The sequence below is a fragment of the Microchirus variegatus genome (genome assembly GCF_963457635.1).
Source record: "Microchirus variegatus genome assembly, chromosome: 14".
NCBI classification, from domain to species: domain Eukaryota; kingdom Metazoa; phylum Chordata; class Actinopteri; order Pleuronectiformes; family Soleidae; genus Microchirus; species Microchirus variegatus.
The window spans coordinates 17,313,895-17,602,252 of record NC_139815.1 but is presented as its reverse complement, the minus strand read 5'-3'; the positions used below and the strand labels follow the sequence as shown (position 1 = coordinate 17,602,252).

At 40.3% G+C, this 288,358-nt stretch overlaps 18 protein-coding genes across 22 annotated transcripts; 5 read left to right on the top strand and 13 right to left on the bottom strand.

Moving 5' to 3' along the window:
• Window positions 1-21,823: 21,823 nt before the first annotated feature.
• On the bottom strand, window positions 21,824-25,954 carry mrpl46 (mitochondrial ribosomal protein L46; the record flags this gene model as incomplete). Its single annotated transcript, XM_083900571.1, has 4 exons — window positions 25,794-25,954; window positions 24,761-24,962; window positions 24,393-24,563; window positions 21,824-22,068 (listed from the first exon to the last, which is right to left on the bottom strand). The coding sequence occupies exons 1-4, from the start codon at window positions 25,878-25,880 to the stop codon at window positions 21,824-21,826; spliced, it is 705 nt and encodes a 234-aa protein (XP_083756697.1). The 5' UTR covers window positions 25,881-25,954.
• A 629-nt stretch (window positions 25,955-26,583) lies between these two features.
• mrps11 (mitochondrial ribosomal protein S11) lies at window positions 26,584-29,329 on the top strand. The gene is made up of 5 exons (XM_083900684.1): window positions 26,584-26,725; window positions 26,913-27,101; window positions 27,631-27,760; window positions 28,575-28,640; window positions 29,171-29,329. The coding sequence occupies exons 1-5, from the start codon at window positions 26,646-26,648 to the stop codon at window positions 29,276-29,278; spliced, it is 573 nt and encodes a 190-aa protein (XP_083756810.1). The 5' UTR covers window positions 26,584-26,645; the 3' UTR covers window positions 29,279-29,329.
• A 294-nt stretch (window positions 29,330-29,623) lies between these two features.
• pdpr (pyruvate dehydrogenase phosphatase regulatory subunit) lies at window positions 29,624-41,693 on the bottom strand. 2 transcript variants are annotated; one of them, XM_083901059.1, is made up of 18 exons: window positions 41,615-41,693; window positions 40,556-40,829; window positions 40,212-40,345; window positions 39,871-39,952; window positions 39,286-39,449; window positions 39,013-39,134; window positions 38,786-38,903; window positions 38,278-38,427; window positions 37,262-37,454; window positions 36,926-37,050; window positions 35,986-36,141; window positions 35,367-35,500; window positions 34,779-34,927; window positions 34,577-34,689; window positions 34,331-34,425; window positions 34,147-34,236; window positions 33,831-34,013; window positions 29,624-32,602 (listed from the first exon to the last, which is right to left on the bottom strand). In XM_083901059.1, exons 2-18 carry the CDS (start codon window positions 40,816-40,818, stop codon window positions 32,195-32,197), a joined length of 2,679 nt encoding a protein of 892 aa, XP_083757185.1. In that variant the 5' UTR covers window positions 40,819-40,829; window positions 41,615-41,693; the 3' UTR covers window positions 29,624-32,194. The 2 variants fall into 2 exon arrangements, with proteins under 2 accessions (XP_083757185.1, XP_083757184.1); XM_083901058.1 differs by having other exon boundaries at window positions 41,580-41,674.
• A 2,097-nt stretch (window positions 41,694-43,790) lies between these two features.
• Window positions 43,791-46,036, bottom strand: pnoca (prepronociceptin a; the record flags this gene model as incomplete). The annotated part of the gene is made up of 2 exons (XM_083900986.1): window positions 43,791-44,408; window positions 45,917-46,036. The coding sequence occupies 2 exons, from the start codon at window positions 46,034-46,036 to the stop codon at window positions 43,791-43,793; spliced, it is 738 nt and encodes a 245-aa protein (XP_083757112.1).
• A 31,281-nt stretch (window positions 46,037-77,317) lies between these two features.
• Window positions 77,318-109,561, top strand: kif13ba (kinesin family member 13Ba; the record flags this gene model as incomplete). Its single annotated transcript, XM_083900726.1, has 38 exons — window positions 77,318-77,387; window positions 82,769-82,862; window positions 90,494-90,506; window positions 90,841-90,901; window positions 91,025-91,117; window positions 91,878-92,058; window positions 92,832-92,919; window positions 93,381-93,515; window positions 97,067-97,179; window positions 97,445-97,556; window positions 97,671-97,883; window positions 97,967-98,077; window positions 98,176-98,310; window positions 98,535-98,665; window positions 98,794-98,880; window positions 99,130-99,320; window positions 99,415-99,688; window positions 99,783-99,945; window positions 100,046-100,201; window positions 100,344-100,493; window positions 100,889-101,014; window positions 101,194-101,367; window positions 101,535-101,692; window positions 101,782-101,914; window positions 102,019-102,174; window positions 102,272-102,371; window positions 102,575-102,701; window positions 102,819-102,874; window positions 103,013-103,137; window positions 104,116-104,391; window positions 104,485-104,637; window positions 104,733-104,810; window positions 104,984-105,034; window positions 105,153-105,312; window positions 106,575-106,705; window positions 108,174-108,230; window positions 108,583-109,168; window positions 109,276-109,561. 38 exons carry the CDS (start codon window positions 77,318-77,320, stop codon window positions 109,479-109,481), a joined length of 5,424 nt encoding a protein of 1,807 aa, XP_083756852.1. The 3' UTR covers window positions 109,482-109,561.
• Window positions 109,562-118,886: 9,325 nt separating this feature from the next.
• LOC310936961 (homeobox-containing protein 1-like) lies at window positions 118,887-133,727 on the bottom strand. 3 transcript variants are annotated; one of them, XM_083901130.1, is made up of 11 exons: window positions 133,696-133,727; window positions 127,553-128,035; window positions 126,715-126,800; window positions 126,526-126,636; window positions 124,519-124,675; window positions 124,351-124,433; window positions 123,731-123,826; window positions 123,090-123,181; window positions 122,827-122,910; window positions 122,378-122,729; window positions 118,887-120,652 (listed from the first exon to the last, which is right to left on the bottom strand). In XM_083901130.1, exons 2-10 carry the CDS (start codon window positions 128,032-128,034, stop codon window positions 122,424-122,426), a joined length of 1,497 nt encoding a protein of 498 aa, XP_083757256.1. In that variant the 5' UTR covers window position 128,035; window positions 133,696-133,727; the 3' UTR covers window positions 118,887-120,652; window positions 122,378-122,423. The 3 variants fall into 3 exon arrangements, with proteins under 3 accessions (XP_083757256.1, XP_083757255.1, XP_083757257.1); XM_083901129.1 differs by having other exon boundaries at window positions 120,635-122,729; XM_083901131.1 differs by having other exon boundaries at window positions 120,635-122,729; window positions 123,090-123,178.
• Window positions 133,728-135,379: 1,652 nt separating this feature from the next.
• On the bottom strand, window positions 135,380-143,515 carry tdp1 (tyrosyl-DNA phosphodiesterase 1; the record flags this gene model as incomplete). The annotated part of the gene is made up of 15 exons (XM_083901243.1): window positions 135,380-135,609; window positions 136,573-136,693; window positions 137,382-137,484; window positions 137,666-137,773; window positions 138,251-138,317; window positions 138,471-138,519; window positions 139,568-139,744; window positions 140,425-140,503; window positions 140,676-140,846; window positions 141,085-141,177; window positions 141,571-141,605; window positions 141,734-141,830; window positions 142,211-142,266; window positions 142,573-142,616; window positions 142,900-143,515. The coding sequence occupies 15 exons, from the start codon at window positions 143,513-143,515 to the stop codon at window positions 135,536-135,538; spliced, it is 1,890 nt and encodes a 629-aa protein (XP_083757369.1). The 3' UTR covers window positions 135,380-135,535.
• A 1,049-nt stretch (window positions 143,516-144,564) lies between these two features.
• On the top strand, window positions 144,565-163,206 carry eprs1 (glutamyl-prolyl-tRNA synthetase 1). Of its 2 annotated transcripts, XM_083900704.1 has the most exons (35): window positions 144,565-144,735; window positions 146,590-146,674; window positions 146,777-146,876; window positions 146,951-147,107; window positions 147,436-147,572; window positions 147,837-147,931; window positions 148,045-148,171; window positions 148,320-148,512; window positions 148,623-148,794; window positions 149,636-149,869; window positions 149,959-150,043; window positions 150,797-150,856; window positions 153,597-153,707; window positions 153,834-153,970; window positions 154,070-154,277; window positions 154,381-154,493; window positions 155,147-155,264; window positions 155,587-155,760; window positions 155,859-156,026; window positions 156,289-156,504; window positions 156,946-157,251; window positions 157,365-157,595; window positions 157,675-157,946; window positions 159,649-159,700; window positions 159,788-159,997; window positions 160,094-160,166; window positions 160,262-160,341; window positions 160,458-160,559; window positions 160,672-160,827; window positions 160,917-161,114; window positions 161,223-161,396; window positions 161,586-161,746; window positions 161,942-162,020; window positions 162,108-162,172; window positions 162,361-163,205. In XM_083900704.1, exons 1-35 carry the CDS (start codon window positions 144,693-144,695, stop codon window positions 162,509-162,511), a joined length of 5,043 nt encoding a protein of 1,680 aa, XP_083756830.1. In that variant the 5' UTR covers window positions 144,565-144,692; the 3' UTR covers window positions 162,512-163,205. The 2 variants fall into 2 exon arrangements, with proteins under 2 accessions (XP_083756830.1, XP_083756831.1); XM_083900705.1 differs by lacking the exon at window positions 156,289-156,504 and having other exon boundaries at window positions 162,361-163,206.
• A 6,539-nt stretch (window positions 163,207-169,745) lies between these two features.
• LOC310936667 (myocyte-specific enhancer factor 2A-like) lies at window positions 169,746-210,454 on the top strand. The gene is made up of 10 exons (XM_083900775.1): window positions 169,746-169,767; window positions 188,923-189,110; window positions 193,550-193,753; window positions 203,009-203,143; window positions 203,331-203,520; window positions 203,877-203,930; window positions 205,506-205,672; window positions 208,712-208,844; window positions 209,533-209,635; window positions 209,983-210,454. Exons 2-10 carry the CDS (start codon window positions 189,057-189,059, stop codon window positions 210,368-210,370), a joined length of 1,428 nt encoding a protein of 475 aa, XP_083756901.1. The 5' UTR covers window positions 169,746-169,767; window positions 188,923-189,056; the 3' UTR covers window positions 210,371-210,454.
• A 9,400-nt stretch (window positions 210,455-219,854) lies between these two features.
• Window positions 219,855-249,574, top strand: LOC310937039 (multiple C2 and transmembrane domain-containing protein 2-like; the record flags this gene model as incomplete). The annotated part of the gene is given in 23 exon segments (XM_083901230.1): window positions 219,855-220,339; window positions 220,341-220,371; window positions 224,459-224,512; window positions 227,428-227,545; window positions 231,494-231,636; window positions 232,113-232,189; window positions 233,797-233,911; window positions 234,097-234,129; window positions 235,803-235,973; window positions 237,009-237,139; window positions 237,273-237,459; window positions 238,489-238,582; window positions 238,705-238,807; window positions 238,978-239,080; window positions 239,353-239,454; window positions 239,546-239,620; window positions 240,877-240,996; window positions 244,012-244,125; window positions 245,379-245,420; window positions 247,236-247,345; window positions 247,540-247,649; window positions 248,671-248,768; window positions 249,476-249,574. Coding segments are annotated over 23 exon segments (2,661 nt in total). The 3' UTR covers window positions 249,521-249,574.
• Window positions 249,575-255,710: 6,136 nt separating this feature from the next.
• On the bottom strand, window positions 255,711-256,496 carry LOC310936936 (high choriolytic enzyme 1-like; the record flags this gene model as incomplete). The annotated part of the gene is made up of 1 exon (XM_083901100.1): window positions 255,711-256,496. The coding sequence occupies one exon, from the start codon at window positions 256,494-256,496 to the stop codon at window positions 255,711-255,713; it is 786 nt and encodes a 261-aa protein (XP_083757226.1).
• Window positions 256,497-258,407: 1,911 nt separating this feature from the next.
• On the bottom strand, window positions 258,408-259,193 carry LOC310936432 (high choriolytic enzyme 1-like; the record flags this gene model as incomplete). Its single annotated transcript, XM_083900495.1, has 1 exon — window positions 258,408-259,193. One exon carries the CDS (start codon window positions 259,191-259,193, stop codon window positions 258,408-258,410), a length of 786 nt encoding a protein of 261 aa, XP_083756621.1.
• Window positions 259,194-261,110: 1,917 nt separating this feature from the next.
• LOC310936591 (high choriolytic enzyme 1-like) lies at window positions 261,111-261,896 on the bottom strand (the record flags this gene model as incomplete). The annotated part of the gene is made up of 1 exon (XM_083900668.1): window positions 261,111-261,896. One exon carries the CDS (start codon window positions 261,894-261,896, stop codon window positions 261,111-261,113), a length of 786 nt encoding a protein of 261 aa, XP_083756794.1.
• A 1,965-nt stretch (window positions 261,897-263,861) lies between these two features.
• LOC310936388 (high choriolytic enzyme 1-like) lies at window positions 263,862-264,647 on the bottom strand (the record flags this gene model as incomplete). Its single annotated transcript, XM_083900447.1, has 1 exon — window positions 263,862-264,647. One exon carries the CDS (start codon window positions 264,645-264,647, stop codon window positions 263,862-263,864), a length of 786 nt encoding a protein of 261 aa, XP_083756573.1.
• Window positions 264,648-266,536: 1,889 nt separating this feature from the next.
• On the bottom strand, window positions 266,537-267,322 carry LOC310936339 (high choriolytic enzyme 1-like; the record flags this gene model as incomplete). Its single annotated transcript, XM_083900388.1, has 1 exon — window positions 266,537-267,322. The coding sequence occupies one exon, from the start codon at window positions 267,320-267,322 to the stop codon at window positions 266,537-266,539; it is 786 nt and encodes a 261-aa protein (XP_083756514.1).
• Window positions 267,323-269,204: 1,882 nt separating this feature from the next.
• On the bottom strand, window positions 269,205-269,990 carry LOC310936720 (high choriolytic enzyme 1-like; the record flags this gene model as incomplete). The annotated part of the gene is made up of 1 exon (XM_083900841.1): window positions 269,205-269,990. One exon carries the CDS (start codon window positions 269,988-269,990, stop codon window positions 269,205-269,207), a length of 786 nt encoding a protein of 261 aa, XP_083756967.1.
• Window positions 269,991-271,816: 1,826 nt separating this feature from the next.
• On the bottom strand, window positions 271,817-272,602 carry LOC310936670 (high choriolytic enzyme 1-like; the record flags this gene model as incomplete). Its single annotated transcript, XM_083900779.1, has 1 exon — window positions 271,817-272,602. One exon carries the CDS (start codon window positions 272,600-272,602, stop codon window positions 271,817-271,819), a length of 786 nt encoding a protein of 261 aa, XP_083756905.1.
• A 1,900-nt stretch (window positions 272,603-274,502) lies between these two features.
• LOC310936818 (high choriolytic enzyme 1-like) lies at window positions 274,503-275,288 on the bottom strand (the record flags this gene model as incomplete). Its single annotated transcript, XM_083900972.1, has 1 exon — window positions 274,503-275,288. One exon carries the CDS (start codon window positions 275,286-275,288, stop codon window positions 274,503-274,505), a length of 786 nt encoding a protein of 261 aa, XP_083757098.1.
• Between the last annotated feature and the right edge of the window lie 13,070 nt (window positions 275,289-288,358).

Below are 288,358 nucleotides of genomic sequence, written 5' to 3'. Positions count from 1 at the left end.
TGAGCCTATTCCAAATTATTTAATTTTTCAATAACCCCTGAACCATGTCAGATCATGTTGTCTTCACAACAGGACTTGGTAATTTTCTGGGGGCAAGAGTGAAATGTACGCTCTCATTGAGTCTCTGTTTAAGACATGTCCTCTACATGTGATTTAGTGACATCACAACTACTTCTGGAACTAACCACGGTCCAATATATTACTTTCACAAGTGTGATTAGAAGGTTTAACGCTCTCAGATCACACACATTTGGAGTGGCAATGTCCGGGACACGGCCTTGAAAGACGGCCAAGACTTCCTGACACACCGCAGACTCGGATTTCCTTTTCTAGCATGCTGAAAATTTGACTGGAGTCTGTGATGACTAAAGCCATCGAGAGACCGGGTCGCAGTGATAACAGCAAAAAAAAAAAAGGAATGGGTCATCACAGGAAGGAAGAGGAGGAGAAAATGAGAAATCTAAAAAATGTCAGAAAATGTCACAGACAGCGGAGTTACAGTAAAAGCTCAGCAGTCGAGCTGTGGGTTAGAAACAAAAGATAAATTAAACCTGGTTTCACACATCATTCCCCATGTCACTTCTATTATATTTTTTTATGACCACATGTTTTCAGCACGAGACATCGGACGACAGTTCCACCTGGTAAGAGATCATGTAGTGTGTCGCCCTCCATCGACGGTCACTTAAATATTGCTTGTACTTTAAATGCTGAATCAATCAAAGCCTGTTTCTAGTGTGAGTGTGTGTGTGTGCAGTAGTCCAATAATGTGCTGACAGGTCAAGAGGGTTGTTTTTATTTCCTCTGAACGCTGGAAGAGTCAATAATCTGGTCCAACACTGAAATTTACTGCCAAACTTTGATTGTCTCTCTTAATATAATTTCCTGCACAGGGCAACTGTTCCCCTACAGTCACAGCACAAACACAATCAACAACCTAAGTAGTTTATTTAAGGTACCATATAAGCACCCCTGGCAATTCCCTACCACCCACACAAGGACATTAGTTTCCTCTCAGGAGATGCTTTTATAATGCTCCGGACTGTTATATCCCTACATCTTCCCGAGTCTAAAAGAAAGGAACGATGCTTATCTGATTGGTCATGACTAAAGCCAGATCCACAGATAATGCATTTCTCAAAATCCAGCCTCGTTTTCCGCTGCACTGTTCGCCTCAAGCCAAAATCAATTGCCACACCCAGTGCATTCACGAGCCGCGCTGCTGATTCACAAGGAACACAGCCTTCAGTGAGATACAGAGGAAATACATATGTTTCCGTCTTTCTCCTCATCTGTTTTAAGACAGCAGCCTTTCCTCACACTTAAACTGCACTCAGCGATATATATGGATACGTACTTTCCTCCACTAGCACCTTCTGCTTCTACTATTTTACTAACAATTCACCACAAGTCTTATTTCTTTCTCACTTCTTATTCCTTTCTATCACACCTTCCCTCTCTTTATCTTTTCTTTTTTCCTCACGCTCTCGTCTATAGCCATGTCCCCTGGCCTCGGTGAGCCAGTGTCCAGTTGGTGTAATTATGATGGATGGCGTAATTTCCAGAGGCGCCTTTTGCCAAGAGGGTTGAGCCCACCATGGTTTCTCATACCTTTAATGACTTTTTAATAGAGCTCTCTCCCAAACCTACATCACAGAGTGCAAGCGAGAGTCACCGACAAATCACTGCTGTTATAGCAGGTAATGGCACAGCAGGACATGGGTGGTCCAGCCCTTTTAAAAACAACTGCCCCCTTAGGTAACAGTAGTTCTGTAGATGAGTGTAGTGCTCTCAATTACAAGCGCCACACTCAGCTGGAATCCTGAACTTTAGAACAACCTGCCCGAGGAACTGCCAACTCAAATTAAAAGCTAACTGCAAGAAACAACAGAACATTATCATGAATTATTATTTGAGGTGTTTTTTCCTCGAAAAATATGTAGATTAGATCTGGGTCTCCTTTCCATACTATACAAAGTTATGAATGAAGAGCTGGCAAAAAGGACACATCTGGAGAAACCCACCTGTTTCATAATGTTAGCTGATTTTCAGACTCACTACACGTTTTAATATCTGTAATATTGTGTATGAAGTACAGTATGCACAGTCAAGGATTTGGAATGCTCTAGATTCAGAATGATTATATGTTTACAGTTAGGAGAACGCCGTCTGGTCCCAGTACTGTGATAAGAGTCTCCACTCATCCAGGCATGACTGAAGTTTGATGCAATACTGTAATCTATTCTTCCACGAAAGAATACAGTAAATAAACTTGGATTCTGCTTTTGCACTCCAATGTTCTTGCAGCGCGTCTGCGGGGTCTTAAAAAAGTTGATTAATACATTTTGGGAAAATGAAGTCCCTTAGAAAGTATTAAAAAGTCTTAATCGCGATTTTATGAAGTATTAAATTTTGTCCATATAGCAAAAAGGACGCCGCGCATTGGGGCCGTGACGTTATGCATCTTGCGACAGCAAACATGCTCCTCCTGAATACGTGTTGCTGATTATAGCTTGAAGTGGGGATAAGGTCTTAAAGAGGTCGTATTATACCCTACTTCTTCAATTAACCTAGTTCCCTGGTGTCCTAATGAACATGTCTGTGACATGCTTTGGTCAAAATACCATAAGGATGAAGCACCACAGCAGTTCAATCACACTGCCAAAACAGCCCTGTTCAGAACGCTCTGTTTAGTAGTATCTCTTTAGGTCCACCTTGAAAAAAAAGTAAAACGAAACTTAAGGGACAGGAAATGACATCAGCCACAGAGGCTACTGGGAGCTAACAGTTAGCATTTGGAAAAGTGATCATTTGGCTCTAGCAGGCACATTGCCGTGATATATAACATGTATCCACCGGACAGATAAATCCTCTGAGGCTGGAAGTTTGTGTAGGACTCTGTGCTGCACTGTGGAGCCAAGAATAGAACTTATCGCGTGCCCCTTTAAAATATTTTGAGGTCTTATAGATATACGTATTTGATTCATATATTCAAGTTAAGGACAACTGAGGTTCATTAAGTTTATTCTTTTCTTTATTTGCCACTGTAAATCACAAGAGAAGTTTTATTCTTCATCAATTAACATAACATTTGCTGAAACATAGGCACGAGGATTGCGCGTCTGCACGGTTGCATTTCATTAAATGATGAAGAATATAACGTTGCTCGGTCCACCCAAAATCTTATCTAAGTGTCAATGATTTTAAGCGACTGAGCCATGAAGTAGAAGACTATGCCGCTTTACTCTCAGACATCATTCATACTCCTCCTCCTCCTGGAGCTATTTGGGATTACTGTCTTGCCCACAGACACAATGACATGCAGACTGGAGGAGCTCGGGATCAAACCCAACCCTTTCGGTTTTGGAGGATGACCCATTTTGCTTGTGAGCCACGGCCGCCCATAAATATGTCCGTCAAGAAGACAGAATACCTCTGGAGACATAATTGGACACAATGTGTGTATTCACATGCAACAATAAACCGAGGCAAAGCGGAAAGTCGTGTCATTTGTCATCTTGCGCAGGTACAACGTCTTTGACGAGAAGCGATGATTATCTCGGGCATTCTTGCTGCTGCCACTCACGCTGCAACAGCCACTCATATCATACTATGGATATGATCGTAGATCCAGTCGCTAACACTCATCGCAGTGGGAGACAGCCAAGGACTCCACGGAATAACACTTTGACGACAATATGATTAGGAAGTAATCTTGTAAAACTGTTTAAGGTTACAAAATAAACATTCATAGGTCTAGGTTTTTTCAGCTATAGTCGTCAAAAGAGCCCAGTCTGCAGGTAAATTGTGCCAAAGCAACTTACCTTAACTGTTGAATACTTCAATATAAGTGTAAGAATATCAATGCACTGCTAAAGCTTATGTTAGACGGGCCTTTAAACTCACTAAGTGTGTCGACTAAATTAGGCTGAGACTGCGACATCAGCGTTTTTTATTAAAAGGCCAAATTAACTACAAGAACTCCCTAAATCGTTGGTTTGTTTTAAGTTTTACATCTTGACACTGTAAATGTCCCCATTGCGGGACTAATAAAGGAACTTATCTTCAGTCTTAATCTCTAAATAAAGGACGGGAAATGAGAAGAAGCAAAATAATTCAGTGGATTTATTTCGCACTCCTTGTAGCTTTGGGGTTGATGTTTTTTTTTTTACTTTGACTGCAATTTTTTTTGAACATCTGACATCTGGGGTTATGCTTAATCTAAAGAGTGGTGTAAGTTGCCTTTTGAAAGAGAGCTGCTGTGCCAAGTTTGTATTGATAGCAAATGGCAAGCAGAGCAAATTAACATAGCAAAATGAGCTGATCAAAAAAGTAGTGAGCTTATTCCTAATGATGTAAAATAAATAGATAAAAAAAAAACAGAACTTGATGAAAAGAAAATGGAAATTAGAAATTAAAGATGAATGTTTTTTTTCCTCTTTTCTTCAACTGAGGCACACTGCAGCATAATGAAAAATGTATTTGAACTCTGCAAATGTTGCTGCCTCAGAAATGAGCCATCATTGTGGTACTGTATGTAGAGACAAAGGAATAATGTGTTATTCAGATACAATGCATTTTAATATTATCTTATCAATGACCAGAGAGCAAGAGAAACAGGAAAATACAGTTACAAAATAACAATGGAAACAACACATGCAAGAAAAAAGAAAACTTTTTCGCAAAAACCATAATTACAAGTTCTGTGGACACCAAGTGTTTGCTCATTGTGTAAACACCTGGGTTTCTCTTCTCCACCTATGATGTAAGTTCAGTGCCTTACTGTGTAAAATGCCTTGAGAGTGATCGCTATACTATGTTTCCTTTCTGCTGCCATTAATATATTAATATTATATTGAGTTTCTTCAAAGGAAACTCATTACAACAGATAGAACAGGTAATGAAGTTATTTATTAGACCTTGTTTATTTCAGTGTCTGTAGCCAATACATACAATTACATGTATGCATATTCATATACAGTATACTACTTACATGTGTGATATTTGTCATGGTGTAGTGGTTAGCGCTCTCGCCTTTGCAGCAAGAAAACCCCAGGCTCCCTGGGTTCGTGTGTGTGGGTTTTCTCCAGCTTCCTCCCACAGTCCAAAAACATGCAGATTTGGGGATTAGGCAAATTCTAAGTTCACTCTAAATTGACCGTAGGTGTGAGAGTGTGAGTGAATGCTTGTTTGTCTCTATATGTGTCCCTGCGATGGACTGGCGAACTGTCCTCGGTGTACCCCGTCTATCGCCCTATGTCAGCCGAGATAGGCACAGCACCCCCGCGACCCTCTGGTGGAGGATAAAGCGGTAGATGATAGATGGAATATTTCATCCTGGTTTTGTTTAACACAAGTGGCACTGTGTGCCTACACAAACAAAACATCGAGCCAAATGCTGAAACAAAATTAGGTCAAAAGTCATTTCAAAACGCAACTTAATGGAGTAACACGTAGCAGAAGAGTCAAGATGAAGTGGGAGAAAAGAAAGAGAAACACTGAAGAGTGTGTTTGAAGGGAAGGTGAGATCATGTGACTCCAGTGATTAAACTGTTAGGAGCAGGTGTGAGTAATCAGTGAAAAAAAACAAAAAAAAAAACCCACACACACACACAACGGCAGGAAGTAAAACTAAAAAGACAAAGTAAAACAGGAAGTACACAAAGCGATTCACACGAACCAGGAAATTCCAGGCAAAAGCATAACAAATTAAAGCAAAACCAAGACTTTTGAAAGGAAAAACCAATTTCCACACAACACATAACATCATATTTCAAAATAAATACAATAGAATAGAATTTAAATAGAAAAAAAAACTAAACCTCACACAGAAGCAGATCATGACAATAAAACGTGTTTTCTTTATTACAATTTTACTCAGTTTGGAAGAAGTAACCACACGTTTTCTACACAATATTTAAATAAATAAATGTGGTGTGGTGGATAGTATATTTGGCGACTTGGCCCTGTTACTATTATTGGTATCTGCCTTTTCCCAACTGTAGGGGGACCCAAAGAGCAAATCCTTCAATGTGTTACTTTAATTTGTTTCATTTATTTAGTTATATTCAGAAAAAAATATGTTTGTCTTCTTTCTGAAGTGAAACAAATGCCCTATGTCCCTGGAAACTGCATTCTTCTACTCACTTGAAATAACAACGAAAACATTTTCCTGAGAAGTTTATGGTCTCACTTGCTACTGTCAGGTCTCCATTTTGTAAATTATGGTGCCATTTAGAGATAATTAACAATAAAGCAGGGGACGCTTTCTGGTATATTGACAACAGATGCACAATTTCCCAGCTCCACCGTCTCATCAAAATATTGTCTCTTCTAGTTTCCAAAAACCAATGTGATGCTGGACAGACTGAGAAAAAAAAAATGTGACGCTTCAAACCTGCAGCTCACAGAACAGTGGGGCGACACAGTGGCTTTTCCACTCACGTTTGACACACATACGATTCAGCGGGCAGCCAAAGAGCAAACTCAGGCTTCATTCATAAACTCTGCAGCACAGTGAAAGCCCGATCTCCTTGTCAACATGGAGCGAGGTGACCTTGTGGTGCTTCAGCACTGTCTTTTGATGGCTCTCGCTCAGGTGGTGCACTGACCCTGCCATCGGCTTTGAATGGAGGCATGATCAATCTGATGTCCCTCTCTCAGATGAAAAAAAAGCACCCTCAATTTCCTTTCTTGATGTTGATGCCACCGTACCCTCTTGTCTTTGTCTATTCCTTGAGGTAGGAAGGGAAATTAGAATGTACAGGTAAAAAAAAACCACTGAAGCACAGATGATACCCATAAGGTAACCAGAAGGTCAAGAAAAATAACAAAGAAATAAATAAAATTCTAGTTCTACTACAGCGGGGCAGATGTTTGGCGAGAGGGCTGATAGTTACATTCCAGACTTAATAACCTCATCAGTTTAAGCATGAGTTATTACATCACAGCATCAAACACATCTTATGTGTATCTTGTACGTGACTTGACTGGAGTCTGACTTAAGTCGCAAATTTGAGGCCTTTTCTGAAATATTGAGGTCAGGAAAACTTGAGTGTTTGTGGCCTTGTGACCTGGCAACCTAGCGACACAAACATCACTATGTGAAATTTCATTTCCCAACACTAATTTAGGTTTTGGTGGGTGAAAAGTTGGCCATGATAATTTTTAAATAAAAACATTAATTTCCATGTTTTAATGTAGGCTGTGTTGTCCGTATTTACCACCAAGAATCCTTTTAAAACCCTTTAATCAGGAAAGGGGTTTTAAAGGGTTCTCTGGATCAAAATGGTTCTTACTGGAACCATTAGTGTGACCAAGAACCCTTGAAAAACCCTTTCTTCAGGAAAGGTTTTTTCAGAAGCAAATGGTTCCAGTAAGAACCTCAGCCCTTGTAGAAGGACCCTTTGGAACCCTTATTTCTAAGCGTGTATGACTTGACTTGTAGCTTGATTTAAAGTAGAGACTCGTAGAGACTTTAGAGAATGACTTCGGACTTTCTTGAGACTTGAAAGTTAAGACTTGCTGGAGACTTTCTCCCATCTCTGGTAAGAACAAAATATACCAATAGTATATTTTCAATGTACAGCTGCTAGGCAATCTGACAAAAGTTCACTTTTAATACAAAAAAAAAACCGTTTGCCACCAGTGTTCTCTTCCTCTTCGACAGCATTCCCGTACTCCCGTTCTGCCACTATCACTCCCTCCTCAGAATGTCTTCCATCTCCCTGCTCTCCTCCTCCTCCTCCTCATGGATCTACACATTACATTTTGCTCAGCTGTCACAGGTTGGAGGCTGTGTGAAGTATTCTCGTACCTCCCCCACAGCATATTCATGTAACTGTCGGGCCCTGTGTGGTGGCTTTATTGTGTCACCATTCACCAACCTCTCCCTGACATAAATACCATAGTGAGAGTGTTTTGTCGCCTCCACCATCACACGAATAAACCACAGCCATTAACTCACTAGTAACTTAGAGGTAGAGATGCTCTTTATAACCTGGCAAAGCCCCCCCCCCCCCCCCCCCCATAAAAAAACAAAAACCCTCGGTGGTCAAGCAGCCCAGCAACCCGAGACAGGAAAGAGGCTGATCAGCAGATTGCCTGAGCCCTCCTCCTCCTCCTCCTCCTCCTCCTCCTCCTCCTCACCACCACCACCCCAGTGCTGAGCTGTGGACTTACAGCCTGTAAAGAGGTTTAGGTGCAAACAAACAGCCCATTTAGTAGCATCTCTCCTCCATTTAGGCCGTCATTATGGCCCTGAAGGCCCTGGCTCAGCACTGAATTATGAATTAAGTTGTCAGGAGAGCCTCTGCTTATGAGCTGAGGGGGTCATTTAAATTTAATTTGAAAAGGGATTCTGTTAAGAATGTATGCTCAGCAACCTCCTGTGGAACTTCTCCATCAGACTGAGGAGGAGTAAGTACTGACAAGGGCAAATTAAATAGAAATGGTTGGAAAAGCATTGACTGGCAATAATAATGCATAGTGTATGACGGGTGGTTGAAAGCTACAAGACGCTGACATCACCAGAGCTGGTATTCGAAACGGTTATCAAAGGCAGAGTAAACGCCTGGAGTTGATCTTCCTTCCTCGCACCGTGGGTTGTTTTGCTGGCAGATGTCTTGCGTGAGGTGTTGCCTCACTTTGAGCAGTTAAAGTTCTGCGGAGGTGAATCCAATTCTCCAGTTACTCCTGGATCACGCTGAGTTTTTGTGATCATTGCCGCGCAGACTGGCAGAGTTTGCTGACGCGCAGCAGCTTTTTCAAAAGACTATTTTCCGATTTACAGCCGTTTTTGTTTGAAATTATACCCGAGCTTAGCTCACAACGTCAGCTGTGGGCTACAAACTGTTTCTGTCTGGTATTGAATTTGGTTGAGTTTTTTTTTCCTGATGTGCACAAAAATCTCAGTTCCTCAAACATGAAAATGACACATCTAATTTGCTGTAACTGAATTTGAATGTTTTATTCCACTTAATAATAACGTAATAATTTAATTTGCATGTGTGGCATATACCCTGAGAAATAAAAGTGCTAAGTAGAACCTTATAAGGTTCTTCGGTTTGTCCTCATAGGAGAACTCTTTTTGGCTCCAGGTAGAACCTTTTTATAAAGGTTCCACCAAAAACCCTTTTAAAACCCTTTATTCAGGAAAGGGGTTTTAAAGGGTTCTCCGGATCAAAATGGTTCTTACTGGAACCATTAGTGTTACCAAAAACCCTTTCTTCGGGAAAGGGTTTTTCAGATGCAAATGGTTCCAGGTAGAACCTCAGCCCTTGTAGAAGGACCCTTTTGGAACCCTTATTTCAAAGAGTGTATAGAGTATGTGATTTGCATGCAATAAAACACCAAAACAGTGCATGTGCCTCTGTCTATTTTTTGATAATTCTTGGCAGAAATTTTGCATTTGCACATGTAAATGCTAAATCCTCTGGGTATCGATTTACAACCAACAGCTCTTCTATTTTTTTTAAAGTTATCAAGAGCATCATAAATATCTTCTTTCATGTAATAACAACACAAATATCACCGTATGGGAATTATGACTGAGAGCTATGTTTTCTTGCCGATTCCTCCTGGGAAAGAACTACAGCAGGAGTTCAGCAGACAAGCATGAGATGAAAAAAAAAAAAGGAGGGCCTTCAACACCAGCTGCCACCATGTATACCGTACGCAACACAGTCGAACATCCCATAGTCCCTGAGGCCTTCAAACCTCTGTGTCTTTCATCATTACAGAAATGCATTGCAGCAATTTGAAGGAAAGACACAGATTACTCTTCCGTCGGGGGTGTCGCGCGCCGCGCTGCAGTTCTCTGTTAATGATGACAGCGCCGTCAAAAACACGATCCTCTGCGCCGCTGTATCTCCCAACAACCTTCTGGCCAAGACTTTAACTTTCTCACCATTCTGCCAGATGTTTGGTCTTGCTGCAGCAGCTGTTGTCCCTCCAATCCCCAGGAGACCTGAGACAGGAGCTGCTGCCAAAGCATAACAGTTCAGAAACCCCTCCGGGGACCATTGATCGTCATCGGAAAGGTCTTTGGAAGGGGACTCGTCCCTTCACGGGCCACTGCCAAGGACAAATACACATCTATCAATAAACGTATAACGTGTGAGTGTACAGTATGTGGGCAATTTCAAATTTTGAGATTTTTTTTAGCTTCACTGCACAATTTTTCCCACAATTTGTATCTCTTTTGATCACTGATCTCCAACACCTTTGCCTCCAATCGTTAAACATTATACAGTCATGAACCAGTGCACTTGTTCCACCCTTCTTTCCATATGCTACCAGTGACCTGGAGGTGTGATGACACTGTGCGCCAGCTGGTGGCTGGTGGTGAACTGCTACCCCCCAACAGCCAATCAGATGGTCTGCAGGTTAGAAGATGAAGAGGAGGAGGAGGAGGGGCACTGTGAGCAGGTGATTGATGGAGTGTGCCAAGGTCAGCTAAGGGGCTGTTCATCCTGACATGATGCCATCTTACTGCACAGTAGGATGTGACCTTAACCCTCCTGCCGTCCATTCACACTCTCATCGTCTTCACCCCACCTCCTACTGCAACACTGCGTTTGCTATCCTTCCATCCAACCCCCCTCTACCCCTCTTTTTTTGATTGACAGCTCCCAGCATAAGGAGGAAGGATCTGGGTGACAAACAGGAGGTAGTAGATCCAGACAGTCAGAGGAAGGGAGGACTTGCCCTGCAGGGCCAGAACTCTGCCTGCCAGACACAGTATGAAGGGATCTGTTTGTTTGTGTGTGCTAATGCCAGCGAGGAAGAGAGGGAGGAGGTCACATGGTTTTATGATAAGGAAAAGGAAGACAATAATTTCAAGCTATATTCACGTTCAATTATCCATGATTTCGCTCACAAAAACAAAACAACCAGATGAATTATGCAGGTTTTACAATATCACAGCAAAAGGACGAAATGTAAAAAAATGTAATATGTATTCATGATGCAAATGTACGAGGCACAACTTTGGATGGAGGGATGCGAAGGAGTAGGGCAAAGAAGGAAGGATAGATAGAGGTGTGGAGGACTAAAAATGTCTGCAGAGTGAGACCGAGGCAGGAGGAAGTAGGAGGATCGTCTGCCATCTCCAACTGTTCCCTCACAACGACATCATTCACAATCTCTCACCGTTTCCCCTCCGCACAAAGCAGAAACAGCAGAAAGGAGAATGATTTAATGTGTTCTTTCAAATTAAGACATGGCACCAGTGTTACGTGGCATATGGCTCAGCTCAAAATCTGACATCACTTGAATGACACTGGGTTGTTTTGAGTGCTGTTATCTCCGCAAGACCATTTCCTCTTAACTTATTCACATTTTTGCTTGTGCGAAAGATGGTACTCCACTTCCAGGACCGAGTGACCACAGGTGCAAATTAAAGGATCATGCCACACTCAGTTTGCTTTCATTTGCTGAGATTCTCTCAAGACAGTTCCATTAAAGCCACAGGCAATATTTTACAATAACAATGAATAAAAAGACTGCGTGATTTGCCCACAGGTAATAATTACCTGACTCCACAATTGCCTCTTATTTTGGGTTTTGACTGTTTTGGTTTGTTTGTTCTGCTCCGAAGTGAATGAAGTAGAAGTAATATTACAAAGTTACTTAAATTTTTACATACATGCATAATATACATTAACCCTTAGAAGACAGAGCATTTAGGCTGCTTTTATTTCATTACCATGTTAAAACTTATATACAGAGGTGATAAGAGTATGCAATATAGAGTGTCTTATATTACTTTTTTCTAGCATAACCTATAGGCAATCTGATGAAAAAAATTTTTTTTTCAATTTCACCATCTCTATAAAAGCAAATATAAGCAAAAACTCGTTTTTGGGAACAAAAATAAAAGAAAAACTACTTTTGCACAAGTATCACTACTCCTTTAAAATTAATCTTAACTTTGACTCAACAACACATAAGAGGACGAAAAAAGAAAGAGAAATAGTTGTGTTTTAGTATTCCCATGGCAATTTACCAAGGGTGCACCTGCGGCACGGAGCTGTGCCAAGTGAGCACTATTGGTTCAGCCACCAAAAAAAAAAAAAAAACAGATTAAGGCTAATGAAATGTTTTTTGTGTTGCAACATCCCTCAATACATGATCCATTTCTTCCAGTGTTTTGGTCCCAAACTGTCATCTGCTGCTTGATGGATCTCACACCATGTTTCATGCCACAACCAACCCACTTTTCCATCCAGGTGAGAATTGTGCATCAAATACCAAAAAATGTCAATATTCAAACATTTGATTAGTTGACTTCAGAAACACTGAAATGCAACATGGGGAATCAAACAGAACACTATAATAGTGAAGAAAACCAGACTGGTTTAAGCAGCAAACAGGCACCTCATGTAAGCTATATGTGAAACCTATCTTCTGGTTTTACATATAGCTTAATTATGCATATATAATGGAATAATTACATTATATATAAGATGTCAATTTTGGTGTGTAGTATCTACTAAAAGAAGCATGACCACATCACATTAACCAATTGATGCCAGTTACATAGCATCTACAGTAAGCTGGCATTGGCAGCAGAAAACTACAAGTTGCCTAAAAATGGGGCCATGTGTTTATAACAATCAGGAGAAGCCGTCATGGAATTTCAAACATAAACCCAGGAAATAGCAATGAAGGCCCAATTCAACTTTCATTAGAAAACAAGTACCATTTTAGACACCTACAGTTAAAGCAGCCATAGAACGGAAGTTCCGATGAACGCTGTTTTTTGGTGTGTATCTGCACCATTACCTCGTTTATGAATCCCTAAAGTTTCGAAACAAAAAGTTCAGCCACTGCTGAGAAAGCTGGGTTTTAGTGTATTCTCGGGCTCTGCAAGCAGTGAGGGTGAGGGTTAGTGACGAGAGATTTCCATCGGCTGGTTTGCAGCAACTAGGAGGTTTTTGACAATAAAAACAAGTTAATGTATGTAAGTAGACCTCCATAACTAACATATATGTGTGATAGGACCACTCTATGGGAGCTTTAATGGATTATTTTAAATATAAAAATAAATACAAACTGTCAAAAACCTAGAATGTACTTGATGTAATGATCAGTGTAACCAGACTCAAGGTGGTCTTAATACTATACAGAGACCTGAGAGACTCACAAGCTGCTTCTACTATGTACATTAAAGAGCAGTGGGAGAAGGAACTAAACATCAACATCACTGCAGATGAATGGTATAATATGTGTGAAACACAATACACATCCACTAATTCAAGAACATGGAGGGAACGGCAAGACTTGGCACGTTTAGTTTTTTTGTTTTTGTTTTTCCATTAGTGATAGTGGATAGTGGAAAAGTCATGAACACGACGTCCGACACAAGAATCAAACTGAACAATGCTGAACTGTAGATCAGTTAAAAAGACTTGTTAATCTCCAACATTTAGCAAGGATATGTTTATGTGCGACAGCACCGCCTAAAGCAGCGATTGCGGGCGGCATCACAGCCCCTTCTGCAGATCAGTGACTGTGTCAGACTGAGTCTGTGCTCCGGTCGTGCAGGAAGTACTGAATGATTCTGAGAACGAATCTATTTAATTGACCGAGTCTAATGATTCAGTTACACTGAAAATAACTGCTTTACAAGTCACTAGTTTGCGTTTGTCGCGTGTAAAACAAAGTCATCATAGCGCGGCAGCAGGAAACTGCTGTGCTATGATGACTCCGCCTACGTTGAGGGGGTACTATTGAGGAAAACCATAACAAACGGTGTAGAGTCGAGACGCGCCGAGCCGACCGGACCCGAGGCAAGGCGTGCCAGGACTATGTAATGGAAAAATGTCAACAGATGCATGGTTGGACCTAATAATCCCAAACAAATCTTCTTAAAATGGCTGCACACACAATTTACACAGTAACAAATTACAGTAATATATTACTTTTTGTTGTGACAAAATTACAATCACTTTTACAATGACCTGTAACGGGTTACCGTAAGTTCATGTCACGTCACATCCACCAGTCAGAAATGGCAAGAGAAAAATAAAGTCTTGGTTGTCTGCCGCTGCAAGTATGTGAGGCTCTTATGTCTTTGATCACGGATAGAGACATGAATGTGTTGCTGCGTGGTTGTCATTCGCGTTGGTGTGAAACAATGTCTGTGATCTTCTTACATCAAACCATGTCGGGGGGGTTTTCTTGCCTAAAATCAACAAAAGTACCGTTTCATGGAAATATGTTAAAAAAGGGTTTTCTGTCAGAGTTCAGAGGACCGTACTCTGAAGCCAGTCGAGTAGGTAAGTCAGAGTTTTCAGTGTCAGGAAAGAGACTCTTCTCCTCCTTAGGAGGAGCTTATGTTCAGAGTTTGGTATTAAAATGTCCCAAAACATTTAAACGTTTCTCTTCTAAGTGATATAGATTTAGATTCTCAGATAAAGATAACGTTCTGTGTGTCATTTAATTAACAATGATGTATGGCACGGTGATGTTAATTCACAAAATCACTTTTCCCTCCGTTTTTTTCGGGTGATATTAATGTAGCGTCTGAGGTGAACAGACACTGACAGTCATGCTGAATATATCAGATCATCCAACACTGAAAGAATGATGAATGAACAACTCTGAGGATGATGATATTACGGTGTTGTGGATAATAAAATATTGATTTCTTTTAAACTGTGATTTGCCACAAAAGTTTGGAATTACTTGGTATTCTTCATTGGCAGTTATCATGTAATGTCTGTTTAACAAGGTTTACAGTCGTCACATTCAGAAACTCACCATTTAAGTAATGAAATAAATGACATCATTTATGGATTTTTACACATTTTGTTGAGAATTGGCAATTTTTGCACACACACCAATTAGTCATAGTGAATTTGTCCTCTGCATTGAACCCATCCTTATTACACACCAGTAGTGAACACACAGCAGCTGGGTTGACTTATCTGGGCACAGGGAGCAATCAGGAACTGGCTGCCTTGCTCAGGGGCACCCCAGCCCTTGGCCCATCCCAGGATTGAACCAGCGCCCCTCCGAGTTACAAACCCAATTCAACCCAATTCTCTTGAGTCAGAGCACTGAAAGAAAGCCTGGCTGGGTTGCATTTCGTTCATAATTCACCCTCTATATTAGTGGCGGCCACTTGCTTTGCATGAATGTAATTTTGCAGCATAACTTATGTGCCAGATATAAACACATATTGTAAAGGCTGAATTGTAGAGAATTGTCCCCCACCCATCCCCCCGCCCCCAAATGACACCACAGCTTCTACCTTGTGGTAAAAATTCACTCTATGTGACCATGTGCTTGTGAATGGAGATGAAGATGTTTTCCCAGCCAGTGAAGAGTCAGAAATCATACCCCTGTGACAGGATAGACCTTAACAAGAGCAATGGGTCACTGAAAAATACATAGACAACATTTGTTTGCCTCTTTTTTTTGTACCTGCTGCTGTTGGTGCTCCTGCTGGATGATGGACTATGAGTTCAGATGGCTGACATTAGCCCCCACCCGCTCTCCCCCGCTCAGTCACAGATACACCATCCTCACAGTGTATGTGACGCCTCATCCCGGCTCCTGCTCCCACCTCCTGCTCTAGTCTGCCAAACTGGCTGTTAGAAATTCCCCAGCTATGCACCAGGCACTGCAATTGCTGCATTTCTTCTAAACACTGCACAGTGCTTTGTTATAAAAAGCTCCTTGCCTCTCATAAGGTCATGTCTTCTACTGTCAGAACTCAGACCTGGTTTAAGACTTCTTTTTTTTCCTTCAGATTCTTGTTAAAAGTGATTAGGCTGAATGATGCAGCAGACTTTTGTCCACCAGCAGACTGAGATGCAAGACTTCAAAGCAAAACCCATCACATTAGTATTATATTGGGAACATAACGTATTATATATTTATTATGTAACAAGTTACTTATGCCATGGTCACGCGTTACTAATGTGTGGGAACGACTTCCTTATGATGTGGCCGTGTATAACTAACGCCTGGGAGTGAGTTACTTATGTCACGGCCGCGCGTCACTAAGGCGTGGGAACTAGTTACTTATGTCACGGCCACAAGTTATTAATGGTTGGGAACGAGTAACTTATGTTGTGGCCGTGTGTTACTAAGGCGTTCGAACTAGTTACGTATGCCGCGGCCACAAATCACTAAGGCACGGGAACAACTTACTTATGATGTGGCCACGCGTTACTAAGGCGTGAGAACGAGTTACTTATGTCGTGGCCACACATTACTAAGGCGTGGGAACTAGTTACGTATGTCGCGGGCATGAATCACTAAGTCGCGGGAACAAATTACTTATGCTGTGGCCACGAGTTACTAAGGCGTGGGAACGAGTTACTTATGTCGTGGCCACACATTACTAAGGCGTGGGAACTAGTTACGTATGTCGTGGTCACACGTTACTAAAGCGTGGGAACTAGTTACTTAGTCATCTCCTATAGAGACACTATTCATATGTTGCTTCAGCTGCTTGCAAACACGGACACATTCGAATTAATTTGGTATCATTTTATCGTTTTTTTTAACTTAGTAAGGCGTGGCCACGAAATAAGCAACACGCGTTACTAAAGCCACTAGTGGGAACGAGATAGAAACACGTAGTCACACCTATGTTACCAGAGGGGCTCCGTACCATTAGCATTATGTGTCAATAAAAATCATATGCAAAATAAATATACCAACAGTCAAAACACATTTATTTAAGTACAAGTATTTAACTTTTGTATGTGTTTTCAATAGCACATGCATAAAATGTTGTGATTTATCATCATCATAAAATCCATCATCATAAAACATCGCTTGCTTTATTGCAAATGCCTGGTTTATCTATTACATATAAACAGTACTCATATAATATAAGGTGTTCCAGAAATGGAAGTAAAAGAAATAACCAGACATATTACATAATGCACTATTTATTTTGTGAATTGGGTCATGACAGTCTGTCATCTTTTAAAAGTGGGTCCCCATATAATATGTTTGGAAAATGCTAGGTTAGATATGCCTTTATACATTTTACTACCGTTTGAAATAACAACGCCAAACTGTTTCATATTGTATTGGTATTGACTGTGCGCAGTGACAATAAAGTTGAATCAAATCTAATCTGTTGTTAGGTGCTTGTGTAGTAGGAGCACTGTTGAGAGAATGCTATTGAAATGTGGTTTGCAAAAAAAAAATGCAAAACACCCACAGCAGATGTCTGCTTCAGTGTGTGTGCAGCTGTATAAAGGCAAACCAGGATGGGGCCGAAAGTGTGCGTGCAAAGCTGACTTGTCACTGTGTGATTAAGGGTAAGATACAGTATATAGTGCAGTGCTGGTAGCATTGCATGCTGGGAGACTAAAAGTAAAGGAGGGTGGTGGTTAAGGTGCTTAAGGTGGTCCAACTCGGTTGAGATCCAGCGGCCTTGCTCACTCCCCTGTGCTTTATTGTGTCTTAAAAAGCTTGTGTTAAGCTGCTGTGAATGACTGGCCTGCTTATGTCCCACTCAGTAAAAGGGACTTTTGCATAAAATACCGACATAAAAATAACAAAAAAGAGCTGCACTGTGTAAACACATTTGATTGGGAAGGGACGGCGCTGCTGTATTTTTTGTTTTATGTGAGTGGAGACGTGTCAGGTTTGAGTCCAAACACTGCTGCCCTGTTTTCTACACATGGCTGCCATCTTCTTCTTTTTTTTTCTTTTTTTTCTTAGAAGCAGACATGATGTTGACAGGTCAGAGTGGAGAAGTTAGTCTGTGCTGCTCTGGGATCCTTCTCACTGCCCTGTCAAACAAAGTGTCCACGTTTCATCTGCCTGGGTATAGTCTCACGGGCATTTTAGATATGAATTATGATGCAACATACGAACATGGTGCTGAGGTATCATGGACGAGGTGAGGCGGTGCAACGTCTGCTGAAGGCTTTTTACCCCCTGATATTACCCAACTCTGCCGTAAGTGAAGTATTATTAACATGAGTCACCCCAATGGAGCCCGTGAGCCTGCCAGTGCCTCGCTCTCTGTGCATTGAACATCAAAGGAGTGCAAGAATAACGTTGAAAAATTTCAGAGGCTGCTTTAAAAACTGTTTGAAATCTCCCAGTGCGAACGGGGGCCCGGCGTAGCTCTGGTAACATCCTGCAGCGTGAGTTGAAAAGTGGCCGTCAGCCACGTCCAATCTACGCGGCATTTCCCGTCTCTGTTACCCTTTCCAGTGGCAAAAAAGTGCCAAGACCTTTCCTTTGACATTTGTTATCCTGGTGCTATCATCTGTTACCTAATTGGATGAAGAAGTAGACCAGGGCAGCCTCTGGCAGGAAGATGAGCTGAGATATTTTATTGGAGTGAAGTTGTGATCTGTGTTAACCTGTGTATGAGCGCTGGCATTGTCTTTCCGTAATGACAGCTGAGTGATGTTTGTTCATCTTAGGGGGGAAACCTCGTCATAAATATATATCCCATAGTCCAAGTGTAGTCGTACTTAAAATGTGCCCTGCTAAATTCCCCACTGACGGATCAAATGAAAATATTCTGTCATCTTTTACTGTTTCTCTGCCAGTTTGACATGAAAGTTTTGTGCAACTCTTCATGAGGTAAGCTACTGAAACAAGTGAAAGTCGATAGGATACGATGCGATACCATACGATATTTTACAATACGATATGATACGATATGATACGGTTTGATACGATACAATACAATGCGAGGCGATATGATACGGCGCGGTTCGGTACAGTTTGACATGATGCGATACAATACAAACGATGCAATGCGATTCGGTTTGATACCAATAATATCACGATACAATGATTCTGTAATAACTGAACGTCTATAGTATAATAAATAGGGTTTGAATCACACGATACGATACACTGCGATACGAGGCGATATGATACGATACGTTGCGATACGATACGACGCGATACGATACGACGCGATACGATACGGCGCGATACAATGCAATGCAATGCGATACAATGCAATGCAATGCAATGTGATACAATGCGATACGATACAATGCGAAGCGATATGATACGACCGTACGATCATATTGCTTCGGTTCGGTATAGTTTGATATGATACGATGCGATGCGATGCAATGTGATTTCGGTTCGATAGGATAGGATACGATAGGACACGATAGGATACGATAGGATATGATCGATACGATACGATGCGATGCGATTCGATTCGGTTCGATAGGATACGATACGATAGGATACGATAGGATACGATACAATACGATACGGTGCGATGCGATGCAATGCGATTCGGTTCGATAGGATACGATAGGATACAATATGATACAATGCGATGCGATATGATACGGTACTTGATACATGATACCAATAATATCACGATACAATGAAAATATCTATAGCTTCTCCAGAGACATGGAGTATTGATTATCGTGTTGCACGGGGAAGGGCGAAGATATATCACCAAGTCAATATTTTGACCCCTAATAATAAAGGATATAATGCTGCCTGTGACTTCAGGGGAATATTTCTAAAGAGACCCCTGGTGATGTTATAGTGATGTCATCAGTGTTACCTCAGAATCAGTGGCCAGTGGAACATAATGCACGCCGTATTTATGAGATGCAGGATCCTGTGTTTATGAAACTTCTCCACCGCTGCTGTTACACTCTTTTTTTTTTATGATTCTTATGTTTTGTGCTCACACAATTCTCAATGAAATAAAATACTTAAATATGGTTAATTATGAAGCAGCAACGAAAACATATCCTAACTTTGTGCGGTAGGCTTCTCCCGTTGCAATTCAGGACATGTTTTAGTTTTACCCCCACTGAGTTCCTCTTCATGATTATTCTCTGAGACGTGACCAAGCTTCTCCAGAGACATGGACCGGACCATTTTTACATGCCGAGTGGTGCTCATCTGACTAGTAAAGTTAACATCATGTGTCGTCTACTATCTGTGCAGTCTCTCCCTTAAAAAGTAAACTTGTGGTTTTGCGTTGCACTTCCCATGATGTCGAATTTCCAAACTCATAGCAGCAGATGGAGGTGTAGGGGTCTGGATCTAGGTAGGGTTATGATGATGCCGATGATGATGATGGTTTCAGGACTGAAGCAGACACTTTGATCAGACTGTGTGATGAAACCCGGATTTGACATCATGAATCAGAAGAGGACTGAGGGCAGCAGCAAGCTGTTGTCAACTCTTGTCTGTGGCCTAATTGTCCAGCATTTAAAAACGGCCTTTATCAGATCACCCTGACCTTCACATCTCATTGGAAAAAGCAGGGCTGCCCCTGCTCTGACAGTCTAACAAACAGCTTGGGCCACATGTTTTTTTGAAAATTACGACCTCATGCCAATGTCTACAGCATTCATAACCTCGCAAACAAATAGAAGGAACAGGCTGATCGCAGGCAGAGTCGAGAACATCAGAACGCTTTTACCCGAAGACGAATTATCGTAGCTACTGCGAAGGACCATTAGGCTGCTATGATGGATACTTTCAGGATGAGTAGGAGGAAGCCAAGTTGATCAGAAAAGCTCTCTCTGCAGCCCCCTTCTGAGGTCACACACACATGCATAATTATACAGCTTCAAACAGTGCTCCTCTGTTGCTGGTGTGCAAATACTGCCATCTACTGTTCATCGAGAGGGACCGTGCACTCATAACACCAGCATGTTGGTGTTGAGTGCTGCACTTTCTCTTTCAAACTTATCTGATGCCCACTGAAGTCCTGATTGATGTTTTAGCAGCGTCAGTACAAATACAACCACCTAAAAACTTTGACTTATAGCTCAGACATTTTTAGTAAAACACAGAAGTCTATTCAATAATGGGACTTTTTAGTTAAGCCTATATGATGAATAGTTGTGTATGCAGTACTGCAGTAAGTGTACCCCCACTTTCCCCCAATGTCAGTTTGGATTGACTCCAGGTAGAATATGAAGGAATTGCAAGGAAGTGGTCCACTATCTAGGAAGGTTCATTGACAGAATACGCATTTTGAAGTAGTTCACTGGTGCACTACAGTGAGGAATGAGTAGAAGCTTCCTGTGGCCTTCACAATCTGCAGTCTTGCCCCCAAAAAAATTACACACTGGACCTTTAAATTGAGTATTCTTCAAGCATTTACAAGTGTTGAGTAAGAACTACAATCATGTCTACCCTTTCTCAAGACTTTCAAACCAATGTCAAACCTCCACAAGTGTTTTCATAGTAGCTCTTTATCCCATTGTCAAGATTTGTTATTGCTCATCATAAAATTGGCATAAAACATTATATTTTCAATACAAAGGAACACTAATGTAACATAATTTCTTGGCATACATACATTTATATTATATATATTTATATATACGTATATATATATACATATGTATATATATATACATATGTATATATATATATATATTAATACACATATATACATATACATATATATACAAATGTGTATATATATATATATATCTATATAGAGTGAGAGAGATACCTCTCTATACAGTATATAGAGAGGTATATAGATAAATCTATATTCGTAGTTTGGCAGGATATATTGAACCTTATTTATTAAAACTATTTTGATGGTATGCGTCACCCACACCAAAAGACCAAGGGTTTGATAAGTAAAACATACATTTTCAATCAGTCTTTCAAATTCAAAAATTATTTTACCCAATGAACAGCCACGATGCAAACACCATACATGAAAAAGAATGGTTTATTTAGACAGTGAAACATACTGTACATGTCATATTGACTGAACTAATTCTCTGCATCTCTCAAGACAACAGATAAGTGATGAAGATAACTTTTGCAGCCACATAAATATGAATGTCCCGAGTAACAATTTTAGGCTTCACGGGTCAAGGATGAAGCGCTCGACCTTCATCGTGTATGCTGGTTTCACAAAGCGCTGCAGCTCGCTTTTCTTCAGCCACATTAAAGGAGCGTTTGGGGCTGTAGAGGGGCTGATGGCTGACAGAATGGCTTTGAAGAAGAACACCTTTGTTCCCACCGAACTGTCCTTCCGAGCGGCTTTGGGCAGTTTGTACTTGTACACTCCGCAGGGAGCATTGCTGAGGAAAGTTGCACTGAAACCAGCTGCTGTGGGCAGAAAACATGCTGTGAGTTTGTGCAGCTGCAGACAAAAGGTGAGCCTAAGAGCAACCACTCTTAAACTTAAAGGCAGCAGCACAACTGAGGTCGTGCTGTCGATACATTTTGAGAGAAATCCTCTCCATTCACATTTGCTATAATTGAATGTAAGGTCACCCTGACACACTGTGCTATTGCAACAGCACACTCTCCTCAATTAACTTTTAAACTAATTTCATGCCTTCTAAAATCCCATGACACCAGTTGGTTTAACATGCAGAATAAGACACTATCATGGTACCCACTCAGTCCACCTTTATGAAAAATGGATTTACTCCTGCTACTTTAAGACACTTAAAATGCAAGCTCCTCCGTCACATGGTACATGTTAGTGTCGAAAAGTGGAAAGTGTTAATGGGGGGTGATTGATTGAGTTGTCATGTTAATAGTTAATGAGGAATGTTGTGAAACAGTTTGATTCTCAGTCACTGACGTTGGTTTTTATGCGAGGATCACTGCAAGGTCACTGGATAACATATGCTACATCTTAAGCAATGCTCTAACCGCTGAATTTACTTGCTTACCCATTAAAAGCTTACATTGCGACTTATTCATGAACTGAAGCCTGAGCTGCCGTTGACGGCTTCATCATTCTGTCAGACAGAGACCACAAACAAGAATATATAACAGACACGTCTGACCTTACGTTTCTCAGTTCAGTACAGGTTATTGATTACAAACATATAGTCTATCATTAATATGTATATTAAAAATGTTACTCAATTAATAAGATCATGACTTACAAGATATGGGGAGAGAGAACTGGCAGCATCGATGAAATGAGGTGTTCACGTATTAATGCCAAAAAATATTCTGTTTATCATTTCACATGACAGACATGTGGAACTTTTGTTTCCAGTTGTATTTTCCACATTGTCTGTTTTTGTGAGGTAAGTGAATTTTTCAATCCCTTAGATTTGCTGCTGTAGCTTTCTTATTTGTACATTTTATTGTGTTTATTGTCTTTATTAGAGAACCACACATGGCTCTTCGGCCCTCTGTAGTGGCTCCATGTGGATTTGAAAATAAAAAAAATATTTAAATGTTTGTGGACACCTCTTATTTAGAAATCAAAGTGAGAAATAAACCTGTTTTAATATTTAGGCTAGTAAAAATAAACGTCACATCATGTGTCTACATCAAATGTGACGTAAGCCTTAAAATATGGAAAGCCATTCCCAACACTTTAATTAAGTCATGCCTACATGAAGCAAGTACACATTTGGAATCATGTCCATCTTTGCATCCACATAGTACACATACAGTATACTGCTTCTCTCAAGCATTAACTACATGAAATCTAAACACTGTTTTATTATTTCAAAGTGTGTCACTTTTTATTGTATCAATTTTCGACAAACAACGGAATGACTGGAAGGTAAGGCTTCCCTGGCGTATGGATTATCGTATTTGGATTATCGTATTGCACGGAGAAGGATAACGATATATAGCTGAATCGATATTTTGACTCACACCCCTCGTCAAGTACACACACACACACAAAGTATACAGAATAAACACTCACATACTTGTTTTTAGGGATGTGAAAAGGCTCTGCACTTGTATAAAAGTCAGGGGAAAACATAGCCAAAGAGATGTATTTTAAGGTACGGTGATTAGTATAATATTGACTCAGTGAGCGAAAGTGGAGTTTGCTAGAGGAAGTGCCTCGGCTTGCTGCTGCTGCTGCTGCTGCTGCCACTATTTCAGGCAGCTCCTGCTGTCAGGCTGTTTGAAACTTGACTCATACTACAGAATAAAATTCACACCTTCTCAGCTACAGCTGATTTTGACCATTTGTGAAAAAGAAATCCATCTCACAAGTCACCACACTTTATGACTTCGCAGTCTCATTAGTAGATGTCACAAACAGAAGTGGCAGTAGGTGTGCCACAGCGAGGTGCTGCTATTTTAACTTGCTGTCCCTCAAGCCTGACAGTGGCCATAATGAAACTTGGTAGCATTTCTTACTCTCAACTTAGCAGGAGTATAAAAAACACCTACAGAAAAGACATTACAGTAATTTAAAAAGGCTTTATATTTCTGAAATACATTTCTTCTTGACCACAGGGACTGAAAAACAGCCCTAACAACACTTTATTGGATGTTTTAAAGTTTGTTTACTGTAGGTCTGCATTAAGCTTAATAGAAATGTCTCAGTGGGGTTTCATTCAGACTTAAATCCAGTCACCTACAGCTAACCACAGAAGATGACCGAGAACCTTCACAGACAAATTATAAGCAGCTTCTTTTGAGCTAGTTTACATTACCTGGCAGGGAGGCGAGGGCTCTCTCAGCCGTCTGTCGCAGGGTATCTCCCTCCTGCCACTCAGCCTGTGGTAGAAGCCACAGCTTCTCACTGCCGACTTGCTGCTCGGCCAGAAGAACCAGTGAGTCGGCCAGGCAGCGCTCCACTGAAGTCAAGTCCTTATCTACCTCAGCTTAACAAGACACAGAGGACAAGTCATCAGTAACATCAGCTCACTGTGGTGAATGTCAAGCTAAATCTCCACAAACTTTGAAACATCATAAGTCTCTTCCTTCACTGGTGATTAAGTCAAATAAATAAATAAATAAATAATGGACCCTAATTCAGTTTTTTACAACAGTATATTGAACCAGTGTTTCCTACACTGACCTATAACTCTCGGAGCTGGCTGGAACATCTTCAGCTTCTGCTCCCAGGAATCTTCCAGGTCCTGAGCCAAGACGATATCATGGCCCCTGTTGTCTTCCTCTTCATCAGAGTCATAGCCGCCTGCTCGTTTACGACTTATCCTCGCGGCGTCCTCCAGCAGCCGCAGCTCATGGTCTGAGAATAGACTTTTCTCCAGCTCCATCTGAAACCAAGTCAGCACAACGTCTTTGTCTCAAAGTGTAGGACTTGCAGGATGTCATGTCATTTGATTACTGTGCTGGAGAAATATGTCCAGAAATGGTCCAGAGTAACATTAAATGATAATAAAGTACCACATTACGTCATCACTAATGCAGACTGACACCTGGATTAGGGTTCCACCAAGATTTTGGATCCCATGGCGATCTAAACTTTGACCCTGTTTATCTGGTCACTGTTGATAATCTCGCCTTGTAAACATCACCTAATTTATCCAGTAATGTTGGGCCATTCATTTCCCAGTAACACTGGGATTGGAAATGGAAAGGGATGGTATGTGGTTTTAACATTTAATTGGTAGACAGGTTGTTTAAAACTACAGTTACAGATATCTGCAGTTCAGTCAAATTGACGCCACTCTTGTCAATCATGTCTAAGGGGTTATATACATCTTTAATTCAGTTGCAGATATATAGGACTACTCATAATTCAAGTTATCTTTGATTATCCTCAATTGAATATATTTACATTGTCCTTTTTTTCGATATAATGAAGGAGTTTCAGATAGTCAGAATGAAGTTGTAGATAACTGAAACTGACATTATAGATATCTACAAATCAGTTGTGAATATCTATGTTTAAAACCCCTTACACATGAATGACACACGTGTAAAACTGATTTCTGAAACTGTGGTTTTTACTGATAATAATGACGTCACATATATCTGTAATGGGAACACCAGACAGTCAAAGTTGGTCATTAAATGTCAACAAGGCTTGCCATAAAGGCATTTAAACAGCTTCATCAATCCTTTTTGACTACAAACAGAAGTACCTGCTGTGTCAACTGTTTGAACCGCTGCTCCAACGGGTGACACTCCGCTGAAATGACCGGCAGCCTCTGCAGACACACCGCCGCCATCAAAGTCCACGGAGAACCGGCTCTCTCCGTTACACGCTGGGTCTGTAAAGTTGTTCGACAAAGCGACGTAGCAGAAAACTGACGACGCCATGTGTAACTAACGGTCGTTCTGCTCAAACATGACAGAAACTGACACAGTGGTCGGCTCACAACACCTCCACACGGCGCAGCCATCTTTTTTTGCTACGTTCAATGTGTGTGAGGTTTTACGCCACCAACTGGTTTGGAGTGTAGATCAATACGTGTCGTAACTATTCAACTATATGGCCAACCAACATACCAAACATAAATCCACATTTGTGTGTTTTATATACATTGTTCTATTGCGATTATCTGGAGCACAAGGTTGATTTTACACCAGCGATTTAAGCGACTGCTCGACGCGGTCTTTGTCATTTTATATTTACGAGGTTTTGATTTGAACGTGAAGGCAACATTTACCCATAATCCTATGCAGGAAAACGGACAGTCTATTCTGACAGAAGTGGGGGTATAGTGAAGTAATTAAACCATTTGAAATTCAAAAAAAGATACGTGCTGTGTCGATATTATCAAATATCCAGTATTTCAATTGTCAAAATTCACGATCGAGCTTGCGAGTGCCGCATGTATTTATCATCATAGTTGTAATATTATGAATTCACCACCCCTAAAAATAAAGCTAATAGTGGTACGCTCTGTAGTTACAGCGCCCCCAATGTCACGTTTGCTGTCTGAAAATCATCTAAATATCTGGCTGTGAATTTGTTGGTAAACGTATACAATATGTATAAATTAAATTGTGTATTAGTTAACAACGTATGCCGCCAGTTGGTCGCCTCACTGAATGCAAGTGGAAGCTCTGTGTAAGTGTTTCTTTGGTCTATCTTACTAGCATCCTTGTTAGCTTCAGGCAAACGGTGCTAAAGACGGTCTGTTTTTGTATATAGTCTGTCATTTAACAGCATGCCTAAAGCACATATTAACTGGTAATTAAATTAAGGACGCTGGTTTGTGAAGGTGTTGCTAATATCTCTCTGTCTTTATAAGCAGCGGCCTGCAGAGAACACTATGCAGCAGTGCTGTCAGACTTCAACAAACTTCACCATCCTCCTCTGACCCTGAGCAAACCACAGAATTCAGCACTTTTCCTCCTCTGCCTGGTCAAGACAGTGCTCTGAGATGGGGTGGAAAAAAGTTTGAGGATTTACCAATCGTGAACATTAAAGCCACATACAACAAGTAAGTGGAAAATAGAAATTTGACAGTAAACAGGAAGAATTATACATTATTGTAACACATATGCTTATATTATTATAGAAGTATTTTCCCTGGACTTGCAGTATGTTATGGAAAGTTGCTCTACATGGGTTTTCTTTGTAATAATAATCTTTAATTAATTAGATCTATGTAATGAGCCTTAGTTGTCATCTCCCGAGCATATGAATTTACTATGATAAAGATCTGTTTCCAAAAAGGATTATAATATAATCCTTTCTGGAAATATTATGTGCAGCTCAAATGCAAACAACTAAACTAAACATTACAATAAGTAAGAGTTAACACAACACATAAAACATGTAAAATGTAAAATATTTACATGTCTTGATGAGGCCCCTGGGGTCAAACACATGTAAAAAGTTAAATGGACCGTGCAGTTTGTCATGTGTAGTATGAAATACATCCGTTAATTGAAAATGTTAAATTCAAATTTTAATTTTTTAATCAGTTATGAGTCGCTGACCCACTAACCTGTTCCGTCCTGTCCCAGCACACACATCCAGCTGACAGACAGTGCGGGACAGTCGATGGCCAGGGCATCTTGCGGAACAGAAGGTTTCAAGAACATCAAGAAGTCAACGCCGATCGCTGCTCAGGTTACAGGCATCTCTGCTGCCGCAGTAAGTTCTCATATTTTTCTCCGACTCTTGTCATTTACTGTAAGACAGCAGGTTGGAAGCTTGGTGTCTTGCTCAAGGACAGTTGCACAACAAGGTATACGACAGTAGAGGTGTTGTCTTTTGTGTGAAAAGACAGTCTGTCTTATTGTGTGAATACAAGGTGATTTCAGCTCTTGATGCTTCCGCGTTCAATTTAACAACCTGTAATTTTTGAAGCTGAAATGTTTGTTGTAAAGCTTTTCCTCTCTAAGGACAATGATAGAGTGGAGCTGTTGCTGTTAAAAAGCTCATTTAGTCTTTGTGTTAGCCTTATTTAGAAACAGAACAGAGTTAAGGCCACATTTTTCCACGCAGTTATCAAACTGGAGATGGTAAATTTGAGGAAATGGCTTTTATAATATAGGTTTGGGAAATAGTAGAACAAAATATACCTCTAAATTGAATTGTTACTGAAAATAAAATGAAAAGGACATTTTAACAAGATTTTATTAGTGAGTAAAAAGTCTGGTCAACTTAGATCAATTTGTCCTTTTTTTTCTTTCATTATGGAATAATAAAAAACTACCAACTTTTTCATTAAGAGTGTTTCTGTTTAACCTTAAAATGGCATCACACAAGCATAAAGTCATGACCTTCAGTCCTTCACCTCTTTTAAAATAATCAAAAGGTGTCAGTGTGTCAGCCACTGTGACCATGAGGACGGAAGTCATCCCTGTCTATGTACAGACACACACAAAAAAGGGAAACTATTCAGTGAGTTGACTTAAATTGAAAAAATGCAAATTAATTCTCTATTTTCTCTTGCTCATAACAGAAAGCCACAGCAAAGGGAGTGACGTATGTTCGTGTTGTGATCAAAGGTATTGGTCCTGGACGTCAGGTAAGTTTGTGTTTTATCAACAGACATTCAGAAAATCCTTTTTATCCAATGTAAATCTCTTTTGAGTGATGTTGCTGCTACAATTTATGTCCATAAACATTCCATTCATTATTTGTTTAGGGTATAAATTAGATTTTCCAATGCTCCATGCAACCTCTTCAGAGAGTTTTGTCTGACAACCAGTGAAAACACTTTAAATTTCCAATATTAACCCGATTTCAGCTTTATCTGAGAGCAAAGAGAGCTAGATACACAGTCGGTATATGAACATATGACGTAGTCTTTCTTCCTTTGTGTTGGGTTTTACTTTTTAAGTTCCTCAAGTTTAAGTTTAAAGGTGCTCAGTGGGATCATGACACAACAGGATGTAGAGGTTTTGCATCTTGTTGGACTAACACTGTTGTGTTGATGTAATTGTGAATAGGACAAACAAATAAAAGTTCATAATTCATAGCTGACACTTGAGTTTAAGGAGCCACCGACATATTGATCTGTTCCCGTTAATTAATTATTCTATCTCTGTTGTGCAGTCGGCAATCAAAGGCTTGACGATGGGAGGCCTGAACGTGGTATCCATCACCGACGAAACCCCCGTGCCACACAACGGATGCCGCCCACGCAAGGCCAGAAGAATGTGATTCTCGAACCATAATGCACTGCAACCGAAGCCATTGTGTCGTGTGTAATCTGCTAATAAATTGTTTTTTTGACAACATTGAGCATAGAACAGGTGTGTGACATTCTCTGCTGCGACAGGTGACACATGAAAGAGCCTTCAGTCTCACCACAGGCACTAAGATGTTTGACAGCAGGCGGCACAGAAGCGGACTGATGGCACCATGTAGGACACAGACACACAAACACACAGAACAGATGATGCAAACTGAACCTTCTGGTATGAACACATTTCTCTTTATATGTACCACTAGACGGCAAAACATCTGTTTGATATGATACAAACAACAGTGTGAAAGCTTTGGGGGATGGCTGGATTTACACTTCAGTGTGAGAAGAAATGGAAACACAAAGCATAAGAGACAAACATGCAGTAAACTATTGTCAAGGTCTTTGCTTTTTTATGTGCGTTTGAGACAAATAACGCCAGCATCCACAGACTTAACAGTCATTTTCTCCGTTCTTATCTTGATCTTAAATTCACACCAATGTACATTAATGTGATAAGAAGAGTAAGACGGTGTACAAATATGATTATGGAGTCTCACTCAATACACATATGAACTGAACATCACCTTTAGAGAATGGTAAATTGCAACAACAAAGTCTAGTGTTGCCATTTAGTGTTGAAGAGATGCATCTCATCAGGTCAGGGCCAAAGCACTGGTCAACACTTAAACAGACTACTCATACAAAGACTGTTGTTAATTCATTGTACTCACAAGCACACACTTTGATTTAATATAAAAACCTTTTTTTCCCGCAAAACATAAAGTGCACATGAGGAAAAAAAAAGCCCTTTGTACACATAAGTATCTGACATTGAACAAATTCATAAAGCAAGTGGCATTAAGCCACCAATGTCATCTGGCCAAATGTGTCATCTGTTGACAATGCATTGTACAATTTAAGTTGTGGCTGCACACTAATGTATCCTAAAAGATTACTACCCAATGAGGTGGTTAACCTGAACCTACCCAGAGCAAACACCACCGTCACAGACTCATTTTGAACATTTTACATCTGCAGCCAAAACGCCAGAGATGTCAGGAAACAAGTAATCGACCCACCTTAAACCAAGTATCAGGATGTAAATAGGCCTTCTATATTCTTGTTGGCAGCATAACAGCAGCTCCTCATCCCGTTTAAATTGAAAGCTGCTGAGTTTTTCTCTCAGAGGTGAAAGTGCTTCACACAGGCCTGAAATAAACTACTGCTGCTGCTCAAGATCAAGATGATTTACAGAAAAAAACAAAAAACAAACTTGGTACTTAAACTGAGCAAATAAAGGACCAACCTGTAATTTTCTAAATATTTAGTTGGATCATCAATGGCCCTTGACACATTCAGCAAATACTCTCGCTGAAATGTGTGTCCATCTCAATGTGTCGGAGAGAGGGTCACAGCAAGGCTGCTAGAACCTTTGTTTGGATCACACATTTGCCTTTAATCTTCTACCATCTTAAAGCAAGGCACTCCGTGTGTATGTTATCAGAGGGATGTTTGCGCTCTTCTTTAGCAGGTCACACTAAACTTCAGATTCCCACCAGGTGAACACACAGTTTAGTGTAGAGCCCATTGACACCAGGAAAACAATGGGATACTGTAAATAACAAAGTGTGTTCATACTAATAATTTTGCTAAAGTGCCTTCCAACAGTCTTACAATGGTAGGGAGATCTCCCTGACCCAAGTCAGAGCATTTAATATTACGCACAACTGTAAGAATAATAGATCATCCAGCTGACATAATTTAAAAGTTATATAGATAAAAAGATGCAGTAGAGAAAATAGAAATTTTATAGACACTAGCTATACAAAAATACATTATAGTTTATTTCACATAGCAATGAACGCCTTCCTTTACACAAACATCTTAACTCAAGTAAAACTCATATCACGAACGTCTGAAAATTGTGGGCTCCAACCAACACATCTGGGATTAAAGCTGCAGACCCAGCTTCTCCATCCCAATTTTCCTCATCTATGGGTCACACACACGACATAATGTCACGCATTCAACCGCACATCAACGAAATGAAAAAAACAAACAAAAAAAACACCTCAGCATCAGAAGAGCAATGCTGACACCAAACGCTCAAAGGACATAAATAATAGGTTGGATTATATTACTGCAAATTTAACAGCAGAATAACAACAGTGGAGAGTTGGTGGGGGGAGGTACAAGGATGCTTTAAGTAGCCTTTTTGGGGTTTTTGTTTTGTTTTTTCAACAGAACAGGCAGAGGATTTATAGGCGGCACATTAGGAAATGGTTTAATGTTTCCCCATTGACTAAAAAAGATGTGTTCCCTTCAATGTTAAGCATAATGTTGTGGGGATGGAATATTGTTACACATTCTTTAAAGCAGCAAATTTACATTAAAAATGGAGTCATGTCATGTCTACACTGACTATGTAGGCATTCGAAACCTCAAAGTGTCTGAAAATCCAAATTGCAGAAGATTGTCGCTTTCCCTTCTAGGTGGGTTAAAGTGAACAAAGTGAAATCAATTCTCATGAGCTAGTGTTGGTGTCACCTTGACAAAGACACCTAACTGCAGATTGTCCCAGTGAACACGTCTCTGAGACGGAGTGCACTGTGTTCGTGTGTAAAAGGAAGACTGATCTTAAAAAGAAGTGCAGATGAGCTCAAGCACCCGGGTGCTGTTAAATATTGCACTTTGAAAGAGGGAGATGCAACATAGAGGTTAAACACCAAAGGGACAAGGAGTGATTGTACCAATAGCCCTCTGAGGATGAGGCATAAAGAGGGAGTGATAGGTTGGTACAGCAAGGTTAGTGCAGGAGTGGATTTGGTGAGGAGTATGACAGCAGCAACTGGTGCTGAGGCAATCAGAAGGATTTCTGTTACTCTGCATCACTTCCCATGGAGGTTGCTAAGCTCCATGTCTTCCTTGCGGCGTTTTTGCTGTGTGAAAAGGGAGCTGAAAGGGTAGAGTTTGGCTTTGGCTGGGTAGCGCTGGCCAGCAATGTCTACCTCATAATCACCGCGGTTGATGAAGTCCGGGGTGATGGGTGTGGGGAGCCCCTCTGGACTTGGTGGCGGAGATACAAAGCCAAGGCAGACATGGCGCTCCAGGGTATAACTGTAGGCGCTGCTTGTGGTCGCTCCAGCCAGCTGACCGTTACAGTAGATGGGCTCTCCCCACCATGGCCAAAGGTCCAGCTCAGTGTCATGATCCTCCAGAACCAGCATGACAAACCGCCGAAACACACCATCCTGACGCTGCTGCAACAGCGCCTCACGGCCAAGGAAATCTGTGTCCTGATGGTGGCAGGAAGACAAAACAGGAGAAGAGGGGGGGTGGCAGAAACAAGAAGAGTGTGACATTAAGGAGTGTGGGAAGATGACAGGAAAAAAAATTTGAACATATTCACACATGACACAACTGTCAGGGTGAATACCACAGCACCAGGGAACCACAGCTTCTTAATGGACCCTCTGCACAGCTGCCAATTTGACAGGTCACAGTAGGTGTAAATAATAAAATTAATGATGGCCAAGTTCCATTATACTTCCTCAGATTCAGAGTGCATGCTGGTTCACTGTCATACTGTCCCGACTTACATAAACTGAACAGAGCCACGGTAACACCTGTGCTTTCCCTGCAATAACAATAAATGGCTGCTGTGTAAAGGCCCCATTTCACACATTTCCTCAATAACACATGATGGATACTTGCAGCAGAGAGCAAACCTGATGTTCCACTGGTTTCGGGGCCACCTGTTGTGCCTGCAGGTACAGTCTGATGACATTCTCCTTTTATTTCAGCAGAGACTACAACCCATATGTTGAAGGTTCCAGTAAAGGAGGTGGTATAAATCTTGTTTTGCTCCTTTCTCGTCTACTTAAAGTAAAACTAAAATGTTCCATAACAACTTAAGCGAGAACATGAGGTAATAGGCTGAAATAACAGCCTGACAGTACTGATACTATCGTTAAATCTCTTTACCAAAACCACCTTAACAGCGAAGAGCTGGTGTTTTTTGAGCAAAAACAGGAAGTGACTTAAAAGACTAGTTTGTAATATAGCGGTATGAGCTGATATTTATCAGTCGTCTACGACAGAAAGTGCAGCATAAGGTAACACTCTCATCCCCTCCCTGAAGGGTGTGAGCAGTCACTCAGCTGTGTGTGATGAAATTACTTCACACCTTATGGGAGAACCATCCATCATCTTTTGCGGAAAAAAAAACTCAGGGTAATGCCGTCTTTAAATGTTAAACGGTTGTGACAAGCTATGGGGGTCAGCAGATATTTAGAGTGGAGACGTGTGTGTACACAACTTGACACGTTTTCTCTCTCTCTCCTTTGTGTGTGTTACACAACAGAATCACTATTATAGCATTATACGATGCTAGTCTTAGTTAGAATTAGAATTAAATACATTTAAACAATGTATTACATTGTACCATGCGGTTATACTTATACTATATATTCTGACAGTCAGGCATGATAGCATGATGTGGTTACAGATGAACTGGCAACAGACCTGGTCAAACTTCACCCTGAACTCTCGTCCACACTCCAGTGGGGTGGTGAAAGTGTCGAGGTCCTGACCCCAGAAGGCAAAGAACTTCTCTATGCGTAGGCTGCGCAGTGCGTAGTATCCTGCATTACGAATTCCGTACTTCTGGCCCACTGACATCACTTCATTGTACACGTGCAGTGCATACTGTAGGGAACAGTAGACAAAAAACTGATGTTAGAGTTACTGTACTGTGCAGTATATAGAGTGTTTTCTAAAAGCTCGCAAACAATCCTGTGGATTGGTAAACACATAACATTTGAGTGTCTGTGGGTCGCACCTCAATGGGGATGTAGAGCATGAAGCCCGGCTCCCCAGTGTGAGTCATGCTCATCACTCTGATCCCATTAGCATAGCCCACACTCATTTCCTGTAAACACACATTGTCAATGACCTGTCAATGTCAGAATAACCAGACATTACAATCATAATGTAACGTGTGAGTAATGATGTCCGTTTCCTACCTTACAGAACATGGAGGGGAAGTGGTCGGGTGTCATAGGAACATATGACAGCTCAGCCAAAACATCCATAGCACGGGGGCCAATAAGATTTAAAGCTGAAGATGAGAAAACAATACGCGCAGTTTAGATCAGACCCAGGTAAACCAGTATTATTAATATATGAACTCATTATTAAATGTGTTTACTAGATATCCTCAAAAAAGTTTGGAAATGGAGTAGACCTAATAAATGACGACGTGTGCTTACATGTGTACTTCCAGCTAACATCCTCTAGGTGGAGCTTAGGGTCACTGGGCATGTGTTTCTTTATCCAGTGCCAACAGTGGACCTGCTGATCCGTTGGAGAGATGATGAAGTAGCTGCACAGGAGAGAAGAACAATGTAACTTCATTTGAATGGTGATTTAAAACCGTGGGCCATGTCGTGGTATTCTCAAAGTCTTTCAAACCTGTTCTTGCTGATGCGGACTACACTGCAGTCATTCTCATATCCTCCTCTCTCATTCAACATGCCGGTGTGGACGATGTGTCCAACGGGGACGTCCAGGTCATTGGCACATAGGTGTTGCAGCAGCTCAAGAGCCTGGTCTCCTGTTGACTGGGACATCAGGAGAGACGAGAGAGTTTAGACTTGGGAAACACATCAGAGGAGCAATGAACAGCCTTTATGACCCCATTCTGATCCTGTATTAACATTTATCCTGAGTGAACCAATCTGTCGTGAGTGGACTTCGGGCCACTCCATTCACAAGCCCTGTTTCATGTGACAGCAGTGTAGTGATTTTTTACACTCAGCTCCTTTTCCTACCCTCTCTTCCTGTCACTTACACACACATTGACAGCAAACACACCTCTAAAGGCAGTATTTTGTTCCTTCTAACAGACATGACGTCAGTGAATATGGGACAGGAGAAGCCACATGTGGATCCATACAGGATGCATGTCAGTGTGATTGGATTCCTCAGGGTGGACATTAATACAAGGTCTGAACGTATGTGGTCCTTCAGGTCAGTTGTCAACAGGGCATCGTGACTCACAGTCAGCTCAAACTTGGTGAAGGAGGACATGTCAATGACACACACGGCCTCTTTGCAGCATTTCACTTCTGCTCCAACAATGTCAAACCAGTCTGGTTTGTAAAAGGTCTTACTCTGGTCCAGAGACAGCAGATCTACAAACACACAAACATATGGCATTTAATCTGGGTATGCTTTAAGGATATACAGTTCATTGGGTTCCTAAGAGTTATGACAATATAAATTGTGTGTTATAATATCGCACAATGACAAAAACAATGCAGCACAATGTTTTAGCGAAATCATATGCTTGATAAAAGCCCTAAATATTTCACAGTGTATGGTATTAATATTTGTGCAACTATATTATTATTGTGTATTATGTATGTATTTATCAGCATGTGACTTGATCTAAAGTATGTACTGAGGTTCTGTATTACAGTGAAAATTAACAGTAACCATCCTTCAAATATCATCTAGACCAACATCCTTCACATTACTTTGCTCAACTTACAGAGAGCAAAGTAATGTGAAGGACCTGTATCAGAACATACAATATAATTACTGGTGTCATGTCAACTCTATTGGCAGAAAAGCCTTGATGATGTAGGTTGCAGCATTGCTATTCAGTAACATTTACCTTTCCCATGAGGAACAAAGTATTTGGGCCTTTCAAAGCCATGTTTCTCCATCCACCGAGCTCCCTGGGTATCCAGGCGGTCATACAGAGGGCTGGTCCTGAGTTGACGTCCAGTCTGAAAGTCCCAGCGAGGAACCTTCAGTTCATACATCAAAGCTGAACACACACACACACACACACACACTTATGCTTGGGCCATTGTATATGCGTGCACTGCATGATGACTACTCTTTTCCTGCTATTACATAGTACATAGGATTTTTGGCCATAAAATTATTCTTAAGACACTAATGCACACATTTAGTTGAGTGCAAGTATTTAAAAATAAATTAAAAATGGAATGGATTCCGGGTAAAGATACACTGACCTGTGGTCAGATACAATTGTTAATGTCTCTTTTGCTGTGAACTATGGACAGATAACATATAAAATAGGTGAGAGCTCTTATTCTGAAGAATAGCAGCACAGTTCAGGTGTGTCCGACAGAGGCAGTGAGGCTGCTCTAATCTAATGTGTGCCTGAATGAAAATAAAAACGTACTGCGCACACAATTCCAATGTGGCCCAAGGCCTGAGGAAGCAAAGGCCTAATCAGACGAAGAGCAAAGGTGAACAAAATAATATCAATTCACATAATTATTAGCATTGCAGGGTACAACATACATCATCACAACTACTTTCATAATCTATCTACCCTGATGGTTAAATAATCGAAACTATCCAAGTTTTATTCATGGTTTATTGCTTTTATTACTTTTGTCCCATTTCCATGACCTTTGATGCATCATCAATGGCAGGTAATTTTCTACTTAGTCTCAAGAGAACATTAGTTCTTACTTTTAAATGATCTTTCACTCCCTCATAACAGGTGCAATATTCGTATTATATTCCTCTAATTAATTCAATAACTGAGCACAATCCCAAAGTGTTCCACTACTCACGCATGACTTCCATGACTCTATGTCTCAGGAAGGTTCGGCTGCTCTGCAGGTTACCAAAGCGTTTGATGTCCAGTGGCCAAACGTTAGCCGTGGGGTAACCATAGGTCATCCACTCTGCCAGATACCTTTAAACCAAGTCACACGCAAAAAAAACATTTGTGTGTCATTGCAATCAAACCAAAACATTTCCACATCCTGATGATAAGGAATTATTTCCATGAGTTTTCTGAGTAATTAATTCAGGTGTAAATAAAGTGCACCTCAGCCTTTAAAAATATTTAGTTATGTTCAGCAACATATGATATTCTCTTAAAAATACACTTGACCCATTCTTACTTGCCAGCTCCTCCAGCAAAAGCCAAACCAGAGGAGTTCATCCCTGCCAGTACATAGTAGCCAGAGATGCCCTGCGTCTCCCCCATCAGACAGCGCATATCAGGGGTGAAGGACTCTGGACAGTTGACCAGCTGAAAGATCTCAGCTGACTCCAGACCCGGCATTCTCCTCAGCAGAGAATTAAGCATTGGCTCTGGAGTCAGAAAACAAATAGCGTTAATATACAGTGTTTTCAATACACCATGATTCCCATTGACCACACTGCTTCTGGTCACAAAACATTATTATTATATTTTTATTTTATTTATCTATTTTTTTAATAGTTGAGTGTGTTTATTTTTTTTTTAATAGTTGAGTGTGTTTATTTGCTTTTTGATTTACTACTAAATCCCATCGTGGTGTGAGAGACTTAACTCGCCCAACCTCCTGCTGCACAACAGGAAGTGAAACCTTTTCCCACATTGTGCCATAAACAGACCAGCAGAGTTTCCTACGTGGCAGCCGACACAGTTACGACAACCTCAAGGGCAGGGCTTCTAGAAGTTACACTATGCAGTTCCTCTCTTTACTCTAATTCTGTCAAGTAGATAATTTACCTCAATTTCAATTTTTTTCTTAGATTGCATCACAGCCTTGCAAATCAATAAAAGGGAAATTTTACATGCAAAAAAATTGTAATTGAATATTTAACTGAAGAAAGAAACATGACAGTTTAGCCTGTATGTGTATGCAGTTCAAGGTTAGTTGGTGATTCACTGCCGTCTTTACTCAAACCTGTCAAATGAGTGAGGGATCTCAGATTACTGGAGAAAGGCCAAGGCCAAACAACAGGTGTGTCTGTGTTTAGGACTTTGTTTATAGTGAAATTAACAGCATGAAACAAATATTCAGAAGACTTTAAAAGCACTGATCTTGCAAGATGTCTGAACGAGATATTTTTCTTTCTTTAATCAACAATATAAATTTATCAATGGAATAATAAATTATTGCCTCTAATCCCTCCCTCTCTCATTTACCAAAGTGGTCCCAGTCCTCCTGCATGTTCTGGATCTCCAGCTGGTTACGGCCCTCAGTGAAGATAGGTTTGGGGTTCTTCTCAAAGCCCCCAGACAGAATTCCGCCCTGCCATGGCCGTGCATATATCCTGCCATCCATATCAATCACCACTGGAGACAAGACACAACCCAGTCAGATCATCTTCTCAGGGAATGTTTGTTGCAAACACAAAACCCCATTACATTGACATCAACACGCAGGATAACACTGCTGCAATATTATTACTGGTGAAAGTACTCATTAAGTACAGAGTCAGTTATAAAGATTTGTTTATATGAGCAAACAGTGCTGCAATGACATCATGTATCAGACATGTATCAACACCCTATGTCAATTAATACCTATGGGTTTCATTTAAAAAAAAATAATAATAATTGATCAATGCTTGCAGTGTTGTTTGCTTATTACAAGCATGATTTTTTTTTTTTTTTTTTAAATCAGACATAGGGGAAGTTTCATGTGCAAGACCTGGTGTGGTCCCTGGTAGTGGCTCCTGCAGAGGTTTTGTGAGTAGGTAGAAGTGTTCACAGCCATGAAGAGGAACAGACACCTTCATCTCACTAGCCTGGCCCAACTCATAGGCCCACTGGAACAGAGACAGACAAAACAAACATGTCAAGGCAACCTCAGAAGCAAAGATTTATGTTGGCATAAAGAACTGTTGACGTATTTCACAAATACAATGCAACGTTTACTTGTCCAGCACAGTTGACAAAGTATTCACACGCAATTGAGCCCCTGTCAGTCTCCACCGCCTTCACATGACCCTTCTCCACCAGAACCTGCTGAACACTTGTCCGGTCCAGGATCTGAACCCCTGAAAAGACAATGAGAAGTAGGATAGGGCAAAGGGCAGAAGAAGGAAGAATGGAAGTAGATGGCAAAAGGAAGTCAACGCACAGCACTGCTGATTAAACATTTTCTAAAGTATACCATTATCAGTTGTGCAGTGGCTAGTTCTGAGTTACCTTGTCCAGCAGAAGCCACAGCCAAAGCATGATTAACTTCAGGTGGAGACACCACAGCATCTGAAGGCAGGTGGAGTGCCCCTACCAGGTCATGGATATTGACAAGAGGGTGTAGTTTTGCTATCTCTTTAGGTTTAATGATGTTACAGCTGATCCCCATGACCCTGAGAACAGAGTATAGAGAATACAGACCAAGGCTTAATATTAAGACAGAAGGTGTGTGAAGTGTAACTCTTGTTACATAAAATATCTTCAAAAAATCTACAATAGATTAATTGATTTTGCTTTTTTTATGTGAAGAAAGATAAGCACAGAGTTAAGTAGAAGACAAAGATATTGGACATGATCACTGGTGTGATTTTTCTACCAGCAATGCAACAGTCCAGTCAAAGAATAAAAGTAATATGTCTATGTCTAACAGCATATTGCCATAAGGCAAAATGTTTCTGTCCTCAAATAGCAAAGTCAGAATCAAGGAGTGTCTTGATTTTTATATTAATATTAATATTAATTCAAAAACACCGGGCCACATATGAGGAAAAAGGTCTATCCATATAATAACGACTAAAGGCTCTCATGTCTTACTTGAGTCGGGATGCCAGGCGTTTCAGAGAGATGAAGCGATCCTGATTTTGTGCAAGACATAAAGACCCCGTGTTCACATAGCCTGACATACAAACACACACATACCAAAACCAAAATGAAGTGAGTCAACATGTTTCACAATATTCAAGGTTATTCATCAGTCAAATACAAAACAAAGTCAAAACAACTGCTTTCAAACTCAAAGCTGTACAGCTATTATCAATCTAGTATTGGACAGAGCAAAAACAAAACATTATTGTAAGTATGACTACACTTAAATACCATGCAATGAATATACAAGTATATATGAGTAGGCATTTGCTTAAAATCATGCAACAGACCTGTTCTGATCCCCGTTTCCTCCTCCAGCTGCTGGTAAAGACTAATGGAGTAGTTGGCCATTTGACATTCAATAGCTATGGGCTTTGCCACACTGACAATACCAGCGCATAGCCTAGTTGTTCCAGCACCAAGTCTGTCAACAGAACAGAAAATATAGCATTAGCAGAATACAGCTAAACTGACAATTCTTATTGTGATTATACAGTGCGTCATAATTTAGAAAGTGAATTTATTCCTGTCCATGAGTATTTACGATGTCAGGAAAGGTGGTAGAGTTGGAACTGCTGAGCTACCACCTCTTACATGTCACACATTCCAAATACATCATGACACAATATCTTACCTGCCCTGTTCCAGGAGCACGATGTCAGTCCAGCCCAGTTTGGCCAGGTGATAAGCTACTGATGTTCCCACGATGCCCCCTCCACAGATAACCACCCGGGCCTGGCTGGGCAGCGGGAGCAGCTGGGAGTCTCCGTTGACAGTCATGCAAGTGGGAGATGTCCAGAGGCTCCTGCCTGCCGGTCTGTAGCCCATGTGAGGAAGCAGCAGCCGGGGGAGCAGGACAGGGGACAGAGCCCTGGAGCTCCGCACACAGCTGCCCATAGCTGCGCTTTCTGCACACACACAAACTGATTATGTATTCAGAATAAGAGCTGAAACAAGTGATGTATATATATTGTTTTGTGCGATTATGAATCAATGATATATACATATTTATGTCTAAAAAGCTAAACAATTATATTATATATTTATTTTTAAAAAATTTAAAAACCTTGGATTAAATTTTTTATTTCAAGGTTATTATAACTGTCACTAATCGAAATGTCACAATCTAAGTTTGATGAGGACACATTGAGTTAGTTGTTTTGGTAGGTGTCTTTGGTCCAATGATTGCTATCAATCAGGTTGGTGTATGAATAACTAAACCTGGTTGACAGTTCATACACAGACACTTTGACTTGGGGAAGGCAGGGGCCTGGGAAGCCTTCAAGGTTGACTTGCTTTTGGTCGTTCAGCTGTCACAGGGATATTTCCGACTGATATTCGCACTATATCATGACTGCAATAACACCTTAGCAGTACACGTAGTTACAGCATGCGGTACATTGAATTATCATTGTGCTTTCGGTTAAAAGTGTAAGTGCAGTGTCCCTCATCTAGATTATTAAACTTTTGATAGATTTTTCTGACGTTTTCGGGTTTTGTTTTGTTTAAGCTCACTGAGTTACAGTTAGCATGATAGGCACTGCAGCTAGCAAGCATAGCTTTGGCTAACGAAAAGCTAACCAAAGCAACACCACTGGCTACTGCGTAAGCGTCGTTGAGAGACTTTATTAAATTGTTTATGGCGACAGAAAACTCACGGAATCAGCCAATTCCAGACGCAGTGATATCTTACTGAATGACAGGACTGAAACCAGGGGGTGGTGTTGTCGTACAACACAAAAGTCCTGTTTGGGTGCAGCTCAGCAGCGCCCGGCACACAAGTCAACCTCAAAAAACAAGATGGACTTAGTTCCGCTTAAAACTTTCAAAATAAAATCATATCAATCCGCTGGCATCTCAGAGCATTTATGTATGTTATTATAACGTGTAATGTGTAAAAAATATTTGTAATTGTTAATTTATTGTCTCAGTTTTTAAAATTGTACTGAGTTGATTCCATCATTTCTAAATCCGCTCTGTCATACACTGCCATCTGCTGTTCAACCCTGGAAGTGATAAAAACCACAAACGTTATTTTTAAAGACACTGTTTGTGACTTCCACGATGTTTTCATTTACTGAGTTGACTGTAAACAGTTGAGTAATGTTAGATGGTTTAAAAAAATGAAAACAGTCAAAAGATTTGAAAAAGTGATTAAATACTCAGTCAAACAACAAATGATAATTGTTGTCCATAAATTTTCAAATGTACTGCTTCACATGAAAAACAGAAAAAATAGTAAAGAACATTATTATTTCTTGATTGGGATGTCAAATTATAGTTATTGACTCGCATTCCTGAACAGAAAAAATTGTTTTAGTGGTCAAATGTTATGCTTGATTCGTTTCTGACCCAGTGAGCCGCCTCAAATTTGGGAATAAAAAGGTGAATTAAGTTTTATTATTTGCCTTGTAGGTGGTCTAATACATTTATTAAGTACTGTACGTTCAAATATGCATGCACTGTATGTGTACAGTAGTGTCCACTAAGGGGCGCCAAAAGCCTGTATGTTATGGAAGAAGTCTACATAGTTGTGGCAGTGACAGTACTTACCAAAGGAAGAAATACAACATGTTCTCAGGAGTAATTATTGTGAGTGCTTTTTTCATGAATGAAGCCTTTAAACACTCCAGAACATGCTCGCATGGATGACGACTTTCTCTGTTGTGGACGTAGCATTTGTGATCTATTTGATTTGTATTTATTCATCAGTTTCTTTTAAATAAAAATAAAATGTCTGTGATTATTAAAATAATAAAGAGTCACCCTAAAAGAAGGGCTCATGGTCATTAAAGCTCGCTGCTGGTGCTTTAATAGGTGAGTCATAAGTTATTAATGTGGAGAAATGTTATTCTTTTATATAATTAATAATTCTAAGTTCATTATATAGTGAGCATTTGAGTGAAATGTTTATTAATAACCGTTTTACCTAATTGTTATTAGACAAACAATCGTGAAATAAGGGATACACAACAGTTGCTGCATGACAAGCCACAAAGGAAATAGCAAACTATTTTTATTGACATGTTTGAATTGAGCTATTTACAAGTTCTCATAATGGACATAAAACATTGCACACGTTACAGTTAAGAGACAAAAAATATCAAATACTGTTTGTACATGTAGGAATCTGGACAGGACAGCCAGTCAGAGATGATGCTGCCACTTTATCTTGTGCAGGACATCAATAGTTTTACTGTATTTGCATGGCTGTTCATTGCTGTGCAGTATTTGAGTTTACTATTGTACCAAATTGAAGTGGAGATATTTCAATTAAAGCTGCCTGTCACCATTTTGTCAGGGTATTTTTGGCACAGTTATAAATCGGTGTGTTTTACATCACTACATTACCGCTGACTTTACCTATAACCACGAAATGGTGTCGCCCTTTCACAAAGACTGAGCTGTACATCAAATCCTGCTAGATTTGATAACAGATGCTTTAGATAGTTTAGTGTTAGGAGACACCAGGTTATATACGTGACCCAGCACAGACATGAATATGCAAATAGATGGAATCACAAATGCAATAATCATTTTTTTGTTGTTGTTTTTATTGTTGATTTACCTTTGTTTTGCTGCAAAACAATCAAGGACTCTTAAGGATTCCCCCTTTGGCAACGTTCAGCAAGTGCTTGCGCATCTAATAAAATAAAACATGAAACCAGTTTATCCATGTGTACAAGAAGCCTGGAAAGCATCAGGGATTACAGTGTTTCAGAAGTTTACTTCACTTTTTGGTAAATGAATCGATATCAACAGATCAGTTTTGGTGTCACTGGTTAAAGTGTGTCACACTGGTGATTGTAATACACATGAAAATACCCCCAGGGACTTCTTTTATGACGTTGGCTTAAAGGTGCACTCTGCTAAATCTCATTCTGTTGGGTTAGGTCCTCTGACACGCTGTTGAATTCGGTGGCCCGGGAGCTCATACCCAGATACTGCTTCAGAAACTCACTGAAACGTTTTTGGTTGTTCCACTTGCGGGCTGACTTACGGATGCCAATGAAGCCACCGTATCTCTTCTGGTACGATCTTCCTGGAGACATCAGCTTCTTGTAGCCGTGCCTCCCTTTGACGAAACCACCAAACCTCTTGGAGAAGCTCAGCCCTACGTCTTCATGTCCCCTCGCTGAGATGTCAGCACCCCTTTCCTCCTGCCCTTCTTCCTCCTCGTATTCATCCTCAAGGGACAGGGCATTCTGGGAATTGTAGGCAGTGTTCAGCTGGCTGCCCTTGGCCGCCAAATCCCTCTTGTCCACCCCAAATGCCTGGGTCACGTGATCGTATCTTTGCAACGCAATGGGCAGCAATATACCTCCCTCCACTTGCTCTTCCTCCTCTGGAAACAGGACCTCCACCTCCTCTTGAGATCTTTTCCGCGTAGGACCAGTAAGAGAGGACACCGGTGACGACAGAGCCCTTTGACAGAAGTCCCAGGACAGGGCTGGGGAGATGTTGCCTTCACACTCAATCAGACACACCTGACAGAGACAGATACAATCTTTGATTTATTTTCTGGAATCAAACCATATCACAGAATTCACATTACAAAGAACATTTGAACTCTAAAAAGTTTAATTGAGTACTAAAACTATACTCACTCAGAATTGTGCCTTGTTTAAACAGTTGTACTTTGTTGACTTGTTGTAACAATCTAAACACAGAAACTCTATGGGCCAAAACTGGCCCGGACACAATTAACACCTAAGGAAAATGTTCAAGTGTTATGAATATGACTATGCAAATACATTAATAGTATTTTAATTATTCAGACAAGAGTGCTTTGGAGTTTTCTCTGACTTGGGTCACAGTTGTGTCCTGATATCTTGTGAAGCAGAACGTTGCATACTGAACCTTTAAACCGTATGTTAGTGTCTAATATGGAAATGCCAAACAAGGGAAACATAAAAAATGAGAGGGACATGTTTACCTCCGCCTATGGGGTTATATATTATATTTTTTTAGGATTTCTGTCTGTCAGTCCATCTGTTTGCAGAATTATGAACAGTTTTCAATGTCATTGTTGACCAGACTGTACAGGAAAGGTGCAGGTGTAGCAAACGTCACTTATGATGAATTATATCTTGCTTTTTAAAGAAAAAATTTGTCTTTTGTGACAAAAATCTAGATTGTGCATGTCATGTTTTATTCAAATCCTCTTGTAAGGGTTGTTTGAGTGCAAAGTCCTTAACTCCCCTCTTAACAGGCAAATATTGATTGGCTTTCTGGGCTTGACAGTTTATATCTTGGATATCTGTGGAGTGAGCTAATCACAGTACCTCTGCTCCGCCCATTGATTTCTGCAGAATTTATATGTCTTTCAACCAGGGAGCAAAGATGGAAATAAAAAAAAGAAGGAGGAGGTCTGGGGGTGTAAAAGGGACAGGCGTCTGCAGATGACAGATGTCATTGTGTGTGACCTTTAAAATCAAGAGGCAGAGACGGCGCAAAATACTTTAACCACTTAAACGTTCACTTAATGTTTTTTTTCTCGGCCGAACAGCCTGTGACACAGACATGCCACGCACGCAGAGATACAAAAAAAACAACCAGCAGGCATGAGCGCTGAGAGGAGACACATCTATCCCCAGGAACCGTTTCGCCAAAACAAATTAAAATTCAAAGAGTATTTTGTTTAACTAAGATAGTGAGGGAGATGGAGGAGAGGACAGGGTTGATACATGGAGGCTGCACGAGGGGAAATTCCACTTTATCTGTAATTAAAAGAGCCCTTGGACAGAAAATGCTTTATGATTTTGTGTATTTGTGTAGAAAATGAGTCCAGTTTTGTCTCTTTGTGGTGCATGATTTTTTATTTTAAAAATGTGCTTTTTGGTTTTGGTCCGTTAAGTGTAACGAAATGAGTCAGAATTGAACATTGGCATGGCAGTTTAAACTACACACCTTAAGATATGTCATTAGGTTTGACGTTTATGTTTGATTGCATGTTCTATTCGGGTGTGTGTGTGTGTGTGTGTGTGTTCCTCACCATGGTGTTGAAATTGAGCTGTTTGGGCAGGATGTTGCTGCAGGACAGACAGTCCGTCTGGCAGTCGCTCTGTCCAGGATCGCACAGACAGAGCAGCAGCAGAGCCACCACAGTCTTCATGGTCCCACCGTCTGCTGCACAACACAGGACAAATTACACAAACACACAGGTCTTGTGTTATTAGTGGCACTTGCACATTAACTAACCTTTTTGTGTGCACCCAAAGTAAGACATAATAGTTAGATCTAAATGTTTGTGGCTTATTATACTTATGTAACTAGAATTAGCCCTCAGCAGTTCTATGTCTCCACTGGCCCGACAGCTTCAGTCTACACATTTCTTTTTCAGACTCATACAGCATGCATAATCTTGACGTAAAATGAATTTGAAGGACAACAGGCCAAAAAAGCAAGCAAACAGATATAAATCACAAAGTGCTTTACAGCAGATAAAATGGTGCACATAAAACAAGATTATGGGGAAGTGGACTCAATAGAAATTAGATTTTTTTTAAGACCAGTGTAAATATAAATGAAACAACAATCAGTCGGACAATAAGAGCCATTCAACTCGGACTAAAAGCATGTCAAACAGATTTATTTGCAATGCTTTCTTAAATGAATCAGCATACTCAAGGCAACGTAAAAGACAAGGGAAGTGCATTCCTAAGCCGTGGCGCTGCAGCCTGGAAGGAGACGTGTTTTGAGAGCCCGGCGTGACATTTGACCTTCTGTAAACCAAATCTAAGCAGTTAATAATAGTCTAAACAACTAATATTCGAGTCTAAGTGAATTTTTGACCCAAATTTGATAGAATTCTCTTGGGGGTGATGTCATACATTCACTCATTCATTCGTCTTCTACTGCTTTATCCTCCATATGAGGGTCCCAGGGGGCGCTGGTGCTAATCACAGCTGACATAGGGCGAAAAGGCGGGGTCACACCGTGGACAGGTGGCCAGTCCATCACAGGGGCACATAAACAACCAGCCACTCTCACACTCACACCTCCGGTCAATTTGGACTGTGGAAGCAAACCAGAGAAGAACCCCCCCCCCCCCCACACACACACACACACACACACACACACAGGGAGAACATGCAGAAAGGCCTTTGTCCTGATTCATAAGGCATCAATCATTTCATCCTTCGATCCTATAGTTTGAACCAGGTTTGAAAGGATATCCTCAAGATCTTCTTGAGAGATCTCAGGCTCACAAGAATGGTACTGAGCTATACAGGCTGTAAACCTGATTACATGATGCTTCAGCCATGGCTGTCACCATCGTAGTGGCATAAAAATGTCCAACACAGAGTAAAATTATTGGGTGAAAAGGGAGAAAAAAAAAAGTGAGAGGAAGGGGATTATTCAAAACACATTTTTATGTGTGAAAGTGAACAAAGCAGACAAAGACGTGTGGCTGTTCTGGTTGGAACAGCCCAGTCTGCGTAGTCAAATGTCAGAAACACAACCAGAGTTTTCATCTCATTAAATAAACTCATTAACTGCTTTAATTGATGCCTCAATTAAGGCCTCAGGCAATAGACTGAGTCACTGTTTGTTGCTGCCAAACACCCACTCAAACCCACATGCTCAGTCATCACACACACAATTGGTAGACACTTTAATACCCTATAATAATCACACAACCGCGCACGAACACTGCAGCTTGTCATTGTCTGATAAACGGATGAAGCAGAACACAGTTTCCTTTAATAATATTACTCAAATGTTTTTTTTTTAAATGTATTCAGGATAATTAAATTGTAACTCCACTACTCATTACTACTGCATTTTAATCTCTAGCTCCTCTGTATAAATAATATAAGCATAAACATGTGTCCTGTCTGTTTAATGGAAAGAGAATAGGACATCTGAGGTGGAACGCCATTGTTCAGTTAGCTGCAGTTCTTATTATCCCCCTGTTGTCCAGCCTTTTGTCCCCACCTGTGCTTCTAAGAATTAGCAGAAATCATTTTCAGCATTCGCAAAGAAGTCATATATACCCACACCTGTGTTCTGTGTGTGTGTGGCATGTATCTACAGTTTTGTCATCAATAAAATAAAAGTTTAAAATACAAACAATAAAAAATGTTATGATAAGACATTTTTAATTATCTATATAAGCCCTGTGACACTTTGTTTCGCTTTATGCTGCAAATGCCGCACACAGTTGTCAAGGTGCTGTTTACAAGTTTGAACACATTGATACAGTGTAGTTGGATTAAATTATGAATTTCACTCTTGCAATTAATATCATCTTCAAAAAATATACAGTATACTTTACAAATAATGAACAATATCTCATGTTCAATATACCGTAAATATCAAGCCCATACTGTACATATTATTGTCTATAATGTGCATTCATATTATTTTTTTAACCTTTATAGTCTTATTGTAGATATTTTTCTATATTGTACATTCACAGATGTGAAAATGCAGGTTTATTATTCATTACCTTTATCTTTACTGTCTTTGCTGCTGCGACACTGTAAATTTCTTATTTTTATCTTAGCTTAGCTTACCTAATAATAATAAACTTGGTGTTTATTTATAATAGCACTTATAATAGCAGGAAAGAAAGAAGCTCAACAGATCACACAATGAGTAAAGACTATAGAGAGAGAGAGAGAGGAAACAAACCTTTTAACAGAAAGAAATCTCTGGCAGCACCAGACTCAAAGATGTGCAGCCGTCTGCCTAGACTGGTTGGGGTGAAAGGAAAATAGGGGACAGAGGAGAGCAGAGAAGAAGAGATGTGAGACTGGGAGACAACAAATACACATATCAACAGTCAAACAACACAACAGTAAAGGGAGAAAACAAGAGAATGCGAGAACACAAACCAATAAATTAAGGCCAGTGCATCAAAAGAATGACAGCAAAGGAACAAAACTATACAACAATAAAAAATTGACTGGAAAATTGAGTTCTGCTTGTGTTAAATCCAAAAGCGTCATTGATAGAAACGAGCAGGGCTTTTCACCGATCAATCTTCTCAGCAATCGTTAACTGACATCCATCAGATTCTCCCGAGAGACTTCGAAATCTAATTAATTAACTGATTAAACACAAAATAAACCAGTTAATTAAGTCATTACTGTCTGTGCTGTATACCGAGGCGCTGCTGATGGACGCTTTTACGGCCCTGTGTATGATGAGTGAGACCGTACGGGTCATGCAGGATCAGCCCATTCCCCTTTACCCGTTATCATTATACATGATAGAAAACATTTAATCTATTACAATTTGCAAAGGACTAAGATAGATAAGCGAAATTAAATGTTTTTTTTTTCAGAACCTCAGCATCTACATCTGTTGTTTTCTCCTTGGTTGGGTTAAAAAACACACACACACACACACACATTCTTGTACTTGCTGCATACTGAGGACTGGGTTGCTGACAAAGTGAGGACCAGCATTTCCACTTTATAAATCAACACAATAACAAATATCTACTTCATGAATGACATCTATAAAGAACTACTGGTTGCAGTACCATAACATGTCTGCAGGTGGAGCCCCAGAGCAAAAAGGGCTGGAAAACATTTTTTTTTATTATTATTATTATTTTTTGGTCCAAAATTTTACAAAAATATGTCGACCAAAATAAAAAAAAAAAATTTGACCAAAATATTTTGGACCAAAATTTGACCAAAAGTTTTTGGTCCAAAATTTGACAAAAACATCATACTTATACTATGTTGACCAAAATTTTAACAAATCTTTGACAAAAAAATGTTGGTCCAAAATTTGACAAAAAAAATGTTGGTCCAAATTTTGACCAAAAAAAATGTTGGTCCAAAATTTGACAAAAAAAATGTTGGTCCAAAATTTGACAAAAAAAAAATTCACAAAAAAAAAAATTGGTCCAAAATTTGACCAAAAACATTTTGGTCCAAAATTTTATTAAAAAAAAAAATGTTGGTCCAAAATTTGACAAAAAAAAATGTTGGTCCAAAATTTGATTAAAAAAAATTTTGGTCCAAAATTTGACAAAAAAAATGTTGGTCCAAAATTTGACAAAATGTCACACTCTACTATGTAGTCCAAAATTTGAAAAAAAAATTTGACTCAAAATTTTGCACCAAATTGAGGACCTCTGTTAAAAACAGAGTATAGCATGTTTACAACATAAGGAAGTGGTTTCAATGAAAACAAAGTGAGGACCATCCAAAATGTCCTCACTTTGTAAAAATGACCTCACTTTGTTGGTTAAAAACCCTCACTGGTCCTCAGTATGCCGCAAGTACAAGAACACACACACACACACACACACACACACACACACACACACCCCACACACACATAATAATTTCAATATGGCTGAATAAAAAGTCGTACCAGTCAACCATGAAGAAGTCAGCGCATGTAACGTTAACAGAAATATTGAAGTAGTGGTTCCTGTCTGATTCACTCTCCTCATCCAACATCTCTTATCAGCTCCTTGCACCATTATTTCCCTCAGTTATTGCCCTTTTCTAATCACGGAGAGGGAGAATAAAATAAATTACTCCCAGTCGAAGAGCGACTTAAAGCTGGATTATTTGCACATGGTTGAACAGGAGACTGTGTGCATCTGTTTCCCGAGACCTTTAATAGCTAAGCTGCAGATTATTTCGGACGCTAACTTTAATATTTTCACATGCAAATCGGTGCACCGTGAAGTTTTGGCTGGAAGTTCTTCTGTGGAAGAACTTGTGGAATGGAATTTCTATAATGGTGACAATGTTTTAAAAATGTAAAAATACAAAAACATTAAGATATTGATACAGGCTAAATATCATCTTTAGCATCTTTAAATATGACATCCTCAATCCTTAAATATTAAAATAAATCAAATATTGAATAATTACACTGTAGATTTACATTTAGAATTAGACTGAATTAAAGTTGTTAGCTTTGTTAGTTAATGAGTTGATTAGAGTTTGACAGGTAATTAAACAATTTATCACCTTCTGTCTCAGAGCCAGACTATTAATCTGTCAAAAAAATGCTTTGATTGACAACCTTTTCATGGACCCAGTTTAAATACACTGAGCTTTTGGTTTCATTTATTGATGACTAACAAGGGGGAAATTGACAGTTTGACATTTATTTGATAGCTTTCAGGACAGAAAATCTATTCTACCAATGATTTTTGATTGAAAATATCAAATGTCAAGGATATTTATCCAAACTAAGTGATCTGTCACTGCCTCTCTTCTCACCCACGTCATCCTCTCTCACTCACACACTAATGAAATGTGACAACACCACTGCAGAATAAGAATTAGATCAACTATCATATTTTTGAATCAAAATATGAATAAACATACAGGTAAAGAGCTATATCGTATCGATGTTTTTGTTTAAACGTGATATTTGATATTTGTTTATTATGGTTACCTCTCTTACCTTATACACAATCATACAAAACCATACTTTTCTTTCCCAAAAACATGATTTACTTCACTTAACATGGTTGATTTCACAGCTGATAATAAATAATTTAACTGGCAAACTAACAGACTTTATTTGATGAATATAAACGCTAGATTTAATTGAAGAAAGCATAAAAAGAAGTGTGTGTGTGCAAGTGTGCGTTTGGCAGCAGATGTGTCCACAGTGTGGATGACCCAGAAGAAACCTTTATAATATAAAGCCTTATACCTAGTGTGTAATATAGCGGTCGATTAAAGGCAGACACGCTGAGCTGAATCTTCTTAATGCTAATAATAACCTAATCTCAATTAATGGTTGAGAGGTGTGCTTGCACCCCCTTACACTCAAATTAATTTTAGTTTAATTTCATATTGATTTTATTGATATTATGCTTTGAGATAAAGTGCAGCACTGTAAAAACATGACTTTCCTATTCCACACGACCCCTGGAATATTCCAGACGCTCTTAGTTCAGACAGTTGTTTTTTCTTCACTTTTTCTGTTTTCCTTACCCTGGGTTTTTAGTTCTTTGTGTCCTGTTTTATTTTGAAATTTCTGCCTTGTGTGTACCTTTTGCTTCCTGTCCTGTCTAATGTGTTCCACCTGTGTCTTGTTAATGTATGATTGTCCCTGTTGGTTCCTCTTGTTTGTTGTTTCTGTGGCGTTTTGTTTTTTACCTTTGAGTTTTACCTTATTATTATTTTATTTTATTGAATATTATTTTGTTCATTTTTGGAAACTGCATTTTGTGTCCTCCATCTTTTATTTATTTATGCCATAACAACTCATACCAAACAGGAGTAACCAATAACTGCATTCAAAGTGAGTCTGCAGGGCTCACTAATACATCTAAAGACTACAGACTACAAAAACTATTAATGCCCTTTGTTACACCTGTGCCTTTTCTGCTATTACAGGCTAAAAACCTTTGTCTCTGACATGATTACAGTTACATGATACATTATCTTTAAAAGCAAGGTTCAATATAGCCAAAAAAAAAAACAAATGTTTATTTGGAAAAACAGTTTAAAAATGGGGGGAAAGCTGCTACTTGTTGACCCCTGAGAGCAAAGCCCAACAAAGCTTTGATAGTGTTAAACATATTTACAATCACCATATTTTGCAAGAAGAAAATAGAACACTGTGACTCAAAAAAATCATGAAGCACAAACATCACTTACTGATTTAACAGCTCAAAAAAAATAGAGAAAGAAACACCAGGCTTTTCATATTTACAATTATTGCTATGTTGGTACAAACAGAAGTGGTGTATGTTCTTCTTCTGTACTCGCACGTGTCACAGTGAGTTAATAAGAGCATAAAAACTGACAAGTATAGAAGTATAGTGACCTGCAGTGCATTAAAGGAGATCAAGATGGTATGAAATACAGTATGTCCCACTTTAAACGGGTGCCATCTTTATCAAAAGACGGTTACCACCAGCAAAATATACCGTCAATTCATATAGACTATAAATACAGGCCACCTCGATACCTACTTTCTATTTAAATACAGCATTTTCTGCAGCAAAATCCTGATAAACCTAGTAAAACCCGAAAGTCTGATGATATCACATATAGATGTATTTCTTTTTTTTATAAGTGATTTTAATTGAAAGAAAATATACAAAGACATCTGAGTTCTCAGTGTTTTACTAAAAAGCTTATTTACACCCTCTTACCTTACAAAATCCTTTTTAACATGGTTTATTTCAATGACAGCTCTGTGAAAACAGTTTGCCTTGATGGTCAGTTCATATTAAAGGCTTAATGTCCCCACTCTAATAGATGTGTGTCCACAGATGTGTCCACAGATGTGGGCGTTCTGACGTATTTCCACCCAGAAGAAACCTTTAGATGAAGCCTTTGTGCTTTTCCACCACGCTCACCGTCACCCAGACTGCGTGCGGCAGTCGATTATCTGTTAAAGCCTATACCGGGAGACACACTGCACTAAATCAATTTCCCTTCTCAATGCCTCTAATAACCTGAGGTCAATTAATGGTTGAGAGGTGTGCTTGCACCCACTGACACAGGCATGTTAAGTAAATCAATCAAAAGTAGTTGGATTTTGCCAAATGACAGCTCCGAAACAATGTCACTTGTATGCTTTAAACTCTTTTTATATGTTTGTGTGTTTTAATTTTTGATACGTTTGGTTGCGTTTGAACGGGGGTGGATTGACAGCTGAGCCTGACTCGTGATTGGTGGAGCAGGCGGTCGGACCTCAGCTCTGCAGTCGATTGCAATTCACGATCACAGAGATGACTGTCAGTGATGCAGGCTTTGCAGCCCTTTCTGCTGATTATTTGAAACTCTACTGTACTTTTTCACCAATTGGGTGGAATTGTAGATGTCATAAATCTCTCTTTGTCTTGAAATTACAACTTCAGGGCTAATATGGTTTTTTTTCAAGCTTGGCTGCTTAAATTATCCAATTAGCTTGGAGGTATAGTGTCGTCCCCTGAGCCTGCCTAGAACGTGCTGTCACACACAGCGGGGATCTTGAAACTGTTTCAACAACGATTTATCTTCTAGGTTCATTATAAAAGAGCCAAACATTAATATGTCATTTATGATGGCCACATATGAGGGGAAAAATAGAATCAGTTTCATCAGTGATAAATTGAGACTTCTGACTCAACACAGTATTTGCATGTTTTGCTTCCTGGATGATCAAAACAATAATAATAATGATAAAAAAAACAAGTCAACGAGCCCGAGGAACAAGTATTTCTGCTCTGGTACTTTCCCGATATCACTGACCAATCGCAGCAGCACAATAAAGAATGTATTTCATCTCTCTCTCATCTTCTCTGCCACAGAATATAATGACACTATAATATATGACAGGTGTCATGTATCCTTGTTGATATGGAGAAAGAGGATCAGCAAGGAGAAAAGAAGAGGCATCTGTGAAATCCTCCCAGCACAATAGAATGGACGAGGACCACGCTGCGTTTGGATCATTGTATGTCTGGATTAACTCCACACATTCACAGCCAGTTTAGAGCATCCACCGGGAGATGTACACACCAAGCACCATGCTGTATGAGCCATGATTCAATGCTCCTTATCCTCCTTTCATTCTATTTTTTTTTTCTCCCTGCCTGCTTTTGAATGAGAATGGTTCCCTGGGGTCAAGGAAGTTTATCCATAAAACTAATGAAGTGTGAGTTGTAGAGAAAACCCAACAATAATCACCAACACTGAGGAGGATATAAACATTATTCTGAGTCCATGAGCCGTGGAATGATTAAAGTATTCTTAGCGTTTGGTGCTTCAAGTCAAGGTTAATGTTGGAAATGACAAGCTATTCTATGTGGACTCCTCCACCTGTCATCATATACTTCAAATCTCAAGAAAATTTAATCGTTTCCTTCAAGCCCAACTTGTCCTTCCTGACAATGGAGCAGAAAAGGAACCTTGCCATTTGTCCCTGAAGGACTTGCACCAATGGTTGGTAAGAGTGGTGTTAAAGGCTTCAAAGATGTTTTGTTGGAATCTGATTATCGCAGGTCTCTCACACACTCTCTGAGTTCCACGTGTCACTTGTAAGTCCTGCTAAAGAGCACAATTCAGCCTGAGCCTGATCTGCAGCTCTGCTCGTCGTTGTTCTAGCCTGACACATTTATTTTGAAAAACGTTATCATCAGAAAATTGTAGGTGGACACTCTTCAAACATTCTGAAAGAATGTTCATTCTGGACATTCTTTCAAATCATTTATTTTGAACTGTGTTGATGGAGTGTCTACCAAGGACAAATGCAAAAAGTGCCCAGAGCCAAACAAAAGCACTACGTCACTCAATGTAAACAAATACATTAATATAAAGGTCACATTAAAAACATGTTACTTTTTGTAATGAGCTTTACATGTAGATGCCTGAGGCGATGACATCAATATTAGCACATAGACTGCTACATAATATATGCATATATATATATATATATATACCACCACCACCACGACTATTAATCCTGAAATAAACATCTATATGTTATGTTATGCACTAAAATAGTCACTACATTAATAAACAATAAGTGATTTTATAAAGAGCTATATAAGAGCTTTGAGATCGACATTAGAATTATGGGCCAGATGTGATCAGATGCTTAATTTATTGTCACTAAAATCTGCTGACACTGCTCTCTGTTCAGGGCGTCTTTTTGCAGTCTGGGTTGTAAGTTCTACAGTACATAACTAAAGCCAATTAACCTAAAAGTTTTTTTTTGTTTTGTTTTTCAAAATCAAAGTAGATAACACCTGCTATTCAAATAATAATGTACTTTAATAGTTGTTTTAAAAAAGTAAATCAAAATAGTGAGGCAAAGTCTATTTAGAGACTTATAATAATTCCCTGATGAATTGGGCCTGGGGAAAGTGTGACCCTTATTAACCTACAAGCAGGAACCTAATTACCTTTGATTCCCCTGTCTTTAGCTTCACTGTCAACACAAACAGCAGCTTTCAGAGAGGTCTCCCTCCCTCCCTCCCTTCGCGAAACCCACTGGAGCACAGCAGTAAATCGGGTGCTAATAATTCATGACCTGATCAAGAGCAGCAATGTTATGACATTTCCCTCCTTAACAAACTCCAGCACAGAGTGACCAAGGCTACGCTCAGATTACCAACCAGATTTTACAAATGTGGTTTATGACAGTTGAGAATCTGAGGATTCACACTCTTAATGTTAAACTTCATATGTGTGAGACCACTTATAAGACCATAATATAAGATAAGATGTACCTTTGTGGATCTCCAATACAATTTAGTAGTGAATTTGCGGGGGATCTTTAGCCCGAGAGGACCATACGTCTTCTGCAGTGCAGGTCAATGACGTCAATGTTCAGTGGATGCATTATCGGCGAAAAGCCACATGGATTCCAATATGACCATTCTCACTCATGTCGCGTGGCCACATATCATATCTGATCGAGGAAAAGCAAAGTGACACAAATCTGATTTGAAAAATCTAATTTGAGTCCCATTAGTGGGAAAAATTTGTTATTTAATTACCCTTCAGCCAGGTAATCTGAACATATCTTAAATTATACTGCATGAGTGACGGAGCTTCCTTACCTCATTCATTGGGATGTTTATTTTTTTTGTATATATTTTTTACATTACATCACTGTGTGCACCAAAACCAAGTGACAACCAGTTGTGTGAACTCCCGTTTTGAAGTTTCGCAAACAAAAGTTCACAGATATCACCTGTAACCAGGCACCTATTGGACAGTTCCAGCTGTCAATCACACTCTAAATGGGTGCATAATTCACAAAACCAACATCATGTGCTATTAAAGAAGACCAATCTAATCAACGAATTGAGACCATTAACTCACCCTGTAGCCTAATTTTCCCATAGACTTCCCTTTACTTTCCCTTTGAGTTCTTTTTGCACCCTGTGGTGTCACCCCCTAGTGGCGGTACAATGTATTATTATTTTTCCTGTTTGGCCTCAGGAAGAAGCAGAAGATTATGTGGCTATATGGTCTATGACTGAATATTTGAAACTTTAAGAGTCAGTGATGTACAGCTGCTCCCTCAGAGGCCGTGCATGAATGACAGGATCGCAATTTATATTAATTATATTAAACGACTTGACAAATGGACTTAACCTCCTCCGTGTGATTTATCCACTTGTTTGTCACAAAGGTCAAAAGTTTTAAATCTTTTTTATCAGCATCGTTACAGGCACTCAGCCACATGCAGCTCAAGGTTCAAAAGGTCTCGGTGAGAATTAGCGACAATAGCAGAAGCAGTTATCACACAGCAGCTGTGGCAGGTGGACTGATGGAGACAAAAGACAGATATTTGATAATAACGCGTCACTCGTAAAAGAGGCCTGGCAAATGCTTACAAACAGGAAACAATGCTTCCTCCTTTAGCCCAATCAATTCTTTCAGTTTTATACTCACTTTATTCACCTTTTAATGGGATTCTATCGACAATAGAGAGTTACTTAGTAAGATAAGTAAGACAGATTCTGTCTCATCTTTCTTTGCCAAACAGTGATTTTGACAAACATTGGTTATTATTTATACAAGACAACCATCAAACATTCTGTATCAAAGGTCAGAGGTCAAGTCATTTACTTCCCTTCCCCTCCACCTTTCTCCATCTCAGGTTCTTCTTACCTGTGTTGGCGAGAGCTTTGTCTGTGTTTGTGGGGATCCCTCAGGGCGCAGGTTGAGATTTGTCAGTGTACGTTTCCCTCCCTTGGTCTCAGCGTGGCTTTCTGACTACGTGGAGGCTGGAGTCAGCTTCTCTTATACGATCCCCACCCCTCCCCTTCAACCTCCTCGTGTGATTCTCTCTCCCTTTCAAAACTCCTTCTTTCATCACAGAGAGAGTAAGACAGGGAGGGAGGGACTAAAATCGGAAAGGAGCGAGAAGATGGGTGAAGGCACTGACAGGGAGTGGGTGAGGAAGGAGGAGGGTGGAGGGAAAGTTGGGAGAAAGGATTGGAAGAACAGCAAAAAGTGAGAGGAGATAATGAGGGGAAATGGTAAGGTAAAAAAAATTAGAAGGGGGCAAAATATTTCCAAAGACAGACAGAGCCTGAGGAGGGAGGAGAGGAAGGACTGAGAGGTGAAAAATCAGGACAAAAGGGAGGTTCTACCTGTCTGTAGTGGTGGGTGGTATGTTTTTAAATGTATGTACAGTATAAATATAAACATTTCTATTTGTTATTCTTTTTTCTATTTGTGTTCATTTTATTTTATACATTGCATTACATGTTTTGTTCTAATTTTCTTCCTTTTTTTGTTTTATTTATTTTCTATTTTGTTGTATTTCTATCATCTGTCCTTGAACTGCTACAACATGTGAACTTGCCCAGTGTGGGATCGACAAAGTATATTCTAATCTAATTCAATCTAGATTGAACAAGTTGTTTTGTTTTTGCTGTAAATTAACATTTTTAACATGAAGAACATCATGGGACAAAACTTTCAGCCAGATATTCTATTGGAAATACATTGATATATATATTACACACACAAACAGAATAAAAGGATATTAATAGGCCTGATTAAATTGTTTAAATGATTTTTATGAGACTCCTTTCAAGTCGTCGTCATCTTATTCCTGCTCATTATGCTTATCTTATATTTGTGTGAAATAATGTTGGTCTAAAATCTATAAATACACACATACATACAGTATAGCTTGAATTTATAAATTCTCACAAAGAAGTTCTGAGGGAGAAATCCATTCAAATGCTCGTCACGTGAGCGTGGCATGACAATCTGACAACAAACAACGGGGAAACAGAAATACTTCAGGGAGGGTAGATAACAAGGCCCAGGTGGGACTGATAAGGTCAGGTGAGTGCAATCGAGGGACTAACAGTTACGCAACTTAAAACAAAGGAAATGTGACGTCAAAATAGAACAGGAGGAACAACAAACTTGATAATGGCAACAAACGTATTGTGGCTGAGACCTGAGATGCGACAGCTGCTGTAAATACAGTCAAATTTGAGGATTAAGTGGCAGAAGATGGATGGAAAAGTGGTCAATTAAATAAAATGATCATCATCCTTTTTTATTTGTGTCTTTTAAACATTACATGTTATCTATAACTGAATATTTATCCAAACATAATGGTGTCAAACTATGCGGTAAAAGTGATATAGCAAGATATATCAAGTATTTTGTTTATACACTATTTGTCAGATTTTGTTCTATACAAATCTGACAAACAAAGCCACTTGTGTCATTTTTATTTAATTATGCTCTCAAGCTCCAACCCCCCCCCCCCCCAAAAAAAAATCACATTATCATATTTAAATGATGCTTTGAGGAGAGGCTGTACGACATGTAGCTGTCACTCCTCCACCACTGCTGTGGGAGTGATAGTCAGATGTCCACCAACCTCCCGTCTTTGCTGTGGCAGGACTCTATTACTGTCATTCTACTCACAAACAAAAATCAGCACTGGAAGCAAAAAAAAAAAAGTCACAAGGAGAGTGAGTTCAAGAGTTTGTTGTCCAGCAATTCTATGTCTGACTCTGTCTCTTTGTCCAGTGGTGGGAAAAGATTGAACATTTTTGCTGAGATTCTTAAGATTGTAGCAAATGATTTAGCCGATTTTACTGCACATTTTTTACACCGTTTTTCTTGTGTGGTGGAAATCTCTGACAGAACCAGACTCAAAGATGTGCGGCCATCTGCCTCGACCGATTTTGGGGTGAAAGGAAAAATGGGGGGGCAGATGAGAGGTGGGGGACAGAAAGGACAAGAGGGAGGTGAGGTAGAGACAGAACAGAAGACCATGGAGCAGAAATACAACAATTGTATGAAGTTCTAAGTTTAGAAAGGACAGTTCTGAATCAGTGATGATGTGTTTATAGAACTTCAATGTCATTATATACACGCAGCAGTAGATTTTTGATAACAAATGATACCGATATCAACCCTAATTATAGCATAATGATAATGGTGATGATATGATATGAATGATAATAATAATAATAGCCTCGAAACTGGATCTGGATCCTGCAGCCTGCACGATACAGAGAGAGAGAGAGAGATAGAAGACATGAAGGAAAGACACATATCGCTCCATATATATTATATAGGGAGCTAAAGAACAAGGTTAATGGGATGTAAGGAAGTCATATTCATACCATGAGAGCGTGAGAAGTCTAGAGCAGCAGTCTAGGTCTCCAGCAGCATCACGACAAGTGTCATCAAAAGTGTCAAACTTTTCCTTCAGGTTCAGGTTTCATGTTGTTATTGGCAGCAGCTTATAAATGATGGGGCAGGCATTTAAGGCATTAAAAACAAACGTCACTGCCGCCAAACTGCGGAAACCGTTGTCGAGACAGAATGGTTGCAGCAGTAGAAGAGGCGGCCCTCTGGAGGTCAATAGGCTATTACTGTGTTCGACTCATCTAGTCAGTGGTTCATTAGTAGATAACAAAGGGCAGACAGACGCTTGCTCAGATAATCCAAAAGACAGTCAAGATGTCTCAGGTTCACTTGTCCAACATGTCTGTGCAGCCACACTGCCAGTCAAACTTTAAAGGGGACATGTTTTACCCTATATGTTAACCTAGTTCCCTAGTGTCACAATGAACATGTCTGTGACATGCTTTGGTCAAAATACCATAAGGATAAAGCACCATAGCAGTTCAATCACCCTACCAAAACAGCTCTGTTCAAAACGATCTGTTTGGTAGTATCCCTTTAGGTCCACCTTTTAAAAAAATAAAATATAATAAAACAAAACTTAAGGGACAGGAAATGACATCAGCCGCAGAGGCTACTGGGAGCTAACAGTAGTTAACATTTGGAAAAGTGATCATTTGCAGGCTCGAGCAGGCACATTGCCGACATATATAACATGTATCCACTGGACAGATAAATCCTCTGAGGCTGGAAGTTTGTGTAGAACTCTGTGCTGCACTGTGGATCCAAGAATAGAATGTTTCGCAGACTTACGGTTTTCGGATACTGTTGCCCTCACCAGCACTCTCGCGTGTTTTACAGACAAAGCGGAGCTCCGCAAGACAACAATTCCAGAAATTTTGAGAATAGTGACGTCCCAGTGAGTGCAGAAGTCAACATCACATGTTTTATCTCCTGTACTTAGACTGAGGAGGACCACAAAAACAAGAGTGAGTCATCTTTTTTCACACTTTGCCGGCTGATAGGGCCGCCAGAGTCCCGAATATAAGGATTTAAATGGTTAAAAAGTTGATTTTGCATAATATGTCCCCTTTAACAGTTCTGTTAAAGTTAAACAGAACACAAAATGTTCATACAGCATGATCAGATATGTGATCACCTAACAATGGCAAAATTCTGGCAAATCAAAGATAAAATGATGATAAATGGTCCTCAAAATGAGACAAAAGATGTTTGCAATTGGTAATTTACCTCCACTCAGAGAGCGTGGAGAAAGGAGTAGAAATTTATCTCTACTCTCTTAAGCGTGGAGTGACTCTGAATATTTCTTCTCAAGTCTCAGTTTTCATATCTTCTGTCTAGTCTGGATGTCTTGACTCAACTCAGGAAAAATTCTCTCAGATCACACACAAATCAAATGAACAGAATCATATGTAATAATAAAAGCATTAGACAAATGCAATGTCTCCTTCAGATCAAAACTCCACTCTCCATCTTCAGAGACCAAATGTAAAGAAGGAAATAATCTTCAGCCGCACAATCATGACGACATGGTGACTTCGCCTTGTCTCGTCATTATGTGGTAAAACACATAATGCTAATACTGTGAATCATACTGCATAATCCACTCCTACAGCTAAACATAACCACAGAAAAGTGCTTTCTACAGACATAGACAATGGAGTTTCCATAAAAAACATTGTCTGAAAGAAGGAGAGTAAGACACATCAGTGTATCTGATCTCAGGGTCTGATCCATGAAGCAGATTTTCCTCCACCAAATGAATCTGTGTCATTACTTAAATGCTCATTAGGACTTTTCCTGTGGGAAATGGCTGATAGCTAAATAGTGAATTAGAGAGAGATGCTAATTTTAGTCAACTTCAAGACAACGATCACAACAAGACACAAACAGTATCATTTACAGCACAGCTGTGACTGTGAAGCCAACGTTTTGAAGTGAAGTGTGGTTGTATTAGGTATTTACACAAAGACAAATACCCTATATGGGAGACGGAGCAGTTAACAAACCTCATTTTCCAGGCAGAAAAGACTGTCTAAGGGGTGGAGCAAACGTTTATTTTAAGATATTGTAGACTTGAGCAGGTGTAGGTTTTAATATTGATGTCTAAAATAGCTTCAATGGTTTCCTGTGTGCTCTCTCTGGCAGCCATGTAATCATTGATAGTGAATTATCAGTATTGTCTGGCAGCACTGACCATGTGTCACAACCTACAATAACACTTCAATAAAGCTGCACTATCCCTTCAAGCACATACATCGTATACATTGTTGTTTGTGTGGTTGTTCATTTGTCCATTAATGTGTCCATTTGTCCATGTGTTTGTTCCAGTTTTGATGTTCCACTTTAGTTGAACATGAATGACCATGAAAAGAATCTTTTTGAGTGAGTAAGTTAGTGATTGAGCAGTCTTCTATAAAGTACTAGTAAAAGTACTTACTTACTAGAAAATGACTTAGAAGTTAAAGTCACCTTTTAGAATATTACTTAAGTGAAAGTCTTAAAGTACCTGATATTTGCTGTACTTAAGTATCAAAAGTAATTTTCTGATATAAAATGTACTTAAGTATTAGAAGTATTGGTTTGCCGCTCAGCTAGCAGCTATGAGCTGAAAGAACTGCTAGCTGAAACCCGGTTTCCAGAGTGTACAACAGAAACCCAGTGATAGGAGACCAGAGCCTCAGTACAGTGGACACGGTAAACAACGAGCTGGCTGGTGTGTTTTAAGTCCACTTAGAGCCAAAATCTGCGGCTAACAGCTGAGCGGCTAACAGCTGGTGCCGCTAAAACTACTAGCGACAACAAATAGGCATTTACGTCACCAACTCCACTTTTATTTTGTAGTAATGAGTAACGAAGATGGTTAAGGGAAATGTATGCAAAAAGTTGTCATAAATATAAATAACTAAGTAAAGTACAGATATGTGAAAATTCTACTTCAGTATGAAGTACAAATACTTCGTTACTGTACTGTGAGTGAGCTAACACTAAACTTTAAGCCACAGTATAGTATAGGGGGCATTGTTAGTTTGATATGCCACTCCATTACTGTGCAACACCAAGCCTCAAGCGTCACCTTCTTCATCTTTATTTTTCTTAAAATGTCTTTATCATACTCTGTGTACACACTGTAGATTATTTAGAAATGCATTTTTTGTCTGCCGTGCTCTTTTTTTTTTTTTTTACTTTACTGTGGTCGAGTTATGGAGAGGACAGGAGGAGGTTGCAGGTTTGTTGGGAAGAGATAACAGACCTTATCTTCTCCCAGCCAGACGCGGAGCGGTCCGATCCAATCGAGACCTGGTTTGAAAGAATTCATTGACTTTTACAGCCAAGCTTAAGTAAAAAAAAGTAACTTTCAGACAAAACAAAGATGCTGACGGAGGGTTAAGAGTTAAATTACACGTCATCTTAAAGAGGTGTTGGACTGAATTTTTTTTTTTTTTGTGGAAGATGACCTTAATAGAGACAAGACCACCACAAGTACATAGTAAGTTAAAAGAAATACAGGGTCTTTTCATTCATCTACACCACATGTGTCAAACTCAAGGCCCAGGGGCCAGATGTGGCCCGCCACGTCATTTTATGTGGCCCACGAGTGATTAATTGGTCTTAAAAATCTGTTTGAAAATAGGTTGATGCTGCGTTAAGGCGTGCGTTGACCATATACTACATTTCCCACAACCATTTCCAACTGACAATGGGTGAGAGATATGTTGCACTAGACTGGACAGAATTCCCATTCCATCACTGGGAAAAATAACTTGTCTGATGATGTGATTCCCATCTTGACATGACACTACTGCCTAAAGCAAGTCGTCTTTCTTCAAGATATTTGTCACACAGCTTGTGTATGAGTCCAGTCATGTATGAAACATTTACGGGTAAAAGGAAAAATAATAATGAGACAACATATTAGAATTTGGTTGTTTTGAAAAATTCAAAGTGACATAATAACAACAAATAATGAAAGCAATCACTGGCTAAATGCCATCGAAAAAACTGCAGAGTCATTGTTTTTGCACTTGAGTTATTCTCTTATTAATCATATCGGCATAATTATAATCACAACAGGTTCTGCTGTCGAAGCTGCTGCTGCTGCTGTTGTTGATAACATTATTACACGATGAAAAAAAGAAATAATGTCTTGACATAAACTAGTCTGGCAGTACTTCAATAAAACAGCTATACATCTGCTCCTGGCCTTTCTTCTATCTCCATCTCTTTGTCCCCCCTTTTTTTTCCCTCCACCTCTCCTCTCTTCCCTATTCTCTTCTTTTAGCCTTACTGGCAGTGGCAGTGGTGCTTGCCTAAGGTGTAATCTGGGTTTCTCTTTCTCTCCATGGCATTGTCAGGTCTCTGCCTCACTTGAGATGAAGAGTGTTGTGATTTGGAACCATTATTGAAATGAAAATTGATATGAATATTGCACATGGCAGTTTACACAAAGTGCAATCCAGCACGATACAGAAAGTGGACAGGAACTCAACAGTCTTGAACCTTTCATCCTCACATCTCAAGGTTGTTGTTGTTGCTGATGTGGGGGTGTTGCCAACCACCACACTGTGTCCAACAACCTATGTGGACCAAATGTCACGGATGTCATTCATTCAGGAAGCGCGAGACCTTGTTGTCATTACCTTACTCTCTGAGATGCCACAAAGGTTAGTGTGACTTCCCACTTCCTCCGCACTGCAGACATCTAAGTGAGGTGCTGTAGGTTAAGGTTAATGGTCGTCCTATAATAATGTAATAATCTTTATAAAGTTGTTAGTAAAAAGCAATATCGTCAAATGACGCATTTCCACTTTTTTATATTTTGTGATTAGATCTTCTCTTGTGTGTCTACATTAAATTCTCTACGATTATTTGTGTAATTCAAGTATTTTAGTTTGTAGAATTAAAGCAAAACTGTTAGCTTATCATTTCCAATGTGAGTTGGTTTAAAATGAGAGGAATGGAATTAGGATTGACTGGTGAGGAAATAAAATAGAATATTTGCTGTTCACCTGATATGGCAGAGATTTCTCCCCATGTGTGTGGGTGGGTTTTCTCCGGGTTCTTCGGTTTCCTCCCACAGTCCAGAAAACGTGCAGATTTGGATGATTAGGCAAATTGGACACTCTAAATTGACCGTATGTGTGAGTGTGAGAGTGAATGGTTGTTTGTCTCTATGTATGTGTGTTTCTGAATGAGCTGCAAAACATAATTTCACTACAGACACTGTTTGCTTTAAACACATTCAAAGGTATTTTATGGACCGTCATAAAAGAAACATGTTGTTTAACATAACCTTTTGAGGGGGTTCGGGTTAAGGATCTTGTTGGGACCTTTGTGGCTGAATAAAGGACAAATAAAATAAGAAAGAAATAAACCAGTGGCGTATTGGCTGAAAACAAAACACATTAAAAGTGTCCTGTTGCTATTTGTAGCCTTGAATCCCCAGTGAACCAACAGCTTGTGTACCCAAACTCTCTCTCATCGAGTAGCACACAGAAAAAGCAGATCAGTATCTTCAATGTACTAAAGGTATTTTTTTTCTGATAGTTTCTCAGCAGTTACAATCTTTGCCTCTGCAGTGAGTGACAGAGACACTGCTGCTCGGAAAACACATTTGCTGCAGCTTTGTGACACACAGAGAGAGAGAGCGAGAGAGAGAGAGAGATGGTGTCTGCACAAGTCACGACTACAGGGATTAAGAGGAAACTTTCTAATGGGTGCTTCGTCGTGTTTTCAGTCGAGGAGGTGGGCAGAGCTTTCTGAAAGGACGACTGCTGCTGTCTCACTGTCTCCATTTACCCCGAGTGTATCTGTGATGCTGTCTGCCTTCCCTCGCACACAAAAAAAAACTAAATACTGACAAACAAAGAGACTCATGTGATTGTGTGTGAACTCATTTGACAATATTTACATGGAGTGGAGTTACACACCACAGTTTGAGCAGAATTAAAGGTCTTGAGTTGATTAATTAATATAGGATTTTTGTATTTTCCTCTTCTATTTCAGTACATTCAACGTGAATCCTTTGAAACCAAGAGTTTCTTTGATTCTGATCAAGTCATGTGATCAATGCAGTCTTAGCCTAATGGCTTTGGCCAATGTTAATTATGATGACAGAGGAGATCGCTGCTTGTCTTTCCTGCTCTCGTAACTGTGACTGCTTCCTTTATGAGACGAAGTCAAGGCTAAAACCAATTATGCTTGAAGCCCACCTCCACCACGATGGTTGATTTATCAGCCACTAAGAGCCACACTGTGATCACCACATCAGCTAGACCTTGTGAGCAAATGACTGAATAAATATATTTCTCAGTCACTGTCTTACTGTGATAGTCCACTGTTTCCAATTCGGTGTAATGATGACAGAGGGCTGGGATGTACATTTAATGCAATACCGGTAAGTCATAGCAGGGAGTCATCAACTGCTCATTGGTCAGAGCATCGATAATCTAGCCATCAGCTGTTCAATAGAACAGTGAAGGAGAAAACAAGATAAGTAGAAGAAGGAGGAGGCCCAGACAGAGAGAGATATTTAACATCCTGCATGATTAATAGCCTCACAGACACATCTGGGATTTCTCAATCAAATGAACTGGGGTGTGCTCTTTCTCCCCTTCCCAGTGCTTTTTATCCAAATGGAGACGGATGAGAAGAGGTGGAGGTGCAGGGCGGCATTCAGACCAGTTACTACACAAGGAGGCAAATCCAGCAGCAGTGGAACAAAGGCTAATTTACAGCAGATTGAGGAACAGCAAGTTTTTTTTCCTGAAAAAGGTAGGTGGGTAGGGAAGGTGTTTCAATGTACAATGTATAGTCAGTGTAATACACAAGAAATGTACATGTGGAAAAAACTCAGTAAAACACAGAAAAAACATGATGTTTCAAATCGATTTTAAAGGAAGAACTACAATGCACATCAACATCATTTTGTGCCATTTCACATAAATGATAATTGTGACAAATAGTACAAGTATCTTACCAGAAAATGACCTTGGTAGTAATCTAATCACTTAATGCCACGAAAACTGTCATTCAACGATATAATAAAGGATATTGTAGATTTCTGTATTCTGTATTCTATTCAAAAAGACATATTTCTTTCATTAAAATGCAAATGTGTTCATTGGATGTGTTTCCGTCAAGTGCTGTTTTTGTTTTTGTATGGAAAAGAAAATCCAGTTGCAGCCGCTTAAGGGCTTACTATATCTTTAGTAAGGAATGATAAAAAGCAAACATCAGAGAGAAGAACATTAGTTAACTGCTAGGCTTTTGCACCATTGTTTTCTTTTTCTTTTGAATTTCGACTTTTCGGCTCCCACAACACAACACCTGAACTTTACAAACCATTTTTTATAGATATCATCACATTAAGGAGTTGCAGTAAGGATTAACAGAACGTCTTCAATTCAACAGTTTCCAAGAGTGACAGACTGTAGTATTCAAACACTTGGTCATTACACCAACAGGTACGTGTAACTATGGAGTGTGTCCCTCTAATGCAGCTGAAAGAGCTTCCACACTTCTTGGAAGACTTTCCTCAAGATTTTGAAGTGTTTCTTCTGGAATTTGTGCCCATTCATTCTGCAGAGCATTTATGAAGTATGCCACTGATGTAGGACGAGAAGGCCTGGTTCCACATCTTTGTTCCAATTCATCCCAAAGGTGCTCAAAGGGTTGAGGTCAGGGCTGTGCCAGCCAGTTAAGTTCTTCCACACCAAACTCATTAAACCATGTCTTAATAGCATTGTGCACTGGGGCACAGTCATGTTGGAATAGAAAAGGACATTCTTCAAACTGTTGCCTGATTTCCTGAATTCAATACTTAACAGGTGTGGCCAAATACCTTTGTCCATATAGTGTATTTGTCCTGATGATGCCATCACAATGGTCAGAGGCATCATTCCCAGATTTAAAGGAGGGGAGGATAAGGAAAGTGTAAATCTAAGAAGCCAGGAGCATAACAGGAGGAGACCATAATATTGGAATGGAAAAGGAAAACCTTGATGAAAAGGGGCACTAATAGAGGTCAGAATCATTAGCTAAGAAATCTGGACTTGGGGCCTAAACATCAGAGACAGAGAAATCCCCAATTCAGTGTTTGTAGATGTATTCCAGCAGAGGGTCTGTCTTAACCAAGATGAGAAAAGTAATTTAAGGACAGCTGGATCAGCAGAACTGCAGGAATACTTAATACCAGAGGTTTAAAACGACAAATGGTTCATTGCCGCACATCTCAGCATATTATTATAATAATAATAATATAAAAAAAAAAAAAACACTCACAGACACACACTCATGAGTCTATTTTCACTGCTCTAGGCTTTATCTGAGAGAGGAAGTGATTGGTGTTCAGCCGAGCGGAGAACAGAAACAGTCTGTTATCTAGTGTTCCCTGGATGCCTCACTGTGTCACACACACACACACACACACACACACCAATTGACTTATAGTTATGCACAGCTCGTACATGTATCCAGCGTAGTGCTTGAGGTAATATCCTCAATAATCCTCTGTAAACCAAAGCTGAAAACTGCCTTAAACAGAGAAATGCCTTAAATTAATGGGGTTGTGACAATGTTTTAAGATAAATCAGTGACCGCAAGAAGAATTCTCAATTTTACCTCGCAAAGCTTCACGTTTTATGAAACTGATGTTGGGAGTCAAGCAGCAACAGCTGAAAAAATGAAGATCCGTCTGCTGTGGTCCTGGTTTATGGTGCCGCATTACACATTTTGTTTTGTCAATTGTCTTTGTTATCTGGAAGACAGGGTATGCTGCTATTCCTTATCTGCTTTTTCCCTTGTTCCTTTTTTTGTCATGGTAATACATTCTGTTACAGTTTGTTTTGCAGCATCTAAAAACAGATATTCATTAACGTCCATGAATAAATAAATGAACAAATTGCCTTATTACAGACTGCATTAGACAACGTGAAAGAAACTCCTGTTTCAAAGCCTGGAGTTTCATGATTTGCAGTGTTAATTAGAAATTTTGCAACCTGGAATTCACACGTCACCTCCTGCAACCGGATGGCGAGTAGACAATATCAGCTGTCAACATACTTTACTGAATTGAATTGCAGAACTTCTACTTTCTTCATGCTTTTTGGGCTTCACTTTTCAAACCAGAACACTGCATCAATTTTAGTATACAGTCTCTGTGCCTATTCCATGCTGCTGTGGAGAGTCAGATTATGCAGTCACCTACAGTTACTGATAGAGGTGTATTATGAATGGCAGGGTAACCTTATTCAAATTTTCAATAATGATTACTCAACTGTTGTTGCAAATCTCAGTACTTTCACACTGTCAAATGTCCTCCTTAAACTGCAACAGAAAGACACCGCTTCAGTAATTAACTTCCAGTACCTCAACTTTTAATTGTAAATATTGACCCAAAAAAATGCACCAGCCCTGGAAGGTCAAGACAACCACCTTGTATTAATTTGTACTTCTCTAAACTGTAAACCACAGCGTCTCATCACCCCCCCCCCCCCCAGTTTAATAATACTATTTTTAGTGGCTGATGTGTGAGATGAACCAAACAAACTCCTGCAGCTCCCTGCTGGACACTGCAGACCCAGGAAGCACCGGTCAGATGACTCCATGCAGGAACAGTCGATGTTACTGCTGATGCTGCTGCTGTTGTTTTTCATCACTGCTTGTCTGTGTGAGTCCACTTACAAAGACACACACACGCTTTAAGACCGGACATATAGGACAAAACAAGTCATCCAACAGTGTACATCATTCTTTTAATTAAGGATAACCACTTAAATCATAAAAAGCCCATGGTCAGGAGTATAGAAATGCTGCGTGTATGTAAATGTGAACTTGTGCTGCTGTTTCTACAAGATGGATGTGTATAAAAGCGTAGAGTATCTCCCAGGCAGCACAGGGAAAACCCATGGGATTACTTTTTAACCACAGACTAGTTTACTCAGGCGGTGGCTCCTGTGCGGCTGCTGATTAGATTGGCCTGTCTAAGTAATGGGCTCATGGTCATAAAGCTGCTAAAGTCATTAACCTAATAGAGCCTGCTGAATGGACAGCCATATTTTGGCATGGACCATCAAGGCCATAAAGAGCAATCTCTACTGTCTCCTGAGCAAGGCTCTGCTCACCCATAACTCCATCCCACAACCCAGCCCCACCTCGATGCACACGCCCGACACTAACTGCAGGCCCATCCCCGCACAAAGCCCTCCACAGAGGCAATAGGCAATACAGACAATTATATTAAGCAACCATTTGAGATCCCATTAGGGTTTGCGTGGCTTTGCTTTTGGGTTCAGGTTTGGGAAATGGGAGGGGGGATGATGCATCAATTTGTGATGCATCACTTTGTCTCGTATAACAGATATGACATCACATCACACAGGTCGTGACGAGTTCTCCGGGGGGGGAGAACACACATCTGTGTCTTGCAAATGTGTTATTTCTAATAAAAATCACACAAAAACACACTGGTAGACATCAGGTAGGGATATCAATATCACAAGCTGGACTTCAATGCTTCTTCCTGAATAATACTTGGAGCAGCTTTCTGCTCTCACATTCATTCTGTGCACTATCAAGTGGTTAATTCAATTTGCTGTGGCACTTAAGATCTTCTCAACATACAGTACCTTCATTCACTAATGGCTCAATTCCCCATTAGCTTTCCATTCAAAGCAACCAGCACGGTTGTACCATAGTGGCTATTCAATATATTCAAATGTCCTGGTTAGCCTTAGTAAGAACCCAGATGTGCTGTTTTATTTTTATATACAGTCTATGGTTAAACCCCATCCCACGCTTCTCCTTTCAGGAATGAGCTGCGTCTCTGATCATACCTACCAGCACGTCTCAAGTCAGATCTTCTGGTGTATCAATACATTTTTAATAGTTTTGGTTGATACCACAAACTAATTGAAGTTTGATACCTGCAAATTAGCAAGTGTGGGGATAAGGAAATTGGACTGACGGCCAATAGTATTCTCCAACAAATACTGTAAGTCTCACACAGCTTTGTTTTCAACCTGTGTTTAACCTTGACTGAGTGACTACACCTGGGGGAAGAAGTAGAACTTGAAGTAAAGACAGTTTTCAGGAGCAGACATCATTACACATCATTAGTGTGTGTGTGTACAGAGTACACTGTCGGAGGGTAGCCTCACTCAATTACACCTGTATCCTGCCTGGATTTCCCCCAAGCCTCTGGGGAATTCAACCTAGCATCGCTCCAATTGCAAGTGGGCTCCTGTAACCAGGTGTGATGGTTGACTGTCTGCTTCAGACAGACCAGGGATTAAGAAAAGCTGGTTTATGTCCAAAGTATGTGGAACATTTAATTTATCACATTATCACTCTCTGCCTGGTGAGAGAGAATGTGTTGTGTCCTCAGCTACACTCAGCATACCCATGAGCAAGGCATCATACGTACAAAATACACAGTAGAACGTAAAATCAAGTTGGATAAAGGTCAACATATAATGAATGTGAAACAATTGGCCAAAACTTGCCATGGCAGGTAGAACATAAAATCAAGTTGGATAAATGCAGAGAAAAAAAATTACGTAAGTATATAAAAATAAACTCCACATGTGATTTTTGCACTCACACCTAAAATTGGATCTCAGGGACTGCATTGGCCAATCGGGTTGCTCAAAATTAATCACTTTTTAGCTGTAAACCAGCTCAGATAATGTTGATAATCGTTCAACTAATCATCACACACACACACACACACACACACACATCATCTCCTGCTTAGTCTGATTAGAGGCCGGAACCATTATTTTAATCGTGTCATCTTAACGAAGCAGGAGATAAGAGTCAGACTTTCCCCTCCACCCTTCCATCCTTATCACTCACATCGCCATACAAATGTGCGTGAACACACACTCACATGCAAACACACACGCACACATTGAAGTAAATAGAGGGGAAGTGAATTTGGGTGCATACGATTCATAGTATAAAGTATGCTATCGCTGTATATAGTAACTATCAATGAAAAGAAGACATTTCTGAGGTTGTCCATCAATAATAAAACAGAAACTCTACTGCAGTTAATCAGGCCAGCGAAATCATAGGTTCACCACAAACACTGCTCTCTGAACTCTGTCTGTCTGTCTAATATCGGAGGGAACTGAAAGTTTATGTGTGGGTGAGTTCATGGTGGACACATAGACAGATCTTTAAAAAATTACTTATTAATTTATATTTTATCACGTCGTTATTCCTGCCAAAACCAGAACAATTAGACTCAAGTAGTTTCATAAGTTTGCTTACCCATTCCATGTCATGTCATGACATTTACCATGTATTTACTGTCGTGATACTGTGTGAGGGAGATAACACTTCCTCATTAGAGTGAAATGGTCTGTATTTATATAGTCTAGTCGCAAAGCTGCAGCACATTTTCTATCACACACATATTCACATGCTAAGTGTCTTGCCCAATGACATGTAGGTTAGCCAGGAATGGAACTCACCACCTTCACGTTGAAAGACGACTCAGGGTTAGGGTTCGGGAAACTGAATTATATAAACAGCAGGAAAGCCCGTGCCCTTTGCTTAGGTATCTTATAGGTAACTATCCCTTTAATCACTCTCAGCCTTCCGGGTCTACTCCATTTGTGGAGTGCCAACATTTGCTTTGAATTAACAAGGCTGAAGGAGGGTAAACAGACCTGTGGAGCAGTGACTTGGTTGTTTGGTGTGTTTTTTTTTTTTTGATACTATCATTCACTCCTCTGTACTCTGCTTCTCATTTCTTCTGTTTCAGGCTGTTTCCAGTTGAGTAAGTGAAACATCTGTGTGTTCTCTGCACGCGTCATCGTTCACTCACTCTCTTAGCGTCAGCAGCGCAGTCTCATTGACTTCCAATTGACTTCCAATCTGTGACTCATTCCAGAGGCTGGGTGATGTCCTCATGTCAAACAAACACACAGAATGAACTTCCAAATGCAGTTTCGAATGCTGCGCTTACTTGAGAAATTAGAGGGTCCACACAATGTACCTTTTTCCTTATAGCATTTTTAACCTTCAGCGTGTAACTTCTGTGACACTGACTCACACAGAGAGAGACAGCTCCTATACCTTCTGCTGGTGCTTTGGTAAGTTATGTGTTTGGCACTTTACAAATACTCATAAAGTACCATGTAGCTCAAACTGTGAGTCATGAAAAATAATGACAGAGTAGCACAGACGTGAGCAGCAGTGACAGCAGACGTGTACGTGGTTCCATGGAATAGAGGGCGGGGGACCATCTCTCAGCATTTGTCTCTCCTCTGCCCACGCTTGACCCTGTGACGGCAACAGTTTAGTACACTTTATCCTTTCAAATCCTCAAATAGTTGCTTCAAACATGGTAAGAAATGACAACGCTGTGTTAGGGTATGACCTCTGAATTACAATTTTCCAGTAAAGTTATACTAATATTAAGTAAGATGATTATATATCTGTTTTTCTCAGTTTGATTAGAATTTTACAGTAAAATATTTTGTATATATTTTTTGCCATGAAGGATCACAAACTTCGACTGTGCAGTAGGTGATTACTTTTAAAAGGCAGTCCACTGTGTATCCACCCTGTGTTCCTATACATGCTGCAGTAGTAGAGTGTCCTCTAGTGGTTTCAAGAGTTCCACTGATGATGCTAAGCCCCAAGAAAAACGTTCCAATGTTAACAAGGGTGTCTACTGTGTGCACAGATGGCTGCCAGTAAGGAACATTTGCAAGGAAATACAGAACAACCTCCCAAAAAATATTTAACTGCACATGGTGAACTGTTAACTTAATGCACTTTACTGTTACAATTCACACACATTCATACAGCACATCTACAGTTACTGATAACATCATTTTCAGATGTGATTGACCCCCTGACCTTCCAATTGGAGGAGGACCCACTTTACCCACTGATCCATTCTTAGCTTGCTGCATTAAGATAAGAAATAAAGCATCAAATAGAAATAAGGTAGTTAAAAAATGTATTTGATTTTACCTTTTTTGGCCTTGTTATAACCAGTGGTCTATTGGAGACAAAATGATGGCTCTAATGTAGAACCACATATCTATTGTTTAAACTAAATTGTGATTGGGTTAAGGTTCGAGTTAGATTAAGATTAGCGATAACACTTTGTTCAGGTGGAGGAGAAACAGCACATAATCAGTTCTTTACAAGATAATGATAATTTGCAGTAATGTTTATATTTTATCAGGACTATGTTAGTTAATGTCTGTTCACTACACAGTGAACTCTACAGTAAGAACTCCCACAAAATGTTTCATGATAATGCGTACCGAGTTTGTTATTTTGCCTTCAGGTCCACCAGTGTCCAGCAGGTGTCAGAAACCCTCCAGTTTTAGGCAAAGTCAAACTTTTTTCATTCAAAGATGAGTTTTAACTTCAGCAAATGTTTTCCAGAATAATAGGTGACATTTGAAAGAAAGATAAAAAACAACTTAAAGAAAAATCCTGGTTTAATTTACAGATTACATTGACCATGAATAAAGCAATAAATATCATATCAAAAGTGTTCATCTTCTTGCCTGAGATCAGAAATGTGATATTATTGCAACTCATATATTAGACTTATGTCAGAGCTGAAACAGTCACAGATAATAAGAAAGCACTTACAAATTCCACAGACAGTAAGTCATTGTTCACTTACTAGAAAGTAAAATATTAAATGAATATTCAAACCCACACAACATTGTTTCCCTTATATAACGTGATTATAGATGATTAATGGCAGTCCATGCTGTGCAAGATTCTATAAACATGACTAAGATGATATACGTTGTGTAATGTTCTTTGACAACCAACTCATATTTCATATAAGATACTCATATAAGACACGTAATGGGCTCTTTACACAGCAGACAGTTTGACAAGGTCACAGCATGAAAATCACAGGTGTAAATGATGAAATTAATGATAGCTGACTTCCATTTAACTTCCTCGGTTTCAAGGTACATACTGGCTTTATGTAAAACCTTTATGACGTACCTTAACTGAACAGACCCATTGTTTATGTTATTAGTTTAACTTGTGATTTTCCTGCTGTATTATTGTCAACATTGATGGCTTCTGTGCAAAGGGCCCATTTGACCGTATAAAAGGCAGAGAGATTCTTGAGAAGTGCTATTGTTGCTGTATAATGCATTTGAACGTGCATTTGATGGGTGTTGTGTTTTGTACTAGACTTCTGTAGTGTTGAAAACATGTATTAAATCACTGTTAACTACAGACATTTTGACATAATTTCACTTGAGTCATTCATCATGACATTAATAATCTGTCAAGTCGAAACTGTGTCAGTGAGCCAGCATCCTCACTAAAACTGGGGGAACTAAATTGAGCTCAGACATCATTAATTAAGTTGTTTACAGCTGTTTTACACATTTTTCCTTGTCAAATGGCTGCTGTGCAAACCTCCCTGGATATTGTAACTGTGAAACAGAACTAAACTGAACTGTAGGTGGACACAAACCTCTTATTTGTACAGAAACTAATGACAACTATCTTGTTTACAAAGGTAATGGCAGCTGATATTCATAATAATTTAGTCGATATGCTGTTATCGATGTTGCCGATAGTGGGCGCCCACTAGGGGAGTGGCAAGAAAAGAAGATTGACAGCGAAACTTGTCATTTGACTGAGCTGTGTCCGGACCTCAGTAAAAGTAACGATGAGTAAACACTAGAAGTGATTCATTCACTCCCACGTCGTTCGCACTATCATACAATGTGACCAAGAGGGTTCAGTAATCACGTTTTATTTTGAAAGGTGACGCAGGAAAAACGGCGACACAGGAAGTGTCGCGTGACTGCCTGGGGAAATGAGCACATCTGGTAACGGGCACTCTTCTGTCTCAGGTAATGTCATGAAACAGAGATTGTTTTTATTCCGTCTTTGTGTGTGTTCTGTGGAGCAACATGTCACATTTTGAATCGGCTCCTGACAACCGAGCGGCACTTAATGCTAACGTAATGGTGACCGTTAGCTTGGCTGGTTTCATGGACTCCCCTGTGGAAACCGGTGGCAACTGCGTCCAACTTCTTCTTTGGTGTTATACGACACTCAGCACCTGCTGTGGTTGATTTACTACATTTATTATTTATTTAGTAATGTTATAAAATAATATTGACAACATATTATCGAGACAAATGTCATGCTGTCACGCTCGAATGCTGAAACGGAATATGTAGTTTGTAGATGTGTAACTCTTGTGACACAGCTGACTTTCAGCTAATTGCGACTATAATTGTAGTTTTCTGACATAAAGCTATCTTCACTTAATTTTGATAGTTAAAACGATGTGGTTAGTGGCCGGATGTGGGTGTTATTGGACATTTGAATAAATCCATCTCCCTTTACATCTGAGTTTGACACAGTAGAGCAGAACACATTCTACAGATATATATTCTCCATTATTTATAAATGGTCAAACATCTTTTTCTTTTCTCATGTTTATAAATTTACACAATGTGTCATTCAAATTCGCATACATAAGACTTTAAAATGAGAGAGTGGACCTCGAACTGTGGGGGGCAGCATTGCACCTCTTATTGCACAGTCTATCGGAAATGATTGCTATAAGGAGAATGTAATACCTCAAACGCCCACCACTGGTCCGCGGTCCATGCACTGGATTCGTTTTACCTTCGCGCTTTTATTCTGAAGAGGGAGGCGGAAGTGCGGAGGTGTGCTTGTTACTTGGAGCTTGACTCAGGGAGGACATAGTGGATTCCGTTGGGTAGCTGTTCATCATCGTCAGGCTGTCCTGTGGAGATCTCCCTCCATTGTACGTGTAGGTTAACGGTGTCACCGCTGGGATGAACACACCGAGGTACGTAGCTCGAGGGCCGGGCAGTGTCTGGGAGTGTTATGTTGTTAAAATGGTAGGAAATGGCTCAAACCCTACCCTTTCCTGCCGCTACTCCTCTTCACTTTGCCTGGTAAATTAGCTGGCTAGCCCTTCTCTGTTTTGCCTTGCAAATATCATATGTCTGCTCAGTGACATCCACCAGCTGCCGTAATATTTGACACAATGTACACTCACTCCTTTTTCTCCCAGGCTCCATGGATCTAAATCAACCAGGGAAATGAGCAGACGAAGGAGGTAAAGTGGCGGTGGCTGGCTTCCTGCGGGATTTTGCACAGGCGTTTTTGTTTTTCCGTGGACATGCCTTTTCTATGGAGGAGCGCTGAGCGCAGCTAGCTGGCCGACAGTCCGGCTAGCTCAACATTTCCAGGGTTTTTGGATGAGTGCTCACTTCAAAGGCTGATTTGGTTTGGATCATCCCGGGTAAGGAGTCAACATGGGGGAGCCCAGCCTGGACGACGCCAATGTCAAAGTGGCTGTTCGTGTCCGACCCATGAACAGGAGAGGTGAGTGTTGCTCCTGTCTCCCCACATCTGGGTTACTGATGCACTGACCCCACATTCACCTTTTTGTGGAATGTAAATTATGTCTGTCTATATGGTCTTTGTGTAAACCGCGTATACACCGATCTGCTTCAACAAAATTCAAAAGTGATAGAGCAGTGTATGGCTGTGCCACGTTCTAAAATGAATCCATGGTTAACTGTTATGTCAATTCAAACGTATTTTCTTTAAACATTCACTAGTTCTCTGTAGACAACACACTGGTCAGCCACCTGTGTCCTTGCTGTGGTTGATTAATGTACAACAAAAGACACAATATGTGAGCTACACGGCATTATCAGTGATATTCTATCATAGCACAAATATACAACAGACCTTTGCTTTACCATTTAGTGGGTGATTATTCACAACCACCATTGGGGTGATGTGTGTGTGCATCACCTGTTGTCTGTTGAATCGTGGTGGCCATATGGCGATGAGAGAGATAAATGTGATTGGCTGTTTTTCTCCAGCTAGTCAGAAGATGACAAGACACACACAGAAATGGAAACACAAGCTAACAACCATAACCAATTTATTTTTCCTCAAGCAGAACCAAGGGTTGTTTCAGTCGTATTTTCAGACATCATCAGAGTTGAAGTCGATGTGCTGTCACAAGTTTTGTGTGTTTGTGTGTGTGTGTGTGGTGACTGATTGTCAACACCAACAAATGCTGCAGTTTATATTAGGGCTTCTGTTTTTCATTTTCAATGAGGAATATAGACCTCTGCCATGATAGTAAGGGAACTAATTTCCTCTCAGATAGGCTATAGTGTATGTGTCCAATTTATTTGCCCTGACACATGCTAATCTGAGGCAGTGTCACTGTTAGTCAGTCCTCAGCTATTGGTCAACCATCGGACACTGTGTCCAGAGCCTAAGACTAATGATCCGCTGATTACATGAGGTAAGCTAAAAACAAACCACATCTCACACTAACATTGTCCATAGGAGACTGGCTTGAGTGATGTAGTCTCTGTTAATTTCTTGGGTGTCAGTCAGAAATGACCGCCCATTAGTGAATTGAGCGGCTGCAGATGGAAAGAGGCTGTACTCTGGCTGGCACATGGTTGCACGTTGCTGTTATATGGCTCCTCTCATCGCCTCCAGCAAGATGGAAAGTCAAGTTGTTGTGTGAGCTATTTCCACCTTGAAAGTCTGTGCTCTTTGTCACTTTCACTGGCTGATGCAGGTGCCAATAGCTTCTTGACTTACTTGCTGCACCAGCAGAACAACTCATTTGCTAGGAATGACTTCTCACAGTTACTTGTCTTTCCTTCACTGCCTCACTACCATTAGGCCAATATCTGCATGTGTATCTTTGGCATTTTCCCTGGGGCCACACTTACTTCCTTTTCTCTCCTTTTAAAAGATGGGGTAACAAAGGCACAGTGTTAGACAAATCTGCATGCATGTTCAAATGCTCTGGTCAATTATATTACGCATTTTTAGTGTCATGCAGGAAACCAGATTACATTTTCTGGTCGTCTGCCAAGTTGTGTTTTTGCCGTGGGAGACCATGTGTCCTATGAAAGGAGGAGGAGGAGCCCTACTGAGGAGCTTGACCGACAACTGACAGAACAGATCATACGTCCCCTTCTCTTTCACTCTGAGCTGGAGGAGTCGGTCACAAGACCAAGTCATTAGATAGCGACACTGTTCTTTATAGGCAGTAAATGATCATGTACTCTACAATAGAAAAACTCCTCAGTGATGATGACATGTCTAAGTGTTGGCTCTTGACAGACATTAGACATTTGCTCTGGACACACAAAAATTCCATGTGTATCTGTGAACATCAACAATGAGTCAGTTGATGGTTAACATTGGTGTCAGTGAAGAGTAGAGCAAAGTGTAACTCCATTCCATCTCAGATTAGGTACACTTAGATTTATATGTGGATTGACTGTAAATACACAACGGTTTGTGTGCACTTGATCATACTCCAGTGTGATAATGACCCCTCTTTCTCTTTTTATCATGTTATCTGTCATGACAAGTACAGGTGATACAAACTGTATGGCAGTTTAAAAAGGTCAATTACACTGTTATCTAGCTGATTTGAAGCAGCTTTGCTGCCTTGTCAAGTTATTATCATAGAATAAAGTAGTTTTCTTTACTTGTATCTTGCTATCATTGTGTGTGCTTACAGAACTATGAACTTATTTAACAGGCTTAGGGCCATTATGTCATGTTTTTATTTATTTTGACTGCAGAGACATATTTGTTAAAAATAAGTTACCTGCATCAAGTATTTCTAGCTTCACTGTTGCAACATTCGAAACATGCAAGGCTTTTTTTGGTCATCAATATAAACACATGGCTACATGAAACTTCCATTGCTCAGCAAAAGCAATCATGATTTTGGTAACAAATTGATGGCTTCTTGAAGGCAGTGGGAATTGGTTTGGAACCAGTAGTGCCACGTTTCCAGTTGTGCCTTTCTGATTTCCTGTCTCTGGTTTCTCTGTCTGAATCATAGCTCTGTCCACATTTACGAGTGTTAAGACAAGACATTTATCACAACTCAACCAAAACACATATTGGCTTGGAGAAACTAATACTTTCTATTATATATTCCTTCAGAAGTGTTATAACTGATGAGTTCTCATTCACTTTCCTCACTCTAATATGCCCGGCACTGATTCAGACCTGTGGCATATATAAATATTAAACAGGCTCCTTCAACCTTGAGGCCACTGTCTCTGTGTAGCCCAGGTTGAGGAGAGATGTGGTGTAGCTGCCTAGCTTGACAAAGGCAGGAAGGGAGTGAGTCTGAATGAATATTTGCTAACATTGCGTAATGCTCCATGTTCCCATGGCTGTGGCCTTCGAAGAACAGAGCAATCTCAGGCGTAGCAACGGCAGCTCTGCTGCCAATTTGTCTGATGTCAGGGCAGTTGTGCCAAAACCTCAGCACCGGTAACCCAGGGAAGGACCAGAGAGAAAGTTTGTGGAAAGTGGGAACAGGCTGTGGAGCAAGGAGAGGTAGATAACAATGGGCACATTTATCCTGTCAACCACGCTGCATCACAGTTTCCTTACTGCTGAGGAGGAAGTACAGCTGCAGAACTATGGGCATGTGGGTAATGAAGGCAGCAGGAGAACACATTTTTCTTCCTCAACACCCCAATGTTTGCTGCTGTCCCCACCTTTTTTTTTTTTACTTTTTCTTGTTTTTCCTTCACTGTGTTTGTTGCTAAACCTCTGATGGCTCACTTTGAAATGTCTTTAACAACTGAAGACTTGGATGGTTATTCAGGTCCAGTGACCTTTGACACAAAGTTTCCATGTATCTATGCCTGTGTTCCTGCCAGAAACAGCAGTGTTGGGGCTCTATAAACAGACACTCCAGCCTCAAATCCCCAGTGTTGCTGGTTTCAGCAGGCACAGTTAGCCTTTCATCAGATGTACAGCTGCTCACATTGAGATTCACTTTCGTATCCAATGGAACGTTCATTCACATTTAGGAAAATGATAGTAGACTTTGACTGTGGCTGGTATGTTGCATTAATCTACTCTAATGCTCCAGGGTAGGCAACACGCTTGTGAATACATTGTGTGCAAACAAAGTGGACTGGTAATTGGGATAACAAGATTATAATTGGGTATTGTTAATATAACTTGTGCAGGTACAGTCAGGCAATTGATGCTATGATGATGCTTAACTTTGCAAATCAATACATTTTTGTGCAGTCAAAAATATATATTTCAGATTGTTTACTATACACCGTTATCATCAAGCCTGGTTGGTGAGAGGATTAGTTAGGATTGTGTACTATTTCATAATCAATAAAGGATTGAGTTAAGCTTCTGAACAGCTTCACTGTCTATTAGAAATTAATTGTGCTGTCATGTCTTGGTTCGAAAACATCTGAAGGCATAAAATATTTAATTACACTGTTATGCTGCATAAGACTGTTCTTGTGGAAGAAAAAAATTTAAACCACAGAAGGTTTATGTCTTGAGTTGACACACGCTCTTGCATGCCCACTGCTTGACAGTCACCTGGGGCATTTTAAGCAGCTGCACGTGAATACTGACCTTTACAGTACATATTTGGCCATTGTGAAAATAAATACATGAATAAATAAATGTTCAAGGGGTATAGACAAAGGTGTTGAGGATCCTTGTTAACCCACAAGCTCTGATTGAGGTCTCGAGGACAGTGTTTATTAGCAGTAGGTTTCGTCATTGCTGCGGTGTCCTTGAACAAATTCAGATTTGCAGCAGAGTTATATTTTTACACTGACCTATGACCTCACCATAGAAGAGGTCATAGTAGAGGAGGTAGGCTATCCCAAGCAGGCAACAGGGTAGACTGATGACTGACTTTCATCCTTATCTTATCTCTGGGTTAAATGGTAAGAATTTGTCACCAGTTTTTGTTGCATGTTTTTACAAACAAGCATTTTAACTCTTTATTTAGGTGATTTGGTATTGGTGAGAGCAATGTTCACACCAAGAGAGAAACCATTTCAAAAACATCCTAATTATGTTCATTTAATGTTTTATTGCCCTTGCTAATCTCCCATGATTACAGACATGATGTATTGTACAAAGCTATGGTCTAAGCATTCACCAGTAAAATAATAATAGTCTGTAGCCGATAAATGAGTCGGATCTGCAACAAACCAGTCGTTACATGTATATTTTGTTGTTTGTTTTAATAATAACCCTGTCTGCCCAAATCTGGATGCCCAGGATATGCTGGCAGCCCTCCCCCTGAGTGTCTGATGAGTCAACAACCATCATTAGGTCTCCCTGGCAAGATGCATGAATGGAGAGACTTAGCCAGGCTCATGAATTTGCAGCGCGCGCGCGTGCGTGCGTGCGTGCGTGCGTGCGTGCGTGCGTGCGTGCGTGCGTGCGTGCGTGCGTGCGTGCGTGCGTGCGTGCGTGCGTGCGTGCGTGCGTGCGTGTGCGCGCGTGCGTGTGCGCGCGTGAGACACTATTTGCATCATCAACTTGTACCTTCTTACCCTTCTTTGGCGAGACTTTTGCGCGACATAATGCTTTTCTCTGTGAACCAGTGGAAATAAAGGAACATTAATTTTCATTTACATTTGAATGGAAACCTTGCTACTATTCCCCGCTCTGCTGTGTCAGTGAATTAACCCAATCAATTGAACAATAAGAGTTGTGCTTCATGTTGGGCTGCAAAAAGGGTCAAAGCAGTCACTGTATCTGTAGATGGCAGTGACTGCATGTCTGTCATTACATCACACATACTCTGGAGATGACATGGAAACATAAAAACAAAACAAAAAAAATCTGTAATAGTGTAAAATTTGTGTTGTGAGGATTAGTACCACGGTTGTAAAGCTATGTTGTCTGATCCACAGAAAAGGAACTGAACACAAAATGTGTCGTGGAGATGGTGAAGAACCAGACGATTCTCCATCCTGCAGGAACCAACCTTGGCAAATCAGACACCAGGTACGTGCATGTGCTGACCGTATTTTATGTCCACAATATAATTTTTTGGTATCCTTACTGCTTATAGGAATAATGTTTCATACTTCCTGAAAAGTTATTAAATTAAAAGCCATTATCTCATGTATACCTGAAGGCCTTTTAATAAGTGATAGAGTATGCTGGGCTGGTTAATATGCACAAATGTATCAAATACCATTATGTTTTGGCTGAAAAATTATCATCCTGGTATTCACCCACAGTTATTTATGATTTGCAATCATTTTTTTCCCCGATCAATGATAATATCACAGTAAGTGTTCAAACTGTAATCCATCTTATGGGAGTGGGAGATTTTTGGTTGGGTGTGGTTGGTCCCACTTCACTCACAGCGTTAGAGAGGCAGCATTGAAACCCTACTTTCCCAACTGATTGTGTCTCATTTCTGAGACATATTTTTAGATTAGGTGTGGAGAATATGTGGAAAAACTTGCATTTTTCTTTATGCATAGACATTCATAAATCCCCCCACAACTTGCTTTAGGGTTATCATGTTTTCATGACAAGTCATGACAACAGGTTGTGTTTGGTTGTGGGCAGTTGAAAAGGGAAAGCCCACTCTTCTAGGCTGTGATTTTTACACATTTTAAAAAACAGACGATTTTGGAATGTTTTGCAGGAAGCTGACAAACTAGCCCTTCAGGCTAGCCCTCCTGGAGACAGGCGTTTTCCTACATAAATCACTCGTCCCTAGTTTCCCCTCTCTTGGCTTTTTCTGTTTCCATGCTTTTGATCAGCTGCTGGTTGTGGGTTATGCTTGAGTCTCTCCATCCCTGTGCTGTATGTTTCCTTATCTGTGTCTGAATGAGGTGAATGTTGTCAGCAGTTATCACACCTTACAAACTGCTGCAAATATAAAACTGAACGCTGATAAAGTTGTGATACAAAAAGAAGCCTGCTGGCCAGGTCACTGTCACTGCAGGACATGGTGATGTAGCATTACAAACCAAGCTGGTTTGTGTTGTAAGTGCGGTTGGGCAACAGAGCTTGCCACTAATATGACACGTTGCCTATACGATCAGTATCTACCGTACCAGATCAGAAAGCAAATCTTGGTGCTTTGTTTCAGTGCCGTAGCCGTTTCCATGAGCTGCTTTTCCATCCACATCCCCTTACATGGAGCTGAAAAGCACTTTGCCCAGCTGTCTGTCCAGAAGCTCACAGATTTGAGCTACCCTGCACCATATACACACACACACACACACACACACACACACACACACACACACACACACACACACACACACACACACACACACACACACTCCCTTCTAAAAACAGGCATGTGTGATAGTCTTGCTTGACAGAGGAATATCTGTTAACTTGAATCATCAATCACGTAACTTAATATTTTTAGAAGCACAACACACTGTTGTCTTCAAAAACAGTGTGCACAAAGGAAAAAATAGATTTATTTTGAAGATTTTAATTATATAAGCTTTTCCATAGAAATAAAATATCCGTGCTACAAAAATAACTAAAAAAATCTACTTTACGGCATTGATTCCCAGGGGCTACTGTACCTGGTCTGAGGATATTTGTACAGTTCTGCTCATGATGATATCACTGGTTTTCGTTGGCTTGTCAACAAATGCACGTTATTGCAACATATTTTGCGACATTTGTAACAAACAGTGCTGTTTACTAGCGGGGGGAACCTGAGAGCAATTCCAGATTATGTTACTTTAATCACTGGTACCATTTTGAAGGTATCAATTAAACACTGTTACTGGGAAAAATGTTTTTTTTTTTTTTTTTTTACAAACTCTACTTCTCTAACTCTCTTACTGGAGGAGATGATAATTTTGGCTTCAAACTGAGTTGTGTGTGTGGAAGAACGGGAGACGGGAGTAGTGAGACGCAGGCAAAGCAGAGACAGCCATACATTAAAAGGCAGACTTCTGTCTTCCTTCTCTCTTGTCAGGCTGCAAATCCCCACCGCCTGGCTTCCTCCCCTTTTCTCAGCCATTCTGTTTCTATGGCAACAATGGGTAAGGTTAACTTTGGGTCGCTGACAGTGACCATGAAGCCTCTTCCTTAAGTGTGGAGGCGATAGAAATGGGGGAAAGCCCTCATTTACTTGAGCATCTGTCGACCATAAACTTCTCCCGGGGACTTTTATGACTTTTTGTCGGATTGAACAAGAGCAGAGCTTCTCAGTCTGTGTCTCGACGACAAAGGAGCGAGGAAGCAGCAGGAGGACAGGCTGACTGACTGCCGCCTTCTGCATGCAAATGTCATTTTTGTTTTGTTTACATTTACACAGAGTGTACATTGGAGGATTATTTTTACTCAGTATTTCACTTGATTCTTAGTAGTTGAGCTTTGACCTAACTCACCAGTGTCATACAGATCAGGCTTGTGTGCGCTTTACTCAAACAAAACATCCACTATCTATTTTTGTAGCTGAATTCTAAACTGATTTTTTTTTTTCTGCTTGTGGGTCTGATACAGTTTTTCCAGCCAGCAGCACACACTGGGGAGGCCACATTAAACTTTGTCATGCTGCCACCCTCACTGACTCACTACAGTGCTCATATTAATGTTGTCTTATGGACTCTCACTAAAGTATCAAAAATATTTGCAATCGACCCAATTCAGAAATTACATGAATTTGGTGGTGATCTGGATATTCTCCATGTTTTTCCTCTCGTTCTGTTATGCATTAGATCGCTGTTCTCTCCCCTGGCCGAGTTATATGGTTTTCTTTTCCTTTTCCTTTTGCTCATGGAAATATTGCATTACATCATTCATATATTACATTCAGTCTCTATTTTTACACCTGCCTTGCCTGATTCACATTGAACCCAGTGGGGATGTTTTAACCTTCAGGGCCAGGGCAGCGTGTGCTCCTCTGTCTGATAAGCAGGCAGCTGACCTCCAAGCAGCTGTGTGGTCAAAGATTATAGTTTGCATTATGACCTGAAGCTATTTTTGCTTGAGTTGTGAAGCTGGATGTTGACACACTCCGAGGTCCTGTCAGATGGCAGTGAGGCAAACACATGTGCCTTGGTTTCCAAGACGATAGACAATAGATACTATGTGGCCCCATATCTTAGAATGATTTGTTTTTTTCTCTCAGCATGTGTGTGTATGTGTGGGGTAATTGTGCTACTCACTAGTGTGTTTTTAAAAGTGAAGGATTAACACTGTACTTGTTAAAAGAGAAAGGTTGAATTTGAAGGCAGAGTGAGATTCAAATGTTTGAGCAGTCCACTCTGACCTGGCCATGTGAAGGTGGGTCCACAACATAATGACAGGGTTAGAAATCAAGGAGTGTCACGCATCTATAGGCCACACTGACCAGAACTTTCCTTCTTTCAATTAAACATGGTTTGTGTGTGTGTGCGTCCAGCTCAGGTAGTGCTTTGGATAGTTGCTAGGTTAACAAAATTAATTCAAGAAACTTGATTATCGCAAATACAATAAGATGGCGTTGTGGTAGCCTGGGCATCTGAGATCTGCCACATGAGCTGTACAACAATATATTCACAGGTTGAATTTCAGAAAATCTAATTGGCAAATTGAAAAGTTGTTGTGCTGTTGCTTTTGCAGCTCATTGGACACTGGCTTTGATGTCATGTGATGGAGTAAAAATATTGAGAAGAAGAAAATAATGCTTACACAGTAAAGGTAGAGGGGAAAAAATGTCAATTTAGATATATCGTTTACTTCATAATCGTAATATTTCTACAAGACTGATGGAAAGAAATGGCAAGCAGTTGCCAATTTACCACAAAAAAGAAGTTCTACTGTTTCAATGTTCTTCGTAATCCAGGGCTTTGAGAATATATTTGTCAGTTTAATTTGAAGCATGCTGTGCTGTGTCATGTTTTGAGAGGTTCTATTCTATCCATTATTTTCTCACGGCACCAATTCAGTGAACACTGAGTAGACGAAGCTAAACAATGCTTTTTCTACTTGGCCCGATTCAGTTCAGATAAATGTCAGACTGAGTGACTAATATGCGATGTGCACTGCTTTTGGAAATGAATCTCATGGATTATTGTCTCATAAAATGTATCATTCAATTTTGAGAAAATCGCCATTATCAGTAATACTATCAAATGTACACATTTAAATACAACCCAAGAATCGTGATACAATCAAATGGTGTCAAAAGCATATGTCTGAGTCTTATTACATGCTGTACATTCTCCTAGACAAAGTCAGTAATACCCAACATTTAACTTGCAGTATATAGCAACTGAATGAGTTCACTGTTGCTGATAGCATACAGTTTGTGTATGTATGATATGCAGAAGCCATCTCTATAGCTGTCATTTTTCATTGTATGTGAAGACTTATTGTCCTAGTCCATGTTAGTCACTAGTGCTGAATTCAAACATTAGCTTATGACAGTACAATTATTGTTGTTCTGTGCCATCAGTATGTTTCAGCTTAACATTCCAGTCTTGGGCCCAGCCTCTTTCCTTCTAACCCGCTGGCTACCTTCACCCTTCTTTCTATCCGCCATTCCTCCCTACACAGCTGTGAATGGTTCAGTCCATAAGAGGGGGGAAAAGAGCAGTAGAGAATGAGCGAGAGGAGGGGGCAGAGCAGCCATGCATCAAGTTATTTTTTAAATTATGGTGATGAGAGCGGAGGAGCAGGGTGAAGGGACGAATAGAAGTTTAGGATGACTGAGGGAGGCGGGGTCACAGCTATCCTGAGTGCCTCTTATTGGCCATAGGGGATGCCAGTTTTGTAACTCGGATTTTGAGTGCAAAACATGGGTAACCCTTCTTGCCTGCAGCCTTTGAAGCAACCATGACAGCTGTCATCATTATGTATGTCAAAACTTGTCATGTTGTCATTTCTTAGGACATGGGTCTGTAAGAAAATAGGCATACATTACATGCCCATAATCCCCTGAACAGAGGGTTCAGCGCATCAAGCATATCTAGAAAATATAAGCAATATAATATGGCAGAATCCTTTTGAATCCAATTGAAATGTTGCATCAGTAAATCAAAGATTTCACCACTGACAAAATGGTGATAACCCCAGTGACTGCTGAAGGTCTTGTGGACTTTAAATCAGCACTAACTGTCGGCTGCCTATTTGTATTCTGCTTGAAGTGCCACTGGAATCAATTAGAGTTGCAGATGAGGATTTCACTGTGCTGAGTGCAGCACGTCAGCAGAGGAACGTCAGTGAAATATGAAGTGTTACAGATTGGACTGCATGCTGGCAGCTTTGGTGATTTATAAAGAATGTGCATGGGTGAAAGGAAACAGGTGTGTGGGTATGTATGTATGTATGTATGTATGTCTGTCTGTATGTGTGCACTTACTGTATTTGTTACGTCTTTTTGGTGTAAACACTGACCTAATCAGGACCAGTAGTTCTCATGGAGACCAAAAAAACTTAAAGAGGCAGAACCTGATCTCTGGGGAACTGGTTAAGGTTAAGTAAGATTTGAACTATAGTTTGGTTAAGTTTAGAATTAGGCAATTAATGGAGGTCAATGCCCTAAGAAGAAGAATTTGCGTCTCTGTAAAACATTATCTATCTACCCCTGGCCACCTCATTTGACTTTGTGCAGCTTTCTGATAGCTCAACTAACCCCATGGACAGAGCAGCAATGTACAGATGGAGAAAAAACATGTCAGGGGATTTCCCAGGCCCCATTCAAACTGGGTATTAACATCTGTCCTCAGCAATGAAATCATTGGGTGGACAGAGTTTAAGTACGGCTTTTCACACCTGGCATTAGCATCTGACTTCATTTGCACTGTATTAAAATACACACTGACATATGGTGGATGACAACAAATGATGTATTGAGTCCGACTGTACAGATACGTGTGTGTGTGTGTGTGTGTGTGTGTGTGTGTGTGTGTGTGTGTGTGTGTGTGTGTGTGTGTGTGTGTGTGTGTGTGTGTGTGTGTGTGTGTGTGTGTGTGTGTGTGTGTGTGTGTGTGTGTGTGTGTGTGTGTGTGTGTGTGTGTGTGTGTGTGTGTGTGTGTGTGTGTGTGTGTGTGTGAGAGAAAGAGGAAGAGGAGAAACTTAGTGAATTAAAGCATTGTTGTAACATGAGATGAGATTTTTAACCATTAGAAAATTGAATCATGTGAAGATCAAGGTTAATGTTGTAGCAGTGACTGTAAATGAATAGATAATCTTTGGTTCCAGCCCTAATTCCCACCAGTTTTTGTGAAGAACTCTCCATGTTTTGTTGCGATACTTTGTCCACACAGAGACGGCATGTAAAACAGTGACGAGTGAGCGGCACTTGTAATTTGGACAGTGTGGTTTTCCCCTTGCAGATTTTCAACAGATAGAAGTGTTAGTGATGTGTTGATTTGACATTTATGTATTGATCCCTTATGTTCTACCCATCCAGTACAAGCAAATGCCATTTATACAGCTACCCTGATGCTGAACTTGGGAAAATAATAAACTGATGACTGCAGAGTGACTGGGTGCCAGGTTGTTTAAATGCTGAAATGAAATGATGGTAATTGATGGTTGTGCAGGGGCCCAACATATGTCCTTTTAAGTGGGATGATTGAGATCTGATGATGCCAGACTCAATGCTGATCTAACTTTCAAATACAAACATTTTAAGATATGGAAAGTTTAAAATGCCCAGGCTGGTGCAGCGTGTTAATAAAGATTCCATGTTTAATCTTGCTAATATTCATGAACGCAAAGGAAAATACTACCTAATCTTAATAAATGCAGAGGCCTTTCCTGCAGGGTTCAGGTTTTTGTAATTGCTTGTTATTGTTGTTTTCTTTAGTAGCTTTTTTCGAAGTTAAAGTCTATAGTTATTGCAGTAGTCTGTTCTGGTGTGGTTTGCTTGCATGCTGTGCAGACATCCGGACGGGTTGATCATCTGTTTGCTGATATCTGTTTTAAAGGACATGGCCACTGGTTAAATGTGCCTAATGTAAACATGTTTGCGTGTGGGTTGTTGTGTGTACTGTGTAATATGTATTTTCCCATTTTGTCTGGAGGGTATCGTGCAGTAGCTGTGGGCAATCCACCCTCTTTTTAAATGTCAAATATTCACTTCAACATTCTCAGGCATTGTCCCTTAATGTCTGCTAATTTCTTTGCATGACCTTGACACAGTAACCCTTCCACAACACCATCTAATTCACACACAGTCTCAACACTCTGCCAACTTCACCACCAACCCCCTCTTCCAACCCAGTCACCCTCCCACATACACACAGATTCCCACAACAATTCACTTAGGTCGAGAATTTTTAGGTCAAAAATTTGGTCTCCACCAAACTGCCAAAGACGAATGCCTTCCCTGACATCCACAGACACACACCCTTTCCAAATCCCATGAGAAGTTGGTTTTGACATGTGACAAAGAAGTCACTCATGCACACACACACTGAGGGCTGTGGCTTATTTGTCCAAGTGTCTGTCTCTGTTTACTAATTTTCTGCTAGGAGCACATGATATTATGAGTAAAAACACTGATAATCTGGAACAGCATGAGTCAACTTTCACTTAAACTTTGTTTACTCTGAACAGTTAGCATACTCATCCTCTCTTGCTGTGTGCACTAAAAGTCATTTATCTCTCTTTCCACATGCTCCTGTGGACCTTGAACCTCCCAACATCATCAGGAATCAGTCCAAGGTAAAGACACACACAAACACCCACACCCACACAGACATTTTCAACATGTAGCTAAATCCATGGTTGAGAATCTTAAACAGAGACCCACTGTTTCCTAAGACTTAGTTTATGAGCTGTCTGCAGCTTTAAATCCAGTGACACAAAGCTGATTTGTACTTCTGCTTTTTAATTTATTTACATTTAATTTGAAAATCTGAAAATAAGCTAATTATTCAGATTTCATTTATTCTGTTTAAAGTGAAAACTTAACTTGAACCCTGCTTTTTTACAACCATCATAAAATGTTATTTATATGTGTGTCTCATGCTGGTATTGTTGTCTCCATATCTTCCAGGTCTTTGCCTATGATTACTGTTTCTGGTCCATGGACGAGGCCGATAAAGAGAACTTTGCAGGTTACTTAATTGCCACAGATCCAGTTAACATTGATTAAATGTTATCACCAAAATGTCATTCCATGTCTAATCTTTTGGATACATGTACACAGTTTCTGAGAATGGTATAATCTGTGTTTGCAGGTCAGGAGGTGGTGTTCCAGTGCCTTGGGGAGAGTCTTCTCTACAATGCCTTTCAGGGCTATAATGCCTGTATATTTGCCTATGGACAAACTGGTAAATTTCTGTAATGCACCTCTTTATGGACCAATATCTTGAGACTATGTGCTCAGTTCCCAGATCAAGTAACATTACATAGCTAGCTAAAGCTATCTGACAACAAATGGTATCTTTATGAGGATTCTAACAGTTGTGGTCATTTTGAAGCCTTATGCAGACAGGTGTTTCTGTGATATCCAATTCTATATCAGCGAGGTTACATTGCATAATATATCTATAACATTATAACTTTCATGGAGAAAGAAAGTAACAATTTTAACAGAGTTGCCTAACTGTAGGAGACGGTGAATGAACAACATCTGTTCACTTTTTAATAGCAAAAGTGCCCTTAAGTGTTAAGTGTATTGGTTTAAAAGGAGTGTCAGTGTGGATATGTTGTGACAGGAAGCTTGGACAGCCTCCACTCTCTACCACACACCAAAGCTCAGATGCTTCTTCAAACCAATTGACCACACCTTACTTATATCACGCAGGTGGTGTAGATTTCTACAATGGTCTGTTTCAACAGAAAGGCATTAGACGGCTGGCTGAAACATGCCCTGTGAAGAAAAAGTTGCCAAAGGATAATATACTCCTCACTAATTTAACAGATAATCTCCATCCGGCAAATATTTCTAGTTGGAGATGATGAGGTTCAAGTAACAGTGGGAGTGGCATAAATAAATTCTATTTACTTTTCACACCTATTGAATATGAAAGTTCTAATATACTATTATTACCTTTAATTGTGTGCATGGGGTGTCTCTGTTGTGTTCAGGCTCGGGAAAATCATACACAATGATGGGGTCAGGGGATCAGCCCGGTCTGATACCGCGCCTGTGCAGTGCTTTGTTTGAACGAACCCAGAAGGAGCAGCGTGAGGAGGAGAGCTTTACTGTGGAGGTTTCCTACATGGAGATATACAACGAGAAGGTCCGGGATCTACTTGATCCCAAAGGGTATGACCTCAAGCTGAACATTGACTCACTTCTTAAATGGAGGGATGATTTATTTTCCACCACTGTAACATTTAATCATTCTTAAAAGAAGAATATTTTTAAAAATAAACAATGTTTTTGCTTTAATTGCACTTTAAAATCCTTCCACCAGAAATGTACTATATAAGACGAGCTTTCAGTTGCATCGTTCCAATCCAAATGCCAATGATTACAGAATGTGCCCTGAGACTTTTGCACAGTACTGAATTTTGTTTATATGTTGTCTGTCATAGCAAGTTTGCAGCCAATATTTGGATACAACTTGTTAGTTGGCAGAACAGAGGAGGTCAGATGTTGACCGCTGTATCACCAGCTGCTTTGGTTAGTGGAATAAAAGGATTATCATTCTGCCCTGCAGTCACTGACGTAGGCCAGTTCGTGTCCAGCAGGTCAGCAGTAAATCAGGAGCACAGGCCTGCGTCTGCTGCCTCAGACAGCATAACCTTTAACCTTCACTCACTACATGGCCTTTAACCTCTATAAAACGGACCAAAGAGGAGAAGACCATCTGACAACCATATGGGCTTTGCTGTGGAGCAGAAAATGATGAAGTTCTCAAGCCTAGATCAAAGTTTGAATCAGAGTCCCACAGCAAACTGTTGTTGGAAAAGCTGTTGTCACCTGAATTGTCCGAGTCTGTTTTGCTATTACATCAGATGAACACTGTTTTAGCAATTAGCAGCATAGTTGTTGTTTGTTTATCATTATTTAACCCAATTTTCCTTTCTATCCAGGGGTCGACAAACCCTCAGAGTGAGAGAGCATAAAGTGTTGGGCCCCTATGTGGATGGTCTGTCTCGGCTAGCAGTGGCCTGCTACAAGGTAAAAAACATTATCACTAGATCACATTTTGGCTGGTCACAATTACAAATGAGCATACTAGTGTCTGACATTATCTCACTCAGATCTGTACACCTTGGGGATTTGATGTTCACATGATGGCAGGAATCAACAGATGTTTAACAGTCCAACACCACCAGTCACATTTGACTCATTAGAGATCTATTCAATACGTACAATTAATAACATTTTGTAACTCACACAAGGCTCCCAGGAGATTCAGAGGTGCACTTAATGAAGTAGGGATGTTATAATATCTTGCTTCAGATATAGTATCTCAATCCATCACAATATGTCATATTTTTACCCCCATAGCAGGTTATGCATTGTATTTGCCAGATTATTGCCAATATACTGCCCTAGAAACAAGCCAGGAATACATAAAACCCTGGGATGGAATCTAAACAGATAAATCTGTTCTGTGACTTCTATTCTTTTGACAGGATATTGAGTCTCTAATGTCAGAGGGGAATAAGTCTCGGACTGTTGCTGCTACCAACATGAATGAGGAGAGCAGTCGATCGCATGCTGTCTTCAACATCATCCTCACACACACACTCAAAGACTTGCAGTCTGGGGTAAGATATAGTCAAACACATATATTGTCTATTTGCAAACCTTATATGTAAAATGGATTGGTGTTGAAAGCAGCAACAGAAGAGCTGCCGCTCGACTCAATTTGTGGTGGATTCAATCTGCCTATCAATCATCATCAAATAAAAGTCCACTCGATAATAGCCTGTTTATTGGCCTCCACAGGGAGCGAAGCCTTCCTTTTCTACAGGTGGTGGCCAGTCACTGGGGGTGTAGCTTGCTGCTATAACAGTTGCGAAGAGTATAGTACTCAAGCTAAAGGATTTTATATGTTCTGCTTTTGCAGCCACTGAGTGCAGAGCACATTGGCTACGACACCTGCACTTGGGGTGGATCCTAGAAAGGCAGTCACTGTCGGTACCTAACTTGAAACATGACGCTGCTGCTTTTTCTAGTTTTAAATTACCTGCTCTTAAAAAAGCTCTTGTGTGTTTAAAATTGGTTAGACAAACTGTATGTAATCTGCAGAAGTCAATCCAACACCTCAGCATCCACCCTTCCACTGCTCCAGTTACACCGTCTGGCTGCTGTCCACACTACCCTAATATTTTTTGAAAGTAAACTGTCTTAGTCTGGAGGACCAAAAATTTAGACCTATACAAATGATGACACAGTTCCACATATTTTTTGCTGCCGCTACTGCTGGGTTGTGAAGTCACTAAGAAGAGACTTAAATGACTATTTCTCCATCCCAACTGACTCATTTAGCCTCTACTGCTCCTTGCTCTCTCTCTCTTTTTATTCTCTCAAACAAATCCTGTTAATAATTCACAGGCATGACTGGGTTTGTCAGCTGATACAGGCTTCTCTTTTATCAAGGAACTCACACTCAGTCATGATTAAACCCAGTCAGCCAGTCAGTGGATTTATCAGCTAACTGTGGAGTTAGTGAGTGAATCACTTGTATTGTATATTAGTGTCTTTAAAAGACAACTAGAATGGGCTGGGGCTTTTGACACACTTGAAAATGAGTTGATGCCCTAAACACAGCATATGCCTGCTTTTTTCTTTAAAACTTGAATGATGTTCAGAGTGGAATGCACAACACTGTGAGCTGTGCTTATTAAGTACGACTGCCTGTTTTGTCTGATCGATGTTGGACCTATTTTTTTCAAGTTTAGATAAAGCTAAAAAATAATAACAAGAAGACATATACAGTATAAACCTTTATTTGGTGTATTCACATAATATTGTAGACGTGTAGCCATAGGAGCTAATCAAGTTATTTGTCAAATAAACACAAACAGAGTTGACTTGACAGAGAGGAGAGCACAATAACACCAGAAATTATCACGGCACCAATAAACAGTTAGTTACTACTTTTAAGTCTCCTCTCAAAGTAACTCCTTTATGTAGACTTTTAAAGGGAAAATGGCTGCAGATCATAAACTGGAGCTGATCTTCACCCTCTTGTGACTCAGCAGCTGCGATAAAGGCACTGGTGAACAAAAGCCTCCGTACAGAATCAGTGTCTGATGTGTCATTCTGAAACTGAACAGCTCATCACAGCAATTTCAGACTGTTTGCAGTGCACTTTGTCCTTATTTGCCACCAAACCCCTCAGTTGTGTGCACATTTTGATCCTTGCTGTGCTACAGTCATGCTTTGTTAATAGTGCTTAGTCTCTGGCCCAGTTGAAATAGTTGGGTCACTTGATGACATCGGCTGTCCTTTATTTACCATCTGTGACCAGGCGATGACACTTGAGACGTGTGCTGGTACCTTAAAGCTGCATGTCCTTCCTGCCGATCTTGCTGATCTTGTTACTGATTCAAGTATCAACTCTCCTGGTCACAGAATCCCATGTGGGGCAAGAAGTGTTTCTCATCGTCACCACTTAATCAGCTAGCTATACTAAGGAGTGATACAGTGATAGAACCACAGTGTTTTTATGCATACTAAAAATGTAGTCATGAAAACAAAGAGACACATACAGTGGCTTCAGAAAGTATTCAGACCCCCTTCACTTTTTTTTCAATTCTGTTGCCATCGGATGCTGCAACCTTTTAAATATGTTTTTAATCTACTCTCAGTTCCCCATAATGAAGAAGGGAAAACAGAATTTTAGAAAGCAACAAGTGCAACAACTGCACCCTGACCCTAACCCTGCGTGGATTAGGGACAGTTCTGTGAATGTCCTGGAGTGGCCCAGCCATAGCCCTCACTCGAACCCTGTCAAGCATCTCTGGAAAGACCTGAACAAGTTTCAGAGGATTTGCATCAAAGAATGGTTGAAAATCACACAATTGAAGATGTGCAAGGCTTGTTGGATCATACCCAAAAAGACTTAAGGCTGTAATTGCTGCCAAAGGTGATTCAACTAAGTGCTGAGTAAAGGGTCTAAATACTTGTAAATATGATTATGAATGTAGGTTAATGAGAAAAAAAAATGAGGTTAAAAGATTACAATAGCATTTTAAAGAAGTGAACAGGGTCTGAACACCTTCTGAAGCCACTGTACATGGACATAAGAATGACTTAACTGAGTTTTGTTTTGTCAATCATTGGCTGTTATGCCGATTTATACCAATTTTACACTATTGCACAAACATCTGTGGCTGAACATGCCCACAGTAGACACAGAACTGCATCAGCTCATATTCTGCTTTGGTTGCAGATGTAGATCAGGTTCGGCCTCATCAGTTACTGGCTTGTCACACTTGGCACACTTGGTGTGGACCTGTCCGAGTACAAATGATGTGGTGATAGCTATATCCTCAACAGCTCTTGGAAAGCCGCGGAAAGAACCTGTCAACAGAAGAATAAAAGATGAGGAAACCAAAGAGTGAAATCGCACAGTTACTGTTTTGTGAAAAGAATTGAGAATGTCTGCTGAGCATTAATGAACCAAAGCATCCAGCCCAAAGGCACTTAACAGCAAATTGACGAGGGGAGGTTTCTCACGTTAGCCAAACTCTGTCTTATTTATCTCGCAACTTTGTTGCTTTGACGCTTGTAAATCAGGACAAAGCAGCTGTGTTCGAAAGCTGTTGAAAAGCTACTGGCGATTGCTTTGATGTGGAGTCTCTTGGGTGCTTTATGTCCAATCACTGATTTGTCAAACCTGGTGTGGATGCTTGGCACTGCTTTTCACCAGATGTAGATCTGCATGAATGTCCCACTGCACAGATCCAGATCCTGGATATTGTAATGCTCTTTCTTATATGTATGGCAGATGTCATTGAGAACTGTAAGAGGACTCTGGTGGTCATACCACAGGACAAAAATGAAAATCCCAAACTATGTCAGACCACATGGTCATTGTTGCAATTTCATGCCCAACCACCCAACTGAAACTGTGTAACCTAACCCTTAGCTACAAAACTAACAGAACATTCCCTGATGACAGTGGCGTGGCTGCCGTTATTGCAATAACATACTGTATGCCATCTTTAACAGAAATATTAAAAGGGGCAGTGTATCTTGAGTTTAGAATTAAATTAAATAGGAAGCTGCCTGGTTTTAAAAGACACATGTAAGAATAAGATGATGATCTGCTTTTCTTCTTGTTTGTATCTCTTGTTTCATTTTCTAGACGAGTGGAGAGAAGGTGAGTCGGTTGAGTCTGGTAGATTTAGCTGGAAGTGAGCGAGCAGCGAAAACTGGAGCAGCAGGGGAACGCCTGAAGGAGGGAAGCAACATAAACAAGTACGTAAAACCAGTTTAACGCACATCACACCTCCACAAACTCATGATTGGATGTTTGCTCATTATGGTTGTTTTCTTGAAGTTAAGCCTTAGGTTGTTCACAGATGTTTCATCTCAGCAGTGTTGCATTTTTGCATAACAGTTTACGACACTGCAGCAAATAAATGTTCACTAAAACAAGCTTGATATACAAAAAAAAATACAAAAAAATAAGTATGAACATTCGTCCTCATTGTTTACATGTGCGTTTGTGTGTGTCTGTCAGGTCTCTGACTACCCTGGGTCTGGTGATCTCGGCACTGGCTGAACAGGGAACCGCAAAGAACAAGAACAAGTTTGTCCCTTACAGAGACTCTGTTCTGACATGGCTGCTCAAGGTAAATACACAATAAACCTACTCACATCTGTCATAGATGAAGGAAAATCTTCTTCATTTTTTGTAAAATAATCCCACTGTGTTTCTAATTCTTGATGCCTGCATCTCTCTCCAGGACTGTCTGGGGGGAAATAGCCGCACAGCAATGGTTGCAACTGTGAGTCCATCAGCAGACAACTATGATGAGACGCTGTCGACGTTGCGTTATGCCGACAGAGCAAAGAGCATCGTCAACCATGCTGTCGTTAACGAAGACCCCAACGCTCGCATCATCAGGGAGCTCCGAGAGGAAGTAGAGAAACTGCGAGTACAGCTGACCCAAGCAGAGGTGAGATGTCATTGAAATGTTACAGTTGAGCATGTGAAAATCTCCACTTTTCTCTGCTGTCATTTATTCTCTTCTGTCTCCAGTCTTTAAAGGCTCCAGAGTTGAAGGACCGCCTGGAAGAATCGGAGAAGTTGATTCAAGAGATGACGGTTACATGGGAGGAGAAGCTTCGCAAAACTGAAGAGGTTGCACAGGTAGGACAGATTAAAAAAAAAATATGATTCGATTTTCACAATCATTTTAATGTTTGGTTACTCTCTATGTAATTAAATCTGTCCTTGTGTGTTTGTAGGTGCGTCAGAAGCAGCTAGAGAGTCTGGGTATTTCTCTTCAGTCCTCTGGGATTAAAGTTGGAGAAGACAAAAGCTTTCTTGTTAACCTTAATGCTGATCCTGCTCTTAATGAACTGCTGGTTTACTACCTGAAGGTACATACATAGTTTGTATAATTTAATTCACCGTCTGTGTTTGACACAGTTTCCAGTTGCCCTATAAACATTTACATCTCAGCTGTCATATACTGTTTGGATCAAACTGATGTTTCATTTAAATAATGAATCAGCCAAATTTCGGTCACATTTAATGAATGAGCTCTCTAATTCTCAGCTAAAAACATTATGAAACTTATGATATCTTGGATGTTGTGTCTTAGGAACATACAAAGGTGGGCTCAGCAGACTCGCAGGACATCCAGCTGTGTGGCATGGGTATCCAGGCAGAACACTGCATCATAGACATTACGGCAGAGGCCGGTGTTATCCTCACCCCCCACAGCAATGCTCGGTAAGTTGCATCATGGTGCCAGGGCTCATGTGTGGAGCAGCTAAATGAGTTCTGTGGGGGCACAGCAAGAACGTCTTTGTTATGATGAAAGTGCAACGCCCCAACACTAATTCTTTTAATTGTTATAGGACATGTGTAAATGGTTCTCCCGTAACCAGCCCTCTGCAGCTTCACCATGGTGACCGAATCTTTTGGGGCAACAATCACTTCTTCAGGTAATTTTATACAAACCCTAAATATGTTTTATTTATTTATTTGAAATATCACAAGGTTTCATGAAATTTTACATTGTTCATAAATGCCTTTATCTGCAGTATGTTTATTGGCTCCTCTTAATTTTACTAAGATCACCCAGCTTTTTTATGCATATTACCTAATTGAAATGGCATGAATGTTACATTTTGAGCAAATAAAACATAAAATGTTAAAGATCAGAGGTAATAAATCTGATATTTTCTCTGTAGGATAAACCTGCCAAAGCGACGGTTACGAGGAGCAGAGGATGAGGAGGGTGAGGGGGGTGTGATGAAGAATAGTGGCAGTAGTGAGCAGCTGGATGCAGATGGTGACACAGCTAGCGAAGTGTCCAGTGAAGTCAGCTTCTCTTATGAGTTCGCCCAGACAGAGGTCATGATGAAAGCCCTCGGCAATAATGGTAAAATGAAATATGCATGAACTCCATAAAGAGAATCGGATAGTTTTATACTTCTGCGTCTGTTGTCTGACTCTCCTCTGTTGTGTCCTGTCAGACCCCATGCAGGCGGTCCTCCAGTCTCTAGAGAGGCAGCATGAAGAGGAGAAGCGCTCTGCTCTGGAGCGTCAGAGGCAGATGTACGAGCAGGAACTCCAGCAGCTCCGTAAGAAACTGAACCCGGACCGCCTGTCCGCAGGCTACTCTGGAACACTAGCACCTGGCCAACAAGTTCAAGGGCAGCAGTACCGCAGCCTGGAGAGACTCAGCATGGGAGGGATGAGCCATTCAACCAGTGCTCAGAGTCGACTGAGGCAGTGGAGTGAAGACAGGTGAGGGTGTCTGTGAGTGTGGTATGTGCATGCTTGTTGTGTTGATAAGCCAATTCAACCTTTTGTCTTTCTTCTTCACCGATGCCTCTTGCAGGGAGGCGGTGTTGGTGAGGAGTCTGAGAAGACTGAGGGAGCAGATAGTGAGGGCAAACACCCTGGTGCAGGAAGCCTGTTTCATTGCAGAGGGGCTGGAACGACACACAGAGTACAGAGTCACTCTCCAGATCCCATCAGACAACCTCAACGCAAACCGCAAGGTCGCACAAACATTAATATCTTTGCGCTGGTTTCCTAGTTTCTGTTTTTTTTTTTTTTTAAGTTTTCTAATTACGTCCGTGTGTGTTTGTGTGTGTGTAGAGGGATGCTGTGCTCAGTGAACCAGCGATTCAGGTCCGACGTCGTTGTCGAGGTAAACAGATCTGGAGCTTGGAGAAGATGGAGAACCGTTTGGTGGACATGAGAGAGCTGTACCAAGAGTGGCAAGATTACCTCCTCCATCACAATGACGACTCAGTGAGTTGGCTTGACATAAATACATAAATATGTAATGAAAACAAACCAAACAGTGCAGACCAACCGCTGTATATGCCAACTTGTTATTAAATCATGCTAAAGCCTGCAGTTTATTAAAATGTTCTCCTTTTGTCTTGTCCAGGTGATGCGTTCATATTTCCGCCGGGCTGACCCTTTCTTTGACGAGCAGGAAAATCACAGTTTGATCGGGGTTGCCAATGTCTTCCTTTCCTGTCTTTTCTATGACGTCAAGATGCAGTATGCAGTTCCCATCATCAACCAGAAGGGGGAGGTAGGGAGCACTTCTATTGTTGGATTATACATAAATTAGAGACATAAAATATTTAATTCCTTTGTCTCACTATATCATAAACCTCTTAGTCACATCAAGATTCCCATTATCTTTTTTAGTCCATTGTCCTTTTCTCCTAAGACTTCTATTATAACTGAAGGAAGTTTAACATTAACATCAATCAGTTAGGAAATATGACTATTGAGATTGCATCTATTTACTCTATGAAACCTGTCCTGAGTAACTGCCTGAATCAATGGAGAAAGAAGGGGCAGTAGCATAATGTTGTTACGACAAGAATTATGTATAATACAAATGTTCTTTTGAAAGATGAATGAGACAGTAGGATTAGTAACCAGGTTTTCTGTGTTATTCCCTCCTGTCCTTGTTGCCAGGTTGCAGGGCGTCTCCATGTGGAGGTGGTGAGGGTTGGAGGCGGCTTGGAGGACAACATGGCTGGAGGAGATGAACCAGACAACAACCAAGACAGTGATATCCAGGATCGTAAACTTGTGTGCATGGTAAGATGGATAGATAAACAGAAAGGAGTTCATTAGTTCATTTAGACCTGGCTTAGTAGTGTAGAATTATTCCTAGAGCTGCTTTTTAGTGTACAGTATAAAGTCAAATTCAGCTTTTCCATGTCAATTTTCATTTGTCAAGTGTTGTTATGATATTTTGACCTGTGTATCCTCTGCAGATTAAGATCCTGCAGGCCACTGGTCTTCCCCAGTACTTGTCCAACTTCGTTTTCTGTCAGTACTCTTTCTGGGACCAGTCTGAGCCGATCATCGTTGCTCCAGAAGTTGACCCATCATCCTCCTCACCCAGCACCAAGGACCCACACTGCATGGTGGTGTTTGATAGCTGCAAGGTAAACACCGGGAGGGAAGGAGGAGAATCTTTAAAGAGTAATAGAAACAAATCTGTGTTGTGTACGTGTATTGTTGGCTTAACCGTGTGTAGATATTTTTCTAGCTAATGGAGGGAGTGATTATTTATAGGTTGGAGTAGTGACACTGGTCTGTATGGATACTTTAGGAACTAGCAGTGTCGGTGTCTGAGGACTTCATAGAGTACCTCACAGAAGGAGCAGTAGCCATCGAGGTTTTTGGACACAGGCAGGCAGATGCTGGCAGGAACCCAGCGCTGTGGGACCTCAGCATCATCCAAGCCAAGACACGCACACTACGAGACAGGTAGGCACGCACATGCACACACACACACCTTTGTGTAGCTTACAACACTTGCTTTCCAGCATCTGATGAACAAATATTTGTTGTGGCAGATGGAGTGAGGTAACACGTCGTCTAGAATTGTGGATTCAAATTCTGGAGATAAATGAGAATGGAGACTTTGTCCCAGTAGAAGTGGTTCCTGCTAGAGATGTACAGACTGGGGGAATCTTTCAGCTTCGGCAGGTATGTATGACACAGTAAACAAAGCCAGAGTAGGTGGAACTAGCAAACCTACCTTACAATGCAATCAGCTGAAATGTACTAATTTCCTATCTTGCCATCTCTAGGGTCAGTCACGGCGGATCCAGATAGATGTGCGTTCAGTTCAAGACTCGGGCACCATGCCTCTGATATCAGAGGTATTGCTTGCAGTGTCAGTAGGCTGTGTGGAAATCAGGACTGTCACAGCAAACCAGGAAGCAGATGAGATGGACAGTTATCAGGTAGAATATGAGTCTGATTTCCGATTATAGTAAGCCCACAACTGAACTGAAGCGGAACAGAATCCAGAGATGATTAACTGACTGGTTTATTGGACAGGAAAGAGATCTGGAACGTCTGCGCAGGCAGTGGCTTGCTGCTCTCACCAAGAGACAGGAATATCTCGACCAGCACCTGCAGAGCTTGGTCAGCAAATCAGGTAAAATGCAAAATGCACCTCAGTACACTAGACATTTAGAAACTCTCTCTACATCCAAACATTCCAAAACGTATACATCGGTGTTCCTGTAACTCATGGTCACAGAGGTGCGAAGCATGCAGGTGTTTCCCAAATTTGATCACTTAAAAATTCCAGTGATTTTAGTGAAGGAGTTGTTAAAAGTTTTAGTGTTGTGTGCACAGAAAAGACAGAGGATGACATGGAGAGAGAGGCTCAGCTGCTGGAGTGGCGTTTGACTCTGACAGAAGAAAGAAATGCTGTCATGGTGCCCTCTGCTGGCAGTGGCATCCCCGGAGCGCCGGCTGAATGGTAGGGACACATTACAGGAAGTGCTTCCCTCTCTGATTTGTAAAACATTTCCCTGTGATTGTTCGGACGTGGAGACACAAAGTCACAGACAAATAAACATTTTGTGTCCGTTCACAGGGTTCCCCTGCCAGGCATGGAGACTCATATTCCTGTCATCTTCCTGAACCTTAAACGTATGACATTTCATTCTGATCAATTTAACTTCATGATTGTACTGTGATCTCTGTTGTGAAGCAGATGGATTCTCATTTTCACTGGTCTAGTTTCCCCTCACATTTCTTCACAATATATTTGTTTTGCCGTTTCTTCAGCTGATGACCTCAGCTCTCAAGACCAGTTTGAGGTTCCTGACGCTGGAGGATGGGATGCAACTCTGAATGGAGAAGACGAGGACGACTTCTTTGACCTGCAAATTGTCAAACACTATGATGGAGAGGTGAGGATTAAGGATGCTTCTCTGTAGAAATTTTCAGACTAGGTAATAAACTTGTGGCACCACTGCTATCACAGATTCCAACAAACAAAAACAGACCTGTCAGTATCTGTAGAGCTCTTTTGATCCATGATAGATTTGGCTGCAGGCACTTCAAGGTGTGAGCTGAATAACTGTTACCTTCTTCTTAAATCTAAAATGTTGCCAAATTGGAGTTTTTGCTTTTTACTTTGACACCAAATTCTCAGTAACTCTTTTTCTGATCACATGATGACATTCAGTTGGTCAGTGATATGACTCTGCTTTGCAGCTGCACTTGGCAGACACCTTTATATTTGTTATTGTAGCTTGTGAGTGAGTAAATGTAACTAATATTTTATAAACTGTTAAAAACTGTATAAAAAATGTGTGCAATGCTGGTGACGCAGAAAAATAAAGCAAAAGGATTCCATGCCTTTAAAAAAAAATGTGGTGGGGCAGGTGGGACTGCTAAGAATGTGGCATGTACACCAAAAGCACAATTGCAGCAACAGTAATGAGGGTGGACATGGTTTAAAGCTGGAGTGCGTAACTTTTCTGGATTTTTGTTGTTGTTGTTGTTGAACAAGAACAAGATCTAGATGCCGCTGTATGAAGAAACACAGAGAGAGCAGTGTTAAGATGATGGGCTTAATCAGCATTGTGTGAACTTATTGTGAAATTATATAAAATTATTTGAATAACATACATTTGCTTATATTTAAACGTTATAGTCTGCACTTTTAGCAGGGGGCCAGAATTTTATGAATTGCCAAACTGAGGGTTATTTAAAAGAAACACTGAGAGGTCATCAATGGTCCGCTCCAAATATATCCAAATATTCAGCAAGGAAACTTCAATGAAATTATAAATAATTATAAACAGCGGTTGCTCTGTTTGTTTTTCTGAAGTCTGTGTGGAAAAAAAAAAGTTTTATTCACCAATTGTTTGTTTACCCCACAGGTGAAAGCAGAGGCATCATGGGACTCCACTGTCCATGAATGTCCCCAGCTCAGTCGTGGAGGAGCGTGGCCTGAACACCGGGTGTACCTGACAGTCAGAGTAGTCGTTCAGCTCAGCCATCCTGCTGACATGCAGCTCGTCCTGAGGAAGAGAATCTGCGTCAATGTAAACCCTGGTCGCCAGGGGTTTGCCCACAACTTTCTCAGGAGGATGTCCACCCGCAGCACCATACCAGGCTGTGGGGTCACATTCGAGGTGGTCTCCAACATCCCTGGGGTGAGGACATCAAAAGCTGTTCTCTGATTATCATCAGCAGCAGCAGCTTGGATTACTGAGCTTTGAAATCTTAATGATGTTCTTTCCTATCAGGACGCCCCTGGATCAGAGGACAGGGAGATGTTGGCTCGACTCGCTGCCAGCGCACACAACAGCCAGTCAGGTGATGACGAGGCCGCCATTGAGAAATACCTCCGAAGTGTCATGAGTCTGGAGAACATCCTGACTCTGGACAGAATGAGACAGGTAGAAGGAGATCAAAATTCAGTAATAACTGTCTAAGATAGTCAAAATTATGGAAGTGCTTTAAATTGTGGGTGTTTGTGTGTGTTTGTGTTTAGGAGGTGGCAGTGAAGGAACAGCTGGTGAGCAGAGGGCGGAGCAACAGAAGGAGCCTAAGCTCTCCCTCTGTCAACCGGGTAAAAGACAAATACAATACCATTGCCTTAAACTACTGGTTCTTAAACTACGGGGTGCGAAGTTTTAATGTTTTTTAGTCTGCCCTTTAGAAAAGGTTTGGTAAGCAATGCCCTGTACTGTGAGATGGTGCATATACTGTATGTTGAAATATTATATCTCCGTCTGTCTTTAGATGTCTGGAAGTAGACAAGACTTGTCCACAACCTGCCTGCTGGATGATAAAGTAATGCACTTTTTTTCCAAAATGTTGATAAATGTAAACATAGAGTGTAGATCACTAACTCTGGTGCCATATTTAATTTTTTCACTTCCTGTTGTCTTTCTGCTTGTCTTCTCCTCAGGGTCGATGGGAGAGTCAGCAGGATATCTTCATGCCTTCTCAGTATCACCGCACCCTCCCTCGTCCCGCCTCCTCTCCTTCCACCTACTCCACTTCCCCTTCTTCTTCCTCCACCACAGCCATCACTATGAGCCCTCCACAGAATCAGGAGCCAGAGCAAGGTAAACTTTCCTCACTTTACTCCCTCTACCTCCTACTATTCTCTCCTCCATAAACCCGTCCCCTCTTCCATACTACACCATCTCCCTTTCTTATTCTCCTCTCTTTTCTTTGCTTAATTGATTCCTTCAGTCAAATTAATCCCTTATGTTTTGAGACCCTCTTCTCCAGGTATTTTCTGGTTCTTTTTCTGTGAGATGCTTCCATATTATAATTACATTTTACTTCACTTTTGTGGCTTTTCCATTATACAGTTCTAGCACTATTCGGCTCGACTTGACTACCTGGTTCATTGCTTTAAGTTGCTTTCAAAATAAGAGCCACTGACTTTGGCTTTATGTTATTTTTAGTGTTAGTAACAGGAAGTGATCACACTTCTCACACATATAATCACACATGTAATAAATATAGCTTAAATTCACTATTCTATTCACTATTGTTTATGTCTCCATGCTGATTCTTTTCCCTTTTTTATGTGTAGTGTCTTTCCTCTTGCTTCCATTTGGTGTCTTTTTTTTCTGATCCTGTGTAAACCATGGTCTCTTCTTTACTCATTTTCATTGCTTATTATTTCACTGTCTGATAGATCTTTATTTTTCTCTAATGATTTCATTTCCACGTTAATCAGAAGTCATGTCACCGTGACACATGCTGTAGATTAACTCTGTTTTAAGTTGATTTTAGTTTGATCAGTTTTCTGTCTCTCGCCTTCAGTGATTGTTTTTTAGAATTGTATTCATTTTATGGTCTAAACCAGGGGTCACCAACGTGGTGCCCGCGGGCACCTGGTAGCCCGCGGGCAGCCAATACGGTGCCCGCGGGCTCACTTCACTTCACCTCACTTGCATGTATCCGTATGATCTGTCAGTAAAATATCTTTGATATTGTTTATAAAAACTGGTAATCGTTAGGAGTAAGCACTGGAAGGAATGTGTATGCAGTTGAATGCATAATATTAATCATTTAAATGGTAAACAAACAAAAAAATATTATATGGTAGCCCTCCATATTATTTTTTACCCTTAAGGTAGCTCTCTGACTCAAAAAGGTTGGTGACCCCTGGTCTAAACCAATCATCTCCACCTGTGCCAGCTGACATTTGCTCTGCCAGTCTATCCCTGTGTTTTGGGATTTTGCCATCTCCTGGACTTGCTTTCAACTTCCTGCCTTAATCTTCTACACCTCCTCTACCTCCCACACCACTTCTTGTTTCCTTCCTCTCTTCTACTTCCTCCTATCTCTTGTCCACCCCCCTCTCCCCCAGGTCGTTTAGGACTTGCTGCCTCTTATCTTTCAGTTAAAGCGCTGGTTCCTCAGATGCCAAAACTGCTCAAGTCTCTGTTTCCAGTGAGAGATGATAAAAAGGAGCTGAGACCATCGCCGCAAAGTCAGCAGGTCAGCACAAACCTTTTCTCTCTTCTGAACAGTTACTGTCAATGTGCTCTTGAGAGAGGTACTTAATTGTCTTTTCTTATTTGAGCTTTATTTTAATGTGTTTTCAGATTTTTTAATGATCCGTGTTACGACTGAGTCTTGTGTCCATGCATTTAATCCATATTTGTGCACATCTCCTGAAATCTAACACCTGCGCCACACTCGATACATGTGCAATACTTGAATGCTGTGTTTACATGGGGAGTGTCATAATTGTTTGCCTTTAAAATGTGCCATAGATAATATAACTTTAAAGGCGCCATCTGTAACAATGTGGCCAAAAACGGTTACTACACACAAAATCAAAACAGTGTGGCGAGTCGTACCTGCCTCCCACTCCCCCCCTCCCCTCCAGAGTCGAGGTTGCCAGAGCAGCGTGTCCTCCGTCAGCGACGAGCGAGGAGTGATTATGGCGTCAGCAATACGGAAAACAAATGAAAACAGCTGTTCGTGCTGTGTCTACACTCTGCTGCGCTCCACTCTCTTTCTCTGCCCGGAGCGCGTAGCGGCGTCCTGTACAACCATCACCGATGTTCTCCCCGCTCCGGGCGAGTGTGCTCTTACCGGCGGTTCAGATGACAAAAAACGGCGTGTGGATTGTGTGGGTCCAGCTCGGGGGGCAGCGCGGCGGCTGACAAAACAGACAAACAGTCCCAAATCCGAGAGCACAGACCTCCAAAACCGAGGGAACAGTTCAGTTCTCTTCAGTTTCGTTGCCTCCACCATTGTAGCTCAGACGTAACTGGCAACCCGGGGTTGCTCGGCAGCTCAGGCTCTACTGACTTCAATGATTGGTAGACGGCGGTAGGAGGCGCCTCATACCAAAACATAATTTTCAAAACATAAAGAAACTTTCCGGTGCGGAAAATATTTTTTTTAATGAAAATATATATTTTTTTACTAGTTTTGTTGGTGAGTTCAGTTTGTTATATGAACATTATTCCTGGTCCTCTGTGACATATTAGGAGGATTTTATGGCCAGTTGCTTTAGATTTATTACATAATGCACCTTTAAATATGCCTCTTGACTAAGTACCAGGACTCTTAATTATGAATCACGCATCCAATTGTCCTGTAAATATTCCGCAGTGAAAATCTTGATGAAATTGTTTCTCGGAACTCAAATAGCAAAATGCTTTTACTTTGAAACTGTGGTATTTGTGACATTGATCTGATATAGACATTGTCCATTTTTTCTTGTAAGAAACTTGGCTCTGCACTGTACTCTTCTAGGGGATATAAATTCATGTTTTGGTCAACAACTATGGGAAATAAAGGACTCACAGAAGTACTGTATGTTGGTAGTGGCGGCTCCATAATTTGAAATGGACACATCTCTTTTCATATATAATGGCAGCATGAATAAGCCTTCAACGTGAATGCACACACACGTGTCACTTCTTGTCCTGACTTGTTTGTCATTACCCAGCAGCATGTGCCTCGCATTGTGACATCAGGAGACGACAACCGAGCCAAGACCGAGACGGTGAGATGTTACCCCTTCCTCCCTCCTGTTAAACTCTGGACTTCTTTGAACTTAAACAAAATCTTCTGTTGTTTGAGGGTGGATTTTTATTTATTCGTCATTTGATGTGTTCTTTTGTATTTCTAGTTCCAGCTTAGTTCTTGAGACATAAGGCAAAAATGTTATAAGATGATTGAAAAGGCCCAACAAACACATACACATAACAGAACTTTGATTGTAGTAATTGTAAGAAAGTTGATCATTGGTGCTGATTATTATAATTTTTTTGTTTGTTTTGCCTTGTCTGCATGTTCTCATCTGCCCCCCTGCACCTGCGGCAACTGTTGGTCTCCTGTACACTGCCTATCTGCAGCCCCCGACCAAAGACAGGCGGGCAGAGTTCCCAGAAGTCCCTCCTCTTCCTGTGCATGACCCGCATGACACCACCCCCCTAAGCCCCCTCAGCCAGTCGTCAAGTGGCTACTTCTCCACTAGTGTTTCGACAGTTACTCTGTCCGATGTTCTCCAACCCTCCTCCTCGTCTTCCTCCCTCCTGGCTGCTGAGACTACGTTACCCTTAAACCTCCAGCAGCAGCCCGGTGCTGACAGGAACGATGTTGTGACCTCTCCTTCTTCTCAGTGTGCTGCCAAGATGGCCGTCGTTCCTCCACCATCTTCGAACAGCTCGACTAATCACAACAGCGTCACAGCAGAAAACTCCTTCTCCAAACAGAGGCTGGTAAACTCAGGAGGAGGAGGAGAAGGAAGTGAAGGGTATGAACGTCTGGAAATTGTTCTGGATGAGGAAGAGTGTAACCATGACGATGTTCTGCCTGATTGGCTGAGAGACGGGGCATATGTTACAGTAGGCAGTAATAAGGCGGGCACAGTGCGCTACACGGGACTGACGCAGTTTGCCGAAGGAGTGTGGGTGGGGGTGGAGCTGGACACTCCTGTAGGTAGGTACAATAACAATAAAGAGCCAGTTCAACCAAAGTTTAACCAGGTTTAAAAACAACAACTTCTGATCAGTGTTGATAATATATTCACTGTTCTCTTCCTCCAGGTAAGAATGATGGTTCAGTCGGAGGTCATCGATATTTCAGCTGTAAACCTGGGTACGGGGTGCTGGTTCGCCCGGACCGCCTGTCCTGTTGCGATCGGACCAGTCGAAAAACGGGGGAGTTTGCCGCTCCCGCTCACGTCCCTGTCCTGCGAGGAGAAGCCATTGTTGCACGAAGAGTGGAGAACCGCAAATCATGGAGCAGTTGAGACACACAAATTCTGAGCTGGATCGAAGATGAACTCCACTCAGCCTTCCTTCTTCCTCCTCCTCCTCCTTCTCTGAGCTATGCAACAGGCTAACACATCAGAACTGACTTACTGCCAAGCTTCCTTTGTTAGGAAAACACACTCACAACATCCATTCACAGTTAATGGGTGGATACTAGATTAAGGACAGTGAAGAGACTGGTGAGAATGAATGCTAGTAAGCTGATGAAAGTATATTGACGTCCATGGAAGGACTAATAATCACGTGGGAAGATGACGTTAGATTAATGGTGGTCAAGTGGGACGACTGCTGAGAGTGAATGAAGCAGGCGCTATCATGTTTGGAGAGTCAGTGCTGTCTGGTGGAGTAAATGATACACTGCAGACAGACGGTATGACCCGTCTGATTTTGGTCTGCGCTGACATGCAGGGATGCAAACTGGTCACATTTTAGCCGTGAGTCAAACCACCGTGGCAGCTCACCTCTGCTACGTTTTCATCCCTAGTTACGTGGTCTCTCCCTGGTAGACCTGAGAACTCCGGCTCAAGTCTGACCGACACTCATCTCTCCCTCTCTGACTCCTTTTTTCTTTTCTTATGAAGATAGATTCTCCCAAAATGTGCCTTCACCATGGCTTGGTTTGCATTTGTTGTGTTGTATTTAATTTCTGTTGGCTGTGTTTGTGTTGAGGAAAAATGCCTTGTGCTAAGTGTGAAGTGATCTCAGGGACTGTAGAGGGGAAATGGTAAGGATGGGTGTGTGTGTGTGTGTGTGTGTGTGTATTTGTAAATGTTGTACAGTATTGACGTGTATGCACAAGTGTCATGTTGTCACAGTCGTGTTGGTGTTAAAGGTGAGACGTGTAGAGCAGGAAACGTATGTCCTCGTTGGACAAAGCCACTATGGGAGCAAGTTAGTTTGTACTGAGAGGCTTTAAAAGTTGATTTTGCACTGGAGAAGAAGCTTCTGTATGTGACTAACGTGTCTGTGGTCATGAGATGATGAAACACAGTGGCTGTTGTCTATGTATGTGGTTGTCTCCTGACACCAGGGGGCGCTGTCTATAGAGTTATAGTCTGCTGATGAGTTGGTGGAAAAAGGCAGGTGTGTATTGAGTAAAAGAAAGTGAGACAGACACAGAGTCTGATGGGAATGGATTAGTGGATTTGCCTCTATGCATCCAACGTGTTTTGATTTTAATTTGTAACTTTTATTTCATCACGACTTGCACAACTGGGAGAATGAGCTGAGGAGTACATTCTGGAAAAGTATTTAATACAACAGCAGTTTGGACTGGTTACACTTTTCTTGCATGTGCTGGAGAACATGAGGGCGATCATGAGACAGACTTTGGGATTATTATTATTATTTTATTTTTAATCACCGTTTTATCAAACATCCCAGGGCGACTTGACCTTTTTATGCTGACCTTTTGGAAAAGTGGTGGCAATTCACCACAGCACACCTCATTTATTAAGAATATAGACGCAGCAGACTGTGTGCTTGGTACACAGTCCAAAGCTTTCCATGAATTAAAAGGCCACTCTGTAAACCTCTGTAAACAGCGCTGTGCAGTGTCTTGTGTGGCTCTAGAAACGCTTTGTCATGTCTGAAAAAGTAGCCGTCAGGGTTACTGCATGAAGACGACAGGCGATATAAGACGTGGACAGTTTAATTTGGGATGTGTTGGATCTAAAGGGACTAGAGCTCGACTCCACTAACTATAAATTAGGATATCTCTGCTCATGCTGCTTTGATTCTTGATTATTATTTTGTCTCTCGCAATTTTCCTAGTTTTGTGGAGCCACTCTGGTGCTGGTGAGCTGATCGGTGGTGGAAAATTATTATTTCAATATTATTTGGGATATTCCTGTTAACAGCAGCCAGGGCAAGGTTCATATCCTCATTACAACAAACCTATTTGTGTTTGCTAACAGTTTCTGGCTTTTTGTCACAGTTGGCTGTTTCTATGGTAACCATGATTATAGTGGACTAAAGTATCTCACGATTTTTGCTGTTAATGATTCATATGAATACATTATGGGGAATAAGTGTGCGTGTAAAAGCACAGATTGTCCAATCTTTATCATTTTATTCAACGTATCTTTTTGTTTTGTTTCCTCTTGTTTCTTCATTGGAGAAGCGTGATTTTACTATTTATATTTAAAGTGGTTGTACACATGCCTTTATCGCATACAAATTGGTAAAGCCTTTTTATTTGAATGAATATTGCACAAATGATTCTATGAAAATCGCTGCTATTAGCATTTGTGAATTTTAACCTGTAAATTGATCGGTTGATTTATCTGACCTGTAAGCTAAATTGGAGTCGCTCGTTTGTTGTCTTTATCCCAGACGGAGAAACTAATGACAGCGCTTTTGGTTTAGTGACTAATATATTTATAATGAAGTGGTAGATTTTTGAAAATGAGGCACTTTTGTTTCTGTGAGCCTTGAGTGTGGAGGTGTTTTTAAAGAGGGAGGAGGAAACTGTAAAGTTGGAAGTTATGAGACGAGAAGGCAGTATGATACAATATCCTACTGATTGTTTGTGTTTTCATGACCAATTCCAGGAGTTCTCTGATTGGTTGGTTACTGTCTGGTCTGTTATTGGTGGGCAGGTTGTCAAGTGGTATGTAGGTCACATTCTTAGGCTCTATTCAGACCTGGTGTTAACATCCATCCTGTGTGATCAGCTCACACTGAATCGGTCCTGAATGCCCAGGGTTGTTTTTATTGTCAGGTTTGATCACAGATTTGATCACATTTGTGAGAATGCCTGAATATAATCCATCCACAGAATGGATTAGTGACACAGCAGTATTTTTTTTTTTACTCTAATCACTGCTCGTACATTCATTAATTTCTGTCCTTTTAAGGGCACAGCATTGACCTCTATTCATTTGGAGAGGCTAAACATAGTATTACCCCTAACCAGTTAATGCCTAACCTTAAATAAATAGTTAACTACAACTTAAATCTCAGGCTTAAATTCAACCAGTTCTTCAGAAATGAGGTTGTGTCTCATTAGGACCAGGGTTTGTCTCCACGAGGACTGATGTTCATACCAGGTCTGAGCTGGACCATTAAAGAAAGAAAATGTGGTTCATATTAGTCATGTGGTAATGAAGAGAGGGAGTAAAGGTTCCTGTGTTGTGGTGTGTGTTTGTGTGTGTGTGTGTGTGTGTGTGTGTGTGTCTGTGTTGGAGCTGGCTTTTGTTTCAGTGTCGGCGAGCCCTTGCCACGACAGGAAACGACCACCAGCTGCGTCTTCACTTAACGTAGCAGTGGAGTAAGCGACGTTCTCCTCCGGTGGACTCTCCTGTCCTGGTCTTTGCTCTCGCACTGTTTTTAAGGGGTTTGAGATCACTTCAGGCTTCCTTATTTTTTTTTTTTTACGTTGTTGTGCCTCTATAATCATGTGACTGCCTATCTTCCTCACACTACTTTAATATCAGTGCTTCAGTTCATTTGCACAAAAGACTCCAGAGGAAATGAAAATAGTTCCTGTTTTTGAACATGTGTAAATGTAGGAAGAAAATACATCTATTTTTTTTTTTATTTTATTTTTTTAATGATTCAGAAGATTCTCAAGCTACCTGTTTTTCTTTCAGCTGCACTGTTTTTAATTTTCTGCTTTCACTTCTTCACCTATGTTCCTCCACTCACTGCTCATCTGCCTTTTTAATGTAAATGGCTGATTTAGTGTGTAATGATGACAGAGACACTAGTCTTTTCTTCCAGCACACACCTCTTCTCTGTTACTCTCCACAGTTTGCAGCATCAGTTCAGGCGAAGTGTGACGCTGATATTAGATGGAAAGTGCAATGGTGCACATGAGTTCTCACTGTGAGAGCGAAAAGAAAACTAGTAATAATGTTCTCTGTGTGACCTCATTTCCATGGTGTCCATCTCTTCCACTGTAGAGATTCGTCCAAAGCCATTAACAGTATTCATCAACACGACTGTATCAACCATCAGAACCACATTCTGTTCTTTTATTGACGTGATCGTCCGAGTGTATTCCTGCTAAGTCATCGATCATATCAGAGACCTCGGACCCTCAAAAGGTTTACTGTTGTTGGTTTCTTGTCTTCTCAGTGCTTCTGTTGGTCCCGTATCTTTGCCACCTTCACTTCCTGTTTGCATTTCCTGCAGCTGTGTGCCGACTATGGGACCAGTGGTGTGGAGCAACACGTCTTTGCTCCCCGCCTCACTGTGGCCTTCAAACTGGGACATGGCAGGTTTCAGCAGGACTTATCCCAGCTCTCGTGTAAAAAGAAATGTGTTTTTTTTTTTAAGAGAGCATTTCCTAAACCATAAGAACTCCCTCTGGTTAAAATAAAGTGGTCACATTAAAAAAAAAATCTATATATATAAAGAAATAAGTGTTCTCTATTACTTAGATTTGAGTCTTTTGGTCAAAATAGTTCTATGATAGAGAGATGATGAGAGCCATTATGTCGCCCCCTGGTGGCAACTCTAACTTGCATCATTCCACACAGGAGACTTAAAGATCCAGTGTGTAAAATTTCTGTGAAATTATTTACATTTGGTGGAAATTAAAGAAAAACAATTGTAGCTGACACACACACACACATATATATATATGTCTATATATATATATATATATGCATGTGTATGTATATATATGTGCATATATATTTAGCTACAACATCCGACGACCAATAAATGTTGCTAAACTTTACACGCTCTACCTTGTATGTGTTAAGCAGAGAACTGCGACCGTCCACTGCCCTACAACTGCATTCCTGACCGCCTCGGCTCACTTTGGACCAGATCAAACCTTTATTTCAGACTGAAAAAAAAAGAGTGATGTCCTCTGTAGCGCGTCCTCAGCTGGTTACTACCTCTGTCCCTGGTCTTGGTCGTCGTCCACATTGTGATGCCAACTTCATCCTTAGGGCCTTTCAGCTGGAATGAGTTGTACCTGCTTCACTACTTCTCTGACTGCACCCATCATAAAAAACAAACACACAAATAAACAAGCAATACTTGGCTGTTTTTACGCCTTTTCTTTTTGTTTTTGCGTTGTAGTCCACTTCAGATGCAGCTGCTCCTCTTGGTGCATTTGAGGACAGTTGGTGTCAGTGTTTCGTCCCCAGGAACTTGCAGCCATAAACACTGAGCTGTGTAATAACAGAAGCTGAAGGGGACAGTCTGGTGCTAGTGAAGTAGAATAAAATAAATCAATGATAATAATGATGATCATTTCAAAAAAAAAAAAAAAAACTCCAGTCCCCATCGTCATCCATTTAAGAAAATAAAACAAGGTTTTGGCCTGGTGAACGTAATAAATGTATCAATCATTCTTACTAATCATTGATCAGTTATTGATTCTGTGGAGTGGATTTGTCATGAAGGTGTGGACGTTCAGAGTATTTATATATACATATATGTATATATATATATATACATATTTATATATACATATATGCTCAAAGCAAGACTTCTATAAGAAAATGAACCATCTGAGCACAAGTTTGGGTTTTGATTAACTTAATGGTTTTATGTAATTCAATGCTGCAATCCAAAGAATAAACCTGTATAATAATACATTTATAATTTTTCTTTTTTCTTTTAATCATCTGAACAGTAATCTGGTAAGGAAAAAAAATAAAAGGAGGAAGATTAAGAAAACGATTTTGGTCTTTCTTTCAAACGTTAATTTGCTGCTGCGTCGAATTGGGGTAGGTGATCCAGTTGCTCCACATTAGAGCAGTGTTTCTTATTCCTGCTCCTGCTCCAGGTTTTAGATGTTGCCCTGCTCCAACACACCTGACTCAAATGAATGGCTCGTTAGCAGAGCCTGTTGATGAGCTATGAGAATCAGGTGTGTTGGAGCAGGGACCAGGATAGAGAAATACTGTATTACAGTATCAAAAAAAATATCTTCAGTACTACAGGCGGTAAGTAATACTTTTTGTATTTTGGCTTTTACTTTGAACAAATACTTTTACACTACATATTCCTGGCACGGCACGGCTCTACATGTTTTGGCATGGTTTTCCATTCCTATAATACCTCCTTAACGAGGATGGAGTCGTCATAACACGGCTGCGTGAAACTGGTGTGACTTTATTTTAAATACATGACACCGACTTTGTGACTTGTAAAGCAGTTGTTTTCGGTGTAAATGAATCGTTAGAATCGGTGAATTAAAGATTAGTTCACAGAATCGTTAAGTACTTCCTGCAAATCATGTTTATGTTTTGAAATTATGTTTTGGCATGTGGTGGCGCCACCTACCTCCGTCTACCAATCATTGCAGTCAGTACTCAGCTGCCGAGCAACCATGGGTTGCCAGTTACGTCTGAGCTACAATTGCGGAGAAAACGAAACCTAAAAGGCCATGGTATTTTGAATTTGAGTGTAGTAACCGTTTTGGCCACATTCTCACATATGGCGCATTTTAAATAGACATTTCCTTGCTAGATGTTGGAGATTAGAGTGCATTTTCAAGATTTTTAAGTCTTTTTAAGTGACAGTTCAGCATTGTTGGTCACACGTGTAGGATCTGCTCAGCTCGCTTGGGATGGGACACGTATGCTCTGGGAGAGTGTTGGTGTTGGTGCAATGACCTCAAAGCAGCTCTTACATAGCTCCGTCTTTGTGAGAGCTGGTGAAAAAGCCCGGCCTACAATCAACCCCAAAGTCGGGCCTCCTCACTTCTACCAGCTACTGGCATTTATTTGGAAGTGGACGTTGTCGGCAAAGCAGCTTAAGCTCACAGCCCAGATAGCATCATCACATCTACAGCCAAACAATTGGGTCAGAATCCAACAAGTGCATGGACGAGGCCAAAGAAAGGGAGGTTGCCAGGTACCAGGAGCTTGTGAAAAAGAACCAATGACCCCACTGTATCATTTACTTTTCATCTTACCAACCTTTCCACCAGAATCTGAAGACGTCGTGGCTCAATACTCAAAGCTGCACACATTTAAATATAGACATGAGAGCTAAAGAAACTGTTCCACACCGACACACAAACAGCGAAAGACACGGTGCATTGGACTCTGATCAGTTTTTATTCCCTTGTAAATAGAATATCAATAAAAACACACCTTAAAAATAATAGATAAGGTTTATCCAACAGATGTAAAAGTAACAAAATGCATATGTAGGTTTTTCTACATAGCAATTACAGAACAGTCTACTGTCCAAAAAAGGCACTAAATCTTGAAATAGCGGACAGGAGCGGGATTTAAAAACAAACCAACAAAAATCCTGCTGAGGTGTTTTGTTTTTTTCCATCTTACATTACACTTGTAAGTTTATTTCTAGAATTAAATGGCAACCATGTCAGTTTAAAAACAAAGTCATAATGTTCTTTTTGAGTAGCATTTCCAGGACTTTTCTGATTCAATGGGAACATTAAACCTAGAACATCCACATTTGATGACGGATACACTGATTCATTCCCACTTTAATAAGTCGCTCTTTGTTCAGGCAGCAGATCTGTGATCAGATCAAGCCTCTGCTGCCCAAAATAAATGTTGCACCATCATGCGAGTGCCAGTGAACGCATCTCACTAAATGTTTCATCTGCTGTGTACGTGTTGGGAGAGACAATAAAAGATATAGGTCTATTTCTGGGCGTGTGTTCAAGGGGACGCAGTTTGAATCCTGACGTTTAGACCTAACACGATACAATGCGCCGTCAGCACTGCTACAACGTGCACGACACACAGCTGGAAAAAACTGGACGAGCAAAGGGCCTCGTGTTCGTACACCGATCTCTCTGATTTCCATACAATGCCCGTCAAAACTGAAGTCACACACTGACATCGGGCCGCCTTTAGTTTTGATTAATCATAGTGGCTTGACCTTGAGAAGTTCATGGATTCATTTGCATTATTTTTTTCCCCTCCAGGGTTGGACCATTCTCAGTGGGATTTATGCTCTGGACTCATGTTCCCTGAAGGACTCATGATTTGAGCCGGATGAATCCAGGTAAGCTGGAGACGCACTACAAGACTTGCCCGATTTTACCCACAATTAGTGTCAGGAGATATCCAAATCAATATATTTAAGTCACTGAAGGACCCCTTAAATAGTAGTGTGTGACCCTTTTTTGGATAGGGCAGTGTATGAATGCACACTTTCACTTATTGCTGTTCAACTTTTCCACTTCAGCCAAGTTTAGAAAAGTTTATTGATGATTTTTTTTTTTAGTGAGTGAGCTTCTTTTTCTCAAACTGAAATGTAAATAAAAACAGGATAACGGACTGACACCCACCTGTGGGCCATGTGCAACAAACAAAACTAAAGATGGCTTCACCTCACTTCTACTTTTCAACAAACCATATTTGTTTCTGTTTAACGGTTTTTCATTAATTGTCTTTTGCTCGTATGTCTTAATTTTAATGTAAATTGCTTTCTGATTTAATTTTTTTGGCTTTATAATTACAAAACAAAAATAACACTAACAATCCAACATCTTTAAAAAAAAAAGAAAAAAAGGCAAATTAAAAGATTTCAAATCCTGAAATAATCTCAGAACAGCACTTTGCCTTCAATGAATCTATAGGTTCCCTTCAGAAAGGAAAGGCTTCTGCTTAGCAGATTAAAAACACAAAAACCCCACAGAAGGATCACATATTTTGGTGTGAAATAATTCAAACAAAGAGCTACATGGCTGACCAGTGACACCTCAGAGTCTTTTAAACGCTTAAAGCAAAGACAGCTCTGCTGCCGCACAACTAAAGAGACATTCCACCATAAAACCTGACACTTTCTCCGTCATGCAATCTGAAACCAACCAGGACGAGGAGGTATAGTAAAGTGTTCATTGACTCCTGTAAGAACAGCAGCTGATGAACAAATAAATCCTTTTCTTTATTTTTGAAGCGGAATTGTCCCTTTACTTTCCAACTTAATATTTATTGAGTTTGAGAGGAAATGTCTGTATTCAGAGATCAGCTCGACAGTTTCATTCCCAGCAGTGGAAGTTGGGATTCACATTGCAGCAGCGGTGAAGGAACCTGGGGGGGGGGGGGGGGGGGGGGGGTCTAGCTTATATCATAGCAAAAAGGGGGGGAGTATTTGTGAGGTATCTGTGTTGAGTTTTTAACTCTGAACTAGTAGCTGAGTCTGTGAAGCACTGGCCAATGAGCAAAGATGCGCCTGTTTAGAGTGAAGCCACTGTCAGTGTGCAGGTATTTGTCGTCTTTCATCATTAGTGACGCATGTGCAGCCATTGTACAAGTCCCATGTGTCGCACTGCAAAAACAAATAAGGCACTTGAACTTAAAACCATTCAGCATATTCCATGTGCTGAACAACACATGAGGGCAGTGTTTTCCAAAAATGTGGGACTCTGCCCTCTGGTGGGCATTGGAGGTATTGCAGGAGAGGCTAGATGGCTATAAATATTCCTTTGTGCACTAAAGATGAAACATATCTTTGTGCTCGGGGAAAATTTAAATAAAACATTGTGATTTTTGCTATTCATATTTCATGGTATATGTTGTTTTTCTGTCTAAACAAAACATTCGGCTGTGTTCAGATTACCAAACTGAAGTGAGCCATATCCAATTTGTTTTTTTTCTCAGGGTTGTGTGCACACAGAAATCTGACTGTCAAATCAGATCTGTGTCACTTTGGTATGTGATGTAGATCTAGATCGCATATATATATATATATATTCTTTCAACTGTATTATAGTTCGAGTTACAGCCTGTTCATATCCGTAACAATAGTAATTTTTCTTTTCTTTTACTGTACCACCCTGTACACCCTGTATTTATTACTGCTTAAAGCACTTCTGGTTGGATGTAAACTGCATTTCGTTGCCTGTAGTTGTGACATGTGCAATGGCAATATAGTTTAATCTAATCTAATCTAATATACTGTATATACACATTATAGTGTATATGTGTGGCCATGACTGAGAGCAGACGAACTGTGGCCAAATCGAACAACAATGGAGGAGAGTGTCTTCCTCCAGAGCAGGGGTGTCAAACTCAAATGACCTCTGGGGACAATGAGCATCTAGTCTGGTCAAGAGGGGGCGGGACTAGAGATAAAACAACTGGGTGAGCTGAGAATTATACATTATTTTGTTATGATATGGCATTAAAGCTATTCATGATGGAATATCACAGCATTTCAAAGTAAAAGTGCTTGTTTCGATATGGAATGGTGTCGACCACAATAAAAACATTAATGATGCAAAATACACTATAGGGATACTCGTATAGCTTATACCAATATAAGCGAATGTTGAATGTAATGCACTTAATAATGTGGTAGTTACAACCGAATGTATTAATATAAATATTAGTGGCAGATAAATTTAATATGATGTTCTGTCACCTCATCAGCCACCTGTGCTGTGTTTAAAAGAAGAGGAGGTCGCGGCCCATGTTTTCATTATAACAGGATATCAAGTGATGGGCCGCCAGTTTGACACCTCTTTTCTAGAACCAAATCTCACCCTCAAATTCACATGTGGTAGCTTCATCTTTTCCAATCTTATCTTACCTACAGTATGTCCTGCATGTGATCTCACAAATTCAGAGTTCTCTCTTGTTGCATGTGAAAGGTGAAAGGTCAATCTGATCTGCAATGAATTGGACTAGAACAACGTGGCTGGTAATCTGAACATGGCCACAGTGTAACCACAATTATTCTGATGCTGAAGTCTAGTTAGTGTACAAATGTGGGGGCGTGGGAAACTGGTGTGGAAAATAACAGCTATTCGTTATATTGCTTGTTTCACCGTATAAGCTTGAGTATCAAATGGATACTCACGATAGCACCGAGACACAGAGAAAGTTACATATGTAGCTAGTTGTCGCATCACAAGCTTGTCTTGTGCAGCATACAGAGAGGAGCTTGTGGAAGGAGAAATGAGGCCTTGGGCCTTGAAAGTGAAGATTATTAAACATGGGAGTGAATCAGTTTTGTGTGAATGTCTAACCTAAGCTATGCAAGCATATATGGTGTATGCATATATAGGGAATAGCTGTTATTTTCCATTAAAGAAGCAAAGATGTGTGACGACCCGTTATCCTCGTGGAGATCCACAAACTGATGGGATTTGTACGATGGCTGCACTGAGATAAACGTGTTTATGTGTTTGAACAAACCTTTAAGTTTCAGGTCGAAACAACAACAACGACCTCTCTGTGGCTCGTCAGTCACACTGATCAAGAAAAAAATTGCAGGGACACTTTTAAGCACCATGACATGAATCGAATAAAGTGTCATTTGAAGTGACGACCGTATTCAAACGCCAACGTATGTGTTTAGAACACATGGCATATCGAGCACAAACACAGATATACCTAAGAAAGAAAAAAGAAAATAACGCATTTATCTTGCAATAAGCTCCTCACACATCTGATGTGTTGGCGATTAGCATCTCTCTCATACATGGTTCCATCCATTAAGATCAAACACTGTGAAAATACATAAAATTAATACTTTGGCTAATGCTTCACTCACGTCTCGCCAACAACAAAGATTTGTTTCTCCCGTCTGAAGCTAATATGTCTATATACTGTAAATAGAAATAGAGAAGGGTACATATACACATACCCTCACAGTTTATATAATATACTGTATATACGTATGTGTGTGTACAGTATGCATACATACGCATGTTGTACATAAGTCTGTATTCACTTTACACTAATCTCTAATATCTGAACAGCTTTGTTGCACTGTTGAATCCCTCCCAGCTGACTTGATTATAGATTATAGATTGATTATAGATGAGCTCACAGTGATTAATTCATTCTGCCTGAGCATCTATCAGGTCACTGGACACAAATCAATAAAGAATACTTGTTTGCCAGGACTTTCAGATTTATCATTTTTTTAAAAAACAACAACAAAAAGGCATAAACTCTTGAGGCTACCTGTGATGTGTATGTATTAAGTTTATATTCTTAATGTCCTTGTTATTGATATGGAAGCAAAGAGGTCATAAGTGTTTGAATCTGAAATGCTATACTACAGGCCAGTGTTGTCGTTTGTTTTTTATCTTATTCTGCATTTTTGTCACTAATCAATCATGGCCAGTCCTTGATGTTTGTTGTCTTGTTTGTGCTTTACAGCGACAGAACATACAACAAATGTAATAACCAATGCAAATATTCCATCTCAGGAATTTGTATTTAATTTGAATTAGATTTTTTACATAATGACACAATTCAAATGAGTGCACCTTTTCTTTGCTTTCATATGTTGAGCTTATTTTATCAGGATTAGGGGAAGAGGAAAAGTTGATTATTGAGGCAAACAGTAGTATTATCGATGTGATGTGACCTTGAATTGAAAAAAATAAAAAGAATAAGCTTATTCTGCTGTTCTTCTCACTGGAAGGAATCAACAGTGAAAAATGTCAAAAATAAAATCCACTGTGATGACAATGGTGGTTCATCACTTTTAAAACCATCTGTTCAAACTTAACTTTCTGATTCATGCGTTTCGTTTTTGAGGCTGTTCAGTTGTGTTGTGATCACAGTGCACGACCCTGACGTTTTTCGGAATCCCGTGTCAAATACAGTGTTGTCCTGCTTTGAAAACGCAGGTTGTGTTTTTTTTTTTTCAATTAAATCTGCACAATGTCTCATGTCCTCTTACTCAGTCTGCTATGGAAGATTCAAAATGCCCAAATAAGGAATTGTGTTATTTGGTCATTTCAAACACTCCATAGTCTGCTGCTGAGGACCAATTTGAAAGTTTAATATTATTATTATTATGACTGTTATAATACACAATAATGCCTCTAAGAGCATAGCAGAGCAGGTTGATGGTTGGAGGTAGGGTTGGGAGGTATCTCAGCGTTGGCATTTACAAGACTTTTGGTCATGTTTTTCCCACTTATTACATTCCTATAAAATCTTCTTGCATATTAACACACCTGTCGTCTTTGTGACTCGGACAACTCCAGATATCCACCGCCCTCTTCAGTCATCCTCTAGTGTTTCCATCTTGATCTCGTTCCCCATACTGCAGCCGGCCCCGTCCTCCTGATTGGCTGCCGTCTTCTCCAACCCGATTGGATCCTGGGGCTCGGACAGCACGCTGTGAATGGTGGGTTCATCCTGGAGGGAAGGGGACGGTGGGGACCAGGACACGCCGGTCAATCTGGAACCTTCTGCCTGAACACCTGTCCCTATCACTGGGGAGCGGCCGATCAGAGAAGTGCCCCTCTGTCCAGCCAGGTGTCCTCTACCCAGGACGGACAACCAGCTGGGGAGCAGCGTGGGAACCTGAACATGAAGGAGAAGAGATAATGTAAAAAAAATGCGTTGATATACATGCAGTTTGCAACATTAAGGGAGTGCAGTGATTGTAGTGGGACAGTACCTGGGTCGGAGAGGAGAGGTCAGCTCGACTGAAGCCAAACTGCCTGACTGAAGCTCTCTTGTCAAATGAAGTCATCTCACAACCCTGAAACACAGCAGCAGTTACCGTGATGACACTGTGACCTCTAACTTCTAAAAGTAAATGTAAATAGGTTTCAGGGCCAGAAAAAAATATGATGTCACTATGATGACAAAGACAAAATGCACTCCTTCCAAACTTCATACGCACTGTTCCATACGAGTAAAAAGTCAACTTCAGTTTACCTGGTCAGGGAAGTCATTGCCGTCCACCTCGTCACTGTTGGACTGACCTCCTGGACTCTGGACCTCGATGCCGTGACTCTCCAAGATGGCTGCTTCTTCAAAAACACAAACCTGATCATAGCGTATCGACCTTAATCAACAGCAGCCTGAGACAAAAAGAGAAGCTGCTCCTCTACAGCAGAACAACAATCTGAGAATATGTTTGTCCAATAGGCTGTGGATAAGAAATTAGGGCTGCAACGATTATTCAAATCATTGATTACTAAATTACTTGCTTTTTAAATGTGAATATTGTCTGTTTTCCTTTGCTCCATATAACATAGAAATAATTAAAATTTAATAATTTTGGTTTGTGGACAAAACAAAGACATTTGAGAAATAATTTTCAGGTTTGGTAAAGTAATCGTTAGTTGCAGCCCTGTAAAACAATGGACATAACCTGGAAGTCAAAAATATATTAAATAGGGGGGGACTGCTGGTTGGAAAAAGAAAATGGGCCCACTTCTCAGATGATTTACTTCCTCTAGAGTTAATGGTATCCATCTCTAGTTTCAGGTGTTCTTCGGTGGAGCATGATGTTAACTTGGTAAATTTGAAATCTAATACATACACACACACACACACACAGAGGTAGACATTACCAATGTTGGCACGCCTCTTGATGTCTTTACGTCGGTTGGCAAACCAGTTGTAGACCTTTAGAGATGTGACTCTTTCCAAATCAGACAGCTTCTTTCCTGTGACACACATCAGATAAATGCAGCAGGTCAGAATTTGTATTTGTAATATTTAATGCTGAGCTGTAAATCAGCTCATTAACAAAAACACTGCTTGTGTATTTAACTACCCAGACTTAAACCAAGGACGACTTTACTTCCCTATTCCAACCCTTCTCTCTCTCTCAACATTCATTCTAGTTTCTCAGTAAATCTCTTGGGTTTCAGAGAACCACGGTTAATTCCTAACCCTTCTGTTACCAATCCTGTCATCGCCGACCAGATTTGGCATGCGCACTTCTCATTACCATAACTCCTAGACCGTTTGTGATGTCTAGAAAATTCAAAAATGAATGCATGCTTATACTGCCTTTCACCCTATGTCAGCTGAGATTGGCACAGACGACCTGATTATCATGATAGTCATATCGGGTTGATTCCTTAAAGTTTGTTGCCATGTATTGATGTGTATTGAAAAGTTACACACTACAGCTTTAATAAACAAAAACAATCATTTATTTAACTTTAGTCAGAATCATACATACCTGGTTTCTGAATGACAGCGTTGCAGGCATTAGCGATCTCCTCTCTCTTCGCTTCATCGGGGTACTGATTATCACAGAAGTAACTACATACACACACACATTGTTAACGTTATAAGCCAATTAAACTGTAAACTCGCTCCACTCTTTTCTCCTCCTCCGACACCTCACCTCTCCATAACAGCCAGACACTCCTTCCTCCATGTGAACCTGCTCCCCCGCCTCAGACGGAAGCCCGCGGGGGCAGCACCAAAGGTGGGCGGAGCTTGCGGCCAGTCCATCACCTCCTCCAGAGCCAGTGGGGCAGCTCGCATGGCCAGAGTGGCACCTGAAGTCACAAACGCCACACTCAAAAAGTAAGTTTCTATCAATGTCACACTGGCTTTAGTTACCAAATTCCGCCCCCTGCCCCCCATGTTACCTCAAAGTTCAAAATTATCAAACATTATCATGATCGCAGTGGCATCAAGTAGAGGAAACATAACAATTTAACCAAGAAAAAGTCCCAGTCACATCAAGAACCTCTTTTAAACCCCTTTATTGTATTGTATTGTGTATACTAAACACACACACACACACACACACACATATATATATATATATATATATAATAAACATATCTATTCAGTTATACTGTATATTTAACTTAAAAAAAAAATGGAAAGAAACCATTGCATATCATACACTTATGATGTGCCTTTATTGTATGCATCACATATGTGAAGATGCAAGTTTCCACTTAAATTGTGACGTACTAAGAGATTTTTATTGAAACATCATGCTCCTATTTTTTCCCCAGTGGAAACACTTGAAATAAGACTGTATTCGTACCGTTTCATATTGTACTTTCCACTCAACATGACGCAGTGCAGTTATTGTTAAATCACAGAAAAACAGTTTTTTTTGTTGTGTCCTCATAATCATGCACATCTCAAGATTCTCGAGATAAAAGCAAACAGCTGCCAAAGCCTGCTTTTCTTTTTGCCTCAGTCTTCTTTTCCGTTTTTGTTTTGCACATCTGCAACTCGACAAATATCAAATACCAAAGGCTGCTAAATTAACAGCCTAATAATCCTCTCCTGTTACTTCAACACTCACTGCTTTGAATACCAGCGAGTAGACGTATAGAATGACCATTCTGCACAGATCAATTACAGCTGTCAGCACAGGGCGTCAAGGATCCAACTCAAGGACAGTACAAAGATTGTTCATTATATACCACACATCTTTTTGTCTTACACTGTTGGAGCAATGGTTGTTTTTGTCTTTTAAAAGAAAGACTAAATGTTCTGAATACTGTAAGTACTAGCACTTTTTGTACAGTATGTTGTTTCCACAAGTGGAATATTATGAAAGAAAATACCCCCCTTACTCCTTTGCCACAAAAAAAACAATAAGAGGACACGTTTCGATCCATTGCGGAGCTTCCTCCGAGATTGATGTTTACAGGAGCTATCCATATCCATATATTGATATTGACAGAAAAACGTGTTTAGAACTTTAAAACTATTCAAGACTTTGGTAAAAAAAATATAAAAGTGAAGCAAATATAGGGTTGTAACAAATATGTCCTGCTTTTTCACAGTGATGTCAGATGTTTATCAATACTGTAGTCTCCATGCTTCATAATTTAACTGTATTCAGCTTTGACTGACTCTTGGGCCCCCTTTACACAGCCAGTACAATGCAGACAAATACACCCTAGGATGGACTGTACACATTGAACAGGAGTATAAATGCAATGAGTCTCCACTCCACCCACAGCAACTACGTGAGCAGATATCTGTTGGTGGCTTCGAGCACACGTGAACGTGAAAGGGGTGACAAAAGTCTCCTCTGCTTTCCGCTTATCGAAGATGACTTCTTCCCCTGCTTCGAAACACAAAGAAGAGTCCATACAATAGCGCAAATTCAAGTGCAGCTAATGTAATGCTGTAGTCTGCTGCTGGAAATCTTTGTGGGTGCTCAGAAGTATGACCCCAATTCACTTGAAAGAACTGAATTTAGTACCCATCAACACTAATTACAACTGGTGTCGATCCACGTAAAGTATCACCGTTTGCCTCGTACTTGCTTATGCTACCACACTGTTGCGCGTCAATTAACTTCTGACCTACCATGGACTTAATTAATCTGAGGGAAAGACTAGGAGATTGTGACGTTCTGTGGTGGCATTACCTGGGTTGGACTTTTCCAGCTGATACCATCGGAAGAAGGCCCGTTTTTTCTGCTCGCTGAGGTCCGATCCCTGTTGTAAGAGCCAGTGGGAGATCCGACTCTGACTGATACCTGAAACGAACAGGAACAGTCAGATTTGGATGCTTGCTGATTTACCATCTTGTTCTGAACTGATGAAGCAATACTCACCTGTTACCTGAGCAACCACAGCCTGGGAAATTCGCCTGTTTGCCAGGAAGGACTTAATCTCCTCTTTGATCAAAACGCTGTCCCTTCTACAAGAACATACAGAATATACTGCTTACACAAAGGGGAATAAATTACTAGATTTCTAACAGTCAGACCAGACTAAAACACATTTAGTTCAATCATCTGCAGCCCAATAAATCACAGACAGAAAAATCTATGGATGGCAGCAGCTGCAGCAGCTGAATATATGAAGGAATTTGAGGCCTGATTCTGCTGTAATATTCTCTGCTCCTTTGGTTTCATCTTCACACACCTCCGAATCAATAACACTCTGATTGCTGCTGTCTGGCTGTAGACTACAGATGAGAGGGTGGAGGATGAGCGTGTATGTGTGTACAGTATGTGCATATAAGTGTGTGTGAAGTATGTGAATCCTCCTTGTATCATATTCATATTCAGCGTGTGCTATATGCAGCCTTCTCGATCATCCAGCTCCTTGTAATAGCACCTGCTCTCTGTAGCCTTGAGCCATGTTGGCACGTACACCACTTTCATACCAAAAATACAGTCATTGTTAAACCAGTCATAGTTAAGATCCTTATCATGGTTGCGACAAACCAAATTAAGTGTAGCTGCTGCCACTGTGCCCTCAGCAACAAATTGCAGTGTCTTTGACTGGATAAGAATCTCAGGATTAAAACCAAAGCATCGTGAGGCATTCAGGTCATATACAGTGTTGAAAATCTGGTGCCGTTTCCCATGCAAAACTAGTCCCAAATGCTCTGAGGGGGCATCAGGATTCAGGTTCATCTACCCAAGCCAAGTGGAAACATCTTACCTCATCAGGTACTCCACCTTTTCATCAACATCTATGTCCTCTTCACTGGCCTCAAACCCATAGCCTGGTGCTGACATGCTGCCACTAACCACACCAAGAGGAAAGCGGGGTGGTGACAGCTTCCCATTGCTGACAGCAACCAGACCATTCTGAGCCCCCGCGGTCATGATGACCGGTGAGGCTACCGGAACCGGAAGAGGCAGAGCGGTGGCATCGAAGGTATGGCTAGGCGATGCTGAGAGTTGGTTGTCTGGAAAGTTCGTCTGAGTGGCAGCTGAAGTCGTGGAGGATGAGGCGGCAACAGTGCTGGAAGATGAGGGTGGCATATAGGAAGATTTGTCTGTCGACTTGTGACGGTCAAGGTGGTCCAGGGTGTCCAGGGCATGCAGGACCTCTGCATGGGTAATCCCAGTCCTCCTCAGCCTCTGGAGGAGGTCAATTTGCTCGATGGTGAACCGAGGCTCCTCACACTGCTGGAACATCCTGGAGGAAAAATCAACAACATTAAGACCAAAAAGTATTTACTCAGGTGCATTTGTTTAATTTAGCACTCCCACTTTGTAATACTTTACTGTAAGTCAACAAAGTATGTGTTGGACAGTGCAGTGACAAACGTCCACTTCATTCCAATGCCACTGTAAGTCTTCAGCTGTAGTCAGGTTCCACAATGGGCTTGACTCATAGGTACTGAAGGGTTTGCACATGTATTTTCACTTGCCATACATCCACGTTACATTCCTGTCCACATGTATCCAAGTTTGTTTAGGATCACGATGCATAGATTTATCTCCAAATTCCTCTTTGTAGCTCAAGAATTATCACGAGCAAAATTGAATGGACCTCAGTCAGGACATGCATCCATCAAGACAGGACAAGGATTATTGCCATTATTATTATTATTATTATTATTACAGACTACAGGTCAAATGGGATAACCGTCTGCTCAGTCTGCAATGGAGTCAGACAACAGAGCATTTTGTTTAGTTTTTGCATGAATTACCTCTCAAAACAGTTAAATGTGTGCAAACCTGGCTGTATGGTGTTTTTTTTTTAGCCCAAGCTGGTTCCAGCAGCTCCTTTGTGTGTTCTGTGTATGCACAGAAATGTGTTATTATGATCTGCCGAACTAAAGAAGATAAATGTATGACATATCCTGGTTTTAAGATGTCGGGCAATGTCCTGAAAGTCTGCAGTGTCGTGAAATATCTCGGACATTTTATAACGGATCGACTGGCAGATGGTGAGGATATTTATCGTCAGTGTCGCATGTTATACGCTCAAGCAAATGTACTGTCACGGCTCCTGCACTGATGGAGTGAAGCTTTCTTTGTTTAAAGCATATCGTGGCCAACTGCACACTGCAGATCTATGGTCTAATTATAAAAAAAGGACGCCTTCAGAGGCTGCAAATGGCATATAATGATACTTTAAGACTCTTGTTAAAAAGGCCCAGATGGATAGTGCCAGTGAATTGTTTGTGACTGCTCGAGTCAACGCTTTACAGATGGTTTTAAGAAATCTAATGTAGAGATTTATTTGTCCACTCAATGAGTCTGAAAATAGTTATTTTAATACTGCCAATTACGTATCATGACACATTGTACGTCTCAGCTTTGGAAACACTGGTTTAATTGCTTTCTAAAAAATAATCTTTTTATTGTGTTTTTGCTTTTGTTTATTTTGTGCCGTCTGTTTTGTTTGTATGTTATAGAGCTATATCTGCAATTAAGCATTAGTATTGTTATACCTGCAAGGTTTCATTTACATTTTCATTGCTTGTTTGGATATATGCATTGAAGTTTATGTCCCTGAAAGCATGGAGACAGAGCAAAAATGAGCTATGGCACATCTGTTAGTCTACTGCCTGCAGATTTACAGCGCGCACACACACACACACACACACACACAAAGATAGAGCCGAGAAGCTGCCATCCAGATCTTAAGTGCATTCCTGTCGATTAAATAAGAATTTTATTGCAGCGGATGCTTTTAAACCAAATAATCACACTACACAGCCTCAGCTTGGTTTGTATTATTGCACAGACAAATGTTTTTAAGATAAATGTGTGCTCCCTTCATGCCATATATTCTTAAATGCGTAAGCCCCCACCCCAAAAAAAAAACCTTGTTACATTAATAGTGAGTGAAGTAAGCAGGAGATTAACAGACCGATGAGACGGCACATCTGTCTTCATGCTTTTCTTTCTAATGCCAAGAAGAAAAACAGACAGAGGGGAGAATCAAAGTCAGCAGACATGTCAACACTTACAGAGAGAGGGAGGGTGGGGTTGAGAGTGTGTGTGTTTGCATGTGTGCGTATCTTGGGAAAAATGCCAAGAAAAATTTACATCTCAGCCAGCCAAGCTCCATACTTTCTCTGCTGCAGAGGATGAGTCATGCCGTAGAGACTGTTAGTCAGTTAAACTGATAAACAGGATTGATAAAGACGGCAGAATCATGGCCACCTCAGCAATGTTGTTGTACCCAGTTTATAATCAGACGTCCAAAATACTCACTCTGGTATTTTGTTGTGCATTTCAAATTAAAACATATTCTAGTTTTGTCACGGTTTATTTTATTCATAATCCAAACTATATTGTCAATATTTAAATATAGTTATAATAACATTTACACATAGGCAACAGATGCGTTTTTACATATGCATAATATATGTAGACAGGCAAAAACTGACTTTGGCTCCAGGAATCTTCATTTGGAGCTTTTTGTCCTTGTAGGAGAGGAGAGTGTAAATAAGAATAACTGAAATTCTCTCTGGCTGAGCTCCAGAGACGATGCTCAACTTCCAGAATGAGAGCCACAATCTCCACCAATGCTTTTGTTCCAACTATACTGGATGACTGTGATGGTCTTTATGTTGGGATTAGCCAGGCTTTCATTGCTCACCTTCAGCTTGTTCAGAATGCAGGCACTCACAGGCGTGAACACATTTCTCCCGTCCTGGCTTCCCTTCATTGGCTCACAGTACAATTCAGGATCAAAGTGAAGGTTTTGTTTTAGTTTGTTTAGAAGTGTCTTTGGCATGGCTTTGCTTCAGCCTTGCGCTCCGTTGTGGTCCCTACGATCAGCTGATCAGCTCATGGTCGTCCCATAGACGAGGCTGAAGCACAGGAGGGCTTTTTGCAGTAGCAGCTCCTAAATTGTGGAATCATTTGCTGTTACACATTAGGCATGCCTCATCACTTCCTGTCTTTAAATCTGTGTTCTTTGGCCTGCCACACAGTGTAGGTTGTTGCTGTGTATGACTTATGTCTCGTTCTCACACTTGGAATGCGAGATGTGCTCCGTTTGTGTTTAAATGTTGGAATTGTACAGCACTTTCGTCAATGGTGTTGTTTTTAATGTGCTCTAAGAGTGGCCAGATAGAAGAAACATTAACTTCAGCGAGGACCTAAAGGTCTCAGTCAGTGAGACACAAGATTAAGCCAGTGTTGACCTGATTGATAGTCCTCGATTCAAAGCCTGCAGGCGTGACACTTTTTAAAACTTCCAGAAAGACAACCCAACACTGCACAGATTAAATTAGAAATGACAAGGAGTGTAAAATGTTTTGTAAAGGTTGTGTTTACTTTTTCACTCTGCCTAACATTAGAGTGCAACATGGTTTGAAAATGAGGTTTGATTGCCATTTATTTGTGCTCTGTAAACATCAAGACAACCAAGGGTTACTTTTAGAAAATCTTCACTTCGAGTCATTGGAGTTGATATATTATCTTGACAGTAGACTGTCTGTACAGACGGTGTCTGACACAAACAGCTGTGTCTCCATCTTTAACCAGTTCACCAGGTCTTTAATTCTGGTCATAAGACTTTAAACAGGTTAGACAGCTCCACTAAAGTGCACGACTAATCAAAAGCCTATCAGTGGTGACAATGAACTAATTGTTTTTTGTTGTTGTTCTTTCTCTTGTCTACTGTAGAGTACAGCATCAGTATAGCACACCTTACTGCAAAACACACCAGGCAGAGTTGCAAGGCAAAAGCAATGATATTCCTATGTGTGTGTATATATATATATATATATATATATATATATATATATATATACATAATGATATTTATCTGCACATTTTTGACGAGGAGGCAAAAGTAGTATCAAAGAAATTATCAGTCCCTTTACAACAGTCAAATCAAGGCAAGGTCACATCCCTTTCATACACTGCAGATCCATATTGACATAGAAACCAGCCATCGCATTTGGTGAACATATTAGTTTCTCCTTATGGCCTTTGTCATGCCAGACATTGTGACAGGTCCAAATAGGACAAGCATAGGTGTGAATTATCAAATGATTGATGGCTGTTTCCATTTCGTCACACTGTCCTGACTATTGACTGAGACTACTACTGAACAGAACAAACGTTGATGTTATCAGACACACCTGTGCTTTTCCTGCTAAATCACATCAGAATATCTGCTGTGAAAAGTAACTTCTTGTCAGCTACACTAACTTGTTTGATATCACAATAACAAGTCCAAATGTATAGCGCCCCAGACATTACATGCTGCAAATTATCTATAACATGGGCACATTTAGGCTATTTTGACCTCCATGTATGCTGCACAGGAGCTTCCATCCATAGAGAGTAAACAAAGCTGCAGTGATGGAGATACTTTATTTTAGACTGGGAATGAGCTACAAAGAGTTTTTGGGATTCCCCTCTCTCTACTGCAGATTTCCCAGAGAGAAAAACCACACATTATAATACATCAAATATTTCCTGAGCATATTACACATATTTCACGACCACAAATGACTATGCTGTGGTCACAAATTAATATTTTGCGCCTACATTATAAATATTTCAATCCCTTTTTTGCATGTCATGCCTGGGGCTCCAGATAATGGTCCTATTGTAGTTACTACTATTATTACGAAGAGGACACTGCATCAACTATAAAATGACAATTACACTGGAAAATACAAACACTGTTTCTAGTTCTAGTTTTAATCCGTAGCTTCAGAAATGGAAAAATGACATTAGCTGACGTCAGTTAAGATTCGTTGGACTGACTGGCAGGAAACCAGACGTGTTTCTAATTATTACTATGTGGCTGCACAGAGTGTGTAGCAGAGGCTGAGAGACACTAGTAATAATGAGATAGTGCTGACTTGCACTGCTTAACTCACACACACATACACAGAGAGCAAGATAAAACACTGAAGTCAACCAGTGTAATACTTTTTCAGTGTGAATATTGATATAATCATACCTGTAAAACTGGGTTTGATTCAGCAGCTGAGTTTGACCTCTGACCTCCCCAATAAGGAGCAGAGTGTCCCAGCAGAATGGCAGATTACAGTGTTATGAATCAAGATACGCTGCTATGCCCAAGGTAAGGCCGTGTATCACCGACTGATTTACTCCTTAACATAATATAAATTCATGTTGACAGTCAAAAAGTCAACCGGATTACTGTAATCCAGAGTCACAATCACAACAACCTCCATACATGCCGGTTGAGCATGTTAACTCGTCATTTCATGACAGTAAGCAACTTTTTAAGGTACAATCCAACAAAAAGTGAACAGCTGGCTTATTTAAACATATACCATACGGTGGTGGTCCCTGTAATGTCAAGGTAACACAGATGCAGCTCTTTTACCGACTTTCAATCCGAATGACGTTGAGAAAAACATGACTTTTGACGTTGACCTTCTTCTATGAAAACACGCAAACAAGACCGGAGCTTTGTGGACACGGTTTATTGACGACGAAGAATAACTCATCACGTCGGCACACGTCTTACAAAACAACTAATTTAAAGCGCTACGAAATAGTTGAATTTGTTAATGGTTCCTGCGTGGATCACTGATAATATCACTCAAGACGCCAGCGCGCATTACGGTCCAGCTGGAAAAGTTGACATTGTGTTGGATTGGACGATTTTTGGTGACCAGCGAGCATGCCGAATTAGAGACCGACTTTTTCCTGTGCAGGTATGACCGGTGATATCAGTTAAAGTGGCGTGATTATTAACCGTAAGATGCCGCAACAACACTGGCGATTTTTGTATGGAGTTTTCAGTTATCAGCGTACAGGGAGAAGGAAATGTATCGGGTAAGCAAAGCGGATCCGTTTGAACACAGACATCAGCAGTTACAGCTGCAGGACTTCACTCACCTTAATATTCCCGTCGCAGAGCCTCCGCCGACGTTTATTCCACCATGTATGTGTTGTCTCGGGGGCGCCAGCACACACGGACACTGACAGTTTTCCCAAAATGTCTCCTCTGTTTCTCATTGGGTTTCAATCCACCGTCAGACAGATTTGCCTTTTGTCCGGCAGACAGGCGCCATGTTGACACAATGACGCAAAGAACGACGGGAGTTGCAGTTCACAGAACTTGGAGCCTCCGCCGACTCCTGGGAATAACACATAGACCCGACCAGAGCAGAAGGAATTCCGCACTTAATCTCTGAAATATGAGGCTTCTCCTCCAGACGTTTATGTTGTGCAGCTCCTGTAGTGTGTGCTCTGCTCCGTTCGTTGCATTTTGATGGCCCTATATGTTTAGATCTGGGACATTTGCTGCTTTCCAGTTTGCAACACATGGTTATATTAAATTGAGCTTTAACACAAAAACTTAAAGATGCAGCAGGCAGGATTTATTTTGGCATCATTGATCAATAGTTCCATAATCATTCAGCATAATATGAACAAGTGGGAAAAAATAGAGACTGCACTTCTGCATCTTATAACAACTAGATCCATAGCAGGACATATCACGTCAAAGCAGTTCACAGAGAGACTATCTTTGTTTGTATGCTCCTTTTCTGTGCTGTAACTTCCTATGCTGCATAGACACCGAAATGAGGAAATAAGTTGCTCGCTGTTCATCCTTTGACATTCGAGCGGTCGGAATCTCTAATGTATTTTCTTCCTTGTTCTGACATAAAAAAAACTTGCCTGCCTGTTCTCAGGTTGCCAGATGTTTAAGTATTTGGTTTGTTTGGACCTAGTGTCACTGCAGAGGGGTGTGACTTCAGATAACTGCAGAATGTGAGGCAACCAGTGCCAAAAAGCTGCATCAGTGTAATGTTGGATCCTGAGTGAATTTTAACCCCCAAAAATGTGTGCAGGTACTTATCCTGTTTTGTCAGTCCTGGAGCTGAGAGCTGGGCCCTCAAAACTCTTTCAGCTGTTAATCTGTTTGGAACAGATGGAAAAAACAGTCTCTTGATTTCCACTGGACTGTAACGCGTCCAGCCGCGGCTGTCCAGTGGAAATCCAGTTCACTGGTACTCGTCTCCCGGTGTGCATCCGAGCTGCTTTAAACTAAAACTGGGGAAAAAAAACTCATAACCAGTGCTGTGCTGGGGTTAAATGCTTGACATGTCATAATACTTGTGCAGTAATTGCTGTAATAATTACTATAGAAAGGTGTTAATACACAAAGGTGTACAGCATGTACATTTTAAAAAGATCATCCTCTTGCTGATCCATTTCCTGTGTGGTTTCACTGTGATACGATGTTTTCATGGATAATAGATTCATATTAGCCGCATATTGTTAAGTGGTATAGTACACAAAACAGATCACACATGTTACCAATGTTAATTATTTATTGGTACAAAAACATGAAGGTCTACACAGTAGTAAAAAAAATATAAAAATACATGTGAATGACAACTACCATCTAAATACAATGTAGTATTAAAGTAAGATAGGTGTGCATGTGTACTTTAGGACCTTTTGGGGCATATACACTGACCTTGTCAGGACCAGTAGTCCTCATGGAGACCGAAACCTGGTCCTAATGAGGTATAACCTCGTTCAGAGGAACTGATTCAGTTTAGGGCAAGATTTGTGGTTTTGTGGTTAGGTTAAGGTTTGGTATTAACTGGTTATGGTTAAGATTAGGGATAATACTTTGGTCAGGCTGTCCAAACGAATAGAGCTCAATAGCTGTGTGTGAACCTGTAAGTGTGTGTACTGTGTACGTGTGTGTGTGTGTGTGTTTTCAGGAGGGAACCCAGATGTTGCCATGTGTGTCGGGAGCTTGGTTGTACGGAATGTTCCAGAGCCAAGGCTGATCTGAAAACAGGGAGAGAAGGGAGGTCAGTGGCATTAGATGGATACTAATGAGGTTTAATAAATAACATTAGGTCAGACAACATGGTAGAATTTGTGTCTAACTCTGTTTCAGTGCTTCGTACAGCCAAACCTCAAAAAAAAAAAAAAAAACTAAATCACTTTAATTGTTTATAAATTAAACCTATTTCTATGGGTTGGTTTACAGATGTAATGAATGAACACACACTTTGTATGTAGAAATAATACACCTTAAACACATACATGACTGAATATGCTAAGTAAAACACATCATATTATATCAGACTGGTAGTGAAGCCCTAGGTGTGCCCCATAATGTTAAATCTTAAGCAGCATTAAGTCATGGTGGCCTACGAGCATAGATGTGCCAATGTGTAATCAGCAGGTTTTGACACTTAAAGCCACAATGAATTAAATTCAGAGAATCACATATCATGATCCAACAAACTGTTAAGACACGCAAAAACATCTTTTAGTCTTTCAGTCGTCCTGAATTCTATGAAACTGTCCCAGCAGAAATAGAAAACAATACACCATGGAGGGATTTTTTTTCTCCGTCAGCTTAATTTACAGGCATGTGTTTGAGATGACTTTCAGCCTGAAATGAGAGGAATAAATGATGTTCACTCTTAAACCCAACTCACACTCAAATGTCATCATTCATAACGCTGCGGCTCCTCCTTTGAAAACATTTGTTACACTGACTGTGGTCAATTTTATAGCTGTAACTTTGTACAGATTGTTTTAATTACTAGGATTAGGTGTTGTGTGACATGGGGATGATCGTTTTTATTCCATTCACATTTTGTTCTGTTATTAATTTATTGCTCCGCCTGCCATTTTACACAAGGTTAATGTGTCATTGTTCTAAATAAACTAAATCACAAACCATATACCTCTGTACGAACAGCATTATAACACGCCATGTGGTGTTCACATTTGTACCTTTTGGAGAATAGCACGTAGGTGGGAGGTCAAAGGGCACAGGGAAATCGAAGGATGATGATGATGAGGAGGAGGAGGAGGCAGGAAATGGATTCTTATGAACAGGAAAAGTCTTCATGCCCTGTAAAGAGACAGTCGTTGCACATAAAGACGCACCTTTACATTTATAATAATAACTCAATTATGTATTATATATTTTTTTTAAACAATGACATCCATGTGTTTAACTGTAGAAATTATGAAAGGTGTGTATTTTAAAGGGATAGCCCAGTTTTTTTGTTGTTTTTTTAAAGCGGGGTTGTATGAGGTACTGACACATTCTCACTGTAAACATGGCTGCCAGCAGGGACTCACGCATGTCACTCCACACACTGGATCACAATTAGCTATTTTACATCAGGGCACACATTCAAATGTGTTATTTTGTGACTTCAGTGTTTGAAATTCCAATCCTGTTTACCTGCAAACCTGCTAATTGCTGAATTTCTCTATGCATTCTGGTGTGGAAGAGTGAGCAGTTTTCAAACTTCATGGTACAACTTTAAGTGTACATTTTATAAGGAGAGGCTATCATCCGTTTTCCTTGTTTCTCCCTTTAAATGAGAGCAAAGCCCTGTATGGTGAACTCAGCACTGACTTTGTATCTCAAACAACCATATTTCAAAAAAAACCTGACCTATCACTTTAACATGTTTTGTGTATCAGTCAAACACATGATGATTGTTTTTGCAGGCTTTGTTTTGGCAACAGTTAAACAGATGATATATGTTGTCAGAAAGTGACTTTTTGTTCATGTGTGTTGCACTTACAAAGGCCGAGGGCACGTAGAGGACTCCCAGCTCATATGAACGAACCATTATCTGAGTGTTGTTCTTCTCCAGTGCCCCCCACGCTGCCTTGGACAGGTTGGCACTGCAGCACACACACAGACACAAAGAAAGTTTAATGTTTCAGTGCATGCGTAAAAATCAAATGATCACTTCAGATCTTTTCTCAGTCACGTGCAGCTGGTTTATCCGTTTCTAAATTAAAAAACAACAACAATATGAATCACGCACTTTAATGTACAGATAAAGACATGAAATAGTTTCACCTTGTGACAAAAAACCAGGCGAGCTGAGTGAAATCCGGTGACGCCCTCATGTACGTCTTGATGTGTGGCATCGCATGACTTCGTCCTGTTGTATTCGCCTTCCAGCGACTACACACACAAATGTGATATTACAATCAATGATTGAATTAAATGTTGAAAATGTAGTCTTATGTCGAGAGCTGCATAAACCCACCAACCTCATACAGTATTTACAGTTTTAAATATTTAGCTCTAAGTTTCCAGGACATGTGACTATGTCACTAGCATTAATTGCAGATCAAATGTGCTTTTCAAATAAATTGGGTGCAATGTTCATTAAAATAAAATAAATAATACTTCTCAAATGTCTTCATGTGGAATCAAAGAGATGGCTCACTTCACCATTTGCTATGTACTGACTCTGGTGTTGTGATGTAAATTAAAAATTCAAAGGCACTAATTAAAGAATGGAACAATGAGAAAAATGTCTGCCGGTAATCATAGCTTCCTGGTGGTGTTATCATCTGTGAACCCTTAACACTGGGACTGAATCCTGATGAGTATAAACATGTATGAACACGTATGAACTGGTGTGAATGAACTTACTGAAAGAAGGAGTGGAGCCAAAGCTGTTTTTGAGCCGTTTGAATGCTGTAGGGAAGAGAACCTCCGGCTGGAGGACACACAAGGATTAAATCACAACCACAAGAACACAAGTGACAAATCAGTCAAAAGCAGTATAACAGAGTAGCTGGATATATGAAAATAACTCAAAGTGATTATTTAATGTGCATCTGTTACAGGAAAATGGCAAATAACTACTCACCTGGATAGCCTTCTAAACTCGTCCTCACATCTTCAACTGATGGATACAGCTGCAAAATGTCAAACCATTAATCAACAAATCTTTTGAGACATACAGCATAATTCTGCCAAGAGACTAAACTGCACTGCTGATAGAAGGTGTCCAATTTCAATATAAGTGCCAAACACTTGCAGTGGTACATCCCATTCAATAAATGTCAATACAAAAGAAAGTTACAGATTATTTTACAGCTCGGTTTCATACAAAATATTCTACCTTCTCTCCCAGACCTGGCAAACAAAATCAACTACCAAGGTAATGCCATTTTGGCAGGGAACAATGCTGTTCACTGACATTAATAAAATATCTATTTGACAAAGTTAAGGACATGATTGTTGTACGTTTCCCCTGAGCTCCCGCTAAACTGCCGACCATGAAGCTGTGAATCTGCATGCCAACTTTAGCGTCGTTACAGACTCCAACTCTAATGAACTTAAATATCTTGTTCATTTTATTGGCTTTTAATGTGACGTGTAAATGTTCTCTTGAGTAGAATGAGGGGAAAAATGTATCAGAAAGTTGAGGATATAATGTGCAGGTCTGGGATAATACCCACTGTGGCTGTTTCCATACTTGTGAAAAGCACTCGGGGGTATTTTAAGGATCAGATACGATCAGTCTGTCAGGTTTTGTGATGTTTTTTTGCTCGATCTCTGCGACTTTAGAGTGCGCATTGAACTCTTGAAACTGGCACTGGTACCATTTTTCAGCCAGCTCTGCACTGTGAATAAACTAAGCCACGTGACATTGAAAGCTTTATAGAAAAAGGTTGAGAAAGAAAAAGAACAGCTGAAGCTTTTAAAATCATCCAACCAAAACAGATCAGCACATATAAAGGACATAAAGGATGCCGTCATTAATACAAAGACAAGAAGAGACCATTGAAAAGCAGCTGTTAAAAGCCATAAGCAGAGAGTGTAAGGAGACAAATACATATAACATATAACCACAAAATGATGCTTCTATTGATTAAAAATGCTGAAAGAATCAAGTATGAAAACTTAATATGAACTGCATTTTTTTTACTGTCTCTCTCGTATCATTTGAAAGCTGCATACCAAGTGCATGGGGCAGTCTGGCCGAAGAGAGGATTTCCCCAACGTGGTCATGGTGCGCTGAAATTCCCCTGTCAACCATTTGGTCTTATCCAGTCCCAATGAGCCAATGCTGGAAAACTGGCCAATCACAGGCCACCGTTCCTCGCCGGGAAGCGGTTCTGTGTGGTCATACAACAGCTTGAAAAATAACAGACAAGACGAGGGGGGGGGGGGGGGAAATACATGACAGTTATAAACGTTAGGTTTTATTAAGATCCTGGGTGTAACATTTAGGAGGGTTTATTGGCAGAAATTGAATATTATACCCATAGGTATGTTTTATAGAGCATCATACATGCATATATAGTGTATATATACTTTAGACAAGGGCCTTGCCTTATTGCCATGTGTCTTTAGAGGACGAAGCTTACTATGCAAACGGAGAGGAACAATATCAATAATATATTCTTTCTGGTACACCAGACAAACAGTCCGTTTCATATTATTATTACTGCAGCAACCCTGTTTGCTCATTTATTATCTTCAATCATTAATAGTGTTTACTTTCCTAAATCGTCCATGTATGCAAAGCCTTTCTACAGCAAAGTGTCACGTTACACTGTATGCAGAAGTTTTTACAAAGAGGACAAAGAGGGTGTGAGAGGGTGATGGCTGCTCCAGCTCGAAAATTTCGATAAGTGGTTTGTAATTCAAAAGCAAACACCACAAAATGCAGTGGCCATCTCTGTCCATGTAGTGAAGATAGATTATACAAATATGAGAGTTGTAACTACTGACAGTTTGTTTTGGACAAGTGTATGTTAGTTTAGAAAGACAGTAGTGGTATGCAAGAGAAATATAGAGGAAAATGTCTTTACCTTCCTCAGCCTCAGGTGACCCCAGCGCTCCATGTCAGAGCCAACATACCTGCCTGGTGTCGAGCCAACCAGATAAACCCTGATGAGAACAGCATTAGTGTAACCTGTTATCCAGATGTTGCATTCTTCAATAGCTGATATAAGTGTTAAGTCGGTCTGTGTGAGACTGCTGTTACGTCTCCTAATATCTCAACACTTTTCACATCTGTATATATGATGCACATGTGTATCTGCAGGTGCCTGGCGTTCACCTGGTCTCCGACAAGTCATGCTCTTTGATCCGTTGGATCCACTCCTCCAGCTCTGGTGCGCGGTACGATGCCAGGTATTCCAGCAGGTCTCTCTTAAAGAAGGTGGGCGACTCACCTGCGCTCACACTGCTGCCCTTCGGTAACCGTGGAAACAGAGGGCTCATCCACATCCTGTTAGGAAAGTAACGGAAGCACACCCCTAATCAAATATGGATACCATGGGTAAACAACTAATGCTCAGAAGTTGACATTTGTCTTGTCCCCTGACCACCAAACACATTGATGCGGTGATGAAAGGAGGGCTGAGGGTACTGCTAATATCATCAATTGACAGTAAGTTGTCGAATGATGACATCGCTGACAGCAGCGTTAAATTATGATGGGGTAAAAAATAAAGTGTCAGACTCACCCTTGTGTTTTCTGGTACCAGTCAGCTCTGATGAGGTTAGAGGTCAGAATAATGACTCTGAAGCCTTCCTCATACCAAAGCAACATCATCTTACTGCACAAAAGACACAGTAAATAATAATTAGTTTCATGGATATAATGCACAAAGAATTAAAAATAAAACTTGAAAAGCTATAGTGTAACAACCGTACAATAATAATACATCAGAGCAGACATCTTAGCAGGAAAGGCACAGGTGTTCCTAACAAACAAAGTAATTCCTGTCATTATTATTGTAACTGATTGCACCTGAGCTTTCTCACCCAGCTGCAACCTGACCAGTCTAATCAGTCAGGCTAATTGAAAACATCTGTGTGGGTTGATAAACGGATGAAACCTCAGCAGCAATGTACGAGTGTGAGTGGATGTTTGAGCAACAGCAAGGGCCAAGTAACAACAAGCGAGCACCAGGAATGAACAACACCAAGCAAAGGAAGGTCATTCTTACGTGTGGTGAGTTCCAAAGGCAATATCCAGCTTGGCCTGTTCAATTACACAACACATATTAGTCACATTTACTGGAAAAAAATCAAAGTCCTTAAAGTTCCTTTACAGATAGTTAATGATATCAGCAAGGTTGCTCATTGTTGTCTGTGGTGGTAAGATTGTACCTGGCAGAATTTAACATGTGGAAAAGGCTGAGCCTGCTTGAGCAGGCGAGCCTTGGCCTCTCTCTTATCTCCATGGACTATCAGAACGGGACGATCCCTGAAAATACACCACAATTCACTGTCATAAACTGCTGTAGTGATTTCCTAATAATAATAATAATAATGATAATAAAACTAAGTCAATAAAGTAATAACTTGCCAGCAATGAGATCAAATGTAATGCAATATTAACCCCAATTATATTGAAGGGAAAACAGCGTTCATGTTGCTAGTAGTTACAGAACAGAAAAAAAATCGATTTACAGGTCTAAGTTTCATGCAAGCCTTTATTAATAATAATAATAATAATAATGATAAATTGGGTGTGTTTTTTCCATTATCATTAGAATTAGACACTCAAAGACAATACAAATTATTTCACTGTTGTAAAACCTGGGTTTCTTTTACTTGAGTAAATGTGATGGAGGCAGCACTTACCTGAACTCTGAAGGATACTGTTCAACCATCCAGGCAATATCAAAGCAGTAGTTAAACTATGAAGAAAGAATGCATGTTAATAGTTAAAATCTGAATCTCACCAAAGTATCCAGGCTTCATGCTGAGGAGACAATGAATGTCTTTAATGAAGAAATGGAAGTGATCCAACAAACGACAGCCCTAAAGCCATGCTGATAGTGTGGCTAAATCACAGGGTAATTTCTGCCATAAACATAAACTTTCATCAGTCAAGTTTCTGTTTAAGTCTTATACTGTATCTAGTGGTTATGTTATAATATGAATATGATGCACAAGAGAACCTTAACACTTGACCGTGTTTAAGATTGAATATTGTTACTGACCTGAACAGATTCTTTCAGGGTTCCAAATAATGGGGAGAGGATGTCTAAACAGAAGCAAAGCAATGACGAGATGATGACAGATGGTGGAAACTTTACTGATTTCAAATGTGAGAAATATGCAGCAAGTAGACCAATCAGATAGGCCAACAGCAGATATTCTACGGTCATGGGAGAATAAAACTAAGGCTGCTTCACAATGATGAAAATTCAAAAAAAAAAAAAAACTGAAAGCAGTGTTATTTTAAGGACAAAATGACAATTCAGATTTTTTAATCTACAATGTCAGAGCTGAATGCACCAGGTCTAAACAACCAAAACAGCTCTCACCTCTTATGTGTAGCGCACCACTGTTATACTTCCTGTCCAGGCCTGTGACCTTGTTGAGGTAAAACCTGTAAGTGTCATTCAGACAAGGAATACTGGACTCAAAGAAGTCATCTGGCTCATCAATGTAGTAGAGTCTGCCGTGGGGGCTGGGGGGTCGCTCAGTCACCTTTGGTTTCTTAGCTTTGGGACTTGGAGGTGCTCTTTTTGGTAAATTACTGACACCTTTCTGCTTCACATCATCATCATCATCATCACTGTCTGAGAGAGCCCAGCCTGAACCATCCGACACCTCTTTCTTCCGCTTTCCAACCAAGGAAGGACTAGTTTCATACTTTACTGGATTCAGCTGGTTCTTTGCAGCTAACTGTCGGGCCTCAGAGCCAATAGCAAGTGAGGATACAAGAGACTGAGCTGGTTCAGGTTTCACCTCCACAGTGGCTGATGCTGGTTCTAGTATTGGGCCAGGGGGAGAGGCACACCTCTGTGGGATGTGGCTGGATACAGCAGGTTGCTGAGGCTCAGATGTTGTCGTGCCGGAAGGAGGAAGAGCCTCAGCCTCATCCTCATCTTCGCTGCTGGAAATGGTCCACCTGCCATGTTGACTGTCCTGAGACATACCTGAGCAGAGATGCAGAGAGTTCAGACATTAGCTGATCAACAGGATGAGGAACATATGGTAAACCCACTGGTTGGTTGTGTTCAGAAAGTAAACCATTTGCCTTGAACCACAGAAATTAGGTTCTGCCTAAGGAACAGTTTTGGGTCTCTGTGAGGAAACAAAATCTCAAATATATCATTTAGGGCTGCAATGATCAAGTGATTCGCATTTTAATAATTAATTAATCAGATTGTGCGTTCTTGCTATGTTCTGCATTATTTGATACATATAACAAAGAAATAAGAAGAACAGAGTATATTTGCTGTATGGACAAAACAAGGCATTTCAAGACACGGACATAACATTAATTCATTCAGTGTCTTTTAGCTGCATGGCAACAGTGCCAGCGACTCCGTGTGGCCCACTCCATTATTTCGCCATTACACGAAAGAAATAACTAAACAAAAATAATCCATAGATCAGATGATTATTCAAATAATCGTTACAAAATTACACGGCGGCGTGATTTAAAAGCATAGCTCATACGATATGTATACTCAGGAGAAAAACCGCTGCTATAATAATGATAAAGAGTGGATTTGGTGTTGTTATAATATGGTGAGGATCCTGTTCAAACATCGTATGAGCATAGCCTAGTGTGTAAAGTGTTTGCTTTACCACGTTTAGATAAGTGAGCTGCAAAGAGTCCAGTCAATCCACCGCTGATCGGACACAACACACGCAACAAAACACTGTGGGACATGAGCTGGGAAATGTGTCCGAGCTCAAACGCTGTCTCTATTTGTAGTTCCGCCACATTTTACAAAATGCCCACCGCACTGTGTGTATGACTTGTCCCCCGACCGTTTTACCAACATAAATAATAATAAATTCCGACAGGCTCCTTTTGCTTTTTATTCTTCTATTCTACATAATAAACACAAACAACTATGCGTCTTTGATAATTGCGCCTCCTGCACAGTTGATGGCAGTGTTGCTCCTCGTGGTTGTTGGTAAGACTTCAAAAACCCTCATAGCAGCGTGTTTGGCTACTTTTGTCTCTCTCCCAGTCGTGGGCTGTCGGTGTAGACAGTTGTTGTCCCGTCCTCCTCTTCCTCAGTCTGTAGGATCTTGCTGGCTTGGTGTCCAACAGTGAGAAGGCGTCCCCAGCTGTATTAAAGAAGAACTTTACAATATGGCGTTAAACCTCATCATCAACACAAGCAATCCGCCTCTTGGTGAGTTGCAGCAGCCTGCGTTCCATGTGAGCTCCGGTGACACAGGGGCCAGGGCTAGTGAGGGGCTGCTACGTCTCAGACTGTTGTGACACTGTAATTATGGGAAAACATTTTTGTTTAATGTTTGTTTGAGTGCGTTAGTATTTTCTGGCTTAAAAAAAAAGTAGTAAGTCATTGGAACAATTACTGGAATCCCCTTGTGATCCAGCGTGCATGACGTAACAGCAATCGAAAAACAATATATATAATAAAATAAATGCATAAGATTATGTAAGTTAGTTCTATTGAAGTCAGTCTTCCACATCCCATGTCGAATGATAATTAAATATTACCACGAATTAAGGAATAGTGATGGAGTTTAGCAAAACAGCAACGCCTGAAACTTGACCTATATATGGAAACTGGTTGGACGTCGGTATGTCCATGTCGGACCAAATGGGAAGGGTTACCTTCTCAGCCAGTTTGTGTATGTTCATACCCTGAAAGCTAACGCTAGCTAGCATGCCGTCGTGGCACTTACAAATCACTACGTGGACGTAAACGTTCGCAGTGACACTCGTATACAGCAAACTCTACTAACAAGAGGCGTATACGTTCGTAATGCGAACAGGATGTGTGAACTTGTTGTCATGTTTTCTGCCAGTGAAAGCTAATTCAATGACATGTCGTGGCGGTTGATGATGAAGCAGCGCCGCGGTGCGTTGTGCGGTGAACGCTGCTGGCTGATGCAAGCTTGAAACATGGAGAGTTGGGCGGGTGCTTCCTCTTCTCCTAACTTTTCGTTTCTCTTCTGGATAGTTGTCTCCACCAAGGAGGTTATGCTGATGAAATATTCAGTAAATGTCCGCAATAGGACCAGGAACAAGTGATTAAGTTTTGGGCGTGATCCGTACGCTATCACTGCTTACAACGCGATAGCGTTATGGTCAGACAGCAGTTATCTCTGCGCTCTCCGAGTGCTTTTCTAGTTTTGTTTTCTTGACCTTTTTTTCTGAATATAAACCTCATAGTGAACTGAATGTCCGTGACGGAATACAAAAAACTCCCATGCAATTTAGCCATATTGCTGTTTGCCCCAGTCATATGATAACAACACAGCTTTATCAGAATCAGAATTCATTATTAATCCCGTTATGTCACATACATGCTCCATGACAAATTAATAAATATACAGAGAAGAAAGTGTACCAAATATTACAAAAAAATTGTAAAATACCCTAATATGTACCATATAAAAACCATTATCAATATGATAAATAAGAACATGGGTTGCAGTTCACCTCTGTACAGAATGTGCTGATATGGGAATGGGCAAAATATTGTTATGCATAGTTAATGCTGTTAAATGGAGGAGTTATGCATTTTGATGGCCACAGGCAAGAATGGTTTACTGTGTCATTCAGTGGTGCATTAATAGTTAAAGTTATAATTAGTTCCTGCTTGGCAATGCAAAGACGGACTGGGCAGAGAGGAAGTTTTCTAACTTCAGAAGATGGTAGTAATGCCACGTCGCAGAAGTACAAACATTTGACTTAAGGTTACTTAACTATGATATAGTGCTTTTGGACAGGTTGAGACAAAACCTTCAGTTTGGTCATAGTGAAACGGTATGCCGGAGGGCGCATTGAAATTACATACCTGGACCAGTTCAACAGGTTCTCCAACAGGTGAACTGTGTCCGTCATTTGGTTTATGTTTTTTTTCTTCAAATGGAGGAGCATCTTCGATAAAAGACATAACATCTTTTTGAATGTAAAGCACTTCCGTTTACTCTAGGCTGAAGCTGGTTTAAAGAAATCGACCATGTTTATGTCAACTCACAACATGCACTTACAAACACTGTCCTTTCTGCAGGGGCACTTCTGGCAGCAGAGCATGTAAAGAGCAGTGTGCCAGTGTCGGTGGAAGAAGGCAAAGACAACCGCCTTCATGTCTCTGAGTATGTGACACACTTTTTCATTTAACTTCTGAGTTTTGCATTATATCCCGTAATTACTTCCTACTACTGATGTATCAACCGTGTTCTCTGTCCCTCCCTCAGTGCGATCGAGTTCAGTGATGCCAACTCTATCAGTCGTTACTTGGCTCGAGTGGCTCCAGCTCTTGGCCTTTATGGAGCCAACATGATGGAGCAGACTGAGGTGCGTATGTGTGTATGTGTTTGAGATTTTGCTGGGGTTTGATTCTAATTTCAGATTCTGTTTGGTGTCTGCAGGTCGATCACTGGTTGGAGTTCGGCGCTCGACGTCTGTGTGGTCAGCCTGGTTTGACTGAGGCACTGGCTAATTTGGATAATGTCCTTTCCCTGCGAACTTTCCTGGTCGGACATGCTGTCACCCTCGCTGACCTCTCTGTCTGGGCCGCCTTGAAAGGTCAGTGCCATTCAGGATTTACCACTTCATATCCTTACTGGTTTAACTCTACACCTGCTTCAAGCCAAGTTCTCATTACATGTCTTTCCGAGTTGCAGGATTACTGTACATCCCAAGCTACCAAATGTTAATGAAGTGATACAAAAGTGTTACATATGCGATTTTGAACAAAATGCAAATGTGCTCATTCATATGAAACTGTCAAAGTTATTTATTACACTACTCGGTAACCTTGAAGTAGCACACAGGTGACCCCTTCTTAAGTGTGTATTTCTACAGGTAAGAGGCTGAAATGTAACTCTACAGGTTGTGCATGTTTTGTCTGCAGGTCATGAGGAATGGTCCAGCCAGGGAAATTCCTTCTCCCACATCAATCGCTGGTTCTCTTTCCTGAGCTCACAGGTTGCTTTTTCTGCTGTTAGCAGCAAATACACTGCTAAGAAACATTCAGCAAACAAATCCAATGTAAGTTGAACTTTCTTTAATAGTTTACAACATTTAGAGAACTGTGTTTGGTACTGGAAACTTATCAACAAGAAAAGAAAAACGATGACAATGAATGTGCTACACAGGAGATGGATTAAGGTATTAATTATCTGAAGAAAGTGAGGAAGGCAGCAACTGACTTAAGTGTTAAATATTTATGATTCAATTGTTAAACTGCTGTGGGTCAGATTTCCATTCACGCATTGTAATTGAATCTTGACCGCCTTTGTCTCTGTTCATCAGTCAGGTGAGAAGAAGCAGGATGTTGGAAAGTTTGTTGATTTGCCAGGAGCTGAGGTGGGCAAGGTGGTGGTCCGATTCCCTCCTGAGGCGAGTGGGTGAGTCTTGCACAGGATTTAGGGATTTTTTGATTGTTTATAATCTGTGTGTTCACGCAGTTGGAGTTTGGTTCCCTTCTTAACAGGACATTTTTTATTTTTACCATTTCTAGATACCTGCATATTGGTCATGCCAAGGCTGCTCTGCTCAACCAGCACTACCAGCTCACATTCAAAGGCCAGCTCATCATGCGTTTCGATGACACCAACCCAGATAAGGAAAAGGAGGACTTTGAGAAGGTGATGCATTACACAAATGGGAAAAGATAATTGTTTAATTTCTTACACACTTCTGTTTTAGATGTAAGAATCAGTTTTGACGTTTGTATTATTATTTAAATGAAAATAAATAAATAAAAAATCTGGTTTTCCCTATCCTTCTCTTCAGGTGATCCTGGAAGATGTTTCCATGCTTCAGATTCATCCTGACCAATTTACCTACACGAGCGACCATTTCCCCAAAATCATGGAATTTGCTGAAAAGATGCTAACTGAGGGCAAGGCCTACATCGACAACACACCACCTGAACAGATGAAGCTGGAGAGGGAGCAGCGCGCTGATTCTAAATGCAGAGATAACAGTACGCACAGAGACGGCAGCACCATTACCAGTCAAAGGGAAAACTGAAGCTTTATGATGCTAATGCCTGAGCTGTCTGTAATATGAAACCTCTTTATCTCTTCTTTGCAGCATTGGAGCAGAACATGAAGATGTGGTCCGAGATGAAAGCTGGAACAGTGTATGGTCAGACCTGTTGCATGAGGGCCAAGATTGACATGAAGTCCAACAATGGATGTATGAGAGACCCCACCCTGTACCGCTGCAAGAACCAGAGCCACCCCCGCACCGGGAAGAACTACAAGTACTGGACTTACTATTCTTAAAGTGTAAAAACGGCAGATTTATGATTTAACACCTAAGAGCCATGGTTCTCAAGTGAAGTAGTTGTTGCTCAGTATCTGAAGCATTTTCAAGGAAGTGGAGGGTGATGGAGCACCTTTGCTCTCACAGCTCCAAGTGGAAGCTTGGCCTCTCAGGACGCATTAGAGACTAGAGAAAACTGATTTTTACACTTCTCAGCACTCGTACCTCAGTTTATTTGTAGTCGCTATTTACACTGATGCCCATGTTACTTTTGTATAATGAGATCAGCACACGTGGCACTCTTCCTTTTTTATCTCTTTACAGTGTGAATGAATCCAGACATGATTCTGACATGATACTGCAAAGAATCCCACTATATGTTCCTCTTCCACCATGTTAGTCCTTTAATTAGCTCCACATTCTTCAACATTCAAACTTCAAAGTGTTCAGCTCAATTAGGACCTTGAGTCTATAAGAATTTTGGAATATTTTATACTTTCCAAAATATTAAACTTTCTTCAAAGACGGTTTCTTACTTAAATTAATTGAAACGTACTTCAGACACACAAATTGTCTATTACTTATTAGTTCCACGTACTTCGACGTAGAAACTTCATTAAAACATCAAAACATCCCTCAATTCAGCCCTTTAATGACCTCTGCAGAGTTTTCACGGTGACAGTGGAAATTAAGTTATATTTTCAGCCTATCCCTTCATACGAAGCAATCCCAATGCAATTTCTTCAAAAAATGTATATCGAGTATTTCCATTCATTGTTGGATTATTTAAACATTCTATGGGATGTCATAGTGAAAACGGTGCATGTCTTTTCCTGCAGTGTCTACCCAACATACGACTTTGCCTGCCCCATCGTGGACAGCTTGGAGGGTGTGACCCATGCTCTCAGGACCACCGAGTACCACGACCGCGACGAGCAGTTCTACTGGATAATCGAAGCGCTGGGCATCAGGAAACCTTACATCTGGGAATATGCCAGACTCAACCTCAATAACACTGTGCTTTCCAAGAGGAAGCTCACCTGGTTTGTTGACCAGGGATACGTTGATGGATGGTAGGTTCATGTAATTTCTCACTGCGTTCCCTTTCTTCTGCTCTCTTTATGTTTTTCCTTTCTTCAATGTTCTCTTTTGACTCCTCCAGGGATGATCCTCGCTTCCCCACTGTTAGAGGAGTCCTGAGGAGAGGAATGACTGTGGAGGGTCTGAAACAGTTTATAGCAGCCCAGGTACATATAACTTTAGTTGTATTCAAAATATGCAACATAGATTTATGTTTATTTTAGTTATTTTAGTTTATTTGAAGTAATTCTTACATATTCTGTTTTTTCGTGAGTAAATATATTTAGTATAATTTGAGTCTAGCACTGTTTTCAAGCACAAATTATGCTACAAAAATGTGATTTATTGACATTTCGGTGGTATTGTGACAAGAACGTCATACATGAATTCATGATCACACACGGTTCAGTTTCTTTGACAAAAAAATGAATGTTGTAAGCCTTTCTCATCTAGGAACTCTTAAAGGTGCCATATGTAAGAATGTGACCAAAAATGGTTACTACATTCAAATTCAGAATACCGAGGTCTTTTAGGTTTTGTTTTCTGACGTAATTGGCAATCCGTGGTTGCTTGGCAGCTGAGACTCTACTGACTGCAATGATTGGTAGACGGCGGTAGGTGGCGCCACATGCCAAAACAGGATTTCAAAACATAAACATGATTTGCAGTCTGCAAAAGATTTTTTTTTAATGCAAATATTTTGGCTGTACTGTTGCTGGTGAGTTCAGTTTGTTATATGGACATTTCTCTGTGACATATTAAGAGGATCTTATGGCCAGTTGCTTTAGATTTATTACATAATACACCTTTAAGTATTGGCTTAGAACATACTGTTCTGGACATCAGGATGCTGTATTCTATGCCAACAGTAAGTGACAATGTTGTATCCTTTGTGATATCCATGAAATACCTCTTTCTAGGGAGGATCGCGTTCTGTGGTGAACATGGAGTGGGACAAGATCTGGGCCTTTAATAAGAAGGTAAGTCTCATACCAAGGTGTCATTGTTTGAATCCAGTGATCAGTAATAGGTTATTTTTATTTTCATCTTGCTTGGCCAGTGAAGTTAGACAATCGAAGATAATATTTTTGAAACCTCTAAACTAAGAGACGTGATCTTAATTCTTCATCTATTTTATTATGAATCAATTAATTTACCACGTAAACATTGCCAACAAATACGTGAGGTCAGTTTTAACCACAAACTACTCAATTGGATCAGAATAAATTATGATGCATGAAAGTGCACCTAAACACTGAATGTAAGTTTCAGAGCTCGGCTGTGACTGCTGGCATGGCTTCTTTCTGCTTTGCTTCTCTAATTTCTGTACAATACATTTAATTTGCTGCCTCCTCCCCTGATCCCCCCCATTACTCCATCTCCATTCATATTGTCACTAATAACAATGAAACCACCACAAACCAACACAGCTGCTACATTTCATACCCCACAGTTTGTATACATATTGTGTCATCACTCGTTTCCATCTGTGTTGACGTTAGTGTTGCTTGTGTCGTATGTCCTCGCTGGCTCTTGCTGCTTCATCCCCGAGTCAGGTAGAAGGTGTAAACCTGATGAGTGAGATCCAGTAGGTTTTATCCTCCTCATGTCAAACGAGTGTTACTTGAGATTTATGTTATGGCTGATTGTGGACTCTGATGATTCTCCAGAAAATCATGGTTGCGTTTGGTTAGAGATAGAGGAACTAACATCTGCTTCAGTTTTTGAAGAAGCCTCCTGTGCATGTTTAACTAACTCTCTCCTCCCAGCCAAGTTTCATTCCCTTTCACATCCACTTGATTGCATTTAAGGTGTTAGTGGGACAGTAGATGAGGGCAATTAAATTTGTTCATTTTGGATGGTCCAATATTAAGGCAGTTTAAGGAACACAGACCTGGAAAACCATGATATACATGGTTGATGTGTGACTGGATCAACCTTTCATTGTTGATGGGCCAAGCTAACCTTGGACAATGTGAATTTATACCGTATGTAGTGTTTATATGTATGCTTTTAAATTTCAATGGGAGAACAACCCACTGGTTTTAAATGAAGAGTAAAGGGCAAAAAAGTGCGAGTATGAGAAGCATAATGGAATGATGAATAGAAACTGTCAGTCCATTCTGTGTAATTGTGTCTCTACCTTTATCCTCCTTCTCTTCCTCCTTCCTTTTATATCTGACATTGAACAGCATCTCACTCTTCTGTTTCCAAGCTGCCAATTAGCTGTCTAAAGGTACTCCTCCTCCACCACCTCCTCCTACTCCTCCTCTTCGTCTTTGTCTTTCTCATTTTCACCCATTCCTTCTTGGCTTTGGTCATGGCTGGTTTATCTGAAAATCTGCCTGTAGCCTTCACTATTTTACCAGCCCAACAGATATTTAAAACAGCAGATAGTATGACTGTACTGTAAATAGGAAGTGGTTTCTAAAAGATGAGTCACTTGTTAAAGACAAAGACGAGAGGCATAAGAGCAGAAGAGTTGTGAATCTCTACTAGCTATCTAATTCATTTGTCTTTGTGTAGGACACTGAAGAAAAATCCAGAATAATAATGTAAGGCTTTTTTATAAACTGGGTAACAGAGGCCCGCGCCCTCTTACGTGCTCCCTTGCCATCAGTGTTGTCCTCATACTTTTTATATACTTCTTTCCCAAGTAAAAAAGCCTAAATGTGCTTCGGAAAATAGTTTTGGGTTTGAGACAGCATCTTTGTTTTGGGCCCCAGTACTGACCTTATGTCATGGCAGAATAGTTGATATTTGATAGAAACATGAATTGATGGATGATTGTTGTGTTAAGTTGGTGTTGCTAAAGTTCTGCAGTTTGGGGGTCAAAAACAGTCTTCAAAACCTCTGTATAATTCACATCCCTCTTCTCATCTTATACCCTTTTAATATTTAACCATTAATGATATATTTCTTCTGCTGACCGCTTACAAAGAATGGTTATAATGTTTGAAATCATTGGGCCAAAACCAAAATCCAAACGCTCTTGATGGGGAACTCTGGTCCTCACTCTTCATGCCTTCCTTTTCCATCTCTGCACTCCCCTCCTTCCTGAGACTCCATTGCAGCTTTTTGAGCCAGCAGCTGAGAATTATAATGTCGACATTCACTTCAATTTAATTTATAGTGTACAACATTTATGTTAATGAAGTGTTTCACAGTTAATTGTCCTAAATCACTGCCACAGGCTGCAGGTGTGAATGAAGTATAATATCAAATGTAGAACCATATCTTTCAATGTGATGCTCCAAGATGATGATTTGGCAGCATCCACCTGTTGAACATAGTGGTCTGGTATAATATGAACAACATTGTGATGAAACTATCTGTTAAGTGCAAATCATTCATGCTTCTGGCAAGCTGGCTGGTAAAATAGTGGAAAAGGATGGAGGCTGAATAAGCAGCTGAACAAAGGCTTGTTATCCCACCTGCAAACAGACATGAATTACCCATGTAATCAGATTTTTCTTTCTCCACTTGCCTGTCTTGTTGGGGTATTTTTTTCTGTTTTGAATTAGCCCGTCTCATTTGTTTCAGCCTTTTGCCTTTTCATGAATTTATTTGTGGTCATCTCATAAAGTATCAGTCGTCTTATTTTACTGACCTGTTTTTTCTCTGTTTTTTTATGTCTGTGCATATGTGTATGTTTGTGTGTGTGTGTGTGTGTGTGTGTGTGTGTGTGTGTGTGTGTGTGTGTGTGTGTGTGTATATTAGGTTATTGATCCAGTTGCGCCCAGATACACGGCTCTGTCTGCCTCCTATTCTGTTCCTGTCTCTATCCCAGAGGCTGTAGAGGAAATGAAACAAGTAGCGAAACACCCCAAGGTTAGTCATCTCTTTCCTCCTTCAATATTATGTTTGATTCAAATAACCATTGTACTAGTTTTAGATATTTTATGTCAAATGCCATAAGAATATTGCGAAAAATCATAAATTTTTGTGTTCCTCCAGAACACCGAGGTGGGCATGAAGGACGTTTGGTATGGACCACGAGTTTTCATTGAAGGTGCAGATGCTGAGACCTTGTCTGAGGGCGAGTTGGTCACTTTCATCAACTGGGGCAACCTCGTCATCACCAAGATCAACAAGTACGTGTGATCAAGTCTATGTAGTCTATGATCTATGTAGTTGTTGACAATCGTTAATTCTGTCGTGTTAAACTTTATGATACACTTTTCACCACTCAGAGGGGCTGACGGTAAGGTCGTTTCAATGGCGGCTCGTCTCAACCTGGACAACAAGGACTTTAAGAAGACAACAAAGATCACGTGGCTTGCCGACACTAACAGTGCCCCGCTCCTGCACACCATTTGCATCAACTACCAGCCTCTCATCACCAAAGCTGTCATCACCAAAGATGATGACTTCAAAGAATTCATCAATAAAAACAGCAAGGTCTGTGTACATTCACACTTTTCCTAAAATATATGCCATCAAGTCTGACTTTTACTATGGTTAAAAATTAAATTTTCTATTTTTCACTACCTCATTCTTTCAGTTGGAGGAGAAGATGCTGGGAGATCCCTGTCTGAAGAACCTGAAGAAAGGTGATGTCATTCAGCTCCAGAGACGAGGCTTCTACATCTGTGACCAGCCCTATGAGCCTGTCAGGTGAGGAGGAGGAGTCCATTTGTAACCCCGTTCAGACTCGTTATAACATCGCTTTCTAGTGATCCGGTCACACCTAAGTAAAGATCTAATTTGCTGAGAAAAACAACATTTGGAGGAGGTTTAGGGACACAAGTGGCCACGTCACTAAGCATGCATGAATGCAATTTGTCCTCAGGACACACAAGAGACTATTTGGCTGACAGTCTCTGGCCTGCTGATATCACAGTGAACTGAATGTTTTCACTTATTAGGATCCAGTGATTCATTTGTTGCCAGTGCCACAATAGGAACACTGATCATCACATGATTTCTTTTTTTTAATGGTTAAATCCCATTTCATGTTGCAGCAGTGTGAGTAGAGCTTTGAATTACTTTTAGACGCACCGATTCTCGCACAAATCAGTACCAGCAGACAAATCCTCCGATCAGGCATGATGTCGTGTTTTATTTATTTATATATATATATATATATATATGATATATAAGATCAGTGCAGAAGAAACTATTACAAGTGGACACAGGACACTCAAAATGTCTATTAATACTTGTTTTGAGCAGTTTTATTTTCTCTCGAGACCAAGAATAAACAAACACATTTGAATCTGCTCACATATGCTGTTGTTTCTGTGTCTAACTGTGGTGAACATATGTAGTCCTAACAGCTGTAAGGAGAGTCCCTGTGTCCTTCTCTACATCCCTGATGGTCACACCAAGGAGATGCCGACTGCTGGGTCCAAGGACAAGGGCAAGAGCCAGACCACTAGCAACACAGTGAGTGTGTTTTGAAGAAAACCCCAATTTGGTTATAAATCAATGGTCAACAGTCTTCATTTGTAATGCTAACTTACTTTGAAAACCTTGCATTGACAAGTGCTTTGAACTAAACTATCTTTACAAATCACATATTTAAACCTTTTGTTACTTATTACTGCAATTGTGATGCCAGACACGAGGAAATTGTTTTAAAAAAAATTACAGATTCGAATGCGTCTCTGTGTTTTCAATGTCTCTATAAAGCACATTGAATCTAATTTGTTTATCGAAATTGCTTCATCAATAAAATAAAATTGCCTTGGTTTGCCTCTCATCATAGACTGCAGCTCCCACCAAGGCTGCATCAACTGCTGCCGCAGTGCCTGCCTCAGCTTCAGGCGGTGACCTGTTCTCCAGCATTGTTGCTCAGGGTGAAGCTGTCCGCCAGCTGAAGACTGCCAAAGCCCCAAAAGATGAAGTGGACAAAGCAGTTCAGCTACTTCTTTCTTTGAAGGTGCTTTGGCTTTAAGTAAAACAGAATTAAACTACATATACATACACTTGCTATTAATCATCTTAATGATTTTCCATATTGTTTCTCTGTTTTTGTAGACCCAGTTTAAGGAGAAGACTGGTATGGACTATAAGCCAGGCATGGCCCCTCCTGCCTCAGCTGCTCCTGCACACACAACTCCAGTCAACACCAGTACCTGTCTTTTCACCCGTGTTGCTCAGCAGGGTGACCTGGTCAGGAAACTGAAGGCTGAGCAGGCACCAAAGGTAATTAGTCATTTGGCCAGTCATGACCAACCCTTTGTCCATTTAACTGCCCCTGCATTCACAGTTCATGTCCACGTCGGTCTTCAATCATCCCCCGTCTGCCAATTCGTTTGTCCATTGATGGATATCGAGTCATTTATCCCATCATTTTCCGTGGTCGCAAGCATTTGTCAAGTAAATTATCGTGCCCCCGTGCCATTTGCATGTCACATGCATATTCGTAATGACTTGCAACAACAAGTTGGTTTGTTGATGATACCAGGACCATATTGATGTAGCGGTGAAGACGCTCCTTGGCCTAAAAGCAGAGTTTAAGAAACTGACCGGTCAGGAGTACAAACCAGGGATGACCCCAACCACCATCGCCTTCCATGCTGCTTCCCCTGCCACCAACTCGTCCTCTTCTTCGGGCATTTATGAACGTGTGGCACAACAGGGGGAGGTCGTCAGGAAATTAAAGTCTGAGAAAGCTCCTAAGGTATCCATAAGCAGCATGGCAGTGAGAAGAGAACTGTGCTCATTAAACCCCATGGCATACAGAATATAAGATTAGATTATCGGTGTGATTAGTCATTGATTATCACATAATTAGTAGCTCATTATTCTAAACACAAATATTCATCTACAAATTTCTTGTTTTTGAGAAACGGCTTGAGCTGAAATGTGTAGACTATGAATCAAATGAACAACAAAGTTGATGTATTAATAAATGAACAATGACAAATCGATTGATATAGTAAAAAAGTTATTATAGTAATTTATAGGAAATGTAGTGTTATATTATGTGTTTATTGTAGGACGAAAACTTTTTCTTACAAATATTTTATGCATTTGATTTTTACAACAGTGTTCAACCATTGCAGGATTATGAAAAACTGCTGTGTACTAACAGTATCATTCATTCCTTTTTTTTCTCTAGGACCAGGTGGATGAAGCAGTGAAACAGCTGCTTGCTGCAAAGGCAGAGTATAAACAGGTCACAGGTCAGGACTACAAGCCTGGAGCTGCTCCAGTCCAGAAAACCACCACCCCTGCTCCAGTCCAGAAAACGGCCACCGCTGCTCCAGTCCAGAAAATGGCCACCGCTGCTCCAGTCCAGAAAACGGCCACCGCTGCTACAGTCCAGAGCAGCCCCAGCTCTGCCCCTGCTGCCACCAACCTCTATGAGAAGGTTGCAGAACAGGGAGAGGTGGTGAGGAAACTGAAGACTGGAAAAGCCCCAAAGGTGGGGCTTCTGATTTTTCCCCTACCTTGAGACTGTTTGTAGTGTTGAATAGTTGTGCTCATTTTTACTGCTGCTTTGATAATGTGGTTCCCTTCATGCTGACCATTCATCAGGATCAGGTAGACGTTGCAGTGAAGGAGCTTTTGGCTCTAAAGGCAGAGTTCAAACAGCAGACTGGACAGGATTACAAACCAGGTCTACAAGCCCCAGCTACCCCTGCCCCTGCCCAATCCAGCCCTCCAACAATCCAGTCCAGTTCTCCTCCACAGGCCCAGGAGCTGTTCTCCCAGGTGGCCCAGCAGGGGGAGCTGGTGAGAAAGTTAAAGTCTGAGAAGGCTCCCAAGGTAAGGCACCAGTCACAGTTAAGAATACAATACAGCTTTTAGTTGAGAGGGAGAAAAAAACAACTTGTTCTTATTTCAGGATAAGGTGGATGAAGCAGTCAAGACTCTGCTGGAACTGAAGACCAAATACAAGTCTCTTACCGGAGAGGACTACAAACCAGTAGCTGCTGCTGGAGCCACTGGTGGAGAGGACAAAAACCGCAAGGAGAAGGAGAACAAGTCTGAGAAACAGGGAGGAGGAGGAGCAGGAGGAGCTAAGAAGGGTAAAGGAGAGAAAGGTGGTCAGGGCAAGGAGTCGTCAGGAGGAGCTGGAGGCTCAGGAGATGGGCAGGGATCCAAGAAACAAACACGGTGAGAGACTGGACGGAAGTGAAAAGAGAAATCTAGAAGTAAACCCAGACATTCTTTACTGAAGACAGAATTACGTTTGGAAAAATGTTATTATGCTATTTACAAAGACCATTCACGTAAAAAAGAATATATATATATATTGAGGAGCAAATTATTGTTTTACTTTTTGCATCTCAACTTTTTATCTAGAACTTTTTTCAGTCTCCATGAGTGCAGCTGTTACCTGTCCCATTGATTTCTTAAATTGTGAACCCCAAATTTAACACTTAAATTTTTAGAGTTATTTCAGGAAATACTTGGGCATAAATTGACTAGTATGTTCAGAATGAGTCAATAAAAAGTCTTCATGCCGACTTGTTTTTAATTGTGTGTTCAGACTAAATGCAAAACAAGTTCACACCTTACATACAGTTTTGGCTGGACAGTTGTAGAAGAAAATATGGAAGGAGGAAAAAGTATGGGCTAACTCAAACTGGAATTGAGCCATGTATACATGAATACATAATTTCTATGCTTTTGAGTTGGAATACGTAACTTGGAAGGACAGTACTTGTGGAATTCTTGGTAGAATCTGGAGAACCTTTTTGCCTTTTTTTTTCTTTTTCTTTTTTAAATGCTGGACTCGGCATAAAGGTTGGGTCAATGTTCACGAAGTGCAAACTTAAATTCAGTGTTATTCAACTGCTACTCTTTGCTACTTGGATACTGAAGCCGGATCATCTGTAAGAACGACTCTAAGCTGCTGTAGATAAATAACTGAAGAACATTTTTATAATCCATTTGGTGAGTCTAAATGGTTGTTGTGCGTTTGTTATGCTTGTCTGGTGTGTGCCGTCAGCCTTGGGTTTAAAGTTTGATTGCTCGCACTGCACCACTGCTTATTTCTAGAATTTTAGCTATTTTCTAGTTATGGGGACGTTGTGACTTTAGACCAAAAACATTTTGTACAAGCATTCCACAGAAGATGAATCCCACGTTTTCTGTCGAATGCACAAGGTTTACCTTTTTTTTTCTCTCTTTTAGTGAAATGTCTTCAGTTTTATTAGATGTATTACGACCTTTGGTAGGAATATTCATGGTTTTTCTAAGGATGAATTGTTATCGTTAACTGACTTTTACGTAAATGCCACCAGCAGGTCAAAATTTCACTTTATGGTGAAACGGCTACAAACCATGGAGATTCTGGCCTGCATGCTAAACTAAGATTGTGAAAACACTGAACATCATACTTGCTTAGCATTAGTATGTGAGCATGTACAAACCCCCTGTCTGAGCTGCTAGCATGGCTAAAAATTCACTTACAGTGAATGGAGACAATAGTTCCCTTTTGACTTTGAGTATCTGTCAAACTGTTTTTTTCATGTAAGATGCAAAAAGTACATAAATAATTTGTTCCTCAGATCAGAACAGAAGAATAAAGATGCTATTGTTCCATTTCATTGTTTGGTCAGTTAGCACCAGGAAAACGGTTTACTGGCTGTGCATGGCTGGTTAGCTTTGGAGTGACTGTTAGTTGTTTTAAACAATGTAGTGTAGCTACAACTGAACATATGTATGTAAATTTACATGTGCAGTACTCAATCAGTTCTGTCCTTTAGTGCAATTTCTATAAAATGCTAAAATATTTGTAGGATATTAATTCTGTAAAACAGTATGTTTGAAATGAGTTTTTAATTTTTCTTATCGGTCTTTCTTTTGTCAGATTGGGATTGGAGGCCAAGAAAGAGGAGAACTTGGCTGACTGGTACTCTCAGGTGAGTTTAGTAAATGTATCTGATTTTCTACTCCTTGATGATGATGACGATTATTCAACCAATGTATTGTTGCTGTTCCTCATTAAGGTCATCACTAAAGCAGAGATGATCGAGTATTATGATGTTAGCGGCTGCTATGTGCTGCGGCCCTGGGCCTTCTCCATCTGGGAGTCGATTAAGGAGTTCTTTGACCGGGAAATAAAGAAACTGGGTGTGGAGAACTGCTACTTCCCCATGTTCGTTTCTCAGGCTGCTCTTGAGAAGGAGAAGTCCCACATTGCTGACTTTGCCCCAGAGGTAAACATGGGAGGAAATAATAATTGCAATATGAGATTTTTTTTTTATAATTGTACTGAAACACTAGCAATAATCTATTAATGTCTGTCCTGTCAGGTTGCCTGGGTAACTCGGTCAGGAAAAACCGAGCTAGCAGAGCCCATTGCCGTCAGACCCACCAGTGAGACAGGTGAGCAATGTTGTTGTACTGGATTTCATGAAGCTGTAAGTGAAGACTTGCTGTTCTGTGGTGTTGGCATGAACCTCTGTCTTTGTTTACTTCAGCAATGTACCCAGCTTATGCAAAATGGGTCCAGTCACACAGAGACCTGCCAATCAGACTCAACCAGTGGTGTAACGTTGTGGTCAGTGTCCATATTTTTATCACTTCACCATTGTACTTATTTTTTTATGGGTTGGTGATAAAAGGCACTACAGCTGCTGGTTATATCCTTCCTCACTCTGCTCTTCCTCCCTATAGAGGTGGGAGTTCAAACACCCCCAGCCCTTCCTGAGGACACGTGAGTTTCTGTGGCAGGAGGGACATTCAGCGTTTGCCACCAAAGAGGAGGCAGCTGAAGAGGTAACAGACCCCCAAGCATTGTTATCGTGCAATGTTGTCGTCGACTACAGTACATGCAGCACTTCTACTGTATAAAGGGTGATTATTTATTGTTTTGTTTGTGTGTAAACAGGTGCTTCAGATCCTGGAACTGTACGCCAAGGTATATGAAGAACTGATGGCGATACCCGTGGTAAAAGGGAGGAAGACGGAGAAGGAGAAGTTTGCAGGTGGAGACTACACCACCACCGTGGAGGCATTCATCTCTGCCAGCGGCCGAGCCATTCAGGTATTTGTAAATTTCACATCTAACCCATAATACGGTAATATTTTTAAGGAAAGTCATCTCACTGTTGTCATTTCCTTGTGCTTCCTCAGGGTGCTACATCCCACCATCTTGGCCAGAACTTCTCTAAGATGTTTGAGATCGTATTTGAGGATCCGAAAAGGCCAGGCGAGAAGGAGTATGCTTACCAAAACTCCTGGGGACTCACAACCAGGACCATCGGCGTCCTCGCCATGGTCCACGGTGACAATATGGGACTCGTGCTTCCTCCCAGGGTCGCCTGCCTACAGGTAGATTCTCTCACTCATTCTCACACATGGACATAATAATGCAATAGATAAACACGAGTGCATACAGGAAAATATTTACATTCCTAAAACTTGTCTATTCTTTTTCAGGTTGTCATAATCCCATGTGGAATCACAGCCTCCCTACCAGAGGAGGAGAAGGCAACGCTGTTGGACAAGTGTTCCAAATACCTGAGCAGGTTGCAGCAGGCTGGCATCAGGGTGAAGTGTGACCTCAGAGATAACTATTCTCCAGGATGGAAGTTCAACCACTGGGAGCTCAAGGTCATTATCACCATGACAGCATGAATAATTGATATTATAACTTGACAGATGTGATAGTAAGCACATTTTAAGCTGCAGACCAACAGTATAAACGAAAAAATGTCACATTTGAACAAATGGTTGCATATTAAACACATAAAGGCCACACCATGATATAAAAATGTAATTTCACACTTGTCTGTTGTCCAGGGAGTTCCAATCCGTGTGGAAGTCGGCCCTAAAGACATGAAGCAGTGTCAGTTTGTTGCAGTGCGCAGAGACACGGGCGCAAAAATGACCGTTCCAGAGGCAGAGGCGGAGACTAAGTTGGCCACCATGTTGGAGGACATTCAGAACTTCCTGTTCAACAAGTGAGATACAGCACCACAAGTCAGAATACTCACCAGACACTGGATTTTTCTGACAAAGTAGTTGAAGATCAGCTACTCACTTGTGTTCCTGTCACTTCTCCCTACATCGTATTGATTGTATTGTATTGCTATAAGACTAATGTGATCATCAGTAGATATCGCTGCTATTAACAACAAAACCTTTGTTTTTGTCAGAGCTTCAGATGATTTGCAGAAACACATGGTGGCAGCAGACACGATGGAAGAGTTCCAGAAAGAACTGGACCAGGGCAAAGTGAGTTAACATAACCTACACATTGAGCAACATGTTCTAGTTTGTCCTCACCCGACAGTAAATTACCGTTGTCGTTTTTTTCTATAGGTTGTTCAAATCCCATTCTGTGGAGAAATTCCCTGTGAGGATTCCATCAAGAAAATTACTACAAAGTAAGTCTAATGTCTCGCCCTGAATATGTGTGCAGCTCAGACAATAGCAATGTGTATTTCAGTTTCTTTACAAGAAAGTAGGAAAATGTAAACCACTGCAATCAAAGAGCCTTGTTTCTTTATTGTGCTACCATAGTTTATCCCTTTATCCCGACCAGCTTAGATTTATGTGCTCTTGTTTTTATCAGGGACCAGGACCAGGAGCCTGGAGCTCCATCCATGGGAGCGAAGAGCCTCTGTATCCCCTTCTCTCCCCTGAGGAAGCTGCAACCTGATCAGGTGTGCGCCAACTGCAAGAAGCCTGCCCAGTTTTACACCATGTTTGGACGCAGCTACTAACAAAAAAAAAATCATCATGATCATTAATAAAGGGGGATGAACATCATAGTTTAAAAGGGCTATCTGTCTGTTCTCTTATTAAGCTCCTGTGGGCATCCAGGTCACAGTGTATGAGGGTGACTGGTTTGCTGGATGTGTAATCATCTCTTGTTTTCTTTAATAATGTATTAATATTACAGTGCGTCTGGAAAAAAGGAGGTGAACGTTTCCCTCAAACTCTTTAAAGATCATGTCTTGAGGAACATTGACTATCATGCGAAAAATAATGTTTGTCATATAATGGTGGAGTGGAACTAAGTATGTTACTGCTGGATTAGGAAATCCGTATACACTTAATTTCTATTGTCCCTATTCAAAATTTTATATTTAGCAATATTTTCATTGAAAATGTCCTGTCATGACATGAATTGAGTGGGTTTAAAGCCTTAAGAAAATCTGGCAACAACAACCCTCATTGTCGGTCCTTTGTCATCCGTCCCACCTCTCACAGTCAAGTTCTCTCAGGAACTCTGCAGGTATTCCTCTCACTGCTTTGTTTGTATAACTAGAAACATGGTTTGTGGCTTAATGCAAACGTCTACCAGAGCCACGTGATGTGCAGTTGTGAGGAGCTACGTACTGTATATGTTTAATAACCGGTAATGTAGCCTGTCTCTGTCTCTTCTCTCCAATGAAAGAACACAACTTGTCTGTAATGATAAACAGATTTTCATAGCATACTGTCTGTGTTGTTTTTTTTATTATTGTTATTATTTATCTGTAGGTAATTTAATATAAAAGGAAAAATGGAAATATCAGCTCAGCCATTGACATCTTTAGCCTATTTATGTATGGTGTGTTTTACACACACACACATACGGTCTTCAACTGTGAAAGCCCATTTCGGCACAGCATTTCTTTCTACTTTTGTGTGTGTTTTCCGTTCCATTGTTCCAAGCCTTATCTTTCCACTGTCACATTCTCCTCATAACAAGCATGCAGTTATATATTGCATACAGTATAATCTTTACACAAAGACAAATAAAGGCCTTATTTTTTTTTTTTTTTTAAAGAAAGCATGTTAAGAGCTAAGCTGATGAGCACTTCATGCTCCTGCTGATCTTGTGTTGTATTAAAACCCTGAAGAAAGGGGGGAAATAGACAAATTATTTCTCTATTTACTTGCAAGATAAGGGTGTGGTTTGACACAATGGGAAGCTGAGTGGCCTTGGCGCAGGTTTGTGCATTAAGTTAATTTAAAGCAGCCACCAAAGACAAACCATGGAGTTATTTAATTTCAAACTGGTTAGGGACTATGAATGAAATTGAAATCAACTGCAATTAAAACTAGAGATAGCACTCCGAATCCACAAACCTCTGCCAAGGATGCTCAGTTTCCCCCAACGTCAACGCACTTCCCTCTCTCACAAGATTAACAATTGTTTTAAAAGAAATCTGCCTGGATCATCACCAAAATCTAATCATTTCCTAATTACATCCTCAGAAATGACATGCTGTTTAAAACCAAACAAACAAACATGGATAAAAACATAATCTCCTTGACAGAAAAATAATTGTAATACCTAAAAGAACAATAGGCTCGAACCTGAGCTAAAGCTGCAAACAAGCATTGTTTGGGCCCATGCAGCTGCCGTGCTGCCAGCAGGTGGCACTATACTCTTGACTTAGTTGACTTCCTATTGAGTTAAGGCCATGGTCCCAGTGAACTTTTTTGTTCATCTTGGGCTGAGACATGTTTCTACCAAGTTCGTGAAAATTGGTGCCACTTAGTTTCAGTTTTGTCCTACCGTGTTTCACCTTTGGGGGCGCCACTGATCCATTTTGTGCAACTTTTACGCATTCCCCTTATTTTATAAAATATTTTTCGGCAGTTCAGATTTGCGTTACGGTTAGTGCCTCAAAAATGCGATCCTTTCAGAAGAAAAAATGAAATGTCAAGAATTCCAATAGGTCTTTGTGTTTGGGCCATAATAATAAAAACAAAAACGATGTGAGGGAAAACTCACTGGATGATGCTTTTACCCACAACAGTCCAGAATAAATAAGAAGGCACTTGACTGCATTTAGGTCGTCCAGAACTCTGCTGTAAGGCTTTTAACTGGACCTCAAAAAAGGGCGCTAACTTTGAGAGCATTGAATGGTCAAACTCCTCCTTACATCTCTGACCTGCTACAGCTTCACACCCTGGCTCGCAGTGTGAGGTCAGCAGGTCAGATGTTGCTTTAAGACGCAAGGTGAACCTTTGAAGCAGTAGCACCTACACTCTGGAATGCTCTCCCTTTTCCCCTTCACTGCATGTACACTGTTGTTGCTTTAAAAAAGCAGTTAAAAACGTTTCATTTTAATCAGGCTTTAATTATACTAGGGTTTTATTGGTTGTTTAAACTACCAATATTGTATGTATTTTACTTGTATCACCGTGTGAAGCACTATGTATAAAATGAATTTGCGTACTTACTTACTTAAAATACACCTTTTCCTGACTGTGAATGAGAGTCAAAAACTGGCCCAGGGTAAGTAACAAGTATGAATGAATAAATAAAAACATACATACAGGTTTATCCAGTTTGATCTTTGTCTAAACTCTCTCTGTGTTTCAGTTGTCATCTGGCTGTGGGACACATGGTGGCATCAGCATGACACTGCAGTGATAGAATGACTTCAAACGTAAGATATGTTTGTATTATCTGCAGAGTCTGGACAAACTTACCTTCTTTTTTTTAAAAACGTGAATGCTCCACAGACTGAGGCCGTGGAGCTCTCTGCTACAGCTGGGGAAAGATAATCAAATAATGGAATGTTCCCCTCTGTAATCTGATTTTTGCCTCAAATGTTTACATTAAAGGGAGGAGATTAAGAATAACCGAGCCATGCACTGGTGAAAAGCCATCCATGAAAATATTTTCCATATGCCCATAGTATATTTCTCCCCACTGCATTCAAACATGTTGGTTGTAAGTGAAAACATATGAACTAAAAATAACTGTTTTATTACTTTCCTGGATTTGGTCAATAACATGAAAATGCTCTCTTTCTTCACATCACATCCAAGCTTATGAGTGCAAACCAGTTCTCATTTGAAGACTGAATGTTAAAAATGACCTTGGTAGAGGTCACAGAGGGGAAATGACACTTTTTAGTGCGTTGGGTTTGTGGATGTTTGATTTTAGTCACACCTCAGCTTTTTGTAACTTTCTGATGAAGTCTGAAGAAGCATTTCTTTGTGGCACGTGACCTGGATGACTGAGAATCTTCCCCAAAGTTTGGAATATATTTGGTCATTTCAAAAACATTAAATATTTTATGCATGTAATTTTGGGATTACAACACTTTTATATGTATGAACTGTGCAAGGCTCAGTTTATCTGCCAATATCTGTTCACCATACTTTATCTGAGCATGTTTCCCACTTGTGTTTACAAGCCCTTGGGCTTTTATCACAGCGTCACAATTCTGATTTACACGACACATCCACAAACTTGTGTATCGACTAAACACTGACTGCTCTGCTTCCTGAGAACAAATGTGTTGGATTGAATGCTGGATTAAAAATTGCAAACCAAGTACTGGGTCCCAAGCCCAAATAAATAGGGAGGTTTGCGTTAGATAGAGCTTTTGCAATTACAACTATAACGATTACTATCTATCATATGCTCATTACTGCTAGCGTTAATATTATCCTCATCCATCCTTCATCCACGCCCTGTCCTTTTCCAAGGGTCACATGAGGAGCTGCAACTAATCCCAAATGGCGATAACGCGCCGTGTCACACCCTGGATGAGACGACACCACCACCTACTGCACATCTGTCCGTCCAGGCAGAAGGATCGCTCCTCTGTGGCTCTCCCTGAGGTTTCTCCATTTCTTTTTTTTTTGTCCATGTACAAGGGTTTTTTGTAGTGTTTTTCCTCACTTGCTGTACAAACTCTAAAGCAGGGGTGTCAAAGTCAAATGACCTGGGGGCCAATGAGCGTCTAGTGTGGTCAATAGGGGGCCGGCCTAGAGAACAAAAAGTGGGGGAAAAAAACCCCCAAAAAACTTGTGTCCATGTGTCTAGCTCATTGGTTCTCAAAGTGCGGCCCGGGGGCCAATGGGGGCCCACAGAAACATTTCTGGCGGCCCGCAATGAATTACAGTTGATAGTTTTAATCCAGGAGGTACTAAGCTTGTTAAATGTTTATTGGACATTAATGGATACAGACCAATAAGTGTAAACTCTACCACTACAATCTGGTCATTAAAATTATTACAAATGGGATTTCTTTCTGTTTTTTTTTTCTTTTTTTTCCTTTGGCGGCCCTTAGTCCAATGTTGGGTTCCTAAATTGGCCCTCAGGTATCAAATCTTTGAGAACCCCTGGTCTAGCTCATTTACGTAGGGTGCAAATTGCCAAAATGGGCACCAAAATACAAAAAGGCCGACTTCCTGTTGAGTTGAGGCCATGGTCTCACCCCAAGTTTTGGGAAATTTGGTGGAACCCAATCTGTGCCGAAGTTATAGGGCACTTCCTGTATCATAGCGAATCGTCGAAATTTGCCAAAATGGCAAGGGTTTGCTAACATTGCTAACAGAAAAATATTATATTATATTCTGTCACCTCACTGGCGGTTAAACTTCGTTTAAGACGGTGAGGTCGTGGGCCATGTTTTCATTATAACATGATATTAAATGGGGGGGGGGGCGCATGTCATCAATTGGGGGGCCGCATATGGCCCGCGGGCCGCCAGTTTGACACCTGTGCTCTAAAGCCATTTTATGATGCACTTCACTTGACTTGATTTGATAAATCAAATATGCAGATCACTGTTAACCATGTCCACCATTTGTGCTCTTGACCAACAGGGTGCCGATGGAAATTGTGAAGGGTAGAAGTGTGGAAATGAGAGTAGGGACCTTAAATGTAGGGACTAAGGAAGGTAGATAGATCGTGTGTGTCCATTGTCCAAGAGACAAGGTGGAAGGGAAGCAAGGCCAGGAGCATCAGAGGTGCAAACGCAAACTCTTCTCCCATGGTTTGGTTAGAAAGCGAAATGGGGGGTAGAGGTTATCTTGAAAGGGATGATATGTCAAGAGTGACACGAGTGTCAGACAAATTCATTCAGAGTTTGAAGCTCGAAAAAGAAAAGTTGGTTGCCAGTTAGAAGAGAAAGAGGAGTTCTGGAGTAAGTTGGATGAAGTGGTAGAGAGAGTTCCCAGGGAGGAGAAAATGGTGACTAATGTGTAACAGAAAGACAATTACACCGTTTCACCATCTATTAATCAGTTCCACTGCTTGAATTAATGTGTTTATATAAATTTTTTTTACATAACAGAAAATTATATCATCTTCATTTCGGTGAGACAATGCTTCTCCTTGTGTCCACGCAGCACCAGTGGAACAGTTAGGAACGAATGGAGAGTAAACTGCTCCGAGGTCCTTGAAGATCTCAAACCTGTTGAGCCTCACAATCGTGAGAGTTCTTCTACTTCCTCCAGGCAAATAAAGTATCAATAGTTCAGTTATACTGTTCTAGTGGTTTGGGTTGGAAGGCAACTCACATGCTGTGCTGTGTTCTGCCAGCTGAGAAGTCTGAGAAGTTTCAACACTTGATGATCATGATGATATAATGTGATGATCAGAGAGTTCACAGCACGGATTATTTTATTATTTATCTCTGGTCGTCTTCTCACAGAAACCTTAATACACTGCAAATGAGGGGTCTCAAACTCAAATGACCTGGGGGTCAATGTGCATCTATTGTGGTTAAGAGGGGACTGGCTGTCCACAATATTGCATCATGATATCACACGTATACATAATAATACTATTTATGATGCAACATTAATTTATTAATGAAAACAGACATTTATTTTAACCCTTTATGGTACACACCAAGAAAAAAAGCAAAGGAAAAATTATTTCTTTGCATTTCTTATATTTTATTTTATTTACTTATGATAACAGCAACGAACATCTCTATCTATCTATCTATCTATCTATCTATCTATCTATCTATCTATCTATCTATCTATCTATCTATCTATCTATCTATCTATCTATCTATCTATCTATATATAATTAAAAAAAATTTAATTAGACCTGACAATATTTCAGATACAGACCTCTACCAAACGGTTCATAATAAATCCTGCTTGCACAACATTCAGAACAAGTCACATTAAGTGTTAGTGAGATCAGCTTGATGCATTTTTCAATGAGATATAGTGACTTAAAGTGTGGTCGACCAAATGGTTGAGTAGTACCTCAAAGGGTTAAATTACATAAATTATAATAATAAGTGTGGACAACTGGGATTAAAATTTGTGCCAGGAGTCGTTTTGGCCACTGCCATTCGTGGCTACATTTTGCAGACTGTAAATCATGTTTATGTTTTGAAATCATCTTTTGGCATGTGGCGCCACCTACCGCCGTCTACCAATCATTGCAGTCAGTAGAGTCTCAGCTGCCGAGCAACCACGGGTTGCCAGTTATGTCAAAAACGAAACCTAAAAGACCTCAGTATTTTGAATTTGAATGTAGTAACTGTTTTTGGCCACATTCTTACATATGGCACCTTTGATAATTGGATAATCATGACCAAATGTCTTATTATTACTGTTATAAATAACATTGCTAGCAAATATATATTATATTCTATCTATTCCTCGCAGGCAGCTGTGCCTCAGCTACACACTGTGTAAAAGACGGTGAGGTCGTTGGGCCATGTTTGACAATACAACATGACAATAAGTGGGAGGCCGCATGTAATCGATTGGGGGGGCCGCCAGTTTGAGACCCCTGCTGTAAATTATAGACATATCGCATATAAGTCATATTTCCAAAATCAATGCACCTTGTCCATCAGTTAGGACATTTGTTGTATCTACATTGAATGGGACAGTGGTATAACATATTTATTTACCATAGAAATAACATGTTTTTAGCTTTGCCTACTCACAGTGTGCTCATATCTAAACTTTGAGTACTTCTCAGAATTATCATGATTCTGATGGAGAATTAATTTAATAATTAAATTGAATACATTTAAAAAAAAAAAAAGATTATTACTAAGTTTCTTTGCTCTCGCTCGCTCTGTCTGTCGCTCCCTCCCCGGTGGGCGGAGCCTCAGCTGCGCTGCTTACTGTGACTTTGTGTCAGTTTCTCAAACATAACGGACGACCTGTCCTCTCTCTGTTGTCGGGCTGAACAGACTAATATCGTCGTGAAGAGCAGAAGCAGCAGGAGGAGGAAGTGGAGGACAGAGCAAACAAACCGGTGAGTGTGTATGTTGTTGTATATGTTTATATTTATATACATATGTATACATTTAGTACAGTGTGAGAGGAGGAGGAGGAGGAGGACGAGGAGGAAGTGTAGTGTCTGCGCTTGTACAGCAGCCTGACAGGGAGGAGACACAACACTCCAACAGTCCACGACGTGATCTTATCGTCAACATGTTTTTGTATTGTTGTCAACAAACTGTTGTCCTCGCACAGTTGTTTCCTCATTAGACTTCAACACAAACGGCCCAGCTGGTTCTGTGTGTGTGTGTGTGTGTGTGTGTGTGTGTGTGTTGAACAACCGCTGGCGTTCACTTGTTTGTGTTGTGATTGTGTGTGTGTGTGTGTGTGTGTGTGTGTGTGTGTGTACAGTACGTGGACTGTACATGTGGAATGTACAAAGAGCTTTATAATACTTAACTCTGTCTCTTTACAACATTGTTGCTTTGAATGTCGTTAAAGGAATCTGCAGTTAAAGGGAAACAGTGTTAAGTGTTTATCTGGAACTTAAGGGACACATACCAGTGTGGTTGCTGTTGAAAGTGAGACAGTAGAGTACATTAGAGTACAATAGAGCAGCACAGCTATAGTTTGATTCTATTTTCCTATGTCTTATATTTAAAGGAATAGTTTAAGTCAGTGGTCAGCAATTGTGGGGCCGTGGGCAAAAACTGGCCCTCCAGTATCACTATGTGGCCCAGCAGATGATGGCAGATGTTTTACATTTCATATTGAGTGCAGTGCTTTTATTCTGAAAATAGAATGAGAATATGAACTTATTCAAGTAGATGATCTGTTGCTAGAATTGACAGTTAACCTAAACTAAACTGTTGTATCTATCTATCTATCTATCTATCTATCTATCTATCTATCTATCTATCTATCTATCTATCTATCTATCTATCTATCTATCTATCTATCTATCTATCTCAGTCATGCAAACACTTTTTGCACTAAATGCACCAAAGATCCATCAAGTAACTTTTAGAAGGATTTCACTGGGATAAACTGAATACACTATGCATGCACACGTATGGTGTGATTGCTTTAAAATTGTAATATGTAATATTTCTGCATGGACATATATATGAGTAGTGCACTTACGTACATACATAGAACATAGAAATGCACTTACTTTTCAAGATATTAGAAACAAAAACCCAGTGAGTGAAAGCCGGACCAATATGCTTCCTTGTCCAGCCTCTTATTCTATCTTTCTTTTTAACCCTCTTTGGTTTCTGTGCTGCCTCTGCTATGACATCCACTCAATGACTAGTTCCACCAGTGTAACATTGTCATTTTGTTTGCTTCGTTGTTCGATTAACGCATGCTGTGAATTAGAGTGTTGTCGTTTGAACCCGAAACCAGAAGTTACACAGTGCCAATAGAGGTGATTGCAGACCCTTCTCACGCTGTTGTAAGTTCATTTATCATCACAATAATCTTGGAGACATTGTTGTGTAATGCTGCACTGTGTCACTTTAATGAGCACCAGAACGGGTAACAACATGTACTTATACACACACACACATACACTACTGCATACTAGTGCATGGCTTCCAGTTGCCTCCATATCTACCGTAAAACACAAAGCAAATGTGCAAACCAACCAAACCATGAGCGTCACAATTATTTGTAGGTTGGGAATTGTCTGTAAAATAACAAAATGATGATGGATTGGCGACTTTTCCATGGCGTAGTCCACCTTTCGTCTAATGTCAGTCACTATATAAGCTACGGTGTAGACTTGTAAGTGAGTATAAACGAAGGATAATGGTCTTTTAGAGACTTTAAGTCCTCAATGTTTCGGCAGGAAGGCAGTAGATGTGTTGTTTAGGCATCTCTGGTGCCTGTGCTGTGTTCTCCCTGCTCTTTGTTTTCATATTTCATTAGCTGGGCTAGCAGCGTGTAGCATCACCTTCAATTATCTTCCCTGTCAGTGGAGCGACAGGGCCTGTCTGCTGGCTTTAGTGATTATAGGCTTCAGGAGGCAGGTAATCAGGTCATAGTTACCCTGTCAGCCTGTCAGACTGCTCAGACCACAGGGAGCATATGGGATGGAAGAACTCCCATCTCCAGTAAGTTGTTCCTTAACAGACATCCTGATATTGGTTAGTGTGAAGTGCCTGGCTTAACTCTACACATCTCTATTGTTTCCCATATTCATTAATATTATGTTACTGTGGAATGGTTAAGTGTCACTTATTTACCAGATTTTTTTGAGATTTTTTAATGACACCACAGTGATGGGCTTATCATTGTCCGTGAGAATGTTAGCATTTTGACATTTGCATTTAGCTCAACTCATTGTTGTACTAGCTGCTTTCCAGGTTCCCTGGGTACTAAGTGGGTACTAAGTGGGTACTAAGTGGGTACTAAGTGGGCTTGGGCTTGAAGTGGACAAATTATGCAGGTCATATTGTTTCAGTAACATCATGGGGCCCCACACAGGAAGCCCATGTGGCCAAACATGTGTGGAGCCACCATGGAAACCATGGACAAAGCTGCTTGGGACCTCGCCTCAACACTGTGCTTTCTGTATTTTATTATCTTTCAGAACTTTATTAATTTGTTTTTTGTTTCCTTCTTGTCTAATCGGTGTAGACTTCAGGCAAACAAAGTGACAAAGCTCTTGAGAGTTGTCGGAGACCTAAGCAGATGTCAAAAGAGTAAAAAAAAGCAATCGATACATTCAACTAGAGGAAGCTTTCAGCTGCTTAGTGTCATTTTATCCTGAAACAAGATCCATGTCTGAATCACCACCAAAATCAAATGATTTCTTCCTTTAGTCATAACACAAAATATAATCAAGATCTGTCCATTACTTGTCACATTGCTGCAAATTCTTTCTTGGAAGGAGACAATAAATCTTATAATTTGTTTTAATGGTTGCTTTATGTATCATCTCCATGAAATTTGATCAAATTTTGTGTTAGTCTGCTATATCCAAATCTTACGATTGTGCTGTTGGAAGACAATGCTCCATGTGCAAATATCCATGCAATATGTGGCCTTGTGATGCAGCAGTGTGGCCAAGTGAAAGCACACGTACTTGATCAAATTAGGACTTAAGCTGGACGTACTGTAAAGTCTCTGAGGCACCACAGATACTGTGTGTTTCACTGTATTTCAGTGAGAACAGTGACCGGTAATTGCACAATCTTTTACACATAATATTGTGATTACTGTAAATCTGATAAAGATGTATATGAACATAACCTCCCTATGGCTAGATCAGACTTTTGGGACACCAAAAGGATTCAAAACTCAGCCAATCCTGCAATTAAAATGTACAAGCTTGATACTGAGCCTGTGCATTACATAGCAGAGGTTTATTTTAAACATAACATTAATCGACACTAAAATTATTCCGAACCCTCCACAAACTGGTTATCATTCCCTGCAGTGGTTGGCTGGGTGTCTGTTATTGATTCGTGAGAATTTAAAGCTTCACTTTCTCATAATTTAATCTAACTGGAAACATTCCCTGGATTTTCTCCCCATTTAATCAGATACACTTGGTCTTCTCGCCAGAGAAATGTGACCACATGAATTGAAGTTGATGCATGACTTTTGTTTGCGAGTGTTGGTGGGTGTGTCAGGTTTTGTTGTTTTTGGCATTGTGTTTGAGAGCTGAATTTAGCTTATTACTTAAGTGATAGAGGTGGCGGAATCAAGACATCCAGACAAATACAGAAAATAACATCAGACCTTGGATTTTTGTGGAAAATTCAGCATAGATGATGAAAAACTGCACAATTTGTATTTAGTGACTTGACACAAGGGTTTGAGTATTTGAATGCAAAACTGCAGAATTTCAGATTTTAGCTCCTCTAGCTAGCTCTGCCGCCTTACGTCATGTTTACATTTGCTCATTGTTTCTACCATGCAAAGGCTGTTAACCACCAACATCTACAACCACCTGTCTCTGGTTTTCTCAGATACTTCTTTACATCTGTTGAGCCTCTAAAACCATTGAGTTGTTGTAAAACAACTGTAGAAAATGAATCACCTACAGTGTAATTGCTATTTTGACTATACTATAAGGCGTTAAACAACACTCAAGCAAGCGAACGCACATTACTACACGACAAACGCTGAAATTTTAATGAATTTTTGAAATTCATGAAATGATCCATTTGCCCTGATGCACTTTGACAGTGAGCTGACTTTAGTGTCAAAAACAAAAAGTATCTCGGAATGACTTGAAATTTACCATCATAATAGCGGGCATCGCCCTGAACAAGGATCAGTTGAAAATATTTGCAAACCTCTTAAGGGATCATTTTAATTAATTTTTGAAATTCAGGAAATGATCCATTTGCCTTGATGCACTTTGACAGTGAGCTGAAAAAAACATTAGGCACATTTGCGTTGTGCCTAATGAGGTTGCAGAGTGTTTGTATTATGTTAGCCGTTACGTTCCTTATCATGCATTACCATAACTGAAAAAACTTTTTCAGCTCCCACTATAGGAATACATATTTCCTACGGGCACTGCACTAGTTATTAAAAAATTGTGTATAATATGGGACCTTTAAATAATTTGACATTTACATAGTAGGCTTTATACGTACACACATATCAACCAATCATTTTAAGTTATTTATTTCTGGTAAAATATTGCCTGTGTGACTGTTTTAAAGGGACACTAATTGACAAAATAAAACCTGTCACCAGTAACATTAAAGTCTTTAACCACTTGTCCACCCTGTCTGTCAGCTATGCTGTAGATTGCGGGGCCCATGGAGCCCACGTGGACACAGTGGCATTTCCTTTCCCTGCTAGGTTCTCTAATGATAGAATATTTTCAGCCTTGTGGTGAACAGAAATAGCAACACTTGTGTCGGACAGGCTTCTCTTTTTTGCACCACACACTGAAGACACAGAGGCTGCACTGTGTGTTTGTGTGTGTGTTCTATTAAGAGGCTATTTGTCCTCCGTGACTGAAGGACCTATTTTTTTTTCTAGTCAATTACACGGCCTGCTGTAGGAGGCCCAAGCAGAAGCAGGCCGCCTCTGTGTGGACTAATGCATTTCTCATCCACTTTTATTAGCTGTGGCGATGCCCGACTAAGCCAATCACATGCTGTGTCACTAAGAGCAGAGAAGATGAGCGCTTTAGCTGACTCCTCTTGCTGTGCGGGTTTGTCATGTGCTTGTTACCAGACTCTGTGCTGATGCTCACATCTAGACTGATGTGATTACAGAGCAGCACAGGCTCATTTTAGTTCTCGTCTGTTGCACTTAAATGTTTGTGCTTACATTTTCGCAACACCACAAAATATTTGTTTTCTCTGATTATAACTGATATTATAGTTTTTTAGTTTTGAATTTAGTTTTCACTGATACTTTCGTCACATCCAGCCAGTGACATGGCTTCATTTGTTGTAGTTTCATGTGAACACTTGTGTTGATTGTGTTCTGTCTCATGCAGCTTGTTCTCAGAGTGAGAAGTGCTCTTCAGAGCTGATTACTGCTCTCATTCACTCAATAAAACGGGCCCCTTTTCCAAGCAGAGCAGGAAACGTCTTTAGCTGCAGCTTAGACCTGAATTTTAAATGTCCATTAACTGATTTATCTATTTTACCTATCCTTCCAGGCACCTCTCTGTAATGTCATTAAATGCATTCCTTGCAACTGCTGTTGCACAGTCCGTTGTTTGTTTGTCATCAAAAACCAAGTTGTCGTGAGGAGTTCTCATTTTCAGATATGCTTTTAAGTCATATTCTCTCCATTTGAATTGAATTATCAACATGTTTTAATGTACTAAAGAATTCATTGTCTGGAACTGATTCCTTCAGTCCGGTTTTTCACAGAGTTAAGGATCAGAAACATTTTCAGCAATACCGCTCGTCTCCTCTGTTCTCCTCTTCGTTCCTCTCCACTCGCTGTGGTTTCTGGAAGAGCTCCTAATCTGTTGGACACAAAAACTCTTCCTGTTGGGTCGCCTTAGCAATCAGGCCTGAGCTAGTCCTTCCAAACCAACCAAACCTCTGGCTGCCTGCCGTCTGACCGCTGGGCCACACACCCGCTTGTTTGATGCTAAATATGCTGCAGTGGAGCTCAGAAATAACACTCAATAAATACAGAAATCAAATAAAACAATTTCCAAATATTAGCCTTGCAATCTGCTTCCCTGCACTTATATAAAGATGCCTGTGTTGTGCACAGTAAATAGGTTTCTCTTGGCCCTGCCAACTTAAACAGTAAGTTTGGGTCAGTGGAAGCGTGGCTTGGCTTAATTAAATTCAGTGTTGATTTGCAGAGACACAGTCCAGACCGGAGCGCAGTTCAGGGCTGTGCTGAGACCTGACACCGTTCCTAATGGTGCTGTCACTTCATTAATACCAACTTTACAAGGAGATGGTCTCACTACATGCTGAGCTGAGGAGTAGGAGATACAAGTAACCCTCATACTCCCCAGTGTGATATGTTTAGAGCACTGCCATATTTTGCTGGTGTCATTTTGGATTTTGCTACATATTCCTGCGGTAGTGGTGCTCCAACTAACGCTTACTTTAATTATAGATAATTCTTTATATTACTTTCTTGATAACCATTTAGTTGTTTAGTCCAGAAAATTATGAAATTGTCAATTTTTCCAAAACCTCAAAATTACAACGCTCTCAAATGTTTGTTTTTTCCCACGAACCATTGAGTCATTGAGGAGCGAAGAAAAGCAAAACATATTTAAATTCAAGAAGCAGTAAAATCTGAGACATTGATTTTGGATAAAACAAAAACACTCAAACCAATTCCTTGATTATCAGAGTATTTGGTGGTTAAAGGTCCAGTGAATAAGAATTAGTGACATCTAATGGTGATACTGCAGATTGTAGCAAATGGACTCCTCTGCTCATACCTTCCTCTTAGTAAGCGTGTCTCTCTGGTCGGGTGGCCTCTTTATTTTTGTTGTAAGCTCCCTCTTCAAAAACTCAAAATGATGCACTGGTTGGTTTATTCATTTGGGCTGCTGTACACTCTTAGAAATAAAAGTGCTAAGTAGAACCATATAAGGTTCTTCGGCTTGTCCTCATAGGAGAACCCTTTTTGGCTCACGGTAGAACCTTTTTTATAAAGATTCCACCTGGAACCCTTTTGGAGGGTTCCACCAAAAACATTTTTAAAACCCTTTATTCAGGAAAGGGGTTTTAAAGGGTTCTCTGGATCAAAATGGTTCTTACTGAAACCATTAGTGTTACATGTAGATCAGTTAAAAAGATCCTAGAAACATGTGTTAATCTCCAACATTTAGCAAGAAAATGTCTAAAATCTTAACATTTAACAGAGGGTTCTGGTGTATTTAGCAACTACACTGCCGAAATCCGATGATCGTGAGCCGCAACACAACCCCTTAGGTAGTTTCAATTTAATGTTAGACAGGACTTTTAATTTTACACATTGGACCTTATATTTTTTGCATTCCACCAGGCACACAAACTTAAGTATAGGAAGTGTAGTTATTGGTGATTTGGGGTCTATAAACTGAAGTCAGCTTGCATTGCTGTACCCTGTCTGGAGTCCTCTGAAGTTTTCAGCAGAAGGACTCATATGATCTCTCACAGCAGATATACACCCTAATTCCAGGGGGCTCGAAAAGTATTTAGACTCCCAGCTGTAATGTCTTTTCTCTTGCCAGCAAATCAGTGAGAGAGAAATAACCGTGAGCTAATGCACACAGTTAACACTACCTCCATAACTCCTCTCCATAACAGTCTGGAGTGAGTTTACTGATTGGATGAGCTACAAGCTGTTGACAAATTCTAACCAATTCTGTAAGCACACAAACATTTTAGAAATGAAAGGAAGTTTAAATGTGTCATAAAACTTATGTTACATTGAAAAAAAATGTTTCATTTGCTACAAGCCTTTTAAAATGACATCTTTACATAAACAGAGACGAAGGCTTCATCGTGATTGAGTTGTGTGTGCGCTCTGTGGATTGCCTGTAGGACTGATCCATTAAGTGATATCCAAACACTGAACAGCTGCAGGTTTGAACAGTGGTCTTTAAAAGTTAATGGTTTCCTTCTTTACGATGAACAGAAGCTGTGGGGTGGGAGAAAAAAAAATCTACAGAAACTACTCCTGCAGCACTGACAGTCTGTGCATTCTGAGCTCTTATATTTTATTGGCTAAATGCCCAGCCAGTACTGCAGTCCTCATGCCTGACCTTATAAGAGAGGGGTCATGGTTAGCCATTGGAAACACCCACGTCTTACCTGTGTATGGATCAGGATAAATGGTTGTCTTCAGTGTCAAACACTGACGGTTTTAGGCTGAACAAAAGCTTTGGATCTTGGCCACTAAAACAAAGTAGACATTTTTCTGCAAAAAGATACTTTAATGGGGGACACATTTCATTGTCTTCATGTCTAAAGTGTTATTTACAAGAGAGAATCTTCTGCGGACCGACGTGAGATTGATGCAGCCTGCATGCAGACGTGCCTGCATAATTGAAAAGTGTTCACTGTTTACTCAGTAATCTCAAAGAGAGGGATGGTAGTGTTGGAAAATGTGCGCATGTGTGTATGTAAAGGGGAGTCGGTGGTGATGGTTGGGGGGGTTGGTGTAGGAGATTGCCTGGAGGAGCATGAGAATAGAGGTTTCAGATCTACTAACCCTAACCCATCAGTTCACAACATGAAAAGGAAGATATTACTTTGCTGAGAGCACGGAATTCCAATGAGAACAGGAACAAACAAAACATGCTACGGAATTCATTATAATATCCTTTAGTGAATCAAAAGACTGAGCTCAGGCTGGAGTTATGTGGCTCTGCAAAGTCTGTGATGTTAGTACTATGATAGCACTGTTTGATTACTCTTTGATTCTGCAGATCCGGGCTTCCAAATTACCGGGCCTTAGGCTGTGCCAAACCAGATTGTGAAAAAAAACCCAAATGCAGCGAGCCAACTACATTGTGTTATGTTTTTTTTTTATGGTTATACAGCACAATAGAATGTATATCGATTTGGAAGTACCAGACAAAAAGAAGGTTACGCAGCAGACTGGAAATCAAAAACTTACCACACCTGTCATTCACACACACAAACACACAGTACTATGATAGCCTTGTCTCTGAAAAACAGGGGTTGAATTGATGCTAGTTAATGATAGAGTTAATTGTTGAGTTTGTATGTATTGCACAGTGGTAAAGATAGAACTGTTCTTTTACTATGACTTATGTATATTATTGTGACAGTTGTTTACTCTCAGCTCTGTAGTGCACCCTACCCCCCCCCCCCCCTCCACCAACAATTTATTCATTCTCATCTGTGGTCTTGTAGAGTCCAATGGATGCTTTTTTTAAAAACTTTTGCTTGGCAGCAGTGGGCGTGTATTTCAAGGTTGACTGTCTATTACAGGTCTGATGTATAGAGCAGAGTTCTGCACTGGGTCGGATACCCGACAGATGGCCCACAAAAAGGCTGTAAACTGGGTGAGAAAAGATTAATTCACAGGTTCGGGCATGGGTGAAAATGAACCAAGCTGCATGGGCGGGCAGCGGATGCTAACAAAAATATATTTGTTTTTCATAATGAAACACATTTTAAGATGTGCATGATAAAATAAATGACTCTTATCAAGCAAAAATTACTTTTATTTTGAAAGTCAAATGGCATTAACGAATGGAAAAAAGACAGCTTGTGCACTCACTGCATAGCTCCACTGCAATGCTATGTGCAATGAATGTGGAATACTGGAGCGGTACAGCAATTGTGTGTGAGGCGTTCTTTTTACTTTTTCATTATTTGTCTTTGGAGCTCTTGAAGGCTTTGTTATATTTTGTGAGCACATAAGGAGTGTGTTTTTAGGTTTTTTTTATTGAAATGTGCGAGTAAAAATGAAGCACATCAGTATGAGAGCCTTACGGTTAAGGGTCGTGTCGTGGGGCTTTTATTATTTGTTTTTACTATACTGATAAAAATTATATTATTCATAATTTTGGCATCAAATACCATCCTAAAACTACATTTTTTGTAAATTTCACAAAACACTGTCTAACAGAAAGGTATAGTGTTGGAAAACAACATTTTGAGACAGCATACACTTAAGCTGCCATAGATTTTAGTTGGTGAACTTTTTATTAAGTGGCTGATTTGTTTTTTTTTCTGTCCCTAGTCATTCCCATGTTTTGCTGAGCTTGTACCTGCCTACCCTCCTTGGTGCAGGGAGCACACAGAGCACAGTCAGCTTTATATAAGACCCTGAATATAGCCCCACTGCAAAAATCCGGAGCTATCCTTTTAATAAGACTTGGAAATCATCTAAACCAACATTCAACCGTGATATTCAGCATGAAATGTGTAAAATATCAAGAGAACTGGTTTAGAAAGTCAGGAATGGGATCATGAGGAAACCATGTTTGCCTTGGTTCAGTTCAGTGAGTGGGCCGATGGAGATGGAGCTCTGGTCAAGAGATCGGTTTTGTTTTCTGGAAACCGCTTAACTGCTCTGACTCAGAGGTCAACACATTTTAGTGGGGGCTTCTGTTAAGCAAAGGTTAGATAATGTTGCTGAAACATTTATTTCTCAACTTGCTTCTTCAAAGAAATTATTGGAAAGTTGGTATGTGGATTGTAGAATACAATACTGACTCTATATTGAATAAATGCTTAATAATTGCACTCAAAAATGGTGCTCCACTCACTGTAGTGTTCATACATGTGAGTGCGTTGGAGGGTCCTTAACATGGAGTGGTTTAGGAGCAGCTGCAGTTGGATTTCTCTGAATGTTTGCTGGACTCACAGAGACGGGACGTCATGCTGCATGATAGTAGTTTGAAAACAAGACTTTTAACTATGTTGTTTCATCTCAGTCCACTACAGTTCACTGTCACGCCTCCTTCTTTTGCATCAAAAGTTTAGTTTCAGACCAGCTTTTTTGACTGAAAAGTACAGAGTGTGGAAGGGAAAACATATTTTACAGGGCAGCTTGTGTTTCAATCTGAGTTGCAGCCATGACGTCAGTGTCTCTGTGTTGAGACAGGAAAATCTTATCCCATGTCATAAAAGCAACACAATAATGAAATGACATCACAGTGGGTCAGTAATTAAATGAACAGACTGCTGTCTTGGAGTTTTTACTAGACTGGAAGCTTGTGAGTAACATTGCACCGGCGAGTGTTGATGACTGCAGGGTTGAAACTACAGCTTTGTTGAGTGTGAAATTCACAAATATATGGTCATGTTTATGTGCATATACACTGTTTTTTTTCTGCTCACATTTCCTTCTTCTAATGACTCTTTAAACACAGTAGAACACAATCTAAGTGAGTGTGGTAAGCCATCTAATCTGACTGGCTTTCAGCTTGGCATTAAAAGGCTGGGCTGCCGTTGAAGGGGAGGGGACTTTATTTATTACAGTTCAGGCAAAAACTCATTAGCTTAGTGACCTGCAAAGCAGCAGAGGCCAGTGTCGATACTTGTGCTGCATGATACCAGAGGTTACTCTGTCTGACCGTGGGTGATTAATTAATCACAGTCCGTGCTCCTGCTGTGTTTGGCAGCAGACAACAGCAGCTCTTAGTTTCCTTGTTCCTGCCTTGTCATAAAAGACATGTTCCTGTTTCAGTAATCCACAGAAAACTGTGAAACATGGAACATTTTCAAGGCAGAACGGAGAATAATCACAGGTTTCATCATTGCGCAGCTTTACTGAGGGGGGACTCATTTGCATCTGTTGCCGTGAGTTGTAACGTGTGTGTTAACATCTCCTAATTCAAAGGTCGTGCATTGTGTCAGCGCATCATTAGCATAAAAAAAAATGCAAATTCCATTGCTGGTGCTTTAAAGCTCCAGTATGTATTACTCCATTACGTTTTTTTAAATACATTTTTTTTTACATAAATTGTAATTCACTTTCATGACATCAAAGAAAACTTATTTTCACATCTGGGCGTGTGGGGATATTCGTACTGTAAACAGGGACGTGGTTTAACACTTGAGCCAGTAAACAGGCCTGATCTCACTCCATCTTCCTGAGGGAGCAGCTCCTCCGCATATCCTGCCTGTTTACCATGAATAAGTCCCCACAAGATATTTAATAAAAACTCCATTTCTGAGAACTTCAAAGAATGGCCGGGCTTGCTAGAGGGTAGGAATCTTCTATCAGTCGCTTCGTGATGCCTTAAGCAATCTCTCCCTGCTGATGGCTACAATGCAAATAAGCTGCTAGAGGAAGAAGGATGAGATTGAGCAAAAAAGGGAAGGAGGAGAAGAGCAAAAAGATGGTGAAAAAACTGCTGGGAAGAAAAAGATACCAGTAAAGAAGATAATCTGTGTCATCAGTCCTCAACACTTTTGCAAACAGTGATGAAAGTGAAACTCTTTATACTTCCATGGATTTCACCATGGCTGTTTCCACGCTGATAACCAGGATCAGCTCTGTGATCTACCAAACCAAAGTAATGATCACTCTGGCACATATTGGGGACACTGGCTACTTTATTCCCCTTGTAGCAAAAGGTTGGGATGTTATCTAGCGGTGCATGCTGGGCACTCCGCTTGAAGCCTCATTGATTCACTGTAGGAGCGACTGGAGCAGAGGTCGCTGTGGGGTCAGCACAATTAGAGATGAACTCATGGTCTTTAATGAGGAGGAGGGATAAAAGGGTTTCCAATTACTCTGAGCGCTTTGCACTGAAAACAACCTGGTGATGTTAAGACCCAGCATGATTAACCTTCACCAACTCTAACTTTGTTTATTCTTTAAATGAGGAAATGTTAAAAGGGAGGTTGGTAATAAGTGCTCGCAAAGTTAAAACTGTTAATAGGAGCGCTGGATTCATGGCCTTTGTTAAGTCATTTAGGGGTTTATTTAGGGGTTTATTGGGGACCAGTGAGAGTGGTCCTGTCATGTTGTTGTAGGTTTGCTGACATGGATGAGAGTTTACAAACCATCGCAAACTATTATCTGAGGATCAATAGTTAATTTAAACAGGTTTAAAATGTGTTTAATCAACATTAATTTCAATATCTGCTCCTATTTTGGCAGCGGTGCATCATATCCGAACACTGCAATGCACATTTGCTATCCATTAAAGTGAATTTCAAGAATTGGGCCAGCACTCAATAAATTCTATTTCATCAATCAGATCATCTGAACAATCGATTTAAGGCGTGACCAAAGTAAAAGATGCAAAATTCTCACCACCATAACATTATCACTGAGGTCTATGGTGATTTTTTTTCTTCTTTGTTCTGTTTCCAGCACCTCAATTAACGCTAGAAAACTCGTCAAACTCTGTCAACTTTGTTGTTTGGTGACAGGTTTAGTTAAAGGAATAGTCTGACATGGTCTAGAACACCAGATGCTTATTTGTTTTCTGAAAAAAATAAATTACATATGCTCCCTCTTTGACTGCCAGACAGATTTAGAACAAAACTCCACACTGCCAACTTCCTGTTAGCTCATTCTGTTTCTGTGTTTTTTTGTTTTTTTTTGCTCTATCCAATGTGGCTGTCATTATTCTGTCATTGTCAATACTCTTCTTAGTGTGAGAGCTGGCTGAGATTGTGGTGGATATCTGCGATGGCAATTACAAAATATCTTTCGAGCGAAAGAGATGTCATCAGTTCTCAGAGAAAAAGGAAGAATGTAAAGGAAGAACATCATGCATCATCTGCGACACGCCACTCAGTTTTAAACTCCCTTTTTTCTACATTTTACACTTTCGGAACTTCCTAGTACAGTCATAGTTCATGGCCTTCTCTTACCTCAGAGCACTGAGACATCTTACATTCTTTGTGTGTTGTTATCAGGTCTTTTGTTTTGGTAGCTCATCTTCTGGTTGCATTTTAATAATTGCAGGAACCACTGGAACCAAATGTTCTGAAAGACCAGTGTTCAGGAGTTCTGTATTCCAGCTATAGCTTTGTATGGATAAAAAATATTGTAAACATGTCAATTTATAAGCCCTGGTTTGATATGGCCCAGTGTGAAAAAGATGCCTTTCTAATCTAGGGTTGGTTAATGTTCTGATAAACATTTGTTACCATCATGACTTCCTTGATTGGATTATTGCATGTCTGCCCCGCGTACATGTGACATATTTCTTTTATATTGCTGGTAATGTATAGAAATATGGTGGGAGTGGGTGGACAAAAACTGGTCTTACTCACAGCGATAAAGTTTCTTTATGGTTGGTCATGGAGCCATATTTTTTTAGACAAAGGAGAAACTCTGTATTTGCTTTACATGGTCTTCAAGGAATACAATGTAGCTAGAAAGAAGAAAAATAAATCATATAATAAAACAGAAATGAAAGTCACAGAGAGGCAGTAAATAAAATCAATAGTGCACAGAGAGGGGACGACTAGAGGAGAAATTCCTGGCAATGGCATTTGTTTGTAATACAGGTGAAAGTGAAGCTTCTTCTTCTTGTAATATTTTACTTTCAAACTGCTGTTTTGCACTGTGCAACTGTGCAAACAACCTGCTTATATAGAATAAGTTGTTGGGCCTATTTATTTGCTGCTAATTGATACTGATCACAAGGATGGATTTAGTTACTTTTGGACAGAGCCAGTCGTGATGTTCCCTTTGTGCTTTGCCTTTCATTCAAAAACCTTTTGCTAAATTAATATTGTCTCGACCCAGTTTTGTGAGGGCCACCACCAATTAGATTATCTCCTCGACAAAAGGTGAGGTTATCAGTTCAGTTGTTTATTCTTAACTCAGATGATTGATTTTCATGTTAACAAAGTGCAGATAGTTTCTAACGAATGATTATATAGCACTAAAGCTGCCACATTAGCGGGAAACGTTATTTACTTCTCATCATGCGGTCATGTGCACGATTCTGTACATTTTATGTGCAGAAAAAGGTTAGCTGAACAGCCACAGGCGTTGTGTACCAACAAAGAGTGACATTGTGCTATTGTATTGGCAAAACATATATAAAAACCGTGCCATCCAACCTTGGAAAAGTGTGTTTCATAGCCACACAAATAATGGTCACGCTTCCTGTGATCCACAGGAATTGGATTTCATGGTAGAGATAGAGAGGCGTGTGTTCGGCTGTGAGGTTCAGGTTTGCTCCGGGGGCTTTGCTCTCCTTGTTAAGGATACATCCAGAGGCAGCGTGTGTTTTGAAGTTAAAGAGAGGTGTTGAGAAGGTCAGAGCGAAGTGAAGATTAGAAAACTGTAAAGCTGTTTCACTGACTGTATGTTTGACTTTTTTTTTTCTTCAGCATATGGAAATAATGAATTAAATATAGGAAATAAAAAAAGCAGAATATTCCAATAATAAATGTTTTGTAAATGTAAAATGCTTCATCATCCTTGATTAAAGGAAATTAACAAGAGGGAACATGTAGAATCTACATGTTCTACAAATAACTGTATAAACATTTGAATAGTTAATCCAGAGACACATTTGCATTACTAGAAGTGGAGTATTGTGACAAATATAGCCCAAAAAAGTGTCTCTAAACATAATTTAGCTTGCAGAGGACACAACCATTGCTATAAAATGACTTTTAAACGCTGCTGCTGCTCATTGTATCAGATTAGGTGGGACTTTTCTTTTGGGCGTAATGAAATTATAATAAATGGCTGAGCGCTGCAGATGTCTGTGTGAGTGCTGGTATAGCTGCAGCCTGTTGGCTCATCTCTCTGTGCTGTATTGATTTTCACGCCAGCCAGATAGAATTTCTGCCATAGTAACATATTACATCTGCACTGATCAGGACAACTTGTCTGGGAAGCACATACTGTACACGAGAGAACAGGCACCATGTTTTACTACGCAGACTCTGCAAAGACGTGCACTTTATCATCTCACACGGAGAAGGTTGTCTATAATGTTATTTGTATTGTGTGAAACGTGTATATACGCCGCCATCTCAGTGGAGTACTATAGTGTCAGGACAGTATCAGGGTATGCTGAGAGAATTGTTTAAGCCTGGTGGAAAGTGACCTTTAATTGGGTGTGCGCCTGGCACAAACAAAATGACGTGATAACTGTCACATTTCAGACGAAATTGCAAATATCTAAACAGCTGTAACACACAAGTCAATGCTTAAAGTGTCACAACCTCCTTCTTTGCCTTCACTCTTTCACCTCGTGTGCAACTAACTTCAGCCTGATTCCAGCCTCTGTCTCCGAACTGCAGCTCCACAAGTCTTCATCCCAAATCCAGATCTCAAGCTTAGCCTACCAAACTGCTCGGCCTCGTTTCCGCTCCAGCCATATCTCTCATCCTCCTCTGCTTGTCTGCTTTGTGAGTCAGGCTTTACCATTTCCTGCTTCACCAAAAAGTCTGTAACTGAATTTGGGTTCACTGGTCTAGCCTAGACAAAACCTTGACTGAAAAGTTGAAAATAATGTTGTTATACAAAGATTATTCAGCCACACAAATGAATAAGTGTAGCAAAATTGTACCAAAAAAAAGTATCTGGCAGTACACAGTCTTTGATAACATCAAAACAAAAAAATACATTCATCAAATAAATACTATTAAAGTGTTTCCACCATGGATGTATTCCAAAATATTATAAAAGATTTTATAATACATCCATTTTTTACTCTACATAGCTAGCATAGCCTCTGTGTAGCGTTGCCCGAGACAAAGTAGTCACTAATGTGAATTGTTCTATATGCATGTTGGAAAAAATTAATGTCCAGACTCCTCCAGAGATTGTGTCAAACACTGTTAACAACACAGTACGTCAGCGCTTAATGACGTGATATTTCCAAATTTGGCCCTGGAGCCCATTTAGTACCGGGTTTCAGTGCCATCCCTGAGTGTAAAGTAGCGTAATGAATAGCATCCAATGCTCAAATGGCATTTTGGTAAAAGGGCACGGCGCCCCCTGTTACCTGGTTTAGAAAAAAACTCTGCAGGCTAAAGGTTTGTCAGCTATAAACAGCATCATTTCACAGATAATAAATAACGCTGATCCCAGACCTGCTTTTAAGTTTGGCTTTTGTTTAACCAGTAGAAGATGTTGCTGCAGAACTTCCCAGCCTTTGTTTCCAACTGACCCGCCTCACTTGAAAATGTATGAATAAAATGGCAGTGGGCCAGGCCTAAGCATCGCAAAAAAACAAGAACCCTGTATGTAATGATCATGATTTTGATATAATATTAAATAATTACACTTTTTGTGAGAAAAGCAGCTGACTTTCTTTGTGAAATGTAAGCTAAAATGTTCACCGGCAACACATGTTTCTTTGCTACAGTACACAACTTGAACAGCTACAATAAATTTTCAGCGTTTTTATGGTTTTGTTCAGGCTCGCACAGCTAAGGTTAGGATCTGTTGGTTTCCCCGAACCATTGCCAGAAACCCTTTGTTGCCAAAACGCTAAACCACACACACACGCATTCTTATGCATGCACACATCCACACACACGCACACAGACACAGACAAATGATTTTATCAAATGAGTAATTTACATTAATATCAGATTTTATCAGCATGACATAGACTTCAGACTGTTTCTAAACACTGTTGCCATCCTGAAAAGCCAAATATTCCCTCCTGAATAGAAAACTAAGTATTAGTAATTTAGTAGCAGGAGTGACATGATATTCTCAGCCCCAGTTTCAGCATTCTAAACATAAAAAAGACAGCTGTTTCCATTTTTGTGATTCAGAATGTCAATAAATATCATGACTAAGAGAATTACTTCATTATTGCACATCTACACACTACAATAGTACTCTTTAGTGCTTTCATCTTGATCAGATCACTGAAGAGTCTTGACTTATGCTTTTCCAAAAAAATATTTCTGACTTAAAACATTTGACATAACAATCAAAACAGAAGCGGCATGCAATGCTGGAAGAAAAGTCTCTTGTCTCCTTTGTGGTGGAAATGAAAAGTCATCTAAAGTGCCATCAAATCATCCAGATTGTAAAACACACAAATCCTTGTGACCTTTAAATCCCAAATATGCAAGGAGTCTCTGTGTGTGTGTGTGTGTGTGTACAGTGTGTATCCTGAACTGACTTGGCAGGGTCAGCTGGAATCTGAGCTGGAAGGGTAAGACAAATAGCGTGCAGCAAAACAATTGCCATCACATAAAACTTAGCTTTAAAATGTTCAAGGATGAAAAAATATAAGATGGTAGTGGGAACAGTCACATAAATGACCAGAGTGGGCAGAGGAAGACCTCAGGAAATAGCAACTCAATTCTATTCTATTTACTTTTATTTATTCTTCATCTGTTTGCTGTATGGGGCATTTGAGGATTGACTCTCCATTGCTTTATCATTTATCAATTTTAGATGTCAGTGCAAATATTACCAATACATTTCCACTAGTGCATGACAAATGCATTTTGCCCCATCTCCCAACCCTGCGAACTGGGTCCACAGTGGGGGTTTTGGTGGCTCAGCTGTGGGCTCCACATGCTGCAGTAATCCAGCGAGGGTTAGGATAAAGCCTGGCTTCACCCCACTCTCTGCCTCCTCCCAGATCAGATGAGATTAGGAAAGAGCTAAGGAGCTCTGGGGGAAGACAGGGCTGAGCAACACTTGAGACTGAGGAGGGACACACTGAGGCAGGTGGGAGCGCTCCTGCAGCACAGGAGAACACAGGGGAGCAGAGGTGAGTTCACATGGAGAAGAAGGTGCACAGTCAAGGAGATGCAGGAGGTTGATGGCAGAAATTTGGATTCCAGAAAATATAGTATTTCTGACTCTGGTGAGGGATCATGTCCTTGTTACTAGTTGGTTAGTTGTGCTTGATGTCGTACTGGTCACATTCCCTCATGTAAGGTTAAGAAGCAGCTGACCTTTCAATGACAGTGGAATTAAGAATGAGACAAGGAAGACTTCATTAGGGAGACAAAAATGTTAAAAAGAAGAGAGAAAAGAGTCAGACTGGACAGATTGTAGTCTGTAATCTTCACCACACAGCTGTGTGTAGAGTGCTTCCTTTTCTGTGTAGTAAACGGTGTGAATATATGTCCTTCACTTCCCTTTTTCTTTCTTTTTGTCATTTATGTTCTCTTCTGTTTTCAAACCTCCTTGCTTTAGCGCCATACCACAAATATAAATGTATGACTCTTTGTCTATAGAGCTCTTGTGAATATGCACACACTATGTGTGATGTTCATTCATGCTGTGTGAAAGCTCAATATCACTGGAATTTAATTGACTCCGTTTTGCTCCTTTTTTTTTTTTTTAGCAAATCATGCCAAACTGTTACTGGAGTAACAGAGCTGACAGTGGGAGTGCATGCTGACGATCGTCTGTTGAGTCCTTAACTACCTGGAGCCTGCTGATTTTCTTCTTCGCCTTTAATTGGAAAGTGTTTTCGCAATGGGGAGGAAGAAGATCCAGATCACCCGGATCGTGGACGAGAGGAACCGACAGGTCGGTGTCCACTCTTTATCCTGTCTCGTTATTTTATAATTGTTTTTAAGACCTCATTATATGCGCATTATAAACTTCTGCACCATTACCTGACACTTGTGTGTTACATGTGTTCTCAGTGTTAGGTGTAACATTTAATATCTAAACAAAAAAGGGGCTTTTTTTGGCTGCAGAAAACAACTCTGTTTGCATTTTTACGTTATTATATTCAGGTTTTACTGTATGAGTTTTGTGTGGCTGCTAAATCCTGTTGTGAGCCCAGTCTAAACTAAGAGATGCACAAAAAGAACAACAAGTAAAGTTGGATTCTGTATTTTAAAGTGGTACTATAACGTCAAAAGAAATCCAATATTGCGTAATAACTGAATTTGTTAAGGGATTCCTCAAGGAAGCTTCTGATATAGGATCTCCTATAGTTTCAGTTCAAAGAACTCCTACAGACTCTTGAAAGCTGTTTTCCTTTGAGAGTGCAGTGGTCACAGCTGGTGGCGAGGGCAGTCATTTGGGGTTAGATGGGGCCGGACGGCACCCTGTCATTAGCAGGGTGGGTCAGCGTTAGGGACACACTGTGGCCTTCTCTCCTCGCAGCCTCCTCGCGCAGCCACACTGCTGCCCACTGGAATCTCTCTCCGTCTGTCTCCTCTATATATATATCAACTCGAACAGCACAACAAATACCAGCCTGTCTGGAAGGGAGGCGCAGGCTCTGGAAATAGGGATGTGGCTGGAAAATAAATATCTGGGATGATGTTTATATTTGATGTTTGGTTGTCTTGGCAGAGCATTTTTAGATAGACACTGCCTAAACTGTCGGGTCCTTACACTTTATTTTGAGAAGTTGGCTTGTTCTTGGCTCTTTTTTTTTTTTAAATCTGTCATGTGAAAGCAGTTTTTTCCTCTTTCTAAAATTATCACACGGTTGCACATGAAGTAGATTATATTATACTATAGTAGAGAGAGTTGCATCAATGATGTCTCAGCACACATTCAGTAAGAGGAACAAGGTCATTCTTTGTTATGCATTTTCAAGTCATGCTCAATAAATAATGAGTATAATGAGAAACTCTGTCTCGAAATGAACTCTGTTCTCCATTTCATCAATATTAGCGAATCTAGTTAGCGTGAGGAGATCAGATATTAATTCAGTGAGCACTAATACTCCAAATGGTTCTGGCGTAGGTCGAACATCTAAGTCCCTGACTGGAACACAGTTTGTGATGTAAAACTATGGAATAGGTTGGGTGACAGGTTTAAAGAGAGCAAAGTTCAGTTAATTAATAGATAAGCAGGTAGGAACATACACATTTTACTCTAATCTACTCTTTTTTGGACACTGTTCTATTGTGTTTTCTCATCTCATGCATTCTTTCGTGTGCTGTTACAGGAGCGCCAACATCTTTGCTGATGCTCCTTTTAGACATCTTGAAAACAAATAAAACTGTACCTGCCACATTATGGTGTGGCATGATGGCTAAGTGGTTAGCTCTGTCTCACAAAAAGATGTGCCTGTAGGTCTGAATGTGAGCGAAAGTGGTTGTTTGTCTCTGTGTGTTGGTGCTGTGAGAGAATGTTGTCCAGGGTGTATCCTGCCTCTCTCTGCAGCTGGGATTGGCTCTAGCTTCCCCCATGATGATGACTCTTAAAGGATCAGTGGTCGAGGTGATGGATGGATGGATTCAGACAAATAACATTAAATTATCCCGACTGGGAAAAATGTTAAAATATATGAAGACAACTGTATGTTTATGGCGACTAAATCACTCAAAAACAGTGTATCTGTCACTCTCTGTCTCTGTGGTGGAGCATATAATATATGCTGTGCCACAGCATATATTATATTATAGAGCCACAGTGCTATCATTCATATAATAGTACTCTTCTGCAGTTCCTTTGGTAAAAGCCTCCAAGTAGTGTTTGAGACAGAGAGCAGCTATAAGTCACTGGTTACACATGTTTTACTTGGTAACTGACGTGCCTTTCGCAGATAGAGCCTATAGATTAAATTATACACACTCATAAATTGGGGGAATATTCCTGTTACCAGCCAGTAACCAGTGATGCTGAAGAGGGGCCAAGACGTAGAGGAGGTTCATTCATTTCAGGAACACATATGAGCAGAAACATATACACATCGAGAAGAGAGAGTGTTTTACAGAGCTGATCAAATATCCATGAAAAATGCGTCACATTCTTGTCTATAAACATCCCTGTAGAGTGTAGCAGTCTGACTAGGAGGTTCCTGCGCTTCCTAACAACTCTTCCAAGTTATGTTTATAGGATAATTTATACTTCCCTTTAGTGAACTGCAACATTTGGCAGAACACCAACTCAAACCTTTGGGGAGAAAAATGAAACTGGAAAAACTGCATGTGGACAAACTGCGGATGGATTATACTTCCTCTGAGAATGCAAATAACGTGTGCCCTGCTTCCATTTGTCCCGCTGTGCCAAAGTCAACTGACTTCTTTGTGCGCTTGTACTTACTTTTGCTTTTTAATATTTTGTGTTGTTAACTTCTAGAGAAAGTTAGAGAAACATTTGTGATTGTACCTCTTAAGGTAGACCAGAAAAAAAGGGCAGAGTAAACATGAGAACATCAAGTAGCAAGGAAGGACAGCAATAACATGACTAGAAATCTCTGATGTAGAAGATGTGTGAGTCAAGGGAGGCTTCTTGATATGACATGTGTCAGTGTCCCAGAAGCTAAAATGGAGGAAGACAGACCAAGATAAAAACAGTTGACTCACTGCAGGGAGTTAGCTACACGCACGCACGCATGCACGCACGCACACACACACACACACACACACATGGTTTGTGCAGCTATTCTTCTTAAGACACTGCATTGACTTCCATTCATTTGGACAGCCTAAACAAAGTGTTAAAACCCCTATACCATATCCCTGAACCTTAACCTAACCATAATTTAAATCTAAACTTGTTCTTCTTCTTAAACCGGTTCTTTTAGAAATGCTTCTTTAGGACCAGGTTTTGGTCCCCATGAGAACTCAGTGTTTATGCCAGAAAAGGTAACAAATACAAAGTGTCTCACTCCGAACAGAGTATTGCTGTTTCATGTTAAGATGCCATGTCATGATTAAGGGGAACTTAGAGGTTTTGCGATGTCACAGTACAATTTAACAGTGTTTGCGGTGAATGTTTTTGTTCTTTGTTTCTGGTGAGTGTTTAGTGACAAACGTGTCGGCTTTCAAGTTTCATGATTACTATCAGGGATGAGCACTGTGATTATTAAGGGAGGGGAAACATTACTAAGATGCTTTATCCACCCACATTCCCTTTCATTCAGTCAGCGGTGTTTCATTAGAAACATGTTTCCAGGTTATTACCATCCTCTGTGAGGATTTTAGGTACAGCTCCCGCTCAAGGACCTGACCTCTCGCCTTTCAGTGTGACATAAAGACTTCTTTTCTTTCTGCTAGCTACTCAGTTCCTTCACTTGTGTTTGTTTCTCACACATTTGTTCCTTGCTGCAAGGACTTGAGACAGAGATGTGAAGAAGAAATGCAAGAAGGAGGAGGAGAGGAAATAAGACACACCATTAGCCTTGAGCGACATCAGCTTTCTACAGTGTGTGGCAAAGCTGTCAAATAGTCCATTCATTCCCACACAATCGTGTATTCAAGCGTTTTAGATCAAATATTTTTCAATGATAGTATAGTATTATTATTGTTGTTGGATTTTTGGATCTCCACAGTGTGACTTAATGGAGGTTGGGTGTGTGCTATGAAAATAAACACTTCTCTAGCCCCATCTGGCCTTAATTTTACCCAGTGAAGGAAACACTTGTTAATAAATTAAAATGATGACTAAGGATGGTTTACTTTTATAAATTTTTGCTCCCACCATTGTTCACATGTGGAAGTGTGCTATTTTTGTGCCGCACTACTCGACAAAAAGTGCATAGGATAAGTGCGTCTTGCTTGTAACTCCTCCTGAAGTCTTTCTCTCTGCTCGCCTCCTACTATTGGAAGATCCTCAGAGATTTCACCTGCGGAAACAGGAAACAGCCAAATTTAAAGACATTTAAAGAGACATTTAAATCATCTCCTCTTATCTCTTGTGTCTATAACACATGCTGCAGTTGTGTTCACTACCTGATTTTCAGTGTTTTTAGATAAGATCAGTTGCTATGTGGCTAAAATGAAACACAAGTGTGAATGTGTGATAGTTTTACGACTTGTGTTTCTTCATTTTGGCAGCTGTTTATCTCTTAGATTTGAGGTAGCTGTTGAATGCACACTGGGTCATATGCCCGTCTGCCATTAGCCATTTCAATGTTCAAAGAAAATAGTTTGGCCCTTAGCAATCACAAGCCACAAAAATTATAGATGACGTTGGATTTTCTCTCTCCAAAACACCCAAAGGTTGTGTTGTTTTGTTTGTTAAATTGTCCTGATCTTTGTTGTCTGTTTTCTCAGGTCACGTTCATGAAGAGGAAGTTTGGTCTGATGAAGAAGGCCTATGAGCTGAGCGTTCTGTGTGACTGTGAAATCGCCCTCATCATCTTCAACAGCTCCAACAAGCTATTTCAGTACGCCAGCACCGACATGGACAAAGTCCTGCTGAAATACACCGAGTACAACGAACCCCATGAGAGCAGAACTAACTCGGACATCGTTGAGGTGAGTGGGAGAAACCACTCAGAGCAGAATATCTTTGAGCATCTAAAAACCTAAACAGATATTATTTCAAGTGTTTTTTATTATTATTCAGCTCCACATGACTCTCTCTGTGTTTCTCAGTATAGCAGTTCTTTGTTTACATCACGACTGAATGACAGAAGGCGGAAGCATAACAGCTAAGCTAGTAAAGTCAGACGGCAGCAAACATTAAGCTAAGGGACCATCCCTAGTTCTGATACATGGTCTCAGATGAAACCATTTTTTTAGTTAAACTTTACCAAATATAAACACACTATCCAGGAAAATCTCGTTAAATTTCCCTGCTACAATGAGTTCCATCTCTCCACTCTGCACCTCTGGGGCAGCATGTGGGTCAAATATGTCCAGCCTTACCCGGCTCTTTGGGAGAGGACCAGGATTCTTTTTATTGCGTTGCCAAATGCATAGCTGAACAGGGATTCAGCCAGGTCCTCCACACACTGTCCAAGTGCTGTAATCACTTGGAATTGATGGCATCAGGGCAGGTGCACTGCAGCTGAAACTTCTCTGCAACCCACTTTCAATTCGCCCTGTTTCACCCATTATTTCCTCAGAAAGTTAAGGTACATAATTCAGTTGTTTTCCATTAGACTTTAGACTTGGTATGCATATTTTGATTTCATTTGGAACAGATTTGGGGGATGGCTGGATGAATCAGGGTGTGCTGGCCCAACAAAAGCTATGAACCACTGATTTAGACGATGACTTGAATTTGTACTTTAGAAAGAACCTATGTTGGATGGAAGAAGCTCCAAGTGTAAAATTGCAGATTCAGCAGAATTAATCCAGCTGTTGCTGATCTTCAGTGCTCTGCTTGTGTAAATCAGTGGAGAAAGTTTGGTAATTTCAAAACTGCCTCAGTACTTGGTACAGACCAAAAAGACTCACTTAGCACTTACTGTGGAAACTAAACTAGACTAAAATTAAGTCAAAATACTGTATGTAATAATAGAGTAAAAGGGCTGTTTCACCCATTTTTTTCCATTTGGTCAAGTGAAGAATAAACTTATAATCCTTATTTATGCTACCAAGTTAGGTTAAGAAATGTATTTCATTTTTCAGATCTCTTACTCGTGAGAACGTGTTGACTAATATTTCGCTTTAAACTTTTTGAAGGAAGTAACTTTGACGTCAACTTCCTGTGTTGGAGGAATGAGACATGTATCTCAGATCCACTGTCTGAGGATCGAATAACACATTTATCTCATTTATCACCCGTTCTGTAAGGTCCTAAAGGTCATGATGCAACACTGCCATCGTCACCACACTGACGATGACTGTGTTGCATCATAGTCCCTGAGCACCGCTGTCCTTGTTATCCCAGCGTGTACCCATTTGCTGCTGCTATTAAAAATGAATGGTCATCATGACTCATCTTCTGGCTGTTTATGTAATCTTGTAATGTGTGTGTTTGCTTCATTGAGAGTCTGTATCACACCCTTCCAACTACACACACACACACACACACACACAACTCTAAGTGTAAAGGAAGCTTATCTTCTCAAATACACTTAGTTAAGTGATCTCTAGTACTTCCTGAAAAATTAGAGCAGTTTCTGTGTTTCATGGGAGACCAGATATTTTTCTCTTTATAAATACAGATCATTACCAACTCTTCTTCTTATGTTTTTATTTGGTAGTAACGAGTATCAAAGATAGTTAGTAAAGTAAAAGTTGCTAGAAATATGAATAAAAAAGTAAAACACAGATACGTGAATATTTTACTTAAGTAATCTAACAAAGTATTTGTAGTTTGTTACATTCCAACACTGGCATTCATTGGCCACTTTATATGTCCATGTCTAATCAGCCAATCTCGTGGTAGAAAATCAATGAATTTAGGCATGTAGACATGGTCAAGACGACCTGCTGAAGTTCAAATCGAGCATCAGAATGTACAAGGAGAGGTGATTTACAGATGGGCTGGTCCGACTATCATGGGAATTGCCAAACTACTGGGATTTTCCACACACAACCATCTTAATGGCTAAAAAAGAGTGGTCTAATCGAGTCCATGTTTTTTAGTCCTACCCTCCCATACAGATTTTCTGGAAGGAAGTGGCAAAAGTTATTTAAAAAGTTATTTTCCTTCAATATCAGTGTATGTTTCATTACTCTTTATCTTGGAAACATGCAGAATGAATTAGGATATAACTGATATTGATCTTTTAAGGGTCTTGCTGCTGGCGGCAAGTAAAAAAGCCATCACAAAAGACTTATTCAATCTGACTTCAGAAAGATATGGGTGAAAAATGATGGCGTTGCACACACAATCAAACCTTGAAGCAGATATGCCTTAGCAGCAGAAGACAACGTAGGATGCCACTCTTGACATTACATGGGTGTCCTGTGTATCTAAGAAAGTGTGTGTGTACATAATGGCCTCGCCCATAATGATCCAAAGTAACATAATCAGATCCATTCTCCTGCTGTAAACCACAGGCAGACACCTGTGTCATCTTTGTAATCTATTAGCCCGGCTTTATTTGCCTACATATTTGTTTGTTTCCCACAAATGTCACACTGGTTGAAACAAAGGCGGCGGAGAATGGGAGGTGATTCTTTTACATATCGGTCAGTCCATCTGCAACATCTAAGCGTGGGATTTGACTATGTGTAAAGTAATACGCCACGGGCTGCAACAGACATCCATGTCAGGAGGTGCTGACATGGATGTTGTTGTTTGCCAATGATAATGTCTCTGTTGCAAACAGCTCACAAGTTTCTCTGTCACACAAAGGCTTTTTTGTTTCTAATACGACAGCCTGCATATGCTCTGTCTCTTTACTTTTATTTGTTTAGTTTTGTTTAAAGTCAAATTGAAATGTGACTTTTTGTTTCATAAACTTTAATAACATTAAGCAGGGATAAATTCTCCTTTGGGGATATTTGTATTGAATGTTGACAACCTTTTTTCCATTGCATCAGTTGACAGATGGCTAGTGTTGCTGTATTTGCTGTCAAATGTACTTCTGAAATCCCATGTCAGCTCCGAGAAAGATTGGAAACAAATATTGTACTTTATGACTTAATAATGAAAATAGCAGGCTTTAAACTTTTTACAACAACCTCAAATATAGTTGGCTATCCACTTTTTAAGTAACCAGGAAGTGTTGTGGAAATTCTCTCTGCTGCTGGTGAAGAACGAAATTTTTGCCGGCAGACAAGGTTTTATTGTCTTTTCAAAGAAAAGGTCAATCTATACATGAGTGGCCGAAGATGAGGAAAGACCCAGAGCATGGCGAGAGCTAAAATTTTATACCTAAGGAACGCCCCGTTCACATCCTTTTGTCTGTTAAAGGGGTCTGCCCCTCCAGGCCGTGCTTTTACACCCCTATGTCTACTGCAGGTATCAGGGCCGAGCCCTGGCTGAGCCCTGATACCGCAGAGGTATCCTGCAGGATGTTGTAGTTATGTGCAAGTTGAGTCTAGACATCCTAATTTGAATACACAAAATGACCTGGTATATTGTGTTAGTAAAGGCTCTAGCTCTGAGACAAAGAAATTTAATTTGCCATTACAGAAGTCAAAATGTATTTAATAGTCACTGCTGGTTTGAGTTGAAGTCTTTGGGAATATGACATGACTTTTACTTGATTTATAATGTCAAATAATATTTTCAGATGTGACACATGATGTCACATTTTTAAATGATGTTCCCATTTAGAGGAAAGTAGATGATAAACACATATGAGTGCCCACAAGTGAGATTGACTGCTAGTATCATCCAATAGGAGCCAGATTGCAGGTGATGTCTGTGATTTTCTGGTTGCAAAACCTCTATATCGTGACTGTCTGGCTTCAAAACACTTCTGATTCTCATGGGTGACGTCATCACAAGCTGCCACTTGGCTGTTAGCGCATGACTAGAAACGGTGTAAATTACAGCGTTGTGGGATAATGCTGAAGGGCTGAAATCACAGATGGCACTAAGGTAACGCTAAATAATGAACTGTTTCTGGTGTTCATCTGCACAAAAGTGAGTTACCAGTGACAGACATTTGGAAGAAACAAAGCTCATGATCACTCATATGAGCTGATTGAAATGTTTGTTTTTAAGCTGTAGCTTCTTTATTCTCTAAAGATTTAGCTCCATATGGAGGAGATGAGAAGTAATTTCAGGCTGAAAACAACATAGACGCCAGGAAGAGTTTTTTTTTTTTTAATGACAGTCTGCCAGCAACTACAAAGTCCCAACTGGTCAGCTAATCTAGCAAACAGATTACTTTTGTCATAATAATGAGACAGGTTTGTATGCTGCAAAGTTTAGTTTCAACAAAAACAGAGCAGCTGTCCAAGGTATGCAGTGTACTCATTTTAACCTGCGGAGCAAGCCCAAAGATGAATGGGAACCATTGGAGAAAGGAAAGACTACAACACTCTGAAAGAGAGACGCCATGGCATAATCATACAACGGGTGCCTCAGTTTAGTTCAGTGTGATGGGATGCCTTGTAATCGATTGTCATGGAAATTGGTCAATGGACATAGGTGTATGTCTGCTATATTCTTTGTTTATGGGGCAGTCACCATACTATTTTAGACTCACTCCGGGGAAGAGGGAGCTTACACTGCAGCCTCTGCTGCATTGTGTCAATAAGCCAGATTTGTTAAGTGGTACGCTAAAACCAGCTTTGAAGACGCACATACACAAAACAGACACATTAAGAATGTTTTCAGTTCTCAAACATGATGTGTAGTGTTTAACACATACATACCACATACAGTATAATAGGGCTGAAGACTTTATTGTCCTCAAATCAAAATTGCAATTGATTGATTGATTTCAAGTTCTGCTTCTTGTTTTAGAGCACATTATTCAATATTTTGGTAATGCTCCATCACTTTTTACACAATGAATTTGAACTAAAGCTTGATTTAAAAAGGGGAGAAAAAAGCAAATTAAATCACAATTGCATTGTCTGTCAAAAAAATTACAATTAGATTTCCCAAAATTGTTTCTCAAAAAGTCCTTCCTACCTTGTATACTTTATCACTCTCCCTAACCCTCTGTGGGAATTCGGCCTCTATCATAGGAGCTGGAACTCCTCCATTTGTAAAGACTAACTGTAAAGCTCCATGGAGGAGGATACTGGAGATCACATGGTTGATAACAGCTGTTTCATTTTTATTATTATTATTTTTTTAAAGGTGTTATGCTCGTAAGGTCATGTTGAGTTCACATATGAATCCATGATTTCAAAGGAACAAACTCCTGATGCACAGTCAAACAATTCCCATAGCTGATAAGAGGCTCTACAAGAATGTTGTAAACTGCAAGGTTTACAAAGGTTTTGCCTTGTCCTTTTAATGTGGTAAAAACATATTTGATGGATAATTAATTCTCCACTCTTCTTTCAGACTGTTAGTTACATTAACTCACATCATTTTCCATCTTCTAATAATTCATTCAAATTGTTAAACAAAGCGTCCAGCAGCAGGATAATGAGTTGAGCTGGAAAGCTCATCCTGAACACAACAAGCCGAATGCTGCGTGTGTCATTTGGAGTTAAACTGTCCAGTTTGATGTTTACGAGAACGTTGCCAATCAACTGAGCGGGATCTGAGCGTGTGGTGTGACTTCTTAAGTGGTCACCAGTTGTTAAAGTGAAGTTTAACGCCTACAGTCGAAATAGACTGTCAAGTGTGTTTAAAGCTTCTTATAACTACTATTGTCTGGGAATTTAGAGGACATGTGTTGGACAGACAGTCAGCTGGCTGGTGCGATTGTCTGTCAGTTTGTCCTATTCACGCTATGATGTGTAATGTAATGAAAAACAGAGATGGGATGATGTATACCAGAGAGCTGATGTCATCATCCTGGACTGCATAATGTTGGTATGATATGATTTGATTTGATTTCCACCGAGTCCTATATCAAGCTCCAGGTGCTGCAGTCTAACATCCATCACTTCATCTAAACATCAACGTCTAGCTGATATAACTTGCCTTTTTAACAATGAGCATACGTATAATGTGAACTGTTGAGCAATGAAACCGGACAGCAATGTGTTCAGTGTTAGGTATAGATATTTCATTCAGGATAAAGGGGCTCAGCAATGGAAAATCTACTTTTATCTTTTGAGAATTTTAAAGACAAACTTGGGACTTGTTCCTCTTCTTTTTTTGTGTATGTAACAATGTATGTCATAATGGACATACACCCTCAATACATCACAATTACATTATTTTAACTGCTATATATATCTTTTTTTGGTTTATGTTGCTTGTCTGTCCAGTTTTATGAATTACTGTACTTTTGTGTTTGCTAATATTTGATATTGAGGAGATATTCCCCTCATAACTCCCTGAGCTGTTTTCTGAATCTCTCCCACACAATGTGTGTTTTTTGTTGTGCAAAATAAATACATATATACCTAACTACTTCAACTCCATGGAACTTTTAGGCATTTCTTTTTCAACACAAGTGGTTTGATCTTCCTCAACTTTTTGGTCACAGACCAACAGAAATCAGATATTTCCAACAAAAAAAACAACAACTCTAAACCCCCAATAAATCCTACTTAGTCACTAAAGAGTGAGCTATTTCTCCTTAGAGGTTGGTGGTGATCAAAACCAAGCCAAAAGAAGAAGAGAATACTGAAAGAGTGGCCAAAAACAGGACTGGATAAATGTTGCATGAGTTTTGACTGTTCTGTGTATGAAGTTGATGGTAGAATGCCAGTTGTGTGTTTATTAAACTTGTTCCTGCGGACTCCCAGTGGCCAAGAAAAGCTGTGTTTCTTTTTCAGTGTCAACCTCCAGATATCTGCCAAATTTCTAGTCACAGGCCACCACCCTAAATTCCTTTATCTACTGCACTTTATGAACTTATGATTTTCCTCTCAATCTGTGTTTGTAAATGGCTAAAGGTCAAAACTGTGTTAGGATAATGTGGTTTGCGTGGACAGAGCACAGGTCAGAATTATAGAACAGAATAGAAAGCCTTTATTGTCATTGAACAAGACAACAACATTAGTGGTGGTGATTTTACTAGTGCAATTAAAAACAGATTAAAACATATGACACCAATAATAAATAAACATAACATACACCACTTGTAATAAGGTTATTGCACATAAATAATAACTGCAGTAAACGGTAGATTTTGAATTAATATTTGCTGGTGTTTTTTTCTGTTTGAGTCTAGAGTTGTAAAGGCCCAGGGGGGAAACTGTTAGTTATCAGATGGTGGATCTGCTAAAGATATGATGTGATAGAAAATCTTTTGATCCCAAGACCAAATTAATATCACATCATCAGCAAGATGCACTGGCTTTAGCAAAATAAAGATCTCTTACCTTAGATGAAAGCTACTGCTGTTTAAATTCCCACATAAATCTAATACAATTAATTAGATTTCTGTAATAAAATGTATTAGATTTATATGGGATTTATTTACTTGGCATCCCATGGTCAAGTTGAAGGTACTTGGGCTTGTAACTATAGGGTTGCCGGTTTAAATCTCAGGAACAGGACAATCACTAGGGTGCTGCTGAGTAAGGTACCTGAAAGACGCCCATTGCTCCCTGCACCCGGTTTGTGTGTTCACTCCTGCTGTGTAATACATTTAATTTCCATTGTGTACATTATAATTGTTGCTTATGTCTGATGATACATACACACCACAATAAAGGACATACGCTAAAGTTGAGTTCAGCTTCCTCAAAGCAGCTTTGCCTTTCTGCTGTGTTGTATTTGTGAACGCTGTGCTGTTTACAGTAATATGATCTTCAGACTCTTTGTATTCCCCTGTCTGTCCACCCTGCACCACTGTAAACAGCAAAGTCTTTCCAGGCTTTCCACAAAAATATCTTAGTTACAGTACTTGCTTGCTCCCCGTCTCTCTATGATGTTTAAATAAGGCTGTTGTGTACTTAGATGAGTAAGACTATGATGTGGAGCAGCATCTCCCCAGAGAGAAAATGTAGACATCTAACTAACATCTGTATTCCTCAGACCAACTTTTTGTAGGTCACCCACGCTGCTGCGGTGCTGGTTCAGTCATCCAGAAGAACAGAACAATATACAGTCAACATAGGAAGACGTTTTCGGGCTGAAGCACAAATGCAGCTGTTACGCTCCTGTTCATGCATATTAACATAGAAGTGTACTATGGCTAAATGCATAAGTCAGCACTACCAAATCTTTATGGTTGTTGTTAACAGCTTCTAGACAGACACACGATGAATTAAAGCAGCAATCAAATCAGTTTGCCAGATAATGTGTAATAAACCAAGCACTACACATTCTACCACAAACAGAATATGTGTTTCCCGGGCCACGCTGATTCAGTAATCAAAACATTGTATTTAGAGAACTGCAAATTATTTTTATTGTCCTGTGGTTAGTTCACTTCATATTAATTATTATCACATAGAATGGATAAAGGATCAGTACATACTATGTTCCTTTGTCCTTTACTAAATGTTCCATTCTCTTTCAGTAGTTTTATTTTCTCTTCTCTGTACTGTAATTTTCCCCCTTCTCTTTGGACCAAACCTCTGTGTGACCTTAATGATGAATTTCTTAAATTGTGTTTATTTAAAGCTCCAGTGTGCAGCTTCTCTCTGCATACCATAATGATGTTCTACCTCACTATTACCAGGCTTTGGTCTCTATGAGGACTAATGGTCCTGACATGGTCAGTGTTTATGCCAGAAAACATTTTACAGAGGTAACAAATACAAGTAACCATGCACAAGCAGAGACAGCTTCTACTCTCTGCCGGGCCTGTGCTGTACAGTATATCTGTCTTTTAAAGAAGTGTTGCTCACCCACACTGCAGGCATAAAACTTGGAGCTGCTTGGTGCAGTGAACAGCAGTGAACAGTGTTGTGTTTGGACACATGCAGACAGTGATTTTGGGACTGTTTGATTTACTTTGACTGATTTTGGCAGCGCACACATATTAAATGTTTGATCATGTTTGCAAGAAGTCAGTTTTCAGCCACACTGCTGTATGAAGTTGTCTCGCTTTACTCACGTTGTTTGCTTCTTTCGCCTCACCTGCTCAGTCATGACATGAGAGATAGCTTAACCAAATTTGTATTTGTAAATGTTTTTTGTTTTTTTTGATTACAGTTACTTGAGTGCTTTGTCTTTTTTTTTAATCTCTCCTCTCAGCCATAGTGTTTACCACACAAATACCCGTTGATGCAGTTGTAGTTATCTCTCTCTCTAATCTGCCTCCTTTCTTTTGCTTGTTTCACCCACAGGCCCTGAACAAGAAGGAGCACAGAGGCTGTGACAGCCCCGATAACGACGCCTCCTACATCCTCACCCCCAGCACTGAGGAGAAATACAAGAAGATCAATGAGGAATTTGACAACATGATGAAGAGTCATAAAATTGTAAGTTGCTTTTTAGTTCCTCTGGTTTTGTTAACTGTCACTTTTCATGGAAAACAGCTTAAAAACCTGCTGACACAGACCACAGTCTTCTTATTGATGCCTTTTTCCTACCCATAATTTTTCTCTGCAGGCACTTGAATCAAACCTTTTCCTACATCCATTTAAATGACTTCTTTTCATCCTCCAGTCCACAGGACATCCTCAGCAGAATTTCATGCATGTAGCACCAGGCGGCATGTCATACAGCCCTGGTGCAGGAGGAGGAGGAGGTGTGACTTCCCAGGCCCTTGCTGCAGCTGACAGTGGGATCCTCTCCTCACATCACTCCCAACTCCACAGAAACTCACCACAAAGACCTCCCAGCACTGGAAACACAGGTGTGGACAATACCAGCTGTCATGTCACATGTTTCCACTCAATTTGTGTTATTGTCTATTTTCCTTTAAATGGGAGCATCATTTACATTGACATCATTCTTTTGAAGAAGACATGAAACTAGCATTTTCCCTTCAACTTCCATTCTTTTTGCAACCAATGAAGTTTCCTAGCGGTTAACTGCTATCTCCATCCCACTTCCTATGCTACAAATTTCAAACTTGAAGGCTGCATGCATTATTTATACGCCAAAGAAAATCTGTCAAGTTAAATCGTTGCTAAAATGTCAGTGGTTACAGGACACAAACTGGTAGAAACCACATAACAACCACTTAAGTGAATGTGTGTTTATCTTCAGGTGGTCTCCATGGCAGTTCTGACTTGGCTCTTCAGAATGGATCTGGAACAATTGGTATGTATAGAATCTTACTGGGGTCTTACTGTCATGCAGAGAACTGTCCTGAACACAGACACACACACATAGACAACTTTTTTGACTTAACCTATAGAAGGAATACTTAAGCCCCTGGTAGTGTCCGAGCTGACACCATTGATGACAATCTGCTGCTCCTCTCCTGCCCCATCAAACATGGCCTGGGTGTAGAACCTAAGTTTCTCAGAAGGAGGAAAACCTTCCTCTCCCCTCACACGTCTTCTCCTTCGGCCGACGAAGGCAGACAGGATGTAGGCTGACAGTCTCTTAAACATCCTGTCTGCCTACATACATCACACTTCTTCAAACTCCACATTGTACCAAGTGTCCGGACTTCACACATGGTGCACCCAGTAACCCTTCCTGACAGAGGTTTACCTGCTCTAACCTCCCTCTCTCTCTCTCAGTCATAAATATGCACCATAAGTATCTACAAGTGTTCCATGTTGTCACAGTATTAGGTTTCATGTTAAACTGTTTTATTATGTGCTGTAAGCTTTTAAGATATGCAGCGATGACCTCACGATTCAGATGACGTCCATGCCAGAATATTTCATACGCCTTCAAAAGGACTCAAGATGTGTTTTAAAATATTCTGCACAAAAGTAAAGCTTGTGTAACTAATGCAAACGACCTGTTCTGTCAAATAGTATATCATTCTTTTTTCTTTCTTTTTTTACATTTAATGATTCACCTGCAATTTGTCAAATTTTGCTCATATTTTACTTTGTTAACAGTGCCCAAAGACAATTTTTTCGATAAAAACTATCCATTCTCTTAGAGGTGAAAATGATTAGAGGATGTTCTGAAAGAAGGTTCAAGGTTGTTCCAGTTCTGTTACTGATCTTACCACTCCTGTGATGAATTTCTGATCTCTAGGTTTGAAAACAATGATTTGGAGTCTGTTCTGTAAATGATTTTAAACAATAGCAGCAGCCTGTTTCTGTACTACATAAAGTCCTGTGGTGTTTCTTTAAGGAGTTTTCCGTTGTGGAGTGATGATGGTTATCTTATTTTCTACTGAGGATCACTACTTCACATCAGAACATTTTAACAGTTTATCCTTAAATGCCACTGTCTTAGTCTGAGTTTTTCCAAGAATGTGGATGCAGCTCAGTGTCAGTGGTGGTTTGTCTTTATTCCTCACTGCTCCTCACAGACTCCCTGTCATCTCCGGTTCCAGAGCAGCATGTCCCATATGAACTCTGCCATTATGTAATGTCAAGAGCAAGACAGGATCAATTATTCATGATTATCTTTTGTATAATGTATAGCTGTACTTTCTTCCATTCTTCCACCAAGTGGCAGACACTTTTTCACTTTACAGCACTTTCATCTTAAGATATTTCTACACATCGTTAGAAAAGAAAAACTGAAAATAAAAACTATAACATGTCCTGTCTGAAACATTAAGTTAAATTGCACAGGTCATGCATACAGAATGACTTTTGACAGTGCAGGTAAACCCATATTCAGCCATTATTTGGTCCGTTCTCCTCTTTTTTTCTTAACACTAGTAAAAGCTTTTTTTTTTTTTTTTATTCCTCTTTTCAGTAAATGGTTTTGTCGGCTCACCTGGTGGAAGCAGTTTGGGGAAGATCATCCATTCCAAATCTCCTCCTCCTCCTCTCCCGCCTCCTGGGAACAGCCTTGGCCCTTCCAGCCGCAAGAGTGATCTGAGAGTGGTCATACCCCAGTCCAAAGGAATGATGCAAACACTGGTAAGTGTGGGTTTGGTTCATGTATGAGAGAGAAATCAACAACAGGCCTCACAATGGTTTTCTGACTTGACACTTCACTGCACAGTACGTAATCTCTGCATTATGGGAAACTCAGTCAAAACAATAACAAAATGTGGGATCATGGGAATTGTTGTTCTGCTGCGGATGCTCTCACGTTTTGCGGGGAGAGGTGGCAGAATGCACAGCAATCCACAATGAGTAGTCCTGATCAATTTGTGAAAAATACACACTATAAAATGGAAGAAAAATACTACAACTCTAGTATATAACATAGAAAGTAAACCAGATGATGTAACATAACATGAGTCTTGTCTTAAGATATTTTAATGCATAAATACATATTATGTGTTAAATAGCTTCATATTCTGACAGAGCTCACTGATCTAGTGTGTGGTAAGTGATGTGGGTCGATTAATGAATCTAAGAGAAACCTTACCCTCCCCTAAATACATAAGGTATTGGGATGACACAGGGATGAGGAATCAGAAAGCTTCTGGGAAGTTAGCCAAAAGAGGACATCACTGCCAAAGTATCAGTGTTGTGGATAGTGGAGAGCAGAAAATCAACATATCAATTTTACGGCAGCAGATCCACTTCCTTCTCATGTGATGATGTTCCCTTCATCATAGTCTAATCATGGATACAGATATGCACATTAGGAGCATGTTGGAGAGGGTAAAGTGCTGAACAAACACAGGCCTCAAGGCTTCAACTGCCTGAGTCTGACTTTTATTAGGAACCAGAACAGAACATGATGTGCTCCACGCCTGAAGGATGTTGGACACAGAGAAGCGTCGAGTAGAAAGAAAAAGCATGTTACGAAATTGTTGGTCAGCAACTTTTCAGAACCATCTGGACCAGATGGTCGCTGGGTTTGCAAGTCGTTGTTTTGGTTATTTTTTATTTATTTATTTTTTTGAGGATGCCACGAGCAGTAGTCTTGTTTAGAAACCATGGTCCATCTTAGTATCCCTGTAGTAGGAGTTTTAAAGTGAAGTAATATTGATTCATGCTAATTCAACGTTTCTATCCCAAATATATGCATCTTAACCTTTACAACTCTCTGCTGCCTCTGTGTGACAGTATGCATAATGTAAGCCAGTGCTCAGGGAATACATAAATCAATATAATGTAAAAACATAAGTAACAAATACAGGCACACACACACACACACACACACACACACACACACAGTATTATACAGTGCGAGAACAAAAACAATTCCTATGGATTGCAAATTTGAATTATGATCACTGACTTTGTATAAAGCCATTTTCATAAAGAAGCAGGTTGGGCTATTCTTCACTGGCCACATTGTTGACCTGCATGATCATGTCCAAGGAGTCTCAATGGGTTAAGTTACTATGAAAATATGTTGTTATTATCGGCGTGCTCACATTGGTTAACCCACTGTGTGTGTGTGTTCCAGGTATTACTCATATTGTGGGGACCTAAATCTGTTTACGCAGTCAAATTATGGAGGATTTGTCTTCCTTGTGGAGACAAAAAACATGACCCCATAACATAAATTATTATGTTTTAAGGTGAAGACATGTTGTTGGGTTAGGATGAGGTTAGGATCAGATTACAGTTAAGGTTAGGGTTATGTTTAGGCCAGTAATAGTTATGGTAAAGGTTAGAGTAAGTCTCCAGGAAATTAATGTAAGTCAATGTAATGTCCTCTGAAGTGATGGAAACCAGACCGTGTGTGTGCTTGCATTTGTTACCTTTGGCATAAACACTGGCCTTGTCAGGACCTGAAACCTGGTCATAATGAGGCAAAAGCTCATTTCTGAAGAAATGGTTAAGTTTAGTGTTAAGGTTTTAATTGTGTTTAAGTGTTTGTGGTTAAGGTTGGAGATGATGCTTTATTTAAGGCTGTCCAAATGAATGGAAGTCACCGAGAGACCTTAAAAGGATAGCTGCATGAATATGTGCATGTGTGCATGTGTGTGTGTGTGTGTGCACTGAGCAGTGAATGACCTCACTGAGGATGATGTCATCACTGACATTATCAGGCTGGAACGCCAACAGCCCATAGAGTAACAACACAAAAAGTTGCAGCGACTGTTAGAACTGACTGTGACTGTGATCCCTAAATCCTGGCCCGACTGTCGCTGCACCAAGCACACCCACCTCTGTTCACAATCACTTATATTTGATAGATTTCCTCACGGAGAATGAGAGATTAAAGTAGATTTTTCTACAACTTCTCAGTCCTTTTTAACTGACCCTCAGTTCAGCATTACCTCAGATATTTCTGGGCCTGATTCTGGCAGTTTGAATCTCTGACTACATTAAGTTACACACGTTCTCACTGTGTTTCTACCCACTTGCCAAACTTACATGGACAAAGGTTTCTGGTTCAGAGTGGGAAGGCTACTTTCTCTCTCTTATAAGTCATGTCACATGATGATTTTGAACTGTTATTTTGTGGTAAAAATTGCATAATGTTGCTTTAAAGAGGCACTAAAGTACAAGTAGCTTTTTGGCTTCTCGCTCATTTCGAGACAATGACTCATGAAGAATCAATTGCAAGTGTTTTGTAGATAAAATCTTTTAACAATCACGTAGACGTAGTGCTATGTTTGTAGCTGTAGGCTTGATGGTGATTTCTATATAGGGAGACTGCATAGAAGCAAGTACCTGAGGTGTAAATGTTTTTTAAGCATAACCCCTGCATGAAGATAAGTTGTTTGTGTTCCAAAAGCATTTATTGGATGGATCCTTCCCAGACATTTCTCCAACACACTCACTTCAGCTGTGTCCTGTTTTCATAGTTTTCTGTAAACATGAGCTTTGTGGACTTCTGCGCAATGTAGGAAAGACTATCATCTCCATGGAAAAATGTATTTATACTGACATCATGTGGTTGAAATGGGGTATCACAGAAAGCCAAAGTACAGAAAAGCAATACTCAAAAGGCAATATGCTTTTACAGATATTAACATGACATGTATTTGAGTTGATTTGACTGAAAAGCGTCACTTAAATATTCTTGTCATTTTCTTGTTCCAGAGCAACCAGAGGCTGAGCAGCAGTCAGTCCAACCAGCACCAGCCCCTGTCCACCCCAGTGGTCTCCATCAACACACCCAGTCTGCCTCACCAAAGTCTGGTCTACTCCGGCATCAACTCTACCTACAACAATGGTACCTGAGCATTATGACAAATTAACAAATCGCACTGTAATATCACTAAAATTGCAGATTCAAGATGACATGTTATGGTTTCATCATTGTTCTTTATTTTTTATTTTAACCTTTATTTAACCAGATAAATCCCATTGAGATAAAGAGTTTTCAAGGGAGTCCTGACAGATTAAATATACAAGCAGATTATGAAAAACAAGTGCATGTTGTGGAGTTGGCCTCATGAACTCTCAGTTTGGATTTAAAAATGCTTAAATGAAATGAACTCACTTAGTTTCCAGTCTTTCTGTTTCACTTTATTGTTTACACCATTTGATGCACCAAGTGCCAAAAGGACCAGAATAACAGATAATATAATTTAGTGTAATAACATTATCTACCATATTACACAGTGCTGTTCTACCAGAGTTCAGTCTTAATATTCTTAAAATCAAAGTACAAAGGTTAGGGTTAGAACATTTACTTCTATTTTTGATTATGGTATAAAAAATATATAGATTCAAACAGTATGCATATAAAATAAATAGTAAAAAAAAAAGGTTATCCAAATAGTCAAGAAGCTTCAGTTTTCCAAGTACTGAAGAAGAGGTTTGGTGGTTAAGCCGCTCACTACGGTATCCTGTTGTGTAACTTTTTGTAATAATCTAATCTAATCCTTTGTGCCATGCCATTGTTCTCTTTTTGTCAGATTATTCCCTGAACAGTGCAGAGCTGTCAGGCTTCAGCTCGCCTGCAGGCTCATCTCTGAGCTCCATGGCAGCGTGGCAGCAACACCAGCTGGCTTCACTGGGGTAAGAGTTCTCTTTTAATACAGGCACATAATCAAGATCACGGTCTTACTGTGTGTTGAAAATAATTGTATTAGTTACATCGCTTATTTATTTGATATTGTTGTTTATTCTGTTAAATGTTTTACACTTAATTATGTTGTGCATATTCTATTTGTCAAGTATAATTCTCTTAAATTACAGTGTATAAGTAAATATAAAATACCAACACACTACCACAGATTTCAATGTTAGCCAAGCAGAGGGAAGTAAACTTTTTTTTCTAAACATGTGTGCAGTTCCCCCACTAGGTGGCATCATTACATGCATTGATGGCCTGAAACAGTCCTCGTCCTCTTTTTCCTTTGCAGGCCAGGGAGCTCCAGTCTCTCCATCAACACCAACCACAACATCAACATCAAAGCCGAGCCGATCTCCCCGCCCCGTGACCACCTCAGCCAGTCTGTGTATGTGAGCCAGGCTCACGCTCCTCCTCATCCTCACTCCACCAACTCCTCATCCACCCGGGCAGAGATGGGGAGGTCCCCAGCAGACAGTGTCAGCTCCTCCTGCAGCTCTCATGAAGGTGGTAGTGACAGAGAAGAGCACCAGCAGCATCATCATCATCATCAGCAGCAGCAGCAGCAGCAGCAGCAGCAGCAACATCGGCCGGACTTCCACTCGCTCCCTATGAGCCGGTCAGAGAGTGGGGAGAGTCCAACGGTCAAACGAATGCGAATGGACAGCTGGGTGACATAGATCCTGCAGTCATGAGGCGACACAGGATCAGGGTAAACACAGGAAGGACACTGTTATGCAAATGAAATGTTGATTTTGTTTTTCCTTTAAGTTATCTGTTTGTTTTTTTTGTTTTGATGTTGTTGGTCAGACCTTTGATAAGGATTAAGCAACATTGGTCTGGAAATTGTGAATTTCATTTCATCAAAGTTCAGAAACTTTCTGTGGTATTTACATAGACATAAACATAACATTTTAATACAGTATACTCTCAACAAAACTATAAATGCAACCTTTATTTTTACTCTTCCCAAAAGCTTAATTCCATCAAACTTTGTTCTCAACTTAGTTTGACTACGTATTATTGAGCACTTCCCATCTGGCTGCTTTGAGAGAAATAAGCCTTTGTATCATTTCATCAGTTTGCATAGAATATCATTCATGGAAAATGGGAACAAACACAAAAGTGTAACATTTATGTTTTTGTTGAGTGTATGTATCACTGAGTGTGTTTCGTCCAGTTGCAGTACCATCTTTCATTTTTCCTGTCCAGTTGGATGCAGCAGTGCACGGGTGACCTTTGAGTCGTCTCTCCGTCGTGTTCCTTAATTGGGTGGTAAAGCATTGAAGTTGATATTTTGTGATCTTCTCAGGGTTTGAAACATTAAGTCCAGCATGAAAGCAATACTCCCTCCACATCATCATCATCATCATCATCAATGTCACTTCCATTTACAAAAACACTTATTTATATCAGCCAAACCAGTATGCTGTTTTTACGTTTGTTTTTGAGTGTTTTTATTTTGTGCACAGAATAAGACAATATTTCATTTAGACATAAAACAGAAAGCCATAGACCCTTGTTCTGTATGTACTACCAGAATCTGTCTTTATTGATTTGTATATATAATATATGTCACTTTTTGGTGTAACTATACATTGTTAATCTGTTTTTTTTATCTGCCTGGGTGAAATAAGACAACACCACCAGATTTGACAAAAAAGTATATTTTTGTGGAGGATTGCCATATTCATGAGGCATTGCCCTTTTCTTTCTCATCAAGTGTTGATGAATACATCTGTTTTGTGAAGTATGACATTCTCTGAAAACCATGTGTCCATAATGTAATGTAAAAGATATACAATATAAGTCACCTGCTTCATCCTCTACATAGAGGATAAAGAGGGTTTACTGCTAGAATATGAATATTCCACACAAAAAGGCCCTTGGTTTAACCGGGATCCAAACCGGTGACCTTCTTGCTGTGAACAGCAATGCTGGCCACTGACCCCCAGAAATCAGCTTTGAATTAATTAAAGATAACAAGAGCAAACAAGAGATTTAAAAACAGTTAAGACATGTCGGCCTCTGCAGGACTGTACGTGTCCACTGTCCAGAGTCATGAGGTAAGACTGTAGGATCATTTTAACAGTTTTATTCAGTGCAGGACAAACAATAGCATCAAAAGAATCATCGAATGACCAGCACACAGCTAAGGTCACCCTGCAGTGGTGGTGGTGTTGTTCACATGAGGCAACTTCGCCTAGTGTGTATCTAGAGGCACAATGAAGGAGCCTTTTGCACAGCTTCTGTTTTGACAGTCTGACATTAGGTCACTGTCACACTGTCATGAAGTACATGGACTGAATGGAGCCATCTTAAATGTGGTCATTATGTTACACGTGCTTCTGCAAAATGGCTGTTGTGCAAGGGACCCATTAAAGAATGTGACAGAGTGAAATTTGATTTATGCCTTTGTTATTTATCTGTAAAATCAATGTATTTTTTTGATGAAACAGGAAGTGTTAATAAGCACAGATTAAGGCACGTCAGTTAATCATAAATGGGACCTGTTGGTTTTATGTACGCATGATGGTGGGACAAATGAATTTTACTGAAAAAAATGACATCAAGCCATGTACATTTTAAGCACTTAAATGTTGAAATTGTATCCACCAGGTAATAACGGTTATAAGGGACTTTACTGAACAACTATGTGACCAAGAAGCAAATGAATGAAAGTGAAAAACCAGTGGGTGAAGAGGAGACAGTGGTGCAGGAGTAGACGAGTGCAAACGCTGCAAGTGTAACCACTGAACAACAGTTAGGATAGGAAACATTATCAGTCACTTTTCACACATCTGGATCATTCTTTAAAGTACGGTGGTAGAGACTGGGATTCATCCAAGAACCTGGACAAAAGGAGAAAAACAAACAATCCAGAAAGGACTTTTCAGAGTCAGTTGATATCACTGATAAACAAAGGGCATCATTATGTCTAGGATTAAAGTGTCATCATTAGAAAATATAACAATCAGCTGCAAACAAAACAAGAGAACCGGAGCTAGAAGAAGTGATGAATCACTGAGAAGCCTATCCATTTTGTCAGTTTGAGTCCTGTTTGTCTGTAAACAATCCCATCTGTGCGTGTTTGCTCACTTGGATATTTCTTATCACACATTTCAACATCACACATTCTGAGCAGACTCATATAAACACAAATAGACAAATAAAAACAGCAATGTTACCCAATACAGGTTGTTCGGAAATAAGTGTGAATAAGCAGTTTCTGTAATAATAAAAAAAAAAAAAAGTCTGGTTCCTGTCGGCGGCCGGAAGTGCTTTTATTTTGAAAAACGTACTCTCACTCGGGCTTGATGTGGGATGCTGCACGGGAGGAGGAAGTGAGAGACACGCATGACGCTCGGTGATCAGAGAAGCTGCCGTCGTTTTTGTGACCACAGCTTTTTCGCAGCTATGAGGTGAATGAGGCGAACGCTCCCTGAAGGAGGACATACTGGAAACGGGCGGAAAAAAAGGTACATGTTCACGCGTGTTTGGTGTTGTTTTCTGAGCGAGGGGGCAGAGAGCGGAGTTAGTTACCTGCGTGAGGTGGTCTCCTCATCTGAAGTGAGTTTCTCTCACGCCCGAAAACATGTCCCCTGGCGGACAGGTGAGGACCCTCCGTGGCCTCATTTTAAACTTCACACTTGTTCTGGGAAATAAATGCTGCGTTCGTGCTGTCCGTGTACGGACGGACAGGCAGACGGACGGACAGACGATGAGACTCATGTTAAACTCCCTTCAAACATCACGTCATTTTCACAACTTTGTCATCGTGGTTAAAAAAACAAACTAACATCCCATGTTGTGCAACAGTTGTGTTTAACTTTTAAAATATTACAATTGTTAATTCGGCGTCAGAATTAAACCAACACAACTAGTTTAATGAGTCACTTTCACCATGTTAGTAGGTCGAACTTTCAAGTCTGTTATGTTAGGTATGTATTGGTTGTTTGTGTGTCTGTTATCTGCTGGCGTTACATCTTATACTCTAGGCCACATTTAAGTTGTCTAGCTCTAATAACACTAGAGACTCCCTGCCATGACTCGTGCGTCCTTTGACTTAAGTTGGGATTTGTACATTGCTAAGTAAATACGGGGCCATGGCCAATGCATGTCAACAATCACTGATTGAACTTCAGAGCCAAAATAAATATATCACATTCCCATAGTGTAGGTTTGCTCAGCCATGTGGCTAAACCACAAGAATAGAGAATCTTGATTCAGATTCTGTTGTGTTTTTTGTTGTTAGAACACTGCTTTGATTTGTGATTATTTGTATCAGACAATCAGATAACCAGGTCTATCTCTAACTATAGTTCACAATCACCCAGTGTTTCCATGAAGACTGTGAGCTGTAGTCTTGCCCCATATTAAAAAAGTTTCAGGAAATGGCTTCGTGCCTTTTGTTCTGACAACACAGCTGTGGCTTGTGTAATGCAGCTTACAGAGAGAATACCTGATATGTAAAAAAAACAAAAGACTATCACCTCAAGCCCAAGCATAATTTTACATGGATTTTATGTAAAAAAAAAAAAAAGAAGAAGCTCATTCAGAGCTGCAAACTTCTCCAGTGCAGTGTTTCATGTTTAACAACAAATGAACACTGGGTGATGATGAAGTGCTATTACCTGTTTGTATCCTGTCCTGGTGTGTGGTGGTGACCTAATTTGGTAAAAAGAGTAGACGTACGTATGTTACAATTATAGATTTACCATATCCTCTTGTACACGTGTTAACCTGAGTCATCCCTGTTATGATACTGGGGCTTCGTTAATGTACGATATCTCAACAGGTGAGTTTTAATGCCAAAACATTTTTACTTACAATTTATTAATTACTCTTTTGATTATTGGACTGATGCACCACACCTTTACCAACACAATGTGACTTCACTCACAAAGAGGGACATCCCATGTTGGGCTGCAACGAATAACCTAGTCAATAATTTTGTTAATAATCGATCAATTGTTTGAGTGTTCCTTAAATAATTTAAACCAGCTCTCAGTTGTTTCAGCCTCTAACACAGATATTATTAAAAGCGTATAATTATAGTTTGCTTGGACAAAACAAGGTATCGTTAGTTGCAGCCCTGTGTACTGTTGTCATAGCTAGAATCAACATCGTTTCTAGGGTAGGGTGTGTACTCACTAAATGATCACCAAATACTATTTTGTCTGTGTAAACAAATGTATGGTCGCAGTGTGATTCCCCTTTCCCAATTCCCCTTTAACTATATAACACCAATTCATAACAAACAGTATCTAAAGGCACTGTACGTAAGGTCAAGACCTTACAGTTATTAAATATTTGAAATAAGTTAATGCAATTAAAAGCAGAAAATCAATAGTTAATCACAAATACATCTGTGGTTTATGATACTATTATTTTTTGCAATTTACAACATTTTCAAGTCCATTTTTACAATGTAAAGCAATTAGAGTATTATGATTGTAAATCGATTGAATGCAAATGTGAACACAGCTGTGACACAGACACCACCACCATATATGTATGTATATGTATATATAGTATATAGTGTGTATATATACCTGCATTTCATTTATTTACTTCTTTGTATATTCTTTCATGTTTGCACATACTTCCAACATGTACTTTGTTACATATATATTTATATTCTTACATGTTTGCACATACTTCCAACATGTAGTACTTGCTTCTTTAGATTTGGATATCCCCCCCCCCCATAACTGTTCTTAAATGTTCTACGATTCATCGCTTTGCCCCCTGAGGATAAATAAAGTTTTTTGAATCGCATTGAATTTAATTGAATTTTGAATTAAATTAACTGTTTCTGAAACCTAGTGTCATTAATGCAACTTAAATAATTATATTTTTACAGTCAGATCAAGGGTCCAGTGACTCCTCAGTTGAACTTTAAACATGATCATTGAGGTCATTTGCTTCCACAGTGCCCTTTGTGACTCCTCCTGACTCTTGTCATACAGTACTTGCTTTTTTGGGACTGTTCATAGTTCATTATTGATGGATTGATATATTAGTAGATAGTCTTTGTTGAAATACTCAGTAAAAATCACAGTTAGGGTCCACCAAAGCACCAGAGCTTTGATCCCCACATCAGCCAGTGACCCGTGTGTTTGTTATGTTAATGTGATGTTTTCCGCTGAGTAGACCGAACAGTAGAAATAATAGATTTTTATATTCACAATGAAACAAGGTCCAGCTTTACCCCTGGCATTAGAATGTGTTTTCTGTAATCGGATAGCGCTTCACCATATGCATTTACACCTGGTATTAACATACGTCTCCCGTGACCACATCAAGATCCTATTACTATCCCTATCACTGTCAACCTCCCTTATGTCATCTCCCCCTTTTCTTCTTCTGCAAAGATTTCCAGCAGCAGACTACACCAGCATATTTTCGCTCTTATTGTTGCATTTACACTTTTTTGTTCAATGTGGTCACGATGTGTCTATGACCACCTCCTGTGAAGTGGTTTGGCAGATCGGGTAACACTCCTTCCTCAATGTGTCTCAGGTGTATTTACACCTATGCTGTAATCAGTGGTAAGGTGCGATCTGATTGCAATCTGATCACAGAAAGCACATTTTAATGCCAGGTGTAAAGGGGACTACTCTTAAACAAAATCTGTAATTTTTCTGCACAGGAAATGCCTTTTAATGTTAGTCGAGGGCCACCATAGACTCTCCCATACTAAAAAGGGGAGGATGAGGTTTTAATTAATAGTTACCATAGTACATTCAATTTGCCTTCTCACCACTACATGGCACTTAATTGTGCACACTGGTCCTTTAAAGCTGCTTTTTGACAGTGTGGACCCTTTCCATTTCCAGTGTCCACTTGACAGAAACATAATGTTCTCTGTCAGTGAACCAGCCTTGGATCAGAGTGGGGGACGCTGAGATGAGAGAGCGGAAAGAAAAGCAGACATTGCAGATTCCTCTCGTTTTCTTTCAAAATAAAACTGATCCGATTTATAATTTGAGTCCAAACGAACATGGACATCCTTGTAATTTTTTGTCAAAAATGTCAACTCAAGGTATCTGTTGGCTACTAGATCATGTCTAAATGTACATTTTAGTTTCAGTGAAAATTAAGCTATTTAGCTTGTCAATCAATCAATCAATCTTTATTTGTATAGCCCACAGTATACAAAACATAGTTTGTCTCACGGGACTTCACAGGGTTGGTAACATCCTCTGTCCTTAGACCTTGTATTTATTTATTTATTTATTTATTGTATCTACCGTTATCTACTGGGTGAGCTGTAGGGTCATGGTTGGGGTCAACCAAACACGTGAAGCTGTTCCATGTCATTGCTGACATCACTGGCTTATGACTCTCAGTAAATGAAAAAGTAGATGCAGAAAACTTGGGCTCTCCAAAAGAAATAGTACATTTTCTGAGAAACAGTTGTAGTGATGGAATTTACAAAACCCTAGACGTTGGAGTGCAATGAAAACTCAGATAATATTCAGATTTAAAAAACCATGTGGTTGCACACCTGTCCACATGGTTGACATGGTAATACAGGCCTATGTGCACTCACATGTACTGAATTAGTTTAATTGGTATTGACCACACTGTTCACTTTCAGATCCTGTAAAAAGTACACTTGATTGAACTCAAGTTCTTTCGGCTTTACTTCATGATTTCACCATGTGTGTGTAGCTTATTCCTGTGCCTGAAAACCTTTGCAGTGAGCGCACAAGCTTAGAAAGATTTGAAGTAAATCTCCATGTATGCAGTGAAAGTAGCTCAAGCATGTTTCACATGTTTGCAGCCTTTTATAAATGAAGTCTTAGATCTCAAGCTTTATTTCTGCAGGAACCATGCAGAAAAACACCTGCTCGAAAACAATGTTTTGCATCAGTTCATGAGTAATAATAAATCAAAACGATATGACAAAGTAATATTTTTGTACTTCTAAATTGCTTTTTTTGTATTCATAAATCACTTCATCGTTGTCAAATGGTCTCAAGTCCAGATGTTTGCCACCCCTGCTTTAAATGTTCTTCAGATGTCTGTCATTTGAAAAACAGACAGATCTGCAGTCAGGGAATCGTGTGGCCTCTGCCTGCTGATTGTGTTTGTCTCTCTCCCACCGTTTTAGTGATCCACCACCTAATCCTTATATCTGGGTCAGACCAGATAATTTTTAATGTAGGCTGCTGATATCAGTCATTAGATTTAGCCCTTTACTCCACACATGATGTACTTGTACATGGACTGAATAATACCTGTGGAAACTAAAGTGCCGTTTTCCAGCTCACGTCTGCCTCCTTGTATCTCTTTTGTAAAACTATTTATCTACAGTGTGTGGGCTATCATGTACAGTATGTACAAATACTATTTTCAGTCTCACTCCTTCACATCTGTCTCCATCTTCTCTGGTTGCGTAAACACCGATTCCAGTCTTGCTCCTTCATCTTTTATCTCCCTGCTTCTTCCTGCGCTTCCTGGCACCAGCTGATAACACGGCAGGTCAGCAATGGCAGTTAATGGCAGCACAAAGAATGAAGCTGTTAAGAGGCTTACGGAGCTGTTGCTTTACAAAGTGAGGTTTTGTCGGAGGCGGTGGCAGAGAGATGACAGCCAGCATTAGTGCAACAACGCAATCACACGCTGATTGAATGACTGACTGAATGTCCTCCCACTGTTTATTTTATTTATTCATGCATAGGCGTGGGCATCACACGGTACCATACAATATGATACGCTATACATGGTCCACGATACAACGATTCTGTGATAATGTGGATGAGCATCTCTTAACGTAGCTTTATACGCCTTTATCTCGCTCTAAACTCCCTCTTCTTCGGCCAGGTAACTTCTGCTCAAGTTTCCCTCATTCATTTGAGCAGCGCCACCATGAGGAGACATGAAGTAGTTTACTTTAGAGCCCCTTAATTTATGAATTAAAATATTGATATTTGTTCTGATTATCAAATTGCAAAGAAAGGGCGACAATATATCACGAAATTGATATTCTGATGTGTGTTTGCACAAAATCTGGCAATATGATACATACACTGATACAGGGGTGATGATGTGATATATTGGGATAAGAGTACACACAGTGCGTTTATTCTGAGAGCTTTACTTTAGCATTATGCTATACAACCTGCTTAGACACCCTCTTCAGATGACCACTAGGTGTAGTTGAAAGCTCTCTTTTTTTAACTTGTACACACTGTAGTGTCCACATAGGCCAAGAAGGGACTTCATTGTCAAACATGTAAAAGCTGTTTGAAACTATGAAGCTGCGCTAATGAGATGTATTGTGGACAATGCGTTTGGTTACTGTCATTGCAGAGTACACAAATAACCCTCTTTCATATCTGCTTTTACAGCACTGTGATTTCATAAATAAAACCTGTAAATAAAATGCTGTAGATTAACATATGCTATTCTTAGGGTTAAGGTATTTGGGTCATTCTTAAGACTTGGTTAAGGTTTCATTTTTGTATTGTAAACAAACGCTGCTGCTGATGTTTCACCACTGTGCTGCGCTCTACGCTGTCTTCTGCAAACAATCCTTTTGTTTTCTCTGTTCTCCACAATGAATCTCCAGGCTCAGCTGTTCATACTCTGCTCCTGCCTTTAATAAACAGTGGGAGAGAGCAGGAGGACGTTTACATCAAAGCACATTTAAATTACTGTAGGGCTGCAATGATTTGAACGACTAACTTGTTGATTTTGTTTTAGTTAATAGATTAGATGTTTGGTCCAGAAAATGTTGATTGGTGTTTCCCAAACCTCGCAATGATGATGTTCTCAAATGTCTTGTTTTGGAGCAAATAAACATGAAAATCACATTTAGGAGCCTGAAAAATCGCAAGCATTTAGCAGTTAACATTTTGTTAATTTTAGCATTTTTATTCCAAATCAGGCTTTTATTCTGAGTATTTGTGTCCATGTAAACATTTAGATGATTAAAGACGATACTCAGATTTATTAGAAGATGTTATTCTGGAATTGTAAAAGTAATTTAGATAGAAATTGATGAGTTGTCATAGCTGCTGTTAGACAGAATCATAAACACCATGTCACACAACACGAAGTTGATTTTAACAAACACCTCTGATTCTTTTTCTTTACCACAGCATTCAGTGATGTCCAGATGTTAGACTCAGACTTCACCTCCCCTTCATCATGGACTCCAAGAAGCCAGGCATGCTGCATCATCTTCGCAAGAAGCTGCCACATCTCCGGCGACCAAAGGGCGGCTCAAGCCACCCACTTGACCGGCTCAAACATGGCATGGATAGTCGGATGAGCTCCTCGGTTCCTGACATGAGGAACTTGAGGCCAGAGTACGCCAGCATCTCCTCCAGCCCACAGCTACAACGCAGCGACAATCCCAGCTACAGCAACCCTTCCACACCACTTTTCAATCATTCTAGAGGCCAAACAGGAAGTGGGGGTGGCCTGAAAATGGGAGTAGTCAGTGGAGTAGATGGGAGGAGTGAAGACAGACTGAATGTGCCCGCAGACTGTCCAGACTGGGCTTCCTCGCAGGAGTCGTTTAACAGTCTCTGTGAGGTGGAGAGGAGCTCTCTGAACCCAGATTACAGACCTGCCAGAGGCATGGAGCCTGAAGACCTGTCAGACACGATGACTGCCTACAGCCCAGACCTGTCCTCTGGGGACCTCACAGGACAGCAATCAGGTACAGACAATTCTTGTGGAAAAAGTTGCACCAATATTAAAAATAACAAACACATTTTTAATCTTTCAGTTGACTGCTTTTGTAGAAAAAAAGCTTGTCTATAACTGTGCAGTATATAGTTTTCCTGTACCACACAGACAAATAGGTGAAGTGTTTCTGATCAGGTGTGTTGTGTTCACATTGGTACACATTGGTAGGCGTGAGGTGTCAGGTGTGTTTGTACAGGACATACCAGGTTTAACTTAGTCGGATGTAGAAGAAATGGGAGGTCCAATCAAATAGTCTTCAGCGGCACTGAGCAAACACTTGCTGCTCTGTGTGTTTTCCATGTCTTGAAATTTTGGCTGCAACGATTAATCGATTACTTATCAATTACTAAATTAACCGTCAACTATTTTGATAATCACTTCATTCGTTGAAGTGGAAGTTTTGGAAGTTTTCAGCTCCTTAAATGTGAATATTTTTTCAGTTTATTTGCTTCATATGACAAAGAAATCATTAAAATTTACAACACAAGTAGACAACACAAGACATTTGAAAATATCATTTCCAGGATTAAAAAACACTGATAGTTGTTTTATTTTATTTTATTCATATTTTATTCATTTTCAGGACCAAACAAATAACTGATTAATTTAGAAATTATCTGACGGATTCATCATTTCTGAAAATAATTATTAGTTGACTTTAATGATACATAACTTTATAACATCATTTTGACAGTGACCATGATTTTAATATGGGCACCAAATGGACATTTTAGGCTAAATCTAAAATGTTTTTTGTATAGTGACAAAAAAGTATATAAGAAAAAAGGATATATGACTGTGTTTTGAGGAAAGAAAAAGTACATGTCAGTGTGTTTTTGAAGAAGGCCTCATAACACATGAGGTGATGAGTGTAAAATAAGTGACATTGAGGTCAAACGGTTGGAGCAACTTTTTCATAGCTAAGGATTTTCTTAAGGATTTTTTTAAGTATTAAAGCGTGTTTGTTGTGGGACGCAAATATTTCTTCTGATGCTCATCATCTCTCATACACTGCTGACTGTTGCTGTGATCTCTTCAGGTCTGGTGTAGTCAGCAGGAGATCTCAAATTAATATTTATCTCTTATTTAGATTATTTGAAATCCATTTAACTTGTGTGGTCTAAAATACTCCCCAAAAATTATGTGGATTTTGAAAAAAAAAAATACATTTAAATCTTACGTTCTTGTAAAAGTAAGAACTAAGACCGTCAACCAAGTTTTAATTTAGTCTCGTAGTGATTTTCAAATAAATGCTGTAAACCACAGCATCACCGTGAAGTGGTGAACAGTTTATTTGCATGCGTTTGTTTTTTAGTTAAATGTGTGTGTGAACAGTTTGTGTGTTGGCGTTAACGTTCCACGTGTCAACTTGGGAAGGACTTTTCCAAACATTTATCTTCACAGTGTATGATTTCCAGTATTGTACATTCAAACTACCTTGAGATTTCTTGGCTTTCATGGGCTAGTGCCTCCATTTAACTAGGGTTAAGGATAACCAGTATTGGGTCCTTTATACCTCAAAATGACTCTGTTTAAACAGCACATGGACCCGTTCAGTGAATGTATTACTTCTATACATAGCTCATAGTTCTGTCAATACCTTATTTAGTGGATTGAACAAATTGATTCCTTAAAATCATCTCCACATACATTATATACCACTCTGTCTTCACTCTTTGCTAATTAGTGTTTTAGAAGAGAAAGTGTAACACACAATTTACTTTTAGATTCTTTCCCTCGGTTCAGTGTATTCAGAGAGGGGGTGTGGCTAGAATGCAGCAGGACAGGTGAACTGGAGGCCGGTCATATTGGTTCTCCAGAAACGACTGAGCTAAACTTGTTGTTGTTGAACCTTGATAGCAAATAGTGAATGTTGTCTATTCACACCACACCCTTGAAAGTCTTAACAGTGATGACGATGTTGTCACTGCACTGTTGGAGCTCTTTTCAGTACTTGTTGAATTAAATTCAACATCTAATACTGGATTATTCCAATCAGATCGGTCCAAATAGAAAAAGAAGTCGGCACTCTATTACAATATATATACAGTACATCCTTGTTCTGGCACTCTGGGATTGGCTGAGTGTCATCACATGCTAATTTACAGCACATGTAACTAATTTGAGTTTAGTTCTGGGTCTGTGTAGGAGGATGTGTTTGTTTCTGGATTGCTCTCAACATTTCGTCTGAAATATCAGTTGTTGATGTTTAGTTTTTTGGGGAAATTTGTCTTTCTACCCACTTGGAATAAATTCTGCTCACTTTGGTGATGTTTTCGCTCTTAATCTTGCAGTGACATAATCCTCATTCCACAATTTTCCCTACAGTCTTAGTTGTACATTGTGCTATATATTGTAGTGTCTCAGTCTATACTGCACATTTTTAATGTAAAAATGCATATCTATGTATTACCCATGACTGTCTTTGCTGCTGTATAATTGCACATTCCCCTGGAGCGGGATTAATAAAGGATTATCTTATTTTATTTCAACAGGGGAAACCATTACATGTGCATTAGTTTCAAAACCAGCCTTTCAGAGCTGTTAGCACGGCTCTTCCTCACTGTGTGCTTACCTACTTACAATTACTATTTGTTTTGAGATCCTAAATTCGTTCACACTGACAGGAATGGGCACTTTTAGTAACCACATGAAGGATTTTGGATGGGAGTGAGCAGCTAGGATTTTTTTTTTTTACTATCATAAGATGGCACATGATTAAAATTCCCTAGTTTTGCTTTACTGCAGTGCACACAGTAAAAAAATGGATTTTGAACAGTTTGAAAACAAAGTGGGGTGACCAGGCAGGGAACAGTATTTGGTTTTTGCTCTGGGGAATACAGAGCAGGTTATTCTAGTCATAAACCATTCTAGTCTTCTGAACCATGTTCCCTTAAACTGAAACTACAGTGATTTTTTTTCACTGTTTCATTAATGTAAATGCAGGTCGTCAACAGATGCATTTGTTGCTGTATTATAAAGATAATGTAATAAAATGACTTGACGAAATTAATTCTCGGTTAATCAATTACTATATTAATCACCAACTATTTTGAACATAGATTTATTGAGTGTTTTTTTTTTTTAACCCTGTAAAGCCCAAACCATTAAATAGTTGACAGAAAATTCAAATTCTTTGAAACTGGAGCAGTTATTGGTCCTTCTGAACAAACTTTTGGGCTCAAAAACTCATGTATCACATATGATACGTTTGGCTTTATAGGGTTAAGAACTAAAACAAGCTTTCTGATTTTTCAATCTCTTAAATGTGAATATTTTCTACTTTACTATTTATGGATTAATCTATTAATCAAGAATATGATCGACATATTAATCGGCTGTGAAAATAATCCTTAGTGGCAGCTCTAACACTTTGTAACATTCATTTGTTCAACCAGCAGTGCAAACCTAAAATTTGAGACCGTTATTTGCCAGTATTTGTTATTTAGTTTTTTTAGATTATTTAAAAGTGCACTGCCATGTAGATGAAAATGTAGATTTGAGACATCGACCACAGTAAATGCTATTTAAAATAAGTATTTATTTTATTAGATAATTAATTACTATTCAATTGTAATATTTTATCATATATCTTTTTTATTTATTTATTAGCTCTGATATCTTTCATTAAAAAAAACCCCATAAAGGTCAAACCTCCAGCTTTATTTTGCCAATAATAACACTGTTCCCCTCCTTTTCCTTCTATTTAGTAAATAAACGGGGCTGTTTTTCTCATGGCAAAACATGAACTACCTCTAGTCTCATCAAAGGGTCAGAATTATAGAGAGACGGAGAGAATGCAGAAAAGCGCATTACTTTTTTTGTTATTGCTACGGTCTTGGATTTAACACTGTTCAGTCCCCAGGATGCTGGAATTTTTAATAAATGCTTAAAGGATTTATCCCAGTGTCAGTAATACCGGAGAGATCAGTTCCTGATCCTTTGACTGACCGACAGACTGAAACTTTCCTTTTCCATTATTTGGGACTTTGCATGCTGTCGAAATCCTTTTCTTCTCTCAGATGTATGACATGTATTTACGTGTGTCTCCTCTGCAGTACAATAATCATGATTTCATCGGTCATCTGTTAAAGGACGGGGACGACCAAAATGTAAGAGCTGTTTGTAGATTGGTTCATGAGTGATTCTGTGTTCCTGAGCTGAATTATCGTTGATATAGTTCATGGTTTATACTGATGATTTGTCTTATCTCACATATGATAGCGTTCTGCTGAAACTGTGGTTAGATGTTTATCCGGAGCTAAATCTGTGTGGTTAAATCTGTTGGCGGCTGTGCCAGGTTTTTTGTTGAATCTTTTCCAGATAACAGAGTTGTGATCTGGCCGACACACAGTGATGTCAAAGGTTTGATGGGAAGCTGAGTCTGACGATTCTAGGCAACTTGGTTTTATTTTATATTTAAGATTCATGGTTTGGTGGAGAGTGATTAAAATAGTCGTCATGTCATGGACAGTAAATGTAGATAGCAAACAACTGCAGAGAGCCCTTCATAGAACTCTCTATATTGGATCTAAAAATGAGATTAAAACTCGATCTGAAACGATTAACCGATAACTAAATTAATCGTCAACTATTTTAATAATTGGTTTGAAGCTTTATTAAAACAAGATTTCACATTGTTTTAGCTTCCTAAATGTGAATATTTTCTTTGTTTCTTTGCTCCACACAGCAGAGAAATCGTTAAAACTGAATAATTTTGTTTGTGGACAAAACAAAAGACAAGAACAAAATTGTCATTTCCAGGTTTGGTCAACGTTTTAATTTTTTTTTTTTTTACATTTTATTGACCAAACGATTAATCAAGAAAATAATTGACAGATTAATCGATTACGAAAAAAACGTAAGTTGCAGCTCTAATTAAAACATCTGTAAGTAAGTCTGTAAGTACAATTTCTGTGGAATATATAAGGCTGGCCAAAAAGGTTATCCAAAAAATTTGAATAATTTAACAGGGATTTACTTGCATGTACTGCAACTGAGATTTAAATTCAAGCTTCAATTAAATATTTACTTTATTTGAAAGCAATTTTATGCTTTTAAAAATGTTAATATTTTGTGCAATAGTAATCATGGTTTAGGTGTGCATGCAGGCAACAAAACCTGTCCAGCAACAACAAAACCAACGCGACAACAGCATTACTGTCATTGTCAAATGTGTCTTTAAAATCAGCACAAAAGCCACTAAATATCTGTGTGACTGTCACTCATGTTGCTTTCTCCTTCCTTTTTTCTCCTGCTTACGTCTTTACGTTTACTCTACCCAAATTATTGGTAGTGAATGTATGAATGTAAGGTGTGTGCTAAAATTTAATATTGTATAAAGTAAATGCAGATAACGTATAAATATGGTTAAGTATAGGTAAATTCAGCTACCTTTTAAAGGTCCCATATTATGCAAAATCTACTTTTTTTTTTAAATTTCGGACTCTGGAGGTCCTATCAGTCGGCTAAGTGTGAAAAAAGATGCCTCACTCATGTATTTGTGGTCCTCCTCAGTCTAAGTACAGGTGATTAAACATGCGATGTTGACTTCCGTGCTCACTGGGACGTCACAAGACGCTAAATTCCTGGAATTGTGCTAGAGCCTGCAAATGATCACTTTTCAAAATGCTAACTGATAGCTGTTAGCTCCCAGTAGCCTCTGTGACTGATGTAATTTCCTGTCCCTTAAGTTTCAGAGTTTAAGAGATACTACTAAATCTTAACAGGGCTGTTTTGGCAGGGTGATTGAACTGCTGTGGTGCTTCATCCTTATAGGATTTTGACCAAAGCATGTCACAGACATGTTCATTAGGACACCAGGGAACTAGTTTAACTTGGAGAAATACGGTATAATATGACTCCTTTAATAATACAAAAGTCTAAATCTGCATGGGTTTCAACAAAAACAAATCCTTGTGTTACTGGTTTGCGTACTTTGGGATGTCTTATTTTCTTTGTCCCTGTCTAGTCAACTTACATCATTAATTTGTCATGTCTTTATTTAGAACACCTCTTACACATACAAAGTGCTGATGAATGAAAGTTTGTCCTGTGATTTAATAACTGGTTAATCTTCTTGTATGACAATGATCCGAAACAAGCTCCCCCTGCAGCTGCGGATCAGCGCTGCACATCATTCAGGAGGAATTTTTTTTCCCATCATTCTTTCCATAAACTCTTTCAGCTCAGACATGTTCTGTGGTGTTAGGTTGTGTGATCTCACAGCTATGGTTATTGACTGTGTTAGCACTGTCTGTGGACCACTCCCTACACATGGATTTTCTTTGTTTGAAGTGTTTAAGGGCATGGATCACGCTGCATCATCAGACTCCTGCTGATCTTTTGGTGACATTTATCCACCCGGACATCCCATAAGATTCTTTGATAAATGTCAAAGCCTCAAATTATGATGTTTTTTTTCAGCTTGAATGATTTGGGGAGAATAACTAATCTAATTTAGATTTTTCGAACAGAAACAAATGTACTGTTTTACAATAAAAACATAGTAAAGCACATTATTATTTCTTGATTTAAGATGTCAAATTACCGGTATTTATGTTATACTTAACTTCTGACTTCTCAGAGGGCTTCAAATGTGGGTTTAAAAATGTGTATTTTCCGTGAAGGTTTAAATTTTAATTATTTGAAAAGGATTAATTGCTCAGCCCTAGTTTGTATTCAGTCCCTGGTTTACATCTTACACAGTACTGCATTTTAATTTACCACGATATTCAACAATAGTTTCATTAGTCTTGTGTTGTGGAGTGTCATTGTCAAACTCCATAGTATAAATGTGATGGTGCTTGTCGTGCAATGGGCATCATGCAACCTTACACAATGATTTCCATGAACATTATATCTTATTTATATAATATCATGTAATCTTATTTCAATACAATTGTGCTAAATGTGCAGCTGCCTTAACTGTCTGTACTGTATGTTCATATATACATAGGTTTCATTATAATTGCTGACACCATTAGTAATAACTCAAGTAATGATGATGTTTTTGTTGTGTGTTCAGACTGAAATGGGCAACAAGTCTCCGACTGTGTATGAGAGCATCAGGGAAACTTCCAGGTCCTTCCTGCTCACCATCAACCTGAAGGAAGGACGCAACCTGGTCATCAGGGACCGCTGTGGTAAGAGCACCCACCGTCTTCTGTACCAGCATCAACACTATCACTATCACTGAGACCGTCATTATCAAGAGTATTAGATTTGTCATGTGTGCATGTGAGAGTGAGGCGATGCTACAGGACAACAGGGATGCTCACAAAAAGGCGTAGGATCATTTTACATACAGACAGGAGTAATACAGTAGAGTGTACTGAGCAGAACCTGTATTGTATGCACAAGGTGCCAGCTGTTCTGTTCCGACTTGTGCAGCACAAAGGACTCATTTAATGTATGCAGAATACCTGCGACACGCTCTGCATGTTTTCAACAAAGCCTATATCAACAAGATCCTCAGTTTCTGCCACGTCTGTAATTTGGGGGAAGGCCTCGAAAAGTTCTTACTTCTGCTCCTATATAATAATAATAATAATAATAATAATAACAATTATAATAATAATAATCATAACAATTATTATAATAATAATAATAATAATAATAAAATCCTTAAGAAGTGAACCAGGATCCCCCCCCCCCACGTGTTTTGTGTTTTTCACATTAGCCTTTTTTTATATTCCTGTTACCTGATGTGGGACCAAATCATTGTTTTGCAACTTGTACATATAAAACATATTTAAATATTTTTTTGGGGGGTTAGTATATGTTGGGGGGTTATTATATGTTGTCTCTCTGGGTGCTATTCTTCATAAAATGTTTTAACATTGTTCATGTGTTTTATGAATTTTGGTTTGGAGCATATATTGGACAAAATGAGCACTGTGTGAACAATGAACAATTGGGAGATAAAGACTCCTCTTTTTAACAGGAAGAATTTTTCTGGCACAGCCAGGTTTAAAAATGTGCAGCCATCTGCCTTTGCAGATCATCGAGAATTGTGAAGAGAGAAGAGATGGATAGAAAAGAGACTCCAGGAACAGATGTATAATTGTATTTATATACTGTCAGAATGTCAGTTGTAATGATTTTCTAATACTAATAGCATTGTTAAATGCTATTAAAATAAATAATTACAGCAGCATTTGAAAACATTTAAAACAAAGCATTTAAAACTGCAGTCCGCAACATTTACATCCAAACAAATGCCTCTTACATTCAAACCAGTCAGTGCGTTTACATGCAAGTCTGATTTTAGTCGGACTAAGATTATTGTTGTTGTGGTTGTGGTTTTCTTCATGTCATGTAAACACTTTAGTCCGACTAAAGTCGAGCTTAGTCGGTCTAACATATCTGGATAATCGGACTAGGAATGTGATTCCTAGTCCGATTACTCCTGCATGTGTGCGCTTAGTGGGACTGGAGTCGGAGTTGGTGTTCTGCCCGGTCTTTTACCCGGACTTAGAAGGCGACGTTGTATAAACTGCAGTACTGTTGCTGGAAAATCATTCAGCTGCGACGTCTTTCTTTATACAACACAGCAAACACAAGAGCCACGCTCCATCCAATTTGTATCACGATTGACATGTACAGCCTCTCACCGCCCATCTCGCTGTTCGCTGTTTGTTTTTCTCTTGGACGTAAAGGTCAGCAGGAAACTGGTTCACTTCGCACTAGCTTATAGAGTGATATAGCGCCACCTATGGAGGCCGAGTCAGACATACACGGCCAATAAATGGATTTTCTCCACAAGTTGTCGATTGCCTGCCTTAGTCGGACTATGGCCTTAACTCGAAACTGTGCATGTAAACGTACTGATTGTCATAGTCAAACCATGAGTTCACACGCATGACTCTCTCTTCTGTTTACATCTCATATCATGCTGTGACATTCCTATGCTGCAAACAAGAAGTGATTAATTCATTGTCCAGACAGATGGAGGCAGCAGAACATTGTGGAAGTAAAGTGAAATAGATGCAAGCAGGTTAGAGTGTGACTGTAAACATACCACGCTGTTTCTTTAATCTGTATACACACTTACATATGCTAATGTCAGCTCTTATAGTTTTGCTTGAAAGAGCCTGTTTTCAGATGAAGGATGCAGCATACAAATAATGTTACCTCATTTATTTTCACAAAGCAGTTTGTATTTTCTTTTTCTACCACCTTGTAGATTTTGTTTGCAAATAAAATAGTCTTTAGTGTAACTTTGGTATAATTTCCAGTGCTCATTAATAGTGTTGGTTTTTCACAGAACTACAAATATAGCAGCTCTCTGTGCCTCTCTAGGCAAAAATCTGTCTCTCACAGCTTTTACTGTTTTCTCTATATGGAAAAACAAAGTCACCTGAGGGGCATTCTGAGTTATTTACAGATTCTGAAAGTGTGTTTTCCTTCCACTGTGACATGCTTCACTTACACAACATCACAGGAGCAAAAAAAGTGACTTTGTATTGTAATAAGCACAGACTTTTGGACCTCATCACCGATCTCATCATCACATACTTAATTTATCGCATAATGTATGTTGCTGTTACTGTTATTCATTCAAGTTGTTTTTTTGAATGTATGTCTTAGTAATTCAGTCCCTGTGTATCGACTCTCTACATCTATCAACTTAACATTTGAGGTCATGTCTACCCACAGGAGTGTGACATTTTTGTGTGTCCTGTGCAGGTGTGTGTGTGTGTGTGTGTGTGTGTGTGTGTCTGCCCACATTTGCCTCATTTTATGTCTTTCGCCGTGACTTTGTTAGCGTCAGACAGGAATGTCTGCTTGACTTATAAACACAGAGTGAGTGTCAGTGTCAGGTTAGCTGTGCAGCTCCTGTAACAGCCGGGGCAGGATTCCACACAGCGTATTACAACCTGTCTGAGCCACACCCAGCATTCAGTTTGCTAGACCTTTTCTCTCGCTCACATGGGTTTATATTTACACAACCAGGCTCCGGGTAAAAGATAATGCCGGATGAAAGGGGAAGGGGGAAAAAAAGCATCAGGTGGCTTTGGTTTCACCACATTAGTTTTAAACCATATGGTCTTTTTAGAGCTGTGCATGAACAATCACTTGTGTTTCTGTTTGATCAGATTATTAACTGCATGCACTGCACATACAGACATCTGCTGATGGGAAAACACACCTTTGTTCTTTAATGGGTTTATAATGTGATGCTTACAATAGTATTACAACATCAAAACCACATAGAAGCTGCTTAACTCTTCCTGATTTTCTGCTGCCCCCAGCTGGTTACTTGGCAGAACAGTTGCACCTTTTTTACTCTCTGGGCAGAGTATTTTGATAAATAAATATAAAATGTCAAGTTTTGCTGTTGCTTTACAGTAGATAAGCTGAATTTTGATTTGTTGTTGTAACAGGAAATTGTGGTTGCTTTGGTTAGGGAGTGATTAGCCACATCCTCCATAGAGACTTGAGGTGACACTGGTTTATGTCTCAGTTAGAATGAGAAATCTGCTTGGATTTTCAGAGATGATAATCATAATAATACATTTCATTTGTGTAGTGCTTTTAACAAAAAGCTCAAATGAAACATAGACCATTTATGTAAAAGATAAAGTCCTATATTACTATGAATTCAAACGCCAATAAATACTATTTTTGGTACAACATTTTGTTACCTTTATTTATCCGAGGAGATGAGGATGTACACCATTTGTTACCTATGTACCTATTTATTTTAGTTGTATTTGCTCACATATACTTGTGTTATTTTGTTTTACTTTGATTGTTATTATTCATGGGGGAAAAGACCTTATCTCGTCAGTAGAATGTACCACCTATTTGTGGCGTTCTGGCTCTTCATTAAGCAAAGTGTGACACTTGAAAGCTTTATCCTAGATTTACTTCCAGATCAGATCAATCGGTACAATTTAACAATAATTAGCCATAAATTTCAGACTAAATATGTATGTTTAATCCTATGTGACAGGGTCCTAGTGAATCTTTGTGTGTCCTTGTCAAGTGGCAGCCCTGTGATACATTGTGATTCGTGTGATGAGTATCATCCTGTATGACCTAACCTGAGTTGTAGTAATGTTTCTGTTGATGCTTATCATTCTCAGGTACTAGTGACCCTTACGTGAAGTTCAAACTTGAGGGAAAAACATTCTACAAAAGCAAAACGATTTACAAGAACCTCAACCCCACATGGAACGAGACATTCTCTCTACCCGTGAAGGATCTGAATCAGAAACTGTACATCAAGGTAATGCCTGTCACTCTTCATTGATTATTATTGATATTATTCTCTTTAAATAGTCTTTATTTTACTTTAATAATTAAAATTGCATTTGATGAATCAACACATGAACTAGATGTTCAGGTCATTTAGTGAATTTTATTACCACTGTACTTAACCACAGGTCAGCTTTATTTTTACTCACTCACTTATCAGGCTGAAATCTCACGGCAAGTTTCTGCTGCAGCACATTTGTATACAGTACAATAGAATTGTTTGTAGTTCAGCTCTCGCTGGGCAATATGACAAAACAAATCTTAACTAAATATGAATTATTGCCAAGATAGATTAGATAAGATTTATTTGTTCCCCTGTGATAGCTGTGAATGATCAGTAAAACATTCAAAGTGTGTTCACTTATAAAACCTACTACAATAGTTTCTGCTCATCAGTCACATTTGCGAAACATCTGTCATGGTCACTCTCTGTGTCCACAATGGTAGGTGTATGACCATGACCTGACCACTGATGACTTCATGGGCTCCACCAGTGTCACCCTGAGTGATCTGGAGTTAGACAAGTGAGTAACCTCATGGTGGGTGAGTGCAGCAGCTGCAGCTGCACTGTAATTAAAGCGGACCTAGACCGGAAGTTCCAATTAACGCTGTTTTTTAGTGTGTATCTGCGTCCTTACCTTATTTAAGAAGCCCTGAAGGTTCTAAACAAACAGTTCAGCCACTGCTGAGAACGCTGTGTTTTATTGTAATCTCGGGCTCAGCTAGATCTCTGAAAAAACCCGGTCCAGTTACACCGGTCCTCCGGAACAGCAGCTCATCCTGCTCCAGGCACTAGTTAAAACAATTGTTAAAACAATGTTTTGATAATGAGTTGCAGTGCATCGTTTCAGAGGGGGGAGCTGCGCTTCTGAGAGAATATGTCACTTCCGGGTACTGGCCAATCACAAGACTCTGTCTTCTGGGGGTGAGATTTATGTCTGAAATATCGCGGATGGGGAACAGCATCAGAAAAGAGGATTTCTATCGGCTCGTTTACAGCAACTAGGAGGTTTTTGACCATAAAAACAAGTTAATGTATGTAAGTAGACCTCCGTAACTAACATATATTATGTGCAACAGGACCACTCTATGTGAGCTCTAATGTGTAGATGTGAGCTCATGAAGCCATACTGAAATATTTTTGATTGACCGTTATTGATCAAGTCATCTTTATTGTTATTCTTCTGTATGCAACATGCTGTATATAACGCAAAATCCTTTCCTACAATACTTATGTTGACATACCACTGAACATTTTACAGGAGTCCATATGGTGCACTACTTTAATAAGGCTCTTTTTAGTTAAGATAAACTCGTTTGAACTTTGGTGGACAGTCTAGTTTAAAACACACATTTTGCAAATCTGTTGTATAATTACATCTGTGATAATAACGCTTTGTCAGCCTTGTTCAACTCATCCGTAGTTATAAGTGGTTGGATTCACTTTTTATATACTCACATTGTCGCATTGTATTTCCCTGTAAATTATCGGCTCTAAGTTTACTATGGGCCCAGGATAAAGTAAAGATTAGATAACTTATCATCTCCCAACCTCTCGTTTACACGGAAACCTCACCTTGTGTTGCAACCGCTGTAATAAAATATGACTTCCGCTTACTTCTGATACATGAAAGGCTTCCAAACATCCTAACCACCTGAAATCAGGTCCACTTAAGTGCATGCAGTGTTGCCATAAAGTTGCTGTATAAAGTGCAGATGTGTTGTAAATTAATCCATATAATCTTAATCATGCTTATCTCGCAGTAGTGACAGTTTAACTTGGTGGTGTCGGCAAAACTGAACTTTTACTAGAAAGACACAAGAAAGATTACTTTATTTGTACATTTTATTAAATGATGTGTCTGCATTCAAACCTCACATCATTAAAATAAAAAAAATCCCCCATTACTGAAGCTGCAGATTAGTAGAAGAGTGAACGATTATTTTACTCTCTGTGTTTAATATTGAAATCAAATCAATCACATAAAATATGCTAACATTAAAACTTAAAATACAAAAATTACTATATAGGATAAATAAAAACAAAAGCAAAATCACATAATGTTTTTTTCACCTCTTTTTCATCAAGATCTTAACTTGGATATAAGCTGCTTTTATTATTTTCTCCCAGAGTTAATGAGCTGTCGTTGTCGTTGGACGACCCAAACAGCCTGGAGGAAGACATGGGCCTCGTGCTGGTGGACATGAGTCTGTCGGTCAGAGACGGAGACAGTAAAAGAGGCCAAGTATGGCAAGCTCTCAAATACAGTACAACTCATCACAGTTGAATGTTTTCAAACACTCGGCATGATTGGTGCACACAGTGTATCATTGTTCCATGTTTATGTTGTTTAACCAGTGTTTCTGTGTTTATCTCTACTAACCAAAGTGTTTCTGTTTTGCACCTTAACATGCATGCTCCTGTTGGCAGAGGTGGCCGCAAATACGAAAAAGAAGTAGTAGGGTAAGACAAGAGGGAGGGAAAACACTGGACTGAATTTGATGAGTTATATTTACATTGCTTAGAATTCTGCATTTTTCTACTAAATGTAAAAAAAGAGTGCGAGATCATTAGATTAGATTAAGGATTAAGGCATCTGCTTTGATACAGTTAAGACGAGGATATCACAAGGTACATAAAAACATCTTTAAGGTGTGTTTTTACATTGTTTTCAATACATTGTTTTATTTTACTTCATGCTAGTTATATGCTTTTGCACAAAACGGCAATAAATTGCTATATTTGTTTTAAACTATAAACAAAGCAGTGTGGTTTTAATGGTAAAGTAAACCTGACAGACACTTGCGTATTATGCAATGACTGCAGGTGTAACTGCATGTTTGTGTTTCTCTACACTAAGTAAAATACACAAATCAATTTGTTTGAAAGCCTTTTGTGTTGTTCTTCCACACAGCACTGCAGGGCACAGTTTGTGCCATTGTTTGAATTTAACGTATCACTTTAGAAGAAGTAGATGTGTAGAGGCCTAACTCCAGTTGTGAATTATTTATTTTAGTTGGAGGCATTTGTTTTGTTTGGAGATAAAAAAAAAAACAGGAGTTGGGGGTTGTAACATAGTATTTATTTATGTTACATATTACTGCTTTCTTCAGGGGCTTCTTGAAAAGAATGTACATACACAGTTTAGAGAACTTAAACTCTGGTTAAACTTAAAACGTGGTCAGGACACACATTACTTTAAATCAAGCATATCCACCTATTAGTTTGGTGTAAATAAAATGCATATAAACAATCATATATTATGTTAATGACATCTGAAGGCTTTTATTTGGTCTTAAAACAAACCTCTATATGTTGATGCATATGGTATGTGTATAATGTTTGCAATAATAAGCAGAAGGTGATGTAGTGATTAATAATCATTCAAGTTAAAATGTTAAAGTGTTACAGAAATGGCTGTAAAATAGCCAGAGGTGTTAAAATTACACAAATATTTGTGACTTATCACTGATGGAGATATTTTCCTCCAGAGAGCAGCTGCTGCATGCACGCATGCCCTGTTTGCTTATCACACTGTTGTCTGGACACACACACACACACACTGTCCTCTGTAGTGCATGAACCTCTTATGGTGAATGTGGTTCTTTCCCAGACTCCGACCCCGTGACGTCACGTGTGTTTGGAAACCGCTTGAATGACTTAACGGCCGTCACTAATAATGCGAGCCGAGTGCATGTCAGATGCTCGCTCTCCTCTGCCGAGAGGGTTTTATTCTTGTACATGAGGCAGAACAGGACAGCGGGGTCAACTTGTTAATTAGAAAGGGTTAAATGTATCTCCGGGCAGCATTGTGTCTCAACGAATTATCTTATAATAAGATGTTTCTCTGCACAGTTCTTAGCTTTACCTGAGCTCTTAGTCAAATGAAGAGAGCATTCGTTTTATAAGAAGAAAAGGATGCTCTCTCATGTAGTGATTTTTGGTTGTTAAGTGTCTTAGTAGTGAGATGATTATAATGTCCAAAGCATTCATTATTAAGCTAATTTGAGACTTTAAAAAGTATAGTTTAAAATATAGATATAGAGATAAAATATAAAGTGTAATATGTACTTTTTATTTGTATTTCATTGTATTTTTTTTCCCTGCCATGCTTCTCCTCCCCTCTCCTCGTCCAGTCGGGAGCTTCCTCTCAGAGCTTCTGTTTGTCAGAAACACTAAAGAAGAGTCAGTTGTGGACGTCTGTTGTCTCGGTGACACTGGTTGAAGGTCAAGAGCTGCCGCTGGACACTTTGGGAGGTCAGCTCTTTGTTCGCTTCAGACTGGGAGAGCTGAGATACAAAAGCAAGGTACTGGAAGGCAAACTAATGCTGTTGACCTCTCCTAACGCCACCCGCCCTTCCACTTGAATTGTTCTTGTTCATCACTAGCTCATCTTTTCCCTTTTTATCCCCGTTTTCCTCTCACACTCCTCTTCCTCTACTCTGTCCTCTTATTTACCACTTAAACCACACTGCTCCCATTTTTCTGTCCCCTTTATATTCTTCCCTGTTTTCTATAGATATAGGTAGTATAGAATGCACATGTTTTCAAGTGGATGTTAGAACTCACAGGTATTTCGCTCACAGATTACATAGTTTAACTTTGTTTACCTTTCAGTGGCATGTAATTGATAATGTAGGCGTTATATTTGCTTTTATTTGAATTTCTCTGGTTATTTACAATGCAGACATTTAAAATTAAATCCAATGCATTTTTTGCTATTCTACACTGTGAAGACACACACTCTAAAACAGAGAAAAGGCTTCAGAAGAATATTATAATTGATATTTAACATTATAAGCCATACTTGGATTGTTCATTATACGTTCAGATGCCATAGTATTTCTTTTTTTTAGTTATGGTTTGACACAAGAAACATTAAAATGGTCATCTGTAAAACATTTACCATTACATTCAATCCTGTTGAGTTAATTTAGATGGTTCATTATGAGATGTTAGGCTTTATCAGAGTTTTATAACGTCTATGATATGATATGTGATATTGAATGGAAACAAAATTAACTGGTATAATTTGTAGAAAAAGGATATTACGTAGGGGGTGTCGAGTGAAACAAAATCCACACTTTTGAGTGAAATAAATTAGATTTATTCATGACATTTTACCATAATTTCAAAGTAAAAGTGTTAATTTTGATATGGAACAATAACTATTTCACAATATGAATGTATTTATGATGCAAACATAATCTATTGATAAAAAACATACAGAAATAACTGGGGAAATGACAGTAGCAGTGTTGTGTGCCTTGAATAGCTTCAGTAATTGGATTTAAGTTGACATACAGCCATGTTAAAACTTTGTGCTGCTCCCTTTGATCCAGAATCACTGTAAAGTGACTAATCCTCAGTGGAGAGAGAGGTTCACCTTTAATCTGTTCCTGGACACTCCACAAATCCTGGAGGTGGAGCTCTGTTCCAAGGAAGGACGGAAAACCGAGGAGTGTTTGGCAACGTGAGTGTTTACTCGCCTCTCTGTGCGTGTGTGTTTATACATTACGCACCTGTCACACTGTCACTTGTACAGATATACAGTCTGACTGACAAGATTGAAATCATTTGCTATAAATACATTAATATGTGTCCAGGTTTGAAGTGGACCTGTCCAGAGTCACTTACAATCAGAGGCAGCTCTTCACACACACTTTGGATCAGGGCAGAGGATGTTTGGTTTTCCTTCTCACCCTGGAAACGTGCAGTGGCGTCTCCATCTCTGATCTCTGCGCCGCACCTCTCGATGAACCTCTGGAACAACAGAACCAACTGGAAAACTATGTTAGTATCTTTGAAAAAAAATTTTTTTTGTCTTTATAGTGCAGTTGCAGATCTGTCCTCACACATCCCATGAGCAGTGTTGATTCTCTTCACACATCTGTCATAGGATTGATATCAGTCCCATCATTAGTTAAAATTTAATTTAATTTCCTTTTTATTTAAAGTTAAACTCGGGGTAAAACATTTCCTTGGCCATTTTGAGTAAAAAGACCAGTACAAGAAGGACCAGCAGGTGGCAGCATCTGTCTGAAAAACTGCAGAGAGACTGCAACAGCAATTTCTGCTGTAAAAGAATGCTGTCGAAGATTTTCTTTTTTTGTTTGCTTGTTTTGTTTGTAATATGAGGTAGAGACATTGTGCAGAGCTTTCAGAATGTCAGTAGTCTGTGAGAGTTAAGTGAAGATACAGCTGGGTGTCTCTTGTTTCTTGCCGTCACAAGAGAAGGCATCGCTGGAAGTGAGGTTTCCCTAAGTGAGTGTACACAATAAAATGTGTATGAGTGTCAGAGATATTGTAGCACAACAGTGCACTAGGTTGCCCTAAATAAAAGTGATCTAAACGTAGGTATTTATGTTGTCAACAAGAGGACAATGAGCTGTTTACTTAGCAATCTAGAGGAGGGTAAATGCTGCATATACAGATTTGAATATACCTATGTTATTTTGTTCATTAAATGAATTGATCCAGAAACTAATTGAAAAACACTCCCCACACCTCTATACGATGGCTACTTTAAATGTCTTTTCCTCCAACCAAAATTATTATATCTATCCTTTTATTTTTATTTTGTGTCGCTGAACTAACAAAACCAGAAAAATTCTCATTTAAGAAGCTGACAAATGAGAGAGCTTTGGTTAATAATCCATTAATACACTATGTACTATACATTTTCTTGTAATATGCACTTGTACAGAAAGAAAATATTGTGCATTTATCACATGATAATGGATATTTTGTTGCATACGTTTAATTATTATACGTTTCCAAACACTCATGCTCCTTTTCTTCTTCTTCTTCTTTCCTCCACAGAGTTTGAAAAATTCCCTTAAAAACATGCGTGATGTTGGTTTCCTTCAAGTCAAAGTTATCAAGGCTGTAGATCTGCTGGCTGCCGATTTAAATGGTAAATAATGTCGTACATGTGGATTTACCTTCTCTCGTCATGTTGTTGTTGTTGTTGTTTCAGTTAAGTGATTATCAGGTAACCAAGTGTTTAAATGTTGTGTTCTTTGTTGTGTTTCATAGGCAAGAGTGACCCTTTCTGTGTGTTGGAACTGGGGAATGACAGACTTCAGACCCACACCATCTACAAGAGCCTCTATCCAGAGTGGAACAAAGTCTTCACATTGTCAGTTTCCAATCGCACTTAATCATAAATACACATCAAATGCTTGCACACATGCATCACGTGTCCTGTAAATTGTATCTGCTGTGTTGCTACAAATAAACTAAAATTGGGACACTATGTGGTAGTTTGTGCAAATGACCTGATGTCCTTGTTTTTTTTTTTGTCTGCAGCCCTGTCAAAGACATTCATGATGTTCTGGTGGTGACTATTTTTGATGAGGATGGAGACAAGGCGCCAGACTTCCTGGGGAAAGTGATCATTCCCCTGCTCTTGGTACGCTCTACATCACTAACAGTTCATCATTCAGACAAAAAGCAAATACATTTGCAGATTCTCATCGTTATTCAGACCAGAGGTGAAATGTCTTCAAGAAAAACCTCAAATCCAGTTGCTGCTGACTCGATGTGTTTTGCACGATAGGCTAATCTGTTTGCACTCGGCGATGGCACTTTAGTGGGAGTAAGACTTGCTGAGATGAAATCAAGCATGACTCATAGTCAGGTTCATGGCTGGGTTCAGTACCTGATGCCCTTTCTGTCTTGCAGATCCGCACGGGACAGCAGATCGCCTACCCACTGAAGAAAGAGGACTTAAGTGGGCCATCTAAGGGGAGCATCACTCTGGAGCTGGAGGTTATTTTTAACCCAGTAAGTATGAGTGTGGTCTGCAGTGATGGGCATTAGTATGTGTAGCCTGGTTCTCTTTTTCTTCTCATTGCTTCATCATTCTTCTCATCAGGTCAGAGCAAGTATAAGAACCTTCCAACCCAAAGAGAGAATGTTCATGGAGGATAATCCCAAATTTTCCAAAAAGGTTAGTCACAGTTATAATATTGGAATATTTAATCCAGGGTTTAAAAAACTAGCCCCCCCCCCCCCCCAAAAAAAAAACAACAACAACTTTGTAACAAATCAGACTTACAGATAATTAATTGGCAAATACTTATGTTTTGTATTTTTTCCAAGGAAATGTACCAAAACTATTCTTAGCTTTGAAGTTGTGAACAAACACCACATAATCTTGTGTGATATTGAATCTTTTGCTTCTTTTTTTTTTTACTGTAATTTTTAAAAGAAATTATCAATAAATATAATTTCAGCTTTAAATCTGTAACAATCGAGGGAAGAATCTGTAAGCGATGACTCTCAGTTGGTTATAGTGAAAATAGTTCTTGGACAAATCCTTTTAAAATGTGTCTTTTCCATCTTTCTTTGTCAGTTTTATCAGTGCACACAAATACTGTACCTTTCCCCTTGAATTTTTCTAAAAGCCAACCACTCCAGAGGCAAGCCTTCCCTCTAACCAAATTAGTTGCATTGAGCTTTAATTGACCCCAACTGTGACTGAGCTCTTGTCCACTGTTCCACATTGATTTGATGTACAGTGTGCATGACAGGCTGTGACACAGGGTGCCTGACTGTCTGTACTCCTCACAAAGACTAATTGTTGTGAGACAAAACATTGTTCCCTGACGCCAAAATTGGCTTACACTCGGCGGGCCTCGGGTTGTAACGTGCAGTTTTTTTTTTTCTGTTTGTTTAAATGTTGAGTGGCTTGCTTGACAAAATCAGGTCAGATTACTGACATCTTTGACATGTGACCACTGTGGCCATAGCCAAAACATAGTACCTGTAGTTTCACTGTTGCACATGCATGTGCAATAATTATTTCAGTGCAATAATCATGTTTAATAATAATTGTGTGTCACTGCACTTTTCTCCTGTTTTACTCACATCCACAGCTAATCAGACGTGCTTTGTAATATACGGAAACATGTACAAAATAGTACTTTGTGCTGTTTTTTTGCATTTGTGTATTTTATATTACTTATTTTAAATCCTAGTCCTGTTCTGTCTGCTCCCAAACGCTGCTGTAACAAGTGAATTTCCCCAGTGTGGGATCAATTAAAGTCTGATATAATCTAATCTAATCACTACCTGACCCCCGGCTCTTTCCAGTTTGGAATGATCAGTGCGTAAACATCATTAAGTCTTTTATTATCCATATTTTTACATAACTGCTGTAATAATATGTATCTGTTTTGCATGTTTGTGATGTCTTTCTTTCAGGCTCTGGCGAGGAACGTGCTGCGCGTTCAGACACTCTACAGGGCGATCATGTCGACTCTGCAGTACATCAAAAGCTGCTTCCAGTGGGAGAGCATTCAGCGGACTCTGCTAGCCTTCCTGGTGATGTGCATTAACTGCTTATCAACACATTATCTGCATTTCCCTCTGTTTTCCCTTCGAGGCTGTGGGAGACGACCGCAGTCTGGTCAACCTTTGTTTGAACCCTCCCTCTGAGAATCTTAATCAATGCGGTGTTGGGCTCAGCAGAAACGCGGGGTTTGGCCACGGCTCTGCGTTGAAGTGGACGCTCTCAGTTTTTGCGTGTGTCGTTGATGCAGAGTTAAGCTTCAGCTGCAGAGAGGAGAGTCCCAGTGGAGTCGAGATGGTCTATTTTTGTTCTCCTTCCCTGACAACTCATTAACCCTCTGTCCAATCTGTGCTTGGTTTGATTTAGACCCCATTATGCAGATAGAAGTCCAATTAAAAGGCTCTTCAGATATAAGACTGATTCCCCATCAGGCCATTGTTCAGTACAAGAGTAAAAACAGAAGCTGAGTTTGTGGCTTTAAAGTGCAATGTGAAGTGAATATGGATCTTTTTGACAATATTTCCTTCAAAATCTAGCTTTATCCAAACAGCAACATGTTCATTACACATGCATGCAATCAAGGTCATTCAGAGTTCTTCTTGTTTTTACAGCTGACGTCCTACAGATGGCATTAAAGCTTTTTCACAGCGTCAGAAGACTTTCTTATGGGACTGGTGAAGTGATATTTTACACCAGCCAAGTTGCACAGTTTGTTTAATTTACTGTGAAAATGGAACCCGCAGCACAGCTCTGTTGTCTGAACTCGAGTCGCTATCTTTGTTTTTAGCTTTAGTACAGTCATTCTCTTAAGGGAGTGTCTGGTCCAGGATAAGGGAAGTCGGTGTTCTTAAAACCAGAAATGGTTTTTCCCTTTAAATAATTGAATCGCAGTTGATGTACAGGTCACCACGTAACACTACATTAAAATGACAAAGGATTATTTGATCATGTAATTCTAAATAATGCTCCTCTATCTCTCTTTCTCGTTTAAATTACTAGGGATTATGTTGCTATTTTTATTGACATGGCCAAAAAAAACAAAACCATACAATCATTTAACACATACTGTACATCCTCTGACTGCATCGCAGGGTTAGAAAAACACAACCATCTGTACTTCTGATTTCACACCAGTTCTCCCCTGCTTTCTTCTTAAGCCCCAGTGAGGAGAACTCGATGGCTGTTTACAGTCGTAACACCACATAAAAGTAATGACTCAAAGCTTCTCTCTACAACACAGGATACAGTGACAAAACCTTCCGTGTCCCACAGCTCTGTGCAAAATTAGGTGCATCTAATCACTATGAGGAGCCTCAGTCCGGGCAGTGTCAGAACACACCAATTGCCCACTGATCGTTGCCTGTCATCAATTTATTTTTGGAAAAAGTGTATTATTTACTTTTATATGAACATGCAACTTTAGTACGCCCTCAATTTCCCATTCTCGCTTCCAAACGCAGAAAAAAACAGGGTCACCCAACATTAGAAGAGGCTGAGTTTCACTAAACTAAGAACAATATTTTTTTGTTTTCTTTTCTAAAAAGACATGTCCTCACACCACTTCCTGTCACTGTTACTTTCCCATCCAGTCGTCCAGTCAGTAATTGTAGGAAAAATGGCTAACTCTCACCCCCCATGTAATTTCAGTGCACATGTATTACGTCTCTCTTCGCCATGCAAACCCTTCCCCAATAACGTGTGTGGAAAACCTGCTGCTTTCTTAAATGTGCCACCCTCCGGTTCAGTAGCTCTCCCAACATTTTATACTTTTTTTTATCTCCTCTGATCTGGATCGTATTTCCATATCCCCGTTTGCTGTTGAAGACTGTGTAATGCCTCTTAAGTTGAAAGTTGCTGCAGTTATCACAGTCTTTATGGCCCGAGTATACATTTCCGCCAAAGCGTGACTTGGCTTTCCCCTTGTCCTCGCTCAGTCCTCGCTAATAAAACATAACCCCTTCACTAAGGACTGGTTTCATCTCGTCTCTCAGGCCCCGTTTTTTGGCTTCTGATAACACAGACAATAGCCTGCTTGGCTTTTTGCACATTAAAGCTGGTGGCGGCGGTGGAGGGAGGGGAGGGTAGGAGAGGAGGGGGGGAGGGATCTGCCATCTTTTATGTCAGTTGGTGCCTCAGAGGAGAGTGATGTCTTTACCAGATGTTCACTTCTATTTTTATTAGCATTTAAAAACCTGTAAACTGCCCCCCCACGCCTTTTGGCCGGCTGCCACTTTGGCCAGCGCTGCCTCTCTGACAGGATTATTTTATAGTTTCCATTTAGCCATGCAGTCGAGACATCACAAGCCGTAATTCTTTATTCTGTTATCCTTTTCGCCAGAGCTGCGTACACAGGTGGAATGTGCATCACCAGTCCCATTATTGATGTTGATGGCATATTCACACACGGAGGAGCCCCTGTGGCTGCTGTGAATTGTGTAGTCCACTGTAATGTACGCAAGATGAAGTAGAGCAATTAGGCGTATGTGGTAACTGGAGAGAGAGCCTTTATCTTGCTGGGATGGAGGAATTATTGATAAATGGCAGAAAGAAAGAAACTCTTTATTCCTGAGCAGGTAATTATTCATCAATAGTAATAATCTTGCCCAGACTTAAAGTTGTAATTGGTGACGTTTAAATGTAAACAAATGTATGTTACATTTAAACCAATACCAAATGATTTCTCTCGATGCCTCTTAAGTTGAACGTTGCTGTAGTTATCACAATCTGATGCATTTTACATCACGGCAGCTACAGAGTGCCACTCGATCGAGATGGCTGCTACGTTAAGAAGTGCCTATAAAAAGAAGTGGATTCTCAGTGCTAAGGGAAAAAAAGGACACTCGGCTGCACAAATGTATTTTATCCATGATCATGAGATTGAGATTATAGATGAATAAAGTGCAATTTGACAAAGTAATTGTAATTTTTTTTCTCCTGCAAATGGTAGTAGAGAGGTTGGAGTTCTGCACTGGTCCTTTAACGGAAATGAATATTTCCATGAAACCTTGTGTCTGTCCTCGCTGACCTCTGTTGTCGTCTGCCCGCAGGTTTTTCTTGTGACCGTGTGGTACTGGGAGTTTTACATGCTCCCCTTCTTCCTGGTCTTGCTCATCGTGAGGAACTACATCAGGATCCACTCCGGTCAAGTCAGCCAAGACCTGGTGAGTGAAGAGCAGCAGCAGCAGCATCATCATCCTCCTCAACATTCATCTTCTTCTCCTTCAGCACACATGAACTCCTGACCCCTGTTCACTCTCTCTCTCCATTTTGTACAAGAACATCTACCTCACGCACAAAAAAAAATGTTTGTTTCCATAGCAACCGCCTTCATCTCTCTACGTAACACGTCATAATAAAATAACACACAATGCATAAGCATAGAAAACTCACTGAATAGACTCATGCAACATGTAATTATATCCTGAGCTAATTTTCTCTGTTTGTCCTTCATTTACTCCGTCTCCTTTTTTCTGTCGTCCACTTCTGCTCATTGTCCCGGTTCCTGTCTCGGCTGCTCCCTTTTTGTTTTGGCCAAATAACAAGAAGTTTCAAAAACTCTCATGTAAAAAGGTTATATTATAATTACCTATGTTTTTTTGTAGTGTTACTGTAGTGTTTTCCCACTAAAAATATAATGCCGAATCCTCTTTCAGCACGTAGGTTAAAGCAAAGGATATATACATAGAGCACTGTTCAATCAAGGATACCTACGTACTATACGTATTTAAAGGTGTTTAATTACCTCATTAGATATTTTATCATTATGTCATTTTTAAAATCATTTTAAATGAATGGCAGCGACAGTATGACAAAATTTTTATTTATTTCCCTTTTTGAGTTAGAAAGTTACTCATTTACCTTCTGCACATCTGAAGGCACCCCTGACAGGAAATTATTTATATATTATATTATATTATATTATATTATATTACATTGCATTACATTGTATTATAGGCAAGTTTGAAATCCCAACTTCTTCAAACCAGACGAAACAAAAGCCTTTCTTGGTAAGAAGCAAGTGAATAAAATAGTTTGATTTTGTTGTTTCTTACACACCGTTTACGCTCTGTCCATTTTGGGATAACACAAACAATTAGATCTTTACAACACACTTTTTTTTTTCCCTCCCTGCTTCACTCCAAATATCTGGAGCAACATTAGCAGTTGTTCCTGTTGTTAATATTTGACTTATTTGAAGTTTTAAATCTGTCACTTCAAGCGACTCCTTTCACAGACGTATTAAAAGCTCGGTGAATACGTCCACAGTGACATGGCCTTCATCTACTTTGGTTTGCTGTGTAAAAAAAAAAAAAAAAAAAAAAAGGCCTGTCAATAAAGAAATGTGGGTCACCGCTGAGTCACTAGCATTGATAAAATGTGACAACTCATGAAGAATCTAATCCTTTGTTTCCAGGACAACATGGATCTGGCGGATGAGGATGAAGATGATGAGAAGGTAGGTGCATTTCCACTTTGTTGACTCTTATCTTTCCTGTTGAGAAAGGTGTCTGCCTATGATCTGTGCTTCTTCTTTTTCTTAATCTCCTCATTCACGACCAAATCTGACGTGTTTTGATTCCGGCTAACAGCGAGTTGTATTTCTTTGTGAACTCGTGGTTACCAAAAGACATTTGGGCTTAATGAAGCCCTCACCGACCAGTTTCCACATGTCACAGCACATTCATATGCTAATAGAGGGGTGGGGGAGAAAGGTTCTGCTGCTTTTTGGAAAGTCCCCAAGCTTAACACGCCATATAATACCATCACTATGGAACTAATGACAGTACTTAGACGTGGTGGGTTTTTTTTAGACCTCTTTTAAAAAGTTTGAGTTGAAAGTGTTAGAGTGTTTTTGAGCAGTGAAATAATTCTCAGGAATGACAGCAGTTTATTGTACATGTTATGAATGGCCTGGGTCAGCCTGACATAATGCAGTTCTAATGCTGGTTCCAGTGGGAACATGACCCTAAAACGGCTGAAGTGGTTCAGTGCCGTGATGGATATTCAACTGAGGTGACTCTAAATTATCTCGCATGTGGTTTTTCCAGACTGATAGTCACTGTGCGTCTGCAGTATCCCAGGTTTGATCCTGACTGCAGCTCCTTTCCCAGGCTTGTCTCCAAAAGCCCTGATGGCTCTGAGGCAAAAAATCCCCAAGCAGAGGCAAACCCATATCGCAGAGATCACATAGTGACGAAGACCATGGCTTTGGCCAGTAAACACTCCCCCAGTAACCATCACTGGCACTCCACCGTCCCCGCAGAGCACATCTCCTGTCTCTAGCCCTATAACCCTCCACTGAGTTTGATGTGGACATGTGGCTGTGTCTCTGTCTGAAGTCTGGCTCTGGCCACAGCAATCTTCAGAGGAATCTGGTCTTGTCTGTTTACTTTAGAGCTGTCCCTCCCTCATGGGGTCTGGATGATTTTTTTTTTTTTTTTCCCTTCATAATGTGAAGTCCAGTCCCCCATTCTGAAGAGCCTCCACTTCAAAAGGACATGTTCAAACTCTGCCTTTATGCTCACATTTAGCAGACGCTCTTATCCAGAGCGGCGATGAATGAGTCTGTTTCAGGGTTTTGGTTTCTTTCTCACAGACCTTGATGGGCATTATCATCAAGTGCTGCAGGGATCAAACCTGTGGCCTTGAGATCATCTCAACAATCAGTCACGAGCTCACTTAGTTTATGCCTGAGCTAACAAATGATCGGCACATTTAAATGACAAAAAAAAAAACGGACCTCCTGCACGTACAAATGTATAAATTGTTTTCACTTCTGTTTTTGCTAATGCCATTTGTTTAATTAATGAAATAAATCATTTAATAAATGATACAATTTTTATTCAGAAAAAATGTTTAAATTGTATTTTTAAAGACAAAACAGTTTATGCATTCATTTTCATTTGTTTTTGTGCCATGCCTGTTCACATACATACTCTTCACTAAAAAAACATACTTTTTTAGTGATACAATTCAAAAATAATCAAGATTGAGCGCTTATATCTATTCTTAATACTGTGAGAATAGATAAAAAGAAATGCATACTGTAGGTCCAGCTGCAGCAGTAGTAATAATAATAATAATATACCAGTCATTCCATTCTAAATAACATAAGTGAATAAATCTTTGTATGGTGTTTAAAAAAAGTGATCCACTTAAACCCACGAGTATCTTGCCCCTCCAGATTCACTCTATACTTAAAAATAGGGGAAAAAAGTGAGTCATCAACACAGTGTGAAGACTGGTTTTCGTTGTGTTGCTGTGTTTGCAGGAGTCGGAGAGGAGAGGGCTTATGGAGAAAATCCACATGGTGCAAGAAACCATCATCACTCTTCAAAACCTGCTGGATGAAATCGCTTGTTTTGGGGAGAGGATTAAAAAGTAAGGACTCGTAACCCGCAAGAAGTGGAACACTTTATTTCAGCTTTAAGAGATCTTTTCAATCCTAAAACTATACAGATTGTAATTATACAATATTTAACTGAACTATTGTCATTTTTCGCCGTTCCATCTGTATATTAACATACACAAGTTCAGAATTAAACTCATGACTGATTCTGGTATTAATCCGACAGCACGTTCAACTGGTCTGTGCCGTTCCTGTCGGGCCTCGCCCTCCTGGTCCTCGTCATTGCGGCGGTCCTCACGTACTTCATCCCTGTACGCTACATCGTTTTAATATGGGGTGAGTGTCGAGGGCCGAGTGACTTACTATCCTTGTTTGTTTGTTGTTTATGTTCCTTTAGCTCAGGGCTCTGGAAAGAGACATTTTTGTCCCCTCTCCACCCAAATAAAATGAATCTTGAGCCATAAAAACCCATTTGACCCATACAATTAAGACGATATCACACATAAGTTTTTTTATACAGATATGTGTGCAAAATAATGATCTGACATTTGACATTTCATTGCTATTTATAGCCAAGAAACTACTTTGAAATGAAACACAGAACTATGTATACCTATTTCTTCCATTGTTTGTGGAAATTAATGAAATTAAAAGTAACCCACTTTGAAATAAATAAAGCAATATTTGGAGAAAAACTGCCTGGCATACAGTAAATATGTGGATCCAAAGATGGACAGGATTTGGCGAGTTTGGGTTGGTTTTCAATATCACACTTGCCGTAGTCATTGGATGTAATGCACACAATATTAAAGCGTGATCTCTAAATAGAGGTGTTTATTTTGAAATGTTTTTAGTTTTTTTTATTCAAAACTACAAGGAGCCACTGCAGAAGGGCTGAAGAGCAAACATGCGGCTCTAACATGCAGTTTTACTCATTTCATTTCCTAGAGTTGCATTGATTTATTATTCACTGGATTTATAATAAAATAATAATAATAATAATAATAATAATAATAATAATAATAATAATAATAAATATATATATAAAAAAACACAGTTTTCTTTGGCTGCTGTATGTTTTCCCAATCCCTATTTTACCATTGACCACCTAAATTTATGAACTTAGCCATTGCCTGTTTTTAGAATTACAAAACAATTCTACATTGAAAGACTAGCGTTATACAATGTAACGTACGACCTGTAAAGTGAAAGTAAAACGAGAAGACTTCATGTACAGGTGGTAACAGAGCGACCAGGAGCAGGATCCTCCTCTGCAGGTATTTGTTTGTGTTGAAACAAAGAGCGCAGCCACAACAGACTAGTGTTAATGATATGTTGGTGTGAATTTCTGTTTTAGGCATCAATAAATTCACCAAGAAATTACGGAACCCATACAGCATCAACAACAATGAAGTGCTTGATTTCCTGTCGAGGGTGCCTTCAGATGTGCAGAAGGTAAGCCCCGCCGGATCAACCGGCCAGGAAGCCCAAAATCCCAGAGCCCGCTAGCTTTGCATTTTACTACAACAACTCCCAGGCATTCTCCGCTCTTATATGTATAATTAGCATCAACTGTATAATTACGTAGCCCTGTATAATTTCTGTTGTGTTTTGGTCATGATACATCCCTGGTGGAGGTCTGCTGCTTAGCAGCTTTGCAGCGCCGGCTGTTCCCATGCTGAGAGGGGAGACGCTGCTCCTCGTGTCTCCTGTTTGAACTCAGCATGAGCGAGAGAGTGTCTCCTCCAACTCGCGTCAACCAACCCAAAAAAAGAAGTCAAATATTTGCTGAATTTAGCTGCTTTCAGAGAAGAATTAGCATCACTACAGCATTTAAATACCACCAAATAAAACACAAAGTATCTCACTGACCTCTTTATTTTCCACTCTCCTTTCTTTCCCATCTCTTTTTATACGCTGTCCATCTCACCCTCTGTCTCTGTCCTCCTCCATCTAAGCTGTTTGACCCCTTTTTGTTTTGTCCCTCTTCTTCTGCGATGGCCTTAGGTCTCTGTGTTTGACTCTCTGTGGTCTCACCGCTGACCGCTGTTGTTCTGCCCAGCATCGTCCTACAAAACACCGAGGTTTTGTAGTAGTGGTTGTTAAGAATCACGAGTACATAACAGTGTTTCACTCCTGTTTTCTTATTTCCCCCCCCACAGGTTCAGTACAGCGAAATCAAAGGCAGGAAGAAGAAGATACAGTAATACGGGCCGTGATGCTGCTGATGCTCGGTAGACTGTTTACAGAGGACGTGCTGGACGTATGCACAGTCTCACTTTTCGTTGGTTTCAGAGTGTGTGGTAGGTTTGAATCTTAATCTGCTGCGTGTCTGCTGTTGTATCACAGCCGACGATACACGACCCGCTCACATCGACCAGCACCTAAAGCACCTTTCAAACAAAGACGTCCACACTGACGGACCCTGCAGAGATTCTATAACCACATTTTTACGATTGTGTCTGTTGAGCATTTCTGGACCAATGTGTAATATTGCTTCCAAAGATTGTCGGTGTTTTGTTGTATTTTATTCTCTCAGATTCTCAGTCGGAAGGTGATGTGTTTTATGAAAACAACTGAAATATCACCTTGTATTATTGTGAATGTATTATGTCTGGTGTGTAAAGTTTGTGAGTCTTGACATTGACACTTAAAAGAGATTATTGTCTATTTTTAAATCTTAAAAAAAAAAAAATGCTGGGATAACGGTAATTTTTATAATGGATTATATATAAACATAGGAGCCACCAGAAGGCTTCTTTTAAAATTTCTTAGGAAAATAATTTTTAGGTCTTTTTGCTCTCTGTGGTTTTGTATATTTTTAAATTTCAGGTCACAATCTCTTCTCCAACTTGATTCTGTGTGTCCGAACAGCAACGTATCAAAAGTTGGTAGGAAATATTATGCACCATATTTTCTGTTCACCTTTTGAAAAATGATATTGATGATAAAGAGCTGCATGCCCACAGTACTGACTGACTAATTTTCTTTCAATACGACAATTTGCATTTATTTTAACTTTGTTGCCTTTTGCTTTTAGATTTCCAATGATCCTACACAATAGGTTCTGTACCTTTTATTTATTAGTAACGGTCACTGATGAAGATTTTCATTTCTCACAATAATAAACGGGCACAATCTCACATTGCAGCATCTTTTCAATCTTCCTTCACATGTGAATTCCCCTGCATTCGTCGTCTCCATGCTCCTGTGCTGCAGGATTGTGGCTGTTGAACAACATAGTTTTCTGAGCCCCCTCTCTTCATTAGGCTTTCATGAAGCGAGGCGAGGTTTGCTCGAGACCTCGCTGGCACCCGGGCTCCCCGCTGTGTTGATAGTCCTTGGGCGTCGCCTCGAGCGGGAGGACCTCAGCGACCACCTCTCAGCTGCCGTGATGAGATGCCTGAAGCCAGCATCCTATCAAGAGCACCAGCCAGACAACCCCCCCTGGTACCACTGCACACCACACAGTAGCAGCATTTTATAAAAACCAGCCACAAGCGTCAACAGCCACACCAATTTAGGGATTGGAGTTTGGAATAGTTAAGATGTTGGCGCTCAGACTAACACCCCGGGATTCGTGGCTTTTAAGTCCGAGCGTGTGCACGGGCTCTTAGTAAATAGTGAATGAAATGAAAGGAAAACTTTCCTCACAATAAGAATTGGCTAGTTTTTGCAGCATGTGATGATTTGACTGATTGACCGAAAGTAAAAACTGTCGTGAAACTAAACTTCCCGAAATAACCCACACAATACAATACTACACCATATAAACTAATATGAACGTTTGTCAGCTGTCTTGACGACAGAAGGTGTGGGGAATATGTCACACCGTGACCTGTGCGTCGCCTCGTCGCGCTATAATGTTGACTTAGGTGTTCAATATTAATAACCTGCTGTCAAGGACACTGGAAGGACGTCTCAATTTGACACTTATAGGGTTCAGCATGAATATGTATAGGTGCTGCGACGCTCCAGAATTACCAAGTAAAATCACGGTTCCCACGTGGGAGCTAATGTGATGTGGCACATGCATTCTGATGAGCCGCAAATACAGCGGCTGATAGTTCTCTAAAGGCTTATTATAACTCAACATATTGAACCTGAGAACAGTCAGCTGTGCGTGTGCATGTATAGAGAAGGAACCTGCACATAAAGCTCTGCCGATACAGTAAATGATCATTATTATCTATGAAGTCTACATTACCTCATTAAAAACTACACTTAGCATGCTGTATGTTTGCACGTGCGTTGTTGGGTTTTTTTTCCCACACAACACAGGACATTGGCATTGAGCAAACCCTGGAGCAGCAGGAAGCTGTTTTCACACCAACCGACCAGTTGGCCGCTTTGTTTTTTCAGTGACAATTCACCTCCAGGCTCTCCCTGCTGTTTGAAACTGTATGGGCACTATAAATTCTTTGTATTAATATTATTTTTTTTGTTGTTGTTATTTCTGTGGACAAAAGTTGGATTAGAGTGTGTAGATATAGCAGAGATACAGTAAACAGTGAAAGCGCAGTGCTTCGCACTGTAACACAAAATCACCAGGTCAGAGCTGCCCGCATTGAATCCTCTCTGACCTCTGACCACAGCTATGGACTTTATATGCTCCTGCTGTCCGGCAGACGGTTCAGGAGCATCGGCATCGCAACCAGGATGTTCATAGTCGGTTTCTACCCACAAACCATCAGACTTTGAACAACAACAAATGTGGCCTCAGCTGCTTAAAAGTTTATACCAGTTTAGTCTCATTATTTTGTGTTGTATTGCTTATACATGAATGAATTCTTATTCATTTATTTGACATAACTTCACTCACTATATTTCTATTGAATTCCATTTATGGTATTAATGTTGCATTGTTATTTAGTACACGTCAATAACATATTATTGTAAAATATCTGCTCTTCCTCTGTATCCAAACACCGTAAGATGTGTACAATGATCATAACACACATAACTGTTCTCCCTGTGTGTGTGTGCGTGGGTTTTCTCCGGGTTTTCCAGTTTCCTCCCACAGTCCATAAACATGCAGATTTGGGGATTAGTCAAATTGGACGCTCTAAATTGACCATAGGTGTGAGAGTGAATGGTTGTCTGTCTCTTTGTGACCCTGTGATGGACTGGTGACCTGTCCAGTGTGTACCCCTGCCTTTCGTCTTATGTCAGCTGGGATTGGCACCAGTGACCCTCCCGACCCACTCATGTGGAGGATAAAGCAGTAGAAGATCAATGGATGATGCAGTGAGTAGTTTCTCATTTCTTAACCATGTCAGTAGAAAAAAAAATCCAGTGGTCATAGAAATTATGTTTCTCAGTTACATTAGAATTAAGCATAACAAACAACTAAGGATATATTGTCAAAACTACTAAAATGGTATTCAAATCTGTCCTAGTGTGTGACTATTTGGCAGGGGAAATATATTGCTCTAATCCCTTTAAATCCAAAAAACACACACCCACACAGAAATGACTGAAATCACCTTTGGGGGAGAATATATTTGAAGTTCGTGTTCCTGTTTTTTTTCTACTCAATCAGCTAACTTTCCTGTGGTCTTCGTCGCTGTTCAGCTCTCGAATATTGTCCATTTTCATAATTTTTTCTTCAAACTGAGCTTCCTGTAGCCGTAAGCGGTGTGTCGTCTTTTCCATTATGTAGATTTCCTCTACAATCTGTTTCCATTGATCCTGTGTAGCGGGGTCCTTTTTCCCCAATTTCTTTGTAATTGCTTTTTTTTTTTATACCAGCTATTATTAATACTGCATACTGGACAGCAACCAGCCGCCAAGAGGCAACCGTTATCTTCATGTGTACATTCTATGGATGTGACATGTTCATTATTAGAAAGCACTGAAATTGACAGTGTAGTTTATTTTCTTTGCACAGAGCCACAGTTGTTGTTTCCAGTCTTTACTTCATTCTGGCTAATTTCTCATATTTAGTGAGCAGAGTGATGCTCTCGTACGACAATGTGCAAAAAAACTGCTGACTTTTCCTTCAAAGGATTAATATGTAGAGTTTTGTCAGCTGAATACATGTCTCCCACAGTCCTGCGGTAACCGCAACCATTTCATCTTTCTGTGAAGTTTCAAACATGACTCGTCGCTTTCAGGCAACGCTCATTAGCTGCACATACTTTCTGTAATGAACGTGATTTTCATGTGAAGACTTTCCACATCCTCGCCCACTGCTTCCCAGAGTGTTAACAATCCTTCAGGGAGTCTGGTTGCAGGTAAATCACAGACAGTGTGTGTCCTGACTGAGCTGGTGCCCAGAGGCACCGAGGCGATTGTGCTGTCCCGCAGCAGGCCGACATCAAAGCTCTTAATCCAGCACAGCCTGAGGCGACTGAAAACCCAGAGCTCTGATTGACAGAGGAGGAGCTAAATGATTTGGGGAAAGAGACAATAAAGTGATATTAAATCGGTCTCTTTTTGTTTCAGTGCTTTGTTTGACTGTGTGTTTTGATTCCGAAGCGTGAATATTTTTTCACTCTTTTTCTCCTACACTTGTGTTAGAACCACAGACTTTCAGGTGGAGATGCATTTAGAGTTGAACGATTGACTTACATGATAAACTTGTGTTTGAGGACAGCGAAGCTCACGTTGAACGATCACAGTCACATTTTTTTTTTTCAGTTTGTTGCCATATTTAAATCTTCTGAAGTGTTTATTTTTGTCTACAGCGTTTGCTCTCCAGAACAGACACGGGTCCATTTGATCCTCAGGCTGTGAATGATTTGAATTCATGACATCAAAGCACTTTAAAATACCTTCAGTGTTTTCTCATAAAAATAAACAGAAGTGCAAAAATATTAAGATTTTATCTTTAATGTGCATTATGTAATAAATCTAAAGCAACTGGCCATAAAATCCTCCTAATATGTCACAGAGACTCAGGAATAATGTTCATATAACAAACTGAACTCACCAACAACAACAGTACAGCCAAAATGTTTACATAAAAAAAATTTGCAGACTGCAAATCATGTTTATGTTTTGAAATCATGTTTTGGCATGTGGCGCCACCTACAGCCGTCTACGAATCATTGCAGTCAGTAGAGTCTCAGCTGCCGAGCAACCACGGGTTGCCAGTTATGTCAGAAAACGAAACCTAACAGACCTCGGTATTTTGAATTTGAATGTAGTAACCGTTTTTGGCCACATTCTTACATATGGCACCTTTAAAGGATCGGGCTAAAAGATTGAGGTTCCCCAAGACCCATAAAGGGTTTGTGGTATAGCGAATCAATTGATGATAGATGTATGATTTATGTTATTAGTCTAATAGAATCACTGTGAGTAGTTTGTGTCTGGGATTTTTAAATATATATATATATATGCATATTATTACACAGCTGGAGAATTACATATAAAGCAAAAAAAAAAGATAACATGGTTACAACATGTTATTTATTTAAGTGATCGATATCTCAACATAACTAGCTGCAGTGTGTTGATTCTGTTACTACAACACTCTGAGGCCCTGAGGACAGAATTGATTTATTTGACACGTATGTCTCCGTAGGTTGTGCAGTATTTCTCTATGTCACAAAGAAAGACAAACAGCGAAATGTTGGTGCATGTGCAGAACATGGAGTAACTGGACCATGAATCGCATTGCATGTTAGTCCGAGTAAGACTAGATGGATTTTAGACAGACTAACATGTTTACATAACATTAAGAAAACTGGATTATTGTCTTATTGTCCAACTAAAATCTGACTTTTACAATGCATGTGAACACACTGACTGTGTCTTCTCTGTCTCCCCCGCTGTCTCTCACACATTCACCCACACATGCATAGACACTTTCTACCTTCTGCCTGTGCTTCTGTAAGGTATGTTTTACTCATCCAGACTACATCTAAGAAAGGTGGAGCTGTGTGGTGTAGTGAACAGCAGCAGTGATGTATTTGTTGCATGCAGACTGTTGTTAAGGGAGTGCTTGATTTACAGAGCCAAAATCGTGATCATGACGAAGGTCCGACCTGAAATTTTTGGCTGTAAAATCCACTTCTGAAATTCTTCTTGTTGCTTTCAACCATAGTGTAACTGTATGAAGCCTTCTTGTTTTACTTGCGCTGTGTGATTCTTCTCCGCGAGTCGTGATGAAAAATGCATCACACAGTGTGCAGCATGGGAATGTTGCTGATAGAAAGAGTGGAACTGGTACAGGCTTAATCTGCATTGTGTGACCTCATTTTGTGGTTTTGCATAACAGCAATCCTGTATTTGTGTAAATGACCTTTATTTTGGACATTTGAGGTCATACAGTATATTCTTTATCAGAATTTGTAGTACAATTACCAGTTTGTATCATATGTTGTCGATGTTTTTTTTTTTATCAATGACAGAAAAAGAACACAAACAGGACATTATACATTAGCATTATTAGCAGCCATAGAGCGTGTTGATCCTGATGATGTCCCAGCGGGACATGCCCCGCCTCTGGCCGATCTGGACATTGGGGTTGGGGATGGGAGTGATTGTATCCTTCCCGTACTGGACAGTGAAGGCTGTTCTTCCATAGTGCATGATGGAGGAGTAGTCGTAGGGAGTGTTCAGGTTGTTGGTGTTGTGCTTGTAGAAGTTGTAGGCACTCTGTGGGTTAATGTACTCCCAGTTGATCCTGACATAGTTGTCACGGTCACTCCTGGTCTGCTCATGCTGGAAGCCCAGAGCATGGTTGATCTCGTGCAGGATGACACCGTGGTAGACGCAGCCCTGTCTGTTCAGAGAGAGCACCTGTCTTCCTCCCACTCTGCCCAGAGCGGCGAAACATCCACCTTTGTTCTCGATGCTGATGTAGTCGTACTCGTTCTGACGGGGGACAAAGCGGAGGCAGGTACTGCTGTGGTAGACCTTCATGGCAGAGTCAATCTTCTGCTTTTCCCAGCTGGTGAACTCATTGCTCACAGTGAATGGGATTGTTACCAGACCATTGTATCCTTTCTTCCACTGGCAGCTCTTATACCAGCACGTCATGGCGTTTCTGGTTTGGGGAGCGAGCAGGTCTCCTTCCAGCAGGATCTCATCTGTGGCGTTGTTGGAGGTCAGAATCCTGGTGGTGATGTCAACGTCGTCTGAGTCTTCATCTTCATTTCCTTCATCATGGAGAGGATGAGCCTGAGAGAGGCCGAGCAGGAGCAGCAACAGCAGGCTGACAGTGGGAGTCATCTTCAGGGTTGGTCTGGAGGCTGTGGAGCTTCTGTGGAGAGACTCCTGATGATCTATGTTTGACTCAGTGCTGTCCAGAGTCTTTATACTCTTCTCTACAGGTGTGTCTGCAGGAGGATTATGGGCTGGGGTCCAAAATGTTAGGCCTAAATACACCTTTGTAGGGAGTTCTCCACAGACAAACCTTCTTTTTAAACATGGCATATAATCCTCCACACCAGTTTTCTGGCCATTTTGTCGTCTTTGTGTCAAATTACTCTGCCACACTTACCTCAACTTTTTTTCTGTCATGTTACTTTGCTATTCTAGTGTTTTCAACAACCTTTACAAAAGAAAATAAAAATTTAATTTGTTTGACCCAAATCTTTGTTCAGTATCTAAAGACTGTGTAATTGAAATCCCCATGCACCTTTCATGACAAGCTATGAAATGTGCAGCAAAAGCTGTGTGTCTCTCTGTGAGGATGATAGACTGTCTATCATAGGCGGCCTATTCAAACTCTTGCATATGTAGAAGATAGTGGGGACTCCAACTGGCAACCCTCTGGTTACAAGCCAAGTTCCCTTTCCACTTGGCCATGGGCTGCCCATGTTTACGTGAACAGTTTAATGGAGCTAAGGCCGTAGTCTGACTAAAACAGGCAATCGGACAACTTGCTAAGTCCAAGTGTACATGCGGAGGAGAAAATAGATTAATTGGACATGTGCGTCTGACTCAGCCTCTCGATGAGCTTGTGCTTATTGAATCAGTTTCCTGTTGATCTTTATGTCACAGAAAAACAAACAGCGAGATGAACATTGAGATGGATCGTGTTTCTCTGTAACTTTCGCTCTTGCTGATGCCATTGTGTTTGTTTTTTTCCGACAACAGTACTGCAGTTTATACGTCATCTCCTTCTACTTCCAGGTCAAAGAGCTGGGAGGACATTTTGCTGCATGTGCAGAACACCAAGTCTGACTCCTGTCCGACTAATGATATACATGCAAGAGGAATCGGACTATGTATCACATTATCCAGGTATGTTAGTCTGATTAAGGCCAGTTCAATTGTAGACGGACTAACATATTTACATGACATTCAGAAAACCAAAATATGGTCTTTATCAGACTAAAATCTAACTTTTAAAACGCATATAAATGAACCGACTGTGTCTTCTCTGTCTCCCCCACTGTCCCTCACACATTCAGACACAGACATCTTCTACCTTCTGCCAGTGCATCTGTAAGGTATGTTTTATATATTCGTCTTTTAATGTAGTGTTACTCATCTGGACTTCATCTAGAAAGTGGAGCTGCAAGATGGAGTTAACAGCAGCTGTGATGTTTGGCGCATGCAGGCAATTGTTAAGGCAGTGCTCAATTTTTGACAGTAGAATCCACATCTGAACCTCTTCTTTCAACTAAAGTGTAACTGTATCAAGCTGTCTTGCTTTACTCGCGCTGTGTGATTCTTCTGCCTTGCCTACTCAGTTGTGATGAAAAATACACACACACAGTGAGCAGCATGGAAATGTTGCTGGGTGGCATAACAACTTAAAACACTGTTATACTGTGAGAGGGTGACGGAAAGAAAGAATCTTGTGGAACTGGCAGACTTTATCAGCATTGTGTGAATGTATTTTGTGGTTTGCATGCAAGAGACATTGATGCAGTTTTAACAATCCTTTATTTGCCTCTGTGATTGTGTGTTAGTGTAACTGACTTCATATGAAAGATTTTTGAAATAGATACAACTGCAGTCGTGATGCTTTACCTTTTATTTTGGACATTTGAGGCATGTTTTGGTCATGTATTCTGTTTTCAGAATTTACAAAGAATGTGGTGAAATTAACCATTTGTCTCATATGTTCAAATTGCTTTTTATTAATGACAGGAAAAAAGAACACAAACAGGACATTTAACATTAGCATTATTAGCAGCCATAGAGCGTGTTGATCCTGATGATGTCCCAGCGGGACATGCCCCGCCTCTGGCCGATCTGGACATTGGGGTTGGGGATGGGAGTGATTGTATCCCTCCCGTACTGGACAGTGAAGGCTGTTCTTCCATAGTGCATGATGGAGGAGTAGTCGTAGGGAGTGTTCAGGTTGTTGGTGTTGTGCTTGTAGAAGTTGTAGGCACTCTGTGGGTTAATGTACTCCCAGTTGATCCTGACATAGTTGTCACGGTCGCTCCTGGTCTGCTCATGCTGGAAGCCCAGAGCATGGTTGATCTCGTGCAGGATGACACCGTGGTAGACGCAGCCCTGTCTGTTCAGAGAGAGCACCTGTCTTCCTCCCACTCTGCCCAGAGCGGCGAAACATCCACCTTTGTTCTCGATGCTGATGTAGTCGTACTCGTTCTGACGGGGGACAAAGCGGAGGCAGGTACTGCTGTGGTAGACCTTCATGGCAGAGTCAATCTTCTGCTTTTCCCAGCTGGTGAACTCACTGCTCACAGTGAATGGGATTGTTACCAGACCATTGTATCCTTTCTTCCACTGGCAGCTCTGATACCAGCAGGTCATGGCGTTTCTGGTTTGGGGAGCGAGCAGGTCTCCTTCCAGCAGGATCTCATCCGTCGCGTTGTTGGAGGTCAGAATCCTGGTGGTGATGTCAACGTCGTCTGAGTCTTCATCTTCATTTCCTTCATCATGGAGAGGATGAGCCTGAGAGAGGCCGAGCAGGAGCAGCAACAGCAGGCTGACAGTGGGAGTCATCTTCAGGGTTGGTCTGGAGGCTGTGGAGCTTCTGTGGAGAGACTCCTGATGATCTATGTTTGACTCAGTGCTGTCCAGAGTCTTTATACTCTTCTCTACAGGTGTGTCTGCAGGAGGATTATGGGCTGGGGTCCAAAATGTTAGGCCTAAATACACCTTTGTAGGGAGTTCTCCACAGACAAACCTTCTTTTTAAACATGGCATATAATCCTCAACACCAGTTTTCTGGCCATTTTGTCGTCTTTGTGTCAAATTACTCTGCCACACTTACCTCAACTTTTTTTTTGTCATGTTACTTTGCTATTCTAGTGTTTTCAACAACCTTTACAAAAGAAAAGAAAAATTTAATTTGTTTGACCCAAATCTTTGCTCAGTATCTAAAGACTGTGTAATTGAAATCCCCCATGCACCTTTCATGACAAGCTATTCAAGTTGCAGCAAAAGCTGTGTCCCTCTGTGAGGATGATAGACTGTCTATCATAGACGGCCTATTCAAACTCTTGCATATGTAGAAGGTAGTGGGGACTCTAACTGGCAACCCTCTGGTTACAAGCCAAGTTCCCTTTCCACTTGGCCATGGGCTGCCCATGTTTACATGAACAGTTTAATCGAGCAAGGCCGTAGTCTGACTAAGACAGGCAATCAGACAACTTGCTGAGTCCAAGTGTACATGAGGACGAGAAAATAGATTAATTGGACACGTACGTCTGACTCATCCTCTCGATGAGATTGTGCATATCGAACAGTTTCCTGTTGATCTTTATGTCACAGAAAAACAAACAGCGAGATGAACATTGAGATGGATCGCGTTTCTCTGTAACTTTCGCTCTTGCTGATGCCATTGTGTTTGTTTTTTTCCGACAACAGTACTGCAGTTTATACGTCATCTCCTTCTACTTCCAGGTCAAAGAGCTGGGAGGACATTTTGCTGCATGTGCAGAACGCCAAGTCTGACTCCAGTCCGACTAATGATATACATGCAAGAGGAATCGGACTATGTATCACATTATCTAGGTATGTTAGTCTGATTAAGGCCAGCTCAATTGTAGACGGACTAACATATTTACATAACATTCAGAAAACCAAAATATGGTCTTTGTCAGACTAAAATCTAACTTTTAAAATGCATTTAAATTAACCGACTGTGTCTTCTCTGTCTCCCCCACTGTCCCTCACACATTCAGACACACATGCAGAGACACCTTCTACCATCTGCCAGTCCTTCTGTAAGGTATGTGTTATATATGTGTCTTTTAATGTAGCCTTACTCATCTGGACTTCATCTAGGAAACGTTAAGCTGCAAGATGGAGTGAACAGCAGCTGTGATGTTTTGGCGCATGCAGGCAGTTGTTAAGGCAGTGCTCAATTTTTGACAGTAGAATCCACATCTGAACCTCCTCTTTCAACCAAAGTGTAACTGTATGAAGTCGTCTTATTTTACTCGCGCTGTGTGATTCTTCTGCCTTGCCTGCTCAGTTGTGATGAAAAATACATACACATTGTGAAGCATGGGAATGTTGCTGGGTGGCATAACAACTAAAAACACTGTTATACTGTGAGAGGGTGACGGACAGAAAGAGTCTTGTGGAACTGGCAGACTTAATCAGCATTGTGTGAAAGTATTTTGTGGTTTGCATGCAACAGACATTGATGCAGCTTTAACAATCCTTTATTTGCCTCTGTGATTGTGTGTTAGTGTAACTGACTTCATATGAAAGATTTTTGAAATAGATACAACTGCAGTCGTGATGCTTTACCTTTTATTTTGGACATTCGAGGCATGTTGTGGTCATGTATTCTGTTATCAGAATTTACAAAGAATGTAGTGAAATTAACCATTTGTCTCATATGTTCAAGTTGCTTTTTATTAATGACAGGAATAAAGAACACAAACAGGACATTTAACATTAGCATTATTAGCAGCCATAGAGCGTGTTGATCCTGATGATGTCCCAGCGGGACATGCCCCGCCTCTGGCCGATCTGGACATTGGGGTTGGGGATGGGAGTGATCGTATCCTTCCCGTACTGGACAGTGAAGGCTGTTCTTCCATAGTGCATGATGGAGGAGTAGTCGTAGGGAGTGTTCAGGTTGTTGGTGTTGTGCTTGTAGAAGTTGTAGGCACTCTGTGGGTTAATGTACTCCCAGTTGATCCTGACATAGTTGTCACGGTCGCTCCTGGTCTGCTCATGCTGGAAGCCCAGAGCATGGTTGATCTCGTGCAGGATGACACCGTGGTAGACGCAGCCCTGTCTGTTCAGAGAGAGCACCTGTCTTCCTCCCACTCTGCCCAGAGCGGCGAAACATCCACCTTTGTTCTCGATGCTGATGTAGTCGTACTCGTTCTGACGGGGGACAAAGCGGAGGCAGGTACTGCTGTGGTAGACCTTCATGGCAGAGTCAATCTTCTGCTTTTCCCAGCTGGTGAACTCATTGCTCACAGTGAATGGGATTGTTACCAGACCATTGTATCCTTTCTTCCACTGGCAGCTCTTATACCAGCACGTCATGGCGTTTCTGGTTTGGGGAGCGAGCAGGTCTCCTTCCAGCAAGATCTCATCTGTGGCGTTGTTGGAGGTCAGAATCCTGGTGGTGATGTCAACGTCGTCTGAGTCTTCATCTTCATTTCCTTCATCATGGAGAGGATGAGCCTGAGAGAGGCCGAGCAGGAGCAGCAACAGCAGGCTGACAGTGGGAGTCATCTTCAGGGTTGGTCTGGAGGCTGTGGATCTTCTGTGGAGAGACTCCTGATGATCTATGTTTGACTCAGTGCTGTCCAGAGTCTTTATACTCTTCTCTACAGGTGTGTCTGCAGAAGGATTATGGGCTAGGGTCCAAAATGTTAGGCCTAAATACACCTTTGTAGGGAGTTCTCCACAGACAAACCTTCTTTTTAAACATGGCATATAATCCTCAACACCAGTTTTCTGGCCACTTTGTGTGTCAAATTACTCTGCCACAATTACCTAAACTTTTTTTTGTCATGTTACTTTGCTATTTTAGTGTTTTTAACAACCTTTACAAAAGAAAAGAAAATGTAATTTGTTTGACCCAAATCTTTGCTCAGTATCTAAAGACTGTGTAATTGAAATCCCCATGCACCTTTCATGACAAGCTATGAAATGTGCAGCAAAAGCTGTGTGTGTCTCTATGAGGATGATAGACTGTCTATCACAGACGGCCTATTCAAACTCTTGCATATGTAGAAGGTAGTGGGGACTCTAACTGGCAACCCTCTGGTCACAAGCCAAGTTCCCTTTCCACTTGGCCATGGGCTGCCCATGTTTACGAGCACAATTTAATTGAGCTAAAGCCGTAGTCTGACTAAGACAGGCAATCGGACAATTTGCTAAGTCCAAGTGTACATGCGGAGGAGAAAATACATTTATTGGACACGTACGTCTGACTCAGCCTCTCGATGAGCTTGTGCTTATTGAATCAGTTTCCTGTTGATCTTTATGTCACAGAAAAACAAACAGTGAGATGAACATTGAGATGGATCGTGTTTCTCTGTAACTTTCACTCTTGCTGATGCCATTGTGTTTGTTTTTTTCTGACAAAAGTACTGCAGTTTATACATCATCTCCTTCTACTTCCAGGTCAAAGAGCTGGGAGGACATTTTGGTGCATGTGCAGAACACCAAGTCTGACTCCAGTCCGACTAATGATATACATGCAAGAGTAATCGGACTATGTATCACATTATCCAGGTGTGTTAGTCTGATCAAGGCCAGCTCAATTGTAGACGGACTAACATATTTACATGACATTCAGAAAAACTAAATTACTGTCTTCATCCAACTAAAATCTAACTTTTAAAACGCATGTAAATGAATCGACTGTGTCTTCTATGTCTCCCCCACTATCCCTCACACATTCAGCCACACATGCAGAGACATCTTCTACCTTCTGCCAGTGCTTATTTAAGTAATGTGTTGTATTTCTGTGTTTTAATGTAGCGTCACTCATCTGGACTTCATTTAGGAAGCATGGAGCTGCATGGTGTAGTGAACAGTAGCAGCAGCTGTGATGTATTTGACCCATGCAGGCAGTTGTTAAGGGAGTGCTTGATTTGCTTTGAGTTCTGTTTGCCAATCCTGCATAAGGCAATCATATTTACAAAGAAAATCCAATCGTGAATATGATTAAAATACCAACTCTTCTAGTTGCTTTCAACCAAAGTGTTACTGTATGAAGTTGTCTTGTGATTCTTCTGCCTCTCCTGCTCAGTTGTGATGAAAAATGCATCACATTGTGAGCAGCATGGGAATGTTGTTGGGTGGCATGAAAACTAAAAACACTGTTTTACTGTGAGAGAGTTCCGAACAGTCGTGTGGAAGTGGTGGGCTTAATCAGCATTGTGTGAATGAATTTTGTGGTTTGCATGCAACAGACTTTCATTCAGCTTTAGCAATCATTTATTTGTGTTTGTGTAAATGACTTTATATGAAAGATTTTTTGTAATCGCAAACACCGATAAATAAAACTGATACAGCGGCACTTGTGATGCTTTACCTTTATTTTGGACGTTTGAGGTCTTACAGTATATTCTTTATCAGAATTTACAATGAATGTAGAACAATTACCAGTTTGTATCATATGTTGAAGTTGCTTTTTATTAATGACAGGAAAAAAGAACACAAACAGGACATATAACATTAGCATTATTAGCAGCCATAGAGCGTGTTGATCCTGATGATGTCCCAGCGGGACATGCCCCGCCTCTGGCCGATCTGGACATTGGGGTTGGGGATGGGAGTGATTGTATCCTTCCCGTACTGGACAGTGAAGGCTGTTCTTCCATAGTGCATGATGGAGGAGTAGTCGTAGGGAGTGTTCAGGTTGTTGGTGTTGTGCTTGTAGAAGTTGTAGGCACTCTGTGGGTTAATGTACTCCCAGTTGATCCTGACATAGTTGTCACGGTCGCTCCTGGTCTGCTCATGCTGGAAGCCCAGAGCATGGTTGATCTCGTGCAGGATGACACCGTGGTAGACGCAGCCCTGTCTGTTCAGAGAGAGCACCTGTCTTCCTCCCACTCTGCCCAGAGCGGCGAAACATCCACCTTTGTTCTCGATGCTGATGTAGTCGTACTCGTTCTGACGGGGGACAAAGCGGAGGCAGGTACTGCTGTGGTAGACCTTCATGGCAGAGTCAATCTTCTGCTTTTCCCAGCTGGTGAACTCACTGCTCACAGTGAATGGGATTGTTACCAGACCATTGTATCCTTTCTTCCACTGGCAGCTCTGATACCAGCAGGTCATGGCGTTTCTGGTTTGGGGAGCGAGCAGGTCTCCTTCCAGCAGGATCTCATCCGTCGCGTTGTTGGAGGTCAGAATCCTGGTGGTGATGTCAACGTCGTCTGAGTCTTCATCTTCATTTCCTTCATCATGGAGAGGATGAGCCTGAGAGAGGCCGAGCAGGAGCAGCAACAGCAGGCTGACAGTGGGAGTCATCTTCAGGGTTGGTCTGGAGGCTGTGGAGCTTCTGTGGAGAGACTCCTGATGATCTATGTTTGACTCAGTGCTGTCCAGAGTCTTTATACTCTTCTCTACAGGTGTGTCTGCAGGAGGATTATGGGCTGGGGTCCAAACTGTTAGGCCTAAATACACCTTTGTAGGGAGTTCTCCACAGACAAACCTTCTTTTTAAACATTGCATATAATCCTCAACACCATTTTTCAGGCCATTTTGTCGTCTTTGTGTCAAATTACTCTGCTAGAATTTCCTCAACTTTTTTAAATTTTACTTTGCTGTACTGGTGTTTTTTTAACAACCTTTACCAAAGAAAAGAAAAATGTAATTTGTGTGACCCAAATCATCAAAATTTGCTCAGTTTCTTAAGACTGTTTTTGAAATACCCATGCACCTTTCATGACAAGCTATTAAAGTTGCAGCAAAAGCTGTGTGTCCCTCTGTGAGGATGATAGACGGCCTATTCAAACTCTTGCATATGTAGAAGGTAGTGGGGACTCCAACTGGCAACCCTCCGGTTACAAGCCAAGTTCCCTTTCCACTTGGCCATGGGCTGACCATGTTTACATGCATAGTTTATTCGAGCTAAGGCTGTAGACTGACTAAGACAGGCAATCGGACAACTTGCCAGGTCCAAGTATACATGAGGAGGAGAAAATAGATTTGTTGGACACCTACGTCTGACTCAGCCTCTCGATAAACTAGTGCTTATTGAATCAGTTTCCTGTTGATCTTTACGTTACAGAAAAACAAACCGCAAGATGAACAGTGAGATGGATCGTGTTTCTCTGTAACTTTCGCTCTCGCTGGCGCCGTTGTGTTTGTATTTTTCCGACAACAGTACTGCAGTTTATACGTCATCTCCTTCTACTTCCAGGTCAAAGAACTGGGAAGACATGTACGTCCATGTGCGGAACACCAAGTCAGACTCATCATATACATGCAAGAATAATCGGACTATGTATCACATTATCCAGGTATGTTAGTCTGATTAAGGCCAGCTCAATTTTAGATGGACTAATATATTTACATGACATGAAGAAAACTGAATTATTGTCATCGTCCGACTAAAGTTTGACTTTTAAAATGCATGTTAACGAACTGACTGTGTCTTCTCTGTCTCCCCCACTGTCCCTCACACATTCAGACACAGACATCTTCTACCTTCTGCCAGTGCATCTGTAAGGTATGTGTTATATATTCGTCTTTTAATGTAGTGTTACTCATCTTCATCTAGAAAGTGGAGCTGCAAGGTGGAGTGAACAGCAGCTGTGATGTTTTGGCGCATGCAGGCAGTTGTTAAGGGAGTGCTCAATTTTTTACAGTAGAATCCACATCTGAACCTCTTCTTGTTGCTTTCAACCAAAGTGTAACTGTATGAATTTGTCTTGCTTTACTTGCGCTGTGTGATTCTTCTGACTTGCCTGCTCAGTTGTGATGAAAAATACATACACACAGTGTGCAGCATGGGAATGTTGCTGGGTGGCATAACAACTAAAAACACTGTTATACTGTGAGAGGGTGACGGACAGAAAGAGTCTTGTGGAACTGGCAGACTTTATCAGCATTGTGTGAATGTATTTTGTGGTTTGCATGCAACAGACATTGATGCAGCTTTAACAATCCTTTATTTGCCTCTGTGATTGTGTGTTAGTGTAACTGACTTCATATGAAAGATTTTTGAAATAGATACAACTGCAGTCGTGATGCTTTACCTTTTATTTTGGACATTCGAGGCATGTTTTGGTCATGTATTCTGTTATCAGAATTTACAAAGAATGTAGTGAAATTAACCATTTGTCTCGTTCAAGTTGCTTTTTATTAATGTCAGGAAAAAAAGAACACAAACAGGACATTTAACATTAGCATTATTAGCAGCCATAGAGCGTGTTGATCCTGATGATGTCCCAGCGGGACATGCCCCGCCTCTGGCCGATCTGGACATTGGGGTTGGGGATGGGAGTGATTGTATCCCTCCCGTACTGGATAGTGAAGGCTGTTCTTCCATAGTGCATGATGGAGGAGTAGTCGTAGGGAGTGTTCAGGTTGTTGGTGTTGTGCTTGTAGAAGTTGTAGGCACTCTGTGGGTTAATGTACTCCCAGTTGATCCTGACATAGTTGTCACGGTCGCTCCTGGTCTGCTCATGCTGGAAGCCCAGAGCATGGTTGATCTCGTGCAGGATGACACCGTGGTAGACGCAGCCCTGTCTGTTCAGAGAGAGCACCTGTCTTCCTCCCACTCTGCCCAGAGCGGCGAAACATCCACCTCTGTTCTCGATGCTGATGTAGTCGTACTCGTTCTGACGGGGGACAAAGCGGAGGCAGGTACTGCTGTGGTAGACCTTCATGGCAGAGTCAATCTTCTGCTTTTCCCAGCTGGTGAACTCATTGCTCACAGTGAATGGGATTGTTACCAGACCATTGTATCCTTTCTTCCACTGGCAGCTCTGATACCAGCACGTCATGGCGTTTCTGGTTTGGGGAGCGAGCAGGTCTCCTTCCAGCAGGATCTCATCTGTGGCGTTGTTGGAGGTCAGAATCCTGGTGGTGATGTCAACGTCGTCTGAGTCTTCATCTTCATTTCCTTCATCCTGGAGAGGATGAGCCTGAGAGAGGCCGAGCAGGAGCAGCAACAGCAGGCTGACAGTGGGAGTCATCTTCAGGGTTGGTCTGGAGGCTGTGGATCTTCTGTGGAGAGACTCCTGATGATCTATGTTTGACTCAGTGCTGTCCAGAGTCTTTATACTCTTCTCTACAGGTGTGTCTGCAGGAGGATTATGGGCTGGGGTCCAAAATGTTAGACCTAAATACACCTTTGTAGGGAGTTCTCCACAGACAAACCTTCTTTTTAAACATGGCATATAATCCTCAACACCAGTTTTCAGGCCATTTTGTCATCTTTGTGTGTCAAATTACTCTGCCACAATTACCTCAGCTTTTTTAATGTTACTTTGCTATACTAGTGTTTTTAACAACCTTTACCAAAGAAATGAAAATGTAATTTGTGTGACCCAAATCGTCAAGATTTGCTCAGTTTCTTAAGACTGTTATTGAAATCCCCATGCACCTTTCATGACAAGCTATTCAAGTTGCAGCAAAAGCTGTGTGTCCCTCTGTGAGGATGATAGACGGCCTATTCAAACTCTTGCATATTAAGAAGATAGCGGGGACTCCAACTGGCAACCCTCCAGTTACAAGCCAAGTTCCCTTTCCACTTGGCCATGGGCTGCCCATGTTTACATGCATAGTTTATTCGAGCTAAGGCTGTAGTCTGACTAAGACAGGCAATCGGACAACTGGCCAGGTCCAAGTGTACATGAGTACGAGAAAATAGATTTGTTGGACACCTACGTCTGACTCAGCCTCTCGATAAACTAGTGCTTATTGAATCAGTTTCCTGTTGATCTTTACGTTACAGAAAAACAAACCGCGAGATGAACAGTGAGATGGATCGTGTTTCTCTGTAACTTTCGCTCTCGCTGGTGCCATTGTGTTTGTTTTTTTCCGACAACAGTACTGCAGTTTAAACGTCATCTCCTTCTACTTCCAAATTTTATGTCCATGTGCGGAATGCCAAGTCCGACTCCAGTCCGACTAATCATATACATGCAAGAATAATTGGACTATCACATTATCCAGGTATGTTAGTCTGATTAAGGCCAGCTCAATTTTAGATGGACTATTATCTTTACATGGCATTAAGAAAACCGAAATATGGTCTTTGTCAGACTAAAATCTGACTTTTAAAACGCATGTAAACGAAACGATTGTGTCTTCTCTGTCTCCCCCACTGTCCCTCACACATTCAGACACAGACATCTTCTACCTTCTGCCAGTGCATCTGTAAGGTATGTTTTATATATTCGTCTTTTAATGTAGTGTATCTCATCTGGACTTCATCTAGAAAGTGGAGCTGCAAGGTGGAGTGAACAGCAGCTGTGATGTTTTGGCGCATGCAGGCAGTTGTTAAGGGAGTGCTCAGTTTTTGACAGTAGAATCCACATCTGAACCTCTTCTTGTTGCTTTCAACCAAAGTGTAACTGTATGAAGCTGTATTGCTTTACTCGCGCTGTGTGATTCTTCTGCCTTGCCTGCTCAGTTGTGATGAAAAATACATACACAGTGTGGAGCATGGGAATGTTGCTGGTTGGCATAACAACTAAAAACACTGTTATACTGTGAGAGGGTGACGGACAGAAAGAGTCTTGTGGAACTGGCAGACTATATCAGCATTGTGTGAATGTATTTTGTGGTTTGCACGTAACAGACATTGATGCAGTTTTAACAATCCTTTATTTGCCTCTGTGATTGTGTGTTAGTGTAACTGACTTCATATGAAAGATTTTTGAAATAGATACAACTGCAGTCGTGATGCTTTACCTTTTATTTTGGACATTCGAGGCATGTTGTGGTCATGTATTCTGTTATCAGAATTTACAAAGAATGTAGTGAAATTAACCATTTGCCTCATATGTTGAAGTTGCTTTTTATTAATGACAGGAAAAAAGAACACAAACAGGACATATAACATTAGCATTATTAGCAGCCATAGAGCGTGTTGATCCTGATGATGTCCCAGCGGGACATGCCCCGCCTCTGGCCGATCTGGACATTGGGGTTGGGGATGGGAGTGATTGTATCCTTCCCGTACTGGACAGTGAAGGCTGTTCTTCCATAGTGCATGATGGAGGAGTAGTCGTAGGGAGTGTTCAGGTTGTTGGTGTTGTGCTTGTAGAAGTTGTAGGCACTCTGTGGGTTAATGTACTCCCAGTTGATCCTGACATAGTTGTCACGGTCGCTCCTGGTCTGCTCATGCTGGAAGCCCAGAGCATGGTTGATCTCGTGCAGGATGACACCATGGTAGACGCAGCCCTGTCTGTTCAGAGAGAGCACCTGTCTTCCTCCCACTCTGCCCAGAGCGGCGAAACATCCACCTTTGTTCTCGATGCTGATGTAGTCGTACTCGTTCTGACGGGGGACAAAGCGGAGGCAGGTACTGCTGTGGTAGACCTTCATGGCAGAGTCAATCTTCTGCTTTTCCCAGCTGGTGAACTCATTGCTCACAGTGAATGGGATTGTTACCAGACCATTGTGTCCTTTCTTCCACTGGCAGCTCTGATACCAGCACGTCATGGCGTTTCTGGTTTGGGGAGCGAGCAGGTCTCCTTCCAGCAGGATCTCATCTGTGGCGTTGTTGGAGGTCAGAATCCTGGTGGTGATGTCAACGTCGTCTGAGTCTTCATCTTCATTTCCTTCATCATGGAGAGGATGAGCCTGAGAGAGGCCGAGCAGGAGCAGCAACAGCAGGCTGACAGTGGGAGTCATCTTCAGGGTTGGTCTGGAGGCTGTGGAGCTTCTGTGGAGAGACTCCTGATGATCTATGTTTGACTCAGTGCTGTCCAGAGTCTTTATACTCTTCTCTACAGGTGTGTCTGCAGGAGGATTATGGGCTGGGGTCCAAAATGTAAGGCCTAAATACACCTTTGTAGGGACTTCTCCACTGACAAACCTTCTTTTTAAACATGGCATATAATCCTCCACACCAGTTTTCAGGCCATTTTGTCGTCTTTGTGTGTCAAATTACTCTGCCACAATTACCTCAACTTTTTTTAATGTTACTTTGCTATACTAGTGGTTTTTTTAACAACCTTTACCAAAGAAAAGAAAATGTTATTTGTGTGACCCAAATCATCAAAATTTGCTCAGTTTCTTAAGACTGTTATCGAAATCCCCATGCACCTTTCATGACAAGCTATTCAAGTTGCAGCAAAAGCTGTGTCCCTCTGTGAGGATGATAGACGGCCTATTCAAACTCTTGCATATGTAGACGATAGTGGGGACTCCAACTGGCAACCCTCCAGTTACAAGCCAAGTTCCCTTTCCACTTGGCCATGGGCTGCCCATGTTTACATGCACATTTTAATATAGCTAAGGCTGTAGTCTGACTAAGACAGGCAATCGGACAACTTGTAACCAGAGGTGCATATTGAATCGGTTTCCTGTTGATCTTTACGTTATAGAAAAACAAACAGTGAGATGAACAGTGAGATGGATCGTGTTTCTCTGTAACTTTCGCTCTCGCTGGCGCCATTGTGTTTGTATTTTTCCGACAACAGTACTGCAGTTTAAACGTCATCTCCTTCTACTTCCAAATTTTATGTCCATGTGCGGAATGCCGAGTCCGACTCCAGTCCGACTAATCATATACATGCAAGAGTAATCGGACTATGACATTATCCAGGTATGTGAGTCTGATTAAGGCCAGCTCAATTTTAGATGGACTAATATCTTTACGTGGCATTAAGAAAACCGAAATATGGTCTTCTTCTGACTAAAATCGGACTTTTAAAATGCATGTAAACGAAATGATTGTGTCTGCTCTGTCTCCCCCACTGTCCCTCACACATTCAGCCACACATGCAGAGACACCTTCTACCATTGCCAGTGCTTCTGTAAGGTATTTGTTAAATATTGGTCTTTTAATGTAGTATTACTCATCTGGACTTCATCTAGGAAACGTGGAGCTGCATGGTGTAGTGAACAGCAGCTGTGATGTTTGGGCGCATGCAGGCACTTGTTAAGGGAGTGCTCAATTTTTGACAGTAGAATCCACATCTGAACCTCTTCTTGTTGCTTTCAACCAAAGTGTAAGTGTATGAATTTGTCTTGCTTTACTCGCGCTGTGTGATTCTTCTGCCTTGCCTGCTCAGTTGTGATGAAAAATACATACAGACAGTGTGCAGCATGGGAATGTTGCTGGGTGGCATAACAACTAAAAACACTGTTATACTGTGAGAGGGTGACGGACAGAAAGAGTCTTGTGGAACTGGCAGACTTTATCAGCATTGTGTGAATGTATTTTGTGGTTTGCATGTAACAGACATTGATACAGCTTTAACAATCCTTTATTTGCCTCTGTGATTATGTGTTAGTGTAACTGACTTCATATGAAAGATTTTTGAAATAGATACAACTGCAGTCGTGATGCTTTACCTTTTATTTTGGACATTCGAGGCATGTTGTGGTCATGTATTCTGTTATCAGAATTTACAAAGAATGTAGTGAAATTAACCATTTCAGTTCAAGTTCAAGTTGCTTTTTATTAAAGACAGGAAAAAAGAACACAAACAGGACATTTAATATTAACATTATTAGCAGCCATAGAGGGTGTTGATCCTGATGATGTCCCAGCGGGACATGCCCCGCCTCTGGCCGATCTGGACATTGGGGTTGGGGATGGGAGTGATTGTATCCCTGCCGTACTGGACAGTGAAGGCTGTTCTTCCATAGTGCATGATGGAGGAGTAGTCGTAGGGAGTGTTCAGGTTGTTGGTGTTGTGCTTGTAGAAGTTGTAGGCACTCTGTGGGTTAATGTACTCCCAGTTGATCCTGACATAGTTGTCACGGTCGCTCCTGGTCTGCTCATGCTGGAAGCCCAGAGCATGGTTGATCTCGTGCAGGATGACACCGTGGTAGACGCAGCCCTGTCTGTTCAGAGAGAGCACCTGTCTTCCTCCCACTCTGCCCAGAGCGGCGAAACATCCACCTTTGTTCTCGATGCTGATGTAGTCGTACTCGTTCTGACGGGGGACAAAGCGGAGGCAGGTACTGCTGTGGTAGACCTTCATGGCAGAGTCAATCTTCTGCTTTTCCCAGCTGGTGAACTCATTGCTCACAGTGAATGGGATTGTTACCAGACCATTGTGTCCTTTCTTCCACTGGCAGCTCTGATACCAGCACGTCATGGCGTTTCTGGTTTGGGGAGCGAGCAGGTCTCCTTCCAGCAGGATCTCATCTGTGGCGTTGTTGGAGGTCAGAATCCTGGTGGTGATGTCAACGTCGTCTTCATCTTCATCTTCATTTCCTTCATCCTGGATAGGATGAGCCTGAGAGAGGCCGAGCAGGAGCAGCAACAGCAGGCTGACAGTGGGAGTCATCTTCAGGGTTGGTCTGGAGGCTGTGGAGCTTCTGTGGAGAGACTCCTGATGATCTATGTTTGACTCAGTGCTGTCCAGAGTCTTTATACTCTTCTCTACAGGTGTGTCTGCAGGAGGATTATGGGCTGGGGTCCAAAATGTTAGGCCTAAATACACCTTTGTAGGGAGTTCTCCACAGACAAACCTTCTTTTTAAACATGGCATATAATCCTCCACACCAGTTTTCAGGCCATTTTGTCGTCTTTGTGTCAAATTACTCTGCCACACTTACCTCAACTTTTATTTGTCATGTTACTTTGCTATTCTAGTGTTTTTAACAACCTTTACAAAAGAAAAGAAAAATGTAATTCGTTTGACCCAAATCATTGCTCAGTATCTAAAGACTGTGTAATTGAAATCCCCCATGCACATTTCATAACAAGCTATGAAATGTGCAGCAAAAGCTGTGTGTCTCTCTGTGAGGATGATAGACTGTCTATCATAGACGGCCTATTCAAACTCTTGCATATGTAGGAGGTAGTGGGGACTCTAACTGGCAACCCTCTGGTTACAAGCCAAGTTCCCTTTCCACTTGGCCATGGGCTGCCCATGTTTACATGAACAGTTTAATCGAGCAAGGCCGTAGTCTGACTAAGACAGGCAATCAGACAACTTGCTGAGTCCAAGTGTACATGAGGACGAGAAAATAGATTAATTGGACACGTACGTCTGACTCATCCTCTCGATGAGATTGTGCATATCGAACAGTTTCCTGTTGATCTTTATGTCACAGAAAAACAAACAGCGAGATGAACATTGAGATGGATCGCGTTTCTCTGTAACTTTCGCTCTTGCTGATGCCATTGTGTTTGTTTTTTTCCGACAACAGTACTGCAGTTTATACGTCATCTCCTTCTACTTCCAGGTCAAAGAGCTGGGAGGACATTTTGCTGCATGTGCAGAACGCCAAGTCTGACTCCAGTCCGACTAATGATATACATGCAAGAGGAATCGGACTATGTATCACATTATCTAGGTATGTTAGTCTGATTAAGGCCAGCTCAATTGTAGACGGACTAACATATTTACATAACATTCAGAAAACCAAAATATGGTCTTTGTCAGACTAAAATCTAACTTTTAAAACGCATTTAAATTAACCGACTGTGTCTTCTCTGTCTCCCCCACTGTCCCTCACACATTCAGACACACATGCAGAGACACCTTCTACCTTCTGCCAGTCCTTCTGTAAGGTATGTGTTATATATTTGTCTTTTAATGTAGCCTTACTCATCTGGACTTCATCTAGGAAACGTTAAGCTGCAAGATGGAGTGAACAGCAGCTGTGATGTTTTGGCGCATGCAGGCAGTTGTTAAGGCAGTGCTCAATTTTTGACAGTAGAATCCACGTCTGAACCTCCTCTTTCAACCAAAGTGTAACTGTATGAAATCGTCTTATTTTATTCGTGCTGTGTGATTCTTCTGCCTTGCCTGCTCAGTTGTGATGAAAAATACATACACAGTGTGCAGCATGGAAATGTTGCTGGGTGGCATAACAACTAAAAACACTGTTATACTGTGAGAGGGTGACGGACAGAAAGAGTCTTGTGGAACTGGCAGACTTTATCAGCATTGTGTGAATGTATTTTGTGGTTTGCATGCAACAGACATTGATGCAGCTTTAACAATCCTTTATTTGTGTTAGTGTAACTGACTTCATATGAAAGATTTTTGAAATAGATACAACTGCAGTCGTGATGCTTTACCTTTTATTTTGGACATTCGAGGCATGTTGTGGTCATGTATTCTGTTATCAGAATTTACAAAGAATGTAGTGAAATTAACCATTTGTCTCGTTCAAGTTGCTTTTTATTAATGACAGGAAAAAAGAACACAAACAGGACATTTAACATTAGCATTATTAGCAGCCATAGAGCGTGTTGATCCTGATGATGTCCCAGCGGGACATGCCCCGCCTCTGGCCGATCTGGACATTGGGGTTGGGGATGGGAGTGATTGTATCCTTCCCGTACTGGACAGTGAAGGCTGTTCTTCCATAGTGCATGATGGAGGAGTAGTCGTAGGGAGTGTTCAGGTTGTTGGTGTTGTGCTTGTAGAAGTTGTAGGCGCTCTGTGGGTTAATGTACTCCCAGTTGATCCTGACATAGTTGTCACGGTCGCTCCTGGTCTGCTCATGCTGGAAGCCCAGAGCATGGTTGATCTCGTGCAGGATGACACCGTGGTAGACGCAGCCCTGTCTGTTCAGAGAGAGCACCTGTCTTCCTCCCACTCTGCCCAGAGCGGCGAAACATCCACCTTTGTTCTCGATGCTGATGTAGTCGTACTCGTTCTGACGGGGGACAAAGCGGAGGCAGGTACTGCTGTGGTAGACCTTCATGGCAGAGTCAATCTTCTGCTTTTCCCAGCTGGTGAACTCACTGCTCACAGTGAATGGGATTGTTACCAGACCATTGTATCCTTTCTTCCACTGGCAGCTCTGATACCAGCACGTCATGGCGTTTCTGGTTTGGGGAGCGAGCAGGTCTCCTTCCAGCAAGATCTCATCTGTGGCGTTGTTGGAGGTCAGAATCCTGGTGGTGATGTCAACGTCGTCTGAGTCTTCATCTTCATTTACTTCATCAAGGAGAGGATGAGCCTGAGAGAGGCCGAGCAGGAGCAGCAACAGCAGGCTGACAGTGGGAGTCATCTTCAGGGTTGGTCTGGAGGCTGTGGATCTTCTGTGGAGAGACTCCTGATGATCTATGTTTGACTCAGTGCTGTCCAGAGTCTTTATACTCTTCTCTACAGGTGTGTCTGCAGGAGGATTATGGGCTGGGGTCCAAAATGTTAGGCCTAAATACACCTTTGTAGGGAGTTCTCCACAGACAAACCTTCTTTTTAAACATGGCATCAAATCCCCCACACCATTCAGACCATTTTGTGTTCTTTGTGTGTCAAATTACTAACATTATTCACTTACCTCAGCTTTTTATTTTTTTGTGTCTGTTACTTTGCGACTGGTGTTTTTAACAACCTTAACCAAAGAAGATACACATGCAAAAATTACATCTGTATGACCCAAATAGTCTTTGCTCAGTTTCTAATGACTGTATAATTGAAACCACCCCATGCACCTTTTATGACAAGCTATTAAAGTTGCAGCAAAAGCTCTGTGTCCCTCTGTGAGGATGATAGACTGCCTATTCAAACTCTTGCATATGTAGAAGATGGTAATAGGTTCCTGTGGGACATGTTGCTGTGCTGTGGCCGAGATGGCTGTCTTGTCAAAAAAGAAAAAGAATCAAAACAAAAAAAGAATATTATATTGTCTGAAACGGTCAAGGCCATCGTATAAAACCATCATGGCTGCCTGTCCATCAGTGACACTCGCAGTATGTTTACTCATGCCTTAATGGTTCTTCATTATGAATTCTCATTACATTTGCTTTCTATTAATTTGATACATTGGGGTAAAAACAATCTTCTATTTGAATTGAATGAGCTCAGCCAAATACATGATTTTTATTTAAAAACATTATAAAGACATATATACTGATGATTAAACTAACCACATACCCGGGATGAAATGTATTCTCCTGTCTAATGAAAATGTGAGCTCTGATTTCCTCAATTTAATTATCACATATAAATCGACTACACCTACCTTGAATCCTGGCCTCATATAAAGTGTAAAGATGAATTGTGAAAAGAATGTGTGTGTGTTTTTTCTTCTTCTCCTCCTCATCAGCCTCTGTGATTAGGGTTTGGCATTGGGGATTGTGCTGTCTTTTTTGAGAGATATTTCAGCTGCATTTCTGACACTCTGAAAGGAGAGGAAGATAAAGGAGGCGTCGGGGAAAAAACTCCTTCCCGTTGTGTGAGTCCTAGAGAGGGCCTTGAACCCTGCCATTCACGCCTTTCTCTCTATCAGCTGAGTCTAATTGCCAGAGAAGACAGGAGACCCCAGGCCCGATCGCTCCTTATCCTCTTTAGCGCTTTCAGGCGAGTGAAAGGCGAGCTTCTGCTTTTGATCTTTTCTATGATTCGCTTTTTCTTCTCTGTCATCCCTACCATCCTCTCCTCAGGAGTGACACCAGCTCCTTTCACTGCCTGCCCCCGTCTCCATCTGCCCAAAATAATGACCAAGGCCCAGGCATTATTAAACAGAGGTGGAGAAGGGAGGTCAGCACTGGGAGAGGGGAGAGGGAGGTCTGCATGGGGAATCCAAACCCCATCTAAGGAGGGGTGCCCCCATTTCCAAATCTACTCCGTAGCCTCCCTGTGTTCCCTGAGATTCATCCTGTTAAGTTTTCGTGGCCTCAGCCTGGAGAAAGCCCATTCTTAAACAGACCACGGACATGAAGGTTTGTCCTTTCCCAGAGGCACTGCTACAATGAGACCCCAGGCTGCTGGAGACAATGGGGCCTGTGTGATCTCTCAGCCAGACTCGGGATGAGACGATGCCTTGCTTACCAGTCCCATGGGAGGGTAAACCCAGTGGTCATTGTTGACAGTTAATGGACAGCATCTTTCCACTTGCAGGCCCACCAGCAGACTGTCATTTTAGGTTGCTTAATAACAACACTCCACCGAGGAATTCTATCAAGAACAGCAGTTTGTCTGCTGATGAAAATCATTCCCCTTTACAACTTTCAAAAGCCAACACTGGGGGGTGATTGGATGAAAGCAGCCGGTGAGCAAAAGCCGCATTCAGCTGGGGGAAATTTAATATCACTTATGAGGAGAGAAACTGGTCATATGTGTGAAATGACACGGCCGAGGGATCACTTCATTCAGCGGGAACAATAAAATTACGGAGCATTAGTTTGTCTTTCAATGGAGCCGAGACATTCCGACGGCTAATAATAGTCCTGAACATGCTGACACACAAAGTGCAGGACAAGACGAGACATGAGGAAGAAAGGACTGACCTTATCACCGTGCAGTTCCCCTTTTCCGCACATATAGACACTTGTAAACGCAGACATTGTGTATGGGGTGAGATTGGTTTTAGAGATGATGTAACAGCTGTCACCAGCGTGACAGCTGCTCTAGTTTTCCATCGGGATCAAGTACACGCAGTCTCAGGGAGTGTACAGGAAAAACAAACTGTGGTTTGCACTGCGGAATTGTCCTCATTTTGCTTTTCAGGCTGTTCACGCTGGCAGCCCGTGAGCTGAAACTTACACTAAACATCTCTGAAGGGCAAATGTGTGACATCGGTCCCATTACACGTGACCTAAATCCCACCAAATATCGAGCATTAGCTGTGACAGCATGAAAACACCTTATACCGTGTGTGGTCCGGCCACATTAATGTTTTCATCCTCTGTGTAAAATAACAAGGCGTCTTTTCAGAAGCAGAAAATATGGCATGTAAACTGTTGTACATCTGCTCCGATATCCATTTCACCTTATTTGGTGGTCTAAGACGAAATGACATGTACAATTTCCGAAAAAAAAAACAATTGTCCAAATGCCTGCAGACACAGCACCCTCCTTCTCTCTCTCCCTCCCACCGAACCAGCTGTGCTTTGACTCCAACTTTTAATCTATTTTTCATGTGGGATGAAAGCAGTAAAAAAAAAACTCTGAAATAGAAACTATTATTCTGACAGAGAAGCATTCAAATCCTTTATGTGACTCACAATATACCTCATAAAACACTTCACAGTTAAAAAGAATTACTACAATTATTATCGGAATTCATGTCACTATTGTTGTAACTGCATTATTAATGACGTGTAAATATCATATAATGTTTTATTTGGCAGAGTTTGACACATTTAACTGTACTTTTATCTGTACCAGCATAAGTTATTGACTTACAGCTGTCAAATTGAATAAAAGAGTAAAATCTCGTCCAAAAATAAATTCTAAATGCAAATTCTTTAACCACCGCAAAAGAAAATATTTATTTTTTAGAATAAAGTATCAGATGTATTTTTAGTTAGCATGTATACAGTATATGTATCAAATAACATGCTAGTGACTCGTGACATAATCTGCTATATATTACTCCACATTTAAAGGTTAAAGAAACTGTTTATTTCTGTACATGTGCATGTTTATGATGCATTTTTATTTCTCTATGTTTTTTTTTTTTTATGGCTTTCCCCTTTTATTTGATTTTAGGTTGTGAGCAAGCAGCATTATAACTCAAAAAGTAAGGTGTGGATTTGAATGGAATGTCCTAGGTTATGGCAGAGAAAACAATTATAACAGTTTGGTAATGATGTGGGAAACTGAGCAGCCTTGGTCTGTCCTATTTCTAGTTAATAACGTGTAGTAGTAGTAGTAGTCGTAGTAGTTTTGTGGCTGAGGATCCTGGAGTGCAGGCGGGCGGAGGAGGGGGAGAGGAGATGGAGGGTGGGAGGAAAAGGGCAGAGTGTTAGGTCAGGCTGATAGAGATGTCAGCACTGCTTCAGTAATCTCGTGACGCCTAAGAGAGCAGAGGGGAGGGGGGGAAATACGGGGAGGGAGTCCGGGCAGCTGAAAGACCAGCAGCTTGGTGACAGCAGAAACAGGGACCACCCCAACAACAACAGCAGGGGATGCTGGGAGAGGAGAACGATGAAGGGAGGGGAAGGGATAGAGGAGGAGGAGTGTGTAGTAGTGTGTGTCGGTGGTGACAGTGGTGAGGAGGAGTGAAGCTGTGGGGGGGAAAGCTGATCTTCAGTTACACGTTATGGCTGATAGTTAACCCTCCCCCTCCCTTCATTCCTTCCTTCCTTCTCCTCCTCGTCGCCTGTGCAGCATGTCAGGAATAGAGCGAGTGACGAGGAAGTCGGCTTCACAGTGGAGGATTTAAGCCTCGTCTACCTCAGTTAGCGTTTCCAGCAGGCTGCAGCTCCGTCTGTAATCTACCTAATGAACTGCACACACTCACAGCTGAGTGAAAATGAATGTGAATGGATGTTTGCCCTATACCCTCTATGATGAAAGGTCCAGTGTGGAACATTTAGCAGGATTTATAAGCTGCACAACATGTTTGTGTTCATGCTTCATAGCTTCAAAAATAAAACTTGTTTAATTTCCGTATTTTATCTGTACTTTAGACAAAGGCCTTTGCAGTTTGGAGTAGAAGCTAACTACGAAAAAACACCTCACTTGCTGCTCATGCATTTTTACGATTCATTTGTTTATAAATCCCTGAATGGCCTTGCCCTGCTTTACCTCTCTGAGCTGCTGCACCTTCACACACCTTCACTTCCCGCTCACTGAGGTCAGCTGATCAGCTGATCCTGACTGTTGCCAAAGACTAAACACAAGCTCAGAGGGGGCCGTGCATTCGCTAATGTGACCCTGAAACAATGATGCAATGATTTGACCTCTAAAACTCATCTCTTTTCATTGGCCTTTGACAGTGTTTAGTTATTTCTATTTTATATATTTGATTTAATCTGTTTTTACTATGGTTCATTGTCCAAGTTTATATGTCTTTTAATTATTGCCTTGTGAGTTTCTATGCCTTTTATTTATGTGTGTGTTATATTTATTGTTCTGTACAGTACTTTTGTCCACTGTGGTTGTTTTTAAATGTGCTTTTCAAATAAGGTTGGATAGGATTGGATAAACCTGATGTATAAACCAACAAAAAAGAAGATTTTCGAAAGTGTTGCATCCTTTCTGGTAGGAGAAGGCCACCAAGGTTTCCTGACACACTGGTCCTTGAATGTAGTAAGTACTTTTTCCTTATTTAGCATTTTTATACACATCAACACATAATTACGCTCCATCCACTCACTGCAGCCCGTGTCTTGTATGTTCATACATGAAACCTACACACGTTTAGCTGTGAGAATTGATGATTTGGAGTCCATGTGTGAAACAGTGATGAAATATGATAGTGATGAGTGAAATACCCTCCACCACCCACACACACACACACACACACACACACACACACTGGCTGCAGCCCAGGCGTCGCCTTCTGCTCGCTCCTGCTGTATAGTGTGATTTGTCATGTTTGCCCTTTTGTCTGGAACAGTTGTGTTCACCATTAACAAGCTTTCTTGTGTTATTTTTCTTATCAATTAGAGATATGAAAATATCAATTAGAGATGAGTGGTAATCGGGGCTGAGGGTGGAGAAACGGTGGTGCTGAGAGGTTCAGTGGTGACGTGTGTATGGCGGGTACCTAATGTCTCAACACAATCATTCTGTGTGTGAGGAGAAACTAAATTCCTCTTTATTTATGTCTTTTCTAGGACACTTAAAGCTCGACACCATGGCTGTGTCTCTATAGCTACATTTTTCCAGAAAAGGTCACACTTTCACACACTCAGGCTCAGTCAAGGTAAAGCTCCATCTATTGATTTATTTATTTTTTAAATAAATTTTATTTAAAAAAAAAAAATGAAAGCAACAAATGTTGGCTCAAGAATTCTCGTGTCATCAAAAGCCAGACTTTTAAGTAAATAATAACCCATATAGAATATATGCAAACAAAATTACAGATAAAGTTCATTAAGGTTTGGGGGTAAAATTGTAGAATTTGTTTGTAATGAATATTGTGAAATATAATCAATATACAGTATTTCAAATGTAGTATGTTATTCTTTTGTAAGATGGGATTCCTCAGTATATACAATCCTAAAGATACACGACGTCCTTCAAGAAAAATATGGAGAACCACTGGTTTAAACCTCATAAAATGACTGGTGTCAGGTCGTATCAGCTACTTGAAGTTAATTCCGTGGGTGACGTGATGATGGTCTAAAAACGAAAACCAGTCTGTTGTGGTTTGGTTTGCTCTCTGCAGCTGTTCGTCTGTGCTCAGCCAAAGGTGATTTGACCTCACTGAGCGACACACGAGTCGACACAACGCTTTCAGGACACTCATAACTTCTCTGTGATTTCAGGCTTTTAAACTACGTTTTTTTCTGTTTTCATTCATCTCTGGTATTAAGTGCTTTTTGTCATTTTCACCTTGTGTAGATTGGTTGGTACAATAACTGATGTCAAGGTAAATCTTTTTCCAGAGTTTAAAATCCTTCCCCAAAGTGTGCACTGATGTGAATAGAATAGGATAGAATAGAATGTTTGTGTTTTGGTCACCCAAGGAAAAAAATAATTTTGTTACAGCAGCGAAAAATAAAGTAGAATAAAATAGTAAAATAGAAATAATGAAAATAGAATAATGAATTTAAGATAAAGCATAAAGACAAACTTTCTTAATCTCCTGGATCAACAAGAAAAGAAACACTTACTCTATAAAGCCAATGATTGTGGAGTTTGACCTTTTACATGTGAAACAAACAAGAATCAACCAATAATCATAACTGTAAAAAAAAAAAAAAAAATTCATTCATTGATTAAAGTGACAGTGTTTGTATAAAACCTGAGTAAATAAACCAGAAATATTCAACGTTTGGGGACGTTTTTGGAAAGAAAGAGGAGTGTCCGAGCCTCCATCCCTGTCTGGGAATGAATCTTGGATTATGTGAGCCTTTTTAGACCATAACACCCGTGCAGCCCATGTGTGAAATGCAGTGCAAATCCAGTCCGAGTGGTTCCTTCATTGGCAGTTGTCCTGCTTTCACTGTGGCATGGATCACACCTCATACAGGGGCAGTGGGCCAGCACTGAACCACTGCTCCCTCCCCAGTCTTTGTCGGCGCTTCACTGAGGTCTGCAGAATGTCAGTTTCAGTGGCACCACTCAGATAATGACTTATTGATATGAAAGGATGCTGAGTGCCCATGTGTATTAACATGCCAGCTGCCGGCTGCTTCACCTCCCAGAGAACTGCGAGTGCAATTTCACGGAGGAGGCCGTGTGCACACAGGCTGCTCTGTCGTCGTTCCATGTTGCTGATTCTAAATCGACTGCAATCAGCATCCAATGTATATTTGATAAATGAGTCTCACAGAGGTGACACCTCATGGAATACATATCATTTATTTTATATGACATAACTACATGTAAATGTGGACTAGTTCTCTGCCTGATATTTTGCTTTTTCGTGTGGAGAAAACTACAAAGAAACTCCCCCATGTTGCCCTGCTGACATCCTTGTACACAAAGATGAAAAACATTTCAAACTGGGCCAAAGAAATAATTCAAGGGGGCTTGAGAAAGGGGAGCGAAAGAGGGAGAGAGAGAGGGGAGGTGGCCGCTAAATTTCCAGCATGTCCACATATGACAGTCCCTCGCCCCGGGGCGGCCTGACGCAGCGACATTGTGTGCCTGTCATAGCTGCCCTTCAACGCGAGATGAAGCTGTCAGCAGGACGATGACTTTATTCTGACAGCTGCTCCGCCCTCTCTCTTCACAGCATTACAAATAAATATGTTGGGTTTCAAAGCTGCCAAGCCAGACGTTGGACAGTGGGTCAGGGGGCCAAACACGCCGCAAAAGCATTCCCTTCCCCTTGTAACCTGTTCTCAATGAGCCTGCTCACCTCGCCGGGACATCCATTCAGCGTGAGCCATCCAAAGGGCCCGGGGCCCCAGATCTCACACACTGCCTGCCCACAGGGAATTCTATGAGCCTCTCCCTCTCTCACTCTGTGTGTGTGTCTGTGTGTGTGTGTGTGTGTGACAACTATCCCTATATCTTTCTCTCTCTTTTCTGTGCATCTCTGCGTTCACCTCATTAGAAAACTTAAAAATATATCCTTTGCCGTGACTCACTGTGACAGACGTTATTGGCTGTTTCTTGTTAATTAAAGTTTTGCCCTGATGAAATCCTATCAAAAAATATCACTTACTGACTTTAAATGCAGCCATTTTGTCTAATGAGTAACGTAGGGGTAACTAATATGTCGTTTAAAACAATATTAAACTTAAACTTAAAGCTGCCCTCAGTGAGATACAGACATGTTACTTTATTGTTGTAATCTAAAATTTCAAAACTCAGGAGTCCGACAGGAAATCTAAAAAAAAATCTTCTTTTTTCAGGATCCCACAACGCTTTCTCCAATCAGGGACGAGGACTCTGCAAAGCAGCAGTTTGTCAGTTTGAGGAGGAAGATAAATGCTAACGGTAGCAATGACCAGGAAGTAAAAAGACAGTATTAAAGGTCCTTTGTCTAACATTTAGTCCGGTTTATTGGCAGAAATTGAATGTACTACACATCAGTAAGTTGATGTATGATCTCGTGAACCTTAAAATCTAGTGAACCTTAAAGGTGCATTATGTAATAAATCTAAAGTAACTGGCCATAAAATCCTCCTAATATGTCACAGAGACTCAGGAATAATGTTCATATAACAAACTGAACTCACCAACAACAACAGTACAGACAAAATATTTGCATTAAAAAAAATATTTTGCACACTGCAAATCATGTTTATATTTTGAAATATTTTTGGCATGTGGCGCCACCTACTGCCATCTACCAATCATTGTAGTCAGTAGAGTCTCAGCTGGCGAGCAACCACGGGTTGCCAGTTACTTCAGAAAACGAAACCTAAAAGACCTCGGTATTTTGAATTTGAATGTTTGAATGTTTGACCGTTTTTTGGCCACATTCTTACATATGGCACCTTTAAAATAAAAATATTTTTTTCCATGTTTCATTAGTATAACTGTTGCTACAGCAGCTCCAACCAATGTACATTTTGAAGCAGGCGCTCAATACACAATAAAGGAAGAATGGCTTCACATATATTTGATGCACGTAGATTTGATGAAAGTGGTGGGGAGTGGATTATTTGTATTTACATCCTTTCTTGGTCTGCTAAGGCTGCCGTAGTTAGCTCATCTGGTCGGGAAAGCTGTGTTTCCTTCATGGTACAGCTGAGTTTGGTAAAGCATGGTACAGTTTAGACCTGTAAAACCCTTGGTTCAGGCTTGCGTTGTCACTGAGAACAGTACCTTTTCTAGCTGGTGCTCCTCGACCGTGTCAGTGAGACATGTAGCGTAACAATGACGTTTGAAGAGACAACAACAGAGAGCAGCTGTTTTTTTTCCTGTACAGTTTGTGGCTGTTAAAAAACGTCAAAAAACACTCGTCACAAGGGAGTTATGTTTTTCTTTCGCCCCAATCATGGAAACTGAAGTGTCCTTCATTTGTTGTATTCCACAGTCTCTCCATTGAATGTCACTAATTATGACAGTTTCTTTAGTGGTTGGCATGGAGAGGAAGAAGTGTTCAATCACTACCTTGTACAGGCACTCAGCACTGCTGTTAATTATGCCTTCAGATTAGTTTGTGACAAAAGCGGTTCCTGTTATTTAAAGTAGCTGAGGTTCCCAAAAGATTAAGGCATTATCTACCTATAATGAATCATCATAGCAGACACGGGTAAGTGGTTTTAATGCTGTGGTTAATGACTCAGAGCCAAAAGAGAAAGGATTCTTCTTTTTTGTGCCATTTTTTTGCCCAAGAAGGGTTGATTAAATGCATTTGTTTTAATTAAATTTTTTATTTAAATTTCCGTTTCCTGTTTTTAATTAATTGTTTTTTCGCCTCTTATTTTACTTAACAAATTACTCCATAGTAACTCCAAGTTTGCAACCCAATGCGAGTCAAATCCAGAAAACGTGTGTCAATAACATAGGAGCTAATTATGGCAAAATATATTTATTACCTTTTGGTACTTATGTGCATACAGTATAATGATTCTGGATGTAAACTGTGATTGGACTGGTTGGTTAAGTTGTTAAAATGTGATGTATTGACTTTATAATGTAACAGAGACCAGCTCAGGCAATTGTTCTTAAATTAAGCTTCTGGGTTTGGGTTACTATCTCTTTCAGAAAAACAAGATTTGTTGTTTTTCTCAGCAAATAACTGTCTTTGGAGAAAACCCTCAGAGAAGGCAATCCTCCACCAAGGCCACTTCTGAATCTGCATCACCACTAAATCCCTGGTAGTTTTCATGTATCAAATGTTGTTTACTTTTTAGAGTTATGCTCCTCAAAATCAGACGAGCAAAAACGTGACGGAGGTCAAACAACTTTTGAGTAAAAGTAAGTTCAATTTAAAGAATTAAGTGTTAAGTTTTTATCCGCCATCTGCGATACAATCCCTACTCAGCCCGATTACAAACAACCATTAGCTGGCAGATCAAGAGGTCAGAGGTCACAGCACACAGACAATATTCCAGTGACCCATGAATGATCACAGATGATTTACAAGTGCTGAGGAGGTCAGTGGAGTCTTTCTGTCTTTGTTAGGATTATATGAACAATGCCATGCTGTAGGAAACAGCAAACACAGCGGTGAAACATACACACACGGGTTCCCCTGCGTCAGTGCACCGACACCATGACTCTTCAGGTTACCAATGTTCCCATGAGTCCCCCCCCCCCCCGGCTCCCTCTGAAGTTTATGTGAACACTTGGGTGTAACGTTCAAAGTCGTCGCTCCAACCTCCGCCCACCCTCTCTGTTAAAGTTCTAATGTAGACGTGAATTAACAAAAAATGGTTTATTAATGGTTTATTGCAAACAACACAACGTCCTCTGAGGGACTTTGTATAATAAATAAAGCACTTTGTCAGGGTGTTTAGCGATTTCTCAAGTGGGCTTTATGCTGCTCTCATTGCAGCTGTTAATTAAAACACTTTTATGTTGTTTTCACTGATATGGACATCACTCTTTGATAATATGTAAATGATGAACGTTTTAGAAGCACATATCTAGATGATGACAGCAACACTGAGCGTGGCCTACATATGACTTCAATTCATAATTTACACAGTGGCTGCTGGGTAACAGTTACAGTTAGAACAAGTGTTGTCTGTAGCATATCAACTATGTTTTATATGTGTGTGGAAGATGAGACAGTCTTTTGTTTATATGCAGCGTCAGTCTTTCACTGAAAAACATATACTACTCTCTCCTTTTCACAGTAACAACAGGAAGCTGCTGAGAGCACAAACACTGACCTGAGACTGCGACGCTGGATCAAACCGAGTTAAGCTGCCGTCACTGTGAAGTTAAAGCTATGGTAGGCAATTTATTTGTGTGTTGCTGATGAACAATTTCATAGCAACCTTTCAGCACAATGTAAATCATGTGATCTAAGAGAGAGAGGAAAGAGATTGGGAAACTGAATGCTATGAAACACGTGTAGATGTATAGATAGTGATTTTAGTGAAACATTGCCTTTGGTCGTCTGTTATGAAGAGCGTATGCTTTTGTATGTGCTCATCTGGACAGAGACGTGCCATTCCAGTGTCAGTATTTATCCATCTGGGGGAAATTATTTTTTATTTTTAAAGCCTCCTGTGGCTATAAGGATTTAAAATCCTTTTTTAAAGTAAGGCCAGGGTCATACTCTCTGTGTCCACTAGGGTCCAAGTAATTTAAATGTTGCTATGTGAAAACTTACTTGAGGTTGTATGAGGAAGTTGAGTGGTAAACACACATGTACAACTCTCAAATAATGCAAGGAAAGACAAATGCGGGGTGAGAAATCACTGCTGTTAAATGTAAACCTGAGATTGAGTACAGGGATGGGACGACAGCACTTTTTTGTATCTGATACCGATACAGATATCACACACTGGAGTATCTACTGATATCGATATTAGTCCGATACAGTCATTTTTACAGTCACCGTTTATGAACATATGAAGCTGTGAACAACACATTTGTGCCGAGTCATTTCAATGTTTACTAACATTTAGGCTTTTTGAATTGCATCAGATTTTACTTTTTTATCTGTCCCATATCCGATCCAGTGATTTTGACCAGTATCGGACTGATACTGATACTGATACTGATACTGGCCGATACAGATCCCCATCCTTAATCGAGTATGCACGTGTGGAACGCTAGACTGATGCAGACCCTCATTTTAGTATGAATGGAAATAAAATATTAATATTTATTACATTTTGCAGGTCTATTTTTGTACAGACATGTTACAGAGTTGTTTTATACAGCATGTATTATTTCATCATGCTGCTCACATATATTCAGATATTTCTGTATATTTCTTGCCTCCAGATCCGTCCAACTTTGCCGTACTCTAACTCCAACGATATGTTTTGGCCACACACATAAATCAGAAAGTACAAGGACAGACTTTAAATGAAGCGTGGATGAGGATGTAGGTTATGGGCTCATAGATTAAAAAATGGCTTCGAAATTTTGGTGGTGATATAGATTCAAATTTTTGGTTTTTAACTTTGTAAGATGATGGAGTGTAATAGCACTGCTGGAAACTGAGCAGCCTTGGCAGACGTCTGTGCTCTGAGTGCTTCCACGAGTTAATTGTTGACATGTTTTTTTCTTCGTCACAGTATGAATTTTTCACTTTGCCACATGCAGTGGTGGCCTTTTCTGAGAAACAAAAAAAACCCCTCTTCCATTTGCATCTTAATAGATCTTAGCAACAGCAGAGGCCCTCGCATCCCTGCATCCCGATGTTTCAAAGACAAACAGAAAATGTTATTTTGCATGTGCCCGTAAATCTATTGTGCCCTTATTTAGAGTAATACCCATTCCAGGAAGTCTGTTTGGATAGTGTTTTAACAACAGATCGCTGATGTATTAGTACGCAGGGGATTAATTTGACTTTTGCCCTGCTCTCCGTCCGCAATAAAGCTTTAATCTAGGCTCTGACTGGGAGGCCGGGGCCAATGAGATGCTGCCGTGTCTGCTGCATAACCCTGTCTATACGTGTGTGTCTCCTGCGGTTGTTGGTCTTGGTAATAGTGGTGGTGGTGGTGGTGGACATGGCAGCAGACTGCAATGACAGACGCTCCCCTGGGATTTCACCTGTCAACCACATACGTACTAATCGACAGACCTCGTATAGACTGAGCTCCTGCCACCTCTCTGTCAGATCTTCATCTTCTCCTTTCGTTCGTCTGA

Coding starts and splice junctions, on each gene's coding strand:
- LOC310936961 (XM_083901130.1), bottom strand. CDS start 128,034: ATGTTCCAGCAGTGTGAGGAGCCTCGGTTCACCATCGAGCAAATTGAC. Junction 123,827..124,350: donor CGCTGTCATTCAGAAACCAG/GTATGTATGATT, acceptor TGTGTGTCACAG/GAAAGAAGCTGTCTGATTTG. Junction 122,730..122,826: donor ACCTCTCCTCTCCGACCCAG/GTACTGTCCCAC, acceptor CTTCATGTTCAG/GTTCCCACGCTGCTCCCCAG.
- eprs1 (XM_083900704.1), top strand. CDS start 144,693: ATGGCGTTAAACCTCATCATCAACACAAGCAATCCGCCTCTTG. Junction 154,494..155,146: donor CAGCCCTATGAGCCTGTCAG/GTGAGGAGGAGG, acceptor GAACATATGTAG/TCCTAACAGCTGTAAGGAGA. Junction 156,027..156,288: donor AGGCTGAGCAGGCACCAAAG/GTAATTAGTCAT, acceptor TGATGATACCAG/GACCATATTGATGTAGCGGT.
- LOC310936667 (XM_083900775.1), top strand. CDS start 189,057: ATGGGGAGGAAGAAGATCCAGATCACCCGGATCGTGGACGAGAGGAAC. Junction 205,673..208,711: donor AAGGAATGATGCAAACACTG/GTAAGTGTGGGT, acceptor TTCTTGTTCCAG/AGCAACCAGAGGCTGAGCAG. Junction 208,845..209,532: donor CAACTCTACCTACAACAATG/GTACCTGAGCAT, acceptor TCTTTTTGTCAG/ATTATTCCCTGAACAGTGCA.
- pdpr (XM_083901059.1), bottom strand. CDS start 40,818: ATGGGCAGCTGTGTGCGGAGCTCCAGGGCTCTGTCCCCTGTCCTGCTC. Junction 37,051..37,261: donor TTTGCTGGAGGAGCTGGCAA/GTAAGAATGGGT, acceptor CTTGGTTTAAAG/GTATCTGGCAGAGTGGATGA. Junction 34,690..34,778: donor GTCCGCATCAGCAAGAACAG/GTTTGAAAGACT, acceptor TCTCCTGTGCAG/CTACTTCATCATCTCTCCAA.
- mrps11 (XM_083900684.1), top strand. CDS start 26,646: ATGTATAAATTAAATTGTGTATTAGTTAACAACGTATGCCGCCAGTTG. Junction 27,102..27,630: donor ATTAAAGCCACATACAACAA/GTAAGTGGAAAA, acceptor GTCCTGTCCCAG/CACACACATCCAGCTGACAG. Junction 27,761..28,574: donor CAGGCATCTCTGCTGCCGCA/GTAAGTTCTCAT, acceptor TGCTCATAACAG/AAAGCCACAGCAAAGGGAGT.